Consider the following 288,358-nt stretch of genomic DNA (forward strand, 5'->3'; position numbering starts at 1 on the left):
AAATGAGATATTTTAGCTGTATTTTCTAGTGGCTGAAAACTGGAATAGGAAAAAAGGAAATATGTCAGGATTAAGTTTAATTTACCAAACAGTTCAGCTGAAGTGAATGAAAACAAACATAAATTCTTAACAAAAAAAAGTCTGCTTTAATTTAAGGTTTTAAATAAAAAGTCTTGTGTTCCTAAATTTACATTGCATTTTGTAAATTTAAAAATATTTTCAAAAGTAAACATTTAATCTGAAGTAACGTCTCTTCAAATTATTTTAATTTCAGACTGAGACAATTATGTTGTTAATATTACTAGCCACAGTAAAGATTGAAAAATGAGGTTGCAGTGTCAGATAAGAGGCATTATAATGGAGAAGGGGAAGGTTTATGAACTTCTTTCTGTAGCTTAGTCTAACACAAAGCCTCAAACAAAATTCTGTCATGGTAGTGTTCTGATCCAGTATTCCATCTGTAGAGGTTCATGCACATCTTTTGATTGGAGCATGTTTTTATAACATTACAGCAACCCACATGTTGACTGCATATATATATATATATATGCAGTTATATATATAAAATATAATATATAATATATAAAATAGAACATTATGTATAATAGAACACTATATATAATAGAACATCATATGTAATATATAGTATATATAACATATTAATAAATATAGTGATATATAATATTACTTATATAAATTATATATTATAATATTACAGCAACCCACCTATGGCTGTCAGACTCAACAGCACGTTCCACTGTGCTGCTAATCCTCATATAGCCCTAGCTGAATCAGATGTGTGGTGACCTAGCACAGGTTGTAGATAGTCAAGACTACTTTGCAAGAAGCGTTTGCTTTACTGAAGCTCCCTGTGCAAGGACTACCTTGCCATATACACCGTGTTGTACCTAGTGTTATGTGTACATGTTCCAAAGCACTTCTTTTGGCAAAGAAAAAGGCAGATGCTAACACTGGCGTTTGAGTCACACTCTCCTTTCTTATGACGACAAAAGCAAAAAGTCCTGCCCATGAGACTGAATAACTCCATGCAAAGATAGAGGCTGGGACTCAGCTATCCAGACAGCAGCTTTGCAGAATGGGATCTGGGAGTCCTTGTGGACAGCAAGATCCTGTTCTGTAAAGCTGCTTTCTGGACTAGCCAGGCAGGCAGCAAGATGAACATGACTCAGCTCTAAGCCTTTGCAGCAAAAGCAGCCAGCAGCATATTGGTCAGCAGGTCAGGAGAAATGATTCTTCTGTGCAAAACAGACATTGACATAAAGGAGCAAATTCAGTGGAGGCCTCCAATGTGGTCAGGGTCACTGGTGCACACAACATATTAGGAAAGGCTGAAAGAACGGGTTTTTCCCAGACTTAAAAGAGAAGGTTAAGGGGAGATGGTATTGCCAACTTCAGCTATCAAACGGAAGGGTATTGAAAAGGCGGAGCCAAACTCTTCTTGGAGTTGCACAGTGATAGGACAAGGGACAATACACATGCAAGTCAGAACATGGGAAATTGTTTAGCTATTAGGAAAAAAACATTTTTTCACCACAAAGGTGGTCAAACATTGTACCAGGTTGCTCAGCATAGAAATCTCCATCCTTGGAGATATTAAAAATGCATCCTGGACAAGACCATGAGCAAACTGATTTAATAAGACAGTTTTGAGCAGGAGGTTAGACCAGGTGACTTACAGAGGTCCCTTCCAAACGCAAGTCTTCTGTAAATTTCTTTGGCCAACAGAAGAGTGTTGCTGCTCAGGGGCACTCTCCATGCAAATTAAGTGCCTTGTTTCCAGAATCAAAAAATTCTGTTCTCATCTACCGGCTGTCACCTCTTGAGCTGTGTCAGAACACCCAGTGGGTAACAACAGGGTTATCCTTGAGCCTCTTTCTCCAGTCTTGCACCTAACAGAGCAACAGTATGTCTCCAGATACCTGGAGCTGTCTCACACGATATATATACTAAAGCCACATCCAAAACCCAGTTCATCTGCAGACATGGAGCTTCTACACACACCTTCACAACTTGGGCAGTCTCTTACAAGGTTTACGCACAAAACTTATCATCAGAAGAGGACTCTGAACCTAAACTAGGACCTTTAGGTGCTACAATCGAGGATAAAAGTAGAAGCATAATCTCATTTTTCCAATATGCAGCCTCTCTGTTCTTAGCATATTACTTCTGTCCATGTGTTGGAGGCTGAACTGTAACGTCTGCAATACACTACTTTTGCTTCTTCATTTTCCATATGGCCTGAAGATCCCTAGACCTGAATCCTCAAGAAAAAATAGTCTGTTCTCTCTCTGTAGTCAAAAGCTAATTTTGTTTGAAATGGATAGGATTTGTTACAATTAAGATCATGATGGAATAAAAAAGATGGTGTTGCTAAACAGGAAGCTCATATAATAATAATTTTAAATTTGTAATATCTTTACATTTGGGGAGCCCAAAATGATCATATTGGAACTAGTCTACAAAAAAGCCTTCAGACTCAGTTTAACATGATCTAAATCTTGCCTTGCTGCTTAGGCTGAAATTAAGTGTTCACAAACATTCTGACATGGATGGGTACAGGTGCCTTAGAATACTTTCTACAAACACAACAAAATGCTTAGAGAGAAGCTGCCTAAACTAGCAAAGAGAAAATCCCTACATCTCTCCTCACTAAGGGTTTGGTTTTTGTTTTTTTTTCTGGTGACAGAGGTGAACTACTGCATATATCTAAAAATCTGCCTGGTTAGGTCATACAAATATGACAGGCAAGGATATGTCTGAGAATCACTTTGGGGTTTAGCGACTGATCTTCTCAGATGTTATATAATTGTGCATTTTAGCAGTGTCGGAAACATATGTCCTGATGGGATTTAGGTGCTGCAAGTACAAAGTGGACACAGGAAAGGATCTGTGAATACCTACAGATGTGTATTGTGGTCATGAGGCTCCTTCAGGTACAATTCATTACTAAGAAGTAAAAAAGAATATCTTTCTCATGCAAAGTTTTGTTAGCTCACAGTGCAGAACAGTTGAAAGGCAGACAGAAAAAAAAGCTGTGCAGCTGGCTTTGCAGCCATAAAATTAAGTTTAAATGAGAAAAAGGGCACTATTTGTCTTCTGATTTCCGAGTGCGTAGGGTTCACTTGGTTTACATTTTCAAGATTTTCTGTACACCTGTGACTAAAGAAATTTAATTTTTTTTTAAATAAAAAGAAAGCTGAGAATCTCACTTAACCACATCATTTTGCAAGCTATATATTGAACACATAATCCTTTCCTTCTTCTAAGTATTTTCATAGGCTTTTACATGATGGTCCTGATTCTTAGCGCAATCTCTTTTTGACTGTAGTATTGACTGTAATTGAGCTAGACCACCTTATATCTGATCCCAAATCCTGTCTTCAAAGCAAACTTTTTGTTTAATCTTGCCTCGCTGATTTTCTGACTGACCATTTCTAGTCTGATGTCATGTTCTTTAACTGTTCATGTTCTTTCTCTTCAGGATGAATTATTCATCATTTGGACACATTCCAAAATGCATGGACCCTTTTTAAAGACTGAAGATAGTTCATAACATTAAAAGCAACCATCTGTCCTGGTTTTGGCTAGGATAGAGTTAATTTTCTTCCTAGTATCTGGTACACTGCTGTGTTTTGGATTTAGTATGAGAATAACGTTGATGACACACTGATGTTTTCGGTTGTTGCTAAGTAGTGCTTGTTCTAAGTCAAGGATTTTTCACTTTCCCATGCTCTACCAGGTGCACAAGAACCTGGGAGGGAGCATGGCCAGGACAGCTGACCCGAACTAACCAAAGGAATATTCCATACCATAGGACGTCACACTCAGTATATAAACTGGGGGGAGTTGGCCAGGAGGCACAGATCACTGCTCAGGCCCTGGCTGGGCATCATCAGTGGGTGGTGAGCAATTGCATTGTGCATTAGTTGTCTTTTGGGGGGTTTATTTCTCTCTCTTTTTGTTATCTTCCTTTTCATTATTATTATGATTATTACTATTATTATTATTAGAATATTTTATTTCAATTATTAAACTGTTCTTATCTCAGCCCATGAGTTTTACTTTTTTTTTCTGATTCTCCTCCCCATACCACTGGCAGGGGAGGGGTGAGCAAGCAGCTGCGTGGTGCTTACTTGCTGGCTGGAGTTAAACCATGACACCATCTCTTCGAAACATGCTTTCCTTTTCTGACTCTACCTCCTGCTCTCCTGCAGAAAATGCTTTCAGCTTTCAAAGTCTTTTCCCTGAATATGGTCTTCATTCTTCATGAAATTACCCAGTCATTACTCCCCACAAGCATGTGGTCCCACATTGGTCTGGAACATATAGAGGGTTATTGTATTACATGGTTATTTGTGACCTGTAAAATTGATACCAAGTTTATTATAGTGCAGCTGACTTGGTTTCAGGTTTCAGACGTTATTAATCATAATAGAAAAGAGTGTAACAGCAGGAGCATGTCTGATGGAGGAGACTTCAGACTCAGATTCGTCCTATATGTAGGTTGAAAACCAGTTAAAACTATCCATATTTTAAGTTGAATTCCTAACTTGTGAGATCTCTAGTTCCTTACATGTGCTTTTCAGGCTTCTAAACACATAAGGAGACTTACATCCTTGGAAGTTTAGCATTGCTTTTAAGTTGGAAAAAATAAAAATAAATGGTAAATAAAGTTCAAGATAGACAGACAAGCAAAACTCCCAGTTCAGGACTTCCTCATTTGCACTAATTGTTGAAATAGCTTTGCGAAATGAACATTTATGAAATAGTAAAAGATAGAGTCTGATTAAAGTTACCATGGGGTAAACTGGAATTATTCCCATGATGTGAACACACCTATGTAAATGAAAACAGAATCAGAGTTTAGGTAAAATCAGTTGCCTAGAGATGGTTGATTTCCATCTCATTGAAAGTTGTTAGTATAAATCTAACACTTGAGCAAGAAAGGGCCCAGACACACAATGAGAGAGACCCATGGTTAGTTCCTCTTCCAACACAGTTATAGAAGCAGTTAGAAAAAAACCAAACTTAAAAAATATACTACAACAAGAAGTGCTTTTTCTTTTAAGTAAAATATATATTCCTATGACTCCTGGGTAAATCCATCAGGTAGGAAGTGTTTAAGGAGCTGTGGCTCACACAAAAGCCCCATTAATGCCATGTTGTGGGGCAACAGCTGTACTATCACTGCAACAGCACTGAGGTGCAACAGTGAAACTCCTTGCTGCATAATGACATTGAGCCCAGCAATCAGGGCAAGACTCACCAGACACTTAGATAGGTAGCTCCAGCTTCTAGTTACAATGCTAAAGATTAAGATTGTGAAGAGAGACAAATTTTTATGCCTCAAAGGCATTGGCTAGCAGAAAGCCAGAAAAACTTTCCCAGTGGGCAGATACCTTTAAAGCTGCTTTCTTGACCCTTGGTTTGAAATATGCAATACTCACCACGTCATTCCCAGGATCTTTGCAGAGACAAAACACAGCATGCTCATTACTATGTTGCTATGCCTTTATTTAGTTAGGGTCACTATAAGGGGCTTCTGCATACTATGGAGGAGACCAGGTGATCTGCCACGTGAAAGGTTTGGTGCTTTAAACTCATGCTTAATTTCAAACTTGGGATTAGTCTTATTGAAGGCAGGAGGCACCCTTTTACAGAGTATTTAAAAACTTTATTGAAGACACCTGAGCTTTGCAGCCTACCTGCAAACACAAACATTAGGTAAAATTTATGGAGTGAAAGATTAAAAATTATTTGCCCAAGTCTCCTCAAGAGCTCAAAGACAATGTGTTGACACTACAAACACAGGAGTGAAGGAGAACAAAACACAACCATTTATACTGTTTTTCTTTACTCTGTCAGATCCTCCAGACTGCAGAAGCTCTTAGAAACTGCCAATTTATTTTAGTGGTGTGCAGGGATATTCAGCACTGATAGCAAATAATTTTGCATAAAGCTTAAAATTCTAGTACATACAGTAAGGCTAAATCCCCAGAGTACCTCTCAGCTTTGAACAGTGCTGCTTAGGAAAAGAAGTGATTGTATATGCAAGAGAAAATCAGAAGTAAAACCCATCTATGCTGACAAATGGAATACAAATGGGGAGATAAATAATATGCTGCTTCAAAGTAAGTCTTGCCACACAAATCCTATAATCACTGTGAGAAAAAGGGATTATGTAAATATATTTGGTGATTAGTAAAATTACATATTCAAAATTATTTAATTTCATTATCCACTGAAAGTTACACAAATAAATACCTACTGTACCTGCATTTTCCCCATCTGCCTCTGTCATTTTTGACAATTATTATCTACAAGCTAGACAATGTATGACCCAGGTGATGAGCTAGATTTTGTTTAACGAACATTTATCGTGTATGTACCATGAATGATTTCAGAGCAAAAAGGACAGACTGATGGTTAAAGCATTTGAATGAGAATCAAGAAACCTTGGCACTGCCTTCACTTCCTTACTTACAGAAAGACAATTATTTTTATGTCTCATTTTTGAGGTATGCAAAATGTGCTGACTGCCTGCCCACAAGTCCCCTTGGTCAAAATGTACTGTGTCATACATGGAAGTAGGACACCAGCTAGAGATAGAAGCAGATGAAGAAGAGAAGGAAGGCTGTGACATATGGCAATAATGATGGTTGTCAAATGTTTAGCCAGGTAGGCAAGGCCAGAAGGTAAAAGGGACACCTTTGTACCATCCCTCTATCCCAAGAAAAGGAAGGGGAGTCCAAATACTGAAAGGCACTCTGTCAGCCTCTGGTGAAGCTATATAGGGAGAAACAAAAAAGGAGTGATAGTCAGGCCTAAACATCTTGGATTGCTTGGGTCAATGTGGGTAAGATTCTTTTCTGTTAAGAAGGGAGTTCTGAACTGGAGAAAATGGTACAGTAGTAACTGTGTATAAAAATCCAGGTCAGATAACTCTGTCCAGACATGCATGGGTTGAGTAGTGACCCAGGGATGAGGGCAACAACCTCCAGCACTTGGATAAAAATTACATGTGATCCTAAGATGAAGAAGAGGAGACTTCATCTAAGAGTCCTTCCTGAGAAGACAGAAGATAAAATAAACTACTTGGAATCTATGACATGAGAGACTGTTTTAATTAACAATTTTCTTTTTTAAGATGCAAAATAATGAAAAATACTCTCAGATCTTATAGAGGGAATGAGAGCAGTTACCAAAGCAAGGCAAGGAATGGTGCAAGACAGAGCTTGCAGCAAAAAAGACAGCCTAAAATGGCAGGGAACAGTATGCGGCCAGAGAAGAGGAGGCAGCTAGGCCCTCACCAAATGATGAGCTGCCTGAGATCTGGCCTTGCTACCTGGAAAGGTTTAACAACCTCCAAGTGCAGCTGAAAATGCTAGGGGAAGGGAAAGTAACCCAGGGCTTAGCTGTTGCCTCTCCAGCATAAAAGATATTAGAGTTATTATGGTTATAGTTTTACTTTAAGCATTAACTATCATTATTGTTATGTACCTTTTAGGAATGCATTGTTTCCCTTGGTTACAGGCGTTGTTCATTAGCCATTCTCTCGGGGGTTTTTTTTGTCTGAGTACCAGGGAATGTATTACAACAACCTGAGATTAGGTAAGGTCTTGGGCTAGGGATTTACAAGTGAGGCCCTAAAATTTGAATCTGATCCTTGATGCTGCCAAATAAGTCACACTGAAGGTTAAATGTGGGTGTCCAACACCTATGAAGTCCCATATCTAACAACGTCTGAACACCAGTCGTTACTGAACATGTCTTTATGACAGCTCCACAAGGCAGCAAAGCATCATGTTGTGGCGACAGGAGCATGGAGACAGGCAAACTCAGGGAGACGTCATCATGGTGCGGGGAAATCAAACAATACTATCTTGTCTTCAGGAAGTACTCCCATCACTGAAAGACCCCTTCATCTCCAGCCAAAATTCTCATGAAAATAAATCACAGGGATAGTCTAACAGAGAGGATATGGAACTTTGAAGAATTGTGATTGAGATTTGATTCAGCCAGAGGATATCTGTAGTATTTTACACTGCACCTAATCCAGTGGTACTTCAGGTCATTGCCAAGAAAGACAGTCGCCCTCTCCTCTCCTTTCTCCTCACTCCACACCATCAACAGTGCATTATGTCTCCTTGCCCATGTGAGATCAAATAAACACCTTGAGGATTTAGATAACCAAGGAGATTTCACGGAAATCTTTTTTGTTCATTTGTTTGCGTGTGTAGTAGGTTAGTTTTCTATAGATCAGCTGAACCAGCTGACTCACACTTCAGTTTCAGCTCTAGTACATGGGAAACAGTAGAAGTGCACAGCTGGGGACAAACAGCAGAAGGAAACACCACCTCGGGGTGCACTGGCAAGTCATGTGAGTTTGAAACATTCATCAAGTTACAGATCACATCTCTCCTATTTACAATTTCTTCTCGGTAGGACAGAATTAGTATTTTTTTTCCTTCTATATAAGGAAATGGGCAAAACACAACTCAGTAATGATAATGGGCCACTAAGCAGTAAGGATAAAAGCAGGTAGAAAGTAGATCGCAGACAGATAGTACCCTTCCTCAAGGCCTTTCAGTTTAGCAGAGCTTGTTTGACTTTTTGACTCATGACTTCCCACAGATGAGTTTTCAGCAAAAGTTTTTTTCTTCCCCAGAATGAAGCTTGGAAAATAAGACTTCTCATGTGTCAGCAGTATTGGTATTTAGGGGGAGTTAAAAAAAAAGAGAGCAAGGAATTATCCTGAATCAAGATGAAAACTCTAACACAGCACAAGAGGTGTAAAAGAAACCAAGTAAGAGAACTTTGGAATTATTGCAACTCACTTGAGTTTAGTGTTGACAAACGGGATGTCTATCAGCCAGCCACACTGAACTCTCTTTTGTCACCAGAGAGAAAGAGGATGTCTAGAGGCTGTGTCAAGGTCAAACACTTGTCTTGAGAGGAAAAGCTCACTCTTCATAGTATCGACTACCTCAAGTTTAGAAGTCTAAGCATCCAAGTCTAAATATTCAAGTCCAAGCACTCATTTTTCTAATCAGTCACTAAATATTTAACATATTCTCAATATAGTACAAAACTAACACAACATTAATATTTATGACTAGGTTTAATGTAAAAGTTAGAACAGAATGAAACAAGAGAAAAGAAATCAAGTTTCCTCCACCTCCAACACCATTGGGGATAATGCTATAGTCAGTGTAATCTGATTCTCTGACTCTTGCCACAGTTTTGCTTTCCCATCAGAGCTAACACAGCAGCCTTTCTCACAGGGTTCAGGTCACTTTGCCTACACATTTCCATCCAGAAAGCTGCTGCAATGATTATTCGCTAATTTATCATTTCTCCAGAACACCAGCACAGGATTCCCTTAGCTAAGGCATCATGCTGTCATTTGCCCATCTTCACTCCCAGTGCCCCATGTAGTCTTTGTCCCTCTCCTGCTTTTTAGCACTCATTCAGAATTGAAAGTTTGGGAGAGAACTGTGGCCACCACACTTCAAAGGAACCATAGTGTCCTTTGTCCTCTGAAACTGCAATTGCTTGGGAGAAGCTCACCTTAAACATCTATAAACTCACTTCCTTCTTCTTCTGTAAATCTCTCTGTAAGACCTTACTTTGCTGTGGTGCCCACAAAATATCAGCTGTTACGCCACAATGTTTTTCCTGAACAACTCTAACTGTGTCCTGATCACGATGATAAGTATTGTTTCAATACTTCTTGGTGCTGTTCACCATTTATGGGCACCTGCCCTTGTCTTATCCATAGACTTTAAGCAATGGGGATAGGGACTGTGTTCTTTGTCCTCAGCTGCATCTTACGCCGGACAATGGAGTGGAAAAACATAATAAGCACAAAATTCTGAGTCCCATTTCCTTCAAATAAAAACTTACATTTCCATTCCTAAATATCATTATGACAAGCTTATAAATCTGACCTTTAAAAATGAAATAATCTGATCTCAGACGGTTGTCAAACGGCTTTCAAAAACCTGAATGTAAACAGTCATTACTTTTGAGGATGCAAAACCTGTGTTTTATTATTACAGGATTTTTGCAAACCTTCTAAAATATTTCTCATGGCTCAACAGGAGAAGACAGAGACTTGAAACTTGGACAGTGAAGCATGACTTGCAGCCATGGCTTCATGTAATCCCAAGTAAACCTGTTTCAATTTGACTGTTTTCTAGTGGTTTAAAACATCTTTTCCATATGCAATGCTCTTCATATTTGACCTGTAAAGGACCTGCCAAAGCTCCACTGGCATAGAACATGTGTGGAAGTTGATCAGAAATTTCCACTAAGTTGTCAATACCTGTGCAGTACTGGTATTTTGCAAAGAAAAAGAAATGGAAAGAAAAATCTTTTAAATACATATACTTGTGTGGAAAATGAATCTGAAATACCTACATACTTATGTGTGTTTAAAGAGCTATTTACATACAAAACCACAAAGCCTCAAGAGGAAATATTTCCATATTGCATGTAAAAGAGTCAGCTGCAATTTATAAAACTGCCAAAATATGTATTGATGCAATCAGAATTAATTAAAGTGAAAGAGAATATTTCTCTCAAAAAAAAAACTTTCTTTTTTAAAGTTTTCCATTCTCTTCAAGTAACTCTTATAATTCATTTATCATTAAATAACTTTTATAGCTTTCTTAATAACTTTGTATCATACCACATTTCATAGTTTTTCATTCTTAAAATATCTAATAATGTAATTTACATAATTCATAGTTTATCAAATTTTAAGGCCAGAAAAAATCAATAGTGTAATTTAAGCTGAACAGTGAATAACCCATGCCATGGAATTTTGTCCAGTTGTTTCTGTAACAGGCCTTCTATCACTATTTTGATTAAACTTTTCTGAAGAAGTAACATCCCAGCTTGTTTTAAAGCAGTCGTACTATGGATTATTTAGCAATCTCTTCTGACAGTCAAGGTGGTGTTCAAGTCTATGTTAAGTCACTTAATTTTAGGTCTCCACTGGTGCATATCTGCATGAGGGAGGAATACAGTCATAAGAGATCTAGTCATCACTAACAGTAGACCCCTTGAGTATGATTTGTGTCTTCTTAAAGTGGACACCTATATTTGATCAGCTGAATCACTCTCAAGACTACGTTATCCTTTGCTTGCATTTGCAGGTTTATTTGAACGCTAGTTCCCCCCCCCCCAACTTCTTTCTTTTGCTTGCTTGGTTGCACTGTCCTTTGAGAAGCCCTATGTTACCCCAAACTTCTCAGTAAGTCTGGCAGGTATGACACAGGATCCATAGGAGATCCATTAACTTTCACTAGGAATAGTTATAAGCCAGGCAAGAAAATATCAAATGGTTCTAGAATTCTCCATGAGGACAATCGAGTGAAGCCCAAGATCTCCATTGACCCTTCTTGGAGTTCAGACACATAATTCACACAAGCACTCTAAAAGTCACTTGTTTTCATCTTGAGCTGAATTGCCGCCTAATTTCATTTATTCTTTAAAATGCAAGTTTTTCTCCATTTAAATTTATTTGGCTTTATCTTCCGACTATTATGTTTTATTATGCTTCTTTCTGCACAAAATAGGTCACTAAAAATAGCATCAGAAAATTTATCCTTGAATAGATTAGGATCAGGTCATCTCTTAGACCATAATTTCATTATCATTCTTTTCTTCAGCTGCCCTATCCTTTCCAACGAGCTGTTCTTGTATCCACACCAAATAAATGGTTCTGATGGGTGAATATAAGTTAAAAATTCAATACAGAACAGCAGTCTCTACAACAGAGTGACTGCATCACTGCACAAGGGAAGAGCTACGGATGTCACCTACCTAGATTTCTATAAGGCCTTTGATACAGTCCTCTGCAACATTCTTACTTCTAAATTAGAGAGATATGGGTTTGGTGGATGGTCTGTTAGATGGATAAAGACTTGGCTGGATGGCTGCATCCAATAAGTTACAGTCAATAGCTCAATGTCCAAGCAGAAAATAGTAATGAGTGGTGTCCCTCAAGGGTCTGTACTGGGATCAATACTATTTAATGTCTTCATCAATGAGCTAGACAGTGGTGTTGAGTGCACCCTCAGCAAGTTTGCAGATGACACTAAGCTGAGTGGTACAGTGGATTCACTTGAGGGAAGGGATGCCATCCAGAGGAACCTTGACAGGCTTGAGGAGTGGGCTTGTGCAAATGTCATGAAGTTCAACAAGGCCAAGTGCAAGGTCCTCCATCTGGGTTGGGGAAATCCCCATATCACTACAGACTGCAGGATGAATGGACTGAGAGAAGCCCTGCAGAGAAGGGCTTGGGGGTACCGGTGGATGAAAAATCGGACATGAGCCAGCAATGTGCACTTGCAACTCAGAAAGCAAACAGAAGCGTGGCTGACAGGTTGAAGGAGGTGATTCTCCCCCTCAACTCTGCCCTTGTGAGACCCCACCTGGAGTACTCTGTCCAGCTCTGGGATCTCCAGTACAAGAAAGACACAGACCTGTTAGAGCGGGTCGAGAGGATGGGTACAAAAAGTGGGTCCTGTTAGAGTGGTCCAGAGGAGGGCTGGAAAATGTCTCTTATGAAGAAAGGATGAAAGAGTTGGGGTTGTTCAGACTGAAGAAGAGAAAGTTCCAGGGAGACCTTATTGCAGCCTTTCAGTGCTTACAGGGGGCTTAGAGGAAAGACAGAGAGACACTTTTTGCCAGGGCATGTAAGTGACAGGACAAGCTTTAAACTGAAAGAGGGTACATTTAGATGGGACTTAAGGAAGAAATTTTTTAAGATGAGGGTATTAAGACACTGGAACAGGTTGCCCAGAGAGGTTGTGGATGTCCCGTCATTGGAAGTGTTCAAGGTCCCGTTGGATGGGGCTTCAAGCAATCCGATGTGAAAGATGTTCCTGCCCATGGCAAGGGTGGTGGACTGGAAGATCTTTAAAGATGAACTTCCAACCCAAACCATTCCATGGTTCTATGGTAATGTGAAGGAAGAGCTAGAAATGAGAACGGGCTTTTTAAAATGACAGTTTATTCTTTGTTAGGTAAGTTTATTTGACAAGAATGTATATTATGATCCTTAACAACACACAGGAATGTAGAAAATACTTAGCATGTAAGTGGGGAACAGGCCTATAGAAGGGTGAAGACCTCTAGTTTTCTTCAGAGAAATCTCATCTGATTTATCTGCTTAAAAACATGGCAAAAACTGTGTATAATGAAAACCAAATTCTGCCCTCAGATGGCCAACCATAAATGCCATTAGAACATTAAAGAAATATCAATGTAAATTAAACTTTAAACTGTGAAATATTGGGAGTAGGAAGAAGAACAGAGATTTTTTTCTATTGTACTTTTATATTTTACTGCCCTCCTGATCCCTTCCATCCATGTTTTGTCTGATTCTCATCAGCATATTTTTCATAAATAAAGCTTTGGAAGTAGAAATAACAACATTTTCACTTTTTATTTTACTTTTTATATTTCTCATCTTTTTGTCTCCCTTCTCACCTTGGAACATGTCCTTAATATTTATGAGATGTCCAGTTAACCAAATACATTATTTCACATACAAAAAGACTCTGTCCATTACAGCCAGTTACTGGTTACCCAGAATATATCGTCATTTAACACAAGTGACTAGAGGACATGTATGACTATCCATTAAAAATGAAAGGAATATAACCTCCTGTTTTTAAGCACTGAGAATGAAATTAGGGTGGATGCATGAAGAACTTCAAATTAAGTGATAAAAATCATACCCATAGGTGCATTTGGTGAGGCAGATGCCAAGATGACTTCTCTTTCTGTGCAAGGGTCCAACAGTGTACAATGAGCATTGTCAGAACGAAAGGAAAACAGAATCCCACCTTGTCCATCTCCCTTGAATGACCAGAATGCTACATTCACACAGGCGCCTGTTATGGCACAACAAAGCTTTAAAAGTGCATCAGTTACTGTCACCCAAAAGTCAATTCCTGACGCTTCAGAAGCCCTGACATGCTGACACCAACCTCCAAAGAATGGAAAACTACAAACTAACAGAAGCTCAGCAATATGCTTCAGTTGGCAAGACCAAAAAATTTGCAAATGTTGAGAGAGCTGATTGAGAGAAAGAAGACTATCAGTTCTACAGCCTAGATTCCCACAGGGATTTAAAGGCAGCTCATGGAATTAAGATGAGTAAGTGATCATGGCATGGCACGTGCCTAAGGTGAAGAAAGTCCTCTCTTTGTATAAATACTTTAATATAAATTGATGCAACTACTGGAATCCAATATAGCCCTGTAATGCCTGTGCACCTCTAGCAACCAGGTATGAAATTATTCCCAGTCTAGCTTCCAGTTTTACCCACAAGTAAATACGTATCTTGCACAATGATATTGCATAACACATAGACAGACAACACATGCACACCTGAAACAGCACCACTGTCATCCCATATGTAAAGCTGAAACAAAGATATTTCCAGCAAATTCAATAAATTAAAGTAGCCTTAGTGCAGTTAATTTAGCTGGATTTTGATTAGGGCATGAGGGCAAAGACTCTTTTTTCTTCTAAGAATGGAACCTTAATACTCAGAAGAGGTGCAACTTTATTTATATGTTTTAAATATTGTATTACATAGGCTTGCCCTCACTGCATTAACAGCCTGAATTATTTAGACCTTCTAGAGTTCTAAGGTGCGTTATAATAAGAAAAGTGACCCACCAAGATTTAATAACTCTCAGACTAGATTTCAGGTGGAAAACAGTAACTCCATGCCATAGGCACTTTTCATACTCTTTATCCTTTAACAAGGCCTGGGTTTATTTGATGGCTAACATGACAGTCATTGTTTGAATCTTCTGCAAGAAAAATAGCATAAATAAAGTTTGACATTCAGTAAAATACGAGTAAAAATCACCTTATAAGCATAATTTGAATCCTAAGGAAATTTCCTGTTTCTTGACATTACAGACAAAAATATAACTGTATTGAGAATGCCCTTGAGAATACATAAAAAATTGGCAACTTCAGAAATGAAGTGTGAAATATTTTAAGAAAACAGATGTGTCTTTTTCTGATGCACTGAATGATACTGGAATATCATCAAGCTGTAGACTGATAATTAGCTTAGTATAGAATTATAATATTTTAATAAATACATAAACAAATGAGCTGAAAAGCAAAATACACATGCTGAGCAATAGTCTGCCTCCACTCTGCTAGTTTCTCTTCACTTCTTCAGAAATAAAAACATGTGCATGGTCTCTTTGATTAATTGATCCAAAACCATCTCTCTTCAACGTGCCCATTTCATCCTTCTGCGTGTTCACTTTGAAGCAGCTGTGCATGGAATGACTCATGCATTAAGGAGAAATAGCACGACTGAAGCCCAGCTTCTAAACCGTTCCTCTTCAAATAATGACTTTGGTCTTACTGTTTTCTGATCCACTCAGATTTCCATCCATATTTCACAAACTCCTCTTGATTCTATTTATTAGTATAAATCAGATTTCTCCAACTATTTTCCAGTATATACAATTCAGTAGAAAGAATGTCTGGCAGAAAGCTCCCTGTCCTATTCACAGGGGGTGTCTTCTCACTCTGTCTTCCCATTTGATTCATATTGTAGTAACTACAGAATTTGCATCCACCCAGAAATATTGTTCAGTGAGCCTTCAATGCCTTTTTTATCTGTCTAGATTTGATTTAAAGGCTGCAAACAAGGAGAAACATTAGATTATGGCCAGACAGTTTCAAGAGATTGAGTTAATGCTATTTTAGTAAATTACTGCCCCTCAAATCGAGATGGTGTAATTGACTTTGAGTATTCTTTAAATGCTTGGCTTCATTTAAAACACTTTAATGCTTCTCTGGGTCTATATGAGTGGTGATTCAAATCAAACTCTTCAACTTTGAATTGCATCAAACTAGGAAAACAGGCATAGATGAATACTAGTGTCAATTTTTCTCTCTGTATTTTCCATCTTTAGCCATGCCCATTCCTAACCCCTGCTAAACCACCCTTCTCTGAATATCCCAAGAAAAGATTAGATCAGATCTGGCCTGTTTACTTTAAAATTTGAACACCAAAAATCTTTCTGTGGATAAAGACCACAGTCATATTAAAAAATCCACCCCATCTATACCAATATATACAAATTTGGTTTTAGGGGCACAGTTTCAATCTGAAGAAAAATGATTTTTTTTTTTCTTGGACTCAATAGAGAAAGTTTGGAATCTCTTCCCCAGGGCACTAAAGCAAGCTTGTCTTCTTTGAAAACCTCAAAACCGGATTCAACTTCCCAGCCAGCAGTTATTTTAATTATCTTCAAGTGTAGAACTGAATTAAAGTAGCTGCTGTGCTGGGAGTCCCTGATGTGTGCTTCATCTGATTTGGAAGTGTTTGGCATTTCTAGAAAACTTGAGGAGACTAAAGTCTTTGATAGATAGATAAATAAATAAATAAATAGATAGATAAAATCCTCTAAAAATAAAGTTATTTGAGAGTGAAATTAGAACTTGCTACTGCTCTTAAAAATGAAAAGGTACTAATGAATGTGGAAACCTTACACAAGAGATGATGTACAGCCTGTTGTATCCTACAGCCACTTCAGAGATTCTGTGCTGTAGCCCAAAGGAGCCCAGCGCTGGCTGGGCACAGGTCTTTCACACATTTTCATCTCATCATCATGGCCCTTCTCCCACTCCAGAACCCAACATGTCAGACACAGTTGCTTGGTCAAGCTGTGGTGTGTCAGCTGGAGCTTCCCCACATCCTCTGACAAGGTTAACACCATCCCACAGTCCAACAGGCAGTATCTCAGATACTGTATCAGAAACCATTGAGAGGGCTGCTTCTTCATGGGGGTTAGAAATGGTCAAGAGAGAGCAAAGGTCCATTCTGGTCTAGTGTCCATCTAAAACAGTAACCAGAAATGGATGACCAAGCAATAGTTTAAAAACAAGGCAAACAGGGCAATATCTCCCTAAAAAATAGCTTCCCAGTCTCCACCAATTTTCATTTCATGAGTTTTCAAAAACAGAGCTGGTGTCTTTGGTTTCCTTGGCCTTCAGTTAATTGTTTAATCCTATTTTGAACTCATTAAATCTTGCAGCATCCATGACATCCTGTGAAAAGGTGTTCCACATGTGTGAAGAGCCAGGTCCATTCGATGGTTTTGTCTGCAGGTTTCCCTTTGATGTCCCCTGCATCTCACATTGGAAAAGAAAATGATCACACACGCTGCTTATTTTTTTCATACCACTCATATTTTTGTAGATCTCTAGCAAAACTCTTCCTAGATGTCTCTTTTTTCTAGGTGGATGAGAATGAATCCCTGTCTCATTTTGAGCTAATATACGTATCTGTCTTCCAGACAGACACTAACTCTCCTAGTACATTGTAGTAGGACCCTTAGTGCCTTACATGGAGCTAGAGACCACACTGGCAGCTAGATATGCCAAAGCAAAGTCTTTCAGCACCAGCAAGAGGTTCAGTGTTCCTGCACTTGTGTTTTGTATGTCCAGCCTAACAGGAGCTTTAAGTGTTGATAAATGCCTCTTTATACCAAGCCTAGTCATTACCTTCAGAGGGTTCAGAAGTGACTCTGTTGATGGAGCACAGGTGCCTGCCTTTCACAGCTGACAAGCTTTCAAGGCCACCTCTGTAAATGGATTTATGACTGAGGTACAGTTTGTCCCTGCCTATCTCTCTGATTCTGCTTTATGAAGCCTCCCGAGACCCAAAGGCCTTGTGTCCAGCAGAGATCAGGTTGTTTGAACACTGGATCCGTGTCTGATCCCAGTGTGGCAGAGCTGCAGACAGGCTGCATGTACAAGACATTCAGTGCTAAACACCAGTATCATGGACACCTGTCTCTGTAAGGTGGACATTGAGGCATTTTGTATCCCCACAAATCTCGGTAGGACAAGGCTCTCCAAAGCTCCCGAGTTCATGCTTCCTGCTGACGCTAGCTCATTTAATAATGCTCCTTGACTTGTCCATTCCACAGGTGCAAAAGAAAGAGCAGAATCTTTTGCAGATCTGGCTAGCACTAATACACAGCATAACCACACCCTTTTCCTTCATCCTTCTAGCCTCTGTCATCATTTATCCTGTAGGCTGATGCCTCTTTTACAGTGGGCATGCTATCTCTTGCCTCAGCCTGAGAGGGTTAACCAAAGTTTACTGAAAGTGTCTAAAACTGTAGAGAGGCTCCTGAAATCTGAAATCATGTTTATTCAGAACCTCTTCAAGTGCGAATCACTTATGTAAAGCCCTGCAGCCCTGAGACTCAATTCGGATTACTTAAAATTACCTGAAATTATCTGAACAGAGTAAAGCTCCCTCTTTTCAAGCTTTTTAAGATCAAAGAGTCAGTCTTCACCCTTTACGGCTTGTCACTTTAAACCCCTGAAGTAACAATCAAAGGGCACCTTTTCCCAAGCACTTCTATTATATCTAGACTACATAACTGTGCCACAATAGAAATAGGTGTGGAAATATATTTTCTTTTTTGTTATATTTCATTAGGTGTCTTTAGCTTCTAAGAATATGAGTCAAGTTTCCCAAAAAGCAACTCTCCCTCTCTCTTCAGGGAGTTCCATTTTCCCATGTCCAAACGGACATGTCCTCCAAACCTGCAAAACCAGTTTTAAAAAATCTGCATTCCTGGGGTCATCCCAGTTGCAGAGGTTAAAAATGGAGGCAACCCAAAATCTTAAGTCTATTTAATGCATCTTTATTTTTTGTTGTGACCCTACAAAGCAGAGATCTCTCTTGTGCTTCCAGAGTAGCACACCGATCTCTTTCTGCTGGACAGTAATGCCTTTTAATCTTGATCCTCAGCACTCTTTCCCTTCCTTCGTCCTCTCCCTCCCCATAAGCATTTGATTACAGTTCTCATTTTCCTCCTGCAAAACAACTCCTAACTGAAAACAACCAGCTTTGTGCATCAGGTGGGGTTGGCAGCAGTTACTGCTTGGGTTGAATTTACTGTTCTCATTTTAAAATAGAGAAAAATGTCTATTGCCTGCTCTGACAAGATGGGGACAGTAAGACAGTGTGAGCCCTCATGTCAGACTTCATAAAATCCATTGACAATTGGAGCCTGGATTTTTGACAATAGCTGTTGGTGCCCTCTGAAACTTCATTTGTGCGATCAGATAGATTTGGTACAGCAGAAAGGATTAGGTGACACTGGTCACTGAGACAGAAGAGCAGGAGATGGCAGTTCCAGACAGAGGCCACACTTCTAATACAAGAATCATAGTGATAAAATGAAAACAGTGTTTCAGATTTTGACACTGTCATTCTTTCTATAGGATAAACCATTAGCTTTGAACTAGATGACTTAAAAGGACACTGATCACACAATGAATTACAATAATATTCACTGAGGACCAAACAGGTATTTGGTGACATCAGGAGAAAGGCAAAACAATCAGCATCCTATCAGCTTCTGGTTTCATTTATGTCTTTTTTAAAAATAAGATAAGGAATGCAATTCATGTGTCAGGTAGTGAAAAAGTTGGTCTAAAATTCGTCAGCTCCCCCATGTTGTGAATGCTGTAAAACAATTGAAATGCACATTGCCTTTTAGCCCAGTCTGCCTTATTACATTGGGCATATTAATAACATTTTAGACTCGTTAGATAGATTTCGTCTCCAGGAGGAGGAATGGAATATACTTTGTTAGATTATGGTAATAATCATGTACACCAATGCTCCAGTATGGTTGCATATGTAAGCACCTAGCATTTAAGAAGCACTAATTAAGGCCAAAAATTCTCCCTATTTTTATTTTCCCCACTTGTGTATATACATTACAACACAGCCACTAATTATGTGACATACAGTATATTAACTGCAAAATACAATAAAATCAATGCAGACTATTTTCCCTCACATTTAAAGACATGGGGCGATTTTGTAAGACTTTCAGAAAAATCTCAGACCATTTCAGGAATTTATTCACCAGAAACCCTGTAGAAAAGCTACGGACAGAGACCCTGGAGTATTTTTCATTGGTGGTCCCACAGGGCTCCATCCTCCATCTGCTCTGCATGTCTCTACACCCTCCTCCCCTCCTGCTGCCAGGCACTCCCTCTGCCTTAGGCCAGTCACAGGATTATGAGCATGAACCTCAACTTCTGTTCTGCTTACACTGCTAGGTAAAAACCTGTTAGCTTCAGAAACTTGCCTACTGGCTAAAACTACTCATTAGTCAGAGATAGGACAGCACTGGCGCAATGACAACAGACTATAACACACATGAAAAGCTGCTAGCTGAGAGCTCCAGAGCCAGAAATGATCCAACAGAGGCGTTTGTGCGAAGCGTGTCACTCCAGAGAGAGTGACAGAGGCTCGTGCCTTGATGGCAGGCAGGTTTCCATGCTCTCCCTGCTCTTCTCAAATAGTTTCCAGGTGGATGTGATTTGTGGTGAAGAAACAACTGAGACATTTATAAGCAGCAATGTTTTGCCAGAGGACTGTTACCCTTTTTGCAGGTATGCCGGAACTGAGGCTCCTAACAGCCAGGAAACTAAATCTTTATTTAGGCAACTAAAGCAGTGGCCTGATTTTCTACAGCTTCAACTCCCCTGAAGAGAACAGGAGCTCTGGGCACTCAGCAGGGCTGAAAAACTACCCATTAACTTTTAAATCTATAGCCATTTCACAGCTGTATCTTTGTTTCACACCATGCTGCTCAGTTTTCGTCGGCAGCAGAGAAGAGCCTCTCACACAAAAAAAGGCAGAGGTCTGCTCATTGCACTGATCTCTGGTCTCCTGCTTTGGAAAATGCAGTCCACGTGGCTTGGTAAAGGTTGCTCACAGATTGCCTGCTACATCTCCCCCATCTCCTGTTCCTGGACCTCACCCATCCGGCTGCTAATCCTTCCCTAATACCATTGTTGCGTGTAAGACAAAAAAAGAGACCATTCTCTTCATTTACATATAGAGTATAGAGTAAAACATAATTAAACCACATACTACAGATGCTCTATAATAAAAAAGAGAAATAGTAAAAACAATTATAGGCTGGCATACTTACTGCTTCACATTTAAATAATAATGTGAACTATTAAGTAAACTAGGGCATAATCAGCTGAGGTTCATTAACTTATCTCACTGTAGAAATAGTACTACAATTCAATACAATTAGGTACATACTAGTAGGAAACAGTGCTTTTTCTGCACCATGCTGGGCCCAGTCTTAGAGACGCTGAGGTCTTTCACCTCCCACTGACTTCTCAGAGCATGCTCACTCACTTTCAGGAGACTCGCAGCACCACTCTGGATCCAGTCTCTTGCAAAGAGATGGGCATTAGGTATGTCAGTTCACTCTGGTGCTCTTGATAGCTGTGGAAACCCCCAAAACCACTAAGAATAGGCCACGATCACGGACCACGTTCAGCTGAGGTTGCATTACCTATCCATGTTTAAGGAGAGCAGCAATGAAGGCATGTACAAAGGAGATATGTATGACATTAGCCTGCATACAGCAGGGGCTTTGGCCTGAGCAGACCCAAAACTGCTTCAAGTAGAGAATCTCCAGGCTACCTCAGCCTCCCAAAAGCCCTGGGAGGAACCGATTCTGGATCTTTTAAAATCATCCAGGAAAAATGAGAATAAACCAAACAATCTACTTCAGGCTATCTGCAGCACTTCTCCTCACATGCTCCATCCCACAGTAGATTCCCCCCCACCTCCGAATGACCTTTTCAATCTCAGAAGACTTTCCTTCCTGCAGAATGGGGAGTTAAGGCAAAAAGAACCTGAAAGGGTGGCTATAAAACCTCATTACATTGGAAATTAACCTCTTCACTACACATGTGGTCTTCCTGGCTGTGTCTATAGTAAAAAAGCAGACAGGGCCAGGGCCTGACCTCTGACAGTGAGGGCAAGTGGCATGCACAGCTGATGTCCATCCAGCTGAATTTTTTTCCCCTTCACAACAGGATGGGCTTGGAAAAACTATCTATCTGGTATGGTCCCTGGCCTGTCCAAACACGATCTGATACACTGGTAGGGGGCACAGGTAAAACTGCACCATGAAAGTTCAAGCATTTAAACAATGGGAAATCACACGTCACTGTTTGACTCAATGCCTTCGCCCCATTTATTTGTCTTTGGTTTCCTAAGAGCTGGCCAAGGCAGGATTTTGATGAAAGGGATTTGGCTTGATTTAACAGAGAATGCTGAGAGATTGGAGGGAGCATTTGGGAGATAGTTTGTGATAAATGTCTGAAGAATTTCCTTAATCTTTCTTGAAGTGCTCCTTACTATCTGAATGCTTTTGAATCTCTTTTTTCGTCAGCCTTCATATGAGTTTGATCAGTAGAAACTCTTTTCCCTCTCCCATCTGTGTTCAGCAAGGAGATACAATGTTGTACCAGATGGAGATGCTGAAGGTCTCCCTGAGACCTCCACATGGAGACTGGTCAAAAACCTATGCGAAAGGACATAATTCTTTTTGGACAGCATTTTAATCACAATTTCTATGGGTGAAAATAACAGCATATGGCACAAGAGAGTAAAACACACAGCCACTGAGGGAAAAAATACTCTGTCATTAAAGCTAGGTTCCATAAATATTACTTATTAAATTAATTTATAATGTACCCTTCAGGTCACAGTCCTTATGTATCCCTAAAACACTTTCAGTGATTTTTGCAGGTTATATGAAGAGATTATGAGTTACAGCTGCCAATGTCTTCAAGCAAAGGCACTTGGAAAGAGATGTTCCATGGCATCTTTACAGCAGGTGTCATGCAGAAAACGCAGCTTAGGATGGGGATGGTTTTAAACCTGGGAACTGAACAAGGCCAAGCAGAAAGTGTGTTACGAAGAGCTCAGATAAATAATCCACAAAAAAGTCCTAAGCAAAGATCTGTTCAATAAAAACATGGGTCAAACAACAGGTCACACAATTGCTAGCGCTGAAGGAACTCATGTTTAAATTAAATCCCTCTGTATGTGTTCAATTAGGGATCAGAAATTGAAGCTTAATTGTCTCAATACATTCATTACAAATTTCTCACTTGGATGCCTATACCAGGGAGCTAATAAGCTGGAACTGTAACTTCATGGAAAATTCCACAAGTCTCCTATGCAATTTTCTTCCAGACTGGGGAAACAAACAAAGGAAAAAAACAGGTAATTCCATAATACTCCACAAAAGGAAATTTTAAGAGACGAGATGTTATTTTCGACTTGCTGGAATACATAGTTTCAACAAAATCCATAACTTCTTTGCTTCATTTTCAACTTTTTAAGCTTCCAAATTAAATGTACAATAATAAAACCAGACAGAGGTAGAGAAAAATGAAAACTTTAAAAAATGAAAAAGCTTTTGAAAAAGAATAGCAGGCAAATCCTATTTCTAAATGAATAGTTGTCCCCAAACTTTTGAAGTGACATAGCATTTCCCAGCATAAAAATATTCCTTTGGAAAACATGTAACCAGAATACAAGGCACTTCTCTAAGGCGTATCTGTGTCAGAGTTTGTTTCTGTGATTATGGTGCTTCAGAGGAAGTTTCTGTCTATGTTCTATAGACATACACCATAGCTCTGTGGATAAACATAGGAAATCTTAGGTCAAACTGAAAAAAATCTAAGTACATTTCAGGAAACAGAAAATAAGCAGACCCTCTGGATTGCCATTCTCAAGGTTTTTCTCCAATGCTGCTTCCGTGATGTCTTGCAAATGGATTTACCAGGACTCCACAGGCCCCAAGTGATTAAACTACTGAAAACAGGACAGAATATTCCATTGCACATGTGTGAAGTCAATTGCTTAATCATATACAACCTCATAACTTTTGGAAGTACGTTATAGGCAATTTAAAACTGGGCACAGCCCAACTGCTCCTTTTTTATTCACTGCAGTTTACCATATCCAGATCAAACCAGAGCATTTTCTTTTTTTCATCTTTTTCTTTCTTTGTTAGGCTTGCAAATCATTTCAGCTCCCATTATTCACTTTCTATACCCCAATAAATAAGTTAAATTACTGACTCACCTGCACACACAACTATCTGCCTGCTTTTCTACCTTGATCATACAGCCCTGCACATAATGCAAATTAGCAAAACTAATTTGGTTTTCATTATGATGCTAATGAATACTTCCTTTATAAAGTGCTTTGAGATCTACTGACACAAGGCATTATATCAGACTTGGCATTAACATTTACTATGTATTTATGATTATTATACCTCTTATAAATATAATTGATTTTCCATGTTATTAAAATTCTCTGTACACTTGTAAAAATTCCCACTCAAGCATCTCAAAATCAGATGCATTGTTTCTGTTTTTTGGACATTCTAATTAATCTGTTACATTGTTGTGATTAAAGCTTTTCAGAGTTCTGGTTCTTGTGATATAATCACCATCATTTTTATTCATTAGTTGATGTTAGTGACCACAAAGTGCTCAGCAATTTCCAGACATTCATAAGGGAGAACAACTGCCCTAAGGAGCTGAGAGTCCGAAAAAGAGCTCATTAAAACAGTATTTGTTTTTTTGGATTCACTGAAAATCTGTATTAGACCCATTCATCTTTTGCTTTAAAGGTTTTGCTCTGCAGAAGCCACAATATGGGGCTTAGTTAAGAAACGAGCCTGTAAAGCAAGAGTAGGTGCATGTGTGCTGGGAAATGTGCTGCAGCCTCTCTCATACTTAAAATCCCCATTTTCTATGTCTGGCGAAGGTGGAGCACACGGTCACAGCAAGAAGGTGCTGCTCTTGTGTCACGGGCAGGTTTTGCCTGCTGCTGGTCCCCAAGGGCCCTTTCCAAAGCTACGGGTGCTTAAGCAGTGCCTTTATCTGGAAGAGCACAAAAATAATCACATCCTGTAACCCTAGGTCAGATGCCTGACCTAGGAAAGGATTTTCTCTGGCTTTATGCGGGTATAATGAAATCCCTGCATAAAACACTTCTTAAAAATCAGCTGCCCACACCTGACCTGCTCTCTCCAGAGAATGTATCCCCTCAACTACAAGCTTTCAAGATCATCAAGGGACAGAAAGGTGTGTGCATGTGTGTGGGAGGGATTTTATGATTCTAAAATAGCTGAAGGGATTTTCCTCTAGTTTTACAAATCTATCGATTTAGTAGTCCTACAAAAGATCTCAACCAGGATTTTTTTCAGTCTAAGAATGGAACAATGAAGAGGGGTAACTGAGTTTTCGTTAGAAATGGAAATTGTTTGTAACTGGCAGCCAGTTTATAGCTGCAATTCAAACCAAAGAACAAAGCACGTGTTTTGGGGTTTTCTTTTAACATTTTCTGTTATTTGATTAACATAGTTTTTATTAGCCTAGCAGCAGCTGGGTTTTGATTCTGTTTGTGCAGCAGTTCAGAAAACAAATGGTGCTTCCGAGCAATCTCAGGTGTCTCAAAATAGTTTTGGGATGTGGTAATAGAAATGTCCCAAGTCCACCTTCTCACTCTTCCTCCTTCTACATCTTTGCTATTCTTAATAAAAATGTGGAGCCTAGAAAATGTGGATTACCTCAGACAAACAGATTGAATAGCTTTGTCTTTTATATTTAGTTGATACAAATCAGCAGCACGAGCCCCAAATCTTAATATTCTTTTTTTATCCTTTCAAATCTGACAGTGGCTCTCTAGCCTTCTACTATCCCCTGCCCTGTTCTTCTTTAACACTGATTTTAATGTACCTGTTTTGAGCAACATTATCTAATTTTCTAGAACTACATGCAATACTAATTTGCAGTAAGTTAAAAAGAGATTTTGGAAACAGTTACTTATTTAAGGCTGGAACTACAAAACATACACATTCCCATACCTGCTATGTCCACCCAATTTGACATATTTAATTTATCAAGTAAATTATATTTTTTTTAGATAATACTTCTAGAAGCATTTTAATCAGGTGCTGAAACTAGTCTGTACTCTTCCTAATGGGATTTAGAGAGCAGGGCTAGCAGTAAACAAAGAAGCAAATGAAATAAACCCCATTAATTAGGGTGAAACAGTAATGGAGCAGTTCTGGTTTTACAGATGGGCAAGATGTCTGATTGAATTTCCCAGGCTATGCAGATTGGCTGCAGATGGTGAGGAAAGTGGTCCAGAACTCAGAATTCATATAATCAAAAACACACTTAGATCCAAACAAGAATGTTTTCCCATGTGATGCTGTATAGCTTGCAACCTTATCACAAGCATTTGGTTACTTTTCAAATCAAACCATAACATAAACCTCACACAACACAGCATTCAGCAAGGGCTCTCATTAATGGTGCTATTACATCTAATAATTCAATAACAGCACAGCTCCTGGAGGCAAGTTAATTTGGCCCCAAGTTATAATTTCCTATTGAAAATGCCGACTGATAAGTGCATGGGCCAACTGGAGATCTCAAGAGAAGAGCATTCACAGAGTAGGCAGTATATGAGCAACACCTGTTATCATTAAGAAAATAACACTGGAAGAACTTATTGCCAGTGAAAATGTCCTGAAAAATTCAGCAAAATATTAACATATTGTACACCTAAAACTCTTAGGATCTGAATGTAAACTTTTGCATACTTTGATCTAGAAATTAGACTGTACTCCTGAGATTTTGTTTGCAATACCGACACATTAGAGAACAAAAGTCTTTAGCAAACGGAACTGTGTGAATACGGTGACCTCTTGCCCTCCGCAAGGACATTGAGACTTTTCCACTGACTTCAGAAGCCAGCAAACAGATGATTGCCCCCTTCAACCCTTCAGCTTGAAAGGCCATAACCCTTTTTACAAGGGTGTTGCTTAGGTTTTAATTTGAATATTATAAACCCTCTTTGAATATATATTACAGGTCCCTTGATGTTATTCTGGTGTTGTAAAAAGGGAAAAAACATGTGCAACCCCTACCTGTGCTCTTGTCTGACATAAAAGCTCCTTGCTTCACTATCCTCCTCGGGAAGAACAAGAAAGTCTGCTGAATGCCTGGAGTAAAGTACTGCATGGGATATAATCCTTTTATGCTCTTCCTTACACCCGCACCTAGATTTGACCTCTCCTTAACTCACACTAGAACAGCAGCTATGGCATCTCTTCAATGATTTAACTCACCTAGTGCAGCCTTCACCTCTGCACCAAATCCACTTAATCTAATGGAAGAAAGATTGGGATTGACGGAGAACCAGGCTTAGTGGCTTTGTATAGGTGTACCTAAGACTAACTGTGCTTTTGGGCCTTTTTTTCCTCCCTCTTTTTTCTCCTAACAATAAATGAGAGATGCAGTCTCCAAATTCTACAATCTTTGAGATAAATATCAACCAGAAAAATTAGCACACTAAGTTATGTAAGACATTAGATCATGATAAGAAAATACACAGCAAGACTTGGGTAATTAGGTGGTATAATGAGAGTTGTGAATTTTTATGGGGAGAATTTATAAAGTTACTCAAGTCCAAGAATTTGTCATTGAGTCTATTCTGACAGACTGGTACTGTTTGAAGGTAGCTAGACATCTAGAAGTAGAGCAAGAAAGGAAATAAAAATGAATCTCATATATTAATTTGTACACTCAATTTCAGAGGAGAATCACATTTTATGTAAAGGCAGTGAGCCTTGGCAGAGAGGTTCACAAAGAATGAGGTATCAGTGGAAGTTTAATTTTTATATTCCTCTCAAAAGGTCTTAATTAGCAGGAAAGGATGAAAGTGAGCTTGAAAGAAAATCACCAAAGACACTCTGGGAAAAGAAATGTCATTAAATAAATCCCCATCACTTGGCACTTTAAAACTGAGCTTGACAAGTGATGGCCTAAAATAAAATTGATAGAAATTCTGCACTTAGGTGTCTCCATTCAGGCTTTACCTGAGCTTACAGCTGGGAGACAAGAAAGATAGCAAATCATTGAGGGGAAAAAAAGCAGCGAAAAGGAAAGGGAAATGGAAAGGGAAAAGGAAAGGGAAAAGAAAAGGAAAAGGAAAAAATTCCATATTGTGAGGAAAATTCACAAGTGAGAAATACCTTGTGAAGGTATTTCCAGGGGAAAGGGAAAACCTGTTTCAGAAGAAGCTGTCAGCTGCCAACCACCAGCTGAAAAGCTCTTGTCAGTTTCCATTTCCAGCAGAAACTGAGTTTCTGGCAGAAGGTGAAATTTGATAAATTTCCCTCCAGCTGGGCTGCAGGGCTGGGGCACTTGGGGAGCCGCGCTGCCTTTGCAGCAGCTCTGCTTTACTTCCTCTGCTGGTTTTGGCAGATTCAGGTAAATTTTGCTTTCTTCCTAAAAGGAGAGGTGAATATGACAACAGCCTTCCCAGTCAAAAACTACGGAGACATCACTTTGCTTTTCTTGAATCACAACTAACATTTTCAGCAGAATTGAAAATTAAATTTTGAACAGCTCTAGGTTTCCCTGGTTTTGTGGGATTAGAGGACTCTGGAAATTACTTCTATAAACAATGTATAAATCTCTGGATAAGAGACAACATCTGTGGCATATGATATAATGCTAGAACATAATGAAGAATGAAGAAACGGCAGTCACTGCATCAGATAATCAGGCAGAAGGCTAAAAAAGGCAAACAAATGGAAACATATTTTTTGCACTAGAAGTATCAAACTGTGAAAGCCATTAACACAGTTCAGAAAAGCCAATGGATTCAAAACAGGATTCCTCATTGTGATGGAGAATAGTTCTTATTTAACAGAATGGACCACATGAAACTTCTTAGTTCAGGAAGTCCTTAAAATAATTAATGCCAAAAGCTAGGAAAATTTATGCAACATTGATCTTGTTTCTTATTCTGCTTCTCTAAGCATCTAACACTGGCTACTGTCAGGAAGAGTATACTAGGAAGACTTTCTGTTGGACTGAACTGGTTTGGCAGTTTCCGTGTTCATGCACAGCAACAGAAAGTGGTCTGCCATCTCAGAGGCACTGGCCATTGAAGGCTGCTCCATGTAGTTACGTTTGAAAGACATGCAAAAACCAAAGCCTTAACTCATTTTTAGCAGAGGTTTATCTTCAGCTTGTTAGGAAGAGCTTACATGTATGAATCAGCACGTATTTGGAGGAAAGTGAACATTCCCAGAAAACAAGTCTGCCTGCTAGGTTAGTTTTACCAATCTCCCCACTCAAAAGTCACTAATTGCCTCACTTGTTATTAAAACTTATGAAGACTCAGGAGTTTTTTGAATAAAAAGGTTCTTGCTTACCACATGTCCTTTCCCCTTTTGGCTTTACCATAGTTTCTCCTAAGACTTCCAAATTCAAAATATAAATTGCATCTGAAAGTGCTTGATTTGAATCTGGTTAGGATGAAGGATTTTAAGTTCCCACAAAGAAACCCACAAAGAGAAAGAGAAATAGTTAATAAATCCTTTTCCTTATCAAAATGATTTCAAACCACAGAATAATAGACTGAACAGTACCCCAGAATACTGAAAATTGGATAACAATTTTCACCTCAGTTACAAAAACTTCCTTTTTGATGTTAGCTTATTAATTCAACTGTGTTCCATTTCTTCATTTATAGAATGACACAATGGTTTCCTGGATTACTGTAAAATTCTGTATTTGCAATGTCTTCTGAGGACATTCAATGAGCAATATAGACAAAAAGAAATAAAAAACCATAAATTGCTTCTATTTCATAGGAAAGTGAGATAATTATTAAGAAGTGTGGATGGGGCTACTTACCTTGAACTCACTTAATAATCAATGCTTACAAAATTTTGGCATCAGTGGGAATCTTTTTTTAAAAACTTTCAAACTCTATGCTGTTACATAATAGCATTTCATGGGGATGATCCAGGCTTTAATTTTCTTTAATATGAAGATTTTGGATGAAGGTATGTGCACAAGAAAAAGACTTCTTGAAGGGTATTACGCATTTCATTTTTATTGCATGTTTTGGAAAAAGGCCCTTGAGATGAATGCCAAATAGCTAGTCAAACTCATACTTAAAAGTGTGCTAAGTTCAAAGCAGCTGGTAATAAATGCTAATAACGGTCATTGCTTGTTTGCTTTTCTGAGCAAATATCTGTCTACTTATACACAGGAGAAGGAATGTTTAGATCAGGTTTTACAATAACTGTGTGCAAAGTCCTCAGCAGTCTTTCATATGTATAAACCTTATTAAAATGCTCAGGTTCTTATGTGCATCATACTGTAGATGATCTCATAAATTACGTGCGCAGCTCCTGGCTTCTCCACCCAGAAAGTAATAACCTTCTGGTGGCTTGACTATGCCATTGTTATGGTTCAGATTATAAAAGTCAATAAAATGAGATCTGAAACCCATCATTGTAAATGTTTTTAAAAAAACCTGTATAGGTAGACATAAAGGTTAAGCCTTCCTACGAAGATATATAATCTAAACCAATGATAACCTTCCAGCACATAGAGATGAGGGGAATTAAAAAAAAAAAATCCACAAATCTGGGAATTATACTTGGATTTCCTAAGTCCCACAGTAGACTTTGACCTTGTTCTCCATTGTAAAAATGCTTCTGTCCAAGGTGTGCTCAAGTCCTAGTAACTACCATGTTTTACATCCCTGAAGTTCATGCTCCTTCAAGTACTAGAATGCATTTCGCTCATGTTCACACCTTTCACTGGCGTCTGCACTAAGGAGCAGATTCATTTATCTGAGCGCACCCAAGTGAGATGCTTAAATTAACAGTATGGGCATTTTAAGGAGAAGCTCATTTCACCTGCCTTTAGTCATCTGAAAGCTTGACGCTTGGTCCAACATGGTCATCTCTAAAGTTGATGGAGGCAGACATCTCTAGAGGGAGATTCATCCCATTCTAGACAAGTATCTAAAACAGATAAACTGAGTCACTCCTGGTGATGTCTTTCTATTGAATACAGATGAAATTTATTATTCAGGCTGAGACTTAGATGACTTTGACAGCTAATATGAATGAGATGAATGACCCCCTAACTTCTTTTGTAGTCAAGGGACAAAGGCACTGCCAATGGACGAGTCACAAACTGAATCACCCTCTTGGACACGGCATTGTCTCTTCAGTGAAATTTATTTCTGATAGATTAACTTCTGTTGTCAAACTGCCCTTTACCTTTTTTTTTAATCAAAAATATAGCTTGACATGATTTTTCTTTCTGGATTAAAAAAGTCTCAACCAAAACCTCACCCTCTTACCCATTTTTATGATTGATCGAAATATTTCTGAAAAAATCACATGGCTTCTACTCAGAGTATTTATGGGTTTATTTTGAGATGAATTTTCAAAACCCTGAAAAATATTCCTTCAGTCATCTTTAATCCAATCAACTTTAATTTAAAAATCCTGCTGAAGTAAGAAGTATACTACTGTAGTAGTTAAAAAACTGCAGTTGCTTTTGTGAGAGCGTGGCTAGTACTCTGTCTATGGTGTTTTGGCCAAATTCCAAGGCAAGTAATTACATTTACATACCTAAATTCACCCTGGTTGTTTCATCTAGATACTGCAATATTCTGTAAGCTCGTTTAGCTAATTTAGAACCCACATGAACAGCATAGGTTCAAAAGTTCAACTCAAACTTTATTAGGTTTGCGGTCCACTTAATAATACTTAGCACTTAATTAATCTGCACAACACCCTTGTGAGCTACTTAAGTTAGTATTACCAGGAGAGTCTGTGAAAAAGGAACAAAAAGAGAGCCAGGAAGAAAAATGTCCATCCTATATTGCCAGCTCTCATACTCAAATGGGTGTTCAGGTGCCTATAGTACTAATTTTTAGTTCAATGGTATTTAGTCTTGAAAAGCCACTAAATCAAAGAAAAGCACACAAAAGGCAATGTGACAGTCTACCTCATTTTATTATTTCAGTGTGCCTATGCACATATCTAAAGAAATCCGGAATGGATACCAGAAATGCCAGAACATTTTCATTTTCCTTTTCATATATGGAAGCATTGGATCCATACACAGAATAGGGGAATATCTGCAATGGGAAAAAAGTTAATAACAGCAATAAGGTAACACTCTGATAATGCGAGTACCTGATTGATGTACTTACCATACCACTGATGAGCGGTATGATGCAGGGCATCCTGCAGGACAACCAAAGACCAAACATCTTTGGTAACAAACCACTGAGTCCCATCTTCTGAAACATGATAAATCCTCTGTGCTCAAATTCCCATGCTTACTACATCAGCACCGTGGCAGTAAACAGACTGGTGTAATAGTAGGCATGTCCAAATGCAGAAGCAGGCAGTGCATTTGCAGGCTATCTGAGAAGCTGCCATGTGAAAAAGAAGCAGATGGAGGAGGACTCTTAGGCACTTCTGAGACTGCTCTACCCTTCTACCTAATCTCTTTATTGTTTAGAGAAGTATTCATGGTGCCTAAAATTTGTTGCTCTCTGTGTCTCCTGTCCTGTGGGAATTTGTCTCTGAATTGTTTCTGAGATCCTACTGTTTGATCCAGCTCCATTTATTAGGATGAGTACAAGTCCTTAAGTCCTGTCTTCCACCTAAGTTTCTACCATGTTCTTTGTGTCATTTGTAGGGACAAACCCTTTCTATGCTGCAGGGAATTCAGTAAAAGAAAACCACAGAAGCCTAAATCTAAGCTGTTAGGGGACTTGTGGAACTGTGGGTATGCATAATATATAAATGAGACTGAAAGAGCAGAAGACACAAAGATTTCCTTTTCTTCTGAAGCTTATGACTGTAATTACAGTCAATGACAGACACAGACCACAGTCTGTATGGACTTACAATTAAGTTTACATATGGTCCCTATCACAGTAGGAACCTCTCACACTTTCAATAATTTTATTGTCACAGCATTAATAATAAAGTACTGCCTTCTCACTTAGGGTGAACTGGCACAGAAAAAAATAAAATTATTTGCCAAGGAAAATATACAGGATGATTGTGAGGGGTGTGAAACTAAGTCCCAAGTCCCCAATGAGATCTCTAGTTACTGCACATCTTTCTTCTCCACTGGACACTTGATTTTGGCTGATTCTTGTAGGCATGACTGTTACAACATCAATGTATCACCCATGGCACAACAGGAGAAAGCCAGGGCATAATACTGCTAGAAGATCCATGCAGGCAGAACTATATGCTTGAGGCACTCTCTGACCTCAGGTGGATCCTGCACAGACACGAGGGACAAACCTTTGCTGAACATAAGCAGTAGACACAAATATTTCCATGGTAGAGGTTTTATGAAGTGTCAGGTATGTATTAAATAGGATAACAGCAAAGCCATATCCTGACATGGTATTGTGATTACATCTTGGTTTTAGTGGTTCAGTTTTGCCTGCCCCTTTACTCTCCCTCTTCTTCACTGCTCTTGGGAAATTATTTTCTTCCTTTTCTTAAATTATTTGCTCTGGGACAATTGAGTCAAGAACTCGAGAAGATGGTCACAAAAGCTGTTTTCTCAAACATCTATATACATCATAAGTCAAGCTGTCTGAGGGAAACTCGTGTGATCCATGATCCTCTTGAGACCAGAGAGAGAAAGAGGTGCTCTTGTCAAATAATACCATCTACAAAGTATTAAGTTAACTCAGACAATGAAAAGCAAGGACAAACATGGTAGTCAAGTCTTTTCCTTCCTAAAGATGTATGTTGTCATCAGAATACATTGCTCCAGTCTTTCTTCCAGACACTTAATCTAGTTTGTAAACCTCCCTTTCTCGCTTTAGCATTAATTTCTTCATTGAAGGCTGAAAGAAAGGCAGGGTTACACCTTTTTATCCTGAAGACAGTCAGCTCTTCAGCAAGCTTTCCTGGCAGAAGTGAAGAGTTCTCATCTTTATACTGCTTCAACAACATCCTAGCAATAAAGGGCTTTTTCATGCCAGTGGCACCTGAAACTGAAATGAATTGCAAAACACTGCAATTAAAATACCAGGAAAAGTGCATTGAAAGAGACTTTATAGCCATTCAGGATACCTGAAGGCATGGTAAATCTTCCACCTCTGTGTAAAAATGCATCCCACTATTCACTCAAACCCACAGCAAGAAACTACAACTGCAGCATAAGCTTAGGGAAAGTCCTAAAGCAAAACTTCCCTGTACTTTGAGGCAGGTATCACTGAGTTTATCTGAGGTCAGGAGAAGAGATAAGTCTTTCCACACAGTGGTCCTGAAATACCCCCATTTTTCTGGGTGGAATCATGTTCTTCTAGCCAGGCTTAATAGCTTAGACTCCTTGCAAAGTCTGTTGGAGAAGAAAGAAGAGAAAAATTATATTCTGAAGACAGAGGGACAAGAATTTCCTTTCCCATCTAAAAAGTCTGTCTTCTCTATCCTTCACACTTGGTTGAGACAACACCTCTCTGTCAGCAGCAGATAGACAAAGCTGAGACAAACTACGTACATGACAAAATTTGATTAAACCAGTACTACCCAGGGACTGAAAAGTAACAGGAATAGAAGACACAAATGGAGATGACTCGTGAGAAGAAGGAAATTGGAATGAAGATTCCTAAGAGGGAACGGAGTGTGGGGATTCACCAAACTTGAAATCAGCAGGATGAGTCAGAAGTACTACCATATACCATGGATGCCTACAGCTCTCACCCTTTCCTCCTATCAAAGGGCTGTCTGTGCCTCTTTCTTATTTATGCTGCTGATTTCGGGACACCAGCTTTGCAACTGGGATGACTACCCAGACAACTCTTTTTGAATTTGCCATGCAATTATCTTTGTACTGTCTTCTCATTTGTTGGAGCCAAGTCCTGGTACTCCCTACCTGGTCCTCCATGATATGAGCAGAGTTTAGTTGCCTGGTTTCTGTAGGTCTCCTCTGCTGCAATATATCTGTATCTCACAAGAGAGAATTGTGCTTTACCAGTAACTTACGTCTCATCAGCTAAGAACTGCTACTCTGTGGTCTATCAGTGATGCATTGCATAATTAGGAATTGGATACACTTTTCCTGGGAAAAATATAATGAAAAAACCCAAAAAAAGTCCTTGATTTCACTGGACAAAATCTAGCCATGGCAAGTTACTGCCTAAGATAGCACCACATTTCCTCTTAAAACTGCTGGTGGCCCATGAGCAACAAAGTTCATCCAAAGCTTCAACCTTAGATATAATAAACTGGCCAGACAAAAATTGTTACAATTTTCACAGGAATACAGTCCAGGAGTTTACCATATGCCAAGAAACAAGAACATCTTCTGGGTTTTGATGTGAAATTTGCAATTTGTACATTATATTTAGCCTATGGGCCCTTCTCGAAGGTTTTACTTCAGTTTTTTTAAAATTTCTTCCAAATGGTTTTGTCTTTCCCCTGGATGATGCGGTTTGCCTTACTTCCACCAAACCCCCAGAGTATTCCCAGGTCAAACAGGACACGAGATTTCCAGCAGATTGGACAGACCCCACTACCCAGCAGGTCCAACCAGTGGGGTCAGGCAGTGACTCCACCTGCGTTCTACCACCTAGTGAGCCTTTACAATCATCCCTGCTCCTCCAGATCAGGCTCCTTCTGGAGCTTCCTCCCTACCCTCAGGCCTTTCTTTCCAAGGGAACCAGAACTCAAGGGAAGGAGTATCCAGCAATTCCCATCTCCACATGCAGCTAGGATGCCATCAACCCACACACGTTGAGATGAAGACTGCAGAGTTATCCCCTACAGTAAATACACCATTTCATGGTGCCATACTGCCGTTACCATTCCCAGTTTAGAAAACCCTGCACTCTTCCACCCCTTGGTCCCCCCACTGCACACACACACAGCTTTACTGAGCTTTTTCACATTTTGGGGCTGCAAATTCTCTCATTATTGCCTATTTACTTTTCTCTGACTGCTGCTCACAACCTGATCTCTGCTCTCAGGTGAAGGTCCAGCTGGAAAAAATAAGCTTCCTCTTCAGGTCCATCCTGTTTTTAATCTGCTGCTGTCACACTAAATTCCCTGTGGAGGTTTTCTTACTTCCTATTGCTTTCCCTCTTCTGCTATAAACCTCACAAATATTAATCTCTTTTGGTCCTGATTTTCCCTTGCCTCCCATCTTTTATTTGTCTAAAATGCCTGCCAGGACTTTTCACACTTCATCATGTCTCCAGCAATACCGGCCCTGGGCCAATGCCAGAGACTGCAACTTGACAAAATGTGTTGCAAGGTGGCTTTCCTTCCACACCGTCTGCAGCTGTCATCTTCTCTCATGGCCTGATACTACAAATTAGCCAGAGCTGGCAGGAGACCATAAGTTTTTACCTCCCAAAAGTTAGACTGGGAACAGAATTGCCAGGGAATTTTCCTTTTAGCTCCTTGCATGGGGGATAAGCAGCCTGGGCATCATGTCCATGCTTTATCCTGACATTTTCCTCTCCTTTTGTTTATTGTGCTGTGCCAGCTCTTACTGTACTATCATGATGCAAAGCCTAGTCAATTTGCAGGCATCACCTCATGCCATGTTAGCCTGGACTGTGAAATCAATTAAACAGTGGGCTAATCTCAGAGGCAAAATACTAGAAGACCAGCAGTTTCATGCTACAATGAGCAAAAGAGTAAATAACCTGGGGACTCTTGGAGGTTTTGGTTCATTGGTTTGCAAGGACTGGTTCCATATGAGCAGGGAGATAGAATAGGTGTTTGTATATCCTAGGAATTCCTCATTCAAACACATCCAATAGGCTCTGGGTTTTGTAGCTCTATTTTTTGGATCAATGGCTAGAACTGATGTGCTATGTATAGTTTGAGTGGGGAAGTACCTCAATTTCTTCTTGACCTTTGATAGTCTCCGTGTACGTAGAGTGCAATTGATCAAGCTGGATTAGTGAGAAAAGGAAAAAAACCAAGAAATCTTTCTCTGTTACTTAAACAATTTTTCTTTTTTAAATTAAGGTTAGAAATCAGGGAATATGCAAGGGAAGGCAAAAAACCACTCAGCTAAAACCTGCATGTTTCAGAGCTTTGACTGGTCCAAAACTGAGCAGCAAAGAGTTTCCTGCATAAAAAGCTCTCATGGAACTTCCCACCAGGATGAAGAAGGTGAGTTGCACTGCCTGCTGAAGACTTGCCAACTGGAGGCTTTCGGACTGTTGGCCTACAGCCGTGTAGTTTATACTTTGATCATTAGAAATCCACAGAGAATAGTGATAATAAAGCAAAGTGTCAGAGGTGTATAATTCAAGCTGATGATATAGCAGAGAGCTGGTAGCTCAGCACAAGGAGACTCTGGAACAATTAAAGAAAAAAAATACTTGCTCTGGGATGGTATCAAACATCTTCTGAAACAAAGAAAGCCATTCTGCAGTGTTTGAGATTCCCGTGGGATGAGCGGCATCTGGAAGGGTTGATTTTGCAGGATTCAGAAAAGGGATGAGCAATCACTTGGAGAAGAATCAGTTGGGTAGTAAAATGTTAACAAAGGCCCCTGGAGGCTCTGGGGACCCCCTTTGAGCTCATCCCATCAGTCACAGCTTATTTTAAATCAGATCTCCCATTAGTTCTATTCCTTCTCAGAATTTTTTTTTTTTTTTACTATAATTATACTGGTATTTCATTATGATTATTGTGTTCTTTTTAAATTCCATTTTCCTTAAGCTCAGTTCAAGAATTCTGATGACAAACGCTATAGCAAATTATACTTATAGGTGGTATAATTAAATGCCTCTCTGTTGACTTCGGTGGGGTTCAGCTGATTTATGCCAGCTGTTAGTCTAGACAGATTATTTATACCCAATGGGGATAGGAAGACATCTTTCCCTGGACTAGTTCAACAGCCTGGGCCAAAGGGAATCAGCAGTCCTGGACTTCCTCAGCAGCTCTGATTCTGATCTGTTGTGTGACCTTCAGCAAGTTACTTCACTTCCCTGAGCTGTTAGTTCCTTTCCCATACTTAGAGTTTTATGAAAGACTTCCTGTAGGAGAGGCTTTATATTGCTGTGTAATCTTCTACTGCATACAATAATGGCAGCCTCACCCACCCTACACCCTACTGTAATACAAACAAGCAATAACAATGCCTGGTTGCAATGCAATGTTGGCAATCTGAGAAGTAAATTTCTCCCAGGATGCTTTTCCTGCTAATGTATGGCTATATTTATTTGAAGAAAGCAAAGCATATCCTTGTGGGACCATTACCCACCTCCAGCCAGCACACATACCAGTCCCAGTGGAATGCCAGTTATGAAAATTACAAAAATAATCCAAAAGGTAAACGCATTTAAGTTTCTAGTTTGAAAGATCTGAACATTTTTGCTGGCATGAAAGTCCCTCTTTAATGCAGACTCATGCCGTTTGATAGTTTGAAAGAGAAAAAAAAAACCCCTAAGACGAAAACATAAATATTTGAAAAGCTGCTACTGTTCTGTGCGTGTTCCTGAGCACTTTTCATTTTAACATTTATTGGGTACATAGTTAGATCAAATAGCTCACTGAAACTGAAATGTATACATCAATGTGATATGGACTATTTGTTTTTCTATTTGGATCCCTTTGTTTCAATTTTTATGATATCCAAAGGAATCAGCCTTGATATCCAGTCAAATTAACCCACGTTACTGATTACGATTTCCAAACCAGAAGCATGTTGTTCTTTGTTCCCAGAACATCCCACTGATGTATAAGGCACACATAATACCATTTTGCTCAAGATATTAACATAGTCATACATTATTATCTTATTTTGTACATTACACCAATTCTACCCCAACAGGGCTGCACTGCATATTGGTATTCAGCAAAGCTAAAGAACAAAAGGAACTATTGCTTCACCTAGTCCTATAGTATATGGTGTCTTCTCCATGAAAACATGCTACACACTAAGTTTCTGCTCAATCTATCTTTTTACTAAGTTAGATTGATCTCTGAGTGTTTTGCTAGAAGATATTTCCTCCAGTCTTTGAATCAGGATATTGTTACTCTCTGTATCATCTCAGATTTTTCAGCATGCTTTTGAAAATGGTAAAAATTAGACCCACATTCAGTATTCCCATGCCTGTCCCACCAGTGTTTTATACAGAAGCAAACAGAGCCTTCTATGTACCATTCCTATTCATTGGCTTGTGACTTATGAAGCTATGAATCACACTAGTCTTTTTGGCCCTAGTTTCGCATGAGAGCCTGTATTTAATTGTTAGTTCACTGTGCTCCTCCAAGCTTTTCAGGATCTTTTTTTACAAGAATGAGAAAGAAAAGTTCAGAAGAAGATACTGAAAAAAAAAGGAGAAAACTGGAAGGACACAGCCGCAGCAATGTAAGGCAGGTCTTTCTCCTGGCTCTGCAACCACCCTAATCCTATTCTCACCCCACCTAAAGACAGATAGTTTAAAAAGTTTAGATTCATGTCTGTTGCCAAGAGTGTAAAACAAGCATTTTCAGAAGATGATTCACTCTCTGTTCTGGGATGGGTTTGTAACAGAGATACGTGAACTGTCCCCTGAAGATAAATCTCTTTCCCTTGTTTTTACAGAGAGCTACTACATTTTCAGACAGTTAAATTTTGGTGAAATTAATCTGTGTCAGGCTTGTGCTTCCACCTGCCTCTTCCCTGTAAGTTCTGTAGATGTATCTTTCATTTCTTAGCCCTGGATATGCAGTTTTGTACCTGGCTGCATTAAAGAACAGTTTATTTTAACAAGCTCAGCTTACCAAGTAGATGTCTGTAGGGCTATCTTGTTAACTGATATAGGCCATTTTCCCAAATTTTGTTCTACCTGTCAAGGTTAAAAGTACTGATACCATATTTATTCTTAGATCACAGGTTAAATTATTTTCAAAAAGTTGTACCTAGTCCATATGACTGCAGGACACAGAAACATTTCCGCTTGATAATGATTTATTGTTGAGATCTAAATTTGGACCGCACCAGTTACCCAGTTCCTATTTTATTTCATGTTTTCTTTTTTCTACATTATAGTCTTACTCTTTCCAGGTCATTGAAAACAGGGGTAAGGCTTGACAGATCACTTTTAATAATAAGTCATTGAAGTACTATAATTAAAGGCAATTCGGATTTGGCTTTTCAAGGGCCCTATGAGGGGTTCACTACCTAAGTTCCTTAATCTTTCTTGAAAATGTTGGGCTGTATTGAATTAGCATTTTAATCCTAGTCTCCTGCAAATGTGTTTACAAGTCACAGGTGAATGCAAGACATGTTTCTACACATACACTTTCCTCCTCCCCACACATACAGTGTGACCATGTGTCAACAAACTTATGATTTGTCTGTGCAGAACATTTCACACATAGGCTGGGATGTTTGTTAGCTATGAAACACTTGTTCATCCTCACCAATGTGATGGAAACTGAGCAAGAAACAGCTGAAGCTGTCATTCCTTCACTGTGATTTTCACCAAATACTACACAAAGGGTAAAATTTTGTACCAGATGTTCATACATTATGGTGCTAAGAGGCCAGAGAAGAGACTAAAAGTTTTTTACCATCTTATTATAAGCTCCAACTTCTCTGCAATAGTAGTATTCATATGTTAACATTTTGGACTGATTAAAATCTCTCTGGAATATTTCAGAAGGGAAGGTTGTTCCTGCTGAGTGTGTGGGGGTTTTCATTCCTTTCTCTTTTTCCTTTAAATAATCAGAAAGAAACCCCCTTATTTTGATTAATTGAGTAGTTTCCATAGCAGCTGTGAGCCAGGTGGCTGGAACCGGTTACTTAGGATGCTAAATTCTAGGTAATTAGTTTATTTTTAATCTTTTAATTTTGTGGGAGTGAAGTTTAGTGTGTTAATGGGAGAGGGTTTGTGTAGAAGTGTCTTGACTAATGTGTTATTATCATTTAGTTTTATTGATGAAGCTTCGGCCTTATACAAAATGAAAATGAGTGGAAAAATCTGAGGCAGGGCAAGCTACAATTTTTGTTCTGACTTAAAAGTCCCTAAAGGGCTTTTTTATATTTTATTTTTATCAGGAGTTTTTTATAACTGAAAACCTGAGGGATTTGGTTCAAAGAGCAGCTTGTATTCATGCAGAAGGACCCTCTCTAACATAGAAAAAAAGGCATTAATTGCACAATGAGAAGGCATGGAAAACATATTAACTTTGTCATTCTTTTACCAGCTCCTATTGTTGAGGGAGGACTGATTTTGATTATTTTACAATGTGTACATTTGCTGAGCAAAAATTTTTTTTACTACTTAGTAGTCATGTTTCTTAACTTGACTTCCCAACCCCTCTTTTTAAAAAATTCTCCCACTAACTTCTGGTTTTAGTTTTTAAAGCTACTTGTTCAATTACCTAGTTTTCCAGGTTAAAGCAATACATTTTTTGGCTTAAAACATGAAAATGGATCGATGTATCATTTCAGTATTTTTCATGTTCTATGAAGTCTTTCTTTTCTGTGGATTAAGGCCAATTAGCAGATGGAGATTTGTGAACTGGGGAGAGTCCAAGGGGGAGGAGGCACTTCCTTTCAACTAAAGGCCCACTGACTTTACATCTACTATCAGCTAAATATTTTATTAGAAAAAAATCCCTTCTCAGGGATATTTTTACTGCCCGTTTTCCCCAGCATGCTCTAAAGCTACATAAACCACTGAAACATACGTGTTTTCCAGAGCTGTGCTATGCTGGCCAAGGATGAAGGGGCCAAATTCAGACCACCTACCATACTTCCCAGCTAAGGCATATTTATTTCTTTCCTGTAATAGAGGAGTCACAGGTGTACAGGTAAGGTTAGCAAAGGCTTAGAACTGCTCCTGGCCATCTTGACTTCACTTACCTGAATTAGAAAGCTAAGTCAGGTAACCAGGAAATGATCAGATTTCACCTGGGGTCTGCTTCCCTTGTACACTAGTTGTGCAGGCTGTGGGTGCATTTACATTAGCTTTCTAATTCAGATCCAGAGCACACTTCTAGAGTGAATCTCTCAGTAGTCTTCATTTACTGAGCTTTGTTTCATGACACAGAGCAGTCCCAAGGTGCCTTTTGGGTCAGGCTAAACCAGATGTGCTCCAGAAGCACACCTATTGCCTTCTCACCTCTAAAAGGTGGTCAGTTCAAGGGAAAAAAACCCCAAACATGTACAGTGTTCACACCAGGTCCTCAGCACCAAGCCCTTCACTCTACAGATCTTTGTCTGTTGGGCCTCACTACCTACTAACACAGACAGAGCCTATCAGGGAATGATTGCTGGTCCCAAGGATAAAACGTACAACCCAACATGTCTCTATACAGCTAAACTTTCTTTTCTGCAACAAAAGGTTTATCTCATCTTGACCAACTACTGGGAAAAGTTCCTGGTTTATGCCCAGACTATGCCCCACAAGCTATGCCAAGGTTTTTCTGTGAGTGTGCTTGTTCTTACACACCTAAGCTGTGCCATGGAGTATAACAAGAGTGATGTGATATGGATGACTGTATGCCGGAGCTCCACCCCAAGCCCTGGCCCTCCTGAAGCCCTAGAGCCTCACTATGATGCCAGAGGTGACAAAGTATTGCCTTAGCAGGGCAGAAAAGGATTCTTTGCATATTTCAGACACTGAAGGGGGTGGAAATGCACCTTCACCCAGTTGAGTGCATTGAGCACTTGGCTGGAGATAAAGCTGTGAGAGAATTTTCTGTCATCTACTTGATGTTGTGTCTCTCTGCACCAGAGAGGTTAGAAAACAATAAAACAAAAAAGGATCCTGATTCTGGCTCTAGTCTGGATGGGAGCTTTTGTGGAAATGCAATACCTTCGTTGTGTATTTCAAGTATTGGATAAAATGTATAAATATTTTTAAGTGTTTTTTAAACAGAGCTTTTAATTAAACCTAAGGAGTAGGGGTCAGCACACATTAGACAGGTACTAGACATTACCATATGACTCTACTTCCACTGTCACTACATTGATGAAATGCAGGATATTTTTGTAACGAGGTATCCAATTCTACAAGAGTTATGTACATACAGCCAGCATTTGCATATGCATAATGAATAACTGTTCAACAAAATTTTCATTTGCACTTGTGATTAATTATTTTGGATCTTTGCATTTCAATGTATAGAGACACTTATGCACTGATTTAAAAAGGACTGAAGGAGCAACATGTACCATCTCAGTCCGCACTTCCAATACTGCCTCCTTCCTTCTTTGTCGGTCTCTCTGTCAGCACTCTTCCCACACCCATGAACTTCCCTGTTTGCTTACACCTGCTGCTCAGTGAACACTTTCATTTGCAGAGCTCCTAATTGTAACCCCCATCCTTCCCTCACTGACCAATTCTGTTCCAGTCACTGTAGTAAGCAGATTGAGACCTTTTCCTTTAAAAAAGCCACACTAAAGTGAACAATTCCATATCCTACACCAAAGAACAGGAATAGTTAAAGCTGAAATGTTTTCTTTCCGCCTTTGTTCACTGGCAGGTATTAAAAAGCTCTTGTTATCTTACATAATGTTACCAGCTTGGTTTTGTTTCATTGCATTATAGTGATAAAACCTTAATTTTGTTGAAATACAGCTCTCAAAGTAGCAAGTGCTATAGATTCCAGGGTGAGGGAGAGGGCTAGATGGGGAAGGCTTGCTTGGCTGTGTTAAAAAAAAAAAAAAAAAAAAAAAAAGGCAAGCAAGCTTTGGTGGTTATTAGGACATGAAGGAGTTCTTTTTACCCTGAAGAACCCATCTGTGCTTCCAAACATAAACATGTGAAGGTGAGAGGTCTCCTTATTATGCAGGTAGGACAGAATGAGGCTGAATCCTATCCAGCTGAGCTGGTTCTGTTGCTTTGATCCCTCTGGAAACATAAAGATCACAGCGCTCCACTGTGCACTGCTGCATTTCTTGGTTTGTTCCATCAGTCAGCATTCTCTTCTCTTGGAGTATTTTTGAACTGCATCTTCAGAGAATATTTACTCTGTATCATTCACACTGTAAAGTGTGAAGGGTGTTAATGGAATGGGTTTTTTGAACTCTAGTGAAATCTGTGAAAATTAATTTAAGCTGTCTGTTGCAACAATTTTTTAACCTGATCAGTATTTACAAAGTATTCCATGTAGCGGGAGGTTGAAATTCTTTAAATACTTCTACCTTCAAAGAATAAAATAATCATGAAATGTATGTAGAGGGGTGCATACAAGAGGACTCTCTTTGTTGAAAACTTCAGATTTAGGTTTGGGCTGGACAGGTGTCAAGTTGTGTGATTCTCAAAAAAGACAGTACCACTAAACACTACCCAGATTAAAAAACTTATTCCTACTACTACCTGAGTTAAGATTCTAAATAGAAATGTAATGTGACATCTCCCTCATCTCCATGAAACTGTCTTATTCCTCGCTATAGTCCTCAAGCTGGGGCGGGGGGAGGAATAAATTGTAATTTATTCAATTTCTTGCCTTCTCAGTCCCCATTCTCAGGGAGCTGTATTACTGTCTTGCCTTGCTTACTTATTGAGACTAAGCATACAACTGTAGCAAGGCTGGAGCAGTGCAGAATTCAACGAAGCCAGAGTAATTTGCCACAGCTGAGGCTCTGGCTCCTGAATCACCCTTTTATCCATCTTGTCATGTGCTCCTGTCCCACTCCATTCCTGCCATCTGCAGCCTTTTCCAAGGTAATTTTTGGAATCTCTTCAAAGAATGACAGTCCCCCATGACTGCAGTTTATTATATCCATTTCTATGTTGTTATAATAAATAAATGAATAAATATGTGCATGTATATGTCTATATACACCTAAGAAAGGATGGCACCAGAACAGCTGTTGGCATTGACAAATAGGCATGTACTCCCGCGTGCTTAGGAAAAACTTTCATTAAAAATAGATACATATGGATGGATATAGGTATACATACTTAGGTCAGTATAAGTACCTTTTCTCAGTGATGGGCCATTTCTGTTCTTACTAAATCTTTTCTTGTTCTCTTTTGGGAAAAGCAACTCTGTCAAGCTACTGTATTTTGGGATTCAAAATGAACTTGAATCACTTCAAATTTTCATCAGGTGCAATATGTATTATGGTTTACTGTTACAACTTTGGAACATGATCTAACAGAGTAATAGGAAAGACAATGGTAATCATATCAAGAAAATGCTGTAGATTTAATGTTATTATTATTTAAGCAGCAGCTTCCTGTCCTAATAAAATAATGTGAGCAGTGGCAGCTGCCTATTTTTTGGAGGCATCGGTAGACGTTGCCATTTACTTTGAATTGGATTCAGAGCACTTGTGAACCAACTTAACTTCTCCTATAGCTTGATGACAGCAAACGTACATCTGGCAGATGCTAATTATTTTATAGGTATAAATTAGCAATTCTGCTCAGTGAAGACATATTAATGAAGCAGTAATGCTTGAACAGTAGGTATCACTGGTTTGGTTTTTTTTTTAACATCTCATTTCTTGTAGATACTGACAGTTTTCAAGCTGAGGTGTATATTTCAGAGAGCAAGGTCTTGATGATATGAGCATATTGTACTATATAAATAATAGCTTCTGTGAGTGGGTCTTGGCACATTCTTTCCAGTGCCAGATTCTTTTGCTTAAAATGTTCATGTGGTGAGGAAAAAAAGGACTTGCATTTTTCAAACAGGCTTTGTTCTTGTCAGACTGTCAACATTTAAACAAACATAATCATCTGTTTTGTCATCATTCTTGGGTGCAAACAACTTTTGAGAAAAGGTCTGCTTCATTTTAAAAAAGAAAAAAAGAATGATGTATGGGCCTGAAACCCCAGGGCCCTGCTTAGCCATCCTTGCAACTTGAAAAAAACCCATTTTATTAAAGACAGGGAATTGGCTTCATGGTGCCATTCTTCTTTTACTGACGCCCTCATTACTGTGGGATAATGCATCATTAATGCATGAGGCCAGGATCCCACATCTTTTTCCCTGCCCATCTGGGGTGGTAGAAAATTTGCTGCTGTAGCTCCCCGCTAAAGCTTATCACCTCCCCTCAGCCTGAGGAAACCACCTTTGCAAGCAGAGCTCCTTCTGGGATTGCTTTCTAAACTATTCTGGGAATGAATTAGCCTGGTTTGCTTCACTAGATTAAATAACCTTAACAACTCTGGTCCAGTTTAGCCTAGGACAGGTTAGGGAGCCGTCCTATAAGCAGCTCGGTCAGCAGGTGTCTGGGGTGGTAACTATTGTGAGACATGCACAGGAGTGGCCAGAGATTGTCATTGGCTTCATCAACACTGTCGTATCTAGAGTCTGTCTGACTGAACTCCAAGCAAAACAGAGAAGAAAAAAAATATGTGGTGCAGTAGCCGAAGGAGAAGCTTGGAGGTTGCTTCATACCTCTCAGCTAAGGTCCATAACTCAAAGGAAGGTGTTGTTCTGCAATTCATGGACAAAAAATCAGATTAATTGACTGAAGAAATATTTCACAGCAGATTATTTGCCCTGATTCAGCATTTACCAACGTAACTTTTCCCAGCACTCACATATTAAAAAAAAAATTCTTTCATTTGACCCAAATGCCATTTTACTCCACCTTATTGAAGTAAAGCAAAACAAAAATAAATTCAGCTTCCCCTGTGAGCCTGTATGTTTTCAGAGGTTTTTTCCTCCTCCTTCTACAGCTTTTTCCTTTTGCTGTCCTAAAAATCAGGAAAAGAAATTATTAAATGTGAGTGTGCTGCTTTTTCTTTGTTTACTTTTTCCTAATTCCACATTTCAGAAGACTTAAGAAATGTGTTTACTGAACTTTCTTTCCACTTTATAAATCTTTTGCCAATGTTTTTCAGGTGAAATAAGAAAAAAACTCTGTGAGAAAAAAAATTGGGTTGGTGCTTCTCTATTTTAAACCCTTTCATTTCCCACACATATTTCATGTGAATATAAACCAAAGGAATAAATTAAAACAGAGGATGTGATAAAGCATAATACTCCCCCCCCTGCCCCCCGCTTCAGTTTCCAAACAGTTCAGAGCAGCTTCCTTTTTAATAAAATATTTTTATATTTTTTCAACAAAGACAAAAATGTTCAATCTGATGGCAGGGGTTGATAACCATACCACATTTGCCACCCCAGCTTGAAGGCCACTCTGTGGACTTTCCCATCATCCAGTGGATGAGAGCAGACCCCTCAGAGCCAGAGCTCACAGGCCTCCTGTCATGAACTCAGCCTCTGGGGCTAACACAGACTGGCCTTTTAACACAGGCACGCAAGCGCCTAAGGTTTAACAGGAAAATATCCTCTTTATCTGCAATTGAAGTGCCTTTTCAAACACCAGGAAAATATCACAAGGAATATTTTCTTACTGTATGTTCTGCTGACAATATTTCTGATTCCTTGAAAATGTCGCAGGCCTGTTCCATCATTCAGAGGTAGACTGTCACTGTGATCCTTCTTCTTAGTGTTTTCAGGACTCCTTACAAATATATTAATATCATATGGTAAGCATGACTGTTGCTTGACGCCCTAACATAGTATTTTCCTTTAGCCTTCTCCGAAGGCCAGACTTCACTCAATGGGGATAATGTCTTCTCAGAAGGGCACTCCTGAGAGCTAGCATAAGGACACCTGTGAACAAAAGTTCTTGCCCTTGTTTCAGATACAGATAAAATGTCATTTTCATCATGACTAACTAAGGTTATCTGTATGTAAATCTTTCTACTACCTTCAGAGAAGGAAGATCTGGTGATTGCTATAAGAGGAGTTTTGCACTTACAGGTGCAGTAATAAGGGCAAACAAAGTAGCAGATTGCAAAAGCAGAAGCATGTAGTATAAAGCCAAAGTTTTTATGACCAACTGTAAAGAACTGGTGAAATGCAATCCATCTGGAAAGGATTATGACCCAGAAACTAGTAAAAGCTGGACAGCCATGAGGACCTGACCATGTCTGACCTCTAAGTTTTTTTGCAGAAATACTGAACTGATCCTCAGTAAAAGAAAAGGCAAATACTTGAACTATAGTCTTGTTATAAGTCTTTGTATCTCTACAGAAGTTTGGCAGGGGCTCAGCTGAAGGACTGTGCAGTAGAGCAAAACTTCACTACATCAGTTGCTACTCTGAGAATCTAGAATACATGTTTCGAAGTGGTTTAGAAAATCTTATTTTCATCCTGAACAGTCTTATTGATCTGAGTACTGGGAGCTTTGTTGGAGGAAAGATTTTGCCCTGAAATAGCTGGATGGAAGATAAAATATCTCCCTTCCAGTACCACTTCTTAACAGTATATTGCTAAGATATTTATAGATGTTTCCTCTATAGGCATCACATAGAAGACCATTGTAATGATTTTCTTTAAAAGGTATTTTTCAACAATAGGCATACTGAGGAGAGCAACTGACCTCTTGCCTAGTATGCGAGCTCCTCCTGATATGTCTAATGTTATTATTGTCCTCAAGGCTGGTCAAAGCTCTGTTCAGAGGAATATATCTGTGGCTGGGTATAATAAAATTCATCAACACTAAATCCTAAGAAACAGAACCAAGACATAATACCTTGGATGTTGCGTGCAGTATGTCCATTCAATTTCCTGGAGGTTTTCAGTTTCAGGGCAATTTCCTGATAGCTTTAAGCTTTAGCACTTTCAGGTACAGTTTCTGTTACGAAAAAAAAATAAAGGGAAGGAATAAAAAGCCTAGAAAGCAAAGAAAAATGGTACTTTTTCACAAGGGAATGCTCAGTTATAACACAACAGTCTACCATGAAACAATACTGTGTGATTGCATCACAGTCCGTTTCAGTATGATTTATGTGTTCCTGAACTACTCAGTACCATGCTGTAGGAAATATATTGTATTATTTCCAGGTAAAACACTTTATTAACTCACAGGTAAGGTTAAAAACCAACTAGTGCTTATTTGGTCAAGGATCTCTTTAGAAAACATTGAAATGCAGCCATGATAAAGTCTAGGATTTAAAATTTTTTACAGAAGAATACTAAAATAACTCAAAATACTAGAAGAAAACAGCTCAGCTTTTGCAGTTTATTTATTGTGGTCTTGATCATGTTCTTCAAATAAATGGAAAAGGTCACTTATTTCTAGGAACAAATTCTTTGAAAGCAGACAGAAACTTTACAGTATCGGCTATCTCCCTGATTCATCTTACCATTGATCCTAAAGTGTGGAATATTTTGCTCTGAAAATGCTTAATAGTTCTACAGCTTCCACAGACTCCTGTAGTCTTTCCTGAAACCTAGAAATGGGTCCTAAATCCTATGGAAGGTTGTATCTTCTCACATGTGAATAGGTCTTGTCAATTTTGTCTTGAACTTGTAAGTTAGGTCTAATGTTGAGCTCCATCTGGGGTGGGGGGAGAGTAAGACAGCTAACAAATTGCTATTGTTTAACACAATAAATTATGAATGTACAGTTCCAAGACCAAGTCACTTTACAGTGATAAAACAGCCCTCCAAAAAGGATGTTCAGATTTAAAATCCTTTTTGTTCTAGACACTTCTCCAAATTATCCTTAAAAAGAAACAGTCTCATTTAGTCTATGAAATGCTGGGTATTTTGGTTTGGTTTACATCAAGTTATTGGGTAGTCAGAAAGAAAGGTTATAATGTGAAGGAATCTGTCTTCATCCAAAAGCTATAGTAAAACTGGAGTCTTTCCACAACGTAATTTTTCACTGTCCTATGTATCGTGCTTTCTGGTATAAGGGATTTTTCAGCCAAATAAGGTAGTTCAATTACTTCGGAGAGAATGCATTATTTATTGACCAAAAGGTCAAAGGGGACCATCTGATGCAGGGAATTTTCAGGAGGAATGGTGATCGTTTGTCAAGAAAGAAGAAATGTACATTGATATGTGAAGTTATTATGCTTCTCCTGATCACAATTTGACCTTTCTCTTGCTAGAACTATACATCACCCCAAGGGAGAGGAAAGCAGGACACAACCCACAAACAGGCAGGAGACTTAAGGTGATGATTAGAAGAGCTAAAATGAATGGATAACCAAGAAAAAATGGGGCATTTGTACACACAAACACACATGTGTTTTAAAGGATACAAGACAGTTTTATTACAGAGACTGAGTGGTATGTAGTCTTTTCAAAATTTGAAGATTTATATTTAAAAAGTAAGAATGCACTTTTTTTTTATCTTAAAGCAAACATTTGAAAGTATGGCAATTCACAGACAACATGTTAATAAAATTAACTATTCTACTAAGCTCCACTTCTTCTGTAATTTACTTTATTCTTTTCTACCTATCTTTCAAGATGTGCTATACATACTTATATGTCAGGAATAGAGGAGGAAAAAGGATGAGAAATCTTAGCATAACCATGGAGATGGCAGGTTTGTGAAAGGTTGAATAATCCACAGATGGAGAAAAGCAATTTTGTTTTGTGACCTAATGAAATACAGAGATTGTATGTGTGGCAAAGGTAAGAACAAAATACATCCTCTGTTATAATCAAACTTGCAGCACACTATTCCAATGACAGGTTTTGGAACCCTGCACAAAAACATGAAGTTGCTGTGCAGAAAGGCAGGTAGAATTTGTCAATTTGGAAACTATTTTTTTCAGTTTCCTATCAGTTTCAAGTCACTTAGGAGATGTGCTTACTCTTTAACTTGTGTAGAGGTGCCTAAAGTAGCCAGTGCTGAGAAATAAATATTGAAGTTTAATTTTTAAATCCTTCCTTTCGGTTATGTAAATTTGTAGCAACAGGAATCATGGGAGGTAGAGATCAAGCCCATCTACTAATGTATGTGTACATAGTGCATAAGTTACTTCATGAAACTTTTACATCCTTCTGGTGCACTGACCCTGGCTGACAGCTAAGCCCACACAGCCGCTCACTTGTCCCCCACCCCCCGGCCTGGCAGCCTTACCCTAATACTCACACACACATAGTTATAGATACAGACTATCTGGCAGTATAGGTGGAGTTTATCCAACTTTATGCCTAAGTTTGCAGTTCTTTGTCTCCTGCTCAGGTACTTTGGCAAAGTGATACATGTTTCAGGAAATTAGCAATGAGTGAAATATAGCATTGGGGAGCATTCAAGTACATCATTAAAGGACAGCAATTGGGATCATGTACTACAGTTATTTTCCCTATTAGTTGGTTCTATTTTCAAAGTCAAAAGTTCACAGAAAACCACTCTTTCTCACCAAGCATTTTATTTCTAATCCTGAGATCCTAACTCAACCTAGTCAGTGGACAGTGTAACTTTTGTGTAATGTATTCGAATTACAATTTAGAAACTTATTAAGCAATGTAAAGATCTGATTTATCCATGTTAAAAAAATTGTTACTCACATGCAGACTGAAGAACAGCCTCTCTGAATATACTGCCAAACATATTGGTGGTTAAACACCAATACTGTACAGAATCCTTCATTTCACTGGAGTTGTTGATGACCAAACTTCCTTCTATTAAACTATAGCAATAATCACTTTCAATGTTGATTTCAATTCCACTGCGAAGCCACCTTAGGAAAAAAAGAAAGAAACTACTTAAGCATTTTATAGCGAAAGGAAGGCATCAAGTTTAGTATACTGAACCTTCCAGCACCAGCTATTGCTGAGAATGAATGCCATTCAAAGATAGCTTGCCATTACTTAGGCAAAATTTTGGATGGAAACATTCCACAATGCATGCCTGACAAAAGCTAAGCTTTTCTAAAAGATGTAAGTCAAAACAGATATTTGACCTCATATTCATCATTTTGCTTATGCTGAATCAAATTAATAAACCTTTTGTTTGCAAAATTATCATCCACAAAGGCTTGGGACTTGAAATGTGTATAGCAGATGCATCCTTTATGTCAACAATATGACTTTTCCTGTACTTATGGTAACTGAAGTTTCAATTCATATTTTATTATTAAAGCCTTAGGCCCAGATGAGCTTAGACAGTCAGCAGTGCAGAGTCTGCACCGTATGAAAGCAAGGAACATTTCTTTCCCATTCTTCCAGCATTTGTTCTTCTGGGCCCAACAAATGGGGAAACCTGATTTAATTACAGAAAGCAGAAAAGCCAGATGTGTGAAGAGTAGGGAGGCAAATTTATACACATAGGCTGTTGGGAAATAAAGGATGTTGGCAATGGACAAAGATAAAATTATGTTAGCTGGACCAGGATACATGAAGTTCAGAGAAGGCTGGGACTGGAGAGACTGGAGTTAGGTAGAGGCTGGTCAAGGGTGATGCCTGGCAGCCACCAGGTAAATGGAAGCTAAGATCAGATGAGTAGTTGGCAGAAGGAATACTAGGTCTGGGCGGTGTTTGGGAGTGAAATGAAAAGCCTGAACAAGAGAGAGAGAAGGATGGGAGTGAAGATAAGGTGGAACTAGCCAGGCTGTAAGAATCCTATTAGAAAGTATCACACTTAAGTCAACATATTGAATAATTCTCGAACGGTTCTTTTTTTGACATTGAGAAGTAACCTAAGAGTCTCATAAATTTATGCTATGTGAGTGGTGGATTTTTGTTTGTTTGTTTGTTTTCTGGACATTCTCTGGCAAAAAGTATCACCCATTACATTCACCTCCAAAGACTTAAACAAACAAACCCTCAAAGAGTCCAGTAGCTGCAAAAGAAAGGATTTTGTGAAGTAGATTAGTAGACTCCATCACTTTGGAATAACCTCCTGGGAAGGTGAACTGTCTCAATTAAAGAACAACAACCCACATAAGAAAACTTTTTAAATTTGCTTTTGTGTCAAACTCTTAAGACCAGAAATTGTTAAAGAATGTTTCTGATATTGCAAAGAAGAGCTAAGCAGTATAATAAGTATCATAAATCTCTGAAAAGTGTCACATGGCATTGATATTACGATGCACAGATATTTCCTTCATCACTAGTTTGCAGTCATTCTGCAATTTCAAAGTTGCCTCAGGAAACTGCCAAGCACTTCCAAGCTTTGCCAGAATTCAGCAAAGACTGGAAGAACTTGGCAACATCTAGACTTAAGAGGCAACTTTAATGAAGCAAAATGATTATCAGTGCACCCTATCTCATGAACTTTCATGGTGAATGAGGTACAGACACCAAAACTCAGCTGGAGTAGCTCTGTATTTTTTCTTAATCCAAAGGTCAGAATTGCCTGAATTAAGATGAACTGTAAAACTATCATTTGCCCCATTTTATAATAATTGAACTTTTGATCACAGAGGACCTCTGCCTCATTCAGTGTAAGAAATGAAACACTGTTGACAGTACCATTATATTGCGAGGGATATTAAGGAAATGTCTGTAGGATTCACTATGTAATTTTAAGAGATTCATACACAGCAGTGCAAAAAAGAAGGAGAATTTTTCATCCTGAATAATTTATTAATGATTCAAGATTTTGAATAAAATTATGAAAGTTGACTTTTTCTTTAAATGAAATAAAAATTCTAAATTAATTGATCCAGAATGGATGGAGATTTAGAAAAAGTCAAAATTGCATGTTTTGACATTTCCAAATGGGAAATGAAGCAAAATTCAGTTTGCTTTAATTAGCTGACTTCACTTACTTAGTTTAATTTTCAGTTAAAAACAATGCAAAATTATGTTTTTGTAATACTACCCCAAAAGTTTGGACCTTGATGGCTGCCTGACCATATATCCCAGGACCCATCCTGAATGATTGCATTCCCCTTACTTATCCAAGCACATTACAGGAAAAAAACCACTGAATTGTGTGGTAAGTTTTCTTCTAGGTATCCTGACTGCTCTGGGAGGACAGAAACCCAAATATAATACTTTAAAAAGGCAATAAACTGATGGGGAAACTGAATTACATTTTTTCTTGAAGACAAATGACACAAAATATTTCAAAATAGTCTAATTTGGCTTAAGCAGATAGAAAGTAATTTTAATTTTTTTTAATCTGCCTTTTCTATCAGAAAATGATACTAATGAAAAATTTCCAACCAACTTATATGTGTTCTAAGTAAAATAGGAAATGTCTGCATTTTTTGTTGATTGCATTCCAATGTGAAAATGTAAAAATAGTTGGACCAAGAAAGAAAGGGGATGGCATAGATTCTCCAAAGAGAACATCTCCGCAATATTAATAAGGTTGTCTGGGAGGGCTGAAAACAAGGCTCCACTCTTTTGGTTGGAATTTGTGCCTTTTCCTCATGGGTACATGCTACATTTAATGGACTGACAGCACTGTTAAAACAGTGTGTAGAACTAATGCACATAATTTTTTATCAGTGAAAAAAGTAGCAAATATGCAAGAGAAATTACACAAGGAGTATCAGCAAGGAAGAATTCAACAGCAGTTTTCATCCCACACTATGAGAAGTTCATGCAATTCCTGTTCAAAGAATTTCTGTCTGCTCGTTCCTAATCCCACGTTACATGTCTTAGTCATGTCTATGCCATTTGGGGAGGTTGTGCCATGCATTAGATAAGTCTAATGAATCACATCTGTTGCAGAGGCAGATTCAATGCTGTTGTGCTGGGGATATCGAAAGATGGTGTTGCCTCTGAATTTCTTCCAGCCATAGAAATGCAGGTTCCATAATTCAAATACATTGAAGTGGAATTCATACAGAATGTTAAAGAATCCACAAATGAAATAAACGTAATAATAGGTAAAAAAGAAAATGCAAAAGTGATTATTGCCACATATGACAAAGCACAGTGATAAGAGTCCTTATGCTCCCTCTGTAGGTGAAGAATGACTCTATGAGAAGAGATAAAGGGTGTCTGGGAAAAATAATTAACCATATGTTCCTCCAGCCCTCCTACATCACTTGTAATTTGTATAAAATATGAGCAGAGTCAGATATAGCAAATGGATAAGGTGACTGCAGCATACTTCTCCCATCCATAAGTGGGCACCATTAATAAACTGAACTCTCAGAATCACAGGTGTGTCTTAACAGATGTGTGTGATAGATAACTGTGGCATAATAGTCTGTACAGGAAAACAAGCAAGAGAAAATCATTACAAAAGAGTAAGACAGTGGACTCAGGAGTGAAAACATTCCATTTGGTTCAGCTATGGTGTCCGATATTGCATAGTCATGTCATTTAATGTACCTGTTTTTACTGATTTCCCTATAAAACGGGATAGTATTTGCTAGCTTTATGGAAGTTGTGTTTAGAAAAAAAATCAATTAAAGGTTTTGATCTTGTCAGCTGTTACAGACACAAGTCATAAAACTAGACAAAAGGAGTCTCTCCAAATGGATAGATACGATGCATAAAGAACATAATTTCAGATTTCACAAATTGCTTTGCCTTTATTCACTTCCATTTACGCTTTTTCCTTATTCAGAATCAGAAACAATCAAGAATTCCCTTTAGGTCATGGAGCTGTTTCTGTTATGTTGTTTTCCAAAGCACATTGACTCTCAGAATGGGATTGCAGTGGCCAAATATTCTCAAAATTACAAAAAAATTCTAAAACATTGTCCTGGCTTCAGGTGAAAACATGTATCTGTACGTGGGGATTTCCATGAGCTTGACAATCCAAAGATACTTTCTTCTTCTTAGAATCAGTGGGAAAAATCACATCATCTGGCTCTTATACAAACACCAGCATATAATCGACACTTTCTGTAGAAATAAAAGTGCTATAGTTTTGGAAGTTTCAACAAATGCTAATGTATTATAGGTTTTAAAATTTTAGATTCTAGTATGCAAAATTATCTTTGTTTTTGAGAGATTCAAATCTTATTAATTCAGATGCTAAGTTAAAAAGTAATAATTAACAAAAGAAAAAAGATAAGGAAGAAATATTACTAAGGTAACAATAAAGTAGTATGATTTATTCTACAGGTGTACATTAAAATGGCTTTCTCATCAGATATATTTGGCCTGAATTCTAATGAGCAGCTCAAGCGAATTATGACAACCAGAGGAATTAACCCCACTTGTAGAGAGTAAGGTAAATAAAAATCCTCCTCCTGTTTGCAGCAGCTCATATCCCAAAAAACTAACACACAGTTTTCCCCTTTATGTCAGAGAGTTGCTAAGAAAAATCACTTGTTAAATTAATGGCAGCAACTGGTGGCTACTATCAAATAATATATATCAAAATCTGACATTTCATTTTCCTCCACTGTCTTCTGTAATTTTGGCATATATCTATATCTTCATATGAATTTACATTTCTGGACAAGAAAAGCTGGATAGACCCATAGAATACATCTATGACTCCAATTCATTCATAATGTGCAGAGTGAAGTGTAACCTTCAGGAAAGTAAAAGGTTGCAAATATAGCACTCCTGATCACGTAAGTCGGAGTAACTAAAATGCTCACTGTGCAATAGAAGACTGTGGAATTTTAATCAGCTTAGACTTGCTCAAAACTCTTGAATCATTTAGTCTTATAATGCTCACTAAATTTAGAGTAGTACACTATGGATTTGTGTGAGGGGGGGATAGGTACATTGTCCTACGAGTTGCAATGAAACATGGGAGCAGGGTTTTCTCTGTTACTTTTCTGGTTTCATATGTTCACATCATAAAGTCCTCCAAAGAGTACTGAGGAGAGTGTGACATATTGAGCACTTTGTAACCACCTGATGTATTTGTAGAATCTATTGTTAGAGTTGGCCCCCTGTAAGTGTCCTATTAATACCAGCTTGAAGTAAGCAAGATAAATCTAATGAAGACCTCATTTAGCCATTTTGGGGTTTGGTCATTGACATCTCAAAATTATTTAATGTATTTATCTACTAAGTCCACCCAACTTCAACTAGATGTCATGGGTTCACAGTCTGGGAACTGTGACCTTTGTCATGCCGCTAATAGTTTCAGGAAGTTTGGGTGGACAGGAAAACGTGCATGGGACTGCAGGTCTTGATACACAGAAGAAAGATTTGGAGTCTGAAAAATGATGAGAAACATAGGAGACATAGGTGATACATGCTAGTTCTGAGAGGCAAATTTCCATGCTCTTAAATTCTTTTACATTTGGGGTTTCTCAATTCCTTTATTATCATACTGTGAAAAGACCACATGAAAACCTGTTATGCGATTCATCCTTTCTTTTTAATGACTATACACTTATTAAATGGGTCTGTTTTTTGTCTTATTAGGCTGCTACTCAAATATGGATTTTGAAAATAACTTTATTTTCAAATATGTGTATTTCTATGGGAAGAGATTCAAACAATTAGCCCACCAATTTGTAAAGACAACAAATCAAAGCAACAGCAATGAGTAGTTTCTGTTTTGCACCATTTTAATGTTTTTTAGCCCTTTCTGCAGGACTGTGTAAAGGCATGCAGATTGCTGTTCTGCATATCTACATTAATGCCATGTTTAGGTACACTGTGGTGGGCTTCTTGGCAGAAATCTCTTTTCTGGGACAAATATCTGCATTATTTTCAAAAACCACAGTAAGTAATTTCTGATATGTGCTTATATTACAGAAGTTAAAGTAACTCCAGTACTAAGATTTGGGCACTACACCTGAGGTTGCTGCAGAGGCACAGGAATCAGCTGGTAAAACTTATTTTAAGCAAGGAATATGTGGGTATAAATACATTGTATGTGTTACATTATAATTCAGTTACCTGCATCTAACACTGCAGAAGAAAGAATACTAATGAATATGGGCATAAATAACCAGCACACTCATCAAGCTAGAGTTTAGAAGAAACAAGAATTAATGAATGAATGCAAACCTAAATCATGATTTTAGATTTAGTTGTTATGCCATGCAGATTTATAGATTTATGGTTAGGGAGTATTCATGAACACCAACGGTTTTATCTTCTCCCTAAGAGTGACTCTGGAGATAAAATATTTTGTTACATTCTAGGATTGCTAGAAAAGAAAGGGAAAGAGGCAATGCTAGTTAGGTGCTGGTGTCACTAGCAATACAGGTATTCTTTCTATCTGTACTATTTGCATCAGTAATATTGAAAGGCTGTGTTGCAGTCTTGGGAAAAAAATGCTCTCTTTGGGTGAAGGCTGGATTTCTTAATGGTAGTGGTCAAATGGATACCTTTGTTATGAGGAATGAGAAGAACAAGTCTGCAGGGAAGACAAAAGCAATAAGGGTCAGAAACAATGAGCTGTGTTCACAGTTGTGGTGGGCTAACCTTGGCTAAGGGCCACAGTCCCACCCCACTGCTCACTCACTCCCCCTCCTCAACGGGACGGGAGGAGAACAGAGGATGAAAGAGCTCGTTGATCGAGATAGAGACAGGGAGATTGCTGAACAGTTACCGTCATGGGCAAAATAGAGTTGACTTGGGGAAAATTCATTTAATGCATTGCCAATTAAAATAGATTTGGGTAGGCAGAAACTAAGGCAAAAATTAAAACAAGAGCCTCTCCTTTCCCAGGCTCAACTTCACTCCCGACTCCTCGAACCCCCCCACCCCGCGTGGCGCAGGGGGATGAGGGATGGGGGTTATGGTCCGTTCCTAACCGCTCCTCTCTGCCGCTCCTTCCCCTGCTCCTGCGTGGCATCCCTCCCACGGGCCGCGGTCCTTCGGGAACTGCTCCAGCACGGGTCCTTCCCACAGGCTGCAGTGTGGCTATCATCTGCTTCACCGTGGGTCCTTCCCACAGGCTGCAGTGTGGATATCTGCTCCACTGTGGTCCTCCCTGTGGGCTGCAGGGCAATACCTGCTTCACCGCGGCCTTGTCCCCAGGCTGCAGGGCAACGTCTGCTCCCGAGCCGGGACCACCTCCTCCCCCTCCTGCTTCTCTCTCCTTGGTGCTCACACTGCTGATTCCCACTTTTTTTCCCCTCAGCTCTCTGCTTTTCCAGCATTTTTGCCCGTTCTTAACTATGTTTTCACAGAGGCACCACCCGCTTGGCTGACAGGCCCGGTTGTCTCCTGAGGTGGGTCTGTCGGAGCCAGCTGGAACCGGCTGGAACCAGACCGCCTCTCCTCACAGAGCCCCCGCAGCCCCCCCGCCGCCGATATCTCTCCAGGGACAGCTGGCACACGTATGTACACTTTCATGTGGCTCAGCTCCTTGCTTTAGAAACAGTTTGGGGTTCTGCGTGCCTATGCAGGAAGGTTTGAATGCCGCACCTTGTCTGTTCTTCCTTAAGCAAGAGCGTAAGAAGAGTTGAGTATTTATGGGGTCGGAAAGGATCGTGACAAGAATGATGATGCAGAATATACCAAAACTTCTGTTTAACCAGGGTACATCTACTGAGAAAAAAGAATAGCATATCTGCGTAACAACTTACTGCTTTAATTTCTCAGAGGCAACATTTCTGTTCCTCACAGAGGCTTTTATGAAAACATCACCCCTTTTCTGCACCTTAAACTGAAGTGCTATGAGACCGGTGATGTACTAGTGGCACACATGCCTTGGGGTTACGGGTATGTGTTGCAGCCAAGCAATGCGATGGCTAGTTTGTGCACTTTTAAGTTGCTATTTTCAATCCAGGCAATTAAAATCACTCCCATTGTGATTTACTGTTTTAACTGGTATTGCCCAGAAATGCAGGATATGAAAAACATTCCAAATATTAGCAAAATCCCTTTTTTAAAAAATTCTTTAGTAGTCTCAATAACAGCACTCAAGTGCTACTTGGATTCGAAATTTCTCCTTACAGCATACCTTCACTTACAAGATACTGACCTATATGACTTCTTAGTAGCAAGTAATTAAATCCTCTCTAGAGTGGAAACTGGAACTTGTGTCTCCTGCATCTCAGAGTAGCCAAAGTGTGGTTTCTCTTTCTTATGTAGACACTTCCATTCTCCCCTTCAGGTACTGATGAAAAAAAATCAGATGTACTTTGCTTCTTCTTGAGTAGCAATGTGAATATGCTCCTCTTTAGAAATCATGAGAAATACTGCAGATGAGAATAAAATGTCCTGTAAATTCCTCTACTTTCAGTTCTGTAGTAACTGAAATAACAGTGTCATTCCTCAACACTAGCTTTCTTGTTTCCATCCTTGATATACTTCCAGGTCAGTAAATATACTGTGAAAAAGAATGAATTGCTGGAAACCTGGGAACACAGAGGTGGGCAGGAAGGAAATAAGACCGTGTTCAAAGAACTGCATTGAAGTTTCATTGACAATATTTTTAGCATCTGATAATTCTGTGGGCTGTACTTTTAAATAACATTCTCTTAAATGATGTTTTCTTAAATAATTTTTTTAAAAATATAACTGTCTGCAGAAGGAGAAGGTGTAGCAAACTGTACACTGCACTGGTCACTTGCATCAAATATTATTAGTGTAGTTTTACTACTGTCCTCAATGTTACTGTACCACTCAAACTATATGACTAACACAAACATTCCTCCTGGGGCAATCTTCTCGGTCTGAAATACTGATGGGAGGAAACACAGCTCTTCTCACTCTGGTATTCTTCACCTAGCAGACAAGGTATCTGAGTGGATATGTTCAGGCAGCATGTGAATACAGGGGAAGGAGATAATTCTTGTCCATTGCCTCTGCTCATGTCCCTTTAGGAGGGCTTTACTAATCCTTCTGAAGGTAGGCTAGAGAGATCTTCAGACAAACCATTTGTGTTCAGCTGTCATTCTGGCACACTGACAAAATTTGTCCAAATGGCAGTTGGAAAAAGGGTGACAGCAACTCTCCTTTAAAAGCAGCTTAACTCAGCAAAATTTAAAACCCGAATTTTTACAGGACCAGGAACAATGTTTTCTGATCTCTCTACTTTCTTTTTTATGCATTTTTCAAAGGCCTGTTAAGCTCAACTGGAGATGGAAGAATTTTCTAAGGAAAAGCTACAAGATACTGAACTTCCAAAGCAGCCTGAAAGGAGGGATCCCTAAAAAATCTTCCATCCTAAAATGCTCATTTGACTCTGTATGCAACCCCTATCCAGAAAAGTACGTACTTGACATATCATAGGCAAAACCAGATGCCTAATGATCTGTGAGTCCTGAGTATTAATAAGTTAAGGATATATTAAGAAAGTTGAAGCAGTTGCAGATAAGACAATATATGTTTCTGAAATAAACATATCAGCAGACTTTATTAGAATAAAAAAAAATTAAAAAGAAATTTAATTTTAAATTGGTTCCACAAAATGATAGACAGTTTTTGGTAAAAGTGGATCAAGTTTTAGTGTCACTCAGTATCACACTCGCTTTTGAATTTCTTTCCTGGTTTGTTTTCAGTTTCTGCTTGTTGTATGCACTTGAGGTGATGACTCTAAAACATCTTCCGATTAACTTTTGTTTCCAAGGAAACAAACAGTTTAACCTGTTCAGTATATTCAGAGAAAAATTTAATGATTCAGATGTGTAAATAATCAGTCTGCTTTTAAAAAAAATACATTGCTTTCTTCTTCTAAAAGCTAGAGACACTCCTTTTCAGCTTAAGCATTGAAAAAGTAACTAACTTCAATGTTAATATTTATTTTACAAGTAGGTTCTAGAACAGAACCATTCACTTAACACATAAGAAATGAGGAATGAATATCTGTTTTAATGTCACTATAATCTGTCAAAATATAAAGTTTTCTTTAAAATAATAAAAAAGAAAAAGCCCACTAATTCATTATAAAAAAATGTGTTCCAATGATTAAATCTGTGTATAACCAATTTTAACATCATTAACAAAAGTGGCTGCAATTTACAGTAATTATTTTGCATGTTTAGAAGCAGACACATATATATTTGTACATCTATACACAGAGGCATTACATTATATCTGAAAAACATGTCTGAGTTAACTTAAAAGTCAAGAGACTTTGAGAAGACTTTCCTTTTGCCAGGTAAATTCAAGCAGATACACGTACATTGATTCTAGTATGCTGCATACTGGGGCAGCACACTATACATGTATGATTGAGTTTACACTGCAAAGAAGATCAAATTCTGGTCTCATATTTTTAGATTTATATTTTCTGAAGTAGATTTATTTGTTTGATTATCAGGCGAGGTAGAATAAGCTTTTCCTGTCACTAGAAAATGTTCCCTGTTCTATGACCTGAAACAAACATATCTCTTCTAAGTAGTCTAAAATAGCCAGACTGCATGCCAAATTAATCAATATTCCCCAATATTTTTTAGCAAGGAGAAATTTTTTAGTAGTGCGTGTCTTTAATTCAGACTGGTAAATGCTGAACCTAGCAGACGATATGGAACCAGGAACTCAACAAAAATTGGATTCAGAACTTGCGTATCTTAAGGTTCAATGATTTAAACACTTTCAGTTGTGAACTGGACCCTACTCTTTCTTTTCTTCTGAAAGATATGAAACCAAAGAAGGGAGGATAAAAACAGTTAAATTTGATTATCTTTACTGCAGCACTTCCAAAAGTTTTAGGAACAGTAAGTAAGTTTGCAGTTTTATGATTCTTCAAGAGTATTTCATGAATAATTCACACTTCCTATGTGCATTCGTTAGTCGTGACTTTACACATTGATACATAGCTTGAAGAGAAGGACTGTATTGCCTTAACTGCATGTTTACGCTAAGTAATTCCATATAGTTTAAATTCAGCAGTGAGCTATAGCATAGTTCTTTTAATTTGAGATATCAGGAAACCCATACTGAATTGAGAGTGCAAATTAAATGGCATAAAGTCAGTGTAAGAGGAACTTTATTAGAAGCCACATCAGGCCTCTGAGCGGGTCTGCTGGGAAATCTATTAAGAAGTCACTTGAGAACCTGTATACTTAGGCAGCTAATAAAATTGTTTTGTCTTTTCTTATAGCAATCCCAGTTCCTGAGTGTGTGCCATATATTAGATGTTCAGTACCAGAATTTATACTTCTAAGACATAAGCAACACTTATTATAGAGAGTAAGGGAACCACAGGGCTTCCCTGATTCCCTAGTAGACCCGCTGGCTCATCTGTCCCTGAAACTTGATTAACTGAATTGCCATGCGGAATTATCTGCTTGGCAGTGATTGGGGTCTTAATGAGGAAGGTGTGATTGCTGTCTGCAGTGCATTTTGGTGTAGTCAGAAGTGGGAGGGTGGGAAAGCAAGCTATTTGTGGCATTATTATGACAATATGGTGGTCACAACTAGCAAAAACACTGCACATCTCAATAAGCTTATGAGAACTAGATGCTACTTGAAGTGGGTCATTATCCTTAAATCCCATTCTTAAGGAGTCACCCACAGAAAATGTGTACTGACTGACATAGGAATTCAGCCTGAGAACAAAGTAAGTTTGGCAGAACATTTTCTTTCACTGAAGGACATCCTGGATGAGATAGTACGGTGTGGATTCTGCAGGAGGTCTGGGCCCTGGTGACCGTAGCAGTGCCGTAGGACCTTAAAGTAAATGCATTGACAAAAAAAGAGGAGAAAATGAAAGACCTCAGACTTAGGCTGTTAATATTTTTACATTCTCTGGTCATTTTCATCATTTCCAGTTGCTTTCTATTTGATTTCTTTGTTCAGTATTGCCAAGTCTGAGCAGATAAAACCAGAAGAGAGAAGTAAAAAGAAAACAGAAAATGATTTTTCTACAGTTCTTGGATACTGCTGTAGAACTGAAGGGAAAACTTGTTATCTTTGCAGTTGAATTTATAGAATAAAATAAAACTTTTATAGCAAGGAAACAGTCTCCTCTGCCTTCTACAAGATGAAATCCTGGCTCCATTATGTCACAGAGGAACCGTTCCAATAGCTTCAGTTAGATCAAGATTTCCCCACAGCTTTTCAAAGTAGTTTTAATATTCAGTAGACCACTATGTCAATCCTACTCAGTTCTCTTTCATCTCCATGCACCTCTATGAAGACACTCAGCAGAAAAGAACGTGCATTCATCTTTTGCTGGCCATAGTTACCATGGAGCCATCAGTCACAATAGCAGAGCCATCACAGTTCAGGACCTTAAAACATTTATCCTTTGCCAGTTGTGATTCAGTGAGTTTACTACGCCAGCTCTTGCTCATGGAAAAACTTTTATGGCTACATGGAGGCAAGAAGTAGTTAATAACCTTCCCATTTCTGAAAAGTAGAAAGGTTTTATGCCGAGTCCCTGAGGAAGTACACCCCTTGCTAAAGAATTTGAAAACTTCACTATTATTTCTATTATGCTATTTTTGCTTCATCTGCCTAATTGATAGGTTCATTAAAAAGGAAAATAAAAGATGCAGGAGGATGCAGAAAAAAAATTTACATGCAAAAGCAAATACAGTGTATAATGCTCTTGGAAGGTCCCAGTCTCTAAGTGCTGGCTCCCCTCTCCCTCCAAGAAATGACTGCAGAATAAGCAGTTTCAATGAAGCTTTTCCACAACACTTCAGTTTTCAGCCAAAGATGGAAAGAATAATTCAGGATTGTATTCCCTTCCACTGAGGCTTCTAATGATGGTTCCCATGAAGTGGAAAGGCTCAGATGTGGACTGTTATTACTTAAGTATCTCTTAGCCTTGACTGGGCGTTTTAATTACTAATCTCCTAATAGTGATTCGTGTTCCCTTTGCTATTTAAGATGGAAATGGTAATATTTCATTGATGAATAGGAAACCTCTCAAGGTTACAGTTCTGGAAAGGAAAATGGATTGAATTCAGTGGATAATCAGGGACAGTGAAAAATTTCCAGATTAATCCTGCTATCTGTTGGAGGGAAACTTTTCCACTTTTTGCTTCAAAACAGCAGTTTTCTTTTGTAAATTGTTCTAACATTTAAGAGTTCTGTTAAAATAGTTATTTAACTTCAAAAGTAAATCAAAGACACCATTTTGGATCACACTGAGAAATCAGGAGGTTTATTCTTCTGAAAACAGAGGAAAAAGTCCATTTTGGTTCAAACCAAATTGGTACCCGCCCGCAAACTTTTTCTATCTATCTATCTGCCAAGTCTTTTGCCAAAAATCACAGGACAGAGAGCTGGAGCACCTTTTTGCTGTTCCCCATTGCTCCAAAAATATCAGTTGGTATCAATGAAATCATACTCCAGACCATTGTTCCTATTTTGATGCACACCATGGTTATTTAAGGCTATGAAGAAAAGGAATAAAATTATTAGAGAAGGCTCTTACCATCTCCATCAGCATAAAAGTTTGCAGCATAAGTAAACAACTTTTAAATATCCAAGACTTTGCTAGGGCAGCTGTGGAGCCTTCCCTGTTTCAGTAAGCAACAGAGAGAACTGTAAAATTGGATGATTTGGATATAAAAGAAATCATGAGATCTAGCCCCTTGCTCTGTTTTTACCTTTTGTATGCTGTGGTGAACATGTCAAATTTTATGCTTTAAATGTAGCTAATTTGACTGAGGATTTTGTTTCAACTTTTCTTTCTTTTAGTTACCACCATATGAAACCTATTTACCTGATTATCTGGAAAATACTCTGAGTGTTTCTAAGGGAATAAACAGAAACAAAAAACAACACAGAACCTGAATTCGCTGCTTCAGTTACTGCATAAATAGTGCTCATTCAGTGTAGACTTATGTGCACAATCCAGAGACTGTCATATTGATCAAAAAAACATGTTTGTAGAATGATTGAAAAGCAGCTTCCCTAACCTACAATAAATATGCCATCACTTCAGTCTCAGCAATGTTCCTACTCCCAGTACTATCTCCAACCAGCAAAGCCCTTTTCCCCTGCTGTCCGCATCATGTCCCATCTTGCAACTCTATAAAGACCCTACATTTTGCTATTATTTCTTCCCATAATTCTGATCTGAGATGCTTTTGCAAGTACAGAATATTATGGCTGAATTCTGGCTACATTAGCCAAGTGATTGGAAACCACTTGGACAGACACCATTTTTAAAAAGAAGTTGTTGAATAGGAAGCAGCAGAGGTGGACAAATCTCTCTCACTCAGTGTGATGGCTGAAAGGCATGATGAAAACTGTAATTTTGCTAAGAGAACATTTCTGACAAGTTCAACTATCTATCAAAAAAGTACTCCCCAGGTTACAACTCATTCTCTTCACACTTATTTGTGGATACAGGTGCAGAATGTGACAGACAGCAAAAAGGAAGGATGGGGATGTGAAGAGGGTGTAATCAGTCAAGGGTGTGGAATGGCGTTGTATTGAAAATGTAGAACAGAAGGCATTTATGGAGGAGGGGGGAGAGAGGTAATATACTGTGTTTGTTACACAAGGAAACCTAGAAACAAATTAAAGTGACATTCCGGCTGCATGCTTCACAGCTCGCATTTACTCATGATTATTTAAATATCAAACACTGAAACACATCCGGTGAAACTTACATTCTGATGCTTTTAGAAGGCACACAAAACCTCATGAAACAATGAAAACCCAATGTGAAAGCAGGTGAGGGATTCTCCATGGTTAACTTGATTTTCAGGAAATAATAAGGACTTGATCTTGCCTATCACTGAATGTCATATATACTCACAGATAGCCAAGACATGGCTAATGAAGGATCAGGATCACACTATTATACTTTCAAAAGTATGTGAAGTTCAGAAAATGGGTCAGATTAAAGGGGAGTATTTTTGCAAAATAATCCTATTTTTGCAAAATACTGCTATTTTTGCAAAACACTCCTATTTTTGCAAAACATCACTATGTGAGAAGCAGAATGTCATTCACCGTGGTCTCATAATTCAAGTAATCAGAAATTATATCCCCTAAGAGAGAGGAGGTATGGATTAGCATTTTGTATTGTCTCTCCATTATAAGCACACTAAGCAGCACTTGCCCATGTGGGATCTCACTTTGCCGACCTAGAAGAAAAGATGTCCTTCCTCTGTCATTTTATCAGCACTTTAAGGCTCAGCAAACACACCTCCACAGGGGTACCTGCGCAAGTGGGAAGCTCCATGACAAGATCCTTAACTTGTATCAGTGCCATTCCTTCTAGATCCATGCTATCAGGCAGTATGGGAACAGAAAGATTAACAATAATGCTGATAATACAGCTGGTTATACTTTTCCAACAGAAACATTAGTTGGTGTGTAAGTTCTGTCAAAATCTCTGACAAAAAAATCTATTAAATGTTTTCATTTTTGAAGGACAAAGAATTTAATTTTGACTTACTCATTTTGTGGAGGATTCATCTGCCTTAATTTAGGTATTTAAAAGTTAGGAGTTCAAATCTCAACTAATCAGCCTTCCCCTTTTCCCCTTCATAATCAGGGGAAAAATGATACCTCAAGTGCAATTCATCTCATCATAAGAGAAGTATCTAAGATAGTCTAAACAACTCAAAATGCATGTTACTCTCCATGAACTATAAGTGTAATCAAAGACAACTAGTTCAGACCACACGTCTAAAGCTTAAGTTAAATCTTGCCCTTTCTTATTAGTAATAGGGCACATAAGTACAATAGATGCCACTTTGTATACTTTACTGTATTTCAATCAATAATATCAAAGCAATCGTGTCATTATAACAACGGTGATCTTTGATGAGACCATTTCATATGTCCTTAAATGATGTTTCACCAAATTGCAGTTTCAGATAAAAGACTGATTTTTTTTTGTTCTGTAGAAATTGTCTCAATGCTGGAATATCACAGAGTGCAGAATTTTCCAGATCTCAACATTATAAGTGCAAGCCTAGCCAGTCTTTCAGCAGGCAAATCTGTAGCAGAATCTCAGGATACCCACTTTTTTTCCTACTTTCTATTAATCTACTGTCCTTCTGAATTCCTTTCTCTTACGACTCCAAAAAGATTAATTTCATTTGGTTTTCTTGAATTTACTGCCCCTTAGTTAATTAGGAATAAGGTGACGCAAACAAGTTCTTAATTTATTCCGAGAAAGAAGAAAAATTATCCAACCTAGGCTAAGGATGGGTGTTAAATTAGCAGTAAAAGACAAAGAAAACTCACCACATTGGAGAAATCCATTCCCCTATTGAATGTTTACCAGCATGCTATTAATGTTTGGTAATTTCCTAACTAATTAATTTATTTAATAGGGAGGTGGAAATAATAAGCTTGTTTATGAGTACAGAATACAGAATAGGCTTTATTAACATTAACCAGAAAATATTAGATTTGGGGTTTTATTATAGAAAGCACAGCTTCGATTATTATTAAGAATTTATTTTTATATACTCCAGGCTGTTGAATACTGGTTGACGGCTACATAGCCAAAAGTGATTGGAAATAAACCATACCGGTGATATCATGTGGGGAGGGAGGGGCCCAAAAGGAATCTTAGCTACTATTTCACTACTTGTACTTTGACTAACCTGAGGGCTCTTCTTATATCAACTCTAAGGCTGATAATGATACTCTGTGTCTGGAGTAATAAGGAAGAGAGGCAAGGGAGATACTTTTTCATTCTTTTTATTCTCCAGGGTAATCACAGATGCAGTACAACAAAGGAGAGTGGATTGGAAAGCCATCCATCTCTGGGACTCAAATTAATGGCCTTACACATATAACACAAAGGCTGTGTTCTTCTACTAGTCACCTACCTGTTACATTTTGAGGGGGAAAAGGAAGCTTAAAAAAGGCAAGAGAAACACTAGGGCTGCTTCTGAGCTGACCCTCTCTGAGAAATTTATTTTGAATGTTAATTGTTAAAGAGAGCACAGAGCTGCTCCAATTGGAGGCAATTTACGAGCTTTAAAAGGGCAGTCACCATTTTTCCAGGAGAAGAAATGTTCCAGCTTTCTCAGCACAAAAGAAACTCAGACAATGCCAGATAACAAATAGTGGAAAAAATAAGAGTGATATCCAGCTTTGCTGTTGTTATAGCTAAGACTCATCTCTAAGTGAGGAGTCTACCTACAGTAGATTTTACTTCTGTTTTAAAAGTTTCTATACTATAGTCATAGTATAGTTAATTATTGGATTTATTTCTATTGTTTCAAGAGTATAATACTTAGAAGAAGACTAAATCTAAAGGCATGAAAGGTATTTATGCTGCCAACTAGTCTGTAAGGACCTGCTGCTCAGCCCAGAACTCCTCATTCTTTTGCTAAGTGACTCTAAGAAAAGTTTTCAAAGAGTGCAATAACTATGCAGCAAAGTCTTACTTATGGCAATCCCCCAATGTAATAGGAAAATGTGGGGAAAGAATAGTCTGATATCATCAAGCAGAGCTGAAAAGTAAGATGGGACTTGATAATTTCATACATTTTCTCTTTAACATGAACTGAAAAAACAGATTATTACACTGAAAATCAGAGTTTTTCCTTCCCATAAATAAATCTGACACACTCTTTGCAGAAACACATCAGTACTCCTGCCTGGGGGAGCCACCATGGATGAAGTAGAGAGCTGGGAGTGTCTGTGGTTTGTCAAGAAATGCATAGAAAAAAATTTAAGATTAGCTCAGAAGTTATAAGATTTCTTAAAAAATAAGAAGTAGAAAGTTATCTCCATTTTTCTCCTTCTTTCTTAAGCTGGGTCTAGTTTTATGCAATTTATTATTTTTTTAAAGGGAAGCTGAAAATCCCATATAATCACGTTTCCCAGATACTGGGCTTTAAGAAATACATAGAGGGTATTATCATTCATATTTATAAGGTGAGGAAGTACCACTGTGACAAGGTAGACTGACCTCCTATACAGCATAGACCCCTAGGAATTCTTTGACTGAATTCAGTGTTTAAATTACGAACAGCCTTAATTGAAACTTGTCAGAGAACCCATCACAGGCACTGAAGTGTTCCTGCAAAGATTAGTTACACTTTGGTTTGAAAATGAGAGTGTAATTCCTGTTTTCTGTGGTTTGGTTTCCATTTTCAGCCACTGGATCATGTTATAGCCATGCCTGCTGTAGTAAGACTGCCCCTGCCACCACTTACGTTTCTGGAGTAAAGGTTGCTTGTGTGCAGCCTCTGGGTAAGGGAAACTACCAGAAATACTCTACGAGAGGAGCTGGAGGGGATGCCTGGACATGGAGAGGGGCGAAGTAGGCATCCATGGGTCTCTCATAGTCAGTGCTTCAGAGTTAGAGCCTCCTCGGAGCAGTGCAGCTTTCACTCTTTGTTCCTGCATTCAGAATTTTCCATCTTTGTGTAAAAAGCCTTTACTTATGCCCTACTTACTAAAAGAACAACATAGCTCTCTGTCTAATTCATTATTTATAATTTCTTCAATCTTTCTGTTTCCTCCATATGGATTGGTAATAATTTTATGGGGTTTTTTTATTTATATAGAATCATAGAATGGTTTGGTTTGGAAGGGACCTTAAAGATCATCTAGTTCCAATATCCCTGCCATGGGCAGGGACACCTTCCACTAGACCAGGTTGCTCAAAGCCCCATCCAACCTGGCCTTGAACACTGCCAGGGATGGGGCAGCCACAGCCTCTCTGGGCAACCTGTGCCAGTGCCTCACCACCCTCACATTGAAGAACTTCTTCCTTACATCTAATCTAAATCTACCCTCCTTCAGTTTAAAGTTGGTTTGTGTTTGTGTGGTGGGGGTTTTGGTAGCGTGGGAGGAGCTGCAGGGCTGGCCTCTGTGAGAAGCTGCTAGAACCTTCCCCAGCTCCAGGTTGGACCTGCCTCTGGCCAAGGCTGAGCCCATCATTGACAGTGGTAGTGCCTCTGGGAGAACAGAGTTAAGAGGGGAAACCTGCAGTGGAGGAGGGGAGTGGAATGTCCGAGAAACCCCTGTGCAGACAGCAAAGTCAGTGAGGAAGGAGGGGAGGAGGAGCGGGGGAGGAGGGGATGCCCCCGCAGCCCGTGGTGAGACGGCAGGCTGTCCCCCCCCAGCCCACGGAGGGGAGCGGGGGAGCAGATGCCCACCTGCAGCCCGGGGAGAGAGGAGCCTACGCCGGAGCAGGGGGATGGATGCCCCCCAGCATGGCCGGGACTCCATGGGAAAGCCCATGCTGGAGTAGTCAGTGCCTGAAGGACTGCAGCCCACAGAAAGGACCCATGCTGGAGCAGTTTGTGAAGAACTGCAGCCCGTGGGAAGGACTCACATTGGAGAAGTTTGTGAAGGACTGTCTCCTGTGGGAGGGAACCCACGGTGGAGCAGGGGAAGAGTGAGGAGTCCTCCCCCTGAGGAGGAAGGAGCGGCAGAGACAACGTGTGACAAACTGACCCCAACCCCCATTCCCCGTCACCCTGCACTGCTGGAGGGGAGGAGGTAGAGCAAATCAGGAGTGGAGTTGAGCCCAGGAAGGAGGGAGAGGTGGGGCGAAGGCATTTTAAGATTTGATTTTACTTCTCATCATCCTTGTTTTGATTTGTTTGGTAGTAAATTAAATTGATTTTGGTTTTTTCCCCCAAGTTGAGTCTGGGTTTTGCCCATGACTATAAGTGGTGAGTGATGACTCCCTGTCCTTGTCTCGATCCATGAATGTTTCTTTATATTTTCTCCTCATCATCCCACCAGAGCTGGGGGGAGGAGTGAGCAAGCAGCTTCATGGTGCTTTGCTGCCTGCTGGGCTTAAACCACAACAAAAGCCATTGCCCCTTGTACTGTCACTACATGCCCTTGTAAAAAATCCCTCTCCAGCTTTCTTATAGACCCTCTTTAGGTACTGGAAGCCTGCAATAAGGTCTCCCCGGATCCTTCTCTTCTCCAGGCTGAACAACCCCAACTCTCTCAGCCTGTCCCCATAGGAGAGGTGCTCCAGCCCTCTGATCATCTTTGTGGCCCTCCTCTGGACTCGCTCCAACAGGTCCATGTCCTTCTTATGTTGGGGACCCCAGAGCTGAACGCAGTACTCCAGGTGGGGGTCTCACCAGAGTGGAGTAGAGGGGCAGAATCACCTCCCTCGACCTGCTGGTTATGCTTCTTTTAGCCATATAGGACATGGCTAAAAACATTGGGCTTTGAAAGGGACAAGAACCAACCATGCATAACCCCTCTGGACTACTGTGTGACACCTATAGCCAGAACATATCCCATCCATTTACTGTGGACTATTTACTGCACTTAAATAAGTGGTTCTGTAATATCAAGTAAAATTCAAAGGAAAATTTATGTACAGTTTATTACATGAGCACTATTATTTGTATCAATCTGAATAACATTTTAATCTAAACAGGTATCAAGTTAGTTAGAGGAAATCTATTTTCCATAATTCCATATTGCTTGCTGTTAGTTATAATGTCTGTCTTTATTTTCTTATTAGTCAAGCTGCATACCAGCTGTTTCATTGTTTTGCCTAGGCTAAATTTGAGCCTGATGAGCCTGTAATTCCCTGTGTCTTCCCCTTCCCCTCTTTTTAGAATTGGCACAGCTTTAGCTTTCTACCACTTGGCTTCCCCGCAGCTGCAAGATTTATTGAAAAATAACTTAATTTTTAAAAAAAGACTGTTAGGAGCAAAATTAGAATACACGCAATTGTTACTTAATTCTTGAAACTGTATTTAGTTCTTTCAGATTGAGAATTGAATTATATATAATTTAATCTGCACACAGAAAGTGTCTTTATACATTCTTATAAAACAAGTAAATACTTTAAAATAATCTTTTAATAATAACAGATATACATAGATAAATATACCTACAAAAAAACTGATTTTGCACACGTATGTGTATTCGGTCTGATTTATAAAACTTTCATGTATTTTGTCTGCTGCAGTATTTCTGAAACAGATGAACTGATGAAAAAACAGAAAGTATCAGTACTGTTTCTTTATAAAGTAAAAAGAAAGCTGATTATGTAAGAGTTAGAAATGTTTTGTAAGGCTTAGAAATGTAAAACTTGGACATGTAAATACAGATTCATCTGACCAAATGCAGCATATGGAGATTTTTTTAAAATGTTTCTCAAAGTTTTAATTTTTTCATACCAAGGGCTGGAATGAGGAAAAAAGAGTGAACTGATAAAGACTAATATTTTATTCCACTCTCCTAACTTCTTATTATCGTTTATTTTCCCATTCCCAAGAAGTATGAGAATAACACCATCTTCAGAAGTCTTGCTACTTGTATATATTGTCGTATTTAACTGTTGGACAAGTTTCCTCATATACTGTAGTTTCCATTAAAGACATTAGGACCCTAGATTTTAATGTATATTTGTTACTATATACTAACTACATTGATGTTTTCTTTATTTTATTGTTTTGAACCTTCAACCATCGCAATAGGTAAAGATAGCTGGAGCTAGATAGATTACTGGATGCATTTTTAGGTATATGTATGAATTATTGTGTATGTATTCAAATATAGGGAGACTAAAGGAACACTGTTATTTGTCTATCCCTTAAATAGCAACACTAATAATATGTAATCATTCCTCATCAGCTTGGCCCTGTGAGATGAGGGACTAGGAGCATCTGATCACAGACAAGATTTTGGAAAACAAATGAGGTTCTGCAAAAACAATGGAGAGGCACAGCTTGGAGGATACCATGGGGGAGAATCACACAACAGTGGCTGCAGATGAAGAAGCAGGCTTTGACAGGTAGGTATGGGAAAGGATGAGCAATTTAGACCTGATTCATTCAAGGGTGCAGCAGGGAAGAGCGACCTGCAGAGCATTCAGAGTTATTAAAATCAGGATTTGTCCTTGGTTAGCCCAAGCTTGGTTTTGTCTCCTCCCTAAGTAACTATGCTTTCTTATTATTGGCACTCTTGTGTTTTTTCTCCCATTCTTCTGCTTCTATGCATTTGGGACAAGACCTTTTTGAACTTGGTAAACCTTTATGTTATATGGTCCAGTGTCGCCCATTTTTGTTATTTTGTTTTAAGTCTTGTGACTTGTGGAGATTTATTTAAAATCCCAGGTCCTCAAAACAGTGGTTATATTTTTTAGTTGAGAAAAAATAAAAGACCCTACAAAGTTTCCAACCCTGTTTCAAGTCCAGTTTGAAGAGTAGATAAAAATGTGCTCTAAATGTCAAAAACTGCAAGGCAGATAAAGAATACTGCAAATATTTTCTCATTATTTCTAGTCCAAGCTTTTCAGTCTTATCTGTAATCAAATTCATGACATTTGAACTTCTAGAGCTGAAACACTGACATTTTTCAGTGCAAAGGCCTGCAGTTGTCAAAAGTGTCTGAACAGCTGAAAACGTGGACTAATGCAGCTGTGTAGGGTTGGGATGGGGCAGGAGGTTAAAGGAGTTTTAAACAACTCCTTTAGCACCTAGCTTCTGCCATCATATTATGGTAAATTCCTTTTCCCCATAGCTAAGACTTACTTTCCCATGTGGCAAGCTTATGAGACAGATGTCAAGATCCATATCAGGCAAAAGTTGTGATGTTGCACCTCATGCAAAAAGCGAGCGCCTCTCCCTGTCTGAAATCCTGTGGTACGTGATCCGTCTTACACAAGCACATCTCATATGGAGAGTACATCCTTATACTATGACTTGATGCCAGATGGGAAAAAAGAAAAGAATGGCATGGACAAGCATTGTTACCTGACCTAAAATAAAAAAGCATTGAATCTTCCATCTCCATTTAAAATACGAGTCTGTCTGTCCTGCTTGATTAACAATAAAAACTGCAGAGGAGGCCAAGCTCTACTCATATAAATCTTTCCCCACTCTTTATACACATAAATGGTTCATATTTCATGCATCCATCATGCACTCAAACTTCCTTATATGTATTGTCATCTTCTTTTCCTCCATCTGTAATTACACATAGATATTTTTATGTTTTCCATCTTCCCATGTATGCACACAGCTGGAGGCAGAAGGACTGGCTCTCTGGAGAATCACTGCAAAGAACCTCAGCTGCCAGTTTACATAGATTGTGAACCAGCTGAATGGAAATGGTAGGGTGGATGATACATCCATCCACCTCAGGTGTAAAGCTGAAACACTGGAGAATTTGTATAAACCTATTAGAAGATATTGGCACGTCAGTACAGGTTTTCTCTACAGTGCATGTCAGCTGTGTCTTACAAAAACAATTGTCTCTTCACCCTTTAACTAGGAGAGGTAATAACAGCAGTGATGATGTGGAGCACAGGTTTTGATGCAGGCTGTATAAACCTACAAGGGCTGATGTACCTGATCCTGGGAAGAGGAGGCTGAAAAGATTGCAAGAATCATAGAATCATAAAATAGTTTGGGTTGGAAGGGACCTTTAAAGGTCATCTAGTCCAACCCCCCTGCAATGAGCACGGACATCGTCAACTAGATCAGGTTTCTCAGAGCCCCATCCAACCTGACCTGGAACGTTTCCAGGGATGGCGCATCTACCACCTCTGGGCAACCTGTTCCCATGTTTCACCACCCTCCTTGTAAAAAATTTCTTCCTTATATCTAGTCTAAATCTACACTCTTTTAGTTTAAAACCATTACGCCTTGTCCTATCGCAACAGGGCCTGATAAAAAGCTTGTCCCCATCTTTCTTATAAGCCCCCTTCAAGTACTGAAAGGTTGCAATAAGGTCTCCGTGGAGCCTTCTCTTCTCCAGGCTGAACGTCCTCAACTCTCTTAGCCCTTCTTCCTAGGAGACCTGTTTCATCCCTCTGATGATTTTGTGGCCCTCCTCTGGACCTGCTCCAACAGGTCCATGTCATTCCTGTGCTGAGGACTCCAGAGCTGAATACAGTGCTGCAGCTGAGGTCTCACCAGAGCGGAGCAGAGCTGGAGAATCACGTCCCTTGACCTGCTGCCCACACTTCTTTTGAAGGAGCCCAGGATACGGTTGCCTTTCTGGGCTGCCAGTGTACATTGCCGGCTCATGTCCAGTTTTTCATCCACTAGTACTCCCAAGTCCTTCTCAGCAGGGCTGCTCTCAATCACTTCATCCCCCAGCCTGTAAATGAGGCAAAAGATGCCTCATACACCAAATAATCTCCACTATCTGTAATCACAACCATTGTCACCCATGCAAAGTACAACTAAGATTGCTGTTCATGCTACAATCATGCTACATCCATTTTGCAGAGCAGGCAAATCCTTGGCTCCCTGAGGTTATTCCACTCATTAGCTCATTGAGAGACTGTCATCAAGCTTTTTAATCAGTCCAGCTGCTGCAATAGTTTGGGTTCTGGGAAAGTGGACACTTATCTCTGCAGAAATGAGAGATAAGAGAGCGCAAGACTCTCAAGTTTATTTCACAGAGCTACCAAACCACAATCCTTAAAATGGAGGGTTTGTCAGAAAATAAAATGGTAGCAATTATTGACAGTAGCCAACAGTGGTGGAGCGTGACATGAATGAACCTGTGCATGCAGGGCTTCCAGCATTGCACAGCTAAGAAAAAATCATTTAAATGCTTGGGTTAAACCCCAAATGCAAGGTCAACAAAACATTTCCAACCAACAATTTGCATTTTCCCTCACTTTTTCTGCTGACAAGGAACCATTTATTAACTATGTAAGATGAGCTATGAGTGATGAAGCAATTATGCTAAATAAAATGAGTTCAGTGTTTGACAGAATGGATTTGGGACACTAATCATTGAATCTGACTGTAGTCAAGAGGACAAAACATGTTTTTTCTCTTAATCATTTGTGTGTGCACAGAAGTATGAAAAATGGATTCTTCCATCCAAGTGGGAAGCTGTAAATTCACCCTTTTAATCCTCTCAGCAAAAGCATGTGCAGGTCTCCAAATATAACCTGTTATGATCAGTGGATTGGCACATCACTGCAAGGGAAAAAAAAAAAGCCGCTGAAGTCAGCCACATTAGGAATATGGGTGAGGACTAGCAGGCCATTTGAGTTCCAATTTGTTAAACATGCATTACTGGATAGGTTTAGAGACCCTCAAAATGTGAAACGTTGGAGCAGAAGTGAAGTAATGCCTCTTATTTAGATAATTTATTATTATTTGAGAAGCCTGAGGGAGCTGGAGAACTGTCATAGCAAATGGAAATTGTCTTTGCTAATATAAATTAATTATGACTCCAAGGAAGCACTAATGGGAACAAGCAGAAATATCTAACATCACCGTCTAAGACAACAGAAGAATGACATCCAAAGATCCAGCTTCACTTCAAGTGACAGCATGGACTAATCAGACTAGAGAGGCCAACAGAGCTCAATTTGTCTCAGCTTTCCTTTTCTCTTAGATCTTGCAGACGGCTGATTTCACACATCAGATACTTGCCAATTGTGCATGGTAGCCATGGTCTAATTTAAGATAACAAGCTTAGAAGATCTTTCAAACTGTAATGCATATACAGTGTATATGTATGGATGCGTGTGTATAGATCTAATACTATTCTCAGGCCAGGCTACTTGGGTATCATCTATTATCTCTTCCTTAGAGGAATTTTTTGTAACATGCATACACAGAGTTGTGCTGTACACGTTTCTCTTCTTGCAAGAGTGAGGTAGTGCCTTAACTGTATCCCACTCATTCCATTTCAGAATATGTATTTATTACAGTCCCAGCCACACTTTGTAGGCACTAGAGCAGGCTAAAAAAAAATGCACGAAGCCTATAGCACTTTAAAATTTACATGACCTTGGGGTAATTACTTCAAACTTGCCTGCAAGAATACATCAGTGTTCCTGCACATACACTAGCAGTTCCTGCCTAGCTAAGGACATGCCTGCAGCATGTGGTGGACCACGTTTCCAAGAGCCCTGACCTTGTAGGGCAGAGCAGACCCACAAAGAAATCCCAGCCCAGGTTTTGAAGGCAGTATACCTCCATTAGCACATCTCTGCTCCTGACCTGATGTACTCCTCAGCAGAGCTTATCATCTTGGCTACTACATCAGTACCACCAGTCCTGGAGCCACAGGTCCCACTGTCCATCTGGGGCAAGTTTGCTCTGTTGCTATCTCAGAGCACAAATATTCTCTTTAACTCCTCCATACATTTTTCTGTTGAAAGCTGGAATAATTCTAAAAATGTTAAACTGAACTCCACCTCCTTTTCAGACATAAGACAGCCCACGGAGAAAAATTTGAAGATAATTCTAAACTGTATTTACTTATATTCCAAGCTATTTTGTGGGATGAAACAGGTAACAAAGTCTTTTTGGAGCAACACTAGAAGCTGGTTAGACTTTTAAGATACTTTCCAGCTATGCTGTATCTCCCTACATAGTTCTGAGCTACAGCTTCCAGGAGGTTTTGTGGCCAAAAATACAGGTCATTTTCCTGGCCTTGTGCTGAAGCAACTATGTATTTCCATATTCTGTTTTCTATATTCTACTTAGAAATACAGAGAGAAGGAACTAAGATGTGTCAGCTGTTCCTCCAGCCTCTACTGTTAGCATGGGAGAGTGTGCACACTCTTTCCAAGCCAGCAAGTGTGGCCTGGCTTAATTCCTGCTGCAGGTTCAGAGGCTCTGGTTGCTTCTATAATGTGTCTAGAGCTATGGACTAGCCTGACAAGGAGCTACATGGCTGTAGTGTGTTGAACCTGGCCAGCAGCTAAGCCCCTATCCAGTTGCTTTCTCACTCTCCACAGTGGGATGGGGGAAAGAATCAGAACGGCAAAAGCAAGAAGAACTCTTGGATTGAGATAAAGACAGATCAACGAGTGAAGAAAAGAAAAGAAAGGAAAAAAATAATTAAAAAAACAAACAAAAAGAAAGCCAAAACAAACAAAAAAACCCCAAGTGATGCAAAGGCAATTACTCACCACCTCCCACTAGCAGACTGATGCCCAGCCAGTCTCTGAGCAATGGCTACTTTGGAAAAATTTGTCCCCTCCCCCTAAGTTTTATTGCTGAGCATGATGTTATATGGTATGGAATATCTCTTTGGTCAGTTTGAGTCAGCTATCCCAGCTGTGTCCCCTCCCAGTCTCTTTCCCACCCCCAACCGACTCACTGAGGGGCAGAGTGGGATAGAGAAAAAGGCATTGACGCTCTGCAAGTACTGTTCAGCAATAGCTAAAACATTGGTGTGTTATCAGCGCTGTTTTGGTCACCAATCAAAAGCACAGCACTCTATGGGCTGCTATAAAGAAAACTCCATCCCAACCAGACCCAATGCAGTGGTTCACCACAAAATGGTACATCTGTGAAAATGAATATATAATCATTTTAAATAATCAGAGGAGCAGGACCCCAATGTGAAACTGAGGACAAAGCAGCTTCACGCTGTAATGCACCCTATTACATCTTCCAGTGGGACCAATGGTAGGAGTGCCATTTCTCTGTGCTGTCTATTCCCATTGAAATGCAAGGAAGTTAAGAAAGTAAATACTGCTAACCATATATGAAAGTGACTATCCTGCCCGACTTTCATACACTGTAAGAGAAACCAGAGTTTGTTTCTATCAGTACTGGGAAGCTCCATGCCTGAGCCTGTGGTTTCAATGATTGATTAAGCTCTTTCCTGAAATAACTGGATGAAGACTAGTTTTGTCTAGAAACTGATAGTCTCTTGGAGATTGTCTTTGTCTCAGTCAAGCAACAACATACTTAACACTACAGAGGACAGTTTTTTCTTTTATTAATACCTTACTAGCTCTCAGAACATTAGGAGACAAACAGGCAAAAGTAAAAAGTACATAAACATAGCCCATGTTTGCAATCCACAGTGTAGAAAGTACTACATTTCTGACAGTATTTCTAAATATTTCATAGGTAAACCTCCACAAAAAAGAATACTTAGGGCTCAGTTCTTTTGCCTGAACATAGACACCTAGTGCCATTTAAGATGCCCAATGGTTTTGAGACCTCTGCCATGGGCTAATGGATATAAAGCAAGGCTTAAGGGACATGCATGCTGTTCTGGAACAAATGGGACATCCTGGGACATCCAAGGCATCTCAGCTAAAACTAGGCAAGTGTTCAGACAGCTTGAGTAATCCAGGCACGTATTCACGCAATCAGTTTGAGAGCATTGAGAGCTCTTATTATAGAACAGCTCCAGATAAAAGGAATATGATTTGCAAGAGGATAAAACTAATTTTAATGATAAGAGAAGCCAGAGGATTTTCTAAAACAATTGTAGAGATAGTAGTCCTAAATACTGTAAAAGGACAGTAAACAGCTTTTCCAAGTCTTTCCTAAGCCAGCCATTTAGTTTTCTTATTCTTCAGTAAGACAATGTATAATGATGTGTATCTGGTTATCCGAGATTACATAGCCTGGCCACAGGTACAGCCTACAAAGGAAAATAAAAACATGCAGGAACAAAATTGCAGCTTCCATCAAATACCAATTGTGAAAAGTAGCTTTATATTTAGGTCTTTTGTGAAAGTTTAACACCTTCATGGACAGTGAAAACATCCTCTGCAAGGCTAAAAAAGAAAAAAAGTTGAATGAAAAATATGATTAAGACGTTATTTGCTGGATTTCATCCAAAGAAGTTCCTTTAAGCAAGCTACAATACCTTGCTTTTTATCAACAAGATTTATGTTTTATTTCACTGAATTCATTGAGTTCAGGCAGAACTACATCCTTCCGTATTATCAAAGAAAGTGAAAGAGGAGAAAGAAATGTTTCTTCGGCACTATTTAGTGGGTAAAGTAAATTCCACTCTGGCCTGAGATGTGCACTCATCAACATTAAACAGAGCCAGCTGTGTGTTTCACAAAGTCAGAGTTGCTTTTTGTCTTCAAAATTACTTGGTAAGAGACATGATGGTTATACAAATGGTTATACAAATGTGCTCCTGAATAGATTCTTACAGCAAAGGCTAGACTGGATGGGAAAGTATGGTCACCTCTAGATAACCCTGAAGAGTTTAGTGAGGGAGACAGACTACAGAAACTAACCAAATGGAAGAGTGCCTGTTTAGGATGCTTATGAACTGATCACTCCTAGTTGTCTCTAAAGCATTAAAAAACAGAGTGAACTGCCAAGGTGAAGTATCATTCCCTTGAAGGGAAGTCGTTTATCATTGTATTTAAGAACTTGTGCTGTCAGCCTCGATAAATGAAATGGTCCATTGATATAACTCAAATCACTGATGCGTGGCTCCAATATATAATGCTTAATTAGGTGTACTAGATTAACTTATTTCTATGTAAAGTGTTTGTGTTTTATGGAATGAGCCATTTAATTAAAAAGGCCCAAGTAGAACATTGTCTCACGCCATAGCCCTGCCCTTCGATTGCAAGTAAAAATTCCATACTAAAAAATCAAATCAAGGAAACTTCAGCTAAATTAACTGTTGTGAAGACTATTGTCTCCCTGGCATATATATGCTCTTTAATTATTTTATAGGTAATACTTTGAAACTACTTTAGCTGCAAAGGTGACCTCTTTCGTCAGTTCAGGCCTGGAATTTACGATCTGAAAATGGGCAGAAATTCATATTGCTTACCTCAGCTGGTGCAGGTTATCATGAGCTGAGAAAGATAAACTTCTCTAGTGCCCATACCATTCTATATAGTGCCCATCCCATTCTATAATACGTATCTAAGATAAATAGGAATAGTTGCCCTTTTGAGGTACCTTCTCCTTCGCTGACTGTAGAGGAATTACAGACAACAGATAACTACTAGCTCAGACTAGACATCTCAAGTATTGATAATAAAAGACAAGTTAGATGAATACTGATCATACAAACTAGTGTAAATCACAGCTAAGCAGAACTCCTGTATGTTGAGCTTCTCATTATTCAGATTTTCATTCAGTAAAATACAAAGCCACATACAAATCTTCAAATACACAAGTACTCTCTATTGCTATTACATTTTCCTGATAGTTTCCTTGGGATTTTATCCTATAATTCAGTCCATGTGAGTGGAACCTAATTACCCCTGGAAGGGCTCTATCACAAAACAGAAATTCATCCCCATGTAGCAAGTCAGAGGAGAAAGAGTGAAAGCTTTTACTTGTAAAAAAACCTGAGACGTGCTTATGAACATATAATTAAATTCAGTCCTCCTTAGCAAGGTTTCTTGTTTCTTTTTTTTTTACATTTTTAATTACAAATTCACAATCAAAATAACTGAAATGACCAGTGAAGGTGCTTGCAGGTAGTCTTTCATCAACTCCCAGTTCATCTTCTTTTTTTCTTTATTCCTCTAATGTCTTTGTAATGGTTCAATGTAAATTTTTTTCTGCTGTCCTCAAAGCATAACTTCCACAGAGCAAATTTTGTAGCCAGACATCCTCCAGCTATTTTCCATCCTGGGTCACAATGTTCTGTAGCTGTAAAGCTGTGAGAACACATCTATGGAAACTGTGTGTCATTTAAAATTAGTCAGTTGACCATAAGGATTTTGTAATTGAATATTGGAAAAACATTAACAAAGTCACCTGTTGTTCAAAGAGAGGGAGGGAAGAGTGAAGCATTGGTGTATAAAAATGAGCACCAGTATCAATGAAAACAGTTTGACATAAAAAGGCCTAAAACATAATGCTGCAGTCATCATGTAAGTGTTAAAAATATGTATCTTCAAAACTCTGAGTTAAAGCTTCCTGTTTAAGATTGAGAATGAACAGATGTGTTTTTCAGCTTTCCCTGGATCATAGATCATAAACTGAGAAAAATCAAAACTTTCTGTGCTTGCTGAAGTCTCCCTTTTTTAACAAAGGGATTATCAATAAGAAACCAGTGTTCATCTCAAGGCTTTTCTTTCAGCTTTATTTTTTTCTTTCTCAGAATTATTTGACTCTCATCTTCTGGAGAGCTGCACTCACTTCTCTTATTTAGGTGAGGAAGCTAATGCTATGATCCTTGTTCCTCACAGCCTTGAATTTACTTCAGCATTTTTTTGCAAGACAGAATAGCATTATCCCTATTTTACAGGTGAAAAACTGAGGCATTGAAAGTCTAAGGGAGACATCAGAGCACCTCATTAAGTACTTCTAATTTAAGCATTTCAGTATCCCAGGACTGGGATTCAGATTCGTCTTAATTTTAGGTAGCAAGCTGAAACTCCTAATTTAGAAGGCTATTTCTTTGCTGGTTTTTGTTGTCAACCAGCTGAGATACGTTTCATCTGACTGAACATTTGAATGACCCCCAAAGGACAGTTAAGCTCCTGTCTGTGATTTCCTCACTACAGTGCCCAGTGTGCAGTGGGGTGAATCCATGCTTCAATGTGTGAATCCAGGGGACTCAGAATATCTACGTTTGGGTCCTATGCTTCCTCTTGGAAAGACTATCAGGAAGGTCCCTCTGCTAAGTGCCAGGCACTCATGAGCTCAAGCAATCTAGTCACTTTGCCAGTGGACACCAAGTATCCAAATATCATCTGAATGCTAAATCCCTCAACTGCCTGAGAAATGGGAGTAAGAGCACACTGTCTTCAACCCCTGTTGAGTAGTCTGACAACTGAGCTTCTGAATTATGGTCTTTCTTTTTTGCCATCCTTCTGGACCCAGGATTGTATCATTTTGGCACAGTTTCCAAAGAAGGTACCAGTGTCTGTATGCAACCTGCTCTGTAGCCTCCTGCTTTTAACACTGCAATGGGGCATGAGACCAAGGAGGACTGAGAACTGACTGACATCTCCCACTTTGTGAGTGCTCTAAGCAAATGCCTTTTTTGCAGTAGAAGATCTCTTCCTCAGACTTGATTTTGAATGAGATGATTGCCATGCTGCAGGTTGGAGTCCATGACGCAGTGCTTGCAAGGCATGTGCCGATGACAGCAAAGAGCTTGGCCCCGCCAAATACTTCAACAGAATTCAGGTGGGTTTTTTTCCCACATCATCTAGAATCTCTGACAAGCTTCACTGGGAATGCTTCCTAGTCTGTGCTGCTCCTAGATATGTGTGGAAATAATTCTTTATCTGCCAAGGAAATTTAAAACTGAACCTTGATGAAAGTTTAATGGCCATGGACTGCCAGAATCACTGCCCCAGTCTAAGCGCCCTGCGAGGCTTTAATGGCCCTGCCCAGCCTCCCTGGAGCTCTCCCCACCCTGCCCATGGCCCAGGACCCCATTTCAGCCCCCCGGGGCTGTCAGCCCCTGCCCCAGTGATGCCATAGGATGTTGGTCTCCAGCTCCCCACAGCCTGGCTGTGGGCCCTGCTGAGCCAGGCCCACCCATGGCCTTGGCCCATCCCTGTCCCCATGCCAGCACCCAGGGCTGGGGCTGGCCCCTGGCCTGCCCTGCTCCCTGGCTGGGGTGGTGGGACTCGTCCTGGCCACCAGGCCCTGCCCCACCACCCCAGGGAGCACCCACTGCTCCCAGCCCCCAGGGACCCACCAGACAATCGCATCCTTGAACTTAGTTGTCTGTTAAATACCTTTTTATGCGCCAAAGGGGACGTTCCAGCTTTCAAAGTGTTTTCCTTGAAGAAGCTTGTGATGCACAGCATTTTTAAAACGAGTGTAGTCTTCTAAGCCCAGGAAAAACTTATTATGGCACACCACCTACTCTAGGTAGTCATGATACTCCAGCCATTGCAATACAGTTTGCTGGTGGGATGGATCCGCGCGAAGGTCGTGGCAGTCTACTACGCTAAGATTTATGAGGCAATTCCCAATTATCACATTTGCATTCACTTCTCCTGCAACCTATTATTCATAGTAAAACAGCATATCTCCACGACTAGAAATGGTGACCCACCTTCCCCCCCTCCAACAGCCTCCACTTCTAAATGCAAAAGGGACTATGAAGCAAAGCCCTCAGATGCTATAATATCCAAAAAGTACCATGAGCAAAAATTGAAACTGATAGCACTTTGAGAGAACACCAGCTGACAAGAACAGTTTTTGCTGAGAAGCACATGTACCACCTATTTCGCCAATTCAGTTAGGGGCAGTAATTTCCAGCAGAAGGGCAGGGCAGACAGCTGGGGATGGTAATTTCTTAAATTGCCTCATATTAAATCACCAGAACTCATTAGCCTGGTCTACATTATTTGCCATTCTCACATACTTTGTAGATGCAGCATGAGGTGTTTCATGTCCTGCAGCTGAAAAATAACTGAGCTTTAAAGTTCAGATGCAGATTTGAGTTTCCAGCGTGATTAAAAGACATTTTGAGGCAGTTTCCATTTTGGGCCACATACTTACCTTTGGTTTAAGGCCACTGTATTTTTTTAATGATTTTGCCAATTTCAGTATTTTTTGAGACTGCCCATTGCTACTTAAAGATGTTTCCTCTAGGACATGCTACATACATAACATAGGCTTAAGCAAGTGTGTTTTACAGATACAGTACATTAATATAGTAATATGGGCCATATGCTTCAAATTCTTTTGGAATAAATTAGGAGCCATTATATGTGTTGTTATTCTAAGTGGATTTTTATGAATGATTGCTTTATTCTCTGTAGCGTGTCATATGTCTTCAGTACAATGCTTTTCTTAACATATGTGCAAAGTGCATTTGTTCAAACAAACCAGGTTTGCTGCATATGAAGCTTTAATTTTGCAAATGCGATATTCTTAAAATTTGTGATAAAGTTGCATTTATATGTTAAACAAGTATCTACATACATTGAGATATATTTTCAGTGTATTTTTTAATGTTCTTAGAATTATTCTGCTAATTTCCCATGCATCATGCTGAGTTGCATATTTAATTAGCACTAATGTGTTAATCAGAAGCATGAGAAACAAGTTTATGAAGGGAAGATTGTTCTGAGGTTTTAATTCCTTTTTCCTATCAGTCACCGTAAGAAGTGGGAGTATTGCATAATAATGCCAATTCTCTCTTCTCATATGATTAAAATTTCACAGACAAATGAAAGTGATCGTGCCTGTAGTTGAAAAATAATCCGTCGGAGTCTATCAAACACAAAAATGTATGCCTAGTTGTCAAATAATGTTTGATCTTAGCTTTTTATATACAGTAGAGTAGCAATCAGGAGTCTAGGAGAGGAGTTAGAAAAGGGAGAAACAGGTTCATTTCAGCATTTTCCTCCTAGAGTTGAACAGAAGAGTCACTTTCCATATCCCATGTGATACCTAAAAGGCTAATCTGTAGTGTACTTTGATGTTCTCTAAAATACTAAGAAACTTGGAATTAATAATTTGGGGATAAAGTTTATCAACCCATTTGAAAATCAAGCCTCTTTTTATAAGCTCAGAAAACACAAAGGAGGAACCTATCTTTATAAAGCATATTTTGAGATCTATTTCCTGTTAAAGACTTATGCTATCTTATGTACTTCTATAGCCCTGTTACCACACAATTGCACTAGAATACCAGACTGGTTATGCCACAGAGGATGATACAGCTGCTGCATCCATATTTATTATAAGGTAGAACAAATTGGATGGCAGAAAAATTCCGCCTATCCTTGCTGTAGGCTATGACAAAGTTTTTGAAGAAAGGTCTGCACAGTGGCACAAAATCACTGCAAAGGCAGATGAAACACATGGCAGCAACCCATTTACACCATGGGTAGGTACAGGGCAGTGTCCTTGCTAAATGGTAGTTTATGTCCAAGGATTCTGCTCCAATGGGCCTGGCAGGCAACTTCTAGCTCACAGCTGAATAGCTACTTGTATCTCTATCTAGTGAAGATACAGGGCAAGTTTAGACTCAAACATAGCCTCTAGCCTCTGCTTGAAATGTGGTGTACCCATGGCCACATATAATTCAGTCTTCATTACACTGACTCTTAAGACTCCTGGGAGAGGAGAAATTATTATTATTGTGTAGGGTAAGTGGCCAATAGTCTTTCTTATCCAGGGAATGTTTTGGTGTTTCAGAAATGATCCTTTGACACTGGAAAACATCCTGAAGCTTTTCAACAGAAACTAGAGAACTGAGACAATATATGTCACCTGTGTTCTTCTAAGAATCAGTAGTGAGAGCATCCACCAGAGATATGAGAGAAGTAAGAGAAATCTTTGCTTTCTCAGCCATATTATTCCCATTTCTATCTCAGCCTCACGTACAGCCATGTGGAAGACCCTTACTTTTCAGAGTTGTTTTTAAATTCTGGAGGGACTTATATTTTGACCAGAAACCATATCCATTTTTCACACTGATACTTATATTATCAAGGGAAATACCTAGTTTCAGCTAGTCAAAATTTTCTGACTGTGGAGATACAACTGGGAATTTCAAGGTGGTTCTGCTTACAGTATCAGTTTACAGAAGAACTATTAGACAAGTAAGCTCACTTGTAGTCAAGGCACAGCAGACTCTTAATGTAAGATTACTCTCCTAGCCACTTGCTGCTAACAAACTATCCTAATTCATGTTCTTTACTTCAGCATTATTTGCTTTTGTGTGTCCAGGAGTTGTTTTTTTCCAGCAATTAACATTCATGGGGTGGGGATGTGGGGTGCTGAAGGAGCATCATGGTGGGACATACAGGTTCTTCTCAAATACGTTATGTGACTTGAAGGTCTTCTCCTACCAGGTGCGTTGGGTCTCCTCTGAAAGTTCATGACACCTGCTGACTCTCTAGTGATGCACAGAATTGACCTGTGTCTGGTTACATTGACACTGTGACAGTACTTCTCGTCCAAGTAGTAGGTTGAGTCATTCATATCACAGAGACTGCAACAAAAAGCATCAGATGTCAACAGCACTGTCAACAGCTTTCTGCTAGTATCCTACTCAGCTGTGCTCAACACAGTTGCCAGAACTGTTTCTGCATTACACTGTATTTACTGTAATTCAGCAATAAGTTGAAGTCTATTACGTTTCACATCCAACCTAAGCTGTTGTCCTAGCTTTGGCTGAGATATAGAGTTAATTTTCTTCTTAGCAGCTGGTACAGTGTGTTTTGGATTTAGTGTGAGAATAATGTTAATAACACACTGCATGTTTTAGGTATTGCTAAGTACCTCTAATCCCAAGTTAAGGATTTTTCGGTTTCCCATGTTCTGCCAGCAAATGGGTGTGCAAGAAGCTGGGAGGTAGCATGGCCAGGACAGCTGACCCGAACTAGCCAAAGGGATATTCTATACCATAACATGTCACTCTCAGTACATAAAGTGGGGTGAGTTGGCTGGGCTGGGTGAATCACTGCTCGGGCATCAGTCAGCAGGTGGTGAGCAATTGCATTGTGCATCACTTGTCTTTTCTTGTTTTATTTTATTTTATTTTATTCCCTTTCATGACTATTATTATTAATTATTATATTTTCTTTTTATTATTGTTAGTATTACATTTTATTTTAATTTAGTTATTAAATCATTCTTATCTCAACCAACGAGTTTTACTTTTTTTTTCTAATTCTCCTCACCTTCCCAGTGGGAGAAGGGGGAGTGAGCAAATGGCTACGTGGTGCCTAGTTGCTGGCTGGCGTTAAACCATGACAGCTGTAAATGACTTTGCAAAGCAACAGGGAAACAGGCCTTCACTGGAAGAATGAAAGCTTCAAAACCTATTACTCAGCATTTAACACAGGCTGTCAGAAAATTTTCCAGTGTTTTCATTTTCTAAAAAAGGACAATAACACTTCCTCAGAGAGCCCATACTCGTAGTATCTTACTCTGGAGTTCTTGCCAGACATGTCCTTCATGACCTACACCTTTCACAGGACAGTCTTTGGGGCAAATTCTATCCTAGGTTATTGGCAAATGTGACATATAACTCCATAAAATACACAGGAACTCTGCAGATTTCCTCATGGACACTGGAATCTCACACTTCAGGTCTATCAAGCCTTCTGGTCTTTTCCCCAGTTGTGTTTCTGAAACTGTGGTTGATAATTATTCTCATGTGTGTTCTCATCGTTACCTGCCTTGTTCTGCCTGGTGGGAGGTAGTGTCTTGCAGATGTTCATGTTGGCTCCCTGTGGAGCTGAAAAGAACAATGATCTACTTGCCATCAAGATTTTTTATAACTTTGTAAATAACTTCTTGAAATTAAGTAATTAAACACAGCAACATCACTGCTTTTTATGAGGACATGTTTGCATGTGTTGTCCCTGAAATGGTCTGTGATTGTCATGGCCTTTCTACTCGGTCACTCACTCAAGGTCACTCAGTGGCTCAATTATGAATATTGCTGCTAATCTATAAAATATTTAATGCATTTGCAAATTTGTAACCTTCCTAAGCTGTGTTTACACTATGTAGGAAAACAGCAATCCTTGAGAGCATGCAGTAAAAAACCATTCTCCTAGTTCTGCCATCGTTTCTGCACCCACTCAACTTTTAACAGTTGAATGAACCTAGTGTTTTCATTCAAGTCTATAAGTGTTACCAGATAAAGCTTTCAGTGGTGGACTGAGATGCTGAGTTTAAAGCTTAGACTAAAATATTCAGAAGAAAGAAGCAGACAGCTGGGGAGGGCAACTCAGATCATGTAAGTTAAACTGTAGTTATAGCCCCTCTTTCACTGATAACTTTAAAGGGAGCACCTAAGCTAGTTGCTTAAAACAGGTCCATTCATGTCAACTTACATTTGAGAATTTAAATGTGTTATATTACAAAACTCTGTGTCATTTTTGTCAGTGCAGTTAATTCTTGGCTCTAAAGAGAAGTCTCCACCAGTTCCTGCTTCCAAATTCTCCCCTTCAAATTACCACAACAAGTCCATGGAAGCACTAGAAACTCCACTCCAGAAAACAGGTAAAAGGAAGTGATTGACTTTTTGCAGCTTCACCATGTTGATTAGTTGTTCCTTACTAAATGTAAACATTTCTAAATAAAAAATAAAGCATTAGATTTAATGAGAGATGGAAGTAGCACGAAGGGACCAGAATGCAGTGAGGCTTTATGGCTGCTGTTGGAAAATAATTACAATCTTCACTCACCCGTTTGGGGTTTTAATACCCCCATCAGTTCATTCTTCATATTACCCCTGAATTTGCAAATTCTGCAGCTCTGGATTAAAAATTGTGCTTTCTGTTTGCCACAGGGAAGATGTGGTTAAAATAATGGTATTCCTTCCTGCATGTCAGACCAAGGTCTGGTTAGGCTGTGCAGGGGGTGCAAGGGAAGGGAAAGGTTTATTGTCCTTTGACTAGTGCATATTCCAAAGCATAACCTTTCCTGTGCTATTTATTTCTACAGTGCAGTCCAAAAGTTGTCTCCTATAGATAGTTCCCAACCCCTTCCAGCCATCCTTTCTGTAAGGTGGGGCAAAGACAGTTGCTGTCTTCCCAAGGCAATGAAAGTGTTCTGGTGGTACAGTAGGAGGAAGACAGGGCTAAGTCTGTTTAAAGGATCTCAGACTTTTCAATCTGGGCTCAGAAACACTGTTAATGAACTTTGATGTCAATGTAATTCATGGGCTTAGTTTCTGTATGACCAAAAGATCTAGAAAGGTTGGAGTAATGTTTTGAATTCCAGTGTCAATTGTAATTTATCTTATTTAAAATAGGAAAACCTCCTTGCTGGGTTATCTGAAGGAAATTCTTCACTGGAAATCAGACATGATAATAAATCACTTCTTGGTTTTTCTTGCATGAATAATTTGTGTCTTCTCTTGCAAAGCCTAGCAGTTAATTTGAAGTTGAGACCAGAAATACACAAATAATCAATGTTTCTCATTCCCAGATTTGCTTTTCAGAAGCAAAAGCACTGTGTAAGCAATCAAATAGTATACTGAAAGGTGAAGGAAAAAATACCTGACATGTTAAGGTTTAGTAATAATAATAACATTGCAACACAACAAGCAACATAGCACATAATGTGATTGGGACAATGTCACCTTGAGCTTCAGTCCCTCCCTCTATATTTATATGTGTCTTAAGGAAAAAAGGAATCATAGTATACTTTACCTCTACACTGGAAAGCAAGTAACTGCAGAATAGACAAGGTTGGGATACTTTAAGCACTGAGTTATAGAAGAGAGAAAATTAACATTTTTTTGGTAGACAGGTAATTTTTCAGTCTGATCAGTTCCCTGTTATTCCCATTGCACAGCACTCAAATACATGTGCCAACACAAGATCAAGAGTGGAAAGAGGCCACAAATAAGCAGCTGGAGTGAGAGCGGTGCAGGACTGCTTCTGATGGCTGCTCTGGCTCATGTCAGCTGAAAACATACATCAAACTTCATCTGAACTGTTGCCTACACTCACTTTGGACAAGCTGTGAGAAAGAGTATGACCGTTAGTTGTAAACACAGAAATCTACCGAGTGATTTTTGCTCCTGGAATATCACTGTGTATGGACCAAAGTCAGGTGGCCTATTCCACCTAAAGCTTTCCACCAGATGTTTCCCATCGGTTGCCTTGATTGTGCCCCACTCAGCACCTTGCTTAGCCCTTCTGAAGGGCTAGAGTATCAAAGGTATTATGTTCCCTCTTCTGACAGGCTCAGGAATACTGATGAAATAAGGATTGCCTGGGTATGTCTCTATTTCTACTGTCAGCCCCACAGCCCATTACATTTTTGATAGTTTCAGAGATTCTTCAGTGCTTGCAGAGAGAAAAGTGGTTTTTCAGGTAGACAAGGACAGTTTTAAGTGTAAAATTAAGACTTTTTAACTCTAATATCCAGCAGAGAATCAGGATGCAACATGAAGGATGGTGGTGGTGTGTTGGACAGCTTAGTGTTCTAGTTTCTCTGTTTCATAGAATGCGGAGCCTTTTCAGGGTATATTACTTTACGCTTAAAGCTTAAGTTGAAGAGGATGGTGCACAATTTATTAACTACATGCAGGAGGAAATAGCCATTTCTGGGTTTGTTTTGTGGTTGTGTTTTTTTTTTTTCCTTTTACCACAGAAGAGTTTAAAAATACCCTGACTCTGAAAGGTGTTTGGCCAAAATACCATTAATAATGTGGAAAGAAAAAAGTTCTCCTTATCTTTATGAATCATTAGAAACCGAGGGTTAGCGTCAGTCATTCCTCTTTCCCAGGACTGCTGATTTCAGCTCACTATTAAAAATTTTTATACCTTGTTACTACTGAGCAATCTAATTCTGTTCATACAAATCTGAACTCCGTTCATTAAAAGATTTTATCTATTTCCTTACACATGTGTACAACACCTGTTAATTTTGATAATAAAACCAATTATGACTGATAACATTGCATACCCAAAAACTTATAATAGGAAGGTAGATAGCTTTGTAGTTCAAACACTAGTGTTTTATCTAGGTAATCTTGATTCTAATTTAGATTGTGTAATGATTTTACTATTTATGCTTTAGCAAATTCCCTATGATTGTTGGTCCAAATTCATCCTACCTGAGTTAGTTAGACACTAAAGTAAGATGTTATGAAAATTTGCAACTGGCCCATGCTGACTGAGGAGACTGGGTAGGATGCAAAGTACAGAATTACAAAGCTAAATATTGATTCATGTGCATAAAGTGTCCCAGCCAAATTTAGGCACCCCAAATGTGTTTTTACACAGTGTTCTTACACCCTTCAAACATTTGGGTACAACACAATTTGACTAATCATTAACACCCACATTACCGATTACTAATCATAGTAAAACTTTGCAAAGCAACTATACCTCTGCAGCATTCTTGCTGCTTGTCTATTGATCCAGACATCCCTGGAGTCAGTCTTGCTATAGTTACTCATCTATGATGCCAGCTGATGCTGGGAGGGTTTCAAAGACCTGTTAGAGGGGCTAGGATGCTGGTGTTATCTTGGTTGTCCAGCTATATCCTATATCCTTCACGGACAGCTCTAAGCTTCCAAGAAGCAAAGACTTTATTTCCAGGGCCAGGCTGTCCTCTAGTTTGTTTTACTTAAGCATGAGCAATATCAAAGTCCCCGGTAAAATTCCACTATATTACAGTCTATAATGTGACCTAATATACATTGACAAAATTAATACACTTTCATATTACAAAGACTGATTGATATAATAAAGACAATTTTTGTAACAAAGACCTGCATACCTTGCACAGTCAGTGGAGGGAGACAGACTCTTCCAATAGGTGCTCACATCTCAGATTTTCTGAAGTGACCTGTGAAGGTGCCGTTTTCTTTCTATTGACAGCAGAGAATGAGTGTGAGTGTATGCCGAATGACAGTATCTTCAAATTAACTGGATACCCTTGAATATGTTTCTATTGCAGAATACCTGAGCTGGTTCTTAATGAGATAATGGACCGTAAAAGTGGCTTTGCATGAGCAGCTGTGGGAATATTGTTGTGAATCTCAGCCCTGTGAAGTCCTGCTCCACCTACCTTTGTGTGTTTTAGGAAGTGCTATGTGCTGTGTTCTATACAGGCAATATGTGTATCTTCTTCCATACACCTTTATATACACACACATTTTTTCCCTCAGGAAAAATAAAGTGTGACCAGGAGTATTTATTATCTTCTAATAAGTCATAAATCTTACTCTTCACTCATATTTATCACTATTATATTCCAGTAGTGCAGATTGCTATGGAATTATATTAATGAAAATCAGATGAGAATAAATAAGATAATGGGATTCATCTGACATAATATTAAACACAGTGTAAACAGAAGTATTCATGTAAATTAATCACTTTGAGAGACTTTCTCTAATCCAAGGGAAATTAAAATAGGCATGTATATAGTGAGTCATGTGAACAGGTTTAGATGGCTTCTTTTGCACTAGCTGCATTTTGCTCAGAAAGTTCATCTTCTCCACTGAATTGAGAGTGACTAGCTCAGATGTAGGCATTTCCAGTACAGATTATTACATTTACTGAAACTCATGCCTTCCGAAATGCAGTGAGATGCTGAGATCCTTGGTTCTTTCTTATTCAGCTCTTGACAGGTCAACTCCAATACACGTTCTCCACACAATATTCCATACTCCATTGTGCTGGTTTTGGCTGGGGTAGACTTAATTTTCTTCACAGTACCTAGTATGGGGCTATGCTTTGGATTTGTACTGGAAACAGTGTTGATAAACCAGGGATGTTTTCATTATTGCTCAGCAGTGCTTACACAGAGTCAAGGCTTTTCTGGTTCTCACCCCACCCCATCAGCAAGGAGGCTGGGGGGACATAAGAAGTTGGGAGGGGAGACAGCTGGGACAGCTGACCCCAACTGACCCAAAGGATATTCCAGACCATAGGATATCATGCTCAGCATATAAAGCTGGGGGAAGAAGAAGGAAGGGGGGAATATTCAGAGTGATGGCGTTTGTCTTCCCAAGTCACCGTTACATGTGATGAAGTCCTGCTTTCCTGGAGATGGCTGAACACCTGCCTGCCCATGGGAAGTGGTGAATGAATTTCTGGGTTTGCTTTGCTTGTGTGCAGGGCTTTTACTTTAGCTATTAAACTGTCTTTATCTCAGCCCATGACTTTTCTCACTTTTACCCTTCTGATTCTCTCCCCCATCCCACTGGGGGGGAAGTGAGTGAGAGGCTGTGTGGTGCTTAGCTGCCGGCTGGGGTTAAACCACAACATCCATACAGTGTGCTTGTCAGGTCTAATTTATCAACCTCATTGTCTTCTACATCACTATCCTTACTCAACATGGTCAGACTGCTGGTGGGAAAAGGTGATTGTGTCTTTTCTGCCTGATTTCTCTCATGAGATTATCTCTCATTACAATTCAAAGAGCAGTTATGTTTGAAATCTGAAGAGTTTGGAGCATTTCTACCTCCAAAATAATTACCTAAGTATTTTTGAAACAAATATGACTTCACTGTGTCTTACCTATTATTCAGCTTTTTGGCACTTTCTCATGCCTGATGCTTCAAAGGAAGTTTGGAAAGTCCTGTAATGTATTTAAACATCTGGGTAATGTAGCAGCTGGTGAAAATTTTCCTTCCTGAACTACACAGATAAATGGCTTGTGATTCAAAGATGAGACTGATTAGTCTTCAGAGCTTGATTCTGGATGCATCTATGCTGTGCATCATGCTGAACTAGCTGGAACATTTACATAATATTACACAGTGCTTGGCAGAGATACCCAATTGGACCCTGCAGACAGGACAGCATTAATTTATCACAGCACATAAGTTAATTACCCTGGTCTGTTGGCAACGCTAATTAACCAGGGTACAGAGACACACTTACTTGGTTATTTCTCTTCTGTTTCCAGAGCTAGCTTGCCTGGCATAGCTCATAAATTTATACATCTTTATCCTTGGCCTAAAGGAGATGTGCCCTGGAGTGTCCTGGGTCATAATGAGTGTCACCTCCTGGGTAGCCTCTTTTATTTCAGTGTGTTATAAATCCATTAAAACTATCCAAACGTAGCTGTGCTTGCTTATAACAAAAAACATATTGTTCTTGATGTTACCTAAAAAATCTATTGGGCAGTGGGGAGAATCACCTATTTTCCTTAAAGAACCTCATCTAAGAATAGATAGCAGCACACAACAGTTAGCCATTTTACCCATAATCCTTAGTGATTTTGAAGTAACAAAGCATTTATAACAAAACTTGACTTGACTTAATTTACAATTTTCTTTAACCAGACACAAAACTAAATGTGTTAGCAGTGTGGTAAGTTAATCATTTTATTTATATTACTAAACGTAGAATACATATGCAGGGACTAAGACACTGTTGTGAAAGGAACTGTCTGATTATGATAGAGACAGTTTTTGTCTTAAGGGAGTCTCTACTTGTATAGACAAGAAAGATAAAAGACAAACAGAGACTGAGGGTGAAATAACTCACCTAAGCTCATACAGAAGATCAAGGGCAAAGCTATATTTTACTTTACTTCTCCCTCCAAATATTCTGTGTCTTTCCTTATGTATGTCTTGCAAGACACTAAATTCATTCGTTGATTTTTAAACTTCATGTGAATGTTGGGCTCAGGAGTAGCCTGATAAACTTAGGGACTAAAATCTCCTCAACATCTGCAGAAAGAAGTGAATTCAAACTCACTCATCAAATGCAAGCCTGCTGCTGGGAACTCTGAGCTCTCAGGGGCTGTGTGGATTGTCTCTGCATCACCCTGACTGCTGATTAAGCAAAACACATGTGCTTGAGTCCATTCAGCCATTGAGACCCATAGAAAGCTTGTCATGTGGAAAGCTGTAGAAAACCAGGAAAGAGGAATAGAGCCAAAAATCATATTTACTTCATATTTCAGCAGCAATTCAACTTACTCTCTTCCAGAGCATGGAAAGAGCATGCTGGCTTCTCAATGGCTGGCTCAGCAAGTACACTGGAAATGTTCCTGGACCTTCTTCCCATTGGCTCCAGCCGCCCATGGCAGCGAGGCTGAGCCCATTCTGTGTACAGTATTTTAGGAACAGGGAAAAGCAGCATATTCCCTGGTGGTCAGAATTTTATTCTCTTTGAGAGTGATAGATTTAGTGAGAAATATATGTTTATAAAGATGAAGATATGATTCACAGCAAGGAAAATCCTAAACATCTGACCTTGTCACATAATCTTTCTTATTCCTTAGTTTCATACAGCTGAAGACCAAGGGGGATTATTAAAGTAGGAGCAAGGGGGCAACTGGTGTCACAATTACAGAATTAAGCACAAAACGAAAGTGTTTTTTAAATGTCAGGATAATCCCCAACTACTAAAATGCCCAAATCATACAGTGGAGTAACTGCTGTCACTTTAGGAAAAGGCTGTTTTGCTGCCTGAACTGTGCCTGTCACAAGCCATCAAATATCATCTACTTACCTCCATACAGAGGTCAGTCATGTAGTCTCAAATCACTATCCTGTGTCCCTTGAGAGGAAGCAAGAGAAATCGCAGTGCTACCAATGCTCACAGCCCAAAATAGTTTTGAGGAAATTTACTCAAGTAGTGCTAACAGGTACACATTTTCCCATCATCTGGTTGAATGTAACCCCTTTTCCTATCCTCACATTCCTGCTAATCTTACCAGAGAGGGAAAGGGAGGAATTTCCTCCAGGTTCCATGTTATGTTCTGCCTGTGCATATAAGCAAGGAACAACTAAGAAAGGAGTCCCTTGCATTTTCTGAGAGAAGGAATTAATTCTAGTTATGGTCCTGTGCCTGAAGCCTCATGCTTTAGAAGGTGGGGAAGGAAAGATAAGAGAAAAACAGAAGAAAAATAATATCTGGACAGTCATGCTTTGGTAGGAAAATGATTTTCTGGTTGCTTGTTAAATACAAATAGATCAGTGTCCAGTTAGACAATTGACACCCTTTCAAATCCACCCCTTGATCAATCTCCTTAGTTTACTACAAGATTGTTCAAATGAACTAACATAGCACTTCTGATAAACCTGTGTAGCATAAAGAAAGAACATGGAAATATTGGAGAAGGTGTATGTGTGTGCATTTATATATGCATTACAGATTTGCGTATATTTATGTATCAGAATCTAAGTAAATTTCATCTCCTATTTTCCTCCTCAGATTAAAGTGCAGTCTATTTTCAAAAGTTTATTCTTGAAGTAGATTTTGGGGCTCTAACTTTAACAGACAAAAGGATAGAAATGTTGGGATGCCTCCTTATTTTGGGAGCCTTTGAAGAGCAAACAAACCTAGCTTGGTAGTGGACCTTGAATGGTCTTCTTAAGACAAGATTCAATGCTGGGAGAAAAAATTTGTCTCCTGACAAAGGATGATGTCTTATTTTCTATGCACTTGACTTCCCATTAACTGGGCCTTCCCTAACCTGGATGTCATCCACTAGCCCATTAACTGGCTTTCTCGCCCACCTGACACACTTAGCACATTTCACACTAATAAGGGTTCAAAAGTTCATACACTCCAGTTCATGGGGCCTTAGATATTAACAGCAACAGAGCCTTGTAGTACAAGTTTATTCATGGATTTAGCATGAATATATAGTTAATGCACAGAATCTGCATGCACATTCAAGGAAAACTGCCTGAAGCTACTTTTTTCTACTAAAACCTTAAAGTTCTAATTTTCACTCAGTTCTGATTGCCTGGAGCCCATGTTCACACTCCTTTACCCTGAGGGCAACTGGCTACAGGCCTAATGCCTGAACTTTGATTTTCACTACAGTCTTAACAGTGAGCTGCAAGTGTTCTCAGTATGCTCAGGACTTTGCATGGTTTTCTGCCCTCTCTATGACCAAACCCAGAACTGAGCAGCAGCATATTCACAGATCTAGAGCTGCATTAATTCATTCCAGGGCCAGAAGGGGCCACCAGACCCATAGAAACTGTAGCTGAATTAAGGCATCTCTTTTCTGACAGATACCCAATTTAATTTGAAAGACTTCAGGAGACAGTGCATCCTTCACAAATATAGACATGTTATTGGATAAGATGTTTCAATTCTTTAATTAACTTCACTAATAGGATATTATGTCTTAATTTGTACAACTTTAGTTTTCAGGTGCCAAATCTTGTTTTCTCTCTGCCAGCAAGGCTGAAAAAAAAAGTCTCCTTTCATCATCCAGTTCTTTCTATGCACAATTCAGCACAGAGTAGAGCTCATCTAGCTTTATATTGCACGTTGCTTTCTAATCTGTGGATCATTTTACAGGTATCCATTTGAGTACTAGTGTTTCTGCACTCTTCTTGACATGAACAGTATAAGTGGGCAAGATACTGTATAGTATCACTGCTGTGTGAATAGAAACCACAGTTGAAGGGATTCCCTGTTCATACATGTGGGATGGTTTTAATCCTTCAGATCACAGAACTGCACTGAGAGCTCACAGCGAGGTGAGTACAATTCCAAAGTCTTTCTATAATTTATTTCTTTCTGGCAGTCTCCAGTTCTGCAAGTGTAATGTGCTTTCTCTGTTCCTGTATTTCTCTGTTCCTGTATTTCTCTGTTCCTGTATTTAATCAATCCAGCTGTCTGCATTACTTCTTCTGCCTCACCAAATTGCTGTCAACTGCAAGTTTAAACAGTGTATATTTTCTATTGCTTTATGGATCATTTATCCTCACAACACCCTTCTGGAACAGAGATGTTCCTTTCCCATCTTTGGAAACTCTTTGAGGGAATAATAAGAAATACTATGGCTCATAAGCAAAGAAGAAACTTGATCCAGGCTTTATGGGACCTCTGGTGAATAACTGTGTTTTGCTTTGGATTAGGTGTAAGCTTGAGTCTCCTGAACAGGGCTGCCTAAGCAAGATGGACAGGATCACAGAGGAGTTGGAGGTAACCTGAAATCCAAATGACTTAATTCTGTCAGGGCTGATGTGCTTCTAGGTATCTGGCATTCAGGTTTATAGAAAATATTCTAGCAGAAAGGTAAACACTTGAAGAGTTTAAGCAGCTAAGTGGAATGTCAGGATCTGAAGTCAGCCTGGAACAAGGTTGTTAAAACGTGTAAGATTTTTGTGGATCTACCTTGTGTATCTTGATTTTATGATGGAGTTGGCAAGAAATCACATGATGGCTAAATCCACAAGAGGCAGAGTGGCTCGGGTGACTCACAGTGTACATCCACATTAATTAATAAGAGAACCAGGGATGTCAGCACTGGACCCCTGCTCATTTCCACTGCTTAGTTGCTAGCTCACTCCCTGGCTTTTTTTGAACTTTTCCAGCTAGCTCTACCAAGGCCGTGAAAACTGTTCTCAGGTAGTTCACTAGACAGTACTCCTAAAACTCAGTAAGAATGAGACCACTTTAAATTGGCTCTTTCTGCCATGTACAGGTCTTACATGTTATCCCAGCAAACTTTGCTCCCTCAGCACATGCAACAAATGCTATCCACTGCTGTGCTATGAAACCTCTACTCTGATGAGCTGCTACACTGATCTTACATTATTTCAGAGTTTAAAAGGAAAAAAAGAAGAAAAAAAAACCTTCTGTCTTTGGGCTACCACATAGGCACAGAACAGCTAGAGAGAACTGGTAAGTAGTGTGAATGCAGCTGGGCCATACCACTTAACCTCAGTGCCAGAGAAAAGGTCCTTGCTCCTATTTTGTTTATCATTATAGGTGTAGTCATCTTTTTCTACCCAAAACCACACAGGTCCACTGAAAAAAACCCTATTCTTATCCACTTGGGCTGTTCCCCTTGACTATTTATATGCTGACACCTCTCAGCAAGAAAGAATTCTCCTGTAGGGAATCTCAGCTTCATTTTGTAAGCTTTCGGTAAACAGGGAGATAAGTTATCCACAAAATTTATTGTGTTTTCAAGTGCTGCTAACAGCTCTCCAGAGTCTCTCTTGGCTCTGCTTTGGGCCACTTCAGTGCTCTCTTTCTCACGTGCTCTCCCGTTCTCCAAGACAAATCCACGAAAGCAGGATAGCCCTAAGAAGTGATGACCTAAGCCAGTCTATGCCACTTTTTCTCAGGGACAGATATCTTTTCCTGCCCCCTCTTTTTTGTTTAACAATAGAGGCAAGGCCAAAAAACCCAGAAGTGATAGTATACCAAAATCGTTGCCTCTTACCCATATTAGTGCCTATGCCCCTCCAGTGCCACCATGCATCAGGATCTTCAGATGCTCTAGCTACCCTAATTGTGTCCAAACCTGCACCTTCCCCCTCTGCCTGGCCCTGGAGGTAGTGGGGATGTGCAGGTCGTGGCTTGCCAAGGAAAAAGCAGGAGTGCATTGAGCAAGCACACTGACAATCTGCCTGTAGCTTGTAGGAGTCAGTCAGAAAATCAGCATTGTCTCAACATTGTCATCAGGAACATGAACAGTATGTTACCTGACAACGGCCTGTTTGGAGCACAGTGGCCGATCCCAAGAACGGAACGTGCGGTACAAGGCTCCTGGAAGGTACCTGGCTAAAGCTGTTAGAGATAACTGCATAGCTACTGTCAAAAAGGATGGATTGGAACTGTTGCCATAACATTGATGAGGAAATCATGAACTTTGCTTCATTATAATACCAAAACATACCTCCTGGTCGAAGGCTACCCACCTCCAAGACTTACCACGCGTCGGACACTGACCCCGCGCCTGCGTGATAGCCTCGCTCGAGAAGGGCGGAGACTCCTGAGGCAGAGGTGGAGCAAGGTGTGTTACTAAGTATAAAAGATGACTCCTGAACAACGGAAATTTGAAGCTTCCCCACCAAGGACCACGACGATCGACGATGCAGCGTTAGCTGGACCCGGGACCGTTAGGACGTCTTGAGATCAGCGGTGGTAGCTATAACTTCTCTTTCTCCTCTCTCTAACTTTAACTTTACTTGTCTCCTTTCTTTCACCCATCTCTAACTATCGCGTGCCTCTTTACAGGCAATACAATAAAGTTTTACTGTGTGATTATTGCTATCCCCTTTGGTGTTGGTCACCTTAATTTTGCACTTTCGAGATCGTAGCAAACGAACCATCACAAGTCCACCGAGTGGACCGTGACATAGCTAAACAGAAAAGGGCTGGGTAATTAATAATTTATCTATGTCTGTCTGTTTGCACTACATTTGCTCTTTTTACAGCAGAATGAGGATTTAGAGAAAACAGTAACAAAATGGAATTGTTTAAGTGGGTATTTTCTTGAAAGGGATAAAACATGACTATGCTTCTTGCCAAGTTGTAGAGAACATTTCCACTTGAAAAGTAACCAGTCTGGAACTTCAGAAAGTTGAAAATGTGGGGCTAGATTTGTTCAGCTTCTGGGTTCCACAGAGGTCAATGGAATCAGACAAATTTCAGGGCTACTGAGTCACACCCTCAGCTTACGTCCAGCTTTCCACTGGGAAGGCTGTATTGTACTTCAGGGAGGCACAGGAAGAGATGTGTGCTCTCTCACCTTCCCCGTCAAGTGATGGATATGCCAATAATGTAATGGGACATGCAAACAAACCTCTCATGACCAACGTTAACATTGGCTGGTGTCATCTGATCTGTGCATGTCCTTTTTGACACATAAAGCAGGGGGTGAACTGGCACTTTCAGTGAAGAAGGGGCCAGGGAGTGGGCTACAAGGCAACAACAGAGCTCCTGCCTCCCTCCCTCCCTCCATCCCCTGCCTGAGGAGCTTGCAGGGACAAGGCACCAGGGATCCCATCACAGCTTAGCTGAGTTGCTCGGAGGCCTGGTCACCCTGTCCCAACCTCAGCTGTGGATCATGCGGTGTTCAGGAGTTTGAGTTAAGTGTTTCTCATGGCTTCTGTTCCCCAATGTTCTTGTTCAGCAGGCCTCTAAAAGGTCAGAGTTGCCTCAGACCTCAATCTTACCTCGTCTGCAGGTGAAATCCTACCCACCCTCTAAACCTCCATTCCTATTATTCTGCTTTTCCTTCTTCTCCCTCAAAGGAGTGTCAAATGAGAGAAAATCCATGTGTATAAGGTATAAAGTATATGATTTTTTTTTTTAGCTTTCACACTGTCCTCTGTGCAACTGTCTACATAAACAAGTTTTTAAAGAAATCTTGCAATTTCTCTCTTCCCTCCCCAACATACCTTTAAACTTAAATGTCAAACAAGTCTTATTTTTCTTCTCAACAGCAGACTCGCTACTGACAAAAATATTCACGACACTTATGTAACCACTGCGTGGTTATCCATGTGAAGGATTACTGCAGATCTGTGTACATGCTAGCCTGGAGAGGTCAGGCTCCACAGACCTAGTCATCCTGATGATGGCATTGCTTTGGCATGTGTTAAGAGCTCCTCATTTAAAAATGTTAGCTGATACATTTTAATTTCCTTTCAGCTTTCCATTTCTCTCATGAAAGGCAAGAAGAAGGGACAAGTTTGGGGTTTGTTTTTTTTTTTTTTTCATCCATTTCTGCAGCTTTCTTCCAAGGCATTTAAAAGGCTGCTACAAGTGTCTCTGTTTTATGCGTAGGGTATAGAACAGTTCATTGTCTTGCCAAATGCCACAGAGAAAACAGGTGGCTAAACTGGTAAATTAATCAATCTCTTTATTCCTTTATCTACCACCCAGACTCCATCTTCTCTTTCAGATCAAAATTAACACTCATTTATATAATTGTTATGGAAAGAGCCAAAGAAATGTGATGACAGTGAGGTGTTAATGTCAGTACACAAACTAGGCAATGAAGTTTCCTTCATTAATATCAAGCTGATTTTAAGAATGATCATGTCTTAAGAAAAAGCTTTTGCTTTTCCAAAGTTTGATTTTTAGTTTTATTCTTTTGTTGTTGTGGTAAATTATGGGTTACCTAAAAAGCCTTTTTTTTTCAAACCAACATTTGTTCTATTAGAAGAGAATAACATGGCATTTCTGCAGAGAAACAGAAGAGAGCGAGGGCTGATACATTTCCAGAATTTTTCTTTCCTGCCTGCAGCATGTAGCCTGACAATTAAAGTATTGTCTTGGGAGAAAACAGCTCCAGGGCTGAAGAGGCATGTCTGGGATGAAGTAAGGGTAGGTTTCTCACACCCTAGATCTAATAACTCAGCTGTTGTATACCTGCAATAAACCTGTTTCTGTTGTGTTTACAAGGAAAGCTATGGCCATGTCTTTTTGAGGAGCTTGGTGTTGTCAGCATGTCTGACGTGGTCTGAGAATCGTGGGGAGGCTGAGTTACTCAGCTTAAGCAAGAATTGCTTAGGGTGAGATTTATCTTCCCTAGTTAGAGATGTTTACAGTGTAGGCATTTACCTCTGAACTCATCCCACGTGCTCCTTTTTAAAGTCAATGTGAGAAACAGGCACGTTCAGAGCATGGTTCGCTTGAACTATTTGAACTAAGTTTTTGTCAGATTGTTGTCTGAGCTGGTTCAGCTCACTAATGTGGAAGAAAACGATCCAGTCACTCTTCCTTAGTTACTTCTTTGCCAGGTTAGTGAGTTAAATTAACTCACAAAGGGGTGCCAATATGATTGATGAAAATAGGCATGAACAAAGGTAAACAGCTAGTTTAGTGCATCCTATTTCTTCAAACTGCAGCCTGTGACACCTAAATTCTGTTTATCTTCCCATTTAGATGGAGATTTGTCTCATATGTTTATGAAACAACATACCCAGCTGTTTCCGCTGACGGGGATAAATAGTTTGACATAAACAGTGTTGTTTCCAAGTTGAATGACTGAGGAGAATGCAGTAATATTGTAGTTTCTACAGCTGAGATGAAGGTATGAATGAGAATGGGGAATGGTATAGAATTGATTTAATGATAGTACACATAAAATATGGTTGCAAATAATTAAGGTGTCTCTGATAATGGAATGAAACATTTGAGTTTTCTAACTTTTGGAAAGAAACAGGTAAGGGACATATTGCAGGCTCAAAACCAGCGCTAGTCAAACTCTCACTGAAGACAACAGGTAAATTCTTTTTAATATAAACTGGAGAATTGATTTAGAAAGATAAATACCAAAGCATTTGTTGACAGAATGAATCTGCATTTGACAATTGGTTTATACAATGCTTGTTCAGAATAAAACAGTATAATAATAAACAGACTACTTTGCCAAGCAAAGATATAATATGGAGATGTAAAGATTTCATTTTGATTTTACATAGGAGTGTAGATTTAGGACTAGGAGTGTAGATTTAGGACATAGGCAGAGATACATCTACAGAGTATTTTGCTGATGGCATGTCCAGTCTCCTCTCTCTCAGCCATACCTGAGCTAACTTCAAAGAATAAACCACAATTTGTGCACTTCTGAAAGGCAAACTATATTAGCTCCAGCTCTGACATACAGCCACATCCTTACCAGGCCTCTAGTTTAGAGCTGGCAAGTGCCACAGGTCTATAATTTCAAACACCTGAGAAAAAAATTAACAGTGGAAAATTAACATAGGGATTTATTCCACACCAAACCTGACTTCAGGATTTTTTCAAGGCTATAAATATGTCTGAGTAACTAAACACAAGCCTGGAAAAAAATCAGTCTTGAAAGTGTGCTTATTCACCTCCCTCACAGGGGTATTAGAAGAACTGATTTGACCTAGACATGTAATATGCATCAGGATTTCTAGACAAAAGGCTGTATATATTCAGAGTTCTATTACAAAAAACTTGCTGAGTATGCTGAGAGTGCCGCTTTAATTTTAATAAAATTAATTTAGTTTGAATTGGTAAGCAGTTGCTGAGAGACAGCAGTTCCCACTCCCACCTGTGAAGGAAACCAGATCTTAACGGAACTTTGCAAGATATATAAATGTGATAAAGACTGCATTAAAAAAGTCTACAAATGAGTTGCAAACCAAGCAGCAGAATGCTTGAATCATGTCTCTTCCCAGGCTTGATTTAAGCTAATTCTGAAAGCAGCTTCCCATAAAGAAAGGACAGATTTTTTATACAGTAACACTAAAGTAAGCTAAATACTTGTAGTAGTCATTAGTCAGGCTTGCATTTAACTGGCTTTCCATTAAAGGTATACTTACATGAATGTTCTTTGGATCTAAAAGCCAAGGCACAGTTGTGATGGGATGGATAGTTTGGATACTCTGATTAATTATACTCTGAGGAAATTGTATTCAACATAATCAAGAGGTAAATCTAGACTGTAAAGGAAGGATGCTCTAAGAGTCCAGAAAGAAAGCATGCAGTGCCAGCCAAAGTAACAGAAAAAATGTGATAGATGAGATGACAGGCTAGGCAGAGGTAGAAGTTTGCAAAAAGGAGATAGAAAAAGGAAAGAAGTCTTCTTGGGAAACAGAAAATTATACAGCTGTAGGAAATGGTCCCTTTAAATTCTTCTTTTTCCTTTGTATGCTGTTCTCAAATGGAAATGGCAGCTTTGCAGGAGGTAGAGTTACGCTGAAAGAGGTGGAGAAGTGTTCTTCAAGGCCTTAATGAAGAGAATGAGCTTGGACTGGTGGTAAAAGAGATGGTACAGAAGTCAGAAGCTGCTTAAAAAGGCAAGCCTTTCTTAGCCTAAGAGAGGTCCTGTGCCCAGGTCACAAATGCCAAGAGACTGCTTGAACCAGGAGGGTGGGAGTTCCTCTGAAAGGGAGGAATACCTCTCCTGCTTGGCAAGGAAGCAATTCAGGGCAAAGAAAGAGGGAGCAAGAAAGAGACTAGCTTTGCAGTCAAGTATAAAGCCACTTGCTCTAAAAAAGGCCTCAGCTTCCCACCTCCTAAGTCCGTGAAGTAACCCCAGTGCTACTGAACCACGTTCTCTTCTTCTGCCTGGCTCCCTTCTGTGGAAATGGCTTTTTTTTTGGACTTCAGCACAATTTCAGCAGGAGAGGTGGAACCTCTGCTAACTGGGAAACAGCTGCAGGCTTGGTAATTGTGGTTCTCCCCAGTAGATAAAAGATGTTGGGATACACCTTCTCAGCTGGATAAGAGCCTAGGGCTCGGTTTTCCCATCAGCAGACTACATGGACTGTTGATTTAGTTTAGAAATCTGGTGAAGCTGCTCTGAAAAGGAGAATAAATATGGCCACTGTATTATAAAATAAAACAAAACCAATGATGTCTTCCAGTCTTGAAAGGCACTGCTGAGGGGCATGTAGTCTGCATGCAGTGGTAGCAAATGGCAACTCAGCTCCCTAGGAAGGTATCTAGCTGTAGAGAAACAGAGCTTGGCATCTATTTTACTGCAAAGATCAGAGTCAATGTAGATGTCCCTTTGGACACCAACCTACAGGCTGTGAATGTTGGTCAGATTTAGGAGCTTTCCTGTGACCCAGTGTTGAGACACCCTCCATTGTTCTCCACAAACAGTTCTGCTTTCCTCAACAGTTCCCATAGTGTAGCTTCAGCTGCTCCTCACATAGCTCTCCTAAAAGTTGGGATTCCCATTCAGAAGGGCTTGTCTCTCCCTGTAACGCAGGTCAGGAGTTTCTGCTCAAGGATTAGGGCACCTAAAGGTTGACTGAACTATCTAAGTCACTTTGTCTCACAAAGGCATTGTGACAATAGATTTAGTAATGACTGTGAGATGCTCAAGTACTTCGGAAGTAGGAACTCTCTAGGTGCTTTTAATAGGTGTGTTTTAAAGCACAAACTCTGTTCCAATCCCTTTAGGATGGACATCTCCTGCAGGCTACTTCCCAGTGCAGCAGGAAACGGGCTGTGCAGCTGAATAGCCTTGGCATTGCCTCCCTCATCAGCTGATGGCATGGCTCCTACCAAACCAAACCGACTCTCTTTGGGGGCTTTGGGCCAATGCCATGTCTGTTCAGGGACAAAGCCGCTGCCCTAACACCTTCCTTTTAACTGAACAAACCTCCATAAAACTCTCTACCAGAGTGACACCTGGACCCACTACTGGTTCTCATCTTGTTTCTACATATTGCTGTTGTTACATTTGTTTTAATTTCCTGTGGCTCCTTGTATTTGCACAGTAACTGGTGCCATTATTGCTGAGCTGTGTAATTACACAGTGGATCTCTCAGTAGCACTAAATGTATAATTATGAAGTTCTCCGAAGTAGAAGGACAAAACAACTGTTCAGTGTTTGCAGCCAACGGAGTTTTACTGTATGCGCTTTCCATACCACTTAGTTTACTGCCTACTTAACTTTCCATAAAGTGTAATTAGGTTCTGGGTAGGGTTGGAAGACACATGGAGTATAATATATTAACTGCACTTCTTATTCATAAAGTAACAAAGACTCTGCATCAAGTTAATGCCAACAGTTTCCCCTGGAAATAGCACAAATAATTTGTCACTGCTCATTACTCTCACACTACTATACCACTGCTGGCTTTTGAAAAGACAGTTTCTAAAATTATCCAGAAGAGCTGATTACTGGTTTTGGTATTGTAATGTTTAAATGGATCAAAACAATTCAAGATCTATGCATTTAACCCAAGCAAATAAAAGTGTTTTGGTTTTGCATTTGTCTTTCTGGCATGTATGGATTGTTTTCTTTCTTTCTGAAGGATAAAGGGTACCCAGTGGAATACAGAAAGCAGAGAGCCAGTGCAAGGCCTCTGTTTAAGCGGGGTACAGACATTTGTCTTCTGAACAGAGAGCAGTCTGACCTGAGCCTTTTACCAATGACAGGAACATTAGCTCTCTGAAAGCAGAGATGGCAACAGGGGTTAGGCCACATTGCACACGGGGCTTTCGGAAACTCATTGAGATTTCTCTGTCTGAAGGCACAAGCTGGACAAAAAGAGATAAAACAACTTCTACAAGGTCACAACAGCCTTGGAGTGGAACAAGGAATAGAAGTGAGATTTCCTAAATGCTGTGGTAGTGCCAGGTCCACTTGGACATGCTGTTTAGCCTCCACGTAGCCCCTCTTGCCCACCCCAAACTCGTTAGGACCTCTTGCCAAAAGAAGTGTGTGTTTGTGTGAATCTGTCTCGATTCAACAATCACTGGACATTTTGATGCTTCCTTGGGAGACACAGCCAGCTGCTCTCCACACAGTGTTTGCACTCAGCAGGGCTGGAAGGGGGAACTGGTGCAGCCCCCGCTTACACACTCACAAGACTGAGGGAGCTGATTAACATGTCACTTGTGGTTTGTCTGAATTGCAGGAATGTTCCTTACAACTGAAATAGTATTATATCTGAATTCATAACTCTTCCCTTCCAAAAAACATCCCTGGCTCGTATTCACTTCACCTTAGTACATAAGAGGCTTCAAATACTGTGTTTTCCTGGGAGCAGATCAGAGGAAAAATTGTGAAGGACTTATTTCCTGCAATTTTGGAACAGGGAAGGATCTGTTTAAGATATAACAGCTCTCCCTCTCTTACATTCCCAAGTATGAAGGGCTGGCTGGAGCCAGGGCTCCTGCAGCTCTGTAGCAGATGCTGTAGGTGGGCTTCCCTTTTCCTTCTCCCTGACCTTGGAGCCACAGACTCCACCGAGAAGAGAAGCAGGAGGGCTTTCTTGCATATCTGAACAGAGATGGGAATTATTATCCCAGTGAGGTCACCATACTTAGCCTCTCACAAAGAAAAATGAGTAACACAAGACTGGATTTTCAGTCTCCAGTCCCAGTCCCATCCCTTTGCTCTTCTGACATGAAATAAGCAGACCGCTGGAATCTGGCCCTCTATTACAGGAGTATCAGTCCAACATTAGCAAACGCAGGGGAGACTGGGGGAAATGGCAACTGACTTTGATGTGATCTTTTCTAGTACAGAGAGAAATGCTTTGGTGGACTATTCTGAGTTACCGGGTACTGCTCCACTCCAGGTTTCCCCAGCTGCAGTGCCTGCCTTTGCTCTATTAAAGCACTTCACAACAATTTTGGAAGAAAGCGCTGTTATATAAAGAGATCCCATTTGAAAATTACTATCCTAAACAGTAACCTTTAATTTTCAAAACTGTCAATCATCTCCTCCATTTCATATGTTAGGCACAAGAGGAAATAAAAAGTAGGGTTTTGTAGTGGGTTGACTCTGGCTGAACGCCAGGTGCCCACCAAAGCTGCTCTATCACTCCCCTTGCCTCAGCTGGACAGGGGAGTGAAAATATAACAAAAGGCTTGTGGGTCGAGGTAAGGACAGGAGAGATCACTCACCAATTACCATAATGGGTGAAACAGACTCGACGTGGGGAAAATTAACTTAATTTATTGCCAATCAACCGGAGTAGGGTAATGAGAAATAAAACAGAATCTCAGAACACCTTCCCTCCACCCCTTCCTTCTTCCCGGGCACAACTTCATTCCCAGATTCTCTACCTACCCCCCCCAGCGGTGCAGGGGGATGGGGAATGGGGTTTACGGTCAGTTCATCACGCATTGTCTCTGCCATTTCATCCTCCCCAGGGGCAGGACTCATCACACTCTTCCCCTGCTCCAGTGTGGGGTCCCTCCCATGGGAGACAGTTCTCCACAAACTTCTCCAACGTGGGTCCTTCCCAGGGGCTGCAGTTCTTCACAAACTGCTCCAGTGTGGGTCCCTTCCATGGCGTGCAGTCCTTCAGGCACAGACTGCTCCAGCGCGGGTCCCCCCGCAGGGTCACAAGTCCTGCCAGCAAACCTGCTCCAGCGTGGGCTCCTCTCTCCACAGGGCCACAGCTCCTGCCAGGAGCCTGCTCCAGCGTGGGCTTCCCACGGGGTCACAGCCTCCTTCGGGCACCCACCTGCTCCGGCGTGGGGTCCTCTCCGGGCTACAGGTGGAGATCTGCTCCCCCGTGGACCTCCCTGGGCTGCAGGGGGACAGCCTGCCTCACCATCGTCTTCCCCACGGGCTACAGGGGAATCTCTGCTCCGGCGCCTGGAGCATCTCCTCCCCTCCTTCTGCACTGACCTGGGGGTCTGCAGGGCTGGTGCTCTCACATCTTCTCATTGTCTCTCTGGCTGCTGTTTCCCTGTCTCCCGCAACTTTTTTCCCTTCTTAAATATGTTATCACAGAGGCGCTACCACTATCGCTGATGGGCTCAGCCTTGGCTGGCAGTCGGTCCGTCTTAAAGCTGGCTGGTATTGGCTTTATTGGACATAGGGGAAGGTTCCAGCAGCTTCTCACAAAAGCCACCCCTGTAACCCCCGGCTACCAAAACCTTGCCATACAAATCCAATACAGGTTTAGATCTTGTTTTCTAATACTTTGCTTCAGAGACAGTATTTTTCATGTCATGCTCATTTTTCCTATCATCTGCTTTGTTTTCCTTAAGAAAAAAATCTTTTCACTTTCAGAACATAAATCCTTCTCTCTTTTTCCCATTGTTGCTTGTCACTTGAACACTCACCCAAACAGACTCAGTGCAGTACCAGTTCTTTTTACTAAATCCATGTTTCACTTGAACTGAACTACCCTTCCCCTATTTAAAGAGTTAAGCTTCAATTTGGTTAACACAAGTTGATGACATGCTAAACAGAGGCATACTGCAACTCTCCCCAGAGCTGCAGGAAATTCAGATAACAGACAGTAACTTCTCATTTCAAAAGTCTTCTCATAATAATAATTTTTGATCCTGATAGAGAGAAAAAGATGTTTAATTAACTCTCTGCTTATCTGCCTTCCATCGCACTCGAGTATAATGTGTAGGACTCTACAGCTCTATATACTGCAGCACAGTCTCATCAACAGCGATTACAGTTCCTTGCCTGTCTTCAGTATCTTTGTTCAGCAATGGATCTGAAACACAGTCAAAGCTGAAACAGCTACCAGCAATGGCACATGAGGACAAAAGAACAGCATGAAAGCCTTAAGTAAGCCTCAGTACCATAACAATGCTTTTCAATAGCATGGCCTATCAATATGAAGCCCTTAAAAGGCAGTTTAGAATGTTAAATAATAGTCTTATCCCCACCAGCAACATATGTAACAACACTGAACTGAAGCAACTGCTAAAGTCAATCGCTTCTAATTAGAGATGATTGACTTTTTGCGTTAAACCTACTTTTATTTTAATAGAAGACTAATTGTTTTCTTCCAAAAATTATTTTCTTCACATACTTCTTTGGTTTTCAAAATAGTCCCCACTCCAAACTTGACCTTATCCTTCTTTCCTCCCAAGAATCAAACTTTATTTGAAAAGTAAAAATTTCTAACAGTCAATTTTAAATTATAATTTGCTGTATGAAAGCCATGTACAAATTATTTTACCCATTTCTGTCTATTACAAGAAATCCTTGTTCTGAGACAAGAGTTCCTTGTGTCTGGTTATTTATTCCTCCCCAGGCATCTGAATTTCACCTCCTCTGTGAAATCACTACTGTTGCTAAAGCAATGTGTGTTGGGTTTTGCGCTGCAAACTCTGGATCCTCTCACAAAGTTTGGCCTCACTCCTGAAGGTTTATCTGCTTACTTAATTGGATGAGGTATGGCAAGTTCCATTTCCATCAAATTTCTCAGAAATATTTTTAGTACTGTAACCTAAGATGGGATTTGACCAACATTTGATACCAGCCTGTTAAGATATCCCAAAAGGTAAGGGGGAGGTGATGGCAGTATTTCAGGAGGAACTAAATGGAAGGCAAAATAAATCCTGAAGAACACTAGTCAAGTGATGCTTGATACAAGAATCTTTTGTAGGTAAAGACTGAAAGATATTTGAAAAAGAAAGGACATATAACAAAGCAGCAGAATCTGTACTCCCAACTACACTAGATTTCAGGACTTCTCTAGCAACACTTAACATATATTGTCCCCAGTTGGTGTTTCCACCTTCCAAGTATTTCCATCACACATCCTCTGCTACCTTATATTTTACAAGGGAATATTCATCATCAGGTTTCATGGCACAAAATAATCTCTGCCAGGCACCACGAATCAATGGTTCCTATTTTACCTTGAGATGACAGATGCACATTCAGTTGCCTTACTGGCTAGAAGGCACCATGTTTCCTGCTTAACATGCTGAATAAACTGCTGTCTCGTCATAAGATACAGAGGAAAACTGCCACCATTGCAGAACTTCTTTAGTGGAAAAAACAAAAGTGGCCAGCAAACAGAAACTGAGCCTTGTGAAATGCAAGGTCATTTGTAGACTGGAAAAATATTTTGTCTCAAAGCTTGGCTTACTATTTGCTTTTCATTTGAAGAAAAAAAAAAAATTAAGAAACACACATAAGGTTCATTATCCTTTTTCCTATTTATAGATAAAGACTCCAGGTATAGAAAAATCAAGGTGCCTTCAGTTGAGTTGTAAAGTAATTCTAAATTGCATGTGTCCCAGTTCAGTGTCTAGTATATAAGACCTTGGCTCCTCTCAGGAATCTTCCAAAAAGACTAATGCCCTTGGCCACAACTGGAAGAGAGGGGGAGAGTGAAGAAGAGAAGGATAAGGAGATTCCAGTTAGTCTGTTTATTCAATGCTAGAGATTCTCTTTCTCCCTTTAATGAGAGCAAAAAGCTATTCCCAAACATATGCTGAAGACCACATCAGACATGGGACATGATATTTATTTATCTGCTACTTAAAGACTGACAGTATGGGAAGTGGATTCTTTTTTATAGTCCTTAGTGAACAGATTGATGCAATCCAGTCCCTCCCCTTATGTCTCCCACAACTGCCATCATCATAGAGAAAACAGCAGTAGTCACTGGTCTTTAGACCCCACACTGTGTTTCTATTCAGAAAAAAAAGGAAATCAAAGATCATAGTAATATTTAGATAGGAGATACTGGTTTTAACATCCAGAGCACACAGGCATCCAGGAAACACAGTGGAGAGTGTAATCCTCTCTCACTGGGTCAGCAGACAGACTGATTTACTGGCCAGGGAAAGTTTAGACTGCTTCAACATAGTGTAAATGACACAACATCATCTGTGAACAATATTATCCCATGGGGACATGTCTACCAGTCAAAACCATCTATCATAGAATGATAGGTCAAGTCAACAAAAATTTTGAAGGAGAGATTATCATGAATATAAAGAATGCAATTGCAGCAAGACTTTTGGCTGGTGTTGCACAGCTCACACATCTCTCCCACACCTACCCCTGCTGGCCCTGGTACCCAAGTCATTTCCCACATGGGAATGCTGTGATGTTCAGTCCTATACAAACAGCGACAATGCTCTCTTTATCCCAGAAAATTTCTTATTGTATTGTACCATTTCCATTCTCTCTAAACTTAGAACTTCCCTTGGCTTTGCTCAGGTTAGAGCAGACCTCAAGCCATGTAGGATCTTAGGACATATAGTCAGGGAGAAGATCTAGCTCTCCAAACTTGACTTGCTATTCTTAAACTGATTGAAGCCAGTCTGATGCCCAAAATGGCTTCCTGCTGCCTGCCACTCGCCTTAGTCACACAGTCCTGACTTCTCCCTTGGGCTGGCACTGGTTTGGCTGCATCATGAGTGCATGGTGTTGTGTACACCAGAGGGATTATTTTCTATAATATCAATGAGCTGTTTGCCTCACTCTTGGCTGCATAATCCCCAAAGTGAATCAGGATAGCAGTAGGACCATAATCCTGACTGGGAAGGAGGGGAAGAGGTGGGAAAAGTAGGGGTGAGTGGGACTGCTTCATCAGTAGCACAGTGGGATCACATAAAGCGTAATGTGAAACCACATTGCTGGTCTCAAGCTGCTCGAAACACATAGGGAAGTGTTTAACCACCTTTGCACTCCTGGTATCTAGGGCTTGCTTTACCTCTACTGTAAGACAGTGTAACCTCTAGGCAGAACTAATTATGCTCATCTGATTGCAGTACACATGACCTGTCCTATCAACTTCCCCCTTACCACACTCCCTCACACTGGGATCCCAGAAAGGCACCACAGTTTTTACACTGCATGACCCAGAGTCCCTTTCCACAGGGAGCACTGTAGCAGTTTAAGAAAAAAAAGGATTCTGACTATATGCTCATACTTTTAAAATTTCCTTTCTCTCCTGAAGCAGTAACATTTTGGGAAACAACATTTACATAGTATTTAGGAGTCAAATACATATTGGACTCAGGTTGAGTTAGACTGTGTAAGTAATTTTAAAAACCAGTCCCATGAACATGTATAGGGGCAAGAACTGTAGTTGTGTAAGGCCAATGGCTGAGCATAACTGAAAAGCAGCAGGAAGGAAAAGAAAAAGTCGGGATTTTCTTTTTTGGTATCTCAGTAATGGAGAGGAAAGAAGCCAGGGGCAAAATCTGTTCAGTTTAAAAATTTTATTTGATAATATTTGTGGCACCACTTTTCAAAAGGACCAAGTCATAAAAAATTGAGGAAATTTAATAGCTTTTATGTGTATTAAAATTTGGAGCAATTAATTATGTCTAAGTGTGCCTTAGTAAGTGTTCTCTCTAACCTGAAGGAGGCTTGCAGTGCTGGGGTATAAAGGTCATTGGGGAAAGTAAGAACTGAGAATTCTCCTTTGAGCAACAAGGTCCTTAAGTAATCCCATATGCTACATGAACCGCTGTTAAAGATGAGAAATAACCAAAGAACAGGTGCTATTGCTGGAAGTGTGGGATTTAGATGAAACAGTTGGAAGCTCTATTAACTGTAACAGAGCAGATGCAGCTGGGCAAAGTGCCTGGCTGAGCAGGAACAAGATCACAGAATTATAGAATGATGGAGTTGGGAAGAGACCTCCCGAGATCATCTAGTCCAGCCCACTGCTCAAAGTAGGGTCAGAGAGAGCAGGTTGCTCAGGGCCACATCCATTTGGGCTTTGAATACCTCAAGGATGAAGACTCTGAAACCTACTGGGCAACCTGTTCCAGGTTCTTTACAGAAAAAAAAAATCTTATTTTTAAGTGGAATTTTTTGTATTTCAGTTCGTGCCCATTGTCTCTTGTCCTTTCATTGATCACCACTGAGGACAGTCTGACTCCCATCTTCTTTACTCCCCACCATGAAGTGTGAGTACTCCGGCCACCTTTGCTTGTGTTCCTGCATGTCAGGATGCTCTATTCTTTAGCTTGGAGGAGGCAATCCTTGAAAATCAAGCAGCTCCCCTTGACCTCTCTTCTCTTCAGGACCATCTGAAAGGGAAGAGCTCCATGAAAAGGCCAAAGTCTTCTCTCTTCAAGTCCAGGGTTGTGATCCTGCTTTTTGCTCTGCTCACTGCTCTCAGGATCTTGAACTCCACCATTGCAAGATCACTGCATTCAAGACTGTTCCCAGCTTTCACATCCCTGACCTGTTCTTCTTTGTTTGAAGGTATCAGATCATCAGACCATCACTCATCATGGGCTCATCAATCACTTGTGTCAGGAAGTTGTTGATAATGCATTCTAGAAACATCCTGTATTGGTTGTGTCCTGTTAGGTTGTGCCTCCAGAAGATGCTGGGGTAGTTGAATTCCCCCCTGTGGACCAGGGCCTGTGAACATCAGGTTTCTTCCCTTTATCTGAAGAAGGCTTCATCTACTTCTACCTGATCAGGTGTCCTGAAGCAGACACCAACAACAATGTTGCCCTTGTTGATTAGTGTTGTAATCCTGACCCATAAACTCTTATCTGGCTCCTCTCCTATGACCAAGCAGAGCTCCATGTGTCCCTTCTGCTCTTTCAAATAAAGGACAAATCCCCCTCCTCGCTTTCCTAGCCTGTCCTTCCTAAAGAGCCTACATCCATCCATCGCAGGACTGCAGCTGTGCGAGCTACCCCACCATGTCTCTGTGATCCCAGTAAGATGGTAGCCCTGCAACTGCAGACAGACCTCTTAATTCCTCCTGGTTTTCCCTATGCTGCATGCATAGTGTACAGGCACTTCAGAGAGGCACCCACTCGTGCTGTCCTTTTCCCAGAAGAAGTATTGAGATCTTACCCTGTAATCCTTTCCTGTAGACACCGAGGGAGGAATTTCTTTGACCCTGTTTTTTCAGTGTCTCTTCTGTCCAAATCATCTGTACCCTTTGCTTGCCAACCTGGCCTGCCACTTTCTCACTTGATTGTGGGCTGTCTTCTCCCTCCCCTGTCATTCCTAGCTTACTTAAGGGTTCAATAACTCCATGCAAGGTAATTTATTCAATCAGTGAGCTCTTTAATAAAAATTAGTGTTCAATCAATGAGTAGTCCAGGACTAACCATGCACACAGTACTGTCTCTATGGAATTTCATAAATGCTAGATTCAGCCACCTAAATCTAAAAATAGAATAAGAGCCTTTCTTTATCCTTATTATTCCTTAACATATTTTGTTCCATTCAGTGTTTAGAAATTTTTGTGTTTGCTTTTGCAAAGACACATTGCCATTGTGTCTCTACCAGGCCATAAGAAACATTGAAAGCAATTCTAAAAACAGTGTGAAGCTGTTTTGGAAACATTGTTTAACTCATTCGGTTTCTGTTCTGAATCAGTTCTTCTCTATTGTTTCCTGTTGTGAAGACATACACCCAAACCAGAATCACATATGCAGTTAGGGGTAGAGCTCTCCCTACAGGTAGCCTTCTATATGTGGAAGGTTGAGGGAATATGCTGCAAACAATAAAAGAAATATGATTGGAAAGCAGTGCAGTGTCCTGGTCCAGTAGCAGTCATTCTGCTAAGACTGAGACAATTCACTTCAAATGTTAAAAATGAGGAGGAATTTTTGCATGTGGCCTTATGAACTCTTCTGGGTTATACAGAAGAGTTTGTTCTTGCGGTGGCTCTTGCCGTTGACTGTCCAAAAGGTCCTTGATATATATAATCCAGTGAAAAGTCATTGTCACAGCAGAGATATCTGCTGTCAGTAAATATGATCACTATGCACCTGAACTAAATTCCAGCTCTCAGCAAATAGAGAAAACAGATTTTTTTTTTTTTTTTTACCGTAATGGATTAAGAATATGAAGTGATTCTTTTTAAGAACTTCTAACTAACTGATCTATCTCTATCTAGGGGACCTATCCTGAAAATATTTCAGCTGGAGACTGAATGGGTCTCTCTCATGTGGACGAAAATACTCATAAGGTTGGATTTCGGCTTAGGTAATTCAGCAGAACAGTTTGATTTTTCAGGGCCTTTACTGATCTTAGAAAAATCTTGAAAAAAGTTGATCAAGTCTGAAGAATTTCATGCTTTAGAGACTGCAGTGGTCATAAAGGACCCAGTCAGACAGTCCTTCACAGTGAATGCTCTTGCATTTGTTAGCTATTGTCAAAACCCTGAAATATTCATATGTTTATGCTCTGTTAATTATCATCCTTTAATTATTTATCGCAATCTCTATCAATTCTATTTACTGATAGAAATGAGGAAAAGATTCTTGCTGTGCTGTGCTTTTAGTCAAGTTGAACAGGGCAGAATAAAAAGGGGAAATTATTTCTGATCAAGTCAGAGGCTGAATGAAACCTGAAAGGAATGTAAGAAAAGAAAGAAATAGGCCACAGGGCTGGCTTCTTCCAACGAAGGAATCTGGGGCAGAGACTTAACTTGGAAGCAGCTCTCATTGATCAGATGGTGGGTCAGGACTGTTGCATTGTTGGTTTCCCTGTCAACAACCTCTATGTGTGTGGGAAGCTCAAACCAAGATGGGAGAGGGAGAAGAAGTCTAACATGGTAAGAATCATTCCATTTTTCTTCATATTCATACAGAATACTTGAGCAGCAACCTCACCTGGTTCTGCATTTGCCAGATTGTGCCAAGGAGGACAGCCATTCCGTAATGACCCTGAGAGACCTTGTTTTCTTTGTATTGTTCCTCCTCCTCCTAACTTGCTTTCATTCCAGCGAAGGCTTTTCTGCCAGAAATCAAGTGGGGGCAATGGCATAAGTGCTTTTAAGAGTCCAAGGAAGTGGCAGATACAGAGTGGCTGTCCCCCTAGTTATACATTCCCATCTTTCAGCAGTTTAGGAATTCACTGAGCTGGAGACTGCATCTGAGCCAACATTATTGCTTTAAATGTTGCAATCATTTTTTATTGCTTCAATCATTTATACATTAAAAGCCCTATAGGGTCCTCAGCACTAAGTCAAAGGATAGTAGCAATGCCTGCCCTTTTGTGGGGATGCAGCAGCCACAAGAAGGTGTATCTGAGTCCCCAGAAGAAAAGAAACACTTCAAGGCAATATTCATCTGAAGGCCTTTAGGGATGGAAAAAAGAAACAATGTTTTGCTGCTTCACAAATACTGTGCCTGTTACAGGATATAACAAAATGTTTAAGCAGCATATAAAACAATAACAGGATACAACACATCATTATAGGAAAAAATTTGGAATATAATGTGAAATTGCAGCAGATCCCATCCCTCCCACCACTCACTCTGTTCCAGCCATCATCATAAAGATATTTACTCTACATAAAGGCAGTCAATTCTTGAATTTTCATAAGTGCATTAGCAGCCTGCACAATAATGTAGACCACATTTCCTCCCTAACACAATAGGCTGGAAAAAAGTCTACAGAAAGCCCATACTGCCTATATCAGGCCATGTCAAACTGCTGAAGAAAACAATTTACAAGATTTACTGACTCAAAAATAGATGCATTAAATATGTTTCTACAGATTAATTTAAATAAGCTTTGTATTAGCTACATCCTTCCTTTCTTGAAAATACCCATGCCACTGTGACTCCAGATTACTGAGACCTGACTTTACTCACATATAAAGAACACATTTTTAGCTTTTCCCCCCTCTTACTGGGAAAGAGGAGGACAATTTCAAGATAAACTTGGTGGTCTACTTCAAATCCTTTCTTATAGCGCAAAAGTCTTGGCAGTTAAGTTGTTTTTCTGTGCGGTACTAGAAGTGGGAGATTTGGAATGACCAAGTTATACAGTCTTCCTCTCTGCATTTCAGATGTTTATGACTGTTGACTTGTAATTATCTCTTTATTCAGTATCTCCAAAGCTATCACAGTTTTTACTCAACACACAATGGGAAAATAGATGCAGTAAAAATTAGTTAAGTGGGTAAATCACAAAAGTGAGAGAGTTCTTGATCTTCGAGTTCCAAAATCATCAGATTTAGTACCATAAAAGTACAGAAAAATGGTGACAAACATAAGGAACAACTTACACAGTAAGAATGACTTTTCAGTTGGAAAATTACATACTTCAAAGAAGACATATCTTAGGTCTATAAAACCAGCAGTGTCATGGAAAAATAGTAACTGTGGAATGATTGTGCATTGGCTTTTCCAATGCAAGAAATAAAGGCATTACATGGAACAAGCAAATGGAAAGTTCAAGAACTGTCGTGTTTCTTCAAACATATTTTTTCAAGCTGTGGAATCCCTTACCCCAGGAAATTCTGGATATTAAAAGACTATATGGACTAAAAGAAAAATCGGATAAATTCATAGAAGAAAAAATCCTTCAAGGGATGATTAAATACAAAACACTGACTTTGGCTCAAGGTGTCCCTAAGCCAAAATTTCTAGGAAAGGTATTTCTGAGGAAGTGTCAGTTGTATGTTCTAATACCCTGCCTACACATCTGTTATTAGAGGCACTATGACGAGTAGCACGTTGGATGAGGTAGACTTTTGTTTGACCACATTTTGACCAGTATTTTTATGTGCTAATATGATTAAAGAAGTATGTACCTGTCAAGATACCTAACTGGGTCCAAGGAATTAATACACACGTAAGTCCAACATGAGACCAAAATATTTCTATACTGGCAACTGGAAGCTAAGCAACATAACTTAGAATATCAAAGTTGGCATAATACATCTGTGTTAAAGCAAATTAAATGAGACCATAGAGATGTCATCAATACAGTGAATGGACTGCAGAGCTATTCAGGTCAACTTAAAGTAGACACATACCTTTAGACAATTGAATAATTCACCAGATCACATTGGCTAAACTGGAGTTTCCATAGCGAGGGCTGAACCTCATCCCTAATTCACAAAATCCACCACAGAGAAAACTGAAGGTCTTCTCCATTTAATATTTCTTCCTATTTATTAGACAGACACATACCTTGGTAGGTGTTGCACCAAATAATTTGAAAGGTATGCTTTTTAAGTAAGATGCCCTCTCTAGAGATTCATAGAAAATGAATCTTTTTAAGCCTATTCGAGAAGAGAAAGGTGTATCTCTTCAGGCACTGTTAGATTTTGTTAAGATGTGGATAGAAACTGGAGAAATGAAAATCTGAAAATATACTTAGGATACAGACAGTCAGGTAGAGATTTCTTAGAACTGTAAAAACAAACTTGTCTAGAAAAATCGAGGCACTGGTGCCCTTTTAATTAAAAAAAGCAGTGAAATATTTCTCTAGGAGGTTGCTAATGGGATCTGGTAAGTGAAAGCCCTGATCAGGTAAACAATGGACACCAATGGAAATAAGACAAATAATTCTTTTTGCCTTGACCACTTTTTAAAAAATAAAATTGCCAGAGAACAATTTGTTGCAGCAATTTCTTGAGAATGATACCAAAACTGAATACCAGGAAGGAACTGAACGCCTGTGTCAAATATGCTTTTGCACAGATTCCACTCAGGTATATGAAAAGCCTTTTACATAGAGACAAGTTATCAAACCTCTTTTTTTTTTTTTTTTTTAACTGAAACAAGCTTTCTTACACTGAGTAGGAAATCACAGTGGCATTGGGACAACTGAGGGGTAACCTAATTGGTTCTATTTGATTTAAGCAAAAGGAGTGTGAAACCCAAATTTTCAGCCATATGAGAGAAATTTGGGATCTTTAGGGCTTTATTCTTGAAAGTACTCATATTTGAGGAAATCACTACTTGTAGTGAAGCTGTTCAGTAAAAATGCAAGAGGAGTTAGAGCAAAAAGTCAGAACAAAAGTTATCAGCCGTACCAATGACCAGCAGTTCAGCTCCAAAGCAGGATTTTTTTTGTTCAGTTTGGATCAGCAAACTAAATACTTTACTTTAACCAGATAGGTTTCCTATGCTAGTCCAAGCATTACTTCACAAAGGCAGAACTTAAAATTATTTCCTTACAGAATTATAGCGCCATAGATATATAGACTTTTTCATGCATAAATCAAATAAAGCGATGTTTTTCTATTATCTCAATCTTTTCTTAACAGTGTATTGATGAAGGTGGGCTTTTTGCCTCTACCCAGTGTAGCTAACATTGCTGGTTCAGTAATCTGCTAAAAGAAATAAATTATTCCTAGAAAAAATACTGATTTCTTTTTTTTTTACTTTTTGTCAATCAGAGCAAAATTTGAACTTGACAGCAAGTGCTGCAAAGTTATTTTAGAGTCAAGAATCAGGTTCTTTTATCCTTAAGTTCTAATGGACTCTTGACTTTTTGTTTTCCAGAGATATAAGGTAATAGCTCTCCTAAGACTTTGGCTATTTCTCAGAATAAAGGAGCAGAACTGTTCCTAATGATATTTGTCTGTGCAAACAGTCTGTATTGATTTTTTTTCAATAAAATGTAGAATGAGACTTTCAAGTAAAGCTACACTCATCCTTCAGAATTCCTTGCTGTTCCAGCTGGGAATTTTATTTAAACTAACCCATGTGAGGTTACTGACAGTGTCAGGATTAACTACATAGTCAACTAAGTGTTGTAAAACAATAAAAAAAGATTATATGTAGAAAAAAATAATTGTGGGAAAAAAAGAAAAAAGTTTCTTCATAGAGCTTTCTAATTATCTACCTGTGCAAGCTCTTCCTTGTTCTTTGAAAGGATACATTTGTTTGTAACTGTATGCTAAAGTCACCAGCGCAAATCCAACAGTCCCACATTCTTAAGAATTCCTCTTGCAACTTCCAACGTGTTTGATTTTTCTTCCCTTACCACAACATATGTTTCTGTTATATACTACCTTCTGCCTGAACACACGTGCAGCCTAACACCTTCCCTTCGTCATTTCTTATTGAAAAATCTTGTTGCTATTTGTCTGAATATTTTTCACAGTAATTGTGTTTAATATTAACAATTCTTATGTTATCTTCACTTGTTAAGCCCTTGCTTATCAGTGCTTTAGTATCTTCTATTCAGGTCAACTCTTTGACTTTGTTCTAGTTAGCAACCTTTTATTTCACATTTCTTTTAGCTAAACTCATTTCCTGTGGGTGACTACATCAAATAATACTTTTTGAAAGAGCAGATAGATTAGTTATATTTCCTTTGCCTAGAAAATCTGTAAACTTATCAAAGATATCTATTAAATTAGTCTCATATGATTTGTTCCTAAAATTCTTCCTGTTTATTCATCTGAATGGGATTAATAGGTTTTAGATTTTTACAAAGTCAGAATATATAAGCATGTATTCTCTTTGTCCAGAAGACCTCCTCAATTTTTCACCCTAATTTATCTCAGCCAAATTTGAAAGAAGGATTGAGGCCTCAGAAGTATGAAGTTCTAGAAAGTTTTATGGCAACTGGTGAGTGGGATGGATATAGAGGTGTGGTAGGTTGAATCTGGCTGGATGCCAGGTGCCCACCAAAGCTGCTCTATCACTCCCCCTCCTCAGCTGGACAGGGGAGAGAAAATATAACAAAAGGCTTGTGGGTCGAGATAAGGACAGGAGAGATCACTCACCAATTACCGTCACGGGCAAAACAGAGTCAACTTGGGGAAAATTAACTCAATTTATTACCAATCAACCGGAGTAGGGTAATGAGAAATAAAACAGAATCTCAGAACACCTTCCCTCCACCCCTTCCTTCTTCCCGGGCACAACTTCACTCCCGGATTCTCTACCTACCCCCTGCCAACGGTGAAGGCGATGGGGAATGGGGTTTATGATCAGTTCATCACACGTTATTTCTGCCGCTTCATCCTCCTCAGGGGCAGGACTCATCACACTCTTCCCCTGCTCCAGTGTGGGGTCCCTCCCATAGGAGACAGTCCTCCACAAACTTCTCCAACGTGGGTCCTTCCCATGGGCTGCAGTTCTTCACGAACTGCTCCAGTGTGGGTCCCTTCCCTGGGCTGCAGTCCTTCAGGAGCACAGACTGCTCCAGCGTGGGTCCCCCACAGGGTCACAAGTCCTGCCAGCAAACCTGCTCCAGCGTGGGCTCCTCTCTCCACGGGGCCACAGCTCCTGCCAGGAGCCTGCTCCAGCGCGGGCTTCCCACGGGGTCACAGCCTCCTTCGGGCACCCACCTGCTCCGGCGTGGGGTCCTCCCCGGGCTGCAGGTGGAGATCTGCTCCCCCGTGGACCTCCCTGGGCTGCAGGGGGACAGCCTGCCTCACCATGGTCTTCCCCACGGGCTGCAGGGGAATCTCTGCTCCGGCGCCTGGAGCATCTCCTCCCCTCCTTCTGCACTGACCTGGGGGTCTGCAGGGTTGTTGCTCTCACATCTTCTCATTGTCTCTCTGGCTGCCATTTCCCTGTCTCCCACAAGTTTTTTTCCTTTTTAAATATGTTATCACAGAGGCGCTACCACTATCGCTGATGGGCTCGGCCTTGGCCAGCGGCGGGTCCGTCTCAGAGCCGGCTGGCATTGGCTCTGTCAGTCACAGGGGAAGCTTCCAGCAGCTTCCCACAGAAGCCACCCCTGTAGCTGCCCCGCTACCAAAACCTTGGCACAAAACCCAATACAAGAGGGGACAAATGTATTAAAAAAAATCACGTTATTGGATCTGCTTCCCCCAAAGCAATCTGCTCTGTCCATGGTAACAAATGTGAAAACTCATGTTTTAGCAGACCTAATTGTCTCATTATGCCATTGTGACTGTTCTGCTTCCATGCTTGGGGCAATGACTGCTTTGAGAACCTTCACCATAAAGAAATCCTAGAGTCTTTCCACATCTAAATTCTCCTCAACCAAGCTGCTTCTCAAACTATCTGAACAATACAATTATCATTTGCCTTTTGAAAACAAGGACCTCACTTTCAGACTAACGTTTTCTTTTTGTTTTTTTTTAAAGGATTTCATTCAATGAAGTTGGATGAACTTGCAATCCCATAACTAGAATTGTAGTGTATGATTAGCTAATCTATAATCCCGTAATTATTGACCATAACCAATATTATCTTGTCATATTTTGTTATGTACTGCCATAGCAATCTCCCTAGAAAAAAATACCTTTAATGATGTGATCTTATGTGTTTGAGAAAGGCTTTTCAACCTATAAACAATCATTTTTATGGATGGGGAAACAAATATATCTGATTTCCTTTTATACTGAAAAGAATACTTCCCTCAGCTATTCCTTATATAGTTAGGGAAATCCAGTTAAATAATATTAATTATGTAATTATTCTCCTCTAAACTTTCCATATCCTCGTTCCCTTCGAAGGACTGTAGGTAGATTTCATAGTCTGTGATAGAAATCCAAATGCCACACATTATTCAACAGTTTATTATTGCTTTAAACTAACATAACAAGAAGTTAAGAGGAAGAAGAAAAAGAAGAAAAAAACCCCATGATCCAATTTAATCTGCAAGTGACATTTAAATAGGCAAAAAGCAAAGATATAATTTGATCAAGATTCAGAGATGATTTATTACTTCTCTTGTGATAAAAGCCAGAGGCTTTCATCATGTATGAATGCTCCATTGTGCTGGATGTTTTACATAGCATAATGAAATGTCAGGCCTCTTCACTCTTCCATATTAAGAATTTTTTAGAAGATAATGTAAGGATCGTCCAGATTCTAACTCCCTATGATAGCAACAAGCATCTTGAAACTTTATTGACTACTTCAGTCTTAAGACTCCTCTTATTAACAAAGAGCTGACATCTAATAAAACAAAAGACAAAAGGTAGATACTGACAGAGGAAAGAACGACAAGAAAAAATGAAGGGATCCTATAGCAATCTTAGTACACAAGGCACTGGCCTCCATCTTATCTCAATTCAGACAGTTTAGACACCCAAAGTTGAACCTGAAATCTAAGGTTTTCTTCACAGCCAGTCACAAGAAATCAGCATCTCTAGACTGAGATTCGTGTAAGTCATTTTAATAATTTCAGCTCTAGTGTGATGTGTATTACACCATACAAGTGCCCATATTTTTCATAAAGAAATCCTAAAATGACTAGCTCCAATTAAGGGTATGTATACATTCATATATATGTATATTGTGCATATATATTATTTGCTGGGAGGATTTGCATGGATTTTACAGCAAAACAATTGCTTTGGGGCATGTTATTTGGGCAACTCTATCTTCTTACAAAGAAAATCTGCAAACAGGATACACATGAGTTAAAAAAATTGTGCTGGTTTGGGCTGGAATAGAGTTAGTTTTCTTCATGGTAGCTGGCATGGTGCTATGTTTTGGATTTGTGACCAAAACAATGTTGATAACACATTGATGATCTAACTGTTGCTGAGCAGTGTTTACACAACATCAAGGCCCCTTCTGCTTCTCACTCTGCCCCTCCCAGCGAGGAGACTGGGGGGGGGGCACAAGGAGTTGGGAAGGGACACAGCTGGGACAGTTGACCCCAACTGACCAAAGGGACATCCCACACCATATGACGTTGTGCTCAGCAATAAAAGCTCAAGGAAAGAGGAAGGAGGGACATCCAAAGTTACGGCGTTTGTCTTCCCAAGTAATGGTTACGCGTGACGAAGTCCTGCTTTCCTGGAGATGGCTGAACACCTGCCTGCCCATGGGAAGTGGTGAATGAATTCCTGGTTTTGCTTTGCTTGTGTGCGCAGCTTTTGCTTTCCCTATTAAACTGTTTAATGAAAACCCACAAGTTTTCCTACTTTTATTCTTCTGATTCTCTCCCATATTGGTGGGGGAGTGAGCAAGTGGCTGTGTGGGGCTTAGCTGCCTACTGGGGCTAACCGATAACATAAATATATACAACTTCAATAATAAGGCAATTATTTATTGGCTAATGCACAGAAGATGGCTAGAATGTAATGAGCTCCTAGCCTAAGCATTAGTTCAGCATCCCAAAAAGCCACCTGAATACTCTTTGCTGGTCAGGCAGGCATCAATCAGGAGCAGAAGGGGTGGCCTCTACTGCTCACTAAAATAAATTTTCCATGTTGCTTAGTTGCCATCTTCCACCAACTCTGTCAGCTCCTTGTGTTTTGCTTTGGGATCTTATACTTTTCAGTGCTGATGTTTTCCCTCCTGAATTTTGCAAACAATCCCCATCTCAACAACCCTGCCTCTGTCTCTATTATTACCTTGTTATCTTCCATGGCTCTGCTCTAGAGCCTTTCTCACAGTTCTTTGTCACAGTTTAGGAATTTCCTCTGAAGTGTGAGCCAAGGTTGCGCAGCTGGGCCATATCAGACCTCAGCCTTGGATCCTTGGAGCACAGAGAGATGAAGCCATGGGAAGGAGGAAAAGGTTACAGAGGGTTTACAGAGTGAAGGATATAGAGCATTTCTAGGAGAAATTTGAAGGGGAAAATGGAGATTTGTAGATGTACATGTGGTGTTTTTCCTACCTGTACAACATAGCTTGGGTGAGAGCAAGAACTAGAAAATTTGAAAATGTAATTTGTTGAGGATAAGGAATGGTACCTTACACAGGTTGGGGTGGGAGAAAAAAATCACCTAATACTACCTTCCACAGTGGTAAAAGAGACTAAGAGACAAGAAGGAAAGGTACCAAAAAAATATAGAAAATTAAGACCAAAAGCAGTTTGTGTTTTGTATGATGGAGAAAAGGAAATAACAGGGAAGAGACAAAGGAAAATATGATATGTTTAGAATATGACCTTTGCTTCAATATTTTGGAAGTAGGAGGGGGCAGTAGAAAGATTTTTCCAGTGGTAGAAATACAAATGCAAATTACATAGATGAGAGGTTTTACCTATGAAAAAAACCGTGTCTTTCAGATCTTGTTGAAAAAAGTCATCAACACTGAGAGAGAGGCCTTTCCAAAAAGAGGGCCAACATACCGGACTCAGTGAACTGTGAAGAAGATATTTTAAAAATGCCTGAGTTATTACAAAAGAAGAGTTAATAAGAGAAAAGATCAGTAAGAAAAAGGACATCCAGATATTTCAGTTGAGATAAGTTTAAACTAGGAGATGACATTCATGAGGAGATAACAAAATGACAGCCTGAAACTAATCACTTTCCTTTAGGATTCCTTAAAATTATACTATTGATGTGTGACGAGTTGTACTTCTGCCCTTATGCAGGAAAATGCTTATGAACCTGCCTAACCTCAGATATGTTCTCACATCTCCTTTGGCACTATTGTCCACAATCTGCAGCAACCTGTGTTGTGATCCAGATCTGGCATTAAATGTTTTTGAGTGGACAATTCCTTGTTCATTTAAATAGGATATGCAGGGAGGATGGTAGTGGGAATAAGCAAAAAACTGTAGAGGGAATAGACAATATCAGGGCTTCCAACCCAGAAAAAAAATTAATATTCTCCAGGTAATAGTTCTGCACTGTACTTTATTGCTGTCTGATTAGTATTCTTTTACCGTGCTTTATGAGAGAGACTAATGTGATTATACTTTAGCTGCATTAGTAAAAACAAAAAAAAAGAAGATGATAAGATTCAATTAAAAATTATGCTAATTTGATAGGATGGAAAATTGCTTATGTAGGGTACAAACTTATTACTAAGATATATTGACTGTCCTTAGGAAAAGTTTCGTAGTGCTTATGACTATTTATTTTACAACAGTTCATTCAACAAAAAGGAACAGACAAGGCAAGTCTCTTGTAAAAGCTAACACCACTCTCAATTTATTACTGAGTTCAACAAAACCAGTTCTAACAATAAAGCCTGGACTGGCAGTTTGGACATGTTTAGCCTGCCATGCCACAGAGATAGTGGAGTTCATTACAGTCAAGCTGGTTTGCCTTTTAGGCGTAAGTAGTATAACACACATATGGACATTCCTTGTTTCTTGACAGCTCTGATAAGAAAGTATGACTAAACCAAAAATAGTTTTTCAGGTTTTCCTTCTGAAATCAAAACTTAACATTTTATAGCATATGCTGTTTGCTTCCATTTCTGGTAGAAGAAAAGCAAAGGAATTTTCCAAAACAGAAAGATGAAGGCTGTCTCCTTCCCACCAGCCCAACAGTCTGACTTTCATGCAGGACAAAAAGACTGTAGTTCCTTGTCTCACTGGGAAAACTCAAACCAAGGCCTGCCACAGTGTTATCTTACCCACCAAGTGAAAATGTAGAATGAGGATGGACTAGAAATCTCTTCTGTATGAGTTTTTCCACTTTGCATGGTATACCCAAATAGTAACACCAGAAAAGAAAAAAAGAAAGAAGTTGTCTATAGCATTTTGGAATACACACTTACAAACCAATCCTTGCAAAACACCTGCAAAACAAATCTTGATCTAATCTCTGCGAGCAAATCAGGAGAATATGAATTGGATTGACAGGCATTTAAATCCATTCCAAAAGACTGGAAGCCCAGAGACTATAGCACTCCTCCTGTAGCAGTAAGATTTTGCTTTAAAGATCATCTATGAATCAAAATGAAAATAGTTTTTAACTTAGATTTCCAGGAAACTAGGCTATTTCTAGTATTAATTTCTAGGCTATATTCCAAATTTTGGTTTCTAAAACCAGATTCTTCACATGAAACTATTTGCAGAGTGCAAACAAATTTAGAGCATAGTCTCCAGAGAAATGAAATACCTTTAATTGATAAATGGATTAATTTATAAGAAAAAGTCCAGTACTAGTCCAACTAGGTAGGATAGACCTCATTTAACTCAAGCCATCTGAGAGCTAGGTGTTTAACCAAAAGTAATCCCCTCCAGGGTTAGTGGAGTTAATTTCAGAGGGCAATTTATCCTGTCCAGCTTGGACACCTATTTTATAACACTGTGAATCATACCCTTGAAGTGTTTGTCAAGTAGCAGAGAGGAGTTGTTTAGACATGCTTCTTTTTGATGGCCGATGATAGGAAAAATGTATACCACACAATGATTCTTATCACCGCTCACTTGTAATACTGGGAGTAGTAGCTTATTTGTCATTCAGGCTTCTTCTCCACCTGCAGAGGTGCAATTCCTGGACTCGTATAGTGGTCCAGGAACAAGAAGGAACAAGACCATCAGCTCCAGAACCAGCTGAGCCTGAACCGCGTTCACATTGAGGGGGAAAAGCTGAGAGGTGATAGTCCTGGCAAAGGATGGAAGCACCTATCTACAAACCTGCCCTGATCTCTCAGGGGGATTCTTGACTGCCAGGAGGCCTCCAGGCTACCAATTCTTGCTGCTCATCTGTGAGATTGCCACCAGTGACACTGCCAGGTATGACCCTAAGAATATCAAGAGTGACTATTGATGTCTAGAGATGAGGATGAAGCATCTCCAGTTTCTCTGAATTGGTTTTCATTCCTTCTCTCTCACACCCCCTGTGTTAGTAGGAGGAATAGGTCCCCCCATCATAGTCATCTAAATCTGGCAAATATTTTGTTTCAGGTTCTGATTGATTCCTAGCGAGAGGCTGTTTCTAACAAGTGAAGTTTGCACTGCAATTGACTGTTCTGGTGGAGTTGTCAGGTGTAGCCATCACCTCAGATTTAGGTAGTTCTTGAAGATCTCATTACTGCAGGTCAGTCCAAGAATTAAAATAGGGACCTTATAAAACACTTGCTATGAATTGCTTCGAACTGCTAAGTCTGCATCTCTGTTTGAAAGAGGGAAGGCAATGGACACTGATTTCTACATGATCAGCAGGGTTAAAATTTGTCTGTATGTTCTTTTGTATAAAATTAAATGTCAAAATGTGATAAGGTTACTGTATTTTATTCCTGTCAACATCATTCTCAATAGGAAGGATTTCACTCATTATTTGTGGATTGCTGCTTTACAATTATATCTTAATTGACTTGATCACCAACTTGAACACTTAATATTACAGTATCATTAGCACATTTATTATTCATCTAAATCATACAATTACAGCAATTAAATTGGTTGGCTTTTAAACACTTGGTTCACTGATCTTTAATTAGACATCTATGAACTGAATTACATGGAAGAGGTGCTAAATGTTACAATTGTAGTGAAGGGGTTTATTTGCCATATTATACAGGACTGATTTAGATAAATGTCATATGTATTACAGCATGCCACTTCCTTGATACTTTCTGGTTATCTAGTGATTCAGAGACTACCTATTAAATAACGTGGTAGAAAGCTTCCTTCTTTTTTAATCCTGTTATAGGCTACCTATAAAAGGAGCATAAACATGATTAAGAAATTCAAATCCAGAGTTTAACCTGCAATCTATTAAATGTTTGGTGGTTTTTTTCTGTCATCCATTTTCACAGATGGGAAGATCCTGATTTCATGTTTGCAGGTTATATGTGCATCTTTGGTCTTTGCCTGCATCCTCCCAGCTGTTAGTTTTCAAGTATACTATTCTCATATCTTAAGAAATTAAATTTCTAGTGTGGTAGGCAAGAATTTTCACTTTAAATACATAGGAGGAAGCACACGGTTTGGTAGGAACCTTTCTTTTTCCATGAATACACCAGCTTGGTGTTTCCTCTCAGTCAAAGGAGCAAGTTCAAGGAACAAAGAACAAAACAGGAAACATAGTTATGTCACCATATAAATCCATAGTTTGTTTATATCTTAAATTCTGTGTGCAGCTATAATCCCCTAATCTCTAAGAAAATAATAGAACATTGAGGGAAGAATGATCAAAGGTATGAGCCTTTGTTTCGTCCCATGTGAGGAATGACGGAGTCACTAAGGATTTTCAGTCAGGAAAAGAGACGATTCAGGGGAGGTATACTACAGGCCTATAAAATCCTGAAAAGCATGAAGAGGCTGAATAAAAATTCATTATTCATTTTGTCTTCTAATACAAGAAGAATAGTAGGAGCTATTAGTCAAAGTTAGTTGAAGCAAGGTGCAGAACAAACCAGAGGGAATGGTTATTCATGAAAGGGCAGCAGACATATGGAAGCCCTTGCCAATGAATATGATGAAAACAAAAGGCTTCAGAGGAAACTGGAGAAGCAGTTGGAAGAGGGATCCTTTATTATGCAGTGTAGAAAGCTGAATATTTTTAATAGGGAATTTAAAAAAAATTTTTTTCCACAAAATCTGTTTTCACAATCTAACTGGAAAAAAAAACCCCAAACAACAAACCACCAAAAAAGCAACAAGTAAACAAAAGCGAACAATTTTGCTAAGAAGCGCTGTAATATATTTTGGATGCCTTATGCTCTTGTCCTCTTTGAAGCAACATGTTTGGACAAAGTAGGAAGTCTGTGATGCATCCTGACTTCTGTCTTGCTTGGTTGTTTGGCTATCTAGTCTGAGACAGTCTGACTGTGGAAACAGTCAGAATAGAGACACGGGACACCTGAACTGCATTCCCTATAAACATTTCTGACACTATTTCTCAGCAGAGTACTTTTTTTTTCTCTGATGCAAGTTTATCTATTACAGAAAAAGTGATTAAAAATATTTAGACATAATCTTCAGTTTATGATATTTTGCTGCAAATTCAGCATTTCCGAAGCTTCAGAAGTCTAAAGAAGTATAGTCAGAAGCATGGGTTAATTTCTAAAATACTGAATAAAATTATATTCAAGAGACATATGGTCAACCAGAAGCTGAGCTACAGTTTTGTTTTTTCTTTCCATATTATCTTGAATAGTCTACTTAATCTACTCCATTTCACCTCTCCTTACATAGAGTAGGGATAATATTTCACTATTTCCCATGGATATGAAAAGGCAAAAATCCATTAATAACTAAGTAGTGTTCAGGTCTTATGTTGATGAGGATCATACAAGTGCTTAGCAGGATAATACAGTATTCTGGTTGTGCTCTTTTAATGAAGCCATTAACAATTCACAAAAGCCAATGATGAATTTTAAGCAATGAATGGAACTAACAGTAGTTAATTTCAGGAAAGCTTTGATAACATTCTTAAACTGTAAAATGAAGAGTATCAAATCGTTAACAGGGGAGTTAATTAGAAGTGATGCAATAACACAGGAAACTTGATAGGTGAGATCATTATGTGAAGTCTAGTGATACAAAGATTCTCAAAATCAGGTTAATCTTCCTACTATTGAATGATAAAAGGGAAAAAATCTGCTTTATTACATTTCTTAATTGAGACTTATCCAGCAGTACAACAAAAACTGAAAGATCACAAGAATGATAGCTATGAGAACCTCAGGGTACTTCAAGCTGTAGCTCAACTAATCACACATTTTTCCACCTCTTTTTTTTCCCCAGGTCCTTATAAACTCCATCTTCTATGACTTGGGAGGATATTCCCTACTGATGATTCTACTCTCTACTGGGTTGCTTCAGACAGGTCTTTTATCAGATGAATCTCTCAATACCATTTTCCATAATCTGCCTTCTTCCATTGTGTCTATCTTTTCTTTTGTGTAGGGAAGGTCAAAACAAACTTCAAAATTCCATTTCCCTATTTAGAATTTGTACTACAACCTTCCTACAAGACTTACAGACTATGCCTATGCTACCAATGAAAAGAAGCCTATGAGCCAATTCTTGGCCTCAAGGGCAAGATTTATTATATTTCAATTATATTTCATTTACTTTTGTTAGTCCCCCTATATAGAAGGTTTTTCTTGCAGATAGGGAAAGTGAAGATCTCTTATGACCCTTTTCTATTGAGTAGTGATGTATCCTCTGCCTGAAAGTACTGCTGTTTATTTTTAAATAGTTCTTTATAGAAAAAAAAGACAACTTTTTTTTAAGAGCATATTCACTGCAATTGGAGTACCTACACAAATGTAGTTAAGCATATACATGACCAGGCTTATAAAATATATCTAAACTCAAGGAGATTTTTAAGTCTTAAGTGTTTTATGACTCAACTGTGTATATTTAAAACTAATAGCTTCATCAATATAAAAGAAGTGAGTAAAGTTATATGGCATGAAGATTTTCATTTGTTTCTAATAGTTTCATGCACTTTGGTATTTTTTTTTTTTTTTTAATTTCAGGCTAATTACAGATATACGTCAGATTCTACTCAGGTAGATCACTACCACTCAAACAGTCATGTGAAGAAGAGCTCTTCAACATATTAAAAAAATAAAAGCTTCAAATGTACCAAGTGATACCTTTCCTTAGATGTAGACATTTCTCCAGTTATAAAAAGTTCCCTCAAACAACATGTCACATAAATCACTTCAGAATCTGTAGATTAATCCAAGAAAACATGAGAAGTATTAACAAGATTGAGGTGGTTACATGCTCTTGAAAAATCTCAGCAGAACTCAAACTCATCCCACTTCTTTAGCTACACTGCAGTTGTTTCTACCGGTAGCTAAGTCTCCCCTTCTGGCACATGTAGCTATTGGAATGGCCCTGCAGAAGTGTCTTTCTCTGTCCTAAGTTCCCTACTAAGATTTTGATGATCTGATCCTGGTTTTAGGTACCTTGGTTATATATCTATGGTCAACTAGAAGGAATAGAAACCTGTCTTTTCTTTACGTCGAATGTATCTGTAGGTGACTTTGCTCACACCCACTTCGTTTTCTCTAGATCCCAGCTGCAGCCATAACCATGTAAAGATATATATTTCCTTAAATAGTTTCTTTATGCAGCAAGGTTTTATTTGAATTAAGATCATTATAATGTTTTAGCTTTCAGTTATCAATTTAAGGATTGGTATGGATGAACTGATAAAAACATGAGTATGCTCCTATCTGAAAGTGAAGTAAATTCATAGGGTAGTAATTCAACATGTGTAAAAGCATGTGCGGGCTTATTTCCAGGACACAGTATTTTGGCAGTGATCCTGTCGTCATTCTGAGCTGCTTTGTCTTCAATCTAGGACCAACAGCTGTGTTTATTCATTTGCCTTCTACTGTTCAGAGGTCACAGTGACAGGATGGTATTTCCATCTTTAAATATCGATGCAGAGTTAAGCTACATAGTGGAGGTCCCAGATCTTTTCTTCCTTCAGAGTGAGGCAAACTTTTGGGAAGCTCTGGAGATGAAGGGTATTTTTGAGGATATCCTCAAAGGGATTGCTGTGCAAAAGTATAACCAGAAGGTAGGTAATGAGCAGAATCAGAAAGGCTCTCGCAAGAAAGTAAGAATGTGGTGTGCAGTAGTCCAGGCATGCTCCTGCCACTTGTCCATAGTGTGAACCAGCAGGCACAACTTCATCATCTAGTCTGGTATCCCCCATCAATGGGCAATCTAGGATAGTAGTGCTAATACAGACTTCCTCAAAGATCTCACTCAAACATAATGCTCATTCAGTGTGCAAGCATCTGGACAGATACCACAGGGTCCCCTAAAAAACCTGAAATCTATCAAACAACCCTCCTCCCGTGCCTGTTTAAAACCACAGTCTTCAGTCTCCCACAGGATTTTCAGTTAATACTTTTTTCTGGTCCCATTAAATTTGATCTTATCATGAGTATTTCATATTTCCTACTATGATAAATAGGAAGTATTTATACTTCAGTTGTTGCATTTTCATGTTCAGCAGCTAAAAACTAGTGTCCTTTGAGTGACCTCTTGTTCTCTCTAGCCTTCCTCCAAGTGATAAAAACAGTTACCACTCCACTGGACTTGCAGAATTACTGTGTGAGCTGTCTGCTCTTAGCAAGCTACTTGTCTTTCACTGACTTTCCCACCCTCCTTCATTTTACAGCTTCCACTCTCATACTGTCAAACTAAGACAGGGCTGACTTCTTGCTTTAGGCAGAAAAAGTGGCTGTCCCCTTCCAGGGGGGTGGACAGACGTATGACTGCGCTGGTGGATAACATCAATGTATAGCTTGAAGATTCCCCTTCATTTACTTGAACTACTATTTTCTATACCTCCTGAGCCCTCACAGTGATGAAATGGCTTTCAGTGCAATAATGTTTTGAAAAGAGGCAAAGTGGAACCACTAATCTGTCCCTTCCAAACCGCTGTCTCTAATGAATGCCTGAAGTCCTATAAAATGGCTGGCTGAAGGGTCCCCAGTCCTGGGTGGAAGATGGCAGAACAGTGTCTCTAGGTTGGTTGGCAACCCCTGCCCCCGCAACAGCAAAACAAATAATCCTCCAACCCATTATGGTGTTCAGTGGTATGTAAAATGGACAAAGGACAAAACCAGCTTTGTTATTTTCCTTGCTTTGCACAGCACGTGTCTGACAGTATTACAGCTTTCTAAGGACACCTGAGCTAAAGATCACTCAATGTCTTTGTGTGATCCAATGAGGCAGAGGAAAAAATCAAAAGGATAAAAGTATGGCAAACTCTTCACTTTCTGAAATTTGGGAGTGGAGCCGATGAGACTTTTCTCAAGGCTGAGAAAGAGAAGGACATTAGACTTTAGGTCTACCCTAAGAACTGGTAGAGGTGATCTTTGTCATAGCCACCAAGCTGGCCAAGAAATGGTCAAGAAGGATCTTGGAGTGGCGCAGGTGGCCACGTGAGAAGACAATTTGGAGAAATTTTCACTATCATGAAAAATACTTAATCAGAGTACCTTTTTTCCAGTCCCCTTCCCTTTTCACAGCACAACTTTGAGTAGCTACAGCTCTACCAATCTCAGAGATGCTTTCTATTTGATCCACTAGCTGTGGGAGCACTATTTGTTTCCCATGTGGTGTTAGATACAGCAGCTTCTGCATTTCTGCCTTTGAATTTTACTTGCCAGTGAAATCCAGTGATTTCTGTCAAGGCATTCCAATCCTTGTGGTTCTTCAACAGTGGCTACGCAAAAACAAACAAAACCCAGGCAGATGAATAAATACAAATTAACAGCACAGCTACAAAGGGATATTGAATAATAATCACAATAAAATTCCAGTTGACCCCGGGCATCTCCTTCTAGAGCCTTTCCAATATATCCCATGCTGCATCACAAAAAAAATCTCACAATACCAACACCCCAACAGAAGGGCAAAAAAACCATTGCAACCCCACCTACCCGGCAGGCAATTCATGTAACAAAAATCTCCATAGCCTTTGAGCAAAATCAGTGCAAAGTAATACCCTTCTTTGTTGCTCCAATAGACAAGTCCTTTAGAATAAAACCTAAGACTATGTTCTGGGAACTCTTTGTTAGGTTTATTTTGTTGGCAAGTTTCTCACAATAGTTACGTTTAGCAAGCTGAGCCTGTCTGTAAGCACAAGATATAAATGGCCATAACCCCACCTGCCAAAGTAGCAATTATTGAGAGTTTTTGTCAACAAAGTTTTCAGAATGTGTGATTTTTTATTACTCTAAAAAAAATTTAAAGATTACTCAAATAGCATTTGGCTGACTAACTACAAATACAGCTCTCCTCTGTCTATTTTTCAATAGTAGGCTGATCAATAGCGTTTTGTTCACTCAGTGTGTATGGGATATCTGAAGAGAGAGAGAGCATCATCTGCGCAGTAAGAAAGATCTAATGGACAGTTCAAAGGAAAGTACTGTGCCTGACCATCTGTGTGATCTTCAGGCTCTCCTTTCACCTCTCTAACCCTCTGTTTCCCCTCCTGTATTTTATTTCATCTCTCAGTCTAGAGAGCTGTTTGTGGTGGACTGACAGTGTGATTAAATAATGCCTAGTAAAACAAAATTCCTGTCTCGTAGAAGTCCCAGCACATTATTTTAATAAAAACAAGGAGTAACAATGGCATTTGTTATTAACAATGGAAACTCTACCATCACTTATTTCCCATGATAAAGGCTATATGTTTGTAAGTACTTCAGGGATTTTCCACCTAAAACCTGAAAAATAGTATCTAGGCTGCTACATGACGTATGTGTTTTTGAAAAATTATCCTAATTCCATTAATTCAGCTTCACTGCCAAATTTTGAAAAACACTACCAGAATTGCATTCATTCTTCATTCTATGCACTCTAGAAAAAAAGAGTTCGTGCACTTAAATACTGAAGTGTAATTTGTTAGGAGAGTTTTACAGGTCCTTTTGAAAATGTGACCTTTAATGTTGCTGTGCTTTGGAGAAAAATGTCAAGTTTTTATTATTCATTTTTTTAGTTAGCATAAATTGCAATACACTGACAAGGAAAGATAGACTTTGACTGAACAAAAAAAGTTAAATTTCCAAGTAAAACATGTGAACTTTTGCCTAAATGAAGGGGCTGTCAAGCTTTAAAAACCAACAACAACTCTTCTACTGGGTAACAGACAGAGACTGTCTCATGCTAATACTGCAGTAAGCTGTAAATCACATATGCCAGAGGTGCAGATGGTTGTTTGACTTTAACCTGGCTCTACCAAAATAGCTTTTCCAACACTTCCATTTTACAGAGTAGAGTTAAATATGTGCCTGTTAGATTGCACATGCTAAAGGCTAAATAAAATCACCAAAGATATGCAGATATTGATGTAGAGACATAGAGCTAGAGATAAATATTGGACCATTGTTCCTTACAGACACAACATGTTTGTAAATGGCAAAAATAACTGACAAGCACTGAAGATCAAAATTACTGGTTGGGGCAAAATAGATGGTACTTTTAGACCTCTATTCTGTCTCCTCTGGTGACCAGAAACTTTTAAAAGTAACTGCAGGAAGAATCCCATAAAGGGCAATTGGTGAGACATGTGCCTAACACAGAAAGACTCCCTCAAGCCTGAGGCAATCTATGGAAGTCTAATGCCCTGAAGCATAAAGCTGCATGTCTTATACATTTTTATTAAAGCAGATACTCGCACCAAAAGAGACACAGTATAAAGATAAAGTAAAAATAAAACATGTTCTATATTTTCTTCCTGCCACTTTATTATCCTGCGGGGGTGTTTACTGAGAGGTCCTCTTGCTCTTCTCTGTAATCCTGTTGGCCACAGCATGCCGTCAACATGCTAAAGAGACAGAAATTAGATGATGGGATTGAAACTCTCACTTTTATCAGTTTGTGCAATGTGCATTTTGAGAATGGTAACTTCCATCTAGAAATATTTCTGAATGCTTAAAATCTGTGCCACAATGAAAGGCAACCAAGAACCCCTGGCAGCCCTTAACCCACCCATGAATAGTTCTGCAGAGGACTCTACAGTACAAATACAGGGAGACTGAACAGTACCCCATTGCACATGTCTACGTGACTGCATAACAAATGCTCATTTAGTCCAAGGTGTCCGACATTGTATTTACTGCACATTTGTGGTTGCCCCTGAGGGCCTAAAAACATGGTACACGCACAAATCTTGGTCTGTCATTAATTCACACCATGGACGCAATAAAATGGATACTATAGAAACCCTCTAAATATGCTGAGGAGAGCAGAAAAAAAGTGTTCTATCATACAGTGCAACACATCAAACCAAGGTGCATTGGCTGTAACCTTGGTTTTTTACACTTGGTTCCAGTCCAGCATAAGTTTTCTCCAGGGCAGTGGACTGGTTTTGTTTGTAGTTGCTCAAAGCTGCAGGCTGTTGTTTCAGTCTTTCTTCCCATGGGCTGCTTTGTTCATGCAGTGATTATTTTACCCTTGCTGTAGCTTAAACATTTTGTGAAGCTAATTCTTCAAGCCTAAGAAGGATATCAGCCAGGAAGTCAGGATTTCTCTGTATGTGTGTCGTGGTTTAACCCCAGCCAGCAACTAAACACCACGCAGCCGCTCACTCACTCCCCCCCACCCAGTGGGATGGGGGAGAAAATCGGGAAAAGAAGCAAAACCCGTGGGTTGAGATAAGAATGGTTTAATAGAACAGAAAAGAAGAAACTAAGAATGATAATGATAACACTAATAAAATGACAACAGCAATAATGAAAGGATTGGAATGTACAAATGATACGCAGTGCAATTGCTCACCACCCGCCGACCGACACCCAGCCAGTCCCCCGAGCGGCGAATCCCCGCCCCCCACTTCCCCGTTTCTGTACTGGATGGGACGTCACATGGTATGGAATACACCGTTGGCCAGTTTGGGTCAGGTGCCCTGGCTGTGTCCTGTGCCAACTTCTTGTGCCCCTCCAGCTTTCTCACTGGCTGGGCATGAGAAGCTGAAAAATCCTTGACATTAGTCTAAACACTACTGAGCAACAACTGAAAACATCAGTGTTATCAACATTCTTCGCTCTGAACTCAAAACATAGCACTGTACCAGCTACTAGGAAGACAGTTAACTCTATCCCAGCTGAAACCAGGACAGTATCCACCCCTTATTCTATACCATTGACGTCATGCACAGTTCCCATACCTTTAGTTACATCCTGATCAATCATCACCTTTCCATCCCTTTAAGACATATGAGCAATGATATATATATATGTATACACACACAGAGATATCATTCCTTTAGTTCATGGGTCATGTTCATAAAATGTTCATTGAGTTCATTTAGTTTCCAACTCTGGGCTCCATCTGTCATACCAGTCTTTCTGGGCAGGAGGGATGGTGCAAAGTCCTCTCAGTCGGTAGAGCAGAATTGGGCTTCAGTGCAGTGTGACAAGCAGGTGACATTTGGCGCAGCAGGAGGATGGTGTGCACCGTTGGATTGTTGCATGCTGGAGTCAGTTCTGGTTCCATCACTACTGCGCTTTGCTCAGTTTTATCACAGTTCTTTTCTTGCTTGATCTAAGTGATTCTTACTATAGTACTATGGATATAGCACATAATTATAGTAAGGATAATATACAGTAGCAGGGTTATATAGCAACTAATATACAGTTTAATTCTGGCTGTTCTCACCTAAAATTAAATCCCCTTGAGGCACACATCGGACTTCCCCATCTTTTCGCATCACCCACCAAGTGCACCCAGGCCCTTGAGCAAAAGCAATCCCACGAATGGGTTTACCTTTGCCTGAGGCAGGAGTAACCCAGACTGTCTTCCCTAACATATTTTTTATGTGCACTACAGGGACTTTATCCCCTTCTACAGTATGTAAAAATTCCGACTGGGCAGGGCCACCCCGATTGGCTGATCCTCTGGTGTTGACTAACCAGGTGGCTTTTGCTAAATGTGTATCCCAATGTTTGAAAGTTCCACCCCCCATTGCTCTCAATGTAGTCTTTAACAGTCCATTGTATCGCTCAATTTTCCCAGAGGCTGGTGCATGATAGGGGATATGATACACCCACTCAATGCCATGCTCTTTGGCCCAGGTGTCTATGAGGTTGTTTCGGAAATGAGTCCCGTTGTCTGACTCAATTCGTTCTGGGGTGCCATGTCGCCACAAGACTTGCTTTTCTAGGCCCAGGATAGTGTTCCGGGCGGTGGCATGGGGCACAGAATATGTTTCCAGCCATCCAGTGGTTGCTTCCACCATCGTGAGCACATAGCGCTTGCCTTGGCGAGTTTGTGGGAGTGTGATATAGTCAATCTGCCAGGCTTCTCCATATTTATATTTCAGCCATCGCCCTCCATACCACAGGGGCTTTAACCGCTTGGCTTGCTTAATTGCAGCACATGTTTCACATTCATGGATAACCTGTGCAATAGTGTCCATGGTCAAGTCCACCCCTCGGTCACGAGCCCATCTATATGTTGCATCTCTTCCCTGATGGCCTGAAGCATCATGGGCCCACCGAGCCATAAATAGCTCACCCCTATGTTGCCAGTCCAGGTCCACCTGAGCCACTTCAATCTTGGCAGCCTGATCCACCTGTTGGTTGTTTTGATGTTCTTCAGTGGCCCGACTCTTGGGTATGTGAGCATCTACGTGACGTACTTTTACAACCAGATTCTCTAGCCGGGATGCAATATCTTGCCACAGTGCGGCAGCCCAGATGGGTTTACCTCTGCGCTGCCAGTTGCTCTGCTTCCATTGCTGTAGCCAGCCCCACAGGGCATTTGCCACCATCCATGAGTCAGTATAGAGATAGAGCACTGGCCACTTCTCTCTTTCAGCAATATCTAATGCTAGCTGGATGGCTTTCACCTCTGCAAACTGACTCGATTCACCTTCTCCTTCAGCAGTTTCTGCAACTTGTCGTGTAGGACTCCATACGGCAGCTTTCCACCTCCGATGCTTTCCCACGATGCGACTGGATCCGTCAGTGAACAGGGCATATTGCCTCTCATTTTCTGGCAGTTTATTATACAGCGGGGCCTCTTCAGCACGTGCCACCTCCTCCTCTGGCGACATTCCAAAATCTTTGCCTTCTGGCCAGTCCGTGATCACTTCCAAAATTCCTGGGCGACTGGGGTTTCCTATGCGAGCCCGTTGCGTGATCAGTGCAATCCACTTACTCCACGTGGCATCAGTCGCGTGATGTGTAGAGGAGACCCTCCCTTTGAACATCCAGCCCAGCACTGGCAGTCGGGGTGCTAAGAGGAGCTGTGTTTCAGTACCAACAACTTCTGAGGCAGCTCGAACTCCTTCATATGCTGCCAATATCTCCTTTTCAGTTGGAGTATAGCGAGCCTCGGATCCTCTGTATCCCCGACTCCAAAACCCCAGGGGTCGGCCTCGGGTCTCCCCAGGTGCTTTCTGCCAGAGGCTCCAGGTAGGGCCATTCTCCCCAGCTGCAGTATAGAGCACATTTTTAACATCTTGTCCTGTCCGGACTGGTCCAAGGGCTACTGCGTGAACAATCTCCCGTTTAATTTGTTCAAAGGCTTGTTGTTGCTCAGGGCCCCATTGAAAATCATTCTTCTTTCGGGTCACTTGATAGAGAGGGCTTACAATCAGACTGTAATTTGGAATATGCATTCTCCAAAACCCCACAACACCTAAGAAGGCCTGTGTTTCCTTTTTATTAGTTGGTGGAGACATAGCTGCTATTTTGTTAATCACATCCATTGGGATCTGACGACGCCCATCTTGCCATTTTATTCCTAAAAACTGGATCTCCCGTGCAGGTCCCTTGACCTTACTTTCTTTTATGGCAAAACCGGCTTTCAGAAGGATTTGGATTATTTTCTTCCCTTTCTCAAAGACTTCTTCTGCCGTGTTGCCCCATACGATGATGTCATCAATGTATTGCAGGTGTTCCGGAGCTTCACCTTTTTCCAGTGCAGTCTGGATTAGTCCATGGCAAATGGTGGGGCTGTGTTTCCACCCCTGGGGCAATCGATTCCAAGTGTACTGGACAGCCCTCCAAGTAAAGGCAAATTGTGGACGACACTCTGCTGCCAGAGGGATTGAGAAAAACGCATTAGCAATGTCAATTGTAGCATACCACTTGGCTGCCTTTGACTCTAGTTCGTATTGAAGTTCTAGCATATCTGGAACGGCAGCACTCAGTGGTGGCGTAACTTCATTCAGGCCGCGATAGTCAACTGTTAGTCTCCACTCCCCATTAGACTTTCGCACGGGCCATATGGGACTATTAAAAGGTGAGCGAGTTTTGCTGATCACTCCTTGGCTCTCCAGTTGGCGAATCAACTTGTGGATGGGAATCAGAGAGTCTCGGTTGGTGCGATATTGCCGCCGGTGCACCGTCGTGGTAGCAATTGGTACTTGTTGTTCTTCAACCCTCAGCAACCCCACAATCGAAGGGTCTTGAGAGAGACCAGGCAGGGTAGACAGCTGTTCCGTGCCCTCCGTCTCCAAGGCAGCTATACCAAAAGCCCATCGATACCCCTTTGGGTCCTTAAAATACCCTCTCCTGAGATAGTCTATGCCAAGGATGCACGGAGCCTCTGGACCAGTCACAATGGGGTGTTTCTGCCATTCATTCCCAGTTAGGCTTACTTCAGCTTCCAATACAGTTAACTCTTGGGATCCCCCTGTCACACCAGAAATAGAAATGGGTTCTGCCCCTTCATAACTTGATGGCATTAAAGTACACTGTGCGCCGGTGTCTACTAGAGCCTTATACTCCTGTGGGTCTAACGTGCCAGGCCATCGAATCCACACAGTCCAATAGACCCGGTTATCCCTTTCCTCCACCTGGCTGGAGGCAGGGCCCCTCTAATTCTGGTCAGAGTATCCAGTATTCACTTCTCGTAAAATTGGCTCAGAAGTCCCTTCAAGAGGATCAGAAATAAGATCAGCCCTTCTACTCTGTTTGGAAACCGGAGCGGCATTTTTCCTGGTAGAATCCCCTTTTGTGGTGTTTTTTCCTCGCAGCTCACGTACCCGTGCATTTAGGACCGAGGTAGGTTTTCCATCCCATTTCCTCATGTCCTCTCCATGATCACATAAGTAAAACCACAGGGCACCTCGCGGTGTGTACCTTCTATATTCTCTCTCTTGGGCAGAGGAGCGCTCACTCCTAATAGCTGAGACATTGGTCCTTACAGGTGGGCAACAGGACATCTCCTCTTTGAATTGCTGGAAATCCTTGGACAGCTTCTCCACAGCCGAAATGCAGGCTTGTAGGGAGGAGGAGAGATTTTCTTCGTATTGACGGAGTTGGCGAGCCACTTCATCCACTGTCGGTGCCTCTTCGTCTTTCCAGGTCATTATTGCCAGTGAGTTGGCATAGGACGATGGTGCGCTCCGTACAAACTTCCGCCACATGGGTCGTGTGCATTGGACTTCGTCTGGATCTTTGGGTAATTGTGGGTTGTCCGGATCATGGTGAATTGTCTCTAGCACAGCTAATTCCCTCAGATATTGGATACCTTTTTCCATGGTTGTCCACTTGCTTGATTGACATATAACATCTTCCTTAAAGGGGTACCTTTCCTTCACACTTGACAGGAGTCGCCTCCAGAGGCTGATGGCTTGTGTCCCTCTTCCAATTGCCTTGTCAATGCCACCTTCCCTGGCAAGCGATCCCAGCTGCTTGGCTTCCCTACCTTCTAATTCCAAGCTATTAGCCCCATTGTCCCAGCATCGGAGGAGCCAGGTGATAATATGCTCACCTATACGGCGGCCAAAATCTTTTCGCATATCCCGCAGCTCACTCAAGGATAGGGACCGGGTTATTACCTCTGGTTCTGCCTCTTCCTCCTGTTCCCGTGATGACCCTGGTTCGCCTTCATCCTTCGCTAAGCGAACTGATTTTTTTGTATATTTCTTTTTCTGTACGGGGGCAACTGATACTGGTGCAGGTTGGTCCACTGGTTCAGTTGCAGTACCGCTCGCCGGGTCTTGGATAACCGCAGTGTCTGTTGCCAAGGTTTGGGTAGCTGCTGTGCTCGTTGCTGGGGCTGGAGGGACCTCAGTGCCCGTTGCCGAGGTTTGGGTAGCTGCCATGCTCATTGCCGAGGCTGGAGGGGCTGCAGTGCCTGTCGCTGAGGTTTGGATAGCCACAGTGCTCATCGTTTTGTTGTTAGGTCCAGAGACCTTCTCTTCCCCTTGAGGGTACTGAGTGGTGTCAAACAGGGCTCGATAGGCATGGGCCAGGCCCCAGCACGTTGCAGTAATTTGTATCTCTCTGGAGCTGCCGGGGTGACAGCATACCTTTTCCAAATATTTTACTAGTTCTTCTGGATTCTGCACTTGTTCAGGGGTGAATTTCCAAAACACTGGAGGTGCCCACTTTTCTAGGTACTTGCCCATACTACCCCACACACCCTGCCACTCATAATTATCCAGCCTTGGGGCAGATCTCTGGGTGATTTTCTTAAATAGTTGTTTAACCTTAAATGAGAGCTGAACCACATTCAGAAGCATGCTAATTCCTAGCAGTAGGGCTAGGACCGTGCTGGTCCCAACATCCCAAGAGTATTCAAATTTTTCAAAATTCTCAAACACCATTGTAACTGGACTGAAGGAGAAAGGAGAGGGGAAGAAAGGTATCCCACCCATAGACTGGTTTTCCAAGGAGGAAAGGTAAATGGTATAATTATTAATAGTTTCCCACAGATGGCTTCCACAGTATAAAGGTGACAATGCTGGGTGCAAGTACCGGATTAATCCCACAGCCGACGACTTTATCATACCATAAACCAGTGTTATACAATACATCAAAGCGAAAACCTTAATCCACCTCCCACGGATGATAAGCAGCAGAAGAGGGACTACATACAGCAAGCGAGGTGATACATAACAGAACTTTAAAAACCAGAGCAACAACTCTAAGAACACATAAATCAACATAATGACCAGCAACTATTAGACCAATATAATGAATGCTTATAACAAATTTGTTTTAACAAGCTCTGGTCAGGTTTGTCGTTATCTCAACCCTTCGAGCCCCACGTTGGGCGCCAAAAAGGACTGTCGTGGTTTAACCCCAGCCAGCACCTAAACACCATGCAGCCGCTCACTCACTCCCCCCCACCCAGTGGGATTGGGGAGAAAATCGGGAAAAGAAGCAAAACCCGTGGGTTGAGATAAGAATGGTTTAATAGAACAGAAAAGAAGAAACTAAGAATGATAATGATAACACTAATAAAATGACAACAGCAATAATGAAAGGATTGGAATGTACAAATGATACGCAGTGCAATTGCTCACCGCCCGCCGACCGACACCCAGCCAGTCCCCCGAGCGGCGAATCCCCGCCCCCCACTTCCCCGTTTCTGTACTGGATGGGACGTCACATGGTACGGAATACACCGTTGGCCAGTTTGGGTCAGGTGCCCTGGCTGTGTCCTGTGCCAACTTCTTGTGCCCCTCCAGCTTTCTCACTGGCTGGGCATGAGAAGCTGAAAAATCCTTGACATTAGTCTAAACACTACTGAGCAACAACTGAAAACATCAGTGTTATCAACATTCTTCGCTCTGAACTCAAAACATAGCACTGTACCAGCTACTAGGAAGACAGTTAACTCTATCCCAGCTGAAACCAGGACAATGTGAGTGCATGAATATGTATATTTTGATCACAATATAAGGATAGAAGGAAAGTTGCAGGTTTTTTTCACTCTAATCCTTCTCAAAATTTTTGCAGAGTGGGGGCAGAAGGAACATCATTGCCTTTTCTCCTCACTGTTTCCATGTAACTTTCTTAAGAGGACTGTTTCATGGCTGCAGAGATTTGGGGTAACAAGAAAATTATTGTACATAGGGCACTCATCACAATTCTTTCATCCTGTCTCCAGCATTTGTCTTCCTGTCAAGTTCCTTGACTTTAAGGAGGTACCACAATCTTATAGACTGCTTCATAAAAATGTAATCATCATCATCATCATCATCATCATCATCATCATCATCCCATTCATCCAGTCTGAAATTTCCTACCAAAGAAAACGTCATCAAAAAATGTGAGTGCAATGAGCCAGAAATACTGAGTTCAAAGTGGCTCAGGTTTGAGGAACTTTTAGAAGATTCAAGGCAAGATTTCAAAGAAACTATTGTTGAAGTCATGGCAAAGATGACCTGGTTACAAAATACCGAAGACTAAAAACTGAGACCTACGTGTAGACCTGACAAGTAACAGCTGGGTTTGCCTTTCAGTTGCTTTTTAGTTTTGAGAAGGCTATTGGACACAGGGTCAGTGAAATCTAAATTACAAAAGAAAGAAAAGAAAAAAAATGATCTCTCTACAGAACTAGAAGTTTCATCTTGGCTATGTCTGGCTTGCCATTAAAATGCTTTGCTGCTACATGAAAACACTGAAGTTCTTACTGAAAACAACCAACTTTTGAAGACAAAGCTTGAGTGTAAAACAAATATGCTACAATGAATTCCTCCATACTTCTCCAGATTTTCCCTTTGTGTCACTCAGCTCAACTCATTCTAACATTATTAGTCCTATGAAATACGTGCAAATAATCAAACATCATATTTCTTTAATGATCAATGCCAGGAAGAGTCCATCAGGAGTCATGTGAATGTAGAGAATGCCACTGTCTTCCTCTTTCTTTTAAGTTTCTAAGAAAAGCTTGAAAACATACCCTGAATGTATCTCATTAACTAACTCAGACAAGAAAGAAACTAGAAGAAAGAAAGGACAAAATGCTGTAATATATCTGAAAAAAAAATCTTGATTGTATTGCAATTTATGTAGCATTCTCATAATTGTGGTGGGGAGAAGGGAAGGTAACTATTGATTTTTAAATGGCCAGGAATACTACAGCTGGAAAGAGAGGAGAAACAAGAGGTTAAAATCACTTAATAAATTTGTTGTGAGTTTAGCACAAGGCAGATGGGCACAAACTAGCCAGCAATACATTCACGTTGAGAACTAGAAGATATTTTCTGCTAACAAAAGGAGTGAGGCTCTGGAACATTTTTGTCAGAGGAGCTAAAAAATTACATGTTTTTGAGTAAGGGTACAATTAGCTTGTAAATAAAATTCTGCAGTATAGCTCCTGGGATAAGAGTGAGCTTGCTCATGCACAGACCTTTTCATTCTTCTGCCTGTGACCTCATGTTGACTCTTACCATTCCAGGATTACATCATCTTCTTTGGCTATGTGGGGCTCATCGTGAAAGGTTTTAGCGTTTTGTTAAAATTGGAGAGCAGAATTTGTACATGGGGAATGGGAATTGTTGTATGCTTCTGCATCTATCCACAGATGCTTGTGTGTGGACAGACTAGAGTACCATACTGCATCTTCTACAGCATTTGTCTTACTGAATTTCTTCCCTTTTAAACTGTGTGTATATTTATGGTATATTTCCTCTAGAATTGTTTAGCTGTGAGATGCTTTTCTGGCAGAGGACAATGTAGAGACATTGTCCTAGGAGGCACAGACTTCTTCACAAAGTTAGTATTTAGTACACTTGGACATTTTTATCAGTTGTCTGTAAAGGACAGGAAGTTTTCTTCCTACTCTACTAGCAGAGAAGTTGGGTTTCGTATTTCCAACACTAGACTGTGAGCATTAGTTCCACCAGCTTTGGGCAAGCACATGTATTGAATTTGACTTCATGTCCAAAAGATGCTGTAGATGTGGACAACGTTTAGCCAGCTCTGGATGCTCCTAACATACTCTGGTTAAGAATAATATGCAGAAAGAGGCAGACATCAGGACCACTGATCCCATATAAATTTAAGCATCTAGGATAAGAACTTAGGTGCTAAAGATTCCTTCTGTATTCAGCGGGGATAAATGATGTGATGAGTAGCAGAGCACAGAAGTCACTATGCATACCTCATGCTCATTTAGGATAGGGTATATGCACCCTTATGCAGTTGTGCAAAAGACATCTACTTTGCACTGGCATTGCAGTCCTTGCACTAGGACAGTGAACGTGGTTATAAGCTAGTAATATGAGCATTAATCACTGAAAAGAGGATGGGGCGGGGGTGTGTGTGTATGTTTCATTGTCTGTAGTCTTTTTTCTCTCCCATTTGCCCCATACAGAGTGAAGCCTTCTCTCCTGGAGAAAAGTACAGTCAGATCTTACAGTGCAACCTGATTAATGCAACCACATTTCCAAATGAGTCAAAAATAAAGAAGAGGATCTAAAAGAAGTAGGGGGTAGGAGTGCATTGTTTTTGAGTGCTCTCTCCTGAAAAGGAACTGATGAATCATGTCCTACCCAAAATCACTATGTCCAAGCAGACACTGCCACATCACATTCCTGTTCACCTACGAAGCACCACTCCTACCCACAGCCCCACATCAAATCTCTCTTGTCCCAAAATCCCCAGGCCCCAGGCTTCCTGCCCCAGAGCTTCCCACGCTTTCCAAACCCATCCCAGAGCCCCGGTACCCCGGTACCCATTTATCCCAAGATCTCCACCACCAACCCCAATACCTCTCCTGTCCAACCTTCAGTAACATAACCCCTGCACCCCCCTCAGTAACATAATACCCCTCCACCCCCCCTGCTCCCACCACCCTGACCCAAATCCCTTCTTTTTCCGAACCCCCACTGGCTCTGCCCCAAGCTCCACTCCCCCCCCAGCCCCAGCCTTGCTCACATCTGGCTCTGTGGACCCATGCCAAGCGCAGCAACTGCCAGCGCTTCAGATCTCGCACTACATGCACATCTTCCCCCCTTCCCCTCTGCCGCTGCCTGCCTGCGCTCACCGCTGCCCTGCCGTTGCCTGCAAAGCCTGCCCCTTGCAAAGCTTCGGCTGGAAATTCCCAAACGCTGGACACGGGCTGCACTTGTTCAAAGATCTGCTTAGATGGCGTTCCAAGGATAGAAAAGGAAGACATATCAGGAAAACCCAGGCAGCTGATAGCTCTGCTCCTGTGGGGAGGCAGCTTTGTTTAGTAGCTACTAGAGGACTCTTGTTTTAATAATAGAACACAGCCCTGAGATTTAATTAGCACTTATAGCAACATATGTCAGATGATAGCAATAGCTTTCAGTAGGCACTCGTGAGCATTGTCAGGACTGCAGACTTCGTGTCAGGCTGATTCTCTACTCTTGTTTGCAGTGATGTAAGTCCCACGTAACTTTCATTGTTGATCTTGTTTTTCACTCATTTTGCTGAGAAAAAGAAAGAAATACCTGGGCCAATTGTTTATCTATTCAAAACATACTGTCTGTCATTGTTATCTCTTCCTGCTTTAGGTGACAGCTTTCAGCTTTCCACTCCAGTCTTGGCTGTTGAATGATGAGTAAGCAGTAGTACTGATGCTAATCAATTGCAGCTCCTGAATTAAGATTTTATGGCTGTCTGTGTCAAACTGTGTTCTGGCATGCAGCAGAATATAGCATCACATTGGGTTTTTTTCATTTGTTAAGAGGTAGGAGTCATGTTCACTATCAGAAAATGGAATTAAATTGAAATATGTCATCTGTGAGACCCCAGATTGGTTTTAATCATCAATAACGTGGTGGATGCTGTTGTTTATGTGAAGTTTATCTGGGCTGTAACATTGATAAAAAAACACTGGGCAAACAACAAATCAGGCATGATATTAGGTATCTTTGTTATGAATGAGACACAGGAAAAGTAGTCAGGGGATATTTATTTCTCAAGGTGCATTTCTAACCTGTATCTTCACTGCTGGGCCTATGGGTACAAAAAAGACATTGTCCCAATTATGAATCCAACTTCAGTAGCCACTGCATGCCCCTGTGAATGCCCTGTCAGACACTGAGAACTCTGTGTGTAAAGGACAGGAAAAAAAGTGTGAGAAGACTTTTGTGTGGCTCATTTAAGTCTGATTTTTGTGTCCCTGGGTCATAGAAAGAAAACCAGTCCTCCCTTTGGAGGAACGTAACTGAGTGTGCAGCAGAGTCCTGTCTTTAAAGGGGATATCTTGATCTCCATGCCTTTTTTTTTATTTTACACAGAGATCTGGAAAACATGTTCAACATTCATTACTCTCTGGATCCGAGATTCTGATTCAGGTCCTACAACTAATTCCATTTTTCTTACTTGGCTTGTACAAAGCCCTGGAAGTAGGCTGGGAATTTCTATTACAAATACATCTTCAGAAAAAAACATCTTTTGAAATGTTTTAGAAAGCCACCCTTTTTGTTTCATATCAAACTGTCGTTCTGATCAGAACAAAGTTTCCTTTTTTCTATTTTCATCTAATTTTCAGACTTGTAAATAGACAGGATCATTGTGTGCGCTTCACTTGCAAGATATTGTTCCTTTCAGAGCACACACATAAAAGGGGAACTTTTTCCTCCAATTTTAATTTAATTAAAAGCCAAGATATGTCAGAAGCTTTGAGCTGATCCAGTGAGAAGAAGACTGATCAAGGATATGTTAGCACAACTGCGGATATCAAGGTTACAGCCCTTCCCTCAGTGACAAACAGAAGTGCAGATAACAGGTTAAAAAGCAGTCTCTTGATTTTCACAGAACAGGTTTATTAAAACTAGTCAGGAAGGAGAAGACAAATAGGAGTTTGAAGACAATGAGATCTTGGTGTGTTCAAATCTCCAGAGGTGAGTGGACTTGAATGGCCTGCAATCATGCAGACAAAGGAGAAGGTTGTGATGCTCACCTAATGGCATTAAGGGAAAAACATGCTACCTAGGTTCCTTAATCATTATCGCATGCACCTTTCAAGATATTCCCCTCTCAGAAGTAATTTATCTCAGAGATTTCTAGAGTAATCCAAAACTATGCTGACCCATTCTTATCCATTCACATCTCCTCTGCAAACTGTGCACTATCTTACAGCATCTTAAGAAGTTGCCATGATTCTCAGCTGCATTGGTTGCCTCCGTGCAAGATCTTCAGCCACAATAAATGTAACATGATGCTTTTTCACTGAAAGTTAAATTATCTGGCATTTGCCAAGACCAAGAGGAATGTCATAAGCATTAGCACAGTTTTAAATGATTTACAGTTATTTTTTAAGTTATAGTAATTTCATCATGTGTACACCTCATACTACTGTTTTTACTTAAGGATATTCGAAGATCCAGGCAACAACTCAATGTGAAGAGCTATCTGATTGACACACAGTCAGTATGAAGACAGAAGATTCAAAAAGGACCGTAAATGATACTGTGAGGTTGAAAAATTCCATTCATCTACATTTTTTCTCTGTAGATAGTATCTATCCTGAATTTCAGTAGAGATCTTTAAGAACTATAGATGGCTCCTTAAGTTTGTCCAAAAATGCATTCACAAATGTGAAAGTATGTTTGCTATCCCTAGCAGCAAATGGCTGGTGCTGACACTGGTTAGTGTGATTGCCTAAATGCTCTTAAGACTTTAATGGAGAGTTGGGATCTTAACAGAAGAAGTTAGAGAAAGCCTAACTAGTTTAATAAATACGTTGAACATGGCAAAACCTGCAAGATCAGACTAAATATTGTAACGGTCCCTTCTGACCTTTAGATGTAGGAAATGTCAAACTCATGGTTACAGAAACTGCAAAAATTTCAAAAAATTTGAACACAGAAATCTGTTTCCAAGACCTCTCAGGCTCTGTACTAGAACAGGATCAGGTGAGATGAGTATACTTCCCCCAATCTCAAAGCAGTGGCTGAAAACCTATGTGCAAAGGTAATATGAAGAAAATGCTTGCTAAAATTTTAACAGAGAGAAATATTTTCAAATAAAGCAGAGTTATAGAAAGCTGGAGAACTGCTTGTAGACTTCATGTATTTGTTGGAAAAGCCATCTGCAATCAACACCTACTGACATATTTTGTCCTGATAATGTAGAATAACAGCATTTGTTAACAGGGCTGTCAAACAGTGTGCCAATACTCAACTCGGCCATATCAGCTCCACCAATATAGCTTTTGACCATACCAGCAAAGGAACCAAAATCATAGAAAGCTGAGATAAATAGCACTAATAAAGTGTATTTTTACTCTTAGAAGTAGAAGTTGAAAAATGATGTTACAAAATTTTTTGTGTTTATTTTTCCAACTTGTGGGGCATATTTATCCCGTTAACAGCAGAAATGTTGTTTGGGGGTCTTTTTATGTATACACCTTGGATTTTTGTTAGCAGGATAGTGTACTCAACTTGAGCTCCAAAAAATTTGTGTGGTCTTACAGGCATAAAATTTAGGTCTCTTCTCGTTTCTTTACACTGCTGAGTTCCATCATCTTCCTTCGGACTGTACAACTCTCAGAGCAAAACTGTGTGTTTGTGGAGGCAGTCACACAGCCTAACTTTGGACATCCACCTTCTGAAAGCTAAATTAGGAAAACAGGCTTTCTCTCTAGTGAACAGAGAGAGAGAAGCTCTTCCAGAGGGTGGTTCAGACCATGTTCAGACTCATGTGCCAGGGCATGTTCTGAATTTCTAGTGCAGTTGCAGCATATTTCCCTGTCAGACTTGACCTGTTTCCCTGAATTTTATTTTAATAGAAACCAAGGCACCAAAGGGGAGAAGAGAAACAGAAAACAAACTTCTTGTATCACCATTATGGTAGGTGCACACTCAGGGTGGACACAATATTAGGGAACACTGTTGGTTGTGGCTATGAAGAAGTAGCCTCACTGGATAATGCATAGGCTTCTTCTCTATAATGTCCTGTGGAAGAGTCTAGTATCTGCATCCTACTGTTTTTTCTGACAGGAACTAAAGAACATCAATATTATCTGAAGTCTCACACTAGGTCTGTGTCGCATTATTTATCTTTTTTTATGCAACTGAGTGGAAACATTCATTAACACTAAAAGAAATATTCATTATTTTTATACCGTTCATAATCAAAGTGAACATTCATATGTATGCACAGGACTCTCGCAATTTACTTCATGTCCTATAGGCCCTTGTTCAGAGTATACAGAAAATTCACCAGACGTAAGTTATGCACCTATTACATCTATTAGTGTCTTACAGCCACTTTGAACAGGTGCCATCTTCAGCAGCTATGCCATGTAAATTAGTTTGCAAGCATTTTAATTCCATTCATCACTGATGTATCTGCTAATCCATGCTCTTTCAGCTAATCTACCATTATCCACCATCATTTACCTCAATCCTGTTCTTAGCATGGATTTTACCCCTGCTACACATCAGTATTGCGTTCAGGTTGTACTCTACCAACCATCTAGACTCATTGCAGTGGTACACAAGCCAGTTTTCAGACTGACAGCTACTTGTCTAAAATATTATCTAAAATAGACCTCAGCTAAAACCCCCTCTAGAATATCCTCACTCAAGCTATGTAATCTCTACTTTGCAGTTGATGCTGATTTGTCAAGATTAAGTGCAAAAGGCATCCTGCTTTTCAACTGGCTGTGACTCACAAAACATATCCCAGGTTTAAAACATCAGATTAGAAAGGTATCACACTGCCAAGTCATACTAAGTCTTCTTTTTTGGGAGAGATTCCCAAAAGCAGCAGATTGCTTTCCTTGGTGGAGATGACAGTAAAAATGTTACAAGTCAGATGAAACTTGTACTTTCTATCAGCTGCTGAAATGTTTCAAAAACAGCGTCTAAGTGCTCTTAAGGTTTTATTTCCAAGGATGCAAATGAATCTATCTTGGGGAACTGTATTCAGCACCTGTAAAGGCAGCTGCGAACCTACAAGACTGTGTGACAGCAGAGTCCTGGGCAGAGATGCAAGCACCCTTCATTTTCAGAGCATTTAACTTATTTAGAAGTCACCCCCAAATCCTCACAGTTTAATCAGTTTATCAAACACATCCATGCAGCTTGAAGCCAATCGTTTTTCCTAATCACCTCAGCAGCAAACATAAGGTTTCAGTTTTCTACAAAGCCTCTGGGGTATCCACGGTGCACTTTGCATGGCTGTCATTCCAACTCCTGTTCTGTCAACAGCACCTTCACGCTGGGAGTGCTATTTATGGAGCTTCCTGAATTTTTTATGGGGACTCACACCTCTGTTTTGGCAGCAGAGTCACACCCTGAAAATTAGCAGTATCACAGCTGTCCTTACCAATTCAGTACATAATTTTCACAGGTGCTTTTCTTTGAAACAACTTTCCTTAAACATCAGACTGCAGCCTATTTGGATGTAATAAAAAAAAATAAAAATGCATCTCAACATCTATGATTTTGAAAGGGAGATTGTTCTCCCCTTCCAGTTTTTTGGGTTATTCTTTTTTTTCCATTCTGAAAGCTGTGTTCAACACAAAAATGAAAGCATTTATTTCATGTAAAGTTTACTGCCATGCTCTTTCTCTTTTTACCCGTGCAATAATCTTTATTAATAGAAACAACTACTAGTTCATTCTACCACCAGCTGTCCTGAAATCCCTGCACATACTACTCATCAAAATATCAAAGCATTCACACGTTAACAATTATATGAGCAAAAAAAAGTTAACCTTAGACTTAATATCCATTCTATTTAGGAAAAAACTTAATGTTAAATATGTCTTAAGTTGTATCATTAAACTAATAATTTATAGCAAGTTTTCAAATGGCTTAGGACATCTACTTGTGGGTAAGTGATCCGAGCCCCAGTTCTCCACCGACTATAGTGGGAATGTACAAGTCTAGCTCACATATTGACAGTTTCATTTAAGCAGTTACATATGCTAAGTCCTATTTCAGATTGGGTCCTAGCCTTGACATCTTAAGCAGATTCCAGTAGAAATGGAAGTTTTCAGGTAATTATTCATTTTGTTGTTGAGTATTAAGAATTAAAACTGTTTTATAAGTTGCATGTTATATTTCTGTTCCTTCAAAGGTTAAGCTTAAGATCAGGGGTTGGATGATATGACCTTTAAAGGTCCCTTCCATCCCAAACTATTCTCTGATTCTATGATTTCTGAATAAAAACTCAGTGATTGAGAATGCCTTATGATATTTGCTTCACATTTGTTGCTTAAGCAAACTACATATCATATGCACAGAAATTTAGCACGAGACAGGAAAATATTTGTGATAGTGAGTCAGATCTCATTAAGAGGTTCTCTTTAACTATTGGAAAAAATGCTAATTATACAATTTTTTAAAATTATTGAAAGTTAAGCACAATTCAGTGTCTAGTTCTTCATTTAGTCACATGGATACTGATACTACATTTCATTGTAAGACCTCAATTTTCTCCTATACAACAATTAAGAACAAGTTTGTTACTAATAATAATTTGCATCACTGAAAAATCTGTGTGACTAGGAGAACCTGATTATCTTGGATTCTTATAAACACCTTTGTCCTCAAAGCTGCACGCTGACCTCAGAACTCAGCTGATTGGTGGAAATTCATTAAATGATGAAATCACAAAATACATGGAATTAGTTATAATATCTGGCACTGCTTGATGAAAGTGAATCTGAGGTCTTTAATAGATAACCTGAAGGATTTATCATCTCATCCAACATTCTGCCAACACTGTGCCTAATGCAGCCTAGGAGGCTGTGGACCTTCTTAGCCATGAGGGCACACTGCTGGGTCATTGTAAAGCTGTCCACCAGCATGCCCAAGCCCTCCATGGTAAAGCTGCTTTCTAGTTGGTCCGCGTCAGCCTGTTGGTGCCTGGGCTATTCCTCCCCAGGTGCCAGACTTGGGTTTTCCCACTGTTGAATTTCATGACATTCTTTTTGGAAGAATTCTTCAGCCTGTCCAAGTCCTCTAAAAGACAGTGCAACCATCTGGTGTATCATCCACTCCTCCTAGTTTTGCACCATTTGCAAGCCTGCTGAGAGTGCATGCTGTCCCATCATCTAGGTCATTAAATAAGATGTTAAACAGTATTGGCACCAGTATCTAGCCCTAGGGTACACAACTAGTGACTGACATCCAGGTGGACTTTGTGCCACTGATCATAACATTTTAAGCCTAACAGATCCACCACTTTTCAGTCCAGCTCACTGCCTACTTATTTAGTCTGTTCTTCATCAGTTTGTAAATGAGGATGTTGTGGGAGAAAGTGTTGAAAGCCTTGCTAAAGTCAAGATAAAGAATATCAGATGCTCTCCTCTCATCCACCCAGCTAGTTGTCTCATCAGAGAAGGCTGTCAGGTTGCTCAGGAATGATTTCCTCTTCATAAATGCATGCTGACTACTCCCAATCACCTTCTTGTCCTCCATGCATTTGGAAATCTCTACAGCTTCCGGAGGAGGGGAAGTGGAGAGGGAGATGCTTATCTCTTCTCCATGGTATCCAGTGATAGGACACGTGGGAATGGTTCAAAGCTGCATCAGGGGAGGCTCAGACTTGGCATTAGGAAGCATTTATTTACCAAGAGTGTGGTCAAACACTGGAACAGGCTTCCTAGAGAGGTGTTTGATGCCCCAAGCCTGTCAGTGTTTAAGCGGTATTTGGATAATCACAGAATCATAGATGCCCTTAATAACATGCTTTAACTTTTGGTCAGCCCTGAATTGGTCAGGCAGTTGGACTAGATGATCACTGTAGGTCCCTTGCAACTGAAAAATTCTGTTCTATTCTATTTAATTCTATTCTATTCTATTCTATTCTATTCTATTCTATTCTATTCTATTCTTTCCAGGATTATTTGCTCCATCACCTTACCAGGGATCTAGGTGAGGCTGACCAGCCCATAGTTCCCTGAATCATCCTTTTTGCCTCTCTTGAAGATACAACTGACATTCACTTTATTCCAGTCTTTCACTGGAAGTTCAAGAATTCAAGCTAAAATGATGGATTTATCTACAGTGACTAAAGCACCAGCATGTGTTCAAAGAGAAATCCCTGGCACAGAGACGGAGTGGACTGGGACATCAGTAAAGTCTCAAGCCATCTGCAGCAACTGTGTGTCAGGGTCCCATTGCTATTAGTGCTCATCATAAAACATATGGTTGGAGCAAGTCAGGGCAGAGAGAGCAAAGTTCAACAGAAAAAGTCTGCAAGGTTAATCCGTGAAGCTGAAGACTGGCATGTCACCCAGCTCTGCTAATTACCAACCCTGTTAAAATGCTTAACTAAGACTAGATGGGAATGCAAAACAAATGGAGGCCTAGCTTTAGTGCAGTCTTTTTAACTGAAAGCAAACAAACAAAAAAATCCAAAGAACAGTTCTGAAACAGAGCTCATAACCGTCACTGATGCTTTCACAAAGAAATCTCACTTAACCTGTAAAAGGGATGTTAACTTTGCCATCCTCTCTTTCCCACTGTTTGTTCTCTCTGCTCTCTTCACCCCAGTTACCCAGCAGAAAATTTAGTCCCTGAATCAATAACACACTCCTACATTCATGAAAATGTTCATTTATAGCCCAAGTGCACCTTTAATGATCCCAATTAATTAATTAGTCTCTGCTACGAGTACAGTGATGACAATTTAGAGTGACAAAATACTCTGTTAAAGTATTTCTTGGCATAGAAGCCAATTGCAGAGACACAGGGAAGCTTCCTCTGGGAATGTGAAACTATACAAATTGTATACTTTTTCAGGGTTATCACCATAAACAGTCCTCTCACTTTTCACCAGACATGCAGAGATTTAAGCATTTAAACCTAAACAAAATACTATGACTTTCAAATCTGCTGAATATCTGTTTTTCCCACTCGATATCCAGTGCTAATCCTCTGAAAATGAGGCTTTTTATAGTAAGTCCTTTAAATCAAAAAGCAGAAGTGGGATGTATCTCCCCAAACAGCAGGAGGCAGATATAGTTGTCCATGCATAGTCATCTAGTAACATATGAAGGGTCCTGAGGTATCAAAGGTATCTGCATGGGGCTGGCAGAAATGTCACAGGAGCTAGAAGAGATCTGTGCCCTGCTAGACTGCTGGGTGAAGGCAAAGAAGGATACACTTGTGCCTCTCAAATGTCAGTAGATGTGTGGGCAAGCGAGTTCAGCCCCAGTTGTCCAGATATCAAAACAATGCTGATTGTCAATGATCTTCTAAAGACAGTCTACTCCAGAAGGAGATTAATTTTGTCCTGTAACAAAGCTAAAAGAGGTGGAATGAATCATAGTGTAAGGCATTTTTCTCTTCTTCAGAAATTTGGACTACTAATTCAGGCTACCTAATTAACATTTAGCCAACTACATTTAGGAGATACTAATGCCATTCAGTCAGTTATCCAGGACTTGATTCAGCTTCCCTAAGTGTTTCATGTTGTTTGACATACCCCAAGGAATCTTGCCTGGTCTCCACCTGTTGCTCCAGAAGGACATGGTCTTCCTCAGGCCTCATCTGCCATTCACATGCAGCTGTCTGGGATATCTCAGTCTCACAAATGGCACTGGTGTTTGTATTTAAACAACCAAACCTGGCCCCTTTTAGTAGTGCAATACAAAAACTGTGCTTATCCTCAGTGTATAGAAAATTATTCACCCAAGCACCTGAAGTCAGCATGATAAATGGAGACAGAATGTATTGTGGGACTCTGAAAGGTGCTCACGTCCTTGGACTCCCAGGTCTCATCAGCTCTCACAGATCAGAAAACTATGCACAACATATTGAGTACTATCCAAGGAGTCAGAAGTCTAAGCAGAACCAGAATACAGATGTCCTGACTTCCAAACCTCTGTTAAAATATGCAGCATTATTCGACACGGACCAGATGCACTACTCATTAAAGATCTATGTGGAGAAGATTTCTATTGATTTCAGCTATAGATTTGACTCAGTATGATCTATTCCTTCAAATATAAATACTTGAGTTGTACCTTCAAACAGCCATGAGGCAGCCTGGGAAATATTCCATGCTGTATGATGATTGCTGTCTTTTTGTTGTCTGCCTCTTGTTCTGGAGATCAGTATTAGAGATTTGCTCTTACAAGAGTTAAGAGCCCTGTTCTTAGTGATTGAATTACTCCATGATAATCTACCCCCTTGAGCTATTATAAAAACTGACTTAATAGTGTTGCCTAAATGACATTTGAATATGATGCAGCTGTCTGAATCATATTGTTATAACTACCTTTTGATTGCCAGAAAAAAAATTCCAATCATTCTTTTACCATTCCTATTTCTAGGATGAAAAAGCACCTCTCTGGAAAAAAAAAACAAAACAAAAAACAAACCACAAAACAAACAAACAACAAAAAGTACAGCAAAGAAAAGAAAGGCTTCTGAAAAATTTTTTTTTTTTAAACTGGGTGACCGTAACCTTTAAACACCTTTTTTGCCTGTCTTAAGCAAAGCTTTTGAATGCACTGCATTGACATTGTTCTAAAATTCTCTTCTTTTAATCAGATCCAAATACAGATCATTAATGAGAAAAATCACCATTAGTGTCCAAGTCATTATGGGAGCATGCATTCCCAAATGAATAGAAAAACCATGACGACTAAGAGTAACAACTTGGAGATACTTGTATCAAACTATTTTTGACCAGGAAAAATAGGCCAAACTATAAATTGATGTATCCACCTTGTATATGTTGAGCTGAGACAAGTCCTCTGGAGATATCTGCCCTTGCCCCCAAGGACAGTATCAAGGACACCTACATGACTAGAGCGAAGGCTGCACAGCCAAAAAAACCAAGCACCCATTCAGGGTGCTGTCAAAGCTCCCACCCCTGAAATGGTTTGTCTCCATGCTCTTAGCCTGTTCGGATGCAATCACACATTGCAGCACACCCAGACAGGCTGTCTGCCAGCACCCCGCAGAAAGCCCATAAGGCAGCTACGTGGACGGGATGGTGGTGGCAGGTGTAACGTACCATCTGCGCAGCCATCTGGAGACCACCCTTCCTCGGGGTACAGACGTAATACCAAGGCCTCATTCTTCTTCCACTGACACGAGAGGAAATTTCAAAAACAACTCTATCAACGTCACTGTCCGCCTCCCTCCCCTCCGTGAAGGTATCGTTGATGAAAACAGAATCAGGGCCCTGACCTAAGCTAGAGAGAAGGGTGCTCAGCACCCGGCCGAGTTTTGAGTTTTTCCTGCTAGAGCGTGTGATACAGCAGCAAGGAAATAAAACCTAGCTGACAGAAATAATTTATCAAGCCTATTAATAAATATTTAGTATAACCAGGCAAGGTGCTTGGAAAATATGCCTCCAGTGCAAAGCATATGTACAGAATAGCCCCTTATTTCTAGAAATCCTTTTTCCTGTGAAGGCAATTTCCAGAATATCACCTTTCATCGGATCCAAAATAGATGCAAACTTCTTCCTTGTTATTCTGGTCCATCCTTAATGCAGCATTAATTAATACGGGTTCGCAGGATGCAGTGATCTCAAAAGCAAGGAGACATTCACAGAAAGTAATTCTGATGCTGGAACAAGAATAGCAGTATTTTAGGAACATAGCTTTATTTCCTGTATATAATATAGTCCAAACTAGTATTCATTTCTTCTGTATTCAGATCCCTTTTAAATTTCTCTGTGATACCAGTAGAGGAAGAAAATTTAATTAAGAAATCTTGCCTACAAAACCAGTAAAAATAGTAATAAATCCAAAGGTTCCGATCCATTTTTTTCCCATGTCGCGTGATTTTTCAATGAAGTTATCTTATGGCAGCAATGCTGACTCTATGGCACAAATGCTAGCACCAGCGCACAGTGCTCCTGGCTATGTCAGTAGAATCTAGCTGACTTAAAGCATTCATCAGGCCTGTCAATAAATATTTTAATATAACCAGGAAAGTATGCCTCTAATGCAAAATGTATCTAGAGTAACACCTTATTTCTATAAATCCCTTTGCCCTGAAGGTAATTCCCAGAATGTATCTTTTGCCAGATCCAAAAAAGGCCAAAATATCTTCCTTTCCATTATTCTGGGGCTATTGTGGCAGGTGCATCCCACAGACTTATTCCATATATCATGCAAGACTGAGGAGCACCTTAGAAAGCTCTGGTTTCTGCTCCCCACCCTGCTCATCTGCTGAGATTTGGCCCCACTAGGGGATTTTGAACACCCAGATCTGAAAGACTCTAAAATACACTAAAAATGAATGTGATGGTCATGTATATTTCTAAAAGTTAGGCTTCGAGTTAAAGCAAGCACTTCTATTTCCTCCATATTCAACCAAGAGAGACTGGCATTTTCATATGACTATTCATCCCACCTCTCAAGAGTTGTCTGCCACAGGATGACTTATTTTCAGGAGAGGTTCTCTCATTGCACTCGCTACTGTCTTCTAAGGAATTGTAGATAACCAGTTAGGGACAGGAGCCTAACTTCTGGATGCATCAATCTCAGTTAGATGATTCTCTAGTTATTATTCAAATTAGTTTTTTCTAGAAAACTCAGTAATGACTTTCAGGTTTGCTCCTTTGTTAAGTATAAAGAGATAGCAGTAATTCTTCACGCACCTAATACGTATATTAGACAGTAAACACATAATTGATGCAATCATCCCCCTCCAGGTTGATATTCAAAACCATCCTTAATTTTTTTGACCACTTAGTTGTATCAAATATCTTTCCAGATCTCTTTATACTCACCACAGTTCATCCAGAATGATTTCTGCACACAGGACCAGTGGTCACAATTTTAAAGAACATTGAGTATTCGTCTAATAACCTAGAATATTCTTTTCTCCCTTAGTTAGCTGCTCCATTGTCTTCCAAAATATTTTAAAACCTGAAACCATGGAAGCTAATTCCCCACTTAAAAGCACTTTATTGATCATAAAGACCTCGGCACATGATGACCACAAAACCCTTCTAACATGTACTAAGCTATATTGGCAAATCTGAATGCTGGCCGCTTTATTCCACATTTTGCTAGTGAAATAAGCTACATGGGCAAAAAAGGGACATTTTTATCAATGCAAGTACAACTAGATTAAGGGGTTTTGTTGCCTTGGCCAAAGATCACACCTCATCACATGCCTGTTTTTGGTAGCTGTACAAGTAGGAGGTTGCAATGCAGGCATATGCATAAACAGGTAAAGGACAGATGTTTCACTAAGACACAAAATGTTAAGATAGTGAGCATCCTCGGTTCCCATGAAAAAAGAGATTTGGCCAATTCATACAATGCATCTCTGGTTCAGCAAAGCGTATAAGCATGTGCTTAACTTTAAGCATGTGGCTAAATCCCACTGAAAACAATAAGAGTTAAATATGTACTTAAACACATTATTGTAGGAAGACTGGATTACTCACGTACTTAAGGGCTTTGTTGTATCAGAACTTTTGGCCACCGCAGAATTCCCAATTTCATCTATTGCATATCTGGATCCAACATTAAAATCGTCTGGCAAAACATTCACACAGTTAACACAGCGTACCAAAACTTCATCTACATCCAGAGGGTTGGCTACAATAATTTTGTTTCAAAGGGCACCCCTTGTATTTTTTCCAAAAGTTTTATCACAATAGCTAGTGATACTGATGCCAGGAAATTAAAACCTATAAATTTCCTGTCTGGTTAGATAAAAACTGCGCCCCCCTCAATTAGTTTATCCATATGCAAATGTTACAGTTAGGGAGTATGGATCTGGAAAGTCAATAGCTTAATCAGTGTATCAGAAGGCTAATGACATCTCCTGCCAGTTTTCTTAAAAATGCATTTCAGGGATATTAATGTTATTACCAGACTGATAAATAAACTTTATCCTCTGAGCTCATATGAAAGTTTAAGAGGGGGGAAGTAGAGGAGTAGGAGAATGATTATATTTGTTTTATACACAGGGGGAATCAGGGACTATGCCATGGCTCCCCTTGAAATAAAATTGTATTTGCTCTTTTTCCCACTTTTGGCATTTCCAGGTGCCTGTCTGTTTTTAACATCTTCTTCAGCCTCAATAAATTTGTTGAAACAAGACTCTGTCATACATTCAGTGAGTCACAGCTGAATAATAAAAGTAATCCCTCAGTGGGATAAATGCACTTGAGCTGGAGACCAGGAAAAAATGTATTGTTTTTTTAAAATTGATGGTGATACACTTTAACAATTTTTTTTTCCAAGCTTGTTTTGTTTTGGAACTGTCAGAGAATGTTCATTGAATGTTTTGTAAGCAAAACCACTCTCTCCTAAGGCTATAAAAACAGTACTTTGGAAAAGAGGTACTTTCCTAATGAAGATTAAAAGAATCTGTGAACTCAGGGGAATCATTAGTTCAGATCAAGCTCTCAGGCCACATTTTCACCTGAGGAGGTATAAACTATTTGTTGTGCTGATTGCCTGACTCACCTCCCCACCAGGACAGACATGGGAGGTCAGGCAGAAATGGCATTATCTTCTTATGGGGGCAAACACAGGGGTCAGGCATGAGCAACTATTGTATGCTCTTTTTTTTTTTCCTGTTCATGTTAATCCCTTGCAGCCCCTCAAAATACCTGCCTCAACCTCTCTTCATATGCACTCCCACTATCGTATTTTTATTGGCATTTATTGGGCACTTGAGATGACAGCGTATGAACTGTACAAATAGTCATGAACATTGCGTATCTTTGCAAACCTGGGGTAGAACTTTTTGCACTGAAGATAGTCAATGACAAAACAGACTAAAGAATTTGTCTAAGGACAATTTTGTGGAGCTCCTGTTCTGCAGACAGGTCAGGTGAGGTTGGGCCTTGGCACAAAGCACAGTCCCTCTGTCCCAGTAACAGTCCCAATAACAACATGCCCAGGGCTGCGTGATTATTTGGTCAACACTCTGATTATCTTCAATGGAAGTGTTGTTAAGCAATGTCTGTAGGTTCACGTCTTAGAACTGGACTTAATTAGTAGTGCCTTATTATCTAGCCAGAGATGGTTTGATGATTTGTATTCCAGACTTGAGCCTCCAGGAAGCTGACCTGGGCGTCTCTTTTTCTCTCTGTATTTCTACTATCTCTTGCCATCATTTGTAGATGTTTTTAGTATATTGTCCATAGGTAACAGTAAGCTGGTCTTCTTCATAATCTCTTTTCTGTTTTATTCACTTTAAATACCAAGTCTTATTATTTGTTTCATTCATAGAATCATAGAATCATAGAATCATTTCTGTTGGAAAAGACCTTCAAGATCATTGAGTCCAACCATTAACCATGCCTCCTAAACCATGCCCTGGAGTACCCTGTCCACTCGCTTTTTGAATATCTCCAGGGATGGTGACTCAGCCACTTCCCTGGGCAGCCCATTCCAATGTTTGACAACCCTCTCAGTAAAAAAATTTTTCCTAATATCTAACCTAAATCTCCCTTGCCTCAACTTGAGGCCATTTCCTCTTGTCCTATCTCCAGACACCTGACAGAAGAGACCAACACCCACCTCACTACAACCCCCTTTCAGGTAGTTGTAGAGAGCGATAAGGTCTCCCCTCAGCCTCCTTTTCTCTGGACTAAACAGCCCCAGCTCCCTCAGCCGCTCCTCATAAGACTTGTGCTCCAGGCCCCTCACCAACTTGGTTGCCCTTCTCTGGACACGCTCCAGCAGCTCAATGTCTTTCCTGTAGTGAGGGGCCCAAAACTGAACACAGGACTTCCTTGTGAACCTCCTTATAGCCCTCTAAATATGTCAGTTTTCTCTCTCCTTAGAGTTTTAAAGAGTCCTATTATCAATTGTTTCTTACACAAAAATATTAGCTTAGGGGAAGGGGGCTGGAATCTTTTTATCTATAAAAATACCAACCCTTTTACTGAAATCTGAAGAAATGATGTCTTTGTTTTACCCTCATCTCTTTACTCAGAAATGGTCTCAAAGAACTTGAGTTCCTCTGAAGCAGTTGCCTGCTTTTGAGCTCAAGCCTATGCTTTATCATATTAAACATTTCTGAAATGCTGCTTAATCCTCACCTCTTATCAAAATCTCCAGCATCTTTCCTACGGACAAATCACAGGCTTAGGACCTCTTCAATGTCTGGAGTTAATCTTACAGATATCTGATGTCTGGAGTCTGTCTGAAGCATGGACACAAAAATATATTCCCTGCTGCAGAATCTGTTTGACCCTTTTGGTTGTCTGCTGTGTATCCTCGGTCTTCAGCACAGTGCTTTAAAAATAACAGGTGCGCTACAGCTCCTGTAAAACAGGCTTGAGCCTCGATTTAAGGAAAGGGAAAAACCTTAAAAACAGCAAGGCTGAGCATTACGTGCTTTGTCCTGGGAAGTGGTTTTAGCACATGTTATGTCAGTTTCATATTGAGCGTGAGCCACTAAGGAACTGTGCAAATCCCAACTCTGTTTATGGGGAAGCAATATGTAGGGACCAAATACTATCATTTTGACCCGTCCAGAATCAGGAATAGGATTCGCATGGGACTGCAGTGTATCAAAATTCAATGAGCTGTTCTCCCAAGGTGTTATCTGATAAATACTAAGTTGGCATTCTGCGAACTTGCTACATTCACAATATTTTTTTCATTATTACTTGCATTGCAGGTGTACCTAGGAGGCTCTGTGAGTCGTATTTATTATCCATAGTAGCTGTACATCAGAATCAGGCCTTCAGAACAATCCGTTCTGCCAGTTAAGGAACTACTCAGTTTTAGTTTAAAAGCTTTTCTCTTCCCTTTTAAGATAAAAGATAGATTTAAGCATTCATCTCAGAATTGCCTTGAGCATGGCCTACTGTGGCTTTGGAAATGCCCATCTTTGATTATTTTACTGTATGTATTTTATTTGTAAGATACTAATGCAAAGAAATAAGGGTGAACAAGCACCCTTTGTACTGTAGAAATGTGAAAAAAAAGATGCTCACTGCCCTGAGGAATTTGTATTTTCAGTATAAAAGAGCAGAGGAGATGGATAGAAGCAGACCAGGAAGGCTGATGATTGACCAGGATTTCTTGTTTATCTGCCGAAGTTCTGACTAAACAACACTGCAATTCTTTCAAACAAAAGGCATAAGTTATTATATCTTTACTACCTTAATCTTGCTTTAACACATTCTCATACTTTTAACTGTGATCAATATACATTTTTATAATGTTTCCGTCCTGATATTTTAGGCTTCCAAAAAACTTCTTTCTTTCTCCTGGTCTTATTTATAACCTTTTATAGCAGACCACTCATACTGTGTTTATTAGCAAAACAATCTTTATGAACAACATAGTTTTTCTCTGAAAGGTCTATCTCCTTCACTACCTCATATAATTTCATTGTATTCAGTTGTATTGGGTTTATGTGGCAAGGTTTTGGTAGCGGGGGGGTTACAGGGGTGGCTTCTGTGGGAAGCTGCTGGAACCTTCCTGTGTGTCTGACAGAGCCAATGCCAGCCGGCTCTGAGACGGACCGACTGCTGGCCAAGACCGAGTCCATCAGCGATAGTGGTAGCGCCTCTGTGATAACATAGTTAAGAAAGGGAAGAAAAAAACTCTGCAACAGCAGCCAGGAGAGAGGAATGAAAATATGTGAGAGCACCAGCCCTGCAGACCCCCAGGTCAGTGCAGAAGGAGGGGAGGAGATGCTCCAGGCGCTGGAGCAGAGATTCCCCTGCAGCCCGTGGGGAAGACCATGGTGAGGCAGGCTGTCCCCCTGCAGCCCAGGGAGGTCCACGGGGGAGCAGATCTCCACCTGCAGCCCAGGGAGGACCCCACGCCGGAGCAGGGGGATGCCCGAAGGAGGCTGTGACCCTGTGGGAAGCCCACACTGGCGCAGGCTCCTGGCAGGACCTGTGGCCCCGTGGAGAGAGGAGCCCACGCTGGAGCAGGTTTGCTGACAGGACTTGTGACCCTGCAGGGGACCCGCGCTGGAGCAGTCTGTGCCTGAAGGACTGCAGCCCGGGGAAGGGACCCACACTGGAGCAGTTCGTGAAGGACTGCAGCCCATGGGAAGGACTCATGTTAGAGAAGTTTGTGGAGGACTGTCTCCCATGGGAGGAACCCCACGCTGGAGCAGGGGAAGAGTGATGAGTCCTCCCCCTGAGGAGGAAGGAGCGGCAGAGACAACATGTGATGATCTGACCCCAACCCCCATTCCCCGTCCCCCTGCGGTGCTGGAGGGGAGGAGGTAGAGAAAATCAGGAGTGAAGTTGTGCCTGGGAAGAAGGGAGGGGTGGGGGGAATGTGTTTTAAGATTTGGGTTTACTTCTCATTAACCTACTCTGATTTGATTGGTAATAATTTAAAGTAATTTTTTTCCCCAAGTCGAGTCTGTTTTTCCCATGATGTTAATTGCTGAGTGATCTCCCTGTCCTTATCTCGACCCATGAGCCTTTCGTTATATTGTGTCTCCCTGTCCAGCTGAGGAGGGGAGTGATAGAGCAGCTTTGGTGGGCACCTGGCATCCAGCCAGGGTCAACCCACCACATCAGTAAATCTGAAGTGCCCTCTATGTATAATAATCTTGTCAAAGTTAATGTTTTTTCACAGTACTACACTTTCTAAGGAATTTTTTTCTGTGTCTATTTCATGGTCTAGTTGTTCTTTCTTGTTATTGGATAGCCTGGTGCATAGCCTTGTTTATTTTCTGAACAAGCTCCCACTTTTTAATAGCCACTGTCTATTCAGTCCCAAGACTGAACAGTTAAACTGTGCAGTATTGTATTGCACACAATAAGAATAACAAGGACTTGAGTGACATGTTTCTAAAACCAACCAACCAAACGACCCTCTGAAGTAGTTATAAAAAACTTCATTACACACAAAAATTTGGATTATTTTTTTTTCTTAGAATTGAGGAATAGTCACCTTATGTGAATGCATCTTCCTTTAATTTTTTTTTCCTGTGATTGAAAAAGGCAAATACAGAGAGCAGAATAAACAAACTCCTATGAATACAAATCTCTTAATTAGAAACCCATCATTCCTGAGTAACATCAAGCCTTATGCAATAATAGTCTGCTAAAAGAAAAAAAAATAATTAAAAAGTTCATTTTAGCTCTTCTTAATGTAGTTTGTTAGTGTTTGAGGACACTGTGACACGTATGTGGGGCCCAGAGGAGTCCCACGGCCAAGGGGTATGTAGCATTCACTTAACAGCACAGACCCAGCCTGTCTGCTCTGTAGGACTATCATAAAACTGTGTGGACCTGAACCAGTCCATGACCGCTGACATACAGGCCAGGGTTTAGTCCTTTGTGCCTTTCTCGTTTAGCTGTATAGACATAGCCACGGTATTTCCAGCTCTTTTCTCCTCTGTCAGCAGATGTAAATTAACTCAATAAATGGCAAAGCACCCACAACGAGGTGATTTTAATGGTCCTTTCTGGTCATGAAATCCTCCTGATGCCTTTATAATGATCCCTTCATCAATCAAGCTAAAAAATCAGTCTGTAAGTAGAAATATTGAGGGGGATAACTAAAATTTAACCAATATTAACTATTTCCTCCCTCTGTGGAAGTCTAAACTCTGATGGACTCTGGTAACAGAACTGGGTAACAACAAGCTCTTTTCACTCCAAAACGTAGTCAATCAATAGAAAGGAAGTCTGTATATTTACACTCTTTTCTAGTAACATATGTCTTACGGATCACATACCAACAGTCCCTTAATATTAGGACAAGTTTATCAATGTGCAAGTCATACACAACTCTTTCAGTGAGGGATTCAGAATAAAACTGATGTAACAATTCCTGTCATATCCTTCTGAGTATTCAAGGTTACTACACATTTTCTGTCTCATTATGTTTTCTGCCATGTAAGTAAGTTGTCCATAAACCCGTAAGATCATGCTCTCCTAGAGTGCATGCCTGCTGTTATTATATCAATTCTCCAAAGCTCCTGGTATTTGCATATGCAAATTGTAGCCATGATGCAATTTTCTGTTGATGGACATACTCCTGCTGTTAATATCCACAGAAGTCTTGGTGTGTATCTGTTGTTTTATCTATTGCCTCCACTCTGCCATAAGTCTCCAGCTATATTCATTAGATTCAATTAGTGACATTCTGCCCTGTGAGAATCTGTCAATATAAAATAGGCACAGTAATGCTCAGATAATTGTCAAAATAAACACTTTTTTAAATAGCATCACGTGACTGAAAGCACGGTAGACTAAGATCCATCAGTTGCCATGTACTTTACAGATCATTCTACAAAATTCAATAGAAATATATAATAATAAATAAATATATATAATTTAAATAAATAAAACCTATAAAAGAAATAGAAAATATGTAAGGAATGTGGCAGGAGCTAACAGTGTCATTTAGTCCGTTACTTTAAGACAGGACTGCTGACACATAAACCTATGTTGATGGGTTTCAGCATTCATTTCCTTTTGAAAATAGACTGTTAATATTTTTACTAGTGTTTATTTATAGCTAGCATTTCTGGATGATTTCAGAATTTTCATCCTTTTCCCCTCCTTTCAATATTTTCATTCTTCTAATTTCACCTGATTGACATTCACCATTTCAGTTGTCTCTCCCCAAAGTTTTCAGCCTGTGGTCAGTTTTGAAGAGTGAACTTTTATTGTTATTAAATATTTTTGGTCAAAATTCTATTAAGAAATGGCTGAATATATCTGCCTGTGTCCTGGTTTCTTTCAGATTGTTTCTTTAATTTATTAAGATCATCTTGAATTTTAGTCTTGTCCTCTGACACACTGTTCCTATAAGCTTGATGTCATCTATGGATTTAATAAGCATAGCCTTGATTTGATTATGTAATTTATGTCATTAACAAATTAGAGTAAAGGAAACTATGCTTGCAGTTGGACAGGGAACAAGTGATAACTTTACCTGGTTATGTGCCACTCTACACTCTTTTCCAACAGTAATTTTACTTTTGATATATCTCCCCAGTTTGCTTAGAAGAAGGCAGTGTAAGGCAATGTCAAAAACCTTAGTGAAAACAAGATATATGATTATTGCTTCTTCTTTGTCTACATCACCCGTTATTCCTTCATAAAAGAAAATTAGATTGATTTGACAAGACATCTTCTCCTTGGCAAATTCATCTTTGCTGCTACTTTCCTCCTTGTTATCTTCCAAGTGCTTGTAAGTCACTTCTGACTGTTTGTTTTAGATTTTTTCTAGGATTTGAAGTGAAGTTGACTTGTCTATAAATTCACATTTCATTTTTTCTGTCCTTTATACAGGTACACATTAAGATTGCTCCCTTTCAGTCCAGCAATACCTTATACGTCCTCCACAAATTCTCAAAGAAAACTGCTAATGTTTCTAAGCCTGCTTCAGCCCATACTGAGATCAGGATCAGAAGGCCCAAACAAGCTGAAAACCTGCAATATACCAAAATAACATCAAACATGATCTGTTTCTGTTCTAGGTTGAACCATTATCTGTTGTTGCTAATAATGAGTTTGTCACTTGTCATAAGTAAGCTTTATAATGAACAGTGAAAAAAAAAATAACATTCTTTGCCTCTTCAGTTTTCCTTATATCATTTAGTGATAGCTATTCCTTTGCACTGAATAAATGTCTAACACTTTCCTTTGGGCCTTCTACTGCTACTAATCTAGTCAAGGAATGATTTCTTGTTACTTCCAGTTTCTCTTGCTAGCTACAGTTCATTCTGTATTGTCCATTCTGATTTCACTCCTACCTGCTCCCAATGCTCTGTATGTGTGCTTAATGATCTGTGCTTGCCTCTCCTTTATCCATACACAATGTTTAGAGTGAATAAAGACTTCATAATTTAGCCAAAGGTCTTTAATATTTTTTTCTAACCTTTCTCTTCACTGAAATACTCTACAATTTCTTGGGAAACTACAACTTCTCCTGGATTCATTTTTTTGCTTTTATAAGATCCTCCTTACCGTTTCTGTATATCTATCAAAATCTCCTGGGTTTAGAAGTTATCAGTGGCACGTAGACAGAAAGACAGATAGAAAGAGAACAAACTGTAGGAAACTGCACTGGAAGCATCCCTGAGGGATCCCTCTGCTCGCACTAAAGCCCATTTGCAGGCAAGAACGCAGTCCTACCCTACCTACCCAGCTGAGTCAAGTCTGTACAGTTACAGGGATTCCTGCTACTGCACTAACCACTTTGGAGCTGCAGCTCCCCAAAGCACTTGGCATCAACAAATGAAAACAGCTACAGCCTGCTGAAAACAGCATGTTCGGTTTTGCATTCAGTGTGTAAACTGTAAGCTGGTTTCAACCATATTTTGTTACCCTTTGAAATGTTTCCTCAATAGTAGGTTGCACCATCTGTTGCACTGTTTGCCTGCATGTTTTGCTTGTTAAACTGCTCCCCCAGCAGCACACAAAAGAGGAAAAACAGCGGTGATGCCTTTCAGGAAGATCTCTCTGTCCTCCGCCTACCTCCTCCCACCCCAGAGTTGCAGTGCACACAACAGATGCTCCTCTAGTCCTACCTCATGCATATTTGTTTTAGGACCTAAGCCAAAGTCCACTATAAAACCTGAGAGGCTTTAAAATCTGGCCAACTCTTTCCTTGGGAAGCCTATAGGTATGTTTTATGTGCTAAGGACAGAACACTACACATGCCAAAGCAAAATGTTAAGATGAATCACCTCAAGGTTCACCAGGGAGCGTGAACTCTGCCGCAGCTAATCCCAAACACCCATTTAAATATGGGGGAAAGTCTAATGTTGATCAGATGTCAATAAACTTCCTTTTCTCAATAAATCTACAGACAGAATAATACTTACACCACACTAGTATGTACTCTGTCTCCTGGCTAAATATTGTCATGACAGGAGGAATACTCTGCCTTGGTACAAGTAATGAAGCAGGGCTTTCTTTCCTTTCCATCAGTTGCCCTTCATCCTTAGTATCTAAGCAGCAGGAAAACCTTATATCAGCTTTTCTTCTTTCCTTCTTTGCTGGTGTTTATTAAACGTGAGCAAATAACACACAATGAGTTTACATGAAATATTCTCTGAAATGTGTTGACAAAGCCTTGCACTGTACTATAATTCCAAATTATTCACTTCATGAACTGGATGAATGATAGGAGGAAGGGGAAACCCATTGACTAATGCATTCAAATATGACTGCAGAATGCTCTGAGTAAATTATGCAACCCAAAGATATTCAGAGCTCTGCTCTGAATAACATGACATAGTTTCCTCATGGCTTAAAGCCACCTCAGCAACAGTGACCAGAGAGGAGCTGAACTTATTGAATGGGAAATGCTTTTTCAGGATGTACATTTGCCTTGAGCTAGCAAGGCCTCCGTCCCAACTCCTATCAAGAAACTTCATCCTGCAGGAATGCAAGACCTGAATATCCTTTACAGAGAAATAAACATTTTTTCTTGTGCCAGTTTCTGCCTGAGGGTCATACCCATCGCACGTGGCCGTAGGATTGATGTGATACATTAATATGACTCTCTAATTTCTCCCTACAGCTGCTATCTTAGAAAAGTAATGTCACATCCTTGCTTTTTCTTGAATTACCAGACAAAAGATTGTCATACAGACGACCATAAATATTAACCTGCTACCCAGTCCTGGATAGCAAATCAATTTAAAAAACTCAGCAAGGTCACCACAGTTGAAGCTTGATGGCAACATCTAAAATATTTCTTATGAAACAGGATGGCATCCAACAGATGAAGGAGAGGTGTCCGTATATGAACTAGTCACTCCAGGCTTTCTTTGTAATAAACAGAGAAAAGCAGGTATTTCTACAGTGAAATTAGTCTCATTCTGAGTAGACATTTGAAACAAATCAGATGAATCGTATTATAAAATGCCTATTACTTTCCATTGGCTGTAAATGGAAGCTAAGATGACTTGTCTCTGATGCAGAGACTAAACATGTGGACACTTAACCTGGAGTGAGATGAATCCCACACACAAACCTGGCTGCACACAGAGGCAGGTGCAGGCTCCATAATAGAGCTATGTCATATAGTGTGGGAGCACATACCACACCAGCTGGTACTAATGTTCCCCGGGCTTCCCTGGGAAATCTGTCCCAATATTTCTGTGTCCAATATGGTGAACCAGATACTGAGAGAAGATCTGGCTTCTTGGAGTTTATTTCCTCCTCTACAAGCTTTTCCAGGTGGCTGAGCCCTGATCAAATATTTATAGAACTAAATATTTCTCTTCTCTGTGGGAGGGAAACAGTAAAAGTACAGATCCTAATTTGTTTTTGCAGAGGGCTGGAAATAACGACAAACTGGTCATTAAAACTAAGACTCTTTTTCTTTTTTTTTTCCCCTTTCATTCTTTGCAGATGCAAATAAACTTTCCAAGGACAAATCTGAACCCATAAGTTTCTTTGTCATAAGAAGGTTAGCAGGTGAGTAAGGTTGTTTCAGGAAATCTGCACTGCCTCTTCTACTGGAAATACTTCTTGGATTATTATCCATAGAATTTGGTAGTTCCCAGGAGTCCCCATCACTGAGCAGGACCCCACATAGTAGCATCTGCACAAACACAGGCATAAAAAAGGCCCTCTTTCCAAAACGATGTTCTAAAGAGAGAGAAAAATACAGGCAACTTTGCTTCAGAAAGCGAGGTTATTTGAGAACCATTTTCAGTAAAAATACATTGTTGTTACAGCTATTTCAATTAATGAAATTATGTTAGGACGCATTCCCAGGCACAGGAGTCCATTTTACTTACAGAGCTAATACTTTTCTGGGCATGTTTTTGTTCCATGGCAACTGAGTTCATCAAAAATAATTTCTGGACAGGGTTCAGGTAGACAATTGTATGTGGCCACCCTGTTTTGGAGAACAGCATACATGGTCAGATGTGGGTTGTTCCACATCAGTATCAAAAAGCAGTCCTAGGTATATTTTATTTACTAGAAATGACATAGCCTTATGTCAGCTCTTCCTCAAGTCGTTTGCTAACTAAAATACAGATTTTTTTTCAGACTTTCAAGAGGTGACGAGCCTGTCCAGGATAACATCAGTCATGGTTAGTGTAGGCAATATCTTTCTCTTTGAGTAAGTGACTGCTTGTATTACAAAGCCACTCACAAGAATCCCCAGCTTTCAAACTCACAAGGAGATAAGCCACAGACATGTTGAAGACTGTTTTGCCAACTGCAACCCCTCCTGTTGCATGCCATTTCCTCAGTGATAACTGCTTTCCTCAAGGTGCAGCACTACAGACCTCCATCATTCAGATATTGGACAAAAAGTCCTCTGAGGAATATTTTTTTACTGACTCAGAAACTTGCAATTCACTTTTCTCTAGCAGTTCATTATAAGGAAAAAAGTGATTTAATAACCTTTGGAATAAGTTACTTTTTCTTCTTATGCATTTTTTTCAGCACAGGGTACTGTAGAACTTGACATAGATCTACAAAGCCTGCTCCTACCGCTATATGAGGACAAAAGGCTATATCGTGACTATCTTCCCTAGTAGTCCCAATTTAGTCATCCTCACTGTCATATCATCTAGGTGAATGAGCAATGCATTTCAGTGCCACCCACCACTGCCAGACGTGTTCAAAAAATTCAGTGAAAAGATGTTATCACAATATGTAAATCAGATAGAAAACAGTCCAGTTTTCTCAAAACATCTAGAGTATGTTGTACTTTTTCTAGGTCTTTAACTGGAAGTTTGGGAGTTTAGGAAAATGGAATATTTTGAAGATATTTTACAACCTTCAGAAGAAAAAAAAAAGAAAGCTTAAGTGTGAGCTAAGTGTAGATAGGACCTAACATTTATTCATTCATTCTTTCTACCCAACATGCTGAAATGATAGAAACTAAATTATGCTTTTACAGAGAGTTTTTTTAAGCAACAAACAATGAATGTTTGGAGAGGTAGTATTAGCAGAACTTTCAGCATGAATGACTAAATTCCAGCTTGTTCCAATACTGAAGTAACAACAACAACCAAAAGATATAGAATATTGCAAGTCAGAATGTGGACGAAAGAGACCCTGCTCCCTTTCTCAGTTATGCAGGGTGCCATTGGAAGTCTGTTCCTACTAAGTCCTTTTTATGTCCACAGGTCAAGCATGTCTGCTTAGCTGAAAGATACTGGCATTGGTGCTGGGAGAGCGGAGAATAAAGACAGACGGAGAGTAGAAGAAAATTAATTGTTGGATTCACCTGCTATAACTTCTGAGGTCTACAATGGCGAGTCCATCTGAACTAGTTGCCTTCACTCCCATTATAGAGAGTGGAAAGGAACAGACACTTGTAGGTACCAGCTGAAATTTGGGTCTGATTTACCAGCATGTCATGTCACATGAACCCCACCAGACTGATCAACACAATCAGAACAAAATGACAATGATTTGGCCAGCAGGAAGCTGAGCTAAGCAGTGGCCTGTCAGGTTTTTTGTAGCCATCAGGGAACAGCACAGTTAAGACATCATACGAAAGAGAAGAATGAGGTGCTACGATGTTCAGGGGAAGCCTTTCCAATGCTTTTACAATATAGCAACTAACACCCCAGGAAACCAAGACACAGCATGGAGGATCTGAGCAATCAAAAACAATCCATGTGTTGGCGAATGCAGATCTTAGTTTCTCAGGGGATTTTCAAAGAAAAAATACTTTACAAAATTGAAGGACTATTATTCCAGTTCTTAAGATTTTTAAATCATGAGCTTGAAAAAAACATCCAGCTCAACAAGCATTGGCAGGTGCCATGTCTGATTTCTGTTTAGATTTCACACTGTGCTTTAACTGTCACATAATGAAATAATGTATCTGTTAAAAGCTCATTGATTTTATTTACCTTTCTGACAAGTGGGAATTCAGTGCTACTTACCACCCTGTAGGACAGTATTTGCATACAACCTTTTGTGGAATTTCATTTATTTTGATTTATGAGAGTTCTGAAATCATTGCACTCATGTTGATAGCGGCAAGAACAGATCAGTCACCATAAACAGTCCAAATTTATACTAAAGAAGAGACAACATTAATTCCATCCAAGCAGTTTTATTTCAGCTTGAATCATCTTTCCCAAGGCAACCCACACAATCTTCACAAATGTCCTAAAGACCTTGGAGTAAGTAAAACCAACAAACATAAGGAGATAGGAATTACAGTAGCTCCATTTTATATCCCTCCTTTTTTTGCCCCCAATACAACCTGAGCATATAGAAAACTGAATTTAATTTAATTAAGGATTGGAGCATTTGTGTTGCATTGTAATTGTCAGGGAGCAGCAGGATCCAGCTGCTCCCTAAGGGATGGAGGCCAGGAGCTGAGTGTGATAACCATGGTGGGGAAGGTGCCCAGCCACCCCAAGGGGTCCCAGGGGCCAGGTGGGACAAGAGGAGAAGGAATTGGGCTTGGGTCAGCCCTGATGTGCCAGAGGCTGTGCAGCACTGGGGAGGAAGGCAATGGAGGGTTAAGATCAGGCCCAGTGAGGGGAACCAGGGTCAGACACAGACCTGAGATGGCCTGGCAAGGGCACAGGGATGGGAATGTTGGTCCACGGCTTGGTGGGGCCCTTGGCCGGGCAGGGCCGGGCTGTGGGCAGCTGGAAACCAACGTCCTGTGGTGTCACTGGGGCAGGGACTGATGGCCTGGGGGGCTGAAATGGGATTCTGGGACGTGGCTGGGTTGGGGCGGGGGGCTTGGGGTTGGGCAGGGCCCTCAAAGCCCTGACAATAACTAAGTACCGTAACACCGCCTTTGTTTATGAATGGTCAAGTCAAACGTGTCATGTATAGATTGCATATATATGGAAAATTGCTAAAGAAAGACTTTTTTCTGACAGATGTCTGAGTAGCTAATACATTATTCCTCTTCAGTACTGTTTATATATTATCCAGGAGACTGGATATTCCAAACCTACTGAGATTCAAAGGCTAATGTTTTCTAACTGGGGAGAGAGAAGGAAAGTTCATTTAGCATGATGCCATTTCTAAAATTGAGCTTTGACTGTTAAGCTTACTTAGCCAAATTCTCAGGTTAAATATAAAAAAGATTACCTTTTTTTTTTCCACGCTCAGCATTAAGCTGACAAAATCAGAAAATTCAAAGTCTGAATTGGCACTGTTTTCTTAAAATGTTTCTGAAGAATTATCAGTGACACCTTTTCTTTGCAAGTTTTCTTTACTTTCTGTAATCATTCTGACACCATGGGTGCCATGTAAGCACCTAATGTACAGACATACAGGGGAGAATGGCTGGCAAACATGGATTTGGGGTGTAGGACACAAGGCTGTTGCTATCCCTCAGTGCACTTCAACACCAACTGCAGCAGTGGGGGAAGGTCAGACGATCTGACCTGTAAAACCCGGGCAAACAAAGCATTGCTGTGGCCTCACACTAATGTGTTTAACCAGAACAAATGTTTGTGCAGAAAGTCACCCTCTGTGTAGCTACGAGGAAGAGAATGATGTTGCTAAGGCTTGTAGCATTAATATCATAGTCTTAAGGAGCGCTGAATGGTATTTCTGAGTGGTTTCTTCTTAGGCAGCAAAAAATGATCCTTAAACCAGAACTTTCACTTTTTAGTGGCATACAGAGGAAATCATAGAATCATGGAATGGTTTGGGTTGGAAGGGACCTTAAAGATCATCTAGTTCCAACCCCCTGCCATGGGCAGGGACACCTTCCACTAGACCCGGTTGCTCAAAGCCCCATCCAACCTGGCCTTGAACACTGCCAGGGATGGGGCATCACAACTTCTCTGGGCAACCTGTTCCAGTGCCTCACCACCCCCACAATGAAAAATTTTTTCCTAATACCTAATCTAAATCTACCCTCTTTCAGTTTAAAACCATTACCCCTGGTCCTATCACTACACTCCCTGATAGAGTCCCTCCCCATCTCTCCTGTAGGCCCCTTTGAGGTACTGGAAGGCTGCTATAAGGTCTCCCCGGAGCCTTCTCTTCTCCAGGCTGAAAAACCCCAACTCTCTCAGCCTGTCCTCATAGGAAAGGTGCTCCAGCCCCCTGATCATCTTCGTGGCCCTCCTCTGGACCTGCTCCAGCAGGTCCATGACTTTCTTATGTTGTTGGCCCCAGAACTGAACACAGTACTCCAGGTGGGGTCTCACCAGAGCAGAGTAGAGGGGCAGAATCACCTCCCTCGACCTTCTAGCCACACAGGTTTTTTGATGCAGCCTAGGATATGGTTGGCTTTCTGGGCTGTCAGCTCACATTGCCAGCTCATATTCAGTTTTTCATCCACTAATACTCCCAAGTCCTTCTCCGCAGGGCTGCTCTCAATCCACTCATTGCCCAGCCTTTATTTGTGCTTGGGATTGCCCCGACCCATGTGCAAGACCTTGCACTTGGCCTTGTTGAACTTCATGAGGTTCGCATAGGTCTACCTCTCAAGCCTGTCCAGGTCCCTCTGGATGGCATCCCTTCCCTCCAGCGTGTTGACTGCACCACACAGCTTTGCGTTGTTGGCAAACTTGCTGAGGGTGCACTCAATCCCACTGTCCATGTCGCTGACAAAGATTTTAAACAGTGCCAGTCTCAATACCAACCCCTGAGGAACGCCACTTGTCACTGGTCTCCACTTGGACATTGAGCTGTTGACTGCAACCCTTTGAGTACAACCATCCTGCCAGTTCTTTATCCACAGTGTGGTCCATCCATCAGATCCATTTGTCTCCAATTTAGAGATCTGTTTTGCTGGTTTAAAAGCTGCAGAAGGTGGTGAAGATTCTTGCCTTCAGATGATGAACTCCAGTGGGCCTTTGATTCATTGCTTTGCTGTTTTTCTGTTGAATGAGGGATTACAACACAGCTGTGATGTGCTGCTGAACAGAAACTGCCAAACACCTGAACACAACGTTGTGCCTCAAACTCATCCCTAACTCATGCATGAAACACAAATATTTGTGTTCACATTAACCTCTTCATGCATGAAGCTCACCCAGCGCATCACCAGTTTTGAAGGCTCATAGAGGTTTGGCATAGAAGGAGATTCTGCTTTGAAATAAATGGAATGACAAATTAACTCTTTTTGAAGAACCCCTTGCTGCACTGAAGATTGCTGAAGTCCCACCTCTTCAGGAACCGTAGACTGTTTCTTGTCCTTCACTTGATGTGATGATAATTATATACCTGTCACTTTACCTACTTCTTTTAGTATGCAACTTGCACGTTTTCCGCTACAACCTACCACTTAGTTCTCTTCCACTTTTTAAATAGTGCTGACTGGTATTTTTTAATTAAGACTTGACAGTTGAAATTTGCATTCCAAAAGCCAGCTGAAGGTGCTGGAATTGGATTGTCTATTATTTTATAATGCAGAGCATTCTACTTGCACACAACCCTATCTAGCGAGCTTGTCCTTACCAGGACCTTCCTAGTTTCTAGAGACACTGTGTGCAAAGGTTTAAGGCTACTTCTCTGAGAGCATCATGAATTGGCATTTTATGCTTTAACGCTTAGTTAATGGAGTATAAATAAGCATGCTGACCAATTTCTGTAGCTCTAAGAGAAGCATCGCTCTTGTCTGATTCGTTAGTCATTTGTACATGCCAGCTCACAAAATTACTGTGAGCAGATGGACAAACTGCTAAGAGTAGTTTTGTCAGTTTCAAGATTTAGGGGAGAAGTGATCCAGGGAAAGTCCCAAAGAATTAATTGCTACAACTTTTAAAGAGCTACAGTATATTCCTCAGTTTTCTGTAAGCAGCTCCGAGTCCTGCTAGAAGTTCTTGACTTGACATGCATTTAGCTAGACAAATTTTCCCTTCATATCCATTGACTTCAGTAGAGTCTATGCTTGACAGTGGTATAAGTCAAGTCATTTCTGATTAGGTTCTACAAGCTAAAGCTTTAAATCCACTCCAATTAATGCTTCTTTTGAAGAAATGAGGCACATGTTGTGCTTAAAGCTAAGCCTCCAGCTTTTAAGGATTTTCCATAAAATTCCACTGATAATTAATCACTGCAGGTGTCTACAGAACCAAACACCTTGTGTTGCCTTTATGACCAGTAGTAGTACAAAATTGCAATTATGATAGAATAGCAAAGATGAAACTTACAAAGTCACCTCTTCTGTTTGTAGCATGAATTACAAAGAAAAGGGACACATTCCTGATCAAATTCTTGGGCTGATATATATTTTGAGAAAATGTAAATAAGAAGTTCATACAATGTATTTGTGAAATTTCTTCTGTTCACCTTATTTCCTGTGGATTCACCTTTTATATGCATTCTTTCCTATGAGTGCTATATGACATTCGAAACACAACAGGGACAGTATAGCTGTGAGGTTAGAGCTGAGGTCACACGGCCAAACCAAGAAGCAGCTACTGGCCATCTGTAAAAGAAATAACACAGACAGCCTAGAAAAAATTTCATCCTTTATATCAGGAGCCTTATTTGGATTCTTTATATTCATTGTATCTTTTGGATTGAAATTCAGTAGAATTTCTACTGTGCTGCTTTTACAGCATTAGGTACTGCTGATTGCATTTGTTTCTTTTAAAAATTAAAAGAACAGTAGTCCAGTTTATGTGTGGTCACTGCAAGAGGATTTCACAGCAGCAAAAGTGATGTAAATACAATTACCAAAAAAAAAAAAAAAAAAAGTGTTAATTTTGATGTTGCTCCAGGCACCAGAGCAGAGATTTCCTGCAGCCCATGGTGAAGACCATGTGATGCAGGTTGCCCCCCTGAAGCACATGCAGGACCATGCTGGAACATATACCCACACTGCAGCCTGTGGAAGACCCCATGCTGGAGCAGGTGGATATGTCCCGAAGGAAGCTGCAGCCTGTGGAGATCTCACATTGGAGCAGGATCCTAGCAGGACCTCCAGCCTGTGGAGAGGAGCCCACGTAGAAGCAGGTTTTCTGGCACAGTCTGTGACCCCATGTGGGACCCACGCTGGGGCAGTCTGCTTCTGAAGGACTGTAGCCTGTGGAAAGGACCCACGCTGGAGCAGTTCATGAAGGACTGTGTCCCATGGGAAGGACCCCATGCTGGAGCAGGGGAAGAGGGTGAGGAGGAAGGAGTGGCAGAGATGAAGTGTTATGGACTGAACTCAAGCCCCATTCCCCTGCACTGCTTGAGGAGGAGCAGGTAGAAGAGTCAGGAGTGAAGTTAAGCTGGGGAAGAAGGGGATTGGGAGGAAGGTGGTTTTAGTTTTGTTTTTATTTCTCATTATCCTACTCCACTGTTAATTTCCCCAAGTCAAGTCTATTTTGCCCATGCTGGTAATTGATGAGCAATCCTCCCAGCTTTATCTCGACCCATGAGTTTTTCATCTTATTTTTTCCCACTGTCCCGCTGAGGATGGGGAGTGAGAGACCAGCTTGGTGGGCACCAATGTCAACCCACCACATATAGATAGTATCTACTTTACCTGCTTATGAATTCTCTTCTTTTGCAAAGAGAATGAGTAGATCAGGTAAGACCACTGGAAAGAAAGAGGTTTTTTCCTTCCATTGGGAGAACCTGAATATGCCTGACAAAAGTTAATTGTCCTACTGCAAGGTATGGCAGGGAGGAACAGAGAGAGATGCATGCAGCAAGGAGTAGTGAACCAGTTGTTCAAGAGAGAAAAGCATCTGAGAGCAGAGAAAAGCAGACATACCCTGGCCTCATAGGGACAAAAAGAAAACTTCCTGGAGACCAGAGGAGACTGTGCAATATTTACTGCAACTCATAAACTCACTGAAGTGCTTAAAACCCAGCTTGGAAGCAAGTACCAAGTGGGTAAAGAAGTTGTTTATAGCCCTCCTTTCAAATTTATTCTTCTGACCTAATCATTTTGAGTTTTGTCTGTGTGAAAGATTAAGTAAATATTCTGTAATTGAACTACGTTTTTATGTTTAAAAGCCCTTTTGGTCTTCATTGGGAAGCTCACTATAAAGGAAAAAAAGTCTAGATGAAGCCATCCTAGAGACCCGGCTGACTTGGGTGCCATTACAAGCCCATTACCTCATGCTGACTTAGCACTCAGACCAGATGACTGAGTGATAATAATGTGTCCAGCTTTAGCCATAATTCATCCAATGACAAGTTTGACTTGGCCTTGGAAACCTGGAAGCCAGATTTAAATCTCAGATGACCCCTGCTCTGGCTAGGTAGGATGGCCTTTCTAACACACAACGATGAAAAAAGGAATAGAAAATCTTCCAAAGCAGAAGTAGAAGTAAACTCTGAAATGGAAGAGGGGGATATAAAACCAAGTGTTTAATATGCAAGCAGCACAGACGGTGCAGAAGGCTGCAGTGAGCCAAGATGAATTAGCCTCTCCTGGCTTGTAAAAGAAAAAGAAACGCCACCTTTCAAACAAATCCTTCTGTGCAACAGCACCAGCCCTTACAGTGTGAACGTTGCCAAAAGTTTTCTCTTGGAGAGGCCCGGAGTTCATCAGGCCTTAAGCAGCAGCACTCTTAGGATTAGCTGATTCACCGTATGCCCGGGTAATAGCAGAATTACTGGCAGTGATAGGATAAGCACAGAAAGATGGTCATATGCTTTCTGAGAGGGCACGATGAGATCTAACACCAATGACTCAACCATTCAGCAAAACGAGATAGAGATAAATACCATACAGTGAAATAGCCTGGTTTGACTTCAGGGGAGAAGACCAGATGAGGTCTTGCCTGGTCTTCTCTAAGCTTTTGACAGTCAGACACCCATTTCCTCCAGCTGAACAGGTAAGACTTGATTGCTAGCTACAACATCCCAGCTGGACAATCTTTGCAGTTCTTTTAAAATCAAGACCCAACACATTTAAAGTAGATATTGTGAGATTAGGATGTCTTCACTAAGTTATCTTGACTGGAGAAAGCAAGGGCCTTTAGAATGGTAAGACCTAAAAAAGATATTTCTCATCAGTCTTTTCTACACTTTATTACCTAAGACTTATCTGGGTTCATCTGTGTTTGGGTTCCTGTATGAGATTCATCTATGTTTGTCCATAGCCCCAGCTATTCTTCCACTCTTTGCCTTCGTGTTTAATACATCTTTGCCCATCTTGGCTGCTGAGTCTAAATGTTGTAAAAAACAAGATGAGAAACATATCTGATGGGAACAGCATCAAGTTCCCTCTTTGAAAATAACCTGAACCGTCAGCTGAAACTGAGCTGTCAGCTGAAATTTTTGCCTTAGATTTAAGAAGATAAAAATTAGAGATGGAGAGGCTCTGTGGAGATATTTCTTTTTAAATAATAGTTATCTGCCTTTCTGGGTGGAGAGTGAAGTTCCTAGACTCCTGGGGTGCACCCACCATTAGGAGGCACTGAGACAATCAGCACCTCACAGCTGTGATTGGAGTAAGCTCTGCTAAAGACTTGCCAAGAATCTCTGATGGAAGCAAAACCTCTGAAAAACTGCATTGCAGTTGACAGCTGATAGAAAATGACTAAAGAATATTTTTGAGGATGACTGAGCTGGTGAGATTACTCTTTTGATCCCACAGGGCCTTAAAAACCTAGAAACCAAACAGTAAAGATCATAAAGATCTGTGTGGGTAATAAAAATAGGAAAAATATTTGGGATGAGATTACTAAAACCAGAGAGTCTTAAATTTATTTGCCTGGAGAGGAGGAGACTAAGTGAAGGGAGGATATTCAGATTATGAAGGTCACAGAAACTAAACAGTTTCTCCTCTTAACTATGTTACATAGCACAAAGACAATAGGAGAGAGGATTAAATGAGAGTGCAGTCCATGTAGAAGAAACAGAGACAATAAGCACTATATGCAGCCTGCAGCCTCCTTCTGGAATTTACTGCCACAGGAGACCATTAAGTCAAGCACTATGTCCAGATTTTTTAAGGAAGTTGGATAAATTAATGCTTAATAACAATATGCACTGCCATGCAAGTTGATGTAAAAAAATAAATAACAAAAGCTCCTATTTCAAGATGTAAACAAGTCACCCATGGTGGTCAGGAAAGGAATGTCAGTCTGACCCTACACGTTGTGTATTATTCCATAATAGCTCAGATATTTTACTAGAGAATCTTACTTTGTAAAGCCAGGTGTTCACCTTTGTCAGAAACATGATATGGATCTAGAAGGACCAATGGCTTAACCTAGCATGACAGTTTTTAGGAAACAGTGCATGATCTCTGTGGATGTAAGAAAAGCACAGAGTAGGAAGGCTTAGAGCTGACTTCTTCTATAAAACCTATAGTATAGTGCAGAAAAACAGAAACAGGTACAAGTGGGTGTAACTTCACTGAAGTCTATTGCCAGGTGCTGAGGATCTAACCTGTTATATTTCAAATACCATCGTGGGTTTTTACTCCCAGTGTATTCTTTACCTGTCGAACATGCATAATGGTGGGATACTTTATTTTGTAAATGTGACAATCAATGTCTTCTCCACATTTTGTAGAGGATTAAAAGCAGGAACTGGAGGCACCAGCATCCCTGTCAGATTTCCTCACAAGTCAGTCAGAGATGGCAGGCATTCTCTATTGACATAGCTCAGCTTTTAGATTCATCCTCTACATGCAATATTGAAAATGTTTGTAGCATTCTCAGCAGGTGTCATATCACTACTCCGTCCCAGGTTATAATTAAAGTCCCTTATTTATCTGGGAAAGGTGAAAGCAAAAACTAAAAATAATAGAAAAAAAAAATCCTATACAAAACTCATCTTCTGAACTTCTAGTAAACTGGATAACCTTTGGCAAACTCTCTTTATTAACAGGAAAATGCCTTTCCCAACACAAAAGTTGCTTCTGGAAGTTTTAGAGATAGCCTAAGTGCTAACACAGTTAAAAGTTGATAAATAAGTTAATGGAAGAACTTTGCTTCTCAAAGTTTGCTGATGAAAAACATTATTGTCTTTCATGGAAAATACTATATAGATATTGGTCTAAGACTGAAATATAAATGCTGGGGTGCCCTGAAGAAGAGTAATTGGAAAACCAGATATAGGAGTTTCATAGGAAAAAATATACCTAATGAAAAATATTTTAAAAATTCTTTAAAAGAAAAAAAAAATTAACTTAGTTTTGCAATTGTTTATTTCTTTTTAAGAGAACCACTGGCATAGTTCTTTCAGACTTTTTTTTTTCTTTTTGTAGCTTTTTCTCCATTCTCTCTAATTTGTTTTTTTCTTAGGAAGGCAAGAGAGAATTTAAAAATCATTTTCCCCCCTTATTTTAACAAATTGACAAATGGTTTTGTTTTACTTTGTTTTTCAATGTGAAATTAAGGAAAATTTAAAATTCTTTGTAACAATTCAAAGGATTAAAAAGTGAGTATGAAAATTTTAATCACTTTTTCAAAGCCTTTTTTTTTGGCATGGGAGAAATATTTTGACGAGGATTTGCATGTCAGCTCTCCACACCACTTTCTGGGAAACATACCATCTTTCCCAGAAGCCTGAGTATCTGAAAATTAAGCACAATTCCAGTCCTTAGTTGCTTTGAGCAAGATACAATAAGCATAGTCCCGAAATCACAATGTAGGAACAGTCAGCTTGGAATCAAAAGGAGACGTGGATTTGAATGCAGGTGAGATCAATTTACCAATGTATTGATCTCACCAGAGTTATTCTGATGTAGAACAGCAATAATAAATGAGGATTCACTCTTTCTTAGAGTGAACCTGTTACCAGTAATGACAGGTATAGCTTGAGGTCTTGTCTAGTCTCACCATCTTGCAGTTTAAGCAAACCACAGCTACGGCTGCTTTGGTAAAGATTCTTGAAAAGAGCAAGTAATCAGCCAGAAATAAAATCAGTTCACTCAGGGGTAACCACAGGCTCTTGTCCACTACTACAGACCTAGGGAAGGAAACTGATTTCACTCATGGAGGACTTTTCCTCTGTTTTCTCATAGACCGAATCAAGAGAAACCTGCTTCGAATCCTCAGTGAAAGCTGAGATCTCCTTAAGTGCATTAGCTGTGGATAGTAACCTTTGGCTGATCCCCAGTACACACATCTTGCTTTCCTGCAGGATAGTCACAACTGTACCCCATCTAAACCTTTACATTGTCTGGCAGAAACTCCCATGCAGGCATGGTAAAGGCTGCCAGTAGAATCTCAAATTCATTACCAATTTACACACTGACTTTATGCGTTCCTTGATGCTTTCTCATCACCCACAGACAAGTCAAAACTGAAATCAATTGAAGAACTGAAAGCAAGGTGTAGTGCCCAGATGCATAATGGCATATTTCATTGTTAGCTTTCAAAATGTTTCTAAAGAGGGTCAGAATTATCAAACACCACTTTACATGTTGAGAAACTGAGGTATGAGGATGTGAAGTGATTTGCCCAAAGTCAGCTCATATAGAAAACAGTCTCGCATGTCCTAAGTCCTAGCCCAGTTCTACTGAAATTAATTCAGAAAGTCTCAGAGAGAAAGAGAAACATTCAGACATAGAGTCCCAAGCTGTGAGTTAATAACAGGAGAGAAAGAAAAAAAAAAAAGAAAAAGACAGTAGCACTGAAGGAAACCTCCTAATACACCAGGTACCTCATTTGTCAGCAACAAAAGGTCAAGATGCTCCTCAGCCACTGAATTAAGATATTAGGCTCATTTCAGTATACTGGAGCCATCGGCTACCAGCAGCATTTGACAGCAAATCAGCCGAGCTGCACTGTTTTGTAGCGTAAACAAGGTTATACACTCAGTAACAGTCTCTGTTCACCTCCAGGCACACCCACCAAATGGGCACGCTGACAAGAGCAGCCAGCCATGGAAAGGCCATGGAAGGAGAGGAGGGAACTACATCTGAAAATTCAGATTTAATCCACCCTGCCAGTTGAGCACTTGCAGTGACAAGCAAGAGTCTAAATCATTTAGAAAACACCAAAAAGTATTAGTGGATATGGACACTGGCTTAGTCCAGACATTGGCTTTACTAGTCTCGACCTTCTTTTTGCCATGGAGTAAATTACAGGGTGGTTTTTCCACCTCCTATCGTTGCTTATGTATCCAGCTGGTGATTACTGCCTTCCCTTTCAAAAAAGAAATAGAGAGACACCTGAGCAATGCATAAACAGGCTGATGCCCAGAAGAGCTGAACCTTTCTCATGGTAAGCCCAAGCTAATAAACCTTTCTGGGTGATGGGATTTACTCACTAGCCACAGCACCTTAAAATGACCCACTATTCCCCTTGCACAGTTTTGCTGTGAATTCAGTGCTGTGCTGTGAGGACTCTCTGGATGGGTCTCTGTGCCTCAGGGGTCACTGAAGCATGGTGCCATCACTTTTAAACACATAGGTAGCAGCTGTGCTGAAAATGGCACTAGGATCCTGATGGACACTAGGCTAAACATCAGTCAGGGGCATGCCCTGCGAGCTGTGAAAGGTAGCAACATGCTGGGCTATATTAATATGAGGGTAGCCAGTAGACTGAGGGAAGGGATGATTCGTCTTTTACTCAGCACTCTTTATGCTGCACCCAAAATACTCCATCCAGTTTTCAGCTCTTCAGTACAAAAAAGATGTTTGCAAACTGGAAGGAGTTTAAGGGAGGTGCCTGAGATGGTGAGGGCTGGAGCACTTGTCCTCTGAGAAGAGGCTGGGGGAGCTGGGCTTGGTCAGCCTGGAGCTGAGAAGGCTTTGGGGGAACCTACCATTTGGAAGAGGTTGCCCAGAGACATTCCATCCTTGGAGGTTTTCAGGACTTGGCTGAACAAGGCCCTGAGCATCCTGCTCTGCATTGAGCAGAAGCTTGTCCTAGAGATCTCCTAGACTCTCTTCTAACCTGAATAAAATGTCCGATTCTATCGAAAACAGTGACAAAATGATGGCCTAATAGGTGACGCTCCATGTGTATCATGGCTGGGCCTAGTGGTCAGTTCTGCAACAGCTTTGTTGTGTAAACACAGAGAAGTGATCTAACCAAAGATCCTGAACAACATTTAAGCATCTAACTCTTCTTTCCTTCCTCCCTTCAGGAGGAGTTAGGTGCCTATGTAAGAGTTAGAAACCTATGCACATCTGTGGAACTATTTGTTCCTTTCTGTAGAACTAAGTTGAAAAGGCAAACTACTCCAGAAGATCGTTGTGATGATAAATTGATTGATACTTTTATTACAGTGATGGAAAAAGTCAAAGGATCTTGATAATAACAGTAAAGTTCAATTAAGTGTTGCTATGCTGCAGGGTTGCTGACAGATGAATAAATCATACAGCCTATAATTAAAATGTAAAGAAAACCCCCAGACCTTCAATGTGTCTACATCACTGCTCATAGATCATCAAGAAAATCAAAACACCCACTAGATTTTCCATATTTTGGGTCAATCCCACCCACACCCAACCCTCTGTTTCGAGATGAAGAAAAACTAGCAGGTTGTTGCTCGTTATCAGAAAGGTCTGATAAAACTGACTTCAGGGGGAAAGAAAACAATCCCTGGATTACTGTTAAAACAAGCAAGCCAGCCCTTGAAAGCTGAGGAGACATCAACCCCCTTTTTGGTTGTCAGGAAGAGAGAAAAACAGGTGATAAAGCAATGAAACAGACCAGAAATGTGAAGTATGCTCAGCATTTTGAACGTTAGGTTGAACCTAAATTCCCAGTAGACAATGTAGCAATTGCTGTATGTATTCCTGAATGTTGCTTTGCTCCATTCAGTTAGCTAGCCTGGCTTAGCAGTGTGAGCCTCTCACCACCACCAGTTAAGCCCTAGCATCTTGAGGCAGAGCAGGCAGAAGAGAGTACTTAAGACATCATCTTCTCTGCAGCCCCTCAAAATGCCCCAATCCCTGCTGCTCTTCCCTGGCATCTTGTGTGGTTTTAAAGTGAACATATAAATTCTGTGCACTTTCTCGTTGCCAAGGGAACTTAATGTCTGTTTGTACCTAACACACTGGATTCTCCCTGAATATTTATAGACCTTAAAGAGGATCCAATTTTTTACACCAGAAACATGCTTCAGACAAGATAATTATGAGTACGGGTCACATAGCTGGTGTCCTACATTTGTTTATTTATCCAGTGCCAAGTGGCGTTTGTCACCGGTTGGTATTGGGACCAGCGCTATTTAACATCTTTGTCAGCGACATGGACAGTGGGATTGAGTGCACCCTCAGCAAGTTTGCCAACAACGCAAAGCTGTGTGGTGCAGTCAACACGCTGGAGGGAAGGGATGCCATCCAGAGGGACCTGGACAGGCTTGAGAGGTAGACCTGTGCGAACCTCATGAAGTTCAACAAGGCCAAGTGCAAGGTCCTGCACATGGGTCGGGGCAATCCCAAGCACAAATAAAGGCTGGGCAATGAGTGGATTGAGAGCAGCCCTGCGGAGAAGGACTTGGGAGTATTAGTGGATGAAAAACTGAATATGAGCTGGCAATGTGAGCTGACAGCCCAGAAAGCCAACCATATCCTGGGCTGCCTCAAAAACCTGTGTGGCTAGAAGGTCGAGGGAGGTGATTCTGCCCCTCTACTCTGCTCTGGTGAGACCCCACCTGGAGTACTGCGTCCAGCTCTGGTACCAACAACATAAGAAAGACATGGACCTGCTCGAGTGGGTCCAGAGGAGGACTCATCATGAAAATGATCAGGGAGCTGGAACACCTCTCCTATGAGGTGCTGAGAGGCTGAGAGAGTTGGGGTTGTTCAGCCTGGAGAAGAGAAGGCTCCGGGGACACCTTATATCGGCCTTCCAGTACTTAAAGGGGACCTACAGGAAAGCCAAAGAGGGACTTTTTACAAGGGCATGTAGTAATGGGACAAGGGGTAATGGCTTTAAACTGAAAGAGGGTAGATTTAGATTAGATGCAAGGAAGAAGTTCTTCACTGTGGGGGTGGTGAGGCACTGGCACAGGTTGCCCAGAGAGGCTGTGGCTGCCCCATCCCTGGCAGTGTTCAAGGCCAGGTTGGATGGGGCTTTGAGCAACCTGGTCCAGTGGAAGGTGTCCCTGCCCACGGCGTGGGGGTTGGAACTAGATGACCTTAAAAGGTTCCTTCCAACCAAAACCATTCCATGATTCTATGATTCTATGATTTATGTATTTGTTTTAAAACAAATCCTACAACTGTGGTTCCTACAGTGAAATATGACTGATTAACAGGTTTGGCAAATTTACAAGCCTTCACAGCAATTACAGACAGAATTGGAGTTGCTAAAAGACCAAGAGAGTCTTCCAGTGTAGCCTCTCCTTTTTAAATTAGGGCAAGGTTGCCCTAATTTAATCTTTAAAGTTCCTTGGCACAGAATAAGTTGTCCACCACATTTATATGATTTTGCTATCTGGATATTACTGGCAATTGTTCCTAAAGCAGGTCTCTGTTTTTATTTCTAGCTTTATCTGTCAGTAATGCCTATCCTACAGTGTTAGGTCCTTCCCTGACTATTCACCAATGCTACCATGATCCCTTCCATACATGGAAAAACATTTACTAAGGAAGAGTCAGTAGCACATTCTCATTTTCTATCTTTTCTGCATGTCTTCAGATAAACCAGACCTTGTTTTCCAATGCCTTGAGTTAAAAGCTTAAATATCCTCAGCTCTTGTTAGCAGCAAACTGTAAGTGGTAGGTATTTCTGACAGTGAGACCAGATGTTTTTGAACACATCTGTGAAGAATCAGCATTTGTCTGTGAATTCTGCATGCACAACAATTTATTCCACAAAGCCATCTCAGCTGAATTTCCTAGAAGAGTAGCCTGTAAAACAGATGAACTCATATATCTTCTTAGGTGTGATGTCTTTTTTGGCAGGAGGAGCAGACTTTTCTCTAACAGCAAGGTAAGATACTGCTGGAGCTCAAGTCTGGCTATTTTTCATTCTGATTCTAGTTACAGTAGTAAAAGCCTTTATGGTATTTTCTTAAGAGCTACAATAAAATAAAGGGGACCACATTTTTACTTAGATCAGCCTATGCAATCTTAATTATGTTTAATTTTCTCTTTTGATTCACTGTGTGTTCTTACATATAAACAACAACACAAAAAAATGCAGGACATGGGGAAAAAAGAACAAAACATGGGAGTGTGTGGCTGTCCTTTGGTCAGGAAAATATCTGAGTTTTCTTCTGTGTATGTAACTTCAAATGTTAAAAATGGGTTATTTTTCATGCCACATGGAAAAGTGAAAAACATAAAGGCAGGAGCGTCTACAGAGTTTTAGACAGCAAGACTAACTCTGCAGACCATATCACTCCAAATTAAAAGCTGCCATCTCTCTGTGCTTTATGATTTGAGAGCAAAGCTGCATATCAAGCAGCATAGGCAACTACATCTAGAATTAAACTTCGTTCATGCTTTCCATCACAAGACTGTTCCATTGTCTTCTAACTGCCAAATTTTAACACTACAGGCTTAAATCTCCATGCTGAAGTTATGCCACAGGTTAAATAATTTTGAGTTTTTAACTAAAACAGTCAAGCTATATCCAAGTGGAAAGTATATTTTCCCCATGCTTAAAAAAATAAGAAATGCATTTATCCTGCATTCACTTCACTAAGTTCTAGAACTTTGACTTCATGTATCAAGAACCTGAAATTTTGCAGGGAAGCAAGGGGAAAAGTCCCAATATCACAGATACACCTTTTGCTTTTTTTACTTAAAATGAAAAGCAGGAAACAAGCAAGCAAACTGCCCAAGAGTTTCTGCTTCTGAAAAATTTCCAAATTGGATTTTGTTTCAGTTTGGCAGATGCATTCTCCACAGATTGTGACTCCCCTGACCATGTTCCCACCACTCCCAGCTTCTTCCTGCCATTAGATCTTCCCCACACTGGGCATGGCCCTCCTGTGGGAGCTGAGCAAGAGCTTTTCAAGCAGCCATTTGTCTCCTCAGCAGCATGCCATTGCAACGTGGTGTTTTCTAGGGGAAACTGAAGAACTGTATATATGTGCAATATACATATTAAAAAAGTTAGGACTGTGAATTCAAACACTTAAAAGTTAGGAGGTTGTAGAATTAGTACCGCTTTTGCATATCTTCATTCAGCCCCAATGTGTACCTGTATCATGGTAAAAGGGATTATTCAGTCATGGTTTCCTGGGATATTATTCATCTCACTTCATGTTAACTGCCTAAAATATAGATGTAAGGTTGAAACATACTGCTTTAACGGACAGCAAGAGACTGGCACCACCATGGGCAACGTATCCCATACCATAACAAATGTCTAAGGTATTTGTTTGAGTAAATAAGGAATTTAGACACTCTGAAGAGCATTGAGTCTACCTCAGTTAGGGATCCTTCTCTTCTGCTGTAAACATAGGAAACAGTGGGAATCTACTTCCATTCTGCCAAGTCCTTTTCCATAATAGCCAGGTGGTTAGAAGATAAACAAGAGGTCCAGTAATTTCAGCTCTATTCAACCTGACGGGAGTGAAGTCTTATTTCTCAATAGATCATAGTGTCTTCTAATGCCAAGGTACAGCCTAGATTAAAGTGTTCCTATTCATCCTGTAGAATTTGGCTTACCTGCATGTCCCCAGTGAACTCAGAAAAACATCAAGCAAGAAGACTTTTGGAGGCTTGTAAAAAGAATATAAACTTTCACCTTTCTCCCCAGGGCAGGCACTTTTGCATTTCAGTGTGCAGCTGAATTTAGGAATTTCAGAATAAGTAGGGAGAATATTTATAAATGTAGTTGTTTATAGGATTAACTAAAGTGAGGTAGATTGTTTTTTGAGACCTCGGGTCAGTTCAGGGCATAACCGTGTATATGGAGAGGATTTAGGCATAGTGTAAGCTACCTTCAGTCATTACTAGTTATGCATACTGACTCCCTGATAGTTACCTCAGGGAATTTCATCTTTTTCTACATCTCTGTTCTTAAACTCTTCTTCCTGAATTTCTCATGGAGATATGATAAGTGGAAATGCTTTCCAAAAGATCTTTTAGAATTTCTTTGCAATCTTTTCCTACTGTTGAAGGAGCAACACCTCAAGCTTTGCTGGAATATGCAGGAAATGCTAATCTAGATGCAAATGTTTTTGTACCTCAATAGCAACTCATCCCAAAGCTGCAGTACCAAACATCTGCAAACTTTAGTGAATCTGATTTCCGAATGCGATTTATTTTGAAACCTTGATCCTAGCACGCAGCAATGAAATAGCTGGTGAAGGAGTGCAGACTCTGGAGAATCTGAGATGTCTGTACCAGCCAGCTGGTGGAGGATGGAAAGTAAAGTATATTGAGCCTGAACTTGACAGGAGAGTTAAGGTACTCTGCTATTTTTCTAGTGACCTCTGATCATTCCAAATCCCTTTTCTGGAGCCTGTATCTCATAGTGCTTTTTACAGCTAAGAATTTTTTCTCTGGGACAAATAAAATGGACCAGACAAAAGGACCATTTCAAAGGCTGTTTTTTTGTGTGTGCAGGGTGAAGTGAAGAGATCAGGTCAAATCTTTGCTATATCTAAAAATTTTAAGAAGTTCATATGCTACCATTCTTACTGTAATCCTCTCTACTTCCCACACTAAGTTGTAAGAAGACTGTTTTGTGTCATCTCTCTCTATTGCATGAAAGCAAAGCATATGTTCATTTGTTTAAATATATGAATTTCACAAGTTATAGATATGCATTTCTGGCAGTTCTGAGAAGAGCCTTCCCGTTTCTCTGCATTTTGCTTGTCTCTTCTTCCTTTCTGCTCTGAAGACAAAAATAAAAAGCCTTTTCTTTGGGAAGGAGAATTTTAAAAATGTGTCTGTTACTGCATAAACAAATGCCAATGTTGTGTAACCACTCCATGCAAAATAAACAAAGTCATTTATTTCATCACTCTGTTAAGCGCAAATAAACCCACATTTTAGCAGTGTTGCCTGTCTTTCACACAAACATTCTTGCACAGTGGGATAAGATGTTGTCTTAGTATATATCCATATTAATAAACTAAATAGGACCTGTGCATAAACTCAAGACTTTGCACATGATTATCCACAGATAATGCAGGTCCAAAGATAAATTCTTAGCACAGTCCATTGCACAGTTTTGGCCACGACCAATTTAGCACTTTCCCAGATCATGGCCCGACTCTTTCCAACACACCTTCCTATCAGCCAGTCTAGTAGTACAACAGGTAGAATAGCTACTTTGAATCTCAGCAAGCTTTTCTTTCTAATGAGCCTGGCAATTAAGAGGTAGCGTAGAAATCCCATTTTTAGCCCCAAGTGTACCATACACTCAGCGGGTGTCAAAAAGCCACTGGAAGGATGCTGTGAAAAGTGCCTGATTACTTGTCAAAGGGGATGAAAATGTCATTTACTACAATAGGAACTGGACAATAAGCCAATGTCTTGCTCTGGGACTCCCTGCGGCTTTGGGAATTTATACCCTATACACTGGGGGTAATTTCATTCAATCAGCAAACCTGCCTGCATGAATTCACTATGGCCAGAGTGCACCCGTCAGAGCATTGGAATCCCGCGTACCCGAGCATATCCCTGGGCTGGTACGCTGGCAGGCAGACTGGAGCAGGCAGGCCTGTCCTTTGGAGGGCTGAAGCCACCTTTGTGGCTAAGAGCCAGGGCTTGCAGAGCTTGGATGTAGGCTGAAAACTGCTTCTTCAGTGCGGCAGGGTTTTTGGACCAGGTTTTTCTCAGCAGTAAAGAACTACCAGGCTTAACTATTTCAATTTGCATTTTGAAGTAACAGCGTGCACCTCACTGCTATAAGGCTTAATTTACCTGGAACTTTGATTGCTTTGAGGGGAAAATTCAACAAAGGAAAATTACATTCCAAGCATATGAAACACTGAGGGATTGATATATTAACAGGGAGCTTTAGTTCTCTATAGCTTTGGCAACATGACATATAAAGAGCTGAGGCTGAAAAGGAGCTGAAATATATTCTTAAGGGGAAATGTTTTTCACAGACCCCTGTCTCTCTTGGCACAAAAACGATATGTTCTAATTACTGAAAGTATGTAAGAACAGTCACACTTAGATGTTAGGACTGAAAGAGGCTAAAGAAACTCCAGTGGAAAGTGTGCTGGGTTTCTCCCAGGCGCTGCAGAGCATAAGTGTTCTATTTTGTTTCCAGATTTAATTCATGACATTGCTTTTGGTTTTCACTCTGAATCTGTGAAAAACCCAATCTCTGCTCAGCTCTGACAGTCAAAAATATCCCATACAGCAAACACTCCAGGAGAATGTATTCGTCTCTCTGATGGATGTATTCATCTGTTTTTCATGTATCTTGATGCATTTTTCTCCCTTCTATTTTTCCTGGGTTTTTTATTCTCCCTCAAACTAGCCTTAGAATTTCAATCATAGAAATCATATAAGATTTTAATGATGCTTGACGAGGTGCTGAGAATTGCCATGGGGCACAAACAAAGGGGCAGTGTCCTTTCAGAATAAACATGGTGATCAGAAATGCTTCAGTAGTAACTTTTTCAGAACTAGTTTGGGCTTTTCAAAGTATTCCACCTGTTAAATGCTTTTTATTGAAATGAAAATAAGTACCTCTAACAAATAAGCCCATAAAAATGTAAAGGAGAGGAAATACAGAGGTTACGTATGTTCACCACATTTAGCCATTTTATTCACATGCCAGTATACAGACATTTCACTTGAACTCCCCACTGGAAAGGTGACATTGAGAATCGCTGAATGAACTCAGAATTTTTTCTGTGCAGCCCAATTACAGAACACCTGTGCTAAATCATTCTGTGATGATTCACTGCGATCATTCATAAAGCTCAAGAGCCCTCAAAATGTCTCTTTCCCCATCTGTAGTGAGGTGGTGATGGTGGGCAAGTGGCTTTGGTATGAAACACAAAAGATTGCTCGTTCAGATCCTCCTAAAAGGGCTTTTATTTTATTTAATGTTTATGGCAGCATTTGCCAAGAACACCTGGGCTACTCCACTTGTCTCTCATATATAATTTATTTTTGCGTCAGTTTTTAACACCCTTGAAAGAGGACAAGAGCTGCTACTGGCATAATTGTACGTCATAGTTCCAAGTCAGTCTGAATGTCGATGGTGCTCCCATACCAGAACAAATCCGTCTTTTTCCCAGTGCTGCTTCCTAGAGAAACTTCCTCTGGATTTGCACTCATACTGCGGAGCTCTGAGTTGCCATGTACAAGGGCTAGTGTCTTATTTCAGCCAGCTGATCTTTAAAGCCCTGTTTGCAAACTAAGAATGTGAACTCTGTTTGGAGAATCACTTATGCCTCACAACACACCTGTACCACATCTACCCTAGACCAAAGAGACTTTTATACACCTCATGATGGAAAGACCATGGCCTCACACTTCTGTCTGTAGAGTAGTGTTTTTCAACCTTTCTTTCCCCCACTTTGTGAAACCCTCAGAATTTTCCAATATAGCAAATTTCTGCTGTCTGACAGTACTTTCTTCAGCTATTTTTTCATAGCTCCCTTGCAATTAGTCCACACCTCCTGCAAATCAGAAATTGAAATCCACCATTTCATTGTACTCCAAAATATTTTTTTCATCACTCCAGAAGGAATCTTAAGTTTCCTGTGGGGAATATCCCCTGTAAACCAGGATTCAGCTTTTAACCGTGCCATGCTGCATGCTGTTCCTAGCCATTCACAGAGATTAAAAAATAAAATAGGATGCTGACCGAACCTCCTTCTTGTTTACTGCATGTTACTTGATCAAGTATGCCTATATCCGCAACAATAAATATTGCCACTCCAGAAAGAAAATCCCATATCGCAGGCCAAGTAGTACAGAATAAGTATGTTCATGTCACTCATAACACATGGCCAGTTCAAGTGAACTGGCCTGGCCATGTATACCATGGCACTGAATTTGGTTTAGATCCTATGTTCTAAAAATAGTTATTACTTTGCAGGTGGTTTTCAGTTGAAGGTTCTCAGAACAAGGAAAGAACAATGTCACAACCTGATGGACTGGTATATTTACAGTGTGAAATCAAGGATGAGGAACATACACCCTGAGGAGACCATGGAAGTGCTCGAGAACACAAGGTGTGCTTGAGTAATATCAGAAGACTACAGGGCACAGAGACAATACATGACACGGTTCCAGCCACGTGGCTAGCAAGAGAGGTCCCTGGAGCAAACTACCCCAAGAAAGAATAACAGAATCATTTAAGTTGGAAGAAACTCTCATCTCTCCTTTTCTAGTCCAGCTCCCTGCCCAAGAAGGGTCAACTATAGCACATGTCCCAGGATTTTGTCCTTTCAGGTTTCAATTACCACCACAGACGGAGACTCCACAACTTCTCCGGGCAGCCTGTTCCAGGGTTTGACCACCCTCATAGTAAAAATGTGTTTTCCTGTGTTCAGATGGAGTTTCCTATTGTTTAAATTTGTACCCACTGCCTCTTGTCCTATCAGCAGTCAGTGCTGAGAAGAATCTGGGTCCCTCCTTATTCCTTCCCATCAGGTATTTATACACATCAGTAAGATTCCCCCGAGCTTTCTGTTCTCCAGGCCTAGAAGGCTGTTGGTATTCTTCAACATGAGGGTACCTCGCAGGCTTATGTTCAGCTTGCTGTCCAGCAGGATCCCAAGACCCTTCTCTGCAGAGCATCCTCCCAGCTAGTCAGCCCATTTCTCCAGCCTGTCCAGGTCCTTCTGAATGGCAGCACCCCAGTCTGGTGTATTAGCCACACTCCTCCCAGTTTTATACTATCTACAAATCTGCTGAGGGTCCACTCTGTCTCATGATCCAGGCTGTTAATGAAGATATTAAGCAGTATTGGCCCCTGAGGTATACCACTAGTAACTTGCCTCCAACTTGATTTTGTGTCACTGATCACAGCCTTCTGTATGCCTGGCTCTTATATAGGCCTTCCCTAGCACAGGCTGAAAGTGTTTGACCCTCCCTAATCAGTGGTCAGCTAGAACAAAGGCTGCAGGCACCCTTTGATCAAGGACAGCTGACAGATTTTGTTCAACTGCTAGACCTAGATTACCTTACCCTTAGCCTTAACTGACTGCAGCAGATACCCTCCCATTCCTCTGAGAGGTCTCAGATCCCAGACAAAGTGCCCAGAAGCTCAAGAAGATCTCAAAGAAGCAGAACCCAGAAACTGCTGCACAAACCGTAACATCTGTTAGATGTACTCTGAACTTTGCTTTTTTATGGAGCTGAGACTGGGTTTTGTTTTAGAGAAACTTCAGAACAGAGCCCAGGAGTGAAATGACTTCCAGGCAGTGTTGACTATCAGCGAGCCAGGAGCCATGTGTGCACGCTGGAGTTACATTATTTGACATTGGAGACATGCCCTGTGTTTTCCAGGAACAAAGGAGTAATGATCGATCTATGAGTGCAAATGTCATAAACTCGGTAATCACACTGCAAGCCAAACTAGTACCTGCTATTAGGTCCTTTCCTTGTCCCCCTCTATCTGTAGCCTTTATTTATTAATTTTTGTCCCAAGTCTGACACTTTGTCAGTAATAGGGACATCTACGAATGGAAATCCTGATCCCACTGAAAGCTATGTCAAAATTCCCCATAAATTCAGTGTCAGGCCATCCCACCACATTAAAGGAATTGCTTTTTTTCTGCTCTACTTATATTGTTATACTGCACCAATCACTGTGGAATCTCAAATCCCTGACGTGAGTATGGATAAATTAATTCTGAAGCTGTTTTTCAGAGCAATGAACTGAAAACAAAAGGCCCAAGAGTTTTTGGAGGCAGACAGTGGAAACAGAATTTCTGCCTTGTGCCCTCAGGAAAACAAGAATTCAAAATTCCATGGCATGCTTTGAAAAGGGTAAGACATGTATTATTTGACTTTAGCTATCAACAATTCAGTGATGATAACCCAAGTTAGTAATTGGTGATCAGACTACTGTCAGTGGAAAGTGACAGACACGTTTATAGGAAAATTGAACTTTTCCACAGATTAGCATAGAAAATTTGTAGGATGAATAACTATGTGGAGATATCTTGCTCTCCTTTGAGTATAGCAAGAAGATATACAGGCAGCTTAGACCAGACACCTATGTTTTAGAAAGCTAAAGTGAGATGAACATGATTTGGAGAGATAGAAACTTAGTCCCATAGGTTTTGTTTTCAATACATCTTCAGACAAAGCAATTCTGGTCAATATTTGAATGGATGACCACTGTGGATCAGAGGAGCTGCAGCAAACAGTATTAAAAACACTCTTCATGAAACATGATACTGAGTTGTTAGATGTTGGATACTCTGTTTAAGATGAGCTGTAAAACGCAGCCAATGATTTTTTATGCACAATAAAAATCCCATGTCCTCTTCAAAAGAGGAGTAGTGCAGTTGGCCCCAGTGACTTGGTTTTCTTCCAGCTGAATAATTGCATACTACATGCTATGTTTTCTTGCACTGGAGAAGACACTGCTTGAATAACATTGCTGTGCTTTTGTTACAGGCTGCTGCACTTCAAGGTTAGGCTTCTTCACTGCATATGTCCTGCAGTAAAATCTGTGATCCAAGTGAAGGCAGAAAACAGTAGACTCAACAAGGCACATTTCTTTTTGATATTCTACTAGAGGAAGAAATATTGAGTAGTTTCCTTGGGAAACCATCTCCCAAATCCACTGGTCTCTGGGGTCTTCATACCTGAAGGCTTGACTAATCACGTTTGTAAGATCCTTGTTTCCTTCCCAGCTCCTCCAGAAGCAGAGCTGCTGTTGGATACATGCTCATCACAGACCCCAGTGACATCTGCATCAATTAGTAGTGCTTTTACAACTATTAACTCCATCATGAACCTTGAAATTTTAGAAATCTGTTGTGCCTAAAGGGTAATAAAAGACCAACCATCTCCAACATAATGTCTGTTCATCTCCTCTGACAAAATCCTGTTGAATCTTGACTGTCTCTGTCATGAAGGGGAGTATCTGGGAAGTGAGAGGAATAGCATGAAGATTGTCAAGAAAACCTTTGTACTTGCGTTTCTCTTTTCTCCCTCCTCGAGTTGGTTAACAGTGAGGAGTGGATTTTGCAAGATTTGTTCCAGGACCTATGACTGAAAGGAACCCTCCCAGAAATGTCACTCAGTCATTAATGCCTGCAATTGCCCCTTGTCTGAAATTATACAAAATTCATAGAGGCTTTAGCCATTTCCAAAATGTGTTCATCCAATATTTAAGCTTTCAAAGTGATTATAAGGTTGGATGGGTTGTTCTTTGGCTTCTGGCTCTAGAAACCAGAAATATCACTGTATAATTTGAGAAAGAAAATCAGATGTTCTGATATATAGACTCCAGGCACATGTCTGTCTTTGAATAATATATCAAGGATCTCAGAATAAAATCTCTTAATAATTTAACCATCAACCCAGAATCTTTCATTGTGGATATCTGCCATAAAGAGATAAGGGCAAGATGGATGTTCAGCTACACCTTTGTACCCACTGATGTTAAAGCCACCTAAATGGATGTTAACCATGGCTAGTGAGATTCCTATCTCAGCTCTGGACTGGTGGCAGTTTAACACAGAGGAGTCTGGTTATTGGGAGAAAAAAAAAACACAGGTCAGTGAGCAAATCATTGATCTGGGAATTGGAAAATCTGAGCTGTATTCCCAGTCCTGTCACTGGCCTATTGTCCAACCTTCACCAGTTCCTATTTTCCTTCTTTTCACTTACACAGTTTCTCTATTTAAGTGGTAGAACAGAATCGAAGAAAGCACTTCTGTGCCTACAGGCAAAGACTGCTCCCTCGGCTGATTTTACTTTGTCTAACATAAAATAAATATGCGGTCCTGGAGAAAGGGACCAGGCAGTTGCACTGATCAGTGGAGTACAGGATCCTTCTTCAGCTCCATCTCCTGCTCTAAGCCCATGAGTTTAACATTGCTGGCTACGTGGTCATTCAGCTTCAGCAGAAGAATGAAGAAAAAAGATTATCTCCTATTCCACCCTGCTACCAGATCCACTTCATGCACAGTTACCTCACTGAGAGGTTATTACACAGCTGTGTGTAGCAGCAAATTGCCACTCAGCAGTTACAGAAGACAGAACTTCAGCTACCTCTTACCAAATACATGACTTAGGCTCCTAAGCCAAGGAGCAGTTTCAGGCGCTGCAACTCAATTATACATAGCAACATGTAAAATATTTTATGTTTTACTTGGAAAAAAAAAAAGGCTTGGCTTAGAAATCTAATTTCATGCACATTCTTTTGGGTATTTCCTAATGGATCATGGAGTGAAATTATCCAGTATGCTGGCTTTGGTGTTCCCCTTCCACTGTCCTTCATCACCGTAAGCCTGTTGAAGGGACAGGCAGTAAACGAATCAGGTGTATGGCACAATCGCACCAACAGTTATAGCAGCATCATTAAGATAGCAGTGAACTGGATCATGACATAAGAACAAGCAGCAAGAGAAAAACTTCTTATGGCAGCTTCACTGTCAAAGCAAACAAATCTTATGATTGCACTTTAAGTCATACAGGTATCTGTGAGCACAGCTTTTGGAAACAGCAGCACCAAGAAGCCAGAGAAGGCAAGGGAATCAGATGACCCACATTCCTTCATAGAATGGAAGAATTTCTTTCCATAAGGAAGTTCATTGTTCTGCTGTATGCAAATCACTGACTGTTGCCAAATTTATATTTATATTTATATTTATATTTATATTTATATTTATATATATTCTTATCTGTCTGACTTTCATTTTTTTAAAAACTCAAGACCTCATTCAATCCTGAAGTGAAATGTTTCATTTTAGATTCAAGCTTCTTTTGGAATGAAGGTGGAAGACTGAAGCAGAACATTTCATCTTGAATCAAAGTGATTTAGCGTTCCCTGAATGGCTTTTGCTGCTTTTTACATCTGAAGCTGCTAAAACTGAGACAACTGAGAAAAACATTTTAGTGTTGACAAAGCTTCACCTTTTCTTTTCCTGAAAAATGGATTCAATTAATAGATACTGGCTGGTTTTATTCAGATTGCACACAGCTATCAGGGTCTATCCACAGGTACCTGAGAAAAATTGATTCCCATTGCTCAGCTGTATGTCTGGAATTTGTGGCTAATGTAGACACAGCAAAAAATTACTTGGGAATTTCCTCTCAACAGGCACAGAGGCCCTTCTGTATCCTCAGATATTGTTAACTTGCTTCTCGTAGGATGCGTAACAGCAATTCAACCATTTCCAAAATAAGCCTTCTTTGTTTTGGGGCCACTCTATCTTGTCAGGTTGACAAGATCTCAGTTTTATCCTTCAAGAACAAGGCTAAAGAGGTAACTGCTCCTTAAAACCACCCTGTTCCAGCAGAGAGACCACTGACTGTTTAGGTCCCTGTGCTGTTTCCTGCTATTCCCCAGGTGGCAACAACGCAGCTCAGCAAGGCCTGACAGGAGCACTGCAAGGTCTGGTAGTAAAACAGAAAACAATAAATAATTTCTAGGTGTGAGTGATCCCAAAAGATGCAAAGAGTTACAGGAGTCTTTCTAACAGTATTCAGCAGCATCACCTATTTTTCCCATATCAAATAGCAGTTTGTTTGCTTGTTTGTAATAGTTTGGTTAGCTTGTCTTCCTGTATTTATTAAAATCAGTGATTACAGGTAGGTTTTGGAAAGGGAATAACTGAACATTTTGTGAAACAAAGTCTGAAACCCCAAAGTCCCTCAAGCAATGGCTCCATTGTAACAAATTTTCCAGTGCTGGAACTGTTGAGAGATGCCCCCTTCATTTGTATTTGAATAAATATATCCAGAAGTGACATGTAAAGAGCAAATAATGGTTGATGGAGAGCAAGTGCATTAGACAAACTCTCCCACAACTGCACACATTAGTACCTTTGGAGACCAAAGGGACTAATCCACAGATGGTAAATTGTCTGATGTGTATGCAAGCTGACAAGGATTTTCAACTTTCAATTATTGTACTAAATAATTTTCTATTTAATGCAACATTTCTGCCCCTGAACTTTGCTTTATATTATTATTTGCTAGAGGACTACTGTCAGCTTCAGGGCTAAAGTACTTCTGAGACTGAAAAATGCCATTTACAGCTACTGGTTGAAAGAGAGAAGATAAAATTAGAATCTGAGATGACTTCACTTGTTCAGGTGAAGTCACAAATCGGCCCTAGAGGCAGATACTCTGGAACAAAATCGACCAACAGAAAATGTTACTGAGCTGCTCTTCGATCATAATTTCGCCGCAGTCAGTACTGTAAACACCAAGCACACAGATGGCAAAGCATCAGTGTCAGCTGCAAACCCTGCCTGTAAGCTATTGGAAACACTCATTTTCTCATTCCTCCTTCCACCCTGGTGTAAGTCTGCTGCCGCAAAGCTGACAGCAGGCCTGCAGGAGGGGAACCAAATTCACAACGGAAAGCCTAGGGAGCGTTAGTCTCTAACCACTGAGTGGGAGAGGGCTTGCTGCATCCTAAAATCCAGGTCAAAACAGGGAATTATTTCTATTTTTCACTTTTAAAGAGGCTAGCTCTTTGGGGAAAGGCAGATTGGACAAACATTTTGTAAAACACAGCTGCAATGAACCATCAGACAGTGAGTTGCCAGGGGGACTGGGGGCAGATAAGTATGGGAACCTCAGAGGAGGAAAGGCAGCCTTGGAGACCGGTGCGGCTAAGAGCTGCTTTAAATGTGATCCACGACCTTATATCTGTTATGAGGCTTTTCTGTTGTTCACATAGTTGGTGAGATGTCTTGTTGCTGTGTGTGTTCTTCCCCTTAGGAATGATCAGAAATGCTCCCTATCTATTTTCAATTTGAAGTCACTTTGACATCAAAATGGTCAAAGCACCCTTCAAAAGCCAAGCTCGTGACTCACTGTCTACAATGTTCTTTCCTTTCATCCTACATGAAAAAAACAGCATGGACTGCCTGTCCTGGAGCTTTACAAAAATAAGCACTGCTGGCACCACAGCAGTGTTTGCTTGGTTAGCTGAAGGACTTCACAGCACTGCATACAAGCAGTAACGGGTCTTAATCTTACTCAGCATAGAAAGTGTGAATAATGGCAGCCAAACATTTATGAATCCAATCAAAATTAGCCTAGAGACAGCAGTCTGTTATCTGCTTGCCAGTAAATCTAATCTTTGAACAGGTAATAAATCGCTGTGGTAATGGTACCATATTTTTTGCCACTTGTTGTTAAATCTTTCCCTTCCACAAAGGAATATGTTGACTGTTCAAGATAAAACAAGTTTGCAGCAGATGCTGCAAAATATATAGTGTGAGCTGACAGCCAAAGCTGCCTCTGTGGACAAATAAATGCACCTTACCACCAGCAGCAACACTAAAGTTCGTTTAAGGACCTAGCAAAATAACTGACCAGAGACAGAGAGCAAATTTCAAAAGGAAAGGTAGATGCCTGTGAAATGTCCTTTCACACCATCATATGAGCTGCTCAGAGGAAAACAAATGGAACATCAGGGTACTTCCCACACAGTTTTCTTTGCTTGGCAATGTGTAGAAATGGCATTGGAGGGATGAGACCTATAACCAAGCTTATGCCCCATTATTTGGCTGCCATTGTCTGGCTTGAACTAATCAGCCACTGAACCCTAAGTATAAACATGCACTTGGCCTCTGCATAAAAATAAGTAAAAAAATTGGCATATGCTCAGGTGAGAGCTCTGCTATGGCATGTTGAAGTAGAAAAAGACAAGATTAATTTTGATGCAACCCTACCTAGTCTTCACTGCTGCCACTTCTCGTCATTCTTGTCTAGCAACTTCTTATCCAGCATCCTTCCAAAGAGTCTATGTTTAGGATATGTTGCTTCCTTTTAAAGCCAGCATTTTGCTTTACTGAGGTGTTTTCAAGCGTGAAGGGAAGGATATGGAGCAAAGGGAGTTCCTTGCCACTACTGAACAGAATCTATTATCTTTGGCTCAGTTTTTTGTTTTAGTGAGATTATTCTTCTCAACAATGCAGCCATAAATGAAACAGCTATACAAACAGGACAACACATTGCACTTCAGAGACCAAAATAAGCAGCAGAAGGGGATTTATCTCAGCCTGGAGAGGCTTTGTTGCTGGGGAGAAAAACACACGTTTCGGTATCTAGATGTTACGTGGGGATTTTTTGCAAAATGCTCTTCCACATGCTGTAGCTCCTCTCATCCTTTACTGCAGTGTGCTAGCAACAAAGCTTAGTGCTTTCAGCAAGAGTGAAGCTTATGCTGATGCAAACTTTTCAGATCCACTCATTAATCTAGCATCTGGGAACCTGTTAATCAGAGCTACAAGGTTACTTTAACGCTCCCAGTGGCTCGCACTCTTCAGCAAGACTTTCCATTTTGTGAAACGATTAGTTACTGACTGTGTTACACAGAGAAAGAAGCTAAAATTTATTACTGATTGCGGTCCCAGCAGTCATCCAGTTATAAAGCAATGCACCTGGAAATCACTTGTCTGAAGTGCAACACAATGAAGGTACTAAGTCGCCTATTACAGCTCTCTTCTGTCCCAACTTGTGTTTAATTTTTAAGGTTATTAAACAGGCCATTTGAGACAATGTTAACACTAACTTTAAAAATCTTTAGAATCTTCATCTTGAATGCCAGCAGGCTCATTTGAGCCTGAGAAAGTACTAAGATCACTTATAATCTCCTGAGAATGGACAAAACCCCATGCATTTATGTTCATTCTTTCAAAACTGCCTTTGGTATCAGCCTTCATTATCATTTAACTACAAGGCTAATCAAACCCAAAAAGGCAGACTAAAGGCTGTTTCTGGGTGTTGCTCCAGTATGATATATAAGACTGTTGAAGGAAACAACGAAAAAATATAGGCTGATATTCTGGAGCCAAACTGAAATTAGGATTTGTGGGCTAATCTAAACAAGACAGAGTAGTTGAGTGCTGTTGAAGGAAAACCTCCCCTGAAGACATTTCCCAGATGCACTTGGGCTTTGTTAAATAAAAGAGATTTTTTTTCTTTTGACTTAGTAGACTTTCACTCATGTCCTGATCCAATGATTTCAGGGGTACCTTCAGAAACCTTGCTGCCTTAGGACACAAGTGGTCTCAGAAACCACCAGCATTTCTTCACCTTTACATCTGATTACAGACATACATTTGGGGCAATGGAGAAAGCATGCTCCTAACTCTAACAAATTAGTACCACAAGAATGGGTTATTCTGAGAAAAACTCAGCACTGCCAAGAAAAAAAAAGGTGTAATCATGAAACATATTCTTGAAAATCTTCCCTAATCCCCCCCAAAATTATCTTAGGTCCAATCCACAGCCACTTCTAAAGCAAAGTAAGTATCTCCTGAGACAAATGGTTATCTAGGCATGGTTTCCCCAAAGCTATTGTCTCCAGCTTTTGCATCAAGTCTTTTTATCTTCTGGCAATTCAGGCACTTTAAGCTAGGAGCGTTGTTCAGAAAACAGCTTTGAATAAGTTCTAGTCACATTCCTCTGCATCATCACTCTGCACTTTCTTTCCTTTGGCTGCTTGTGCCTGGTCCTGAGAGAAAATCCTTTGCCATATAGCATTGCAGCTTGACAAACATTTTGGAGGGGAAGGCAAGGCCTTGGGACACTTATAGTGTCTTTAAGAAGTAGAAATGAGCACTGGTGTGAAAATATTTTTATAAAAATCAGGGAATTTTAAATGCAAAAATGCATTTTTATTAGATGAGCAAATGCTGCCTTTACTCTAGCGCTCTTTTTGAGGAGAAAAACCCCCAAACCTCTTCCTCATCAGAAAGCATGCCATTTATTTGTCTTCTTGTGAATTTTGTATCTAAACATCAGGATTTTCTCTGTGGTTTGTCAGCTTTAGGAGAATGCACCAAAATAATTTTAAAAAATGCTTTGTACTATGGATAAATGCATAGTGCTACATACTATGTCAAAGTCACTCCTAACTACGGAATTAAGCTGGCAAAGAAGTCCAGAGTAGGCATCCCAGCCAAAATGGAGAAGGAAAGGTTCATCAAGGAGCCCTCTGCACAGAAAAAAGCAGAGGGAAAACACACAGTAAACAATTTATAATTCCTGTATGTTAATATTAAGCCATTTATATTTGACTTGACATGATCAGCAAATATTATTTAGTTATTTATCTTTCTCTTTTAGCAAATGAAATATGGCCATTTTCCCAGTTAAGAAGGACCATCTGTAAATCACCAGTACTCAATCTTCCAGGCCACATATCAGTTCCTTTCCAGTAACTAATGAGTTGGAGGATTTTTTAAGAAATTAATTGTTACTAAATGTATCATAGTGATTGACAGAACAAGCGTAGTCTTCTCACCTATCCTCAGACACTTATAACACAGTCATGAACATGTGAGCCAGTCGCCTCAAACTAACTCCTGTTATAGTCACTGGGAAGAAGTAGAGTCAGTCAGATCCATCTGACTGGTTTTAGGACAAAATTAATCACACCCTATAATTTGCAGTTACTTTGCACTGAGTGCAAAGGAAGCCAAGACAACTAGCTCAAATGTATATGTCTACATCTGGTCAAATGAACCCCTATAATATTGTCCAGTGAGATCAGCAGAAAGAAATTGCTCCCAAACCTGTACCGAGATTAATGAAGAACGGTAATATTTCTACTGTTGTGTAAGGAGTGTGTAAGGGGAGTATTACATTATATGGTCAAAAATTACAGGAAGGTTACTATTTTTTATTAAAATCTAGAGGACAATAATCCATTTTGCAGTCACTAGTCTCTCCCTCCATTTGCTTCATATACATTTGCGACCCAAACCCTCTTAATATAATCCCAGGCACAGTCTTTGCTGCGTCTTTCATATCCCTGTGGTGTTGTTCTTCCTTTGTTATAATCTATTATGGACAAATGGTGGTTATAGAGGTCTTCATAGCTAACCAGAAACACATACAGAGACTGGTGTGGGCCCTGGGAAAGTTGTCTTGCACATAATTAACAACAGAGCAGGGCTGCCATCCTCCCTGTCTGATAGTTTAGATTGAGGAATTTAGTTCTTTAGCTGAACGCATGCCAAAGACAAGGGATTTGCCAGGCCCCACACAGGATATAGGGAAAAACACACAGAAGGGATATTTCCCTACCACTTCAGATGTCTTCTTGCTAGGCAGTTCAACTGAGAATTGGCACATCCTTTGGATGAAGCACACATGTGCCTTTGAGTGGCAAAAATCACCTCATCTAAATGGGTGCTGAGTCACAGAGAAATAACATAACTTTCCTATGGCTTCACACACTTCCTCTAGTTACTTATTCAGTGCAGACTATGGAGTAAGGGACTGGATGTAATCCCCTGCTCTCCATGCGAGTGTCTGCATGCTGAAACACAGGTACACCCAGGCCATGTAGGTTTATGTCCTGTAGTCTTTTGCTTACAACCCCATCCTGCACTAACTCTACAGAAGTGTAATTAAAATTTCTTCTACAGGTATGCCACACGCAGCCAAAACATGAGGCCAATTCTATGCCCCTCTTCAGCTTTTCCCACAGATTTTTGGTGGAAAAACAATACCTAGCCTAGGTCTATTGCAGTAGGTGAGTCTTATTTTGTGAAAGTGTGCTTGGCACAATTTTTATAGAGATTTTAAGCCATATTCTTGAGTGTACTGAGCCATTAATGTCTTCGTCTTTTGGTTTTAGTACTTTACAGTCATAGCAGATGTTTAGAAAATTGTGTTCATAGGGTTGGATCCGTTGCATCTGCTTCTTCTGATACATGCTGCTTTTCTAGCTCATTGCATTCTCTTTAAATTAAAAGGAAAGCCAAGAAATCTGATCTCATGCTTGACATTAATCAGAAAAAAAAAAAGGAAATTATTCTTACATGTACTTACAGGAACTTGTTTGTAAACCAGAACAAGAATCAGAATGAAAAAGTTGCTCAGATTCTCTGAATGATCACTGTCCATCTCTGTCAGTTGACTAAAACCACCATCTAAATAAGGAGAAAACATATTATTAAATGATGGTTGGGATTAACATCATCACACAACAATTATCATAGGAGGCAGGGTAGCCAAGTCAGCAGCAGCAGACTGCCTTGTCTTCAGCCTCTTCTGCGGCTTTGAACTCTGGGCTTCATTTTAGCTATCTATAGAAAGGAGAGTAGGACAACTGTTCTTACTCTTGCTGTTAAAGCACTTTGATATCACTTGGTAATAATGATTTATGAAAGAGCTAGCTGCCATTACTGCTTCGTATCCCACAATCACATTCTGCATATGTCCACTTCCCAGCTCTCCATTCTACCATTTGGGGACAAGTTTCCCTTGAAGACACAGGAGACCAAGGGTCTTGCTATCTTGACTTGTATTTGCTCTGTTCAAATTGGCTATATTATAGCCACTTCTTGTGCAGCTAAAAGCATACCAGTAGTTAGTCACAATTCTCTGATCATGTGGAAACCACAGACCAGAGAAACTTTGAGTTCTCCCTGTACAGGATTTACCCAGACTTCTGCTGGGCCAGGAGACATCACTTAGTAAGCCATTTCCAAACTACTCACCCTGCATCTTTAAGCTATGCCCTTTTGGCTTCAATTTATCCCATGTAATGTGAGGCACCTAAGATGCTGACATGCTGACTTGCCCTTTGAAGGTATCCATCCCTCCCCATTGGCTATGCTTCAAGGCACTTTTTACTTAGCTTTGTGTGTTATCTATATATTGGAAAAGAAGATGACTGGGAGGGTATAGTCATTGATCTGTAGGTAAAAACCAAACAAGATGAGGTTTAGACTGGAAACTTCAAGCATCGCAGTCAAAATACACACAATTGGTGCCTATAAAGAAATATTTAATGGATGACTTTTGGTTCCAGAGATACCAGGTTGTTTGAGATTCATTCTATCTAGATTCTAAAAGTTAGGTACCTATTATAAAACATTTATGTATACTTTGTCTATATCACTGGAGAATCAGAGGCAGCTTTATGGAACAATTCATTCTACTGTCTCAGAAACCTTCCTTAAAATGAGATGGATAGCTCTCTGGAGCTCACTTTTTATATTTTTTTCTCTCTCTTGTCTACAAAGGAAGCCTAAGATACTCAGTTGCCCACACATATGTATTTCATCCCATTTCAGAAACTCTAGAGTATCTAAGATATCCATAAGGGACTGGGAGGTATGACACAGGATCTACAGGTCTTCCTCTGGCACAGTAGAGATAGACAAGGTGGAATATCTTAGATCATCTCAAATCATAGGTGGGTCCACCCTATATGAATTATTATCTTGGACTGGACTTCTACCTTTAGATGGCTAAATTTTGGTGAGGTTAATCCTGCCTCCAGTGCTCAAATCGGGTGTCTTGGGCTGGACTTGGTTGCTCACACAGTCTAGTATTGTTTGAGATGCTTTAGATTATCTTGTCTGAACACCAGCTGCCACTCCAGGACAGAGATCTTTTGTAGGTCCTGCATCATATCTACCAACCAACATATCCAATTACACTAGACACCTTTGTGTTGGCAACTAACTCAGGTCAATGTCTACATTGCCTCAGTTCAAGAGATTCTGTCCTCTGTTATCCAGGTCTACAAAATTTGGCTCTGTTTCAAAGAGAAGTAGCCAGGCATAAAAACTAGACATCTATTCTGCTTACAACCAGAAAACATTTCCTATAGCATTCCCTCTTTTCAACACTGGGAGTATCTGTGTAGCCTATAATTTCTGCCAAAATCCATAAAGAGCTATGTTTTTACATTTGCTTGCTGAAATTCAAAATTTTTTTGTGATGCATTCTGCTTCCCAAGCTGTGATTCAGCATGAAATACAAGGACACAAGTATACTTGGATCAAAATGGCAGGAAGTGGTCCCAATTACCTCTGCAAAGAGAACCTCCATTACACTTAACTTATGTATAAATGTAAGGAGACAGAAACAAAAAGCACAGACGTCCCAACAGTGAATAGCAAGAGAAAAGGAATGCTGGTTACAAGAGCCATGCTGTGGCTGAGGAAACAGAAAAGGAGACCAAGCAAGGAACAAAGAGCAAAATGTTGAACTACAGAAGAAGTTTAAAAGTGAATAAATAAGTGGGTGATGGAAAATATCAATGTAAACATCCCCTGTAGCAAAGGCGGCATATGCACTTCTAGGGAGAGGCAGTACTGTACATAGTAATTTATGTAAAAGACGGGAAGAACTGTTGACATCTATCTGGCATGTCACTGTTGAGTCTGGTTGAGGCTTAAGTGAGTAACAGGCTTGGGTTATGCACTTTTCTTTTGATCAGCATTTTGGAAATACCACTGGAACACATATATGGCTATTGGTAGTCAAATGCAAAAAAAGCGTTAGTTCGGAAAGTGCTGTATAAAATGTCATGCACATGCTTACTATTGATAATCACATAAAGTTCATAACTAAGAGTACACTGTTTCTCAGTGCCTGGCACTCAGATGCTGTAGTTTGTGAGCACTGGAAGTTTACAGAAGAAATTAAGAAATTAAGAAAGTTTATCTGCAGAAATAATTTGTAGATAAGTCTCTAAAAGACCAGTCCATAGATTGAACTAAGGTTATTCAAAAGACAGACAGAAAGCCAAAAAAAAGAAAATTTTCCAAGTAACTTCCCATTTGGAAGCCCATTAAGCTTAACATTGCTTCCCTCAATAAAATATGCCAATATGTCTTTTCTGATGCCTAGTCACAAGTTACATAGACCTAACTCAACCCAAGATCAGTCTGCCCTAGTCCCATGAACTCAAATTTTTGCAATAACTTCAAGATCATTGTTGCAAATATCTTGGCTCTCAGAGATCCTAAAGTCTAAGGATGGATAATTCAAAGTCACTTAGGAGCTTCTATATCCAACCATACCACTGTGGTAACATCTATGGGATGCTACTGGACTTGGACAGGAAAAGAATTTCTTATCCTGTCAATGCTTTTAGGATTTCACCTTCCCCTCCCACCCCCCCTTCCAACTGGTATGTCAACAAAGTTTTTCTCAATGGTAAATGGGGAAAAAAGAGAAGACAGAGAAAATGCTATGAAGCCTGTTGATCAGCTGCTACTGATCCTACTGCTACTGCTCTTGAATACTGTGTCCTCTGAATTTGCCGTGAGGTTGCTGTGTCATAAGCCGATTTATGAACAGCCAATCTACTTTCCTCAGTCCACTGCACATTCTCAGGCCCTTCAGATTCCTTGCACAAGCCAAGCCCTGTTTCAAAAGTGGAGGCAATATCACAGGTGTGAGAACTGACTACCTATTTCCCAGATGGAAATATAGTAGAGAAGGAGGACACTTGACAAATTAGTACATTAATTTTTTGCCTTTGGTAATAAGAGGAAAGGAGTATGTGACTATCATGAGATAAAGATGAGGAGTGGCCTTTTTAAGTGAGAATTATTTATTAGAGAAAAGGGCAATGACCTACAGCACAAAGAGACAGTCTCCACAATGATCAACTTCCAACTTTGTTCTTGTTTACCAGGGTCCAAATGCCTGTTTCTCTGAATTTTTCTATAGCATCAGAGACATCTAGTGGCTGAAAAGCGTAAAATATCCTGACAGGTCCAACTCCTCCCTGAAATCCAGGAGAAAAGATGGGCCAATCACCCAATCCAATAGAGCAGAGAAAAAGGAAACCACTTTTCCTACTGCTTTTGCCACTCCCAAAATATGGACCTGGGAAAAGAGAAGAGAGGTGGGTGAATGGGGGTACAAGGTACATGTGGGAATGGGAATGAGAGAGTCCTGAGAGATACTGATATCTTAGGCTGGAGTAAAAAGCAACTCAACTGAACCCTGTGACAAGTAAGGCTAAATCTCACTCAGTTCCTGTCCTGAATCTCATGTAAAACTAAAAGGGTTGTTTTTTTCACAGGCCTTGGAATTGCCAACATAAAACATGACTGGAAATATAACTCAGGTCATCAGCTGTTACATGGAAATCAAAGAGGTTTCTGGAAAAGCCAAGCAAATAATCTCCTGCCTACTGCTGAGAAAATCACCCTGTTGCAAACTAAAGACGATAACAGGCTGGAATTCAACACTTGGCTGGACAAAATAGCACAGTTTTCTCCCTGCTGCAATTCTGTTGAAATCAGGGAGTTATACAGCAGATCAATTTGGCCCAGTGTATTTCGGTAATAACACAAAGGTTCCTGCTTAAAAAAACCCAACAACATATACTTCAAATCTTGACTTCTATCATCTGTAGTTAAAAGTTTCTCTTAAAAATGGGCTTCCATTCCAGTGCACTTGCAAGTTATGATTCCTAAGGGAAACCAGAGTTCACAGGGATGTGGTGCACACCTACATCTTATCCCTAAAAGGAAGAGGCACATTGAGATATACACAGTGCTCATCAGCCCCATAGTGTAGATTAAATCTACAGACTCTGCAGGCAGGTTTGCTATTTAAAGCACTCGTACATATGGAGATTGTACAGAAAATGAGATAGTTCATAAATACAGGCACACACTTCTGCACATTTTCCTTTAGGCATTTACACCCAGTCCATTTAGGATGAGACAGAATATCTGTTCTCTTATGTTGTGTATATGTTGCACAAACAAAGTGTATATATGGATCAGCACAGAAGGTGGATGTGTTTTGCTGACTTGCAACATTTTGTTGCTTGGTGTAGACTAGGTGCTCGTTTTCCTTGCTGCTTCACCCTGGGGCACGTGCAGCTCTTTGGGGAGTAAAGAGAAGGGCACCTTCCCAAAGAGTATCTGAGCATGCTGAGCCAGGAGAAACCTCTGGGATTCTGGGTGAGGCATGGAAGACATAGAAGAGGAGAGACCCAGCCATAAGGGACCCTGCAGTACCTACAGAAAATGGGAAACCACTGAAAAGCTTGGGGAGGAAATAGCCCTGCCAAGATTTGGACAAGATGGAAAGCAAGAGGTTTTTCATAGGTTGTCCTCATAGTTTGTTCAGAACTAAACACTAACACTGAAGATTCAAAGCCCTCCATGTGTCCTTGGTATGCTCTACTTAAGGGTACAGTGAGGGTGGATGGACTTTCAGAGTATTGTACACAAGAGGACCCAGTTCTGTCCAGTGTACTACAAAGCAGAGTGAGGCCATGGTGGAATAAATATAACGCAGCCTGCTTCCCCCAGCATAAGCAGACAGTTGTGCAAGGGACGAAGTCTGAGACCCAATCTCTTTCAGCCTCTCTGTTTAAGCTTTAGGCGTGCACATTATCTGTGCTTTCCAGAGAATAGAGGATAAAATTGCCCTTGGCAGTTTTCCCTTATTCTTCATGCACACCGGGGAAAGCCAAGCCTGTAAGCCCATGTATAAACTGCAGGATGATTTGATACATTGAATCTACAGATTAATAATGAGTTCTAAGCTTTTGAATTAATGAGAAATATAATGAGCTCTTTCCTAGCCCAGGTGCTTTGTTTATTATTTTTACAACTGATGATTTTGTTTCATCTACCCAAATTATCCTCTAATTGTCTCAGTCTGGTTACATATAAGCATTTGGTCCAGGTTATCAAATGCAACATATCAGGTATCTATTCACTCTACAGACCGGCCTTCCAGTGGCAAAGATGCAGCGGCCCTCATTCAGAAAGTGTTAAAAAATCACTTGGCTCTGGTATCACCATGGATGTCTCAATCTGCTTCTTCCTTTTTTTTCTAAGTGCCTCTGTGTTCCTGTCAATACTATAACTGCCTCTCCACAATAACCGTTATGTTCTGTCATGTCAGTTATCCAGAGCACCTGTTAAGCTGACCCATCATACAGTAACTCTGAACCACTTACATCCTATTTTTTTGGCTGGTGACCAAGATGCTCCAATTGATTTTTTTTTTTTTACTAATTCCCGGCAAGATCAATGCACAACTGAAATTCAGTGCCACACGGCTCTCTCTTCATCACTGTAATCAGATAGCTGGCTGCAGGAGACACAAGGGCAGCAAACAAAGAATAGGCAGAATCGGAGATAAGATAAATATTACGATGCAAAGTGTTTCCATCAGCCAAATGGCTTTGAGTTTACTACACATTGCTGCTTCCTCCAAACTAATGCTCTCACTTCCTACAGGGATTGTATCTCTGTTCATGTACCAAGCAGTTTAATTTCTGTGCTGATCTATACCTCTGTAAGGGCTCATCTTGGTTATCTATATGTGGGGACACAATTTGACTATATACAAGTAGAAACTTGCAGATACATGATGCAACATAATGCTTTACTTTATCCCTTATTTTGATCTCTGGATAATAGCTCCCTGTTTTTCATCTTTCCAGTGGCTTCACTTTATCTGTTGTGCTTTGAATGTACCTGAGGTACCACAGACACTTTTCTACCTATTTTAACTAAGTGACAAAATTGCGAGGACATGATGATGACCCTGGTTATTCCTGTGTTAAAAAAGTAAACAGGATGAGCACACAGCTTCAAGCACTGGTGCATGACCATTCATGCCAGCTAACTGCTGGCAAGCTCCTTGGCACAGTCATGGCTGGTGTCCATGCTCCCAGACCTCCCCTGGGATCAGTGAGGGATGGCACAGACCAACCCGGTGACAGTTCCCACTCACTTGAATATATGGAAAAAGTGACACCCCCTAGGAGAGAGAGTTAAGTCATATGGGTGTGAGTTGCCCTGTGCTGCTGAACCAGCCCTGGCTTATCTACTAAACCCAGTGCAGATGACTAGTATCAGTCCTGCTTGGCAAACAGTCCCTCACTAGTCTGCCAGAACTCTCAAATAGAGCCAATGGTAACTGATAAAGGTGTTTTTCTTTCAGCTTGAGGGCCCAAGGAGCCTTTATCATTCATAACTTTGTTTTCCTCTTGCATTTATTCATTCAACTTTCCAAAGAACAGGAGCAGCCATATAAATAGATTGATCAGTTTTGAAGATATTGGCACGCCTCCAGTGTCTTTGGGCTATTTTCAAAATTCACCCCTGCAGGTTTCGGGCTTAAAGAGAGACTGCACAAGATCTGACGTTTCATTTTTGCACCAAAGAAGGAGTTGGAATATACTAACTGTATTATATAGCTTTTAATTGTTCTGTTTTTCTTTTTAAATAAGAGGGCATGACTCATAAAATCACCCACATCCCTTTACTGAATGGCCAGCTCCAGGAAAAGTATTCATCTGAAATCCATTGACTACCACATGGCTACTAGTTTCCCCCTCAGCAAAATCAGCTATAAGACCAAGCTTATTTCAAACAATCAATAAGTCAAGCAGGCTTGTATAAAACAATTTATACCATCTCCTCTGGCATGGCAACAGTACTTTTGGCAAGCTTTCAGTACTCCAGGTATCTGCCTAAACAGTCTATGCTGTACTATTTGTCACAACATTGCCCACTCTGTAACTGCATTGCTCCAAATTATGTATCAGTAAAACCCTGTTGGGAATTTCCACATTTGCTTTGCTGAAATTTTCCATGTAGATGATAACACAGTCGTTCTTATAAGCCTATCTGCTTGTGTTACTAGGAAAATAAATCAGATCAGGTCTATCTCAGAAATAAATCAAGTACACCAGCTGACACTTACAAACCTCGCTGCTTTCATTAAATGTCAGCAGGCTTTTCATTGCTTTTGCTTATTTTTATTTCATTTTAAATTTTCTCATAAATGCTCTATACTTAATGTCTTCCAAATCCATTACTCTCCCAGTTCTTTGATACATAGTATATCTCCTCTGCAGAATCATACATGGAGCCCTCGGGTAATTTTTTTTTCAGCCTATATCATAATATTCTAATTACTGTCTAATGGCTCTTCCTAGAAAAAAAAGAAAACATAAAAAGTGTAATTAAGCAAGCCATCCTAAGGCCATACCAATCCTAGGGGTTAACACAAAAATATTCTCATATATAGTGACCTCTTTAAATTATCACCCAATGAGAATTAAAATGTAGCTTTTCAGAGAACTGAAGGTCATTAATCCTTGGTTATGTGTCGGTTCCCATCATGAAAGAAGAATATAAATTATCATTCCATGGTTTATATTAAATTGCATATTGTATCAATATAAGCAAGATTCCTGTCTTCAAATGAAATGATAAATATGCTCATAAGGTTTTCTCTTTAGCACACCTCAGCCTACAATGCTTGCACCCATCTCACAGAAATGATTTTCTGACAGATTATTTGGAGTGAAAAATATTAGCTCCAAGCTGTATTAGAGTGTGCCATTAATAGCTGCAGAGCTTTTTCAGTAATCTAATGATTCCAACATTTTAAAATTCAATTTTCCGAAACCCTATGTTTGCATATTTGGATCGCCCACTTACATAATTTATTATTTTAAAATTATGCTTATACACATCAAATTGTCCATTCATCAAGAGAAAAATGACACATAAAGCACTGGGTGCTGGAGTTGAGATTTTTTTAAAATAAGTATGTTTCTCTTCTATATGGGAAGTAGTATTAAGAGTACTAAATCATCTTGTCTCTAGGAACACATATGAACTGTAAACGAATGAGGTAGGCAATTTTGCTTAATTAGAATCAATAGTATCATCCTTTAATTAAACAATATTGATTGCGTTATGCAGAGGGCAGCCTTGCAGAGGATATGTTTTAATGTGATTTCTGTTTGACTTGCAAAATTATGTCAAGGGTCAAATTGAACTTGTACGTGGAATATCCCATTCAAGGAGAGCAATCACTGTGAATTCATCTAGGTCCTTTCTATAAAGTATACATGAGTGGAAATCCAATGTTAAATCTTTACAGAGAAAACAGAAGGCTTTAACTGAGAAGATGTGAGCTTTTTTATATTCCTCCTTCAGAGGAACTTTGGAGAAGTACGGTATCCTATTTTTTTCCTGTTTCCAGTGTCAGGAAGATCAATAGAGGAGTGTATGGATCAGGAACCTCATTGCTTTTGCAACATCTCCCATACAAGTACAACACATGATTTCATGATCGTTCAAGGCATGATATGATGAGAAAACAAAGTGGTCTCATGTGTCATTATTTTTTTTTAAGACCTGAGTGCAGTAGCTTCCAGCTATTATTGATATAAGAATGACATGTGGTCCCCAATGTTACCATTTTCCTCTACACAGCCAAAGTGAAAGTAATCTCAGAATTGCAGAGTGCTGAACACTGAAAACGTATTATGCCACCAATTAAATGCTGAAACACACACCATTTCATGTCAATAACAGTGACAAGAGGAATGCTCTTTAAAAAACAGCCTATGCAACTCCCAGATGTTCCTTTACAGTAACCAGCTAAGCCATACATCATGGGCAAAGTAGAATTAAAAAATGTGAAAAGCTTACTGTATGCCTATCTGTGAAGTCCCTGCAGACTGAAATTTAGCTGAGCTGTCCAAGGGGGAAAAAAAAAGTATAGGTATATGTAAGTATATTCCAGGAAATATTCAAACATCAAGGAAAATTTCATGTTTGAACATATGTGGTGACTAATCAGTAACTGCAGGTCTTTGCAGCAGCTGCTTGTTTGCACATTGTAATTCTTATCATTATTAGTCATTACTAGAATTTCAAGGCTGTAAAATTCTACTCAAGATCAGACCAACATTATTTAAAAAAAAAAAAAAGATACAAATATATACAAAGAAACAGCCCTGGTTCCCAAAGGCCTTCTTCTGGAAAAGAACCGGAGGAGGAAGGGAAAAACCGACGCAGAGAGATGAAAAGACTCCCAGTCTCACAGTGGATCACAGGTGAAAACTCTTGCAGTCTTCAAAGTCCCAGTTTAGTGCTCTCAGACCTGCTCCCCTCCTTTCTTTCTGGCAGCAGGGAATAATACCTCAGATTTTGCTCTGAAAACACAGGTAGTTATGCCACCGGTTAAATGTGAACGTGTAGTAGTTGCTCTCATTACAGACCCCGTGCCCTATAATGGACACACACACACACATACACACGCACAGACTTCCCTTCTTGGAGCACACCAAGAGTGGGGATCATGGACATGCAAAGCATGGAGACACATAGACCCTTGCATCTGTGGAGCACGTATGGAGGATTTCCATGTGTCAGGGTGCACGACATTACACAGGACAGTCTGTGCAACCCCCTGCTGCCTTTCCCAGTCTATCAGCAGAAATGATAATGCACGCACTCTCTGCGCGGCTGGAATGCAGCTGTGCATTCATGGAATGTAAGAATGGGCACCTGCTGATGGAAAACGTAAAGGCCAGTATTTACTCCTGTCAATAAATGGGATAACAGTGCAACATTCTTTCCATCAGCAAAACAAAAAGGTGGTGTGGGCCTGATCATCAGTCCATCAGCAAAACAGCAAGGGCAGCAGTGAACAAAGATACCTCCGTTCATTTCCATATATTATATTGATTGGGAGTAACATTTAGGTCAATTTTTTCTCCAGTCTTTTAAATGAAATTATATATTTATTCGATTGATCACATTCTAAGTAGTCTCCATTTCAAAGCTTCCCTTTCTGGTTTATTTTCCCCCAGCTATCATTAACACAATGCCAAGGCTAATGAAGCACTCAATAGAATATAAATACTAATGAGGTGTGCTGGACTCCCTAGTTAGCAGGCTGCAGGGGGAAGAGAATTGAACAGGTGAGTCAAACCATGTAAATGCATAGCTGTTATGCATAGGACAGTCTGGAGGGTGTTTAGGTTTGCTTTTTAACCCCTTAGTCCTTCATATTCCCAGTTCTTTAGCTTCAGTTTGTCCACACGAGCCTTTAGGTTGATACGAGCCCAGAAGATTTCTAGGTAGAAAAGCTGTTGCTGAGTTAGTTGCACAGGAAAACAGATGTTGCTCTTTTGCCAGTGTAGATAAGTCTTTCCCCACAATGACATGAGCTGTTTAAGCAGAGTTCTCTCTTACTGACGAAAGCTAAGTGTATGGAGAGCTTGCCGACACAATTATGCCCATTAGAGACCAATATTTGCACGCCTCTTCCTGTCAGACAAGGCAAAGCCTTGCAGAGTACAGCTGATATGTGTGGGAAGCCACCCCTTATGTACTTCTGCTGAATCTCAGCTGGGTTTTCTTCAGCAAGGAATGATGCTGTGGCTCTGCAAAACCCAAACACAAAGAAGAGCCCTGGCAGGGGTTCAAAGTGGCTTTTAGTTCCCTGTGTGTCAGTGGTCAGAAAAAATATGAGTCTCTGCATGCACCCCTCACTGGTTACAAAAAGAGAAACTACCAGCCAAAAGCAATCTGAAAAAGTCCAATTAGGCAAATAAGTAGCATTATGTCTCTGTAATGAATGTGGTTTAAGTTAACCTATTTCCCTTTGACTCTTACCTTACATCCTACAAACGACCACTAACCTCCTCTCAGCAGGGGAGGTGTTAACTAACAGCTGAGTTGCAGCACCTTGTGACAACACGATCACATGTAAGATAATTGTGATTGACTGTCAATATCTTAGATACACCGATTTGCCAATGCGTGTATTTTACCTAGTGATGAGGAATGTATCTCAGTGATTAAACTCAAGTATGACATATAATTTTTTTCTTTTCTTTGACACAGATTTAGGCCAGGCTCCAAGAGTATTATTCCTCTGTACCACAGTTTCTCAACTGTTACTATAATAACCCCGCCTTTTTCTCACTAGTTTTCAGGCTGGATTAGCATACTAGGTGTACCTGTACAAAATCTGGCATAAGGAGATCGAGGTTTCAACCTAGAACTGAAGGTAGTACTGTAAACTCAGACTTCCAAATGGCTGCGGAGAACATGCAAGTAAACCTGTGGTTTAGATGATAATGTGGGTTTCCCCCCTGCCCCTTTCCTGTGTCAGTCCAGTTCTACTGATGGGAAAGAGATTAGAAAGGTGTGCAGGGTTCTCGTGAATGGTTTCCCAGCAGAGGAAACTCTCAACCAAAGCACGAATAAGGTATTCTCCATGCCTTCAGCCAGTGCTGATGTAATGACCCTGTCATGTAACAAAATTCAGTGAATTAATTCCTTGCTTTGCCCGTTAAAAACATTTGTTCTCTCTTAGGTTCTTTGGCAAGGACCATGAACTAGTCCCCCCAAAAAATCCTACCCTCTCCCCAGAAAAAAATCAAACCACAGAAGTTGTCAGTCTTAGTCACCATACTGTCTCTTTTTATTAATAGAGCCTTGACATGGAAGAGTTTTTTGGCCAGGCATTTTTCACACCCCAATAGGCTCAAATAAAAAATTATTGCCAGCACAATGATTTAAATGTAAGATGTAACACTACAGCTCTTGCCTAGCTTGATTTTTTAATGTCAGCTCCAATGTGTCTGACACATGCAAGACATAAATGAATATCCATATTTCTTTGGAATTAAAGGTTCCCTGACAGCTCACGGTACGGAGCATACGGCACTCCCGATGGGTCGTTACTGTGGACTGGAATTATTTTCGCCTCCCTCATTCTTCCCCAGCCAGCTTTACTAGTGGGAGCCAAAAGACTCTCCCCACTAACCTCAAGGGCAATTGTCTCAAAATATTTGATATAAACCAGTCTATGCTATATTTGCTAATTGCATTTGTCAATCTCCCTTGCCAAAATTTCCTCAAGTAACAGAACCATTGGCAATGAACTTGGAGATCTATGTATTTGGGTAGAGGGAATGTTTTTTACTGTGCATGAGCTAAGGGTTATAAACGAGAAATTATTCCTTCTTTCATAGACCTGGTCCATAGAGCTGCCTCAGCCCACACAGTGTCAAAATTGGCACCTTTCTCCTTTTTAAAATAACTTTTTCTGATGTATTTCTACTCAGCTTCTTTTTCTGCCTCCTAATCTCTTTGTTCAGTATTTCCTCGCAACACAGAGTCATCGCACCATTCATCTGCATCAATCTGTCTGCCGCTCACAGACTTTGCTGGGTCTGCCTCATCAAGTGCAGTCACTAAATTCATATCTTTTTTCAAGTCAGTAATTGCCTTCAGCTTCACGCTGTCATTTTTGCTTGTGTTGATGTCTATTAGATTTTGGTCTACAGTTTCAGAAGTCTGTGCCGGGTTCCTTGAGTCATGTAAACTCCAGCTCTGCCAGTGATTTACTGGCCCATCTTGTCTGAAGCTGTTAAAATTATGTTTATGCACATACAATTTGCTGTTCATCATGAGAAAGGTGACATATCTAGCACCTGTAGCCATGTGCCCAGATATCAAGCACAGGATTTATCTCCTCCAACTTCAGGGTGTGATTCAGTTTGAGATTAAACTACTACTAACTTAATACGCCTGCATGTAGGTGTCTACATGTGAGGCAGTGTCCAAGCTCCTATTGTAGCAGCACAGACTAACTCAATTCATCTGTCCTCACACAAGCCTCTTGTGCTATCTGAGATGCCCTTAAGCTTTCTGTCTGGCTTCCAGCCACGGGCCTTGAGTCCCTTGTCAATATAGGAAGTAGAGTCTAGAGCAATTCAATTTATCCTAAGTCTGGCTAAAGCCAGCGGGTCAGCTGAATTGCTTTTCAGGCTCCAGTGTAGTGATTAAATTTTCATTGACTAAAGCAAGAGCTTAGGAGCTTAGGCACTTAACTCACATGTAGACACCTACATGCAGGCATCTGAATTTAAATGTCTTAATCTGGAGCTGACTTCCACCCTACAGGCTCTGTTCAGTTGCCCAAACATATGGTGCAATTTGCAACACTTTGGAGTGTCCAAATCATCCACAAAAGGCTGACAGATATGACACAAGCTACAGGAGTACTACTCAGAGCCACATGGAATACCCTGGGGCATCTCAGATGGCACTAGAAACCTACGTCTAGGCTACTGAATGACTACATGTGTGCAATATAGATGCCTAAACAGAGCTAGCTGGATTAAGCTTTGCATCTGATAAGGAAAGTGGGATGAGGTTTGAATTGTGCCTACGAAAAATCAGTGTGAAGAAGGCGTATTCAGAAAAATGAAAAGAAGTTTTGGCCAGAAACCCTTGGAAATATTTGTCATCTAAAAATTAACTACCAAGCCTAAGCTAATTACCTAGACTCACTCCACAGTTAATACAAATATAGGTTCCTTCAGATGACAATTTATACCACAGTAAGAGAGATGTCTAAATTAGACAGGACAAATTGCCCTCCAGAGAGGTCTATCACTCTCTACAGATTGTGGAAGGAACCCAAATAAGTTTCTTAAATACCTAATATTTAACAGCCTGCTGCTGAACAAGATTACATTCTGCCTTTCCCCTTATGATTTGATATTAATTACCCAACTCCCTAAGTGTTAAATATGTGAAAATGCTTTTCAGTAGGTGCAAATTTTAAGTATTTGAATAAAGGATGAGTTTCTGTCAACTGCTTGTATAACATCCATCATTGTAAGGTAGGCAGCCAACATCGTGACTTCCCCTTGTAAATCCACTGTGGGTGTCTATATGTGCAATCAATGTTGCTGGTTTTGCAAATATTAGGACTACTCAGTCCTGGTATTCTTTATCATAAACTGAAGATTTCTTTCTACAGGACTGAGCCATGAGGGTTTGTGTTCTTCTAACTGGCCAAAAAGCCACAGACGTATAGACAGGATATAGCGGACAGGATAACATCCTGATAAAGACAAACCTTTGCACAAGAATGATGGGTTTTTCTCTTTTGTTGTAAATCACAGCCAAAGCTGCCCACCTTTCTCTAAACAGAAAAGGGAAAGATGAAGGACTTGGCTCACTAGTAAAGCCAGCATGAGTCACCTGCCGTCCGATAAGATATCCTGAATGTGTTACCAGTTCTGACCATAAATCTACTGTCTACATAAAGATAACAAAGAACAACATCCACTTGAGTGCAAGCTTCCAAGAAATGAAGTAGAATTCAGTCTCTTTGTGTGTGATGACAATTGCCTTCATCTTTTATTTTTTCCTTATTATTTTTTCAATTATATTATATGCATGTGTCAGCATATGCATAAACAATGTCTTAAATAATTTTCTTAAAGTAAACAGCACAGAATTAATAGATTTTTCAGGTTAAAATGGTGTTATTCAAAAGCAGTTAATGTGTATGATTTATCCATCACCTCTGTGTGAAGTCTTTGAAAAGGTTCTTTTGTTCTAAAGTTAGGGGGTGGAATAAGAACAACCACAATAATGTGTAGCAGTGAGATTTAAGGAGGAGACATTCAAATGGCAATCATCTAGTCACACTTTGCTAAGATGAACAAAGGGACTTCATCACTTGTATTTTCTGAATTGTGTTGTCAAAGGGCTAAGCCTAGAACAAATGCTCAGGCCCAGATCAATTTTACCTAACCTTAAAATCCAGGATTTTTCGTACCTAAAATTGTTGTCTAGTCCAAGCTAATCATGTACATACTCTTTGCATAAACCAGGAGGAAAGAGACATTTCCAGAGGGCAATTCACCTTGTCCTAAATAGAATGTTTAAGATCAGAAAAGAAGAATAGATCTCTGTTTTGTGTCTGTCTTTGTCACTTCCACAAGGACTACATGACTACTTTAAACTTGATGTTTAACTTTCAGGTGAGCAAAGTTAAGAGAGAGAAGCTGCACTTAGATTAAGTACATTTCTGTCTTGTGGGAACCTTTTTCCTTCCCCAGAAATATTTGTACATATAGATAAGGTCACAGATGAAAGAAATCTAGCTCCTCCTTAAATGATTCCAAAGAAAAACTAACTTAAACTAATTCAAATAGTGTCAAACTCATAATTTGATTTGATTACCTGCACTATTAGTTTGAAAGTTTAATCATTTGAACTCATTGATTCATCCTTGGTTGTGACCTCAATTTGATTATTGCTTTGTGCCACTTTTGATTAGCTTAGTGAAACTGCAATACATTTGGCTTAGCAACATGTGTAAGTGTATATTTGCTTGTTCATACTGTTTTACAAAATCTTTTAAAATATTCACAATAGGCTTATGCATCTAAAATACCATATGGATCTAAAATGTTGAAGGAATGTATTCCATTGTTTAAGAAATTTGCAAGTCACTTTGTCCTGATCCTAAATTAATGAATTATTTTGTTTAAAAACTTAGAACTTTATGGACTACAGTTCATATGCACCAAAAAACAGCAGTGGATTGTGGTCATTTCCACATCCAGGCCTTTAGGGAGATAATCAGCTGAGAAAAGGATCAGGAGAAGAACTGGTCAAAAAGAAAACAAAAAACCCCAACACCCCCAAAAACAAATCCTACAAAACAAAAAAGACTGAACAGATTACAAAAAACAATTCTCATCAATTTTGAAATGAATCCTAGGAAAAAACTGATTTTAAAAAACTTTTCAACAAGAAGTCTCAATAAATTTTATCTAGGTTCTTGTTCTATTCTTAAGTTGTCATTCTCATTTGTTTCATATTAATTGTATGTTACAGAACAAATTGCAACTCTAGTACACATTGGAGATGGGGTTACCGGTCTTCGTGACAGTGATGTGTGATATGAGAGTGTATGCCATACTGGCCAGAGATAACTGCAGGAAAAGAAATCCCTTTAATCCTTGTGTCCTACCAATGCCAGTAAAGAATAAGCTCCATTTATGGCACATCGCCAAATTTCTTTGGAAACAAGGGTGCTCTTCAGTGTACTAAGGCAAAGAAAGGAAATCAGGTACAGCAAAGAGCAACTTCACTGAGGCTCACTGAGCTATGAAAAGCAGCAGAAAAGAAATAAGCTGACTGTCACTCTCTAATACACAAGGTTTCATTTCACCTCTGGGAAGCTGAAGTGGCATTGCTGTAGTCACAAATGCCTACAGAGATGATGGAGAAAAGGAGAGAGTGGTTTTGATTCAACTAGTACTTCTGGATTAAACAAACAAGTTTGGGGGAACACAGTACATAAAATACTCATTATTCCTGTTCCAAATAAAAGGGAGCCATGACAAAGTAGTGAGGATTTAGGTCAGAGGATGCTTGAGACAATGCATCTTTGGGGAAGATCGGACATGTAGTTTCCCTCTTTCCAGGTTTTCATTCTCTTTCTTTCTTTTTTCTTTTCTTTTTCTCTTTTTTTTTCCCTTTGCACTACAGCCTACAGCTGTTCTATCCAGTGAAGATGGAATTCCCTCTTTTATATCCTACTTGAGTCCTTGTCCAGCTAAAAAGTGTGATGGGTGGTACAACTAGCATCCCTCACAGGTTTCTTCCTTCTTTCTCTTGCCTTTCTGCGATCAGGTGCTCAACCTATTCCCTCAGCTATGACTTGCCCTTCCCATGCCATCAAACATGTCTGTTCCCTGGCAGTCTTTGTTCTCTTTCTTCTTCACTAGCCCATAGGAGAAAACAGTGATGCCCTACAACTGGGAGATCTATGACTGCTGCACACATAGGATTTTTCTCAGCTCTGTCAGGATACACCATTATTGCACCTGAAATCAATGATATCTAGGCCTGACAGTCTACTTTTCAATTCTTTGGCCTTAAAAGGAAGATTTCTGTTACTGACTAATGCACATTTGTTTGGGGAAAAAAGGAAGAATAAGAATCACTGGGACTCTGCTAATGGCATGTCACATTCTGTTATTGTGCTGCACTTGCTTCTTCTGCCTCGCGTTAAGAACATTCAATTCCAGCTCCTGAGGATATTGGTTCCATACCAATGAAGCTAAAAATATTTTCAAAATGCCCAGGGGGTGAATATTTTTATGTCCTTTCACTTAGATGAGGCTGTTTTAGGATGATGCTGACTCACACACAATCTCTCTTGCATACTAATCAACGCAACAATAATTCAGGTCATTTGATTTCAAGGCATGTTCCCTAATGCGCTAACCTTTCACTGTTAACCTGCAGTATCCTCCTTCATGCGGCACAAAGGCATTGAACCAAGCAATGGGAGGATGGGGAAAGACAAATATAAATTGAAACTAAAGGATGAGGTTTAGATTATTTGTATTACAGTACATTTAGATGCAGGAATTGAACTCTGATATCGTGAGTCAGAGCCCACTAGTTTAATCACAAGGTTATCCTTCCCTTCTGCTCCTTTTTTTTGCAAACAATGGAAGCTTGATGACAGCGATAGTCCCTCTAACACTTCTTTGAATATTTACACCACAGGCAACCCAATTAAGCCTTTGTCCTGCTTATACGTATTTCGTAGAGCCATATAAAGAGGAGAAACACCAAAATGTCACTTCGATAACCAACAACATTGGTTGAAAAAACAGGTTCAAAACCAGCAGCACAAAAACCCCAGTTTGAAACTAATTCATCAACTAAAAGCTGTGTGAAACAATTGGGGAATCACTTCAGACACACATATATATATTCCCAACTGTATTCACAGATCAGTTGCACTGAAAAAACAGGGAAAATAGTTTAATGAGTACTGCGTTACAGCTACACTGCTCTGCTCTACTTACATGTGTTTATGGTCACTGCCTTTAAAGCTTTTAAAAATAAATGCAAAGGCTCTCAGTATTCAAAATAATGATTTAGATGGTGGTTCTTGTTTATTTTTGCATGGGTCAAATACATTCATTGCAAAATCAGATCAGAGTGAAAAACCTTGAATTCCCAAAGCAGGGAAAATTACAACTCAGTGCAGAGAAGTTGACATCATGTAAAATTTGTGACATATTTTCTCCTCAGCTGTGTTAAGCAAAGGAGCTGAGCTTATAGGAAAGGGTTTCTACCAGGACCAATTTTACTTTGATGGAATGAATAGTCCCATTCTTTTCTGTGTCAAATTCAGTGTAGTATTCAATTAGTGGTATTCAACACATAGGGCTCAGAAAAGTCTCCTCTGTGTTAAACATCCAGTGAATGAGTTTCACTTCAGGTTTTTCATGCCTTGCTGGGCCGATGAGGCCACTGAGCCAATTTTGTACATATGATTTTAATTTAGTATTTTCTGTGTAATGTATTTAAGGCATATCTAGAGATTACTCAAATCTTAACAGTGTATAAATCTGTTTCCTTTCTATTTTTTGTTTTTAGTAACTGATACTTCCTAGGTTTTATATTAACCAGCTTTCCCTAAATGGAGGAAACACCTAAGCTTTTAGGGAGAGTCCTACCTAGTGTTAAAAATATATGTGTTAAAAGAGATAGCTGCTCACTGTCAATAGCTTGGTTAGGAAATAATCACTGAAGCATCTTTAAGAATTCATATTCATAGCGTGAAATTAATTGAGATGATCCTAACCAGAGGTGGTAGTGACAAAAATTTCATTTCTGGTTCCATTTCCAGCTCAGAGCCCACTTCAACTCAGCTTAGAAGAGAATTGCCTTCTTCAGTTATTTCCTATGGCTTAAACAGAGAAGCTAAAATTACTATGCTCCTAACTCAGGTATTTCAGTCTTGTGTCAAAAATTATGTGGGTAAATCCTGATTTTTGTGGTTCAAAACACATTGAGCCATAGAATCATAGGAAAGTGACCCCAAGATGTCTCCTAGTACAATATTTGCTGCAAAGCAGGATATGGTATATCTAAGCACTTTGACAGATGCTCATTAATTGGTTCATGATGGTCTCAGCTTATGGACATTCTACAACCGTGGAGACGGTGAGGAGCTGGAGTTTACCTTTTTCCCAAGTAACAGCCCTCCTACACAATTTTTTGTGTTACAATAGGAAACTTTTTGTAAATTTTCCCACAAAATGAAATACAAGTAAATTAATTCTGGGGTGATGTAAATGTTCCATGATAACACAAGTCAAAGTTTCCATTCCAACTTCACCTCTCGCATTATGGGCATACATTACACTTAGACATAATATAGACATATGGACTTACGTCATTTTGTGTACATACATCTAAAATAACATTTTGAAATGGAAACAAAACCATTTGGAGGCAGACAATCAAAGTGTCCTTTCTTGAGATATTTTTTATCGTGTTTTCAAAATGAAATTAAATTAAAATGTATTTGTTCCTATGAAGTATTCATCTTTGCCAAATTCTGACAAGAAAAAGAAATGTTTCCACTCTGAAGACATTTCACAGCACAGATTTCCTCTATCCGTGGTCTTTTCTAAGTTCACATTTATGGCTGTGTCACAAAGTGCATAGTATTGCTTATAGCACCCAGAGTCACTTGTCAGGATATGAGATTCATTGTGCTAGACACTGTGTAACGTGTAAAACAGTGTAGAACTGTCTGGGCAGGATTCAGCTGCCTTTTTACAGGTTTCTAGTCCAATGTGGGACACCCAAGAGTGTCCTAAACACATGCAGGGGGACAGGTCTGGAAGACCTGCAGCCGTCAGGAGCAGCAGCTGGAAGCCTGAAAGGATACCTCTCTGTGCTTAAAATGATGCTAACCTCCTATATTTAGGCAACAAAATCTTACCCTCCCTGTTGTGAAACACAGATTCTGCAAAAAACAAGGATTACAGGATTACAAACTATGTATTTAGAAGAAGACAATGCTAATAAAACAAGTACAGGAACTCTGGGAACATAAAAGAAGCAGTACAGCTTCAAACCTAAGATCCAATTAGCCCATTAACCTCCCTCTGGCAGTGGCCAACAGTAAATGTTATAGAGAAACAGAATAAAACCAGGGTAAATCTACAGACATGCTTCCCTGCAATATAGGACTGTAAGTGAAGAACTTTATATTACGAGATTAAATTGCAGTCAAAACCTAACAATCATTTACTCATTCTTTTATGAATAGGAAACTTTGAATAGATTAACTGCTAGTAGTTTATCTTGAAAAGAAACAGAAGGTTGCCTTTGCTAACTAGTTCCAGGCACTGTTAACCTGACACCTCCATGCACTGGAGCAGCACTGTGGCAGAGGACTCCAGCATTGTGTTAACAGTGACAGCTATTAAAACCTCAACTGAGAAGGACACAGCTAAGAACCTGTCTTTAGCATGTAACACTAAGTAAATTTAAAAGGTACCATGCCACCCAGACCAACTTTCACATAAGTGTTAGGAAATACTAAGTATTTCAAAGGCATGTGATATTTTTATTAATAGAAAATTTTATTATTCACAAATTTTATTTATTTATTTATTTTTAATTAGGTTAAATATTTCAGTTTTCCCTGAGTTTGTCCTTTAGAAGCTCTGGAACATTTTCAAAAACCTCTAACATTGAAAGTGTTTCAGGGTCTGGTGATCAAAATTTGGGAAGAATTTGGGGGTTTGTTTTCTGTCTCCAGTTGCTGAAAACTAAATGTTTTGAGGTACCAATGTTTATAACCTCAAAAAACCCTCCCACACCAAAACCTCCTTAGGATTCTAGTTAGAATTCTAATGTTTAAAATAAATAATTCTTGTGACTTCTCAACTGCTAAGCTCAAGACTGCAAACCTCAAAATAATTGTGTTTTCCAGGATTTACATGGTCTTCTGATGATGACACATCATATTCTAAAGATATAGGGCTGTTATTCTGCTCATACATTTTAAGAGCAAAATATTGATCTTGCCACAAAACAGTGATTTTTGGATGAAAGATGATGAAATGTTCCAGTTTTCAAATGTTTTTAAAAAAAAAAATCCGCTTAGCTGATGTCACTTATGTTAAATGGCATTCCATCAATCCTTTTCTTGCTGCTCTGATTCATCAGTGCAACACTTCCAGCATTGGTGGTGTTCTGGCTGAACTGGCTTCCCAGGGTCACCAGGGGTTTCCTTCTTGCTCTGTATCAAATTTACTTAATTCACAGCTGGTAACTCCAGCATACACCTGGATGTCTTGGAAAATGAGCAGCACAGCACTTAGGACTGCAAGGGTACTAACTGACTTCTAAAATATAATCCACTGATGCCCTCACTGAGCAAGCTGCTCCTCATCGGTGAGCAGTGTACAGCTAAGGAGCACCCGAGCTGTCCCTGCTTCAGAGAGGTGACAAGCTGGTAGAGACAATATCAAGGACTGGTGCATGTAGGTAATTTCATAGCTTTTGGCCACTTTGTGGGAAAGGCAGCCCAGGTCCTGCTTTGGAAAGAGGTCAAATATTGATAGACAGGGTTCTTCTGAAGTGTGCCATCATTAGTATCCAGTCAAAGCTATTGTACATGGTTGTATGCTTACAGAATGACTCAGAAGACCAAAGTTTTTGACTTCTGATCATTTGCAGTTTGCTGTATTAGCAAGTGTGTGAGGCTCCTGAGTTTAATTACATCAATGCTTTGAAAGCTAATTCCTGGTTCTACCTGTCATATTTTTATTAACAGACCTACCACAGTGGTGCCTGGGGAAAAATGATGCATGGAGGTCTGATGTTGCTGGGCATTGCACGGTCTCTGTCCTGACAAGAGAACAAGATGATCTCAGAGAAGAGAATTCAGCAGAGACAAATAAAAAGAAATGACCAATTAAGGAGAAAGAGTGAATTATATGTGGAGGGAGCAGTGAGAGAAAAGAAAGAAAGATGGCAGAAGAGATAAGCAGAAGAGATTCAGTTTGAGATACAGAGGCTGGGGTAGGTACAAACAGTCCATCGGCACCTCTTTATTGATAACTGTTCAGATGCTCCACGTTGACACCATTATGTCTGCTGTCTACTGGTTAAACTGGTCCTGTAGCTGTTCCAGGCTTGAGCCTCTGGCTGACTCTTTCATGAAGTTTCTTTCTCTAAAGTCACGAATTACATGAGGCTGTGAGGCTAATATGAGTAGGTTTGCTTCTGTGATGGAAATTTAACAGGGGAAAATGTATGGGGGGGGGCAACCCTGTCTCTGAAAAGCGAAAGTATTAACTGAAAGTAGACGGTATTAATTGAAAGAGCTGAACTTTATATCAGCAGAGCTTATAACAACCATGTATTCTTGTTACCCCCTTACAAGCAGCTGAATATAAAATGTCAGCAAAACTTTTCCCTTGGTTGACCAGAAAAAAAAAAATTAAGAGGCAAATAAGAGGAGAAGGGAGGGACAGGGATTAGTATATGGGAAATCAGAAGCAGGGAGACTATTAGGGAAGAAAAGTTTCCCAAATACTCCTTTTGCTTCTTATACTTAAATGTAATCCACACTGCTGCTGAAACACCAGCTTTCTTTACAGATAACCTACAGGTTATATGCATGCAAATTGGTAATATAGAAGAAAGCATGTATTAGAAATTATCATGGCCAGAAGCTCTGAGTCTTTGGACACTGGAATTGAAGTAGAATGAGCAATGCAGAGCTTTTTAATAGATTAACTTCTTTTTTAAGCTTATAAGACTACCTGAGAAAGTGAAGAGGCGGCTCTAGGGTAACATCTGTTTCAGAAATGGATGGGATACACATCATGGAGTAATTCTCACCCTCTATGCAGCAATGAACGTACACACTTACAAAAGAAGCTGATGTTTGTATGCATGAATGGCTGCACTATCTGTAGAGGAGTCACCTCACTTTTCATTTCTCAGTACAGATAGGAGTCCATGGAATCATAGAATGACAGAATCGTAGAATGGTTTAGGTTGGAAGGGACCTTAAAGATCTTCTAGTTCCAACCCCGCTGCCATGGGCAGGGACACCTTCCACTAGACCAGGTTGTGCAAAGCCCCATCCAACCTGGACTCGAACACTTCCACAGATGGGGCATCCACAACTTCTCTGGGCAACGTGTTCCAGAGCCTCACCACCCTCACAGTGAAGAGCTTCTTCCTTACATCTAATCTAAATCTACCCTCTATCAGTTTAAAGCCATTGCCCCTTGTCCTATCACTACATGCCCTTGTAAAAAGTCCCTCTGTGGCTTTCTTGTAGGCCCCCTTTAGGTGCTGGAAGGCTGCTGTAAGGTCTCCCTGGAGCCTTCTCTTCTGCAGGCTGAACAACCCCAACTCTCTCAGCCTGTCCTCATAGGAGAGGTGCTCCAGCCCCCCAGATCACCTTCATGGCCCTCCTCTGGACCTGCTCCAGCAGGTCCATGACTTTCTTATGTTGTTGGTCCCAGAACTGAACACAGTACTCCATATGGGGTCTCACAAGAGTGGAGTAGAGGGGCAGAATCACCTCCCTCGACCTGCTAGCCACACAGGTTTTTTGATGCAGCCTAGGGTACGGTTGCCTTTCTGGGCTGTCAGTGCAAATTGGTGGCTCATACACAGTTTTTCATCCACTAATACCCCCAAGTCCTTCTCCTCAGGGCTGCTCTCAATCCACTCATTGCCCAGCCTTTATTTGTGCTTGGGATTGCCCCGACCCATGTGCAGGACCTTGCACTTGGCCTTGTTGAACTTCTTGGTGTTCGCACAGGCCCACCTCTCAAGCCTGCCCAGGTCCCTCTGGATGGCATCCCTTCCCTCCAGCGTGTCAACTGCACCACACAGCTTGGTGTTGTCAACAAACTTGCTGAGGGTGCACTCAATCCCACTGTCCATGTCACTGACAGAGATGTTAAACAGCACCAGTCCCAATACCAACCCCTGAAGAATGCCACTCATCAGTGGTCTCCACTCGGACATCAAGCTGTTGACTGCAACTCCTTGAGTGCAACCATCCAGTCAGTGCTTTATCCACCGAGTGGTGCATCCATCAAATCCATGTCTCTCCAATTTAGAGACAAGAATGTTGTGTGGGACAGTGTCAGATGCTTTGCGCAAGTCCAGGTAGATGACATCCGTTGCATTTCCCTTATCCACCAACACTGTAACCCCGTTGTAGAAGACCACAAAATTTGTCAGGTGTGATTTGCCCTTAGTGAAACCATGTTGGCTGTCACCCATCACCTCCTTATTTTCCATGTGCTTTAGCATACTTTCCAGGAGGATCCACTCCTTGATCTTGCTGGGCACAGGAGTGAGACTGGCTGGCCTATAGTTCCCCAGATCTTCCTTTTTTCCCTTTTTAAAAATGGGGATTATGTTTCCCATTTTCCAGTCCGTGGGAGCTTCCCCAGACTGCCAGGACTTCTCAAATATGATGGATAGTGGCTTAGCCACTTCATCTGCCAATTGCCTCAGGACCCAAGGATGCATGTCATCAGGTCCCATGGACTTGTGCACCTTCAGGTTCCTTAGATGGTCTTGAACCTGATCTTCTCCTACAGTGGGTGGTTCTTCATTCTCCCAGCCCCTGCCTTTGCCTTCTGTGACTTGGGCAGTGTGGCTGAAGCACTTGCTGGTGAAGACTGAGGCAAAAAAAGATGTTGAGTACCTCAGCATTCTCCATGTCCCAGGTAACCAGGTCTCCTGTTTCCTTCCAGAGAGGGCCCACATTTTCCCTGGTCTTCCTTTTATCACCAACATACCTATAGAAGCTTTTCTTGTTGCCCTTGACATCCCTGGCCAGAGTTAATTCTGTCAGGGCTTTAGCTTTCCTAAGCTGATCCCTGGCTGCTCGGACAATTTCTCTGTATTTCTCCCAGGCTACCTGTCCTTGCTTCCACCCTCTGTAGGCTTCCTTTTCATGTTTGAGTTTGTCCAGGAGCTCCTTGTTCATCCACACAGGCCTCCTGGTGTTTTTGCCCGACTTCCTCTTCATTGGGATGCATTGCTCCTGAGCTTGGAGGAGGTGATCCTTGAATATTAACCTGCTTGCTTCAGCCCCTCTTTCTTCAAAGGCTTTATCCCAGGCTACTCTACGAAGCAGATCCTTGAAGAGGCCAAAGCTGCTCTCCTGAAATCCAGGATTTGCTCTGTGCCCTCCTCACTGCCCGAAGGATCTTGAACTCCACCATTTCATGGTCACTGCAGCCAAAGCTGCCCTTGAGCTTCGCATTCCCCACCAGCCCCTCTTTGTTGGTGAGAACAAGGTCCAGCATAGCTCCTCTCGTCATTGGCTCCTCTATCACTTGGAAAGGTAAGTTATCATCCATGCATTCCAGGAATGTCCTGGATTGCTTACACCCCACTGTGTTGTCCCTCCAACAGATATTGCGGTCGTCGAAGTCCCCCATGAGGACCAGGGCTTGTGAACGTGAGGCTGCTCCTATCAGCCTATAGAGGGCCTCATCCGCTCGGTCTTCCTAGTCAGGTGGCCTGTAGCAGACCCCCACTATAATGTCACCTGTCCCTGCCCTCACTTTAATCCTGACCCATAGGCTCTTGGTTGGCTCCTCATCCAACCCCAGGAAGAACTCCATGCACTCCAGCTGATCATGGACATAGAGGGCGACACCCCCTCCTCATCTCCCCTGCCTGTCCTTCATAATGAACCTGTATCTTTCCATTCCATAGGAGCCATCCCACCACATCTCTGTGATGGCAATAAGATCATAGCCCTGCAAGCGTGCGCACGTCTCTAACACCTCTTGTTTATTCCCCATGCTAGGTGCATTCGCATGGAGGTATTTAAGTTGGGCCCCCAATGAAGCTGACTTACTGGCTGGAGTGGCTGGAATTCCTTTGTGCTGGTCTTCAGGTGCTCTCCTGCTGACCTGTGATCCCTCTCCAGGCTCTGGGCATCTATTTCTAGCACTGGCATCAAACTGGTAGGAGTGGGATGGATTGAGGTTCCCTTCCCCCAACAACTTTAGTTTAAAGCCCTCTTCACCAGCTTGGCAAGCCTATGACCAAAGATGCTCTTCCCCTTCTTGTGACACATGGACCCCATCAGCTCCCAGTAGACCAGGTTTCTCAAAGCGAGTCCCATGGTCTAAGTAGCCAAACCCTGGCGGTGGCACCAGTTCTGTAACCATTTGTTGATTCACCAGATTCGACTGACCCTTTCAAACCCCTTCCCTTCGACCAGGAGGACTGATAAAAAAACCATCTGTGCTCCAGAGTCTCTTACCACTCCTCCCAGAGCTCTATAATCCTTCTTGATACTCCTCAGACTGCTCCTGACTGTATCACTGGTGCCCATGTGAAACAACAGCAGTGGATAATAGTCAATGGACTGTACCAGGCTTGGGAGTCTCTCTGTGACATCCCTGACACGAGTCCCCGGTAAGCAACACACCTCTCTAGAGAGTGTGTCGGGTCAGCAAACGGGTGCCTCCGTACCTCTCAGAAGAGACTCGCCTACTACTACCACCCCTTGCCTTTTTTTATTTGTGCTGGTTGTTACACAGGAGCAGATCAGGCTGCCTCACTCAGGTCCAGCGTCCCTCCTGATGTGACGGGTCTTTCCTCTTCAGTCTGCAGAGTGGTGAAGTGGTTCTGCAAGGGCACCTGAGGCTCTGGGGGAAGTCTCTTCCTCCTGCTGGTCCTTGCCATTGCAAGCTTCCATTCTTTCGCATTATTGGCCTCGTTTCCTTCTGCGTGTGCCGGTGAGGGAGTTTTTGGCTGTTTGGCTGTAGGTCTACCTCAGACTGCGCTTGGAACCAGCTATCTAACTCCTTCCCGGCCTCCCCGATGCTACGCAGCCTTCTCACCGCCTCCTGCAGCTCAGCCGCCCGCTGCGGGAGGTCCTCCCCCGGGCCCACCTTCTGCAGGCAGCTCCGCTGCCCGTGCCTGCCCCGGGAGAAAGGTCCCGGCCCTTCCTGCAGCCCGAGGGCTGCCCTGCAGCCTCTCCCCTCAGCAGCTCCGTCTGGGGGCAGGCATCGCCCACCGCCGCGGTAGGTGGTGCAGACCCCCCAGCCGGAGCCGCGGCCTCCGCTCTCAGGCGAGCGCCCGCCGTTCTGCCTCGAGGCTCGGGTGGGATGCGCGCCCTTGGCCCGCGCCGACGGTCGCAGAGCGGTGCCCGGTTGCGGGGTTATGCAGACTTCAAGCCTCTCCGCTCACCAGTAGAACGTCCCTCCTTCCAAGAGACGCCCTCCTGCGCAACTGCCGCGCCGGGCCCTGTCTGCCCGCTCTGGCCGCCGCGTTCCCATGGGCTGCCCTTGGTCTCTGTCCCTGCCCACGCCTCGTCAGCCGCTCTCCCTCCCCAGAGCTGCCGGCTGCTGGCGGGTCTCCGCTCTCCCCTGGGGTCTCCCCGGCTCAGGAAACCCCCCTGTACGACGCGATCCCCTGCTCGGGAACGCTCCTGCACCGGAGCTGATCACCTCAGCGATGTACAGTAGAGACAGAAATACTTGGTAGAGACCCTTTTTTATTATACTGACACCTGTGAAAAAAAACAGCTAAGGAAAACCAAGAAAAAAAATTACAATTTTACAATTTTAAATATTCAAAGTGGAGTTCTTTTCCAACAAATTTGCCATCAAAAAAACCATAATTCTGCAGGTGAGATCAGCTGCATTCAGTTACGTATAACAAGTTGTATTTCACAGCTTTTCCTCAAGACAGTCAATATACTATCTTTGTTCTGCTCCTTGTACAATGAAGAACATATCTCTGGCTTTCTCCCGCTGAACTCCTTGTTGGGAGTCAGGGCCCTGGCAGTTCTGCAAGGCAGGGTACCTGCTCCAAATCCTGGCCTAGCTCTCCTGAAAGGAGTCTGGAGAACAGAGTATGGATTTGACCAAAGTTAAAAGGGAGCTTACCTTCCCATTAACTATAATAAATGAGGTCTCTTGTTTTTAGAAGGTTATTCAGGGAGAGCTTTGTGGAAGATTTGAATAGGAAGCAACATTTCAGCAAGCCTGGTGTAACATGCCAAGGAGTCGGCATGCTGAGAACAGTCTCCAGTTGCGAAGTGCTCTGAGAAGGACTATGGAGACTGACAAGGGGAATTAACTCCAGGTTTGGGGCTGCAGTTTGAGTGAGGGATCCAAGAAGCTCATAAAATATGGAGCAGGATCAGCACGTAAGCTGCTTTGTATATGTGCAACAGTGGAAATTTAGTCATTTAACCCTCTTGAGTTAATCAGCAGCTGAGCAGTGGGTTTTGAGGGCTTTAGGTAGCTTAAGATACACATATGCCTCTCGGTTCATCAATGAAAAAGAATTCACAGCCTGTAATAAAGGAAATGAAATCCCATGTGCTTCTTATGGCCAGGCTGTCTCATGGCTTGGAGTTTTCTTCAATCTCCTCTGGCAGGAGTTATCAAAACCACAGATCGCTTTGGCTAATTAGGCAATATTAGGGAACTGTGACTTCTACATTCTTCAAATAGGGATGTCAGTTGTGGCTACCTGTTAAAGAAAATGGCATTATTCTGAAAGGCTGAAATTCTCAATCATGCCAAAAATCAGCAAGCATATATATTTCTTTGACTTTTAGAAGGACAAGACACTGTGCTGCAACCCATGACTCCATATGGCAGGGCTGGCCAACCTTTCTACAAGTGGGGCAGAAAACTCTGTGAGCTGTGACACACATCACAGGTTCCTCATGGTGAGGAGCAGGGACATCTGAGGTGGACATGGCAGGATGGTGCAGGACTCAGCACGGAGGCTGTTTCAGGAGCAGGCCCACACATACCTGCTGGCTCACCTTCTCTGTATGATGGCACCACCCTGAAGTCCCCGTGCCAGTATGGTCCTGTCACCAGACATGTGACAGAAACCTGTCATAACACCTGCACTTGACTCACTTGTGTCTCAGGAGCTAAAAAATGGTCCCTGTGAAACTGGCTGTTCATCTATCTGAAAAGTGCATAGCAGTCATTTAAGGATTTTAATAGTATTTCCCTTTCAGTTGTGGTTACATGGGAATATCATTGCGTCTACTTTTATCCCAGACAAAGGAGAAAAAAAATGAGAAAAAAGCCCCATTCAATGAAAAGGAAGTTTACACAGTAACACAAGATCCAGAACTACAATGTTCCAATGGAGACCTCCAAAGAGTAAAAATGAGACATCACAGAGGAACACATTATGCCATGTCTGCATATGCTGGGGTTCACGTGACTTCCTCCGAGGCAGCCCGTCCTGGTTGCTGTTAGAGGCAGGATGCTGGGCTGGACAGACTGGAGTGTGATCCAGTCTGACAATTTCTATGTTCCTAAGACTACCAGATAGAGAAAACATACCTTATTTATTTAAACGACCTTGATTTTTCCCTTTCTTCCATGCAGATTCAATTTCCTTCTGGAAAGCAGTTACCCAGCTGTGGCTATGAAACCGGTAATAAGCACACAGCTTCAGTTCAAAGGTGATCAAGCACTGCTCCTGTGTTTAAAGTAATAGAAGATGGGAAAGACAGGAATGGGGGCAGGTAATGAAGGCCCTTTGTGGTGTTTGGATCAAGCATCCAGGGAGTACATCATAGTTGTCAGTGAAACAGCAAGTTCTGGTCTTCTTCAGATCAAGCCTTTTCAAAACAGACACAGAAAGCATGTACTTTCTGCTAAAAGAAAGCCAGGAGAAAAAAAAAATCTAAGTAGCTACATGCAAAATAATTTCAAAGCTAATTTCACTCCCTCCTGTGTAACACTTTCACCTTTCTTAATAACAGCAGAATGGATTCACATAAAAATTTATGTTTTTAAAATTATCACTCTTGCTTTTGAAACTGAGGGCCAGGTCTTCTGTTAAGGAAAATTGAAACAGATACATTGATTAAATGCAGTTAATCCAGCTTGCACTGCCTGAAGTTCTGGCACTGGTTCACTTTTTTACAAAAGTAAATGCATATGGAAAATGTGGAAAAGCTCAATGGTTGCAAATTTCCTCCTTGCAAGTCTTGCCATTGAATTTAGAAGAACAGGGATTTAATGCGTATTCTCCTGTCCTTTCATTCCTTCTCCAAAACAACTTTAAGAAAAAAAAAAGAAAACGTTTATCATGTACCAGAAAAACAAGACCAAGCATTAAATTATTTTATTTTTTTGAATACATTTCTTGTTTCCTTTCTATCCTCAGCAAACTGTTTTGTAGTTACAACAAGAAATCAGAACTTCATGTCTGAGCATGATGGGTACAAGGGGGCAGAGATCTGACTGAATCTAGGCGGGTTACTAGAAGGACAAAGGGGCTCAGGACAACTGCTGGAGAGACTGTAGAGTCTGGGATTGGACTGAGAGACCTGTTTGCATGTGTGTGAGGGAGGTGGTCTGAGTACCAGCAGCTGGAGTGAGGCTGCAAGCTCGAAGGCTCATGTGCCCAGGTGCCAGCAACTGGGGAGACTGGGGTCCAGGGGCAGTTACTGGGCAGACAAATAGAATAGACTAGACTATTTCAGTTGGAAGGGACCTACAGTGATCATCTAGTCCAACTGCCGACCAATTCAGGGCTGTCCAAAAGTTAAAGCATGTTGTTAAGGGCATCGTCCAAATGCCTCTTAAACACTAACAGGCTTGGGACATCAAACACCTCTCTAGGAAGCCTGTTCCAGCGTTTGACCAGCCTCTCAGTAAGGAAATGTTTCCTAATGTCCAGTCTAAACCTCCCCTGGTGCAGCTTGGACCATTCCCATGACTTCTATATTTCAGCACCTCCCTCTCCACTTCCCCTAATCAGGAAGATGTAGAGAGCAATGAGGTTGACCCTCAGCCTCCTTTTCTCCAAACTAGACAAGCCCAAAGTCCTTAGCCGCTCCTCATAGGACATTCCTTCCAGCCTGTTCACCAGGTTTGTTGCCCTCCTCTGGATGCATTCAAGGACCTGAACATCCTTCTTAAATTGTGGGGCCCAGAACTGCACACAGTATTCGAGGTGAGGCCGCACCAACACTGAATACAGAGAGATAATCACCTCTTTTGATCGGCTGGTTATTCTGGTTTGCCTTCTTGGCTGCCAGGGCACGCTGCTGACTCGTACTGAGCCTGCTGCCGACCAGCACCCCAGATCCCTTTCTGCAGGGCTGCCCTCCAGCCACTCCTCTCCCAATTTATACTTGTGCCCAGCATTACTCTGTCCTAGGTTCAGGATCCGGCGTTTTGACTTGTTAAATTTCATCCCATTAATCATAGCCCAATGCTCTAATCTATCTAGATCCCACTGCAAGGCCTCAAGAGAGTCAACAGCACCTCCCAGTTTGGTATCATCAGCAAACTTGCTAATAGTGCATTCAACTCCTGCATCCAGATCTTTGATAAATATATTGAATAGGACTGACCCTAGAATTGAACCCTGAGAAACACCGCTGGTGACCAGTCACCATCCAGATGTAGTCCCATTCACTACAACCCTTTGAGCTCTGCCCTTCAGCCAGTTCTTCACCCAGCGCACTGCGAACCCACTCATCTCAGAGTTGGACCACTTGTCCAGAATGATGCTGTAAGGGACAGTATCAAAAGCCTTACTAAAATCCAGAAAAACTACATGTCCAAGTGCAGCTGCTGGAGGGATCCACACTGTACATATGTGCACATATATATATATATGTATACATACATATAAATGCATATATATAATGCATTTATTTATAAATATATGTGATATATTCCACACGATCAGCCAGAGAAGAGAACAGAATAAAGCATCTGTGTTTGCATTTGTGTGACCACTGTGTTTTCTGTCCATGTTGGTCTTTGTGGCTAACAATGTGTGCTTATGTGTGTTGTATACATGTGCTCTGTGTGCATGTGCCTGCTGGGATCCCATGCTCAACCTCGCTACTGGTTGGTCCTGGGAGCATGGGGCTGCAGCAGCCTTGTCTGTGTTGGGCTATTGGATTCAGCAACCATGTCTCTTGGTAGAGTGGTGCTGTTCTGTGGCAACAGATAGACCCAGGCAGGTTCCCATGCAGATGTGGAGCTGATGACAGGTTCTTCCATCTACCTGCAATGTCTCTTGCCTTTGGAACCTACAAAGCTTGCAGTCCCTTCCCTTTAGCCCTTCCAACAGAAAAGAGAGTAAATTATAAAATGGCATAGGTGAAGTTGTTCTTGAATTCTCTCTTCAGAATATGAGAACTAGCTAAGTGCTTGTACAGGTTGTTATGACATTTGTCAAATCAAGAACTGATCCTGTACGTTGTGTCTGCACAAGCCCCTCTATAGTCTTCGGTATAGGGTCTTTATTGTTGCATCTGAAATTCTCAGAAATCTTCTCATATGCTTTTTTCTTTAAAAAGTCAACACAGATTACTTTTGGAAATAAATTAAGTTCTTGAAATACAGAAAAAAATAATATGTGTTTATTTCATTTCCCTTAATTAGTTTCCCTTTATAATGACAAACGACAAGATTTTTTTATAGCACATTTTCAAATCCTTATTTTCATTCTTAGTGAAAACAATTTCACTCACAAGTCATGAGGCAGTATAAAAACTACACAGAATGGAAAGGATGGAACAGCCTATACAGAATTATTGACTACCCTGTTCTGAACAGAGTCAGGGACTCAGGTAGAGTAAAGGCATGCAACTGCCCATGCTAACTAGCATGCTGCCAGACAATATGCAGGCACACTTCAAGGACAGCACGAATGAGGGACTATTCCCAAAAAGCATTAGGATCAGGGCCAGCTTTCTCTAAGAACAAGTTTAACCCTATGGACATAAACCATGACATGCTACCTATCCCACTGGCAAAGAATAGGCGTTGGCTCCTTTTATTTCAAGCATACAGGTAGCCATAGATACTTTCCAACATATGGGGAGCAAGAGTCAATGTATGTTTGCAAAGACAAGCAAACTCACCACCCTAGGAACCCACAAATTAAAAAGATCAAAGTAAGGAAATTATTGCCCATTTCTAATTAATCAGACAGTGATACTACTAATAAAATGTATATATACTGCATCTATTTGTGTGTGTATAAGCAGCCTCCTCCAACCTCCTGCCCACCCCAGTCCTGCAGATTAATGTTTTTCCTGAATTTCACCATCTCTGCTGTGGGTAGTTGACAAAACCTCCTCAGGCCAAAACACTCTGCTCAGTCTCTCAAACAACAGCAAACAGTTGCAGTATTTGAGCACTAGCAATAGTTCTTCCAGCTCCACCTTGGTAATAAGCTTTGAAGGCAAGCCTAGGATCTTGAACAATAAAAGAGAAAATAAGATGTCAGTTATCAGTATTCTACAATATTAATGCATTTCCTGTGCATTTAGGATTAATGCATGGCACACAAAACTACTGGTTCCATTACTAATAAAAACATGCACAGATTAACAGAGACAAAGCTCCACTTTCCTTAGAATTTGCACGTTATGAACCTTACATTTCTCATCTGTGAGATGTTTAGCGGTCTGAATTACTAGTGTATTACTAGATCAATCAATTATGAACACTTATGTAATGTCTAAGATTCACATGAGTCTAGGTAACTCTGCCTCACAAATATCCTTAAGAGCATCTCTACTGCAATTGATAGATATAGACACAAATCAAAATGGAGTCCATGTCTTGAAGGGTTTAGACTGAAATACTCCTCTAATCAAGAAAAATATCAGCTGAAAGTGCGCAATCCTTCAAAACATCTCTGCTACTCCGTAGCTTCCACCATCACTACTTCATAAGGCAGCAGCTGAGAATTATATATCTGATTTTGTCCGATTAAGTGTGACTTCAGGATCACTGAGAAGGAATCCATTTTCTGCTCAGCAGTCCATGAGATTTATCAGTGAATGCATCATGTCCCAAAGCACACTGCTACTGGTCTATAAAATATTCCAATGTCTTATTAATAAGTTAATTGAATCCATTGTAATTTTCCTAGTATTCATGCAGCTCACTTTGTCATTGATTGACAGAGATGAATTTGAAGATATTTAAGAGTTTCGCAAGCAGATGAACAGCTACATCTGAATTATCATGAAAGAGGAATATTTAATAAGGGACTGTAATAATCTTTCATTAGAAAATTTGATGTAGTAACCACTGCAAAACTAATCCTGTTCCCACTGACAGCAAAAGGAATTCTGCCTACAGATTCAATGCCATTTTGAGTTAAAAATGACTGCATTTTTTCCCAAAAGTCAAGAAAATTGCAATGAAATGAGATAAATATCACAGAAAAGTTCATCAAAGCCAACTATAACTAAATCATGTGGTTGCTGAGTGACTCATACATTTAATTTCAAGCTAGATGATTTATAATCCAAAATTTTAGTTTTTCAGGGCTTCAAAGGCACATCAAAGCTTCAAAACTTGTGTCAGGATCAGTCCTACTCACCATCTCCCCACTTAACATATAGCATTAGGATGCAGTCATATCAATAAGTTGCACTTTTGCTATTGTCCTGGGGCAGAGAGGACCCATTGCACTCCCAAAAACATGACAAAAGTCCCATCTGAATGCTCTGAAAACTCTCTTTTTGACTCAAAACAAAACCACCACTCTGTACCAGAGAAAGGACATTTCTGTTCTTACAAGGGATTTCCTTACCTTATCCTTGTCTGGCCCCATGAATTTGGTTTCCAAAACTTTGGCCACTTTTTGAGACAGTTTCTTTTACACGAGAGGTATGTGGCACCAAGAACCTGCCAGATGCATCCAGGACAGCTCAATAGCAGAAGAAGCTGCATGTATGGTACATAACTGCCCTTGAAGGTCTTGAAGATCAAGATGTCCTAAAAATCTTCCCAAGATGTACCATGCATCCAGAGGCCACCAGCCTAGCAGAACATGTCAGGTTTAGCTCAAACACAAACATTATACATCAGTGTCATGACCTCCATATAGGAGTTAACGATGGTTTATATCTATTTTTATATTGCATTGGTCTGTGTGGTGGGTTGACCCTGGCTGGACACCAGGTGCCCACCAGAGCCGTTCTATCACTCCCCCTCCTCAGCTGGCCAGGGGAGAGAAAATATAACAAAGAGCTTGTGGGTCGAGATAAGGACAGGAGAGATCACTCACCAATTACCGTCACGGGCAAAACAGACTCAGCTTGGGGAAAATTAACTCACTTTATTACAAATCAACCAGAGTAGGGTAATGAGAAATAAACCCAAATCTCAGAACACCTTCCCTCCACCCCTCCCTTCTTCCCGGGCACAACTTCACTCCCGGATTCTCTACCAACCCCCCCCAGCGGCACAGGGGGACGGGGATGGGGTTTACGGTCAGTTCATCACACTTTATTTTCTGCCGCTTCATCCTCCTCAGGGGGAGGACTCATCACACTCTTCCCCTGCTCCAGCGTGGGGTCCCTCCCACGGGAGGCAGTCCTCCACAAACTTCTCCAACCTGGGTCCTTCCCATGGGCTGCAGTTCTTCACGAACTGCTCCAGTGTGGGTCCTTTCCACGGCTTGCAGTCCTTCAGACACAGACTGCTCCAGCGTGGGTCTCCCACGGGGTCACAAGTCCTGCCAGAAAACCTGCTCCAGTGTGGGCTCCTCTCTCCACAGATCCGCAGGTCCTGCCAGGAGCCTGCTCCAGCGCGGGCTTCCCACGGGGTCACAGCCTCCTTTGGGAACCCACCTGCTCCGGCGTGGGGTCCTCCCTGGGCTGCAGATGGAGATCTGCTCCACCGTGGACCTCCCTGGGCTGCAGGGGGACAGCCTGCCTCACCATGGTCTTCATCACCAGGGGCTGCAGGGGAATCTCTGCTCCGGCGCCTGGAGCATCTCCTCCCCTCCTCCTGCACTGACCTGGGGGTCTGCAGGGTTGTTGCTCTCACATCTTCTCACTCCTCTCTCCGGCTGCCGTTTTTCTGTCTGTCCCAACTTTTTTCCCTTCTTAAAAATGTTATCACAGAGGCGTTACCACTATCGCTGATGGGCTCGGCCTTGGCCGGCGGCGGGTCCGTCTCAGAGCCGGCTGGCATTGGCTCTGTCGGACACAGGGGAAGGTTCCAGCAGCTTCTTACAGAAGCTACCCCTGTAGACCCCCCGCTACCAAAACCTTGCCCCACAAAGCCAATACAGTCTGCCACTGCTAACATAGCACACCAGTTGCTCTTTTGAGCAGCATTAGAGAGCACTGAAGGCACCAACCTGATCCCACATCATGTCTGCTTCCTGCAACACCTGTAGGGATCCACTATGAGCACAACTGTGAGCACACTCAGCTATACATCTCAGCTGTCACCATTAGTGAAAGGACAGTGTACCTTCAGGAAAGGATCCTTGGGTTAAAGAGCAGCCAGCCCAGAGTCCAGGCAAGATCAAAGGGGAAATGCCTCAAAAAAGGGAATGTTCTGAAAACATGTACAGACTGTTGGGAGAGCAGGTAATGACTAGGCCAACGTCTAGGTCATGGCCTGAGTTTAAGCTAATTCAACAGCATGTGGAAAACTACTGGACATGGCGAGAAATTGCCAGACATGACAGAAAGCCATGTGAGAAGCTGACAAAATCACAGGCAGTGCCATGAGGGATGATGAAATTTCACCAGAGGGTAAGGGAGAGTTACGTGAGAGACAGCCAAACCCACCCACACTGGAGGGGAACACTGGGGACCTTCAGGGAGTGGAGCTGGCAAGGCCTGGGGAAGCATCTCAGCGGCACCAGGCTATGCTGAGATGACCACAATAACAGTGTTAGAAATACCCCACGAGGGTACAGATGTATCAAAATTGGGACCAATGGAGAAAACTGTTTGGGGTTTTGAGCTGCTTATTTGGGAAGAGGTCTGGAGGTACAAGGGCAGCAAAAAAAGAGGGTCAAGAAACAATAAATGGGATAGTAAGACATGCAAATCATGGAGGTACCTGTCTCGCGGCTCTACACCCAGTCACCACAGCCTGAATAAGGGCAATAACCCAAACGCACTGTTCTGACCATACCATGCTTGCCAAACCTACCTCTACTATCAGGAGGACAGGTGGGAGCAGGTTGTTTCCACTGCTGTGTTGGTACATGTTGTTTTTTTAGTCTTTATCTTATACTCACAGTGCAGGGCATCACTTAATCCATTCCTCTGCCTCAGGTTTCCTAAAACTTAGCTGTGCCTTTTGCTGTCAAGAAGTGAGAAAGAAGAGGGATAATCCTCAGTAGGTGCTAGGAGAAGCTTGATAGCACACCATTCCTCATACGTTGCAGAAAGATTGTTAAGGGCTGAGTGACACGAGAAGAACATTGTGGAGACGGTCTCAGCCAGTTCTGGCTAAGAGAGAAGCTGGGAAGGAAGAGACGAGCAGTGGAGCAGGATGGCTTTAAGCTGCTCAGGGCATCCCTAGTGAGACTCCTTTTCCTGGGGTGTAGGGTATGGATTCACAGTTCACGCCTGAAGGAATGTGAGTTCAAAATGTACTGTGTGATATTTCAAGCAAAAAGAAAATAAAATTCCCCAAATACACACACATGCACAGCACCCTCAGGTGGATTAGTTATTTCAGCAATGCTGATTTAACCACCTGAAAGAAACTGGGTGTCTTGACTTCTTCTGCGTGTCCCCCAGCCTGTTTTCCAAACAGCATAAAAGAGCAGCTAGCAAAACAACCCTTCTGATTACCCACTTTCCCCCATCCTCAGTATTAGTCACAGAGTCTGTCTCAGTAAAGGCAGTAAGACTAATTCAGCTTCCATCCTAAGCAAGTACTATCATAGCCAAAACTGAATCCTGCTGTAAAACTGAATTAGATCCACCTTTGTTTTGGTTTGCGTAAGGATAAGGGACAGTTGATGCATTTGTAGTGTAATGATCTTCTATGTATAAGTTTGTGTCTCCAGCAAAGTCCTCAAACTTCAGCTGCAATGAAGCAAAGGTTTATAAATGAAAACTGATGCCTGAAGGACAGGAAAGACTGATTTAACTCAGGAGAGTTACTTATTTTTTAAGTGTTTACAGAGGCTGGCAATCACTACATTAGAGAATACCAAAAAAATCCTCTACCCTATTCACAGCATCAGGATGTCCATTTTCTGCTTACAATATATTACCCTGTTAGTTCATTATTTTCAAATTACAGAAAACAAGCTGCCAGTCCCCTGCTGTGTAGCTAATAAACTTACTAAAAAACCTTACCATTCTGATCAGATGCCATAAATAACCTAAACAGCTAACTTGTTATTGAGTATGATTTGTTCATCTTTTGGGGGCAGTTCATCTGAAGTTATGTTATAAGCGTAAGCCATTAGAAATATTCCAAGATCCAGAATTGCTAGTGCTCTAAAATTGAGAAGTTGCTTCTCCATTTTCATAGGTAATTGTAAGTAATTTCCACAGAAATTAAGGTCCATAACTATAGAACAGGTGCTTGGAAACTCTGAACACACAGACACAAATTCCCTGTTTGGTAAGAAGCACCAGTAGAGTGTTTCTCTTCTCAAATGCTTAGAAATGTTGTTCTGGACTCATTTTGTCCCTCTTCAAGAAATAGCAATTTCAAAAAAGAGGGAACCATTTGAGAATGTCTAAATACTACCACCCAGATTTTCTATTATTTTCACTCCATTTTCTTTCTCACATTTGCCTCTGGGACTTTGCTTCTCTAACCTGAAAGGCTAGTGGTCAGAATCAAGTTATGTTTGTGGAAACTGTAAGTGATTTGTGTCCTTGTACAACAATACCCTGGGCAGGTTCCTTGCACGATGCAAACCAGTGCTGATTTAACTTCTGAGAACTACTCCTTTTGTGAGTAAATCTTATGAAGAAACTTGCATTCAGCACTTCCCTCAGAAGAGTGAGTTAGATAAAAATTAATTTTTTTTAAAGAGAAACAACTTCTTTCTGATTTAAAAGTTAGTGTCCCATAAGGAATTAAAATTTAATTAGAATTATGATAGCATTCTGTCTGTGGTAATATATTTCAGTGCATATTTTAAGGTGCATAACAGGGTATACCTGAAGGAAAAGCTTTTTCTATTTAATTTAATTTGGGTGTGCATACCTTTCCCTGCTGGTTTAGAGGAAGGATATAGGACTCTCTGTATTCTTTTCAAAGGCAATGTTTCTTTCCTTTAGAGTTTGAATTCTTGATCCAAACTCCCAGTCTCTGAACTGTATATTTCTCCACATTTAAAGCAGTTCACAATATTTCTATTAGGAAGGTAAATATAACTAGCAGATGCTGTGCGGAGAAACAGCTCTAAGGACTGACATGCAGACTGCTTTCAGGAGCTACATCTACAGCAATAAATGAAACAAGCCCAGGGCAAACCTCAAGCCCTGTCCCATGGCAGTCCATTTTCTCATCATTAGCATGCTCCTGAAACAATTTTGTCCACCTTGCAGTCCTCCAGCCAATGCCCAGGCATGGCTCAAGACATGGCCAAGGCATGAAACTCTTTCCAGTAGGCTTCATGGATGAGGCCAACTTATCTTTGGGGAGAGGAGGGCGTTTGACTCTCTGGGTACAAGCTGTATCTTGCCACTTACTCTCAATACTAGACAATGGGACTGATCCAGTTTATCTGACTGACTTAGGTCCAGGTAGGACCAGTGACACCACAGGCTACAGCTGAGACAGAGCTCAGCCAATTTGAATTTTACGTCTGTTACAGATAACTCAGTACCCTCATAAAACACTGGAGAAGGGTAGGTGTCTCCAAAGAACAATTCAAAGAACTTAACATTAAATGCTTGAGGGTAGACAACATAAGTATTGTGTCATCTCATCTACGCAAAGGGATGTGAGCTTTGATTGCACTGGAAATCTTGACAAAGCAAGAACTACAGCAACAGCCATTCGTAATGAATCAAGAGGCATTTCTCTATCCATGGTCACAAAGTTACTGACAAGGAGATGCGTTCTGCTCACTGCCTACACACCCCAGAAGATTTATCAGAGTGTGGATCATATCCCAAAGCACAGCACTAACAGGCTTTAAAACATCCTGATGTCTTATTAATAAGTTAATTGAATTCCACTGTAGCTCTCTCAGTATTAATGCATCTATGCTTTTCATTGACTGATAGACAGAGATGAATATGGAGATATTTTAATAGCTTCTTACACGAACAGATGAACATCTGTATCTAAATTATCATAAAAGGAGAAAAATTATTTGGGGAATGCAACTCAAATTAAGAGGAAGTTGGTATGGTAACCATTGCAATCAAAGTTTGTTTTTCTTGATGTCAGGGGAAAAATGTGGGTTCACTTCAAGAGGACTGGAATCATAAGCTACAATTTATGGCAGCAATTAGCCTTAAAATAATCTTACTAGGAGACTGTATCACTGCTTTTGGCAGCTGAAAATCTCAAAAAACAGAAAGGAAAGCTGACTGGTAGAGAAATGTACTACCCCAGTGACAGCAGGCTTTCTCCATCCTGCTATTTTTGTGGTGAGTGTGTAGCTGCTCATGGTAATTTTAAGTATCTGGTTGGATGTCCTCCACTACACAAGATGTTACGTATTCCTCTTGGATTTCTGCTTTGAGTCCATAAAATTGTGACTGAGCCAAACCCAAGCTTTGGTTGCTCCAGGAATGCAATGTAAAACAGCAGACCAAAACCAAGGTGGCATGGCAGACAGTCATAAAACTCTTTCTTGTGCTGGTGAGTGATGGAATAAGGGGCCCAGAGTGAAGGACTACAACCAAAGCATGTGCCCCCAGCCAAGTAATAACAAATTACAATCCTTCCTTACAAGGATTGCACCATGAGAGCAAAAGAGCTTTCTCCAGGTAATTCCTCAGGTAACTGAAAAGAGTAAATCAAGTTATCAATAACTTTATTGTCAAAGTGATTCAAGACATTTGAGAAACTCTTTACCTGCCCAAAGCATGTCTACACAGTGTAATGCAGAAACTAGATCAAGCTCCTGGGCCAGAAGCAATATAGCCATGAGAAAACAAGGCACAGAAGGATTCATTTATCAGCAGATAATTTCCTACAGAGGTTTGTTAAAACTACACATAACTTCAAGATGACCCCTATCTCCCTCCTGACTTCCTCATGTGAAGAATGCAGGAGTAAAACATGGGAAGTAAAGCCTGACTTTGTAAAACATTTTCATAGAGACCTTGGGATCCATGCGCAGAGGTGACAGCTCCCTGGAACTGAGCACTTTGCTCACTTTTCCCTCCTCTTTCTCCATGTTTCTCTACTGAGCTGATGAACAAATTGTGAGCCCTCCAGTGGCCAAAATAATGTATTGTGTATACACAATATCCTATTGTGTATATGATTCTGGTCCACGCTTCAAATGCTGCAGCTGCTCAGACAGGTTTTCTCCTGTGCACTATAGCCATGGTTATGGTCTGGGATCAGAGCTGGCAGCCTGATATCCAGTGAATGCTAGAAAAATATTGGAAGGACCTGATTACTCAGAAAGCACATGGAGACATCAACATTACTGGACAGTGTAGCAAAAATTTCCATTGTATTTGCAGAGTTTACAAGGAGCAGCCTCTGGGGCTGTGTTCCAGGATAAGAAAAAGGGCCCCTCATCATAGCACCAGGAGGACAACGGAGAAGATCCTGGATGAAAGGCTTTATCTCAGCAAAGTTCTTCCATGTTTTCCCACGAAAGGCATTGATTATCCAGCATCCAAAATGTGCTCAGTGGCTCACAGGAGCCACTTTGAAAGGTTTTATCCGGAAGCATTACCAGTGAAAGTGGACATTCACAGATGTCACGGTTTAACCCCAGCCGGCAACTAAGTACCACGCAGCCGCTCGCTCACTCCCCTCACAGTGGGATGGGGGAGAGAATTGGAAGAGTAAAAGTGAGAAAACTCGTGGGCTGAGATAAAGACAGTTTAACAGGTAAAGCAAAAGCTGTGCACACAAGCAAAGCAAAACCAGGAATTCATTCACCACGTCCCATTGTCAGGTGTTCAGCCATCTCCAGGAAAGAAGGGCTCCATCACACATAACCGTTACTTGGGAAGACAAATGCCCCAACTCCGAACGTCCCCCCCTTCCTTCTTCTTCCCCCAGCAGAGCATGATGTCATATCCCTTGGGTCAGTTGGGGTCAGCTGTCCCGGCTGTGTCCCCTCCCAACTCCTTGTGCCCCCCCAGCCTCCTCGCTGGTGGGGCGGGGGGAGAAGCAGAAAAGCCTTGACTCTGTGTAAGCACTGCTCAGCAGGAATGAAAACATCTCTGTGTTATCAGCACTGTTTTCAGCACAAATCCCAAACATAGCCCTATACTAGCTACTATGAAGAAAATTAACTCTATCCCAGCCAAAACCAGCACAACAGAGAAGGACTAGAGGAGAAGAGGGATGATAAATTAACAAGCAACCACATATAGTCACTCAGTGGGCTTTAAAAGCCTGTTCCTCTGCATCTTTCTCAGTTCACAAATCCCCTTCTCCAGATTCATAAATGACACCCACTCTCTGAAAGTGAGGGAGCACAAGAAAAAGATTTTCTTGTACCTTTATTCCTCCTGCCCCTCAAAGCTCTGGCTTTCTGTTCCATGTGAAAAAGCATCATTATTCCAGTGCCAGGAGATACCAAGGACTGCGTGATAAAGATGAGGTTTCACAAGTTAGAGGTCATACTTCATTGCTGTAGGGGTAGCATTTCGGTCAATATGTGGCTGTTTAATTTAGACATAAGGGAGCTTTGCAATGAATGCACCTACTAATCACAACACGTGGAGGGGTCACAGCCTCTGGTGAGGAAGCTGCATGGTTTATTTACAGTTGCACCTCTGCCACGCACTCAAAAGAATTTAGATGTCGGTGCATTAGAATAAAAACATAGGCTAATTATTATTATTAACACTACTTCTCAGGGTTAATAGCTGTAAGGTAAAGACGAGACTGTGGAGGCTACAGGTTAAAAGACTGTCTTTTGATTCAGAGGTATTAACTTCCAATCCTTTTAAGGTTTTACTTTCACTGCAGTTTCCACAGTCTTAACTCGTTTTTTTCATCAGTGCAATTATGGAGTAATTCAGACTACTTTTCTAAAGCAAAACCCAATTATATCCGATTTGAAAATTCTGTGGGTTTTTTTTTATTTGTAAGTGGAAACTCAGAAAAGAATAGGTAATATATCTAAAGACATAATACTTATTTTTTAAGCCTTATTACAAATAGAGCTAGCCATTTAATATGCCACCTTACACTTAGACATAATTAAAGCTGACAGTATCTGTAGCACTACGTCAGATTATCTATGGAGTTACAAACAGAACTCTGGGTTACACCAGGTGAGAACAGTGTCACAGTTATCTCTACCATTTTTTGTATTAAAGGCTTGCATGTTAAAATGTTTCTGTGGTCAAGGAAAGAAACTAGAAGTCAGTGTTTGGGGTTCCTGTGTCTCCAACAATGATTTGCCATGTCAGTTAAGAGTAGGGCCAGACCCTGACCCAAGCGCTTTGTGACCCCGCCTTTCCATGAAAAGGGACAAGGATGGCAGCTCCAAGCATGCTACAATGAGCTCCAAAGATGAGGTCCACCAAGCTCAGCAAGGTACTTGCATTCCCCTGAACAAGGGAAAGATGCAAACATTCAGAAAGGTAGTTATTCCATTGTCTCTTCTTTGTTTGGACTGCTTAGAGTGAGTCCAGAGGAGGGCCATGAAGATGATCAGGGGGCTGGAACACCGAGAGGTGTGGAGGAGAGGCTGAGAGAGTTGGGGTTGTTCAACCTGGAGAAGAGAAGGCTCCAGGGAGACCTTATAGCAGCCTTCCAGTACTTAAAGGGGGCCTACAGGAAAGCCACAGAGGGACTTTTTACAAGGACATGTAGTGATAGGACAAGGGGCAATGGCTTTAAACTGAAAGAGGGTAGATTTAGATTAGATGTAAGGAAGTTCTTCACTGTGAAGGTGGTGAGACACTGGAACAGTTTGCCCAGGGAGGTTGTGGATTCCCCATCTCTGGAAGTGTTCGAGTCCAGGTTGGATGGAGCTTTGCACAACCTGGTCTAGTGGAAGGTGTCCCTGCCCATGGCAGGGGGGGTGGAACTAGATGATTTTTAAGGTCCCTTCCAACCCAAACCATTCCGTGATTCTATGATTCTGTAACCATGCTAGAGATAGGACCATACACCTTTTGTGGTAAGAAGCATTTGCTTCCACTTAAGCCTAAGACCCCTTCCAGCACTTGCATAGTCCCATTCATGTGAGTGCGAACACACTAAGTATGTCTACACTGCAGACTAAGCCCAGGGCTATCAAGCCTCCACACCTGAGTGACTAGGTTCAGGAGGCCTAAACCACTCCACCAGTCAACCCAAGGTAAAGCTAGCCAAGCCTGTGCTGGTGTGGATATGCCTTGAGTCACGAACCAGGACCTGCCACACCAGACTCTGTGTGCAAAAGCAGGTTGAAGCACAGACCCTGTCTCAGGGAGCTTACCATCAAAATAGAAGGCAGGGGAACAAACGGACCCAGATGTTCTCTACTGCTGTGAAGCATGCAAAGAAAGGAAACTCAGCAAAAGGTTTACTGAAAGAGAGTCATACAACCTTCCATTTTTCAGATATATCCTTCACTTAAAAATCTTAATGGTCTTTGAGGATTTTTGGATGTATCGTGTTACCAGGTATAATGGAGACCTAAGATACCAGTATAATACTAATGGTATTTTAAATGTAATTTTTTTCCATTCAATTACTAAGCTACCCTGAACAATTTTGATTCAGGTCTCAAGGTGTGTCTGTAAAAGCAGGAGCACAGAGCATGGATATTCTGCTTTTGTGAAGGCCTTCACAAAATCTGCAAAGACAATTCTGATATCTCCGGCATCGTATTTTGCATGACTGGGAATGTTTTGTACAGATCAAAACATTTCTATTTTTTCACCTTTTTAAACTACATCATAAAATAGGTACAATGCGTTTACAAATATATAATATACCATATTATTAATCTAATATACTAATATATAAGGATATATAGTTAAATACAGAAATCAAAAATTAAAAGTAAAAGTGATTCCTAAACAAAAAGACAGCAGGTTTTGGTGAAAGAGTGAAAGGGGATATTTTGACACTGTGGGAATTTTTTAAACTTTTTCCCAAAATAATATTCCTCTAAAATCAACACTACATTATGAAGCATTTTCACTCTGATGACACTGAATACATTGATAGAGAAATGGTTCAATCAGTTTCTCTTTCCAGTTAGTTCTACTTTCTAACCCTATCCTCAGAGCTGCTCCTCGTAATCTTGAATTTCAAGGGAGATAATGGTAATAAAACAGCGGGAATTTGTGGTTTCTATGTGGTCTTAAGATACACCCGTTGAAACTAGTGAGCAGTCACACCACAAGCACAGGTGAAGCAACAGCTATCTGCCATGACCAGGCAGTTTTCAAGGAAAGAGAATGATGAGGGAGATGTACATGAAAGGGAATCTTTGCAAACATAGTCATCCTTTCTAAGAAATTATTTAGTTTACCACTGCGTTCCAACGAAATTCCACCATGGCCAATTTTATTCTGTTGATCTAAAAATCTTGCAAGAATCTACTTTCTGGCTTAGTTTTCTGCCCATTATTGCTGTCTCATTGCCAAAGTAACTGCACTTCAACAGTCTCAGATTGATCCCAGAATTTCTGTCCAGCATTGTCAGAGTTCAGTACCCTCTGAACAAGTTCTTTTAGATTTTCCATATGTGGAGATGGTAAGGTGTAATATTAAATTTTCTAATTTAAAGATGGGATTTCTGATTTAACAGTTATAAAAAAATTATTGCATAACACAATACAAATGTAAGTTACACTTAGCAAAATGTATAGCAATTGCAATATACAGTTCAATCACAATACCAATGTAATTCCCATTACTGGTCCTTATAATACCTTCACCATCGTGACACTGGGCATCCCCAGTTGCTGAGAAGGAATACATGGGTTGAAGCCAGCTCGAGCCCATTGCTCTCTTTGAAATTCTTTTGTTAGTTGTTTAGTTTTTATGCTCTGTGTTGGGCAGAGCCACATATTCACTCTCCCCATGCTGGTCTGGCTAACTCAGGGAGAAATTCAGTCTCCTTTAATGAACTCAGGGGGAAATATTTACACCACCAGTTGACCCACTCAGCTGTTGATAGATGTTTATTTAAAACAAAGGCCGCCCTCTGGTCCCCTTTTTGTGTTGAGATAAAATTCAGATTCTTTGCAACAGCTGTGGTGAGTCACACCCTGCATTATTCCCTGAGCTTCATGGGCACATTGCCCTTACCCAGCTCCTCTGAGCCTTCTTCCATTTTAGGGGTTTATTGGTTAGTCACAAGTGTCAGCATGGATATGTTTAAAACTACAACCCATTTTCGGGAAGCCAGTATGCCACAACATGCTTCACACCCTGAAGACACTGAAAAGATTTTACCTTCATGAGCTGTGCTGGTGAACAGCACCAAAAAAAGGAAAAAAAAAATCAAAGGAGGAAAGAGATTATGGAAGAACCCTTAATGTATTTAATATGGAATTATATTAAATCCAAACAGAATTATTCCATTATTACTAGCTTTTATTGGAATATTCTCTTGGTAACAGACTAATTTTAATGCAACTGCATATTAGATTTCAGGCTAGGAAGAAAATGTGGATTCTTTTGAATGTATATATTCGCCAATATCTGCTACCTAGTGAAGAAAAGAAAAAAGTGGATATAATTAAAATAGAATGTAATGAGTTTTGTAACTTCAGTGACTTTTGAAAGAATATGAAACATTTCATGTGCCTATAGGGACTGAATGAGAAATTACTTTGTTTTATGCTATCTCAGAGCCCTTGAAGTTCTAAGCCAAACGAGCAATGTCAATCATTTTCCACACAGTGCTCTGAAAGGTCAGCTGCAAGTACTGCGCTTTCCTCCCGACCCATCTTGATACTCAAAGTTTGGAGCAGTACTGTGTTTATAAAACCTACAGCTTGCACTGCTACTTAAAGTAGCATTTTGGCTGAAGGAAGAGGGAGGGGAAGAAAGAGTGATTGGGACAACTGTCCTGAGTGGATTAGAATAAGCATGTGTTCCTCTGTCTTGTATCTGCTCCACTTACTTCTAATTAGATGATTACTTTCCTTCCAGCTCCTACTCATAATAACCTTAGGGTCCTGCTATACTTTTTTTTCACTCTACTAACTCCAAGCTTTATTTCTTATGGGGTGTTTAAATTTTTCTTTTTTTTTGCTTTTCCCTGAGGAAAGGAGCACAGTGTGATAAAAACTATCCAGAAAGACAAAAGGGGATGAACTTCCAACAAGGTTTCTCCTGCCATTGCTATGTAGTGCCCTTTTCCTAGCTATGAGTAAGGGCAAGTAGATATTGGAGGCTTCAACTACTCAGCGGGGATGCAGGACTCTCACCATGACATTCCACCGCAGGTATAGTGAATGTTACCATCCAGAGGAACCTTGTATTTCATAGCAGATTGCCAGTTTAAAGGTGGTTACTGGATTATCCTCCAGAGGATACTATCAGCATCACAGATCCAGAAGAAGACATGCACCCATGTGGTGTGCCATGGCAACTATGCAGAGCGATGCACAGTCCCACAACCTGCAAGTGCTCAGGGCTTCAATGAATCTGGGAGCATCTTTGCTCTGTCCCAGCTGGTATATGCAATACCAGTAGCTGACCCTCTGAATGTTACAGTGGGAAATGTCTGGTGTCATTTTATTCTCTGTGAGTCCACTTTGACTGATTCTTGTGATTTTAGATAGAACTGGTTGGATACAAAGGAAACACTAACTTTTTGAAAAAAGCCCTAAAATGAATAGCATTGAATCAGAAACTTGCCTGAGTATACTGACATGGTTTTAAGTGAAAGCAAGCAAGTTTAGAATTGCAGTTATTATCCCCTTTCCTCTCCTCCCTCTAAAAAAGAAAAGTTTAGAAAGAAAGAAAAAAATACTTTTTAAAGGATTTGTTTAGATGCTTAGGCTCAGAACCTTCTCTGTGTTTTACACAGAGGAAGCAAAAAAGAGAGATCGAAATTATTAAAAGACAAAAGAAAAACACCCAAGGCTCTTTTCCCCCACCCCATCAAACACAGGGAAAAGGGAGACAGGTGCCTATCTACTCTATTAGTGCAAATTGTAACATGACTAAACACAGGAGTGCTGCTGGCAAGATGGCATCTAAGCAAATTGCCTAACAGATGGTACAACCTATTAGTGAAGAAACTTTCTAAAGGATAACAAACTACATCAGGAAATGCAGACCTTTTCATATCTCAAGGAAGGCGCTCTGCAGGGAGGTGGAACCCTCTGAATATGTGAGTCCAATTTTACTTCTCAAATGTACCTCAAATTATAAGAAATGCCAACCTCCATGCTCCACAGGTGCAAAGGGCTCTCCAAGATGTGGTGCTCAGGGTTTTAGGCATATTTGAGGTGAAATAGATAGAAGAAAACACACCTGCGATCTAGGTGATTACGGAAAAGACTGCTGAAGATCTGTTGTTCTTGTGGTTTTGTTGTTTTCTTCAGAAGGGACCAATCTGCTTCCTTTTCTCATGGGAAAAAAAAAAAAAGACAATAGAAATTTAAGTTCTGGATAGCATTCTCAGCTGTAAACCTTGTTAGCCAGAGCAATTCCACTGAGGCTAATAAAACTGTGTTGATTTCTGCCAGCTGAAACCCCTTTCCACTCAAAAATGAATAAAAAAAAAGAAGAAAGAAGGAAAAATTTTGCTTATTCAATATTGTTTTCCTTCTCATAAAAGTGTCTGGATTATACTTACAAGAGCCACCAGAATGTCGGTTTCTAATTAGTCTCATTCATTTCATACAGTAACTATAGGTACAAACATTCTTGGTAGGAGTCACCTCCCTTTTTTTCTCTCCTCTAACCATTGTATATAAGGCATAGCTGAGAGTTTGAGTTCATTGGGCCAAAAAAAGCATCACTTCTTTTTGAAAATGAGTATTTACACTGTAAAATGAGTGAAAGAATCTGCCAGCTCTGAGTACACTAGTACTGTAGCCAGCCAAACCTAACAATGCACAAACAAAAAGTACCAAATACAAGAAATACAGCTTAAGTCACAATGTAATATTATAATATAAGCAATAGCAGTCTGGCACAAAGTGTTTTATTGCTGTTGGCAAAGAGTTCTTTAAGTATGTGCGCTTGTTCATCCAAATGAAAAACAAAAATGCAGTGCATCAGAAATCATAGTTGCTTCATTTATTCTCTGGTTATATACTCGGAAAGCTAAAGATTGCTCTGTTATTGATTCAAACAGTCTATTCTCAAATCTTTTCCTTAGGAAAGCAGACATTGCTCACCTAACTATTCTCACTGAAGCAAATTCTGTTCCGAGCAACATCCAAGTAGGATAAAGCAGAAGTAAGTTTTAAAAGTCTGTATAACCCCGTTTTGTTCCACTGACTTCAGTGTTGCCTCTTATAAGCTTGACCTATGATTTGTACGTGTTTAATTTAAAGTGTGATATATATATATAAATCGTGCAAACTCTGATTTTATATGTGTTTATGTAATATGGGTGTAATGAATACCTGCCAGCAAACTTGTATTAACCATCATGAATGGTTCTGACTCTCCTCTCACTCACTGAAGTTTACAGCAGTTGCTCCACTGGGCTTGATGCTCATCTAAGGTACCTCATCTGAGAGCTATTAAAGTATCACCAGATGAAACTCTAGCCCTCTGCTTTCAGTGAGCATGAGCCCAATTTCCATCAGCAGAGGTGAGGACATGAAGGACAAAACCCCCAAACTGCTACACCTGGACTGAATGAAATGTTCCCTCAGTTCCTTTGCCATCTTAGGCAATAAAGGTATTTAGTCTCTTGTCTGAGGTGCACCTGAATTTCTCGCAGGGGCAAAAAGTATTTGTTCCTGTGGGCAAACTCCAGCAGCAGTTTATATACACATATGTATTCTGCTTTAACTGGGCATCAGAAAGAGGCTGAGAAACATAACAATTTACATTGGGGTTTTGCTACCATTTAAATGTGAATATTTCCTTCTAAAATATCAGAATGTTATGTTGTATAGCTCAGCAAATACCGCATTCTTTATCCAAAACCCATAGAAATCTATGGAAAAACTTCCACTAAACTCAACAAGTTGTGGATCTGTCATTCTATCCAAGCTAAAAAGAAACAACTTGGCAACCATGCTCGATATGATTTGCTGTAAAAAAATTGAGTCTCTGGCCTTGCAGCATATGGATTCAAGGACACAGTTATCACCTCATTAGACTGAGTTGATAGCTTGAGGTTATCATTAGAAAATTTAAAACAAGCTTTTTTTTAACCCTACAATTAAGTTGGTCATTCTGGCGGCATTTAACTTGTGGGAAAATACGTTTTGCCATGCTGTCTCCTTCCCAGGGTTTGCACCACCCTTCTCTACCTGCTCCTACATCTGGATTTCCAGTTTCCAAGCCCCAACTACAGGGGGAATGGAAGGGGGCTGCATATCAGGTCTCATCCCAACAAGAGGTGAAGATTCATTGGCCACATGTTGCTGAACCACATTTAGGCATAACTTGTTTTAAGAGCAAGATTAGCAAAGGAAATAAGATTTACTGTCTCTGGTCACATTCACTGATTCTTTCGGCATAGTTAAACTTTTCAAGGAACCATGTCCCATGCAGGTTGCACCACCTGACGTGGGTTTTCATTACAGCTCATCTGCCTGATGTCAGGGTTCAGAAGGATTCCAGCCCTTATCCAAATGCAGTAAAAGTAATGTATGAGACCATCAGCGAGTTCACTCTAAATTCAGACAGTAAAGAAGGATGGCATTAATGCTTGCTTGAGCAAGGCACAGATTCTGCTTCCATTCCTTTCTGCTCACAGCCTCTCAGATCAATGCATTGGCTGAGATTTACCGAAGTGCCACAGCTCCTCTCCTCCCACTCTGCAAGGCTCAAAGAGGAATTTATGCATGCCATGCAACCACATCACTACTTTAGAGAGAAAGGCAAATAACAATACCCATAAATAAAGAACAAATTCAATACCAAAAAAATCCAAACAACCCCAAAACAAAAAAAAAGCAAGAACTAAGTGTGGGGAAATAAGAAAGAGACTGGATCTCTGCTTGTGAAAGCAGTTTGTGAGACATCCAAAGAGAAGTTAATCCAGGATTGTGCTTGATGTTTCATGTCAGTTCTGACAGTAACAACAATCATTCCTGTACATGTTGACAGCCGAAGATGAGTGGCTAAAAAGGAGATATTTTCTAGACTCAGTTCAGAAAGCACCGTTACTTAAGTCTGTTGAGACAAGTGACTAGGACTTAATTCAGTAATTTCGAACGTGATCTATGTTAAGCATTCAACAAATTGATTCCCATTTTTTTTCCTCCTGACACCTAATATTCAAAGATAATCTTTGCAAGCCATCTGGCCAAGTCATAATCCACTTTTGTTTGATTTGACAGATCGATGAGTGTACATTACACAACAAGAGGTATACAAACTAATGAACATGCTCAAAGGCATGTTTTTTAATTTACTTGGAACAAAGCACAAAAATTTATAAGCCAGTCTGAAGCAATTTACTCCCACGGACCTCTATATCTACAGGTTGGTAAACACCTTTATTATTATTCCCGATTTGTTTTACGCTAGCCTTCAAACACAAGAAAGACAAATCCAGACACTCACAGGAAGTGCAATTGCACAGAGGAATATCTGCTCCCAGATTTTAGTCAGATCCATTCTTTCGTCTGTGCCCTTCAGAACTTTTTTGCCAACTATTCTCCCATTTCTAGATTAATTCTGTGGCCAAATTACTGTTTGTAAAGCACATTAATCAGGTATAGAGAGCGGATGTCAGCCTTGAGACGTAAAGCCAAGGTTCTGCCATTTATGGTCATTAAAGGCACATGGCAGCTTCTTTAAGACGTGACATAAACCCAAGGCCTTGCCATTTGCTGTCAGTAAAGAAGTACAGCTTGGTGATGAAGGAACGGCTGTGGCTGGCAACTCATTAATTTTAAGCTGAATAATTGCATTCTGCTTCCATATGATACACTGTCCTTCTAGATACATTCCCCTTCATACATTGTTCTCTTCTGTGACAATGCTGTCAAAAATTATGAGAGCACTGTTGTTTGCTCTGTTACTTTCTGGGCTCAATTTTGAAGAGGCAGTTTGGGGTAGAGGTGGGCAAGAAAGATATTTATCAGCACATTGGATCACATGGTCAAGCAAGCAGAGCAAAAAGTTTAAACAGTGCTGACACTATGCATAGTCTTTTAAGTTCAGCCCCGAAAATAAACGTGATGCCTCTAAAGGTACCACTGCTTAATGATTTTCTCTTACATCAAGTGAATCTGCTGCTTAAGTGTGTGACCATGCTTTACCTCATGAATTTTTGGTTCATTGTGTATGGCACACCTCAATGTAATGCATAGGATGATTCAAATGATCTGCCTTCCATGACTGTGTCTAAACTTATGTCTTTGACACACTGTAACTCCCCTCTGGCCCACAAATCTATGTTTTTTCTGCAGAAACATGGGAGTGAGATGATGGTTGAGATAGGTCTGAGTTTCAGCTTCACAGGACGTCAGAAAGTGGACGGTGCATGTGCCCTGACCCTGGAAGTAGCAAGCTCTCCATGCTCTGCTGACAAAAGTTTAGCCCAGGCACTCAAAGGTGGCAATGGTTTCTTTCATCTCTCACTCCCAGGGACTGAAGTAGGGGATCCACACCCACTTAATCACCTGTGTTTGCCAAAATATCACTGAGACTTCCAGGAGGGGAGCAAAACAGTTTGGGGTGCTGCATCCTCTGTTCACAGCAGATGACCTGCATCTCCTTCTCTACACTGTTTAACAACCAGGCAATGCAGCGTTTTCTAGGGTTTGGGTGCAATGTGGTTCTAGGCAACAAAGAGTCATTGAAAGTTTAATGCAGCTGAAGCCATTGTGATGTTGGTTAAAGGAAGCAACCCAAGAGCTCGGTGAGTACAGCATTTTACAACCACTGCAGAGGGGAGCTGGACAACCTTTAGGAAAGAGATGTGTGGGTGTTCTGCTCCAATTTCTCCCAGAGCTCTGAAAATAATTTCTGCTATTAAAGTGAAATAACCCAAATATGGAGCAAAAATAGCTCAGATTTTGCTAGAGATATTTCCAAGGAGTTTATTTGTAGTTGAGTTTGTTATGACAGGTATCTATTTTTTGCTTAGACCTAGAGGAAAAAGAGATGAGTGAATTTTTAGAACTGCAGAAATGAATGTCAAATAAAGAAATTACTTCTCAAATTCTGTCAAAAATATTTGTTCTTATAACTACATTGTTAAAGAGCCATTGCCTTACACACATGAGGTGGCAGAGTTCCAGTGGCTCTAGAAGTTTAATAAAGTTTGTAATAGACGTATAATGGGAGAGATATATACATGTAAGCACACAAGACTAGTTTTGTATTGAAGGATTGTTGGAACAGAGGTGTCAGGATAATAATATATCCACACAGACATGTATACCCGCACAGATATATATACATGTCTCAAACTGGTTCCACTAAACCAATCCAGCCCTTCCTGTGCAAAATTAGCCGTCTTTATATTGCAGAGAGGTTTGGGGTGTTTCAGTCTGGAGGGACTCCAGAGGAAAGGGATGTGTGAAGAAAACTATAGCAAAAATATAAGGATTATTTAACAATGCAAAGAGTTTGAAACAGCTTCTTAATATTAACTTTGGAACTGCTACCAAGATATGTTTTAATGCAAAGGTGAGATGTAAAATATTATTGCTATAAAACATATGAATTTTAAATAGAGTGGAAAATTAACAGCTCATTTAATGTATAATAATACTAAAAGAAACAGTTACTCATCTCCTCTGGGAGTGTATCATTGACTGAAATTATTGCCTTGTACAGACAATGCAACCTAGTACAAAAGATCTGTTCTCTCTGCCTGGTGTTTTATGGTCGGGGAACAGTCCCGCAGGGAATTCCAACAGAGAATTGCTTGACCTGGGCACACAGAAATATGTGTCCTTAAAAACTTCTGAAAAGAAGGGGCAGATAAACTGCCTCTATTATAATTGTACCCACTATTCAGCGTGAATGACTGACCCCCCTATAACCTGGGTATCTAAAGGTCTGCAGGAGAGTTAAGTAACTGCTATAACACAGAGGGTGGGTTGAGCCTTGTAGGAAATAAAAGCAAACTTATAAAATTACATTTAATCACTATCAGCTATTCTTCAGTGCATGAACAAATGCTCCTGGGTTACATCTAGTCAGGAAATCACATCATCATGTTATTCACAGGAGTCTGAAAACATGAATAACTCTCCTCAGTGATCCTAATTATTCCTACAGGAACTAAAGGTCAGTTACTAAGTAGAAAGTGTTGATAAAAGAAGCATTAGTTTCTGGAAGAACACACTTTACTAGCATTCAGCAGATAATGGACACATACTTACACTCCATTTTAATACTTTGGTATAAATAAAATGTTTTTCTTAAGATTAATAACGGGAATCTTTCTTTTCTGTGGTGGGTTTAATCCTTAATCTTCCCAGAGTGTTTTACATATTCTTCTACTGGATTTAGAAATTATAGATCTGGTCCAATGACCTCTGAGGGATTTTTTTGCTGTGGTCACCAAACTAGTCCTTATTGCAGGGTTTAATAAATAGACCAGCAGCATATCTGTATCTCTGTAGAGGAATGCAGAACTCCTCATAAAGGCTCTTGCAGCAACATTACCCAGTAGCAGAAGACAAGAAATTAAAAAAAATTGTCTTGCATTGAAGTTATCAGTGGTATATATTTAAATTAGGCAAAATATTACTACAGCAGCTAAAATATACCCCTGGCAACTGTCTTTGTATGGAATGGACCAAAGGATTTTTCCAGTCACAAAGAGCTGTTAACCCACTGTTGCCCTCCATGAGGAAACACCACAGCCTTCTTAATACCATGTCAAAGCTTCAGCTTTCTATTAACTTGGGTTCTGGGATCAGTTCTTATCACAGTTAAGTAAACAAATATTGTTTATTCCTTGGCTGTTTCTCATAAGATTTAGTGGTCGACGCACTGAAATCCATAGCTGTTCTGCAATGCTGGTTTGTGAAGTCAAGCCTGAGGTGATTTCATTATTGAGGTTTTTGCCCTGTGAAAACAGTTAAGCTGGCTGTTAAACATAGAAAACAGAAATTATTACTGTGATACATTACATGGACCATTCTAACTGAATTTTTTTTTCTTATATAGGTGCTCCTTCTAAAATCTTCTGCATAGCTGAAGCTTATGGAACAGATCCTAAGAAGCATGTAGGAGCCTCAGGCAAATATTAGACACATTCAGAAAAAAAATGAAGGAAAACTCCAACTATACTGCTGAAGCACCTCAGAAGTGAAAACTTTCTGTAGGCTCATAAAGTCGAATCCTTAGGTGCCCCTAAAAGAAGTTTGCTGTTTCATTAACTGACCACCTAGGCACTTCAGGCCACTTGGAACCGCAAAACCAGAAATCTTTGGTTCTAAGTACCTTTGACAGTTAAAGATGTTGGGCATGATCAGAGCATAGGCAGTCTTTTGGGCTGTTTTCAAGTAATTTTAAAATGCTGGAGAAACCACTGGTCTCAAAAATGAGACTGATATAGTTTCTGAGACCTGTCAGTCCGAAAGAGTTTAGAAATACCAACCTCATCATCAAGGTGAAAACCCCAGTGACTGTGATATGGGGCTTCTGAGTAAGTATCTCTGTCTTGTTAGAGTCCTTCCTGCAGGCAGCAATGAAAGATTTGGGGATCCATCGAGCTAGACACAACAGGTACCTGATCTCTAATCTAGTTGTTGAGTTGCTCAGCTGAGAATATGGTCATCCTGTTCCCTTGCCTAATTTTACTTCACATCGATACTGTAAGCAAGGTGAGTGTGTGATGATTGGAAAATGTGGAAACCAAACTCTCATAAGGGAAATCAGCTGGATTATGCAAACTATGAGAAGGGTACACAAGAGCATTATGTTCTTCGTAGGTATGACTCCTATCTTCCCATGTACACTTTTTCCTGCTCTTGTTTTTAAAAAAATTAACATTCCTTTTTTAATCTAGGATCTATTCTCAGTCTGCTGGGTGTTCCTCTCACAGGGTCTTCCAGTAAAAACAGTCAGCTGGAGTACTGCTGACTTTAGGTTTTGCCACGGCTGCCAAGACAAGTACTCTGAAGCCACTAATGCTGTTCACTTCAGCTCAACAGGATAATCATACCATTGCTAGGTACCTATCATATTAAAAGAGAATATTTTCATTAAAATGGATATATGAATCATTAAAAAATTTCTATTTTTAGATCTTTTTCTTCCATAGCTAACATCAAGAAAACAGTCACCCTGTGCTACACTTAAATATCATAAAATTCACTTGTATTTCAGAAAACTATGTAATATTCATGACCACATATGTATGCATATGAATCTCACAGAGAATATAACATCTGAAGAGCATAAATGTTGACGATTCTTCCAAGAGCAGGATCTTGCATGACCTGAATCCCTTCAGGCTGACTTTTTATTCCCTCACTGTGAGAAGAAATAACCTGCAATTTGAAGAGCTTTTTACATGGATCAAGAAAGAGAGAAGATCCCAGTAGGAATTTGTGATGAGTTGGCTGGGGTGATCTAACCCCAGTCCCTGAGTAACCTTACTCTCTCATCTAGTTTTAATTTTCATCTCTTTGCTGATAACCCTGTAAGCACTCTCCATTTCAGACTCCTGTCTTTCATTCTCACACCTCTTAGTAAAATTTCCTTTCACATCTCAGCATTATCCCATTTTTAACACAGAGAAGAAAGTTTATAGTCTTCTCCTATCATTCTCTATTTTAGCTAATAGCTTTTATCTACACTAGTAAAACAGCAAATTCAGCTCTCTTCACAAATACAAATAATTACCCAGATTTCTTACCTTTCTTTAACACAGTTTGTAGCTTTTTTCTTTCCTGATAATGCAATTGTTTTTCCAAGCTGTGAGCTGTGCCATGTCCCTCAACAACCATTACAACCTCTACTTGGTCCTCTAAAGACTGAAACTGATTCTCCTTCTCTGCCCACAACTCCTTGTTGCAGGCAACTCCCTGGCTGCACATTTTAGCACACAGTCTTTAATGTGGTGCAGGCCATAACCCTATATAAATAAAATGAAATATATCCCTCCTATTAAATATATGGTCAGGGGAAAATTATTTGAGAACATTGACCATTAAAATAAGGATAAACTTTAGGATGGTTTAGAGATTTTCTCCTAATGGATGTGCTGTTATCCTCCATTTTAAAAACTTAAGATATTATATGGGGATCTATTGTTCATTGTTTTGGAAAGAAGAGGAAGTGCATTAGGTATTGGAGAAAGTTTAAAATGCAATGAAAACTCTGGTTTCAGAAAGATCTTATAATCCAATTTACTGTAACCTTGTACAGCAACTACAAAAGAGATATTGACAGACTCAGACAGTTCAGCGTTCTGCTCATCCCCCAGACAAGGTTAGCACATAAGAGCTAAGGCACTCTGGATGAGAGCGTCAGTGGGTATAAATCAGTGTCATGCCTTAGGCCAATGGCAAACGTGGCCATGTTTCCTCAGTATTACCCCTGTAGATGTGGTCTTTGGGTCTGTGATTGTTCTGAATTGGCAGACAAAAGCAGGTATTGGGAGGACTGAATTGTGTGATGGATTTAGGTTTCTCTGTAGAGAAGGGGAGATTTTTTGCTTTTTGCAAGCTGAGAAACATTACTACATATTTTTTCTTTTTTTTCATCTGTTACAGTATTGAAAGCAGTTTGCCAGGGACTGGTTCTGATCTTATGCAGCCCTGTGAATTCAGAGACTTTTAATAGATATTTGAGCCTGAGATGAAGCGTTTGTGCAAGAGTGTGCCAAATTGCCACTTTCTACCTTGAACAGCACCACACTGTTGCTCCTGCATGAGAATGCCATATTGCTGATGGCTGTGACAGCTCAGACGAGCCCTTGATGAGATAGTTTCTACTTATTGTGGAAAGCAGGCTGGCCCAGGAGACCCTATGAGAGCCAAGTTGCAAGCAACTGCTTGAACCACTGCTGGTCTGGACAGTAGTAACTTGCCATGACAGATGACAGTCTGCATCTGCTTTCGCTGTGAAACAACAGCGCTGACTGAGCTAGGAACTCATCAAGAAATAAAATATCTGTCCAGAACATGACTTTTGACATTCCCATGAAGGCATGCAGAAGTTCAGAACTTCTAATGAACCTGAATTTACACAAACTCACTTCTGAGGGGCTGGAGGAGTTAGTTAGCAGTGAAGAACACCATCCTCCCTGAGTATGTTCTGTCTCCTGTCACAGCTCTGATTTGATACTGGGCATTGCATATGACTAGCACACTCAAAGCCATATTTATAAGAGGAAAGCCAGAATGATCCTGTAAAGGGCAGTTCCTATGGGTCAGTGTGGACCCTTGACCTTCAAGCAGCTACGTCTGCTGGTTCTCAGTGTCTTTGCTGGAGAATCTGGATGACAACTCTGACTAAGATGCAGAAGGATCAAGAAAGGTGGCCCAAGGGAAAAGAAATGCAATCTGGGAGACTACAACTAGAGGAAAGAAACAAGCTTGCTGGTCATGAGAGCTGCAGCTGGAAGCCATAGAGAGAACTAGGGGTAAAATTCTGTACACGTGTGTTTAAAATAGCATTCAGAATAATGCTTACCATAATCCGCAACATAATCTCCTTTATTGCTCCAGTAAAAGGTTGGAATTTGTGTATACATGTTGAACATACATGGAAACAGGCAGGAAAAATAAACATAAATTAATGATTACATGATGCAATATACATGACAAAGTACTTGGAGGCTCATTAATAATGGAACATGTGCAGAAATAAACTATAGCAAAATCCAAATAAAATGAATCTGGAGTGGCCTTGCAACATAATATTAACTGATATGATTAAACAAACATGTGACAAAGTAATAGTAAACACATGCATTAACTACTGTGGAATTCAGGACTGGCCTTTCAGTCCCAGAATTCACAATTTCACATAATTACCTTTTTAGGAGAAGCTTATGTCAAGTTACTGGTAAAATGTTTTCTTTAGTAAGTATCTAAATATTGCCCTGGAAGAGGTGGTGGTTGCAAATCACTGTTAAAAAAATGTTTCTTCTCCTTTGTCAGTGATGCAAATCAACAATTTTTTCTTATTAACTGTAAAAGCATTTGTCACTGCCAGAAAAATGAGACCAAACAGGTCTCGCAAATGTAAGTAAGAAGTGGTGCATATGTATTAACTATAGGATTGAAAAGAACAAGAGAGAACACATAACCTAAACCTTAAAAGACTATTTTTACAACAAATGAGCAAACTTATTGGAATCTGACCAAATATACTCTCTTTTGAAAATTCATACTGGCACACACTGGAATCCCTCCACAGTAAATCTATTGCTTAGCCCACGTGTCACATAGGATCCATGTTCCCCTCACGGCTGCCAGAAGAAGATGCAGTTTCGCACTGGGCAGGTACGCACCTCCTGCAGTTCCCACCTCTCACATCTCCTAGCCATTAAAGACCACCAAAGAGAAATATTTAGATTTTGCAAGCCCTTATGCACTGAGGTTGGTATTTAGAGTCATCACAATCCCTAGCTGCCAGGGCTCCTCTCACAGAGCTGCTCCTCTGCTCTGTCAGCCCACATCTCCTGTTCCATGTGTACTAAGGGAGGTAACATACTCACAGGCAAAGCCTGCTGTCATCACGCAGCCTCCATTGCAACTTACTGCAACAAGACCTATCATGGGATCAAATACGGGCCACGCATTTTCCATTTTGTGATGCTACTGTCTTTTGTCAGAATCTGAAGAAATCCAAATATTCTCTCAACAATGTAAAAAAGAATGTATTTCTCTGCACTTACTACTCATGGGATTCAGTGTCTGTGCGCACCCTGCTGAGCTCCCAGGTACGGATACACACCTCAGCCACATCCCTTTTCTATGACGTGATGAAACCTAGTGCGTGCTGTTACCCTCATCCCCTCAACCACATGCCTACTGTTGTGTCAACAAAGCCTCCTGTTATTTCTGGAATTTACAGCCTGTCAATAAACATTTTAGGGTTAAAAGTTCAAAGACCTGGGATAGAAAATGGCAGTCAAGAGCAGCATGGATTTCCATGCACAAATGTTGATGGAACCAGTTGAATAAAAACATTAGGGCGTGATGCTGCTTCCACTGTAAAACTATCAACCATTTTGCTGTGACAAAGTTCAGCTCCAGGTATAAATTAATTTCTACATAAGTGTTTAGAAGTCTCTTTTTTCATTGCAAATCTCTGTACAGGAAATACAAGCTGTATTTGGCTTACAATTCAAGGGGCATGTTATTGCTAAACAATGCAGTCAAGCTGAATTGAGGTTTATTATGTTTTATTAAGTCAAGAACATGTAGGGAAGCTATAAAGTTTACAAATTGGCTTCTAACCCTGACCACAAGATTTTTTTTTGCAATCATTTTTTTACTTTTAACCACATTTTTTAAATACTCTTGTCAGTGTGAACACAGCTTTCTCACGAACATGAATATTATAAACAAGCATGAGGAAAGACTAAATGATGGAGAAAGTTTGTTCTATAGCTGGATTACTCCATAGGCTGCAGCAGGGCCAAAGAAGCTAGTATGGTATGTTGGATCCATATTGCATTGTAAACTAAGCACATGCTGACTACTACATAGCACGAGAGATTAGCAATGGCATGGCCCATGGCTTTTAGAATAAAGTAATTAGATGGAATTTAAGGTCAGGGCAGTTTTGACCAAAAGTGCCCAAATTTCAGCCATCTACTGGCCATTTAATGTGGGAAAAAAAATGGTCCTCTTAGTTCTGGTTTTAGAAACTGTTACCACTGCTTTTAAAAAAAAAAGAAAAATAAAGAAAAAGATTGTATTACATAGATTATTTAAATAACTCCTCAGAGCCAGCTAATGTAAAAATCCATTATCAAAACAAGCTCACCAAATAGAGATGGAACATTTTAGCAAGAAAGATCTGTAAAGTTATCGATTTTTCTTTTCTCTCAAATAAACTAGAATATATCTAATAAAATTGCTAGTGCTTTTTCAGTATAAGATTAAACAAAAATGGTACATTTGAATTCTGCAGAAAAGAAACTAGTGTAAAATCACAGGTATAAATCCTAGCAGGGATGTGTTGAATTTCAGATATACCAATCATAAAATACAATATACAGTACTCAAATGCTTATCAATCATTCACATAAGAAAATAAATAAAGTGAGCACTGATTTATGTGTGTAAGAGCTGCGCAAGAACAACACTGGCTCCTTAGAGTCAAATGCCAGACCAGCACACTCAAGGGAGTGCAATATCTGATGAGATGTGTGCAAGATGATGATACATGTGTGCATGACCACTCTTCCCTGTGGACTAGATAAAGCAATGTATTCACCTATGGATCAGCTCATAGTCTAGTCTGATGAACAGGAGTACTTGTTAAATGTTCATCATATAAAATGAGTATTGAAAACTTCATGATCTGGCCCTGTGTGATTCAGTATGTCTTTAGAGAGAAGATCTTACCAATGCAGATAAATGCAAACCTCTGAGTGTCTGATTATATGAAGTGATAAACACACCCACGATTCCTGCCATGCCTATAGGACTGTGAACATTGTAGGATTTACTCAGGCAAAACATGGAACTTAATGAACAGAACTTATCAGTATGAAAGTCTTACATGTTAAAAACATTACTAGCATCATGCTGCCAGAAGAACATTTGACATGAATGCTTAGAAACAAAATATTCAAGAAAAAGGCCATTTTTTACTTTTGCTTCTGAATTGCCTGCCTGCCTTCCTTCTCTCTTTGTAATAGGTTTTGTGAGATCAGCCTTTCTACAAGTGAATCCATGCAAATTCCTGACAATTTTTAATACAGGAGAGCTACCATAATTTCATGCCTCTTCAAACACACAGTGAGAGCAATCAAGGGAAAAAGAAATTAAAAACTAATTCTGCTATTTATTCTCCTCATTTATTTTATCAGTCATCCCACTGTCACACTGAATAATAATCAACAAGACTTGATACACACACTTAGCACAGGGCAGACATCTTTGCGGGATTCCAGAGAAAACTGCAAACCCAAAGCAAATACTGATACTGAAGGAAAGACTGGATTAATCACAGCAAACATGACTCCAGTATTAACATTTCTGTTCACTAAGCTATCCAGGCAGGCTAAGTATGAAGCAAGTTTACCTAACTAATCATGTCAATACGGGGAGGGGGGGGGGAAAGGCTTCAGAGCAGTTTACTACCACCGACAACTGCTGGTATGTGGAAGGTAAAGTAGACAGCATGTCTACAATGAGGTATAAAATTACAACAAAAGTATTGTGACAGACTACAGATAATTATTGCTTATAATGTCTGGCTGCAGTTATACGATTCTGTACCATTTCACATTTAGTAGCTTAGTGCTGGAATTAAGAGGCTATGATGACTGTTTAGAGGAATCCCATTTAAGTCTCCGCCACTTTTTGGGGTTAATTCAGAATGCCTCAGACAAAATGCAAGATCAAAGTAAAACCATCATTTAGTTTTCATTTGAGTTCTGTTCTTGCTGAGGAAACCGCCCAAGTAATTTTAGCCTTAAAGAATCTTAAAAGCCTGAAGGAGGTTTTTTTTTGTTTTGCCTTTTTATTAAATTAGTTATGAAAAGGGTGAATTCAGCGGTGTTAAATATGACTGTAGAGAAACTGGGGTGTTGAGTGGTGCCTGGATGTGCATTTAAGCCGCAGCTGTAATTTGTGAAGCACATCTTTAAGAAAGACAATTGCACTGCTGCATGTCCTGATGGAGCAGCATACAGTTGGCTCCAGAATGATGATTTAGTTCAGTGTAACAGCAGAACTGCAAGGGGACAAAGCAGAATGGAATGAAATGTCCTTAGCCCTGCAGGGCTAGAATTACAAAGGTCCCTTAAGACACAAGAAGGCATCTGCTGAGACTTTCATAAGTGTCCAGGTTCTCTAACTCCTTTTAAAATGAAAATTACACAACTAGAAGCTCTTGGAAACCTCTCTAGATATCTAGCTGCCTTTACATCATTATCTAACCACCTTCACAAACCTGGCCCTTAGGAACTTTGTTCCTACAAAGGGGTACGATTTTCTGCGCCCATTTTTGTATCATTTTCTGTACAAAGTTCTGAAACACCATTTAGAAAATTGACTTAGGCCAAAGATTGTCTGAAGTGAATTTGTTCTCCCCTGCACTGAAAGGGAGCAGATTATTATTTACTGTGCCTCTGAGTGCCGTATTTCTTTGAACCGTTCTACAAAAGCACGCCTGTCTATGCCATTTAGGAGCTTTGTTTTCATCAGATGCCAAGGCTGACTGAAAACAAAACATCAAGAAGAAATGGCTTGATCTAGTGAAGCTCCAGACATCAGAGAGCTACCTTATTTCCTGACAGCTCAGCCACGGGCTCCTCAGCAGCCCTCCTGGAAAGCTGACAAGAAACAGAGACCACTGAGACCAGTAGCTCTTCACTTGTCAGGATTTCTAAGGATGGTGTTGAGACCAGAAGGTTTCTGTGTCTTAGAGCATGTCCAACCTACCCCCAACACCAGCTGACCCTTCACAGCAATCCCTTCCTTACAGTGAATTTTGGAGTAGTATATAAAATCTCCAATATAGCCAATTTTTACCATTACCTCTCCCTGTCTTACTCCACTTCAGGAGGATCCAAAGAGCAGCTGAGGTCCTGATTAGACCTACTTACCTCTGCACAAGTGCTACCCATTTCAGTGTATCCAAAGCACCTATAGGAACTTGCTGGAGCCAGTTCACTCAGATTCAGAAAATACAAAAATGCTTAAATTTAATTGCTGTTTGCCCTTTCCCTTTCCTCCTAGGAATCAGTCTGTGTGCTCTCAGATGTTTTTATCCTTTTCCTTTGGTTCCAGAAATCTCTTTCCCACATCCCTCCCCATGTTTTTTCTCCTCCAAAACAGCCCAGACACACAGACTATCTATATCCCTCATGAAGTGCAACTTGCAACACCTGACTTTGGAGTACCGGATAAAGGACCACAGGAAGAGCTCTGGTAGACACTTAGCTCCCCAACAACTCAGAAAAGCTTCTAGCGCTCATTCAAAAGCACCAAAGCACTCTGGTTCTTACTGCTATTCCAAAGCATTTGTTGCTTTTGAAACCTCACTAGATGCCTGTCTCATGTAAGACAGGTAAATACTTTTTCCAAATATAGCCCCAAATACCCTTACATGAAATAAAAATGTCCACTGCAACCAAAGTCTCTATGCAGATTTAGTGACAAACAAATATTATTAACACAATTAATAATGTCCCTAAATATACATCAAACATTTCACAAAACAACTAACTGATCTTTAAAGAATATTTGCCTTTTCCCCTGGATATAGTTTTCTCCTAGCAGAGGGAAAGAATTATGCTGTCCAAAAGGAGAGTTATAAATTTTACTACCAGGCTAAATACAATGTGTGCGTAAATCTGGCAACTGTGAAGTGTTGTTAAATAGATAAACGTTCAGTTTTTCAGCCCTGCCGTATATCAAAAGGACCTTCCCCTACACTCTTCATTCTGACAGCTGTAAGCATTTTTAATGGTGGAAGAAAACTCATTTTATTGTTTGAAAAATACCTCTAGAAAACTAAGCTCTACCAGCTAAAAAAATACTGGTTTTCATAGTTTAATCCAGGTAAGCAGCAGCCTGCTAGGTTTCCCAGCCTTAGAGAGGTTCATGGCCATGCCCGAGTCTCTTCCAAAGCACGCATTTTGTTCTCCAACACCAAAACTAAAGAAAAATGCAAAGCAAAAGGCCTTTGGCTCTGTCTGGACTACTGCTAGGGAAATCTGCTTCCCACTCTCATGCTTCAGTTTCCACACCATAGACCTCCCCAATTATTGCAGATATTTCCTGCTGATGCAGTCATCCCTTTCATCCCTTGCATCCAAAGACACATCCTCTTAGCTAATGGTTATTATCTGTGGATTTCCCAGTAGCTGGCACTCCATGGCCAGAGGTAAAATGAAGTCCTACCCTGTGAGCTCATGGTCTATCTACAAGACATGTTGTAATGTCCATTCATGCCAACTGCCATGAGCTACAGCCTAAAGCCCAGCTCAGAGACTTTCTTCTTATCGCTTTCCAGCGATGAAGTCTTTCCTGGGCATCAGTCCACACTCATATTTCCCCATATGTTACTTGATAAATTATATGTTAGAGTGAAGAAGGAGTCAACATGATCCATACATTAGCGAATATACAGCATTGCCTGTTCACCACTGTAGCCATACAAATTTCTTTAGTTTATAGTCTTTACTAAGGTAAATCAAGTTTAATATCACAGGAACCTGTCATGTCACTTATCCAGAAACCACCATTCACAATTTAGAGCCCTATAAAAATGAAAATAAGAGAAATTATATTTCTCATTGACTGCCACAGTTGAAATGAAGCTTATTTCTTTTTATTAAGTACTTATATGGTCCTCATACCCTCTTATCTGTTGCCTGAGACACTCATTCTCTCTAAGAAAAATCACTATTAATCCTTGTTTGTGCCAGGTCCTTGCAGTACAACAGTGTGTCCAGAAAAAGGTGACATTTAATAATAAAGTTTAAGGTTATTACAGTCAGAATCAGTGTGGGCAAGCATACATCGCTTGTGTTCTTTGCTTTAGAATGCCTGGAAAAATGTTTTATAATAAAAAATCCCCAAGTGTTATGATTATTATAGGGAGGATACAAAAGCAGAGAAATCTGGCCAAAATTTGATTACATGTTTTGGAGATTCTGGTTATCAAGCTGTGAATCTTTACAGTTCATTGATTGGTACATATGAAATAAATCTTAAATTTATCTGATGTTTTTGGTATTTTGCAAATTCCACCTTGAGGGAAGATATTTCTCTCATGTGGGAGACGTTTTTTGTGGTTTATGTGGACTGCAACTGTCCTGTGTAGGGCCTTACTCTTCTAAGTAAGTCAGGAGTTTGCATTGTCCTAAAGCACTGACTCCCAGAATCCCACCAAGCAGGGAGAAAGATTGCACATCCCTGATTAAAATCCCTCTTCCTCTGAATGGGAAGGTTTTGTGTTGAATGGATACTCATTTATAGAGACAGAGTGAGAAAAGATGGTCACGGCAAAGACCTGTTCCAGACATATCACTGAGGAAAAGTGTGAGCAAACAGAAAATCATAGTGCTAAATAGATGGGAACATCTCTACAAGAATTTGGTATTAAGGGGGGTGGGGGTGGGGTGGGGTGTCCCTTCCTTCCTTGTTTTCTCTCTCTCTTTCTTTTTCCCCCTTCCTTTGTTTCTTTTTTCCTCCCTCCCTTTTTCCTCCCTCCCTTTTTCCTCCTTCCTTTATTCCTTTTTTCTTTCCTCTCCTTCCTTCCTTCATCCCTTCCCTCTGTGTGTGTGCTTGCATACTTACATTCTTAGTAGAAAGAAAGCCCAGAATAATTTGAGACTTCAGACTGAATTTCCCCAATGCTTCTGGCTTAAAAGTGGAATAAAATGAAGTAAGTGGTGAGCCTCTTACAGAACATCATCCCTGGAGCATTCCTTAACAGCATTTCCTCAGAAATGGGGGAAATAGTTCAGATTCCTCCTCTTCTCAGGCAATATGAACACACCAACAGCTTAAAAAAATGATTTAATCTACATAAAACAGGAAATTCTGTGTGGGATGCTCATTTCTCTTGAAGCTGAATAATTCTATATAAAATATTTAGCTTTTGAGGGGAGACAGACAGAAAGACTGATTGTAGGAAAGCTTGTTGCTTAGGGAATGTATGAAGAATATCAAACTTACAATTCATATCTCACAGAGGAATTAGAGGTTTTCTAAAGGTGAAACAACACATGACATTCCTATTCTTGAATGCCACTAAAGTTAGCACTTTCTGAAAGGCAGACAACTGCATTTCAGGTTGGTGCTCTGAATCACAAAGTCAGTTTGTGCTTGGATTTTTTGTATAGTGAGTCAGACTCTCTTTGTTTCCTTTTATTTTTACGTATTTTATACAAAATGTAACAGCAAAACTGAAAGCAGCTTCATCCCCAAATGCCCTATGTTATATTCAGCTCACAAAGAGAAACAGACCCTCAAAATAGCCAATATGCAAATAGTTAATGAGTGATGGCTAAAAAATGAGCAAAAAGAATAAGCATGATTGAAATTTTGCCCTTTTCTGTAGCCTGGAAATCTCAGCACAGGTCTGCACCGGCAGTTGGAGTCATCCTTAGCACTAACTTCTGGCCAAGTCCATAAAACATTTCCACAAACCATTTGCACAAGAAGTTCCTCATCTCGGAACCCAGAAACCCCGATAAATGTTGATGCCTGGTATCAAACATGTCTTGAGTGCCATGCACATCATAAAATATGGGCTATCATATCCTCCTCCTGTGCAGTACACAAGAGGCATACAGGACCAGATTTCCCCACACTTTTTCATGTTGGCCCATATCTGCCCACTACAAGCCATAACCGTGAGAACTCATGTGTTCCCATGTGGCCATGGGGATCCCAGACACAGTGAGCCACTAAAACATCTGTCATCCAACTTGACACAGGGGTTATATCTTTGAGCTAGCTTATGAACCGAAGGGGAGAGAAAAAGTACTCTCTGCATCATCAGACTGTCTGTCCCAGCCCCAGGTCTTCTGAAGTATACATCTAACACAGTGCAGCAGATCGAGCTGTCAGAAAGCCAGCTATTAAACAATCCCAAAGTCTCTGCTTCTGTTATGTTAGGGCATCTTCCCCTTCCATATATAGCCTATAGTTAGAGAGGAGCTTGGAAGGAGGTTGATTCCTGGGACTCCCCTGAAGGACCCACACACACATCATGGGGGCAGCTGGGGCAGCTGCTGTGAAGTAAGGAAGAGGTATGTGAAGGCTCGGACACCTTGGTGGGGATGCCTCTCATGACGGACCCCAGTATTAACATAGACCAATTCTAAATATCAGACTACATAACTTGTGGTTTTAACAGGAGTTTTAACCTCCTTCATTTTCAGTCATTTTGTGTAAACTAGGTAGGCGTTCCTGAAATACAGGAAGGCAAGTGTGAATGTCTGTCACTCCTGCACTGTGAAGTGGAGCTTAAGCTCAAGCTCTTATTGTGTGAGTTAAAAGCTCTTTACTAATGACCTCGGATATTGTCTGAAGACTGGACACACGGGAGGATTTTCCAGTGTACCACAAGAACCATGTTTGAGACAGAATATGTCAAGATACTCGGGACTGCTGCGGCTGCATCCTCAATGTCAAAATCCATGTGCCTTGGGACAGGATGTCCAAACCCCAAGGGCGGATTTGGATGGGGAGGTGGGAGGGGTGTTACAACCTTTTTATTTTCTTCTTTTCTAGTCCCTCAGTCTCTTTTTTTTGATGGAGGGAAGTTCACAGCTGCATTACCTAAATACAGGAATTTTCAGGGCAAAAGAGTGAGGCCAGCTGTGGTAAATTAGTTAATTCCTCTGGCTCATTATATCAGAGACATGCTCTGACAAGTTGAGACTGGCTGCTATTACAAATGTACAGCCTGGGAGGAAAAAAATACCAGTGTGAAGGTTTGGACCTTTTCTTTGTAAAGTTGCCTTAATTAGAAAACCAGACTCTAGGAGGCTTTGTACTGTGAAAGTCCCATTGTTAAAGGGGGTTGGGGGTGGGATACTGACATTTGCCCATCAAGTTACTGAGCTGTCCATCCCATATATCTCGGTTTGTGTCCTTTGTCCGAAAGTGGTTTTTATCACCTGCGACCACAAAGGGTAGAGAGAAGAGACATTTATTCCACAAGCACAAAGAACCACTTTGAAGACGTAGCCCTTTGTTCACCTTCAAACACTCCTTCTGGTGTCAGTTAAGGAGTATTGAAATTTGTCTGCATTGGTTGTTTTAAAAAAAAATTTACACAGGTGGCTGAGAGGCAGAACAAGCCCTTGTCCCATACTTCTGCGATAGTTTATGTTGCAAGAAGTCAGTGGCAAACAGTGGGAACTCACCACAAGGGGAAGAGAATGGGCACCAAAATGGTCATGGTGCCAGCCCAGGCTGGAGGAGAGCTGCGGCTCCTTGTGTTGCTACTGGTGCCTGTGTTGTTGCACAGGCTATGGACGTCTGCACTTTACAATTCATGTCCTTCACCTCTTCAGTGGTGAAATGGCCTTATTAGTGTTTTTCAGCTTTACTCAGTATAAAAAAGTGAGGGACTGTGAGGCATTCAGGGAGAGATCTAAGAAAACATATGGGTGCTTGAAACAATACAGTACAGTATGTATTTCACTCCAACACAGAAATGCAAATCTCTACACGTCAACAACTACCTAAATGCCAGAGGTATCTAAATTTGCTCCATGACGCATGTGGTAAAGCTGATGCTTCCAGAAAATAGCAAACTTTCTGCAGGTGGTCAGTGCATGTGCAATCACTCTTAATGCTTTTGAAACCTCTCAGACTCTGCATGTGCATAGACCAGAGCATGCACAGACAGCTTGGTGCTTCACAGAGGTAGCAAACTCCGATATAATGATCAGAAAACAAACAAGCACAAGTAGCCTGACCAACTCAAGTTATGGGCAGAGTGAGTGCAGTTAGGCATTCACTCATGCAACATGTCATAAATCTCCTACGCACAACTTTTTGGTCTCCACTACTACAGGCCATGCATCAAAAAAATAATAATTGTATTTCCTCAGCTTGTTGTTAATACTACAGTGACTTATGCCCTTGGAAGCACTGATGGGAGATTTGCCTGTATTTCAAAACTCCCAGGACATTAAAAAATTAATTATTATTTTGAGCAATCCCAGATTAGCAACCCACTTTGAAAAGGGCTGGGGAGAGAGAGAAAAAAATCCAGCTGAGAGAAAATTAAAATAATATCAGGCAAGAGAAGGAACACTGCCAACATAGGCACCCCATTTCCCTTGAAGTTCCAACAGAAGGTAGAATTCTTAATAGAAAATAGAAGTTTTGCTATTAAGTAGGAGAAAAACTATATATATTTACATGGGTTTTGTTTTGTTCAAATCACCAAAGGAGTGAGGGAGCAGATGTGAGGGACAAGGAGTGCATGAGGGAGGAGGAAACATCAAACTAGCTTGGCATTCCTCCAAGACTAGTTAGAGATGTTCACAAATCCTCCAGGACCGTAAAATTTGCCCAATTTTAATGATAACAGTCACAGTACCTCATTAGCCTTATTATAGCCAATGATTTCTCTGCCCTGGGATTTTACTCATGAGCCAATGACTTTGTGCTAGGAAATAGGAGTGTTCCTCCAAACTGTGTTTTAAACACTACTGTCACCCAGAGGTGTTGTATCAGCAATCCACATTGCTATGAATATTTTTGCAAGGACTGCCCAGGAATAAAACTTCTCTCAGACACTAACACAATTCATATAGTGGGTATGACTGAGCTGAAAGGGAAAAAAAAGATGAAGGAAGGAGGAAGTTTGACTTTTCTATGGAAGATAAAGCAGGATGAAGATAGGAGTTAAAAGCAGTGGGCAAACCAAGCTGTGCTCTGATCCTCCAGGAACACATTTAACTAATTTATTTCTCGAGTGTATCTTCACTGCTGTGTTTTGGGAGTCTTGCTAAGGCTCTTCTCAAGACCATAAATGATGAGACCTTTCATGTCCAGACAAGTTTGGAAGCCTACACCATTAGCAAGTGGCTTCATATGTGACTACACAAGGGTGCACAGGGAATCTGTGGGGTATCTGATGTAGCAGTGGGTAGGAATAGGGCGTAAATCAGGGAACATGAGCATAAACACATGCACAATGTCCATGAACAATTATGTGGGCAATCTTTGAATCAAGATTTTTCTTATCAGTGCCATGAGAGTGTATTTCAGGGCCCTCTTTTAAGCAGTTCTTTGATGGAAATCTTTACAATTTATTCCTACAATATATACTGATTAAAATAACAATTCAATAAGGAGCTAAACTCCTCTTTAACAATACAAGAGGTGGGTTTGGAGTGAACCGATGCCCCAGGAATATTCCAATATTTGTTTATTTGATGTCATTCTTAAAAGCACTTAAAACTATTTTCAGAAGCCTTGATGTAACTCACTTCTGGTTCAGATGCTTTACTAATACACATTTATGCCTAATGCTCTGTATTTGGTGAAAAATTGTGCAAAGAGCAGCTCTCAGTAGTATCAGAAAAGTGCCCTGACTTTTCCATCGTGACACTCCAGGGCCAAAGATTTAGAGGTAGCCAGAAATTTTGCCACATCAAATTAGTGTACCCTGAACAGCCTGGGCTCATTGACCTTTTGTCCTTCTTGGTCCCAGCCCAGAAGGTATCAGGTCACTGTCCTGATTTTAACATAATGAAGCTAATCCTTAACTGAATGATGAATCAAACTTTGGTCCAACCTCCTAAGAGACATCTTGTCTGCTTGGGTACCAAGCCCCAGGTTACAAAGACAGGGCAGGCTTTGATGGGTTTTGAAGAAGGCTCAGTCTGGGTATTGAATAACTGCCAGTGCACAATGAAGACCAAGGATTTATGGCACCCAGCTTAGGAGGACTTGAATGTGCTGGTAACACCAAGACAGCCAGCCAGCTGGAGCTATCCAAACTTCCCTGGGGATCAGCAGTTTTAGATCAAGATAAAAAATTGTACTTCATCTGAACTTCCAGGTGATGAGATATGGCCATCACATGTGAACAGACTCTACAGGGGGGCTTCATTTAATATGTTCACCTTCATTCAAAATTGCTCACACAAATACAGAGAAGACTGAGACTTCTCCACGGATAGGTATTTGGTGTTTGTCTCAGTTTATCATCGGGAAAGAAAGTTTGTGCTGCTGCTAGCTTTCAGTAGCTACAAAGGATGGCTCTTCAAAAGGGGAAGGTATAATCTTGCTTTCCTTACATAGCACTATTTCATTTAGATTCCAGAGCATTAACAGCTCAAGCAAAGGAATATCATCTCAGTTGCTTGGTTCCAAGTAAGTTTACAGCAGTGGCGTTTGACAGTGACAATTAATAGTTAACCAGCAAAATTTATACAGAAATATCTGACACTGAGTAAACAGGGAGATCCCAATAATTTAGTTTAACATATCTAATTTTGCAACTGCAATTGTGTTTGATGGAAAATATTCCCAGTCATTTTCTGCCAATATCTATAATGAGAATCAGAAATGTGATGGTGTAGCTTAAGCAGTTTGAGAATTTACTGATTCCTGAGTGTTCATAACAGCTTCCATTTCATAGCTACAGCAATTGCCTTTAAGATGGACAAATACATGTGTGTTTATATACTCATTTAAAAGTTTTAAAGAAAAGTTCTGGGATCAGATTTCTCCATTTTATAAGTTGCTGTGGAAACAGATTAGCCCTCTGGAAATAAAAAACCCGTGTTTGACTGTAATGCAAAGAACAATCTATAGCATGAAAGGAAAGAACAGCTGGGAGTTGGAATAGTGTAAGCTTGACATGTCAGACAGTAGCCAGACAAAGTGAGCCAGGGACTGTCTGAAAAAAAAGGAGGGGGGGAAGTAAGAACTAAGCACTGTCAACAAAGTCTGCAAAATGGTCCAGCTGTTCACTCTCATCATAACTAAGAAAATAAGGAAAGAATTCCAGGGCTGAGGATTAAATTTATGAAGAGAAGAAAACCTGAATGGAAAGAGTGAATAGGATTTCAGACAAAACAGACCCTGCATGGAGGTCTTTATTCGGAAATAACTTGGAAAGCACAACGCTGGGTTCCGGACAAAACACACATCCCTCTGCAACCTTGCTTATAAAAGGCCAAAAGGAATCTTAATACACTGCATTAAGCAGACTTTTACAGAAAATATCGTTTGTATAATTTCATTGTTTCAGGCTGACCATTCATGTCCTAGGCGGTTAAATAGATTTAGAGAATTTGAGAAAAGGCATATCCAGCATCGCAGAAAGGACTAAAAGGTGAACAAGTTTCACCACAAATCCCTGCTGAAACATGAAATGAAAGCCCAAAGGACTTCTGATATACTGTAAATAGCCAGTCAGCTCCTAGAGCCTTAAGTGATGTCTGGTCTTTTGTTCAGACAATGGACAATTGAATCCAAGATGAACAGTTCCCAGGATTACGTGCGCACTGAGCAGCATAGACGGAAAGAGAAGTATTAGAGAGGTTAATTCAGAGACATGCTTACCTCCCAAACAAAGGCATTCAGCAGTACAGAACCTGATTAGGGACTCTTCAAGAAACACAAATTATGTCATTCACATTGCATAAGCAGCTGGGACTATGCATGGGTGCATAGTTAGAAAATAATAAGGAATGTACTTTCTTCTTTCTTTTTTTTTCCTTTTTCATTTTTGAGTAATGGCTTCTCTGTCCAGTGATCTCTTAGGAGCAAAGCCAGCTAAATAGCTAGCAAGATGATTGATTAAGAAGATGCTTTGTTTCCATTGTCTGTGTGATCACTCCAGGCATTCAGCAATCTAATCTGTTAACTCCTGCATCAGTAAGTACATTATAAATCAGGAATAAAAACCATAAATCCTAGTGAGGAAACTTCATATTCTTTAGATGAAACTAATTACGAGTGTGGATTTCATTAGTGATAGGACAGCTCTGCAATATCATTCATAGTTATTCATCCATGCTCTGGTACCCAAAGATAACACTTGCAAATGCCATGGTAATAATAGGATAAACAGGTTGAACTAATATCCAAAATAGCATGTCATCTGGGTTTTCAATATTTACATTTGATGTCACTTAAATAAGCAGGGCGTGATGAAGAAGGGCACAAAATATACTAAGCTTTCATAAATCTCTCACTTTTATCACAGTCATGGTGCATTTGTGTATGTCATCTACCAGTTGTTGCTTTTGTTTATGTCCAGCAGCATCATCACCTTTGCCAAACATGGCCTTAATATCTTAATCTGCTTGGTTTTTTGCTTTTTTAATTTATTTCAGTAGATAAGGAAACACCTCATCCGTCACTCCTGACTTTCAGTCTTTCTGCATGTTGCCCTTGCCACTCTCCTAAGCTGCAACTTTATAGCTCTAATCATAAAAAGGGTCAGGTTTCCAGGGAAAATGTGTGGCCTGTGGTTCAGCAGGCAAGAAGGCACCTCTGAACACCATCCTGGACCCTCCGCCTGCTGAGAAAAGATCCCCCTGCTACAACTCCACAGCTCTCACTGTTAAAGTCCTGCAATTTCAGCTTTGGTCCTGTGAAAAGGTGTCCTGACGTCCCATCAGAACTGCAGTCACTTGGGGATTATCTTTCTTCACATTTACTCAGAGCTGAGGTCGATATGAAAACTAAAGCTAACAGCCCGCAGGGGAGTTTGGCAGCTGTTTGTGGTAAGAACCCCTTGATTCAGGCTGACAAGCAAAAACTGAGACTAGAGGGGGCATCAAATTGCTCAGACTTTTGCATGTATGTGTAGGCTGCAGAGAAGAACAGAAAGTGGGGGCACAGTAGTTTAAATTGTATCACATCCTGGAGGATAAAGCTTGAGATTCTGCTGCACTTCTTCATAGGGGCATTTTTCAGCTTCCCTTGCTCAGTGACAATCACCTTATCAGACGAGTGACTGGACTGGACTGGAGTTGAACATGTTGACACTGTCCTACAGAAGGAGCTGTGTAGCTTGGCTCACAGGTGCTCCGAGGAAAGCAAATCTCAGATATATACATGGACTTCCACTGCAGCCTGCTGTGCTTTAAATCAGGGCAGAGTTTACTGTTTCTACAAGCACCTTGGCGGAGAGTGAGGAGAGATGTGAGACCACCAGCTCCCTTGCCTTCTCTGCAGCACTGCACACAGCAGGTCACGTAGGACACCCACACATAGGATCCCTCAATCTCCCTCTTGAGTCCAAGACAGGGGAAGAGAAGTGTCACCCCTGCTGAGGCACTGATTTTCCCTGAATCTTTACTCATTATGACCGGTGTAATGTGCCCTCAGCCAGCTCCTGTGATGAACAGGCAATAATGATTTATTCACAATTATTTATTGATTCAATAAATTGGCCAGGGACCAGCCCTCTTCTTTTCCTTCTTGAGCTGCCTGCAAATATATCACTAGGTCCACTGTCTGAGCATCACCAGCAATATCTTTTTAGCCTGTTTTATCTGATGCAGAGATGCAGTAATTCAAAATTCATCTGATGCAGTGATTCAAAATTCAAGATACATTGCTAATATTAGCATGGTAGCTCTCATAGTATTTTATTTTCTTGTTCCTTGAGTACACCAGTTTTTCTGATTTGGCTACCCACTGGACATGTTTGAAACTCCATGCTCATAGGGCAGGAGAACTAACACTTGTGGAAAGCTGGGACAGACCTACACATCATTACCTCTTTTTACAGAGGGAGAAGGAGGTCTTCTTTGACCCTTGGACAAACTAAGCCTATGAAAGGGGCTGAATTCCACTCCACACAAGAGATAAGTATGTCAAAACTCAAACAAATATTCTTTTCAAAAGCAATAATTTTCTAATTGTCCATATTGGCATTTGTAAACAGGAAAAAAGAACAGTCTTCATCTCACTGGTGACTTGGTAGCAGCCTGATTGTAGTGCCTATGATCAAGGTTTGTCCTGTCCCTTCTACAAACATGATTTTCAAGTAAGCTATGTAAAGAAATAATCCCACAGAAATAATGTCCATGTAAAAAAAAAAAAAACAAAACAAAAAAAAAACAAACAGGAGCAGGCCTGGATCAGGCAGCACCTGCAAGGTTTACATTACAGGTGGGAGTGTAACAGTGCAAAGTCAGCACATCACAGTGGAAGAGGTGTGAGCCTGTGGGGACGCTGAATTTCCCCGGGGGACCACGATTACAGTATCAGCCACATGAAACTTCAAGCTGAAAATGCACTGTGGCCTTCAAAGAGTCTCAGTGATATTTCAAGCTGCTCATGTAGCAGATACCATACCCTGGCACTGACGTGACTCACTTAAAATGAACCCAAGGCTAGTCAAACAATCTCAAGTTCTAGGATGTGTAACTTCAGGGTTTTGATCGAGGATGTTAGAAAAAGAAGTCTTTTGCTAAGCTTACATTTGTGACATCCATCTCCAAAACATTCCTGCTGTTCTTGGAGAGGAGAACTCACAACTTTCACTTGCATCTTCTTATGATCAAGGTCACACGTTTTACAGACCCTTATTCTGATTGGCTGCTTGAAATTTTGTTATGCTGTCATTTATACCTGTGTTGAAACCCATTCTGTGGGTTTCAAGCCCACTCAGTTGACCCTGCACGGTGCCTTTGATACCTTAAGATTTTCAAAAGCAGCAGCCACTGTCACAGCAGCACTTGCAGGTTCAGGATCTTGGGTTGATAACTGTGCTATAGATCCAGGAGAGGCCATAATGACAATTTTATGTGTAGTACTTCCTGTATGTGGTGATATACGAGTTATACCCACAACTTCTGGAAGATTTTCAGTGCCTCTGTTGCAGTGTCCATTTAGGATTCATCTACAACCTCAATGCTAGAGCGCATAAGAAATGCCTTCACCGTGGCTGTCTGTGCATATCCTTCTCCAGCTCCAGGTGGACAAGAGCTGTAGTTCCTCTTCAACACGCACGACAGCATGGCCATGCCACTGCTTGGGGAACTGTGTGTAACCTGGGTATGAATCCCCAGACTGGGTCTGGATGAGCAAGGAGGAGCACAAAGGGATGTGTAGGACAGAGGAGATGGTGACAAGGACCCAGCATCCACACTGTACACATCCAAGGGACACACTGCAGACCACCTCCAGTCTGGTCTTCTGGAGCCTGGCAGGTGGAGTGTGCTAATTGTGCACATTTTCTGGGTTGGTGTCATCCAAGAAGAATCCAGATGACGTTCTCCAAGCTTTCTCTGTGATGTGAACCAAAGCATGGACAGGGAGATTCAGTTCAGAAGCAGCATCCTGATCTATATGGAAATGCTAATGCCAATGCAACAGTAACTGAATCTTAGACTGCTTCTTGACATGGAGGCCAATGTGCAGAGTACTGTGCATTTCCAAAATATTATATTCTTTTGCCCTTCAGAATATACTGGCTGCATGCACACTGTCTCCTGGGAACAGTGCTTTGCCTGTGTTTGCACCTCAGTAATAGCTAGGAGTTACTTAGGAGAACAGTATTTTGACGTGAGCCAAAAGCACGCCAAGAGCCATTCCGAAAATATAACATTTAAACAATGCAGATGACAGAGCTCAAGTACCTTCAATATGTTGCTTGGCAGGGTATAGTGCTGGTACAGATGTAGTCCTGGTTTCACAGTGTCCCCCTCTGGGTGTTCCTGAAACCAGTTTGCAGTTCTAATGCCCCAATGCAAGTCTCATAGCAAAGTCATGAACAAACCCAAAGCTTTGGAGGGGCAAATGTGACTTTCCTCATTTTGTTGGGCTACGCAACACCAAGAACAACATTTGGCCTTTAGTAACAAAGCTGTAACTGAGCTAAAATTTTAACTGTGATCAGCACTGAACTGCTTTGTGTTAAAAATGCCTGAAGTCTGTATTGTCATTTTAGAGGGATTGTTAGAAGCAATAGCCTGATCACTTTTAACCAAGAACAATCAGCTCTTAGAGTGAGTTTACAAAGTCTTTAGAAAAGTGGGTGGAATTGATTAGTTGTTGATGCCTTTTTTTTCCTTTCTTTATCTTCCCAAGCAGCAGTCATTTCACCTGAATAACTGATGTTAAGAAATACTAGGAAGTGCATCTATAGGAAAAATGCCACTTTTTCATAGGGGGAAGGACTGAAACACCACTCTGTAGCTGCCCTCATGGTAGCAGACATTTGTCCAGTGCATAGCAGCACATCTCATCTCTTCCCAAACTTGTGTTGACTTCTGTCCTCCTGCACACAGGACAGCATTGTTACTTCCTAATTCCCTTCCGTCCTCAGGTCTCAGACGTATAAAAGCAGAAGCAACAAGACACACAGTCTCAGCCTGCAGTAATAGAAAATGACCTTGACTTCTTGCCCCCAGTATGCTTAAAAGTGGGGGCTTTGAGAGTAAAAGATGAAAAGTCTGGATTCAGCTGAATATGAATGTATTACGATTTCTTTGTAGCAGGGCATGCTGAAACCATAATGGCATCTCCTGATCTGTACCATTATCTCAGCTGTCCATGTGAAATAATTAAAAGAGGCTTCTTTGCAGAGCAGACTGCCTGAATGGCATATTCTTGCTCTATACACTACTGTGTTTGGAGGGGAAAAAAAAAAAAAATTTCCCAGATAGAAGTCAGGTATCCATAAAATGAGAAATGAAAAAGAGTGTGGCATAAAAGTTGTTTCAAACACTGTTTTAATTTTCAGGTTCTGTAAATAACACAAGGGAAGAAATTCCGCATACTGTGTTGGACTGATAGATAAAGTTGGAGCTGTTTCAGAAGATGATGGATGAACCCCATCGTTAGCTGCAGTAGGATAGGACAGAAGAGACATGAATCCCGCTGACAGCACTGCCAAAGATTTCTGTCATGACGTCAGACGTTCCACTTAATCTCTTGCTACCTCAGCTCCCCGTCTCCAAGATGGGGATGCTGATGGATTATTTTCTTTCTTTATGCTGTGAGCCATCTATCGTGTATTTGTGCAGCAGCTGGTGCGATGGACCAAGCCTGAGCCGGGAGACCTGGGGCTGAGGGTGCACCAGAGGAAACTAACACAGAACCCAGTCAAAATACCAATATCTACCTAAATTGCACATATGCAACCCAAAGTACTGTATTAATCTGTTTTAAGTAGACAGTTCTTCATTTTTCTCCCTTCAGCCTCCACCCAGAATCCTGCAATATTTAGCAAGCTTAGCTGTCCACCTAGCTCTTAACCCAGCGCAGTTAACACATTACTGTGCAATTATTAAATGTTTGTGGGAAGAAGAGCCTCTTGTGTTTTGTTTGTACTGCCACGGCACTGGAACTTCACCTTCTCCTTGTGCCAGAGGGGATTTCAAGGCAGATGCTACCAGAACACATTGATTTCCTCTAAATAAAAACAGAGTATCTCTGCGGAGCAAGTGGCTTTTTAAGCCATTGCGGTATGGTGAACTCCTTAGCAGTTCCATGCTCAATGAGTCTCCAGGGATATATGGTCAGAAGGGGCAGACAGAACAGGTGTGTGATGAGATCGTATATTTTGCTGTTTCCTTTGCATTCCTTCATTTTCACAAGAGACTAGGTCATGCCCTGTATTGCTCTTCCCTCTTTGTTATTAATTTCCACAGTTCCTATCACCAGGGAAGCCTGACTTCTCAGTTCCCAAAATTGGAAAAAGCACATAAATTACATGTACCACCCACCCTGGCATTTTCCAGATTAAAATGACTGTTGCTGCAACTGTTGCCATCAAGCATACCCAGACCAGCTGTTAGAGCTGATAAAATACAGAGACAGAAAAAGCCAAAACCAAACCAGAACAAAAAGATCAGGCCAAGTGATGGACAAAGCTGAGCATCCCCCAGCCCACCCCATGCTCAGGCTGAAGCTCTGCCCCAACAGAAACAAACATCGATGGTTCCCGTCCTCAGTGAGCGGTCCTCTCCCTCCAGAAGCCACCCCAGACCCTGGATGCCAGGGACTCCCCGCTCTCCCTTGTGGCTGATAAGGGTCATATTTATACCCTTTTAGAGGAAAAGCATGAATTTGCGAGGGCTGCAGAAGGTAGGAAGGGATGAAGATTCCTGGCAGCAGTACAGTCAAAAGGCAACAAATACCATCCAGTCTTGCAACAGCTATTAAACCTCCTGGAGCAGAGGTCCATGGTCCATGTGCTGATAAACAGTAGCCTGATCATCATGCTAGGATTGTGGTAGCATCACTGTTGTGTACATGTAGCATTCCAGTAGATGTACAGTATTGATGCATTGCTAATTGCTAGCTACTTGCTTCTTCGTCTGCTCTTTCTTCTCCATCCTCAAAAGATCCCTAGCATTTCCCCCCCACTCCTCATGTCCGCGTGAGAGTCCAGGGACTCCTGTTACCAACCTATTTCTAACTGTCTTCTAACTGTCTTGTACCTCTTTTTGTGTGTTTTAGGTTGAAAATCTCCAGACCTTCTCTAATCCCTGATCTTACAGAGCAGTGAAGACCTTGGTCCCAACTCATTCTTCCAGGTATTGCTGGAACAGGCACAGTAATAAATGAAAAGTTTATAACTGAAAACAAAATAATTCTTGTTGCGGCTACAAAATAGTCATCCGTTTCACTCCATAAAAAGCAGGAGCTGAAAATGCCAGTATATGGGGCCACTGTTATAGCATTTTATGTGTATGCATGAGTACTAGTCTGGGCTTTTTTCTTATTTTTCTAATCTATATAGCGTGGTCATTTTTATACTGTCTGTGAATTATGGATTTTCTTTCCAGATATCAGCACATCCTTCCAGGGTCTGAGGCAGTTAGCAATTACATTAATTTAGCTTCAGATTTAGCAAAGCTTTATGGTTTGTGGAAATAAATGAATTTTTGATACAGTAGCCAAACAAAAAAAGAAATGGTAAAGAAAAAATCAATCAGGTTGACTTAACAGATTCCCTTCTTTTGTCTCCCTCCTTCCACTCCTCAAAAAATGATATAATGTATTTTGAATCAAACAATTTTCTCGCTTAACTCTAAAGAAAGATTTTAGTTCATTTTCAAGTATTTATTTCTAAAGTTGGGTTAGTTTGGGCTTTTTCCAATTTAAACTTATAAAGACATAATTTCAAAAGAGGAATTCAGTTAATTTCATTTAGAAAATCTTTTTTAAAATCCACTTTATTTTCTCCTTTCAGAAG

This window comes from Harpia harpyja, chromosome 17 (genome assembly GCF_026419915.1).
Source record: "Harpia harpyja isolate bHarHar1 chromosome 17, bHarHar1 primary haplotype, whole genome shotgun sequence".
Lineage (NCBI taxonomy): Eukaryota > Metazoa > Chordata > Aves > Accipitriformes > Accipitridae > Harpia > Harpia harpyja.